Source organism: Trachypithecus francoisi, unplaced genomic scaffold (genome assembly GCF_009764315.1).
Source record: "Trachypithecus francoisi isolate TF-2019V2 unplaced genomic scaffold, Tfra_2.0 Lachesis_group5, whole genome shotgun sequence".
Classification (NCBI taxonomy): domain Eukaryota; kingdom Metazoa; phylum Chordata; class Mammalia; order Primates; family Cercopithecidae; genus Trachypithecus; species Trachypithecus francoisi.
The window spans coordinates 43,170,291-43,458,648 of record NW_022681470.1 but is presented as its reverse complement, the minus strand read 5'-3'; the positions used below and the strand labels follow the sequence as shown (position 1 = coordinate 43,458,648).

Here is a 288,358-nt window from a genome sequence, read left to right as displayed (position 1 = left end):
AAGTGCCAAGGTATGAAATTGAAATAAGCAGGTAAGTGTCATGGTATTAAAGTCTTTTGTATGCCAGACATTAGAAAAGCATTGAAGAGCTACTGAAAAATCTTGAGCAGGGACTGATATGAACAGCTTGCAGAGTAGAAAGGCAATCCTGGAAGCAGTGGATTGTGGGTGTTGGGCTAGGAGTAGTGAGGAGGAGTGGGTGAAGGTTGATGGTATCACTGCACTAGAAGAAGCTAATAAACAAGATATGTAATAAAGAGAGCCTGAATTAAGGCAATGATATCAGGAATAGAAAGTTGGAGCAGATTTGGTAAATAATTAGCTATATAAATATATAACTATATTTATAAGAGCCTATATATGGTTCCGTTTATTTAAAAAACAAAACAAAACCCTGTTAATTAGTCATATGACCTTTACCTTCTTTCCTTACTATACCCCCACGAACATCTCAATTTCTCTTTGTCACTCACCATGCTTTTTTTTTTTTTTTTTAATTCAGGGTCTCTCTCTCTGTCACCCAGGCTGGAATGCAGTGGTGCAACCACCGCTCACTGCAACCTCTGCCTCCTGGACTCAAGCGATCCTCCTACCTCAACTTCCCGGGTAGCTGGTAATAAAGGCCCATGCCACTATGCCCAGCTAAATTGTATTTTTAGTAGAGAAGGGGTTTCAGGCCAGATGCAGTGGCTCATGCCTATAATCCTAGCACTTTGGGAGGCCGAGGCAGTTAGATCATCTGAGGTCAGGAGTTTGAGACCAGCCTGGCCAAAATGGTGAAACCTGTCCCTATTAAAAATTAGCCAGGCATGCTGGTGCACACCTATAATCCCAGCTACTTGGGAGGCTGAGGCAGGAGAATCTCTTGAACCCAGGGGTGGAGTGAACTAAGATTGCGCCACTTCACTCCAACCTGGGCGAAAGAGCGAAACTCCGTCAAAAAAAAAAAAGAGAAAGGGTTTCACCAGCTTGCCCAGGTTGGTCTCAAACTCCTGATATGCATTCTTTTTCTGTGTTCTTGGCTTCAAATTCTTCCCAGGATGTTAACATACCACTTAGCCACCATGATGTCAGGAAGACTATAAGCTCTTTGAGAAATGAAGCCAAGATTTTCTTGTTCATCACCCAAATGTCTGGCAATAGTGTCCAGCATACAGTAAGTACTCCGTATATTTTTGCTGAATAAATAAATGGTTGGCTTCCCTTTAACTACATTTGGAAGGTCTACTATATCTGCTAGAGTTCTTTGTTGCTGGGTACAGAAACCATCTCTGAGGAGACAATGAGAAATGAAGACTTTGGGGTTGTAATAAGGAAAGAGGTAAAGGTTGTATGGCTAATCAGCAAGGTTTTTAACTAAGCAATAGGAATGTATTGGAAGTTCAATAGGAGATACAGAATCTATAGAAAGGCTGGCAAAAAACACAGGAAACAAATCTTTGAAGGCAAAAATATAAGAACTATAAAACATTCTGAGTTAGAGCATTAAGACATCACCAACGAAATAAATACATTCTCTTTGTCACTTTGTTCAAGATCAAATTACAAGGTAATAAAATCTAATTGGCACAATTTGTGTGAAATACCTAACTATAATTAAGGCTAAGACTCTATCACCAAGAACATAGCCCAGACAGTGAAGTCTCTATGAGTACTTGATCAGTTTTCAAAAGTTGCTGAACCTTTAGTTAGCACAGAACATGTGATTTCTGTCCAGCTGGATTATATCCAAGGGAGAGAAGGTTAATTCATTAAAAGTAAATCTCTTGTCAGAAGCAGAACAAGATATAGGGCAGCCAAGAAAACAATAAATATTTGCAACATCTAGAAAATGCTAAGAATACAGTAGATTTTACTGCATTCTGAATACTCAGGAAATCCTGTAATTAACGTTGTGTAATCCAACGGCATTTTAAAAAAGGAAGTGGCCAAGATAAAATTATATTTAACAATAAAATTGAGATGCTAAACCATGATTTCTTCCCTTTCTCCCTATCTCCTTATTTCCTACTTTTTGTAAAGTTCAAGTAATGTGGCTTCTGGGATACTATTTATGTGCCTTGCTTTTTTATTACTAGTTGCAGCTGTTTATAAATTCCTCTTTTTATTCCCCATTCTTTTCCTTCCTCCTCGGAAAGTAACAAAGATATTATTTTCTAATGTGATAATAATCTCTCTTATTTTATTATTTTTCTGCTTCCTTGCTTCATTCTGGAATTCATCTTCTTCCCTGGTTTAACCCAGCCCCAGATTCTTAACTTTCAGAGTATGGCATTATTAAACATTTCCTCAACTGAGTCATGTAAATAAGGATAGCATTTACTATTAAAGTTTAACAATTTTCTATTTTGAAACCCTTGGGCTGGGTGCAGTGGCTCATGCCTGTAATCCCAGCACTTTGGGAGGCTGAGGTGGGCAGATCACGAGGTCAAGGGTTCGAGACCAGCCTGACCAACATGGTGAAACCCCATCTCTACTAAAAATACAAAAATTAGCCAGGCGTGGTCGTGTACATCTCTAGTCCTAGCCACTTGGGAGGCTGAGGCAGGAGAATCGCTTGAACCTGGGAAGGGGAGGTTGCAGTGAGCCGGGATCCTGCCACTGCATTCCAACCTGGGCGACAGAGCAAGACTCCATCTAAAAACAAAACAAAACAAAAGCAAAAAAAAAAAAAAAAAAAAAAAAAAACTCTTACCTTTTGCTAGATCCACATAAAACGGGATATGATAGAATGCTGTGAAGAGTGAAACGCTTCATTTACAAAAATAAAAATACATTATATTATTTTAATGCATTTTTTTATATGGTATTGGCATGATAACCATGAGGTTTATCCAAAGCCTTGGAATTACTGATTATTATAATGCCACCTCTAACTTGTTGAAAGTAACATGAGAGGAAATGACAAAACTCCTAATGACATCCATATTCAGAGTTGTTTTTTTTTTTTTTTTCAGGAAAAGCTCTTGACGAATAATTATTAAAAGCAGGTGTGATTAGGTGAATTTCAGACTATGAAACACTGGACAGAGTGAAAGGGATGCAGTCACGGTTGAAGGGTGGAAGTGTTGCCCGTGTAGTTTCCTTGAATGATAAGGAGAATTTGGTGCTTCCACTAAATCAGAATGATAGAGAATCTTATCTCAGAACAGTAAAAAGAGTCAAATGTAGCAACGTTGAAATGTTTATGTACCTGAGAGGCTTTTAATGGCTTGCCTGACTGCAGTACAGCAAAGCAGTGAAGGGTTAGACAAACTTAGGTTAAATTCTTGCTCTACTATTAAGAGTGTGGCTTTAATTAAGGTTTCACATTTAATTATCCATCTTGACATGGAAATAATGCATTCTTTAAAGAGTTGCTGAAGGAATTAATCACACAGTATGTGTAAAGCTCATAAAACAGTTACTGACACGAAAGAAGTTATTATATGTCAGCTGAATATTTGTTTACAGAATACTATTCATAGAGACACTCAATGATGGTGCAACCTAACACCAAAGACCCAGAAGAACCTGCTAAACGCAAAGATAAAACTTCCTGTAGTGCAACACTGAAATAAAATACATACATTTAAAAAGCCATTTTTTAAAATCCAAGCTATAATTTCTGTAGAATTTCTAGGAAATACATTAGCTGTTTATTATGAGTCTCTCCTGATTTGGCTAAAGGGGAAGTGATATTATTCTCTTTTCTATTTAAGTCGAGTCTATGAAGATAATTATATATCCAGATTTTGTGTGTGTGTGTGTGTGAAACGGTCTCACTCCATCACCCAGGCTGGAGTGCAGTTGTGCACTCATAATTCACTGCATCCTCCAATTCCCAGGCTCAAACAATCCTCCCGCCTCAACCTCTTGAGTAGCTAGGCCTACAGGAACCCAGCACTATGCCAGTCTAATTTTTTATTTTAATTTTGGTAGAGACAGAGTCTCACTATGTTGCCCAGGGTGGCCTCAATCTCTTGACTTCAAGTCATCCTCCTGCCTCAGTCTCCCAATGCACTGGAATTACAGGTGTGAGCCACCACGCCTGGCCTGTATCTAAATTTTTAAAAATATAGCAATGGAGCATTTCTCCAGAAAAACATAGAGATAGAAAAAAGGCCATAAAAATAGTAATGAAATAGTATTTCTCTGTCTTTGGCCCTCAGCCATAAATGTTGGGATTCCAGATTCTCCCAACTTGTTCTTGCAGGCTTCTGAGTTTATCATATTTATGCTTCACAATCAGCTCTCTGGTACCGCAAGGCTTTCTCCTCTTTACCTCCTTGGTTACTGTTCTGTTATCCCTGAGTGCAACATTCTGTCCTGCCTCTTTTCCAGGTGTTGTGTCAGTTCCACAACTCAACCTGCTCCGAAAGCAACCATGGTGCAGAAATTTCCCTTAACCCACAGCACTGCCGTACTCTGTTGCATAGGATACAAGGGAGGGTTGCCTTGTCTCAAGTTCTTAAATCTCACTCTCTTCCCTCTCTCTCTTTCCTTTTTTTATTTTTTTACCATCCCCTCTTTTGGGGCTCCAACACAATTCTCTGGGGACAACGGTAAAATAAAGGGGCAAGCCTAGGAGCACATCCCCAACTTTCCTCAAAATTACCCTTCCATTATGACACTGACCCTTTTACTTGGGAGTGACTCACACTCTGCTCTCAGAATAAGTTCTGATCTGAATGGTTCCTCAGTCACTTATAGAAAATGACTCCTTTGAGGCTTCCTGTCCCAGTCTTACAGACGAACATAAACATATCTGAATGCAAGAGATAGGCTCCACAGTCTAAGAGTCCTACATCATATGAAAGAGGAAATGCTCCTCAAAATATAGCATAGGAGATCTAGTGTGTCCCCTCCACTCTGCCACTGAGTATACTCTTGGAAAACATACCAACAAGCCCTCATTGCCTGCTCCACTGGCCCTTCTTCATTTTCATTTGCTTGACCTTGGTGCTGTGTATCTGGCACACTCATTGAAACTTTGTTTTCCTTGCCTTTGCCAAAGCCAGTCTCTCCTGCTTTTCTTTCTAGTTTCACGGTTTCTCAAGACAGAGGTAATAATTTCTATGTCTCCCTTTCTAGCCATGATTATTACAGGGAAAATATTCATTATCATATTCCTAACTGCCTTTTACATATGTCAACCTGGGTGGTCTCAAAACATTTCAATCTGACATGCTCAAAACCAACTTCTTTTCCTTCCTGTCTTGTATCAATACTGTCATGCATCTACTCCCCTGTTTAAGGGCCTCACACTTCAACTTTACTTTCACTCCCAACATCAAACCTCTAACATCAGTTATTACATTATGCTGATTGTACCTCTAAAGTGCCTCTGAAATACAAGCCTTCTTGTTAATTCTATTGTTGTAGCCCTAGTTCGGCCATCATCGTTTATCAAATAATCAACAATGAATTTTGCCCAGTATATTCCCATTCAGGTATCCTTCACAGTAAACCCAACGTTACCTCTAAAACCCCATCAATTTGTGTCATTCTTCTGGTTCAAAACCTTTACTAGTTTCCATTGTGCATAGCCTTTTACAGTCTGTTTCCAACCAATCTTTCCACCATCTTATCACTCAAGATTTTTATATCTCATTTTAAAAGCCCATTCATCATCTCCTGAGCATACTATTCACCTTTATACTTCCCTGCTTTTCTTTATGCTGTTAAATCCCTTGGAATATCTCCTTCCCTTTCTCTGTTACACATCCTTCAGAAGTATATACTCAATTAATATTTGTGCTAGTTGATTTAAAAGATTAGTTTCCTTAAAACAATGGCTTACCGGCCGGGCGCGGTGGCTCACGCTTGTAATCCCAGCACTTTGGGAGGCCAAGGTGGGTGGATCACCTGCGATCAGGAGTTCGAAACCAGCCTCAACATGGAGAAACCCCATCTCTACTAAAAATACAAAATTAGCCGGGCATGGTGGTGCATGCCTGTAATCCCAGCTACTCAGGAGGCTGAGGCAGGAGAATTGCTTGAACCTGGGAGGCGGAGGTTGCGGTGAGCCGAGATTGCGCTATTGCACAACAAGAGCGAAACTCCGCCTCGGAAAAAAAAAAAAAGTGGCTTCCCTAGGATTTTCTGTAAACTGAATCTATTTAAAGGACTTGGACTTATATATTAAATGTCAGGTTAAAAAATAAATATGGGCCAGGAGCGGTGCCTCACGCCTGTAATCCCAGCACTTGGGGAGGCTGAGGCAGGTGGATCACTTGAGGTCAGGAGTTTGAGACCAGCCTGACCAACATGGTGAAACTCTATCACTACTAAAAATGTAAAAAAAAAAAAAAAAAAAAAAAATTAGCCAGGCGTGGTTGCAGGAGCCTGCAATCCCAGCTACTCAGGAGGATGAGGCAGGAGAATTGCTTGAACCATAGAGGCGGAGGCTGCAGTGAGCTGAGATTGCACCACTGTACTCCAGCCTAGGCAACAGAGTGAGATTCCATCTCAAAAATAAATAAATAAATAAATAAATAAATAAATGTGAATTTTCTATGGCTATCAAAACATCATAAATTAGATATACTGCCTATGATTTAACCCAACAATTAAATTATCTGTGTCTAGATGAAATAAGTATAATTCTTTTGGTTATGGTAACTGAAACTGAGTGACTAGTGAAGAAAAAAGGGGACTATAGCATAAGTAGTAAATTGTCTCACTGAACACAAGGACAGAATACAGCTTCCTCAAGAGATACTGAGATGGAAATTTAAGTCAGTCAAGAGTCTCTCCCCAAATTTAATCTTTGCTTATCCCTGTGAAACTGCTTCACTATTCCCTCTGCTCCTCCCCTCCCTTCTTCTCCCCTTTCCCCTTTTTCTCTGTCTCTTTTTCTGTGTCTCCCCCGCTATCCCTTACTTTTCTTGTTTTCAGGCCCATGTGACAGAAAACATGGCTTCCAATAGCACCCAAGGTTGAGGTTTAGTAATTCAGTAAGTAACTGTTCTCTCTTTTTTACAGTCTAGTAACATATTCTTTTTGAGCTAACTTGAGTCAGGTTGTCACCTATGGCCAGGAGGCAGGATCCTACTGTAGGAAAAGCATGACTCCCATGTTGCAGGAGATAGAGAAAGGCAATTCCCTGGGAAAAAAAGAGTGAAAAAAATTGCTAGGAAGGATGCAGGGAAGGGAGGCAGTTATTAGCCAATGAAATAAATGTACGATTCACCAAGTGAAAACAAAACAAAACCAAAGAAACCACAAGCTAAACCTACAAATAATTAGTGAAATAAACTGAAATACTTTCTATCATTTTATTTCCTTTCTCTAACTATAATTTAGTTGGAATGACTTCTTGGCATGATAAGAAGAATAGAATAAATGATGATCAAAGAAACATATTCATATTATAAGTTGACTAATTAGTAGCTGAATAAGCAAGAACTGACTGTACAGCAGAAGATATCAAAGGGTGTTCACTGAAGCACTAGAGCCATCAAATGTCCCAGGACAAAATTATTTGAAAAAATATCAGCATACTGTAGTCCTCTCCTGGAAAGTCATGATATGTATTTATGTTCTAAGAACTTTGGAGAAGTAATTATCTATAAACTCCAGGAAATTGTTCACATTCTAAACTTAATCCTTTTGAATGATTTTGAACTTATTGTTTTTCTAGCTACTGTTTTATGTTATCTTTATGATATTTCTATTGAGCCTCACATCTTTATGCTCTTAGTCACTGAATGTTGCCTAAACTTAGGATGGGCAAGAGTCTTGGGCTCATTAGACAATTTCAAAAGGGTTTAGACCAAGCCTAGAAACTTAAGAGAAGCTTATGTGTTCACTAAGGAACAGTCAGCGTCTTCACCTTTAATAAACCCTTTGTCTGACTCTTTGACAAATCCCACCTTATTTAAAGTTCTAGATGCTTTCTTACCCTCATTTTATTCCTGAGGCAACTTGGATTTTGGAGAAATTTGATGCAATTTAACAAACGAACGTTAAGCTAGTTTTCAGATTAAGGGCTAAACATGTATCTAGGTAGATTTGTTTGTAAGAATATTACATTTGCGTTTGTGGGTCCATAAATATTTTATTGTTGAAACTTTGGAACTTCGTTAAATCTTCATTAAATCAATTTACTCTAAGAAACAGAAAAAAAATTGGCATAAAATATTATTATAGGGCAAGTCAGGGCAATAGAATCATCTACTACATTCAGAATTTCTTGTTGAACTCCAAAATCAGATGGGAATTTCCAACTCTGTTATCTTCCCTGTAAAGCTTTCTTTATTTTTTGAAAACCCTTAAAAGAGTTAACATGGAAAGTGACATCTGTTTAAAAGTTAAGCATATATTGTATTTCAACAAATATTAAGTCATCATATTACAAGGCACGGTGACACAAAGCCTGTCAAGTCATAGGAAACTAATAAATATATTTTATATAAAAAGGAAGACAGAATTTTGCCATGAAACAGAGTTGCAAGAAATTTTATAGTTAGTTTTAAAATGATGTTAGGTTGAATCGTTTCTCCTTCACCGGTGTTTGGGTCTCAAATCTTACCTCTGAGTCATCAAGCACACAAAAGGAACTTAGTGACCCTGAGAATATTTCTTGCCAGGCGTTTTCTAATATGTAATTTATAAAAAAGGGGTCATAAGGCTATCCCACACCGCAATTACATGACTATAAGAAATTTAAAGGAAAATATTTGAACATTAAAGATTGGAAAATCCAGAATGCCTCCCTTGCGTTGGAAAAACCCCCATTAGTTGAACAAATAAATAAAGGATATATCCAAACAGAAGTCACAAATAAATGATCAGTATAGGTGTATATCATGCCCAGGTAGATACTGTAAGACAAACAAACTCATGAGGTGGGGACATGGAAGGATTTCTAAACATGAGTATGTTTGCAGTATGTAAAGAAAAAGATTTTTGCTATAATCTGTACATGTGACTATAGAATAAAAACATATAGAATTAATTGCAAAAAATGTTTCAGAACAAATATTAGGAGTCCTATTGAGTCCTGTGATTTCCTTCCTAATAAAAGTATTTGGAAATACGTTGTAATGATTAGATTTAATGTCTCCTGTATTTATCTTACAGGAACTTTAATCCACACTGTCTTCTTTTTGAAACTGAAAATACTTAGGCTAAATTTCATAAATTATTTGTATGTCACCTGCATTTATGCATAGTGACTTTTTATTCAAGTTCTTTATAATCTGGATGTCATGGGTGGAGGATGGATTGGAAAGCAATTTCCCTTTATTTATATATTCAAAACATATGTATTGAGTCTCTACCTTATTTTCTATGAGTCAGTATTCTTGGCATGCTGTAAATAAAGGTGAACAAGAAGGACAAGGTCCTTTTTCTCATGGAGCTCACTTTCTATTGGGGAGAAAAAGTAGTTAAGTAAACAAGCAACAAATTTAAGCAAGGTAACTAGATTGTGACAAGAACTAAAAAAAAAAAAAAAAAATAGGATAATACAAAAACGTTCAATCTATCTGAGGAGTGATGTTTGAATCAAGACATAGGTCCAGCCACATGAAAAAGCCTGGGTAAAGGGCTCTAGTTACACGGAGCAGCAAATGCTAAGACCTCAGGAAGCAAAAGAATTTCATTCTGCTCTAGAATTTCATTCTATCTTCTAACAGAAGATAGTCCAGGGTAACTGCAGCATTAGTAGGAAGAAGGAGAGAAGTGTGAAATCAGCTTGATGAGGAAACCAGAGCTCAGGGGTTATTGTAAGGAATTTCCATTTTATTGAAAATGCAATGGTAAACCATTGAACTTCCTGGTTGGACTCAGAGGCTAACAACATAAAATGAAGTCATAAATATTTTAAGATGTCAACTAATGCTTATAAAGCTTGTAGATTATTTTGTGGAAGTTTTTTTCACTATGAAATCTTAACATCTTTATTCCATGCTCTATCTCATTCTTGAAGATATGAGATCTTAGCTATAAAGTTAAATATAGCTATAATTTGAAAAAATATTATTTGGAAAGTTAAGAGTTTACATTTTGAAGTGATTAATGTGTATAGATCATGAGTAAGGAACAATTGATGCAAAGGAAGTTGTTTGGGGATAAGAAGTTTTCAGAAGTTGATTAATTTTTAATGCCTTCAGGTTAAGAAAGGCTTTCTGAAGCAGAAGTTAATAATATACATTATTTGGTTAAAATTCTTTAGATGCTAATTTTACTGAACTTGGCAACTACAGAAAGGTACAAAGTTAAAAACAAGAATCATCTATAATAACATTACTTTCAGTCTTTCTTAATCATTGTAATACATGTTTAGCAAAACTGAAATTTTACTCCCTCATCATTTTAATTTAATATTATATTTTAGTAAATTTTTATGCCAGTAAGTATCCTTTGACAACACTCTGTTAATAATTGCATAATAATTCTTGTGGCTATACTATAATTCATTTTATTCATTTATCTGATTTTAGTTTATTTTTCCCTTTTTAAACTTGAAGTGGTTTACTAGAAGCAATTGTTTTTCATAGCATTTTTTTTTTTAATTTTAAAACTTGTTCCATTAGAAGATAAGAGGCCAAACCTTGGCAAGCAGAAATATAGGAATTCTTGATAGTGGAACACATTTCTCTTAGTTATGTTAATAAGAATTATAGTGACTAATAACCCAACCTCAACAATGACAACAAAAAATACTAATTGTCTGAACATTGGTGTGAATTTTATATGTGCATATCAGAAAAATATTTTTCTGAGGCTAATGTCTCTCCTTACTCAAACTCCAGTGTAGCTTTAGAGGTTATATTTACTATGGAATGAGGTGGGTGTTGCACATTCATTGATTCTGAATTTAAAGTGTGACTCTCAACTACCAAGAGAATTCCTGTATTTCTGCTTGCCAAGGATTGGTCCTGTGTGTCCTAATGTAATGGAACACATTTTGAAATAAAAAACCTGCCATGAGTAAGGAGATCTTTTTTGAGGTAAAACATTAATGCTGAAATTTTTATTGGAGATATCTGATTTTAGTCTAAAGGTCAAATGTTATTTCCTTATTCAACAAATTTTACTTATCATCAACTATTTGCCAATGAACGTAATCTCTGCTTTCATGGAGTAAAGAGATAGATATCAACCAAGCTATATACAAATAAAGAAGTAGTTCCAAGTGTCATTAAAAAGACCGAGTACTGTGAGAAAGCCTAACAGAGGACCTGCATTAGCCTCAAGAAGGTCAGGAAAGTCTTCCCTAAGGAAATGACATCTGAGCTGAAATCTGAAAGAGAAATAGATGTTAACTAGGTAGAGATACAAGGAAAAATAAATTAAAGACTCATTGCTTAAATAATAACTATTATAAATACTGGGAAGAAAGTTTTTTTTTTTTAACTAGTTCAAACTCCTGCTTACGCTTTCACAGGAGTCTAGTCAGTTTATTAGTCATATTTCATGCCATTTACATTAAATGGTGATGTCACTTACTAGGCAACCATCACTGACTCCAAACAGTGACATATAAATATTAAAAGAGGAAAAGAAACAGCATTGTTTTCAGTATTCTCTTATTTGAAGCGTTTGAACCGGGGCTTCATTTTAAAGAATAAAGACTTATGTTTTATACTTATGTCATTAGGGTATAAAACAATAATTGTGGGGAGTGGGCAAGTACGAACACAATTCCCTACTGTTTTTAAGACAGTTTTTAACTACAAAGACAGGTTATCTTACCTCTTTGCTCACATCAATTTATTACATCAGTTGGAAAGAAGATATATTATAACAAGTCTTTGTCATGGAGAAGTGGCATCCAGAAATATGCTCATGGTCATCATCAACATCACAAGTTCTGTGGTATACATTTTAACTGAAGTATTCAAAACTGCCAATATTAAGTCTCTGCCAGAATCTTAAAAAAAACTGCCAATAAATAGTGGGAGTAGTAGGAATAACAGTAGTGGTTGTAGCAGTGGTAGTAGTAGTAGTAGCAGTAGTAGTAGTAGTAATTGCTGTTTATTCTGAGTTTAGCATGCACTTCCCAGGCTATTGCTTTATCTCTAATATTTACAATTTTTGTCCAAGTCAGATATTGTGGTCTTTGTTTTACAGATAATAATAGTGTAAAGTTCATAGAAGTAAATAGAGGTAAGCGGCACTGTGAGCAAGTAAGGACTCATCCCTGGTCTCTCTGCTCTCTTCTACAAACCAACATTGCTTGAACCCTGAGACCTTGTCTGGTTCTTCTTCTGACAATGAGAAATGCTATTATGTTTCTCTCTGAGTGATTGTTTTACTATTTCCATAGCAATAAAATAGTAAGCACAGTAATGCTTTTAATCATTATTCCCTTAATGTTTCCAATTTTACCTGGTCGCAATAATCCCCCCAATATGAGGAATATTTTTAAAATAGAAACAACAGTTAAAAGAAATATTGGGACCTACTTTCAATGGGATAAGTGTTTGAACAAGAAAGGAGAGAATTAGAAATGGAATGCAACATAAACATTATAACATACCATAAGGATTTATTGGCAGCAAGGGTCATATTCATTTCAAAATAGCAGCTAAGTTCCGTTGAAAAATATATACTTTCAGCTGGGAAGTAATAGGACCAACAAGTGTAATGTAAGTATGTTGTTCTTATCCATGCCTCTAGTAAACTTTTTAGATTAAATGTCACTAATTTTGGCATGAGGTCATCTCCCTCTAGATTATATTGGAAATGGATGAAACAAACCCCTCTCTCACACACCCAACCTTAACAATGTCTTATAATTTATTTGGGATATGAGAATAGATGAAAATACTACTACGTTTAAAGAAAAAAGAAAAAAACTAGCATTAACAAAATTGAGCTTTCTCCTACATAAAATGAAACATAGACAAAAAGGTTGTAAGAAGATACATATAATAATCATGTTAGGATGTTTTACCCTTATCTCTTGAAAAACATTAGTGAAGAAATTATCTCATTCTTTTCTATTTCTACCACAAATAGCACGAAATGAGACTGCTACTTATGCTAGCTTGAGTTGATAGTTCCCTCTCCCTCACAATACATAACAATATCTGCTGATTCTGACCACAATAATCGAGGGAGGTAGACAAACACACACAGAGAAAGAGAAAGAGAGAGAGAGAGAGGAGACCTCTCATGGATCAAAGGTCTGAAGAATTCCACTTAGATTCCTTGCTTTTTTATTTTTTGTGTATCCATTGTAAGTTTTTGTTCTGTGGTTACTATGAGGCTTGCAAATAGCATCATATTACCCATTATTTTAAACGGATGACAACTTAACTCTGATGATAAAACTCCACTTGGAAAAAATAGAAGCTGAATGATTGGCAGTCCTAGAAGTCTGACACCTAGTTTCATCGTGTTAGCTTGTGGGAAAGAGAAGGTTTAAAAATTTGAACGATTTATGAGGCAGTATGGGAAGAAGGAAAGACAGCTCCATAGACTTCATAGAAGAGGAGCTGGAAAAGGGCAGTTGACATAAGCAGGTCCTTTAAGTACTAAAGTTTGCTCTGTTGAAAGTACAGGTAGAACAAATGAAATAGAATAGAGGAGACATTTGCAATGAATTGGAGACATTTCCAATTCAGGGTAGAATCCATACAAATTGCAATAAGCAGCTTAAGCCTGAAGTACACACCTGCATACTCTTCTGAAGTGTTGTGTGTGTGTGTGTGTGTGTGTGTGTGTGTGTGTAACTAAGCAGGTCCTTGTAAGAATTTTTCAGAATTAGACTGTTTTGAGGAATTACAGGCCATAAAAAGAAATCTCTCTGTATATAGGACCTGTATACTTACCCACGGCCCTTATCATTGAAAACAGACTTTTTTGTTTAAACCATCCTGCACAATTGTAAAGGAAGCATCCCTGCCAACTACCTGCATTAATCAACATAGAGTTTTATTTATAAATTTAATTGGTCAGTGGTTAGGATCACCAGACATTTTAAGAAAGCAAAGAAAGTGAAAGAGAAGATCAAGATGAATAAACACAACAACTGACCCCAAAGGAAACAGATAATGTAAAGCATTTTTAAAAAATTAAGCCGGGTGCGGTGGCTCAGGCCTGTAATTCCAACACTTTGGGAGGCTGAGGCAGATGGATCACCTGAAGTCAGGAGCTTGAGACCAGGCTGGAACAACCTGGTGAGACCCTGTCTCTACTAAAAATACAAAAAATTAGCCAGGCGTGGTGGTGCATGCCTGTAATTTCAGCTACTCAGGAGGCTGCGACAGGAGAATCGCTTGAACCCAGAAGGCGGAGGTTGCAGTGAGCCGAGATCATGCCACTGCACTCCAGCCTGGGCAACAGAGTGAGACTCTGTTTCAAAAAAAAAAGTTTAATTATTATACACAGAGAAATTAGAGAGGATATACACAAAACAAGAAGAGTGTTATAGTAAAGGAGCAATCAGAGAAAAAGAAATAGATCTTAGATACTGAAATATTGTCCCAAAAAAATTAAACAGAAAGACAAATTAAGAGAATTAACATGCTTGGAAACTAAATTATCCATCTAGAAGACAAAGAAATACTCCAGAATGTAGACTAAAACAATAAAGAAACATGAGACACTTAAAAAATAGAAAGGAGAAACCTAAGGCATTTCATTCATCTCAGAGAGATGACTGTAGAAGAAAACAGAGAAAAATGAAGCAAAGAAATAAAAAGTAACTATAATTAAATATTTTTTCCTAACCTCCTACCCCCAACAAAACAACAAAAAATCAGATTTTCAGTTTGAAAGGGCCCCAAGTGCCAAGCAAGGTAAATGAAGACAGACCCACAGCCCGGCAATCAGACAAGAATTCCTTGATCTTCTCTTCTAAACCTGTAAGTCCTCCTGCCTCTGCACCATCTACTTCTCCTTCTCTCCTGTTACTAAGGAGGATGCATCCACCCATCTACCCCTCTCTCAAAAGCTAATCTTTCACTTGTACACTGGATATGAAAACTCACATATTTTCCAGGTGTTCTTTCAGTTAGCCCCTTTTCTTCCAGCTATATCATTTCTATCAACAGGCAAATATTTTTGAGAATCTTACCCAAAAGCAACAACAAAAATTCTCCTATTATATTCTATTTTAGATTCCAATTTCTTAGCTTTTCTTGAGCACTTTTCTTTGCTGTAGATGTTTGTTTAAACAACACGTAATCTCTTCCTTCACTAATACATATTGAGAAAAAAAAAAAAAAAAAAACAAGAATTGTCTGCTCCTATTGTCTCTAGTTCCTCACTTCCCAATCATATATCAGCCCACTTCCATCTGGATGCCACTCCCCAGAAGTGCACTGGCATTGTTTTTGTTAAAGACACCAGAGCCTAGATACTACTAAGCTCAATGGATTTTGTTTCCCCTTATTTAACTTCTCATCAGAGTTTGACACAGCTGGTCACACCTTCTTCCTTTCCAGAAACCTTTTTCCCTATTGCACTGGCTTCTCCTCCTCGTTCTCTTTTGCTGATTCCTGCATCTTAATAAGTTCCTAAATGGGAGGCCTCTTTAGATCTTGCACTCTCTCTAATGTCTTCTTTTCTCTTCTCTTTTTAGCTAATTTCATAGTTGCCTCGGTGTGACTACTACATAATGCTATCAACCCATGTCTATATTTCTGGTGCACACTTCTCTAAGCTCCAGACTTGCACATTCAACTTCTTTTCTGACATCTCGACGTATATGTTTTATCAACTTTTCAAACTTAAAATGTCCAAAAAAGGAAATAAAACCTGGTCTTCACCTGTACTCCAAATCTGTCTACCTCAGTAGATGAAATTACGATCTACCCAGTTGATCACACAAAAAAAATCTAGAAGTCATAACTTATTTCTCCTTTCCCCTTTAAATATATCACATTAAATATATCAGCAAACCTTGTTGACTCTTTCTCTAACATATATATTCAGCCTGCTTGCCTCTCTCCATCCCCTCTGTTACAAATAATCAATTAAGTGACTTGTAGCATTATAGTCTCTTTCAGTTATACTGTGATTTGTATAAGCATGATCTTATATAATCCTCACAAGAAGAATATGATGGGAACTAGAGAAGAAACATATTCTTACTCAAAGTAAGTAATCTGACCAAGTTCACACAATAAGTGGAGCAGATGAAATGCAAAACCAGAAATTAAACTATGCGAACAAGTGACAACTAGCATTTTGATTATGTGCTATGTGTTAAGCATTTTCCACCTTTTATCTCATTTAATTCTTGTAACCAGAAAGTATAATTGTTATTATCTTATAAATAAAGCTCATAGACACATTTTAGGCCAGTTGCCAAAAATTACAGATTTCCCATTGCTCATAGTCTTCCTTCTATGCTTCCATTAATATCACTATAGACATGTGTCAAAAATACAATTCTCATTATGTCATTCTGCTGCTTAAAATTCCTTAATGTTCATATTTGGTTAAGAAATAAATTTATTATCATGACATTTAATCTTTTTTTGTGAACTGGCCCTCACCTACCTTTCAAACTCCATTTGCCCCTGCTTTCCACCACACCAGCCATATCAATTGCATTAGAGCTAAATCTGAACAGGCTGTGCTCTTTCCTTCCTCCATGCCTTTATCCTTGCTCTTTCTTCTTACTTGAATGTTCTTCCCACATATAGTGGAGCTGGTCATCTTGCTAACATCTGTTTTTGTTTCTTTTAATAGTTACTCCCATTTTTGTTTAAATATCCACACTTCTCTGATTCTATGCTTTGAACTTGGCGCAGCTCTAGCTAATCAGTGTTATTTTACACTCTAGTTACAGTTCTTGGGTCAGATAACTCAATTATAGCCAGTGAGATTTAAGGTAAGGTTTACGTGAAAAAAATTTCCTGACTCCTCTGAGGTGGTTCTGGAATTGACACTCTCTCTTGCCGTTGATGTGTAGCTGGTAAACATCTTACAAACAAGAGGGAGAATGAGCCTTAAACTAAAGCTTTACACTCTGGAAGGCAGAGAAGATAAAGGGAGATGTCAGGTCCTCAATGACTTCATTGAGCTACTGAAACAAACCAACACTGAAGCTCACTTTACCTGGACCTTTCAATAATGTGCACCAATCAATAACCTTTATTGAGAAGTGTTTTTTTAAATGCTACTTGCAACTGAAAACAGCTAAATATGATATCACATTTTACATTTTATTTCTACTCATTAAGGTATTTCTACACCTTAAGAAGAGGAGCTCTGAGTTTAGTATAAGACTGAATGTGTACAGAAACAACCCCCTCTCTGTCTAAAAAAAATACTATTTTATTTGATTCAAGGTTCTTCAACTTCAGCACTACTGACATTTTGGGTCAGATAATTCTTTGTTGTAGAGTATCCTATGACATGTATGTTTAACACCATCCTTGGCCCTGCCCACTAGATACCCATAACACAACCACCACCAAATGGTGTTAATTAAAAAAAAAGTCTCCAGGAGTTAACAAACGCCTTCTGGGGGGTCAAATTATCATCGACTGAGTATGATTGACCTAAAATTATGCCCAAAAGTTTAGATTTTATTACAAACATTTTGGGCTTTTAAGCCAATGGAAGTTTACAGAGGTTAATTCTTACAGGATCATACTATATCCAACCCTGAAAGTTGACAAGAGGGGCTAAGGATCCCAAAAGGGCAGAGTGTATCAGTTTCATGTGAAACTATTGGTTTGGTATGTAATAAAGCAGTGCTAGGGTAAACTCCACCTTTACTGGGTACAGGACGTGATCTCACACATGAAACCTCCTTTTCTCATAAACCAATCCCTCTCCAGTAACTTCCCATTCCAAAGAGATGGGTCACTTTCATCACTGGAAAAGGAAAGACCAAAAAAACGATAACATGTCTTGTATAGTATGAATATTATACTGGGTGCCTGTGACAAAAGATCTTATCACCAAACTTGGAGATCACCTCGTTACTTACACATACCTGACCTAATCCTCAAATGGCTTCTCCCACCTTAGTGTGAGACCTTTCAAACTGTTACTAATTATAAACTTCTTCAGAGGCAAGATGTTTTCACTCAGAATGAACATGCAGGTATTTGAGCCCACGTAACCTCCTTGGCCTCAGGCAAGCACTTTGCCTAAAATGCCTCTCTCATAGACAGGATGATGAAAACGGAAGCTGTGGAACTGAGTGAACCAAGCCAAAAATCTTGTTTGGATGATTAAGTTTTCTCTAATACATAAAGAATTCAGAGAAATGGTGTAAAATGAATACACCTATGATCTGAAATAACGTAGTCCCTATCTTTATGTCCAGAAAGTATTTGTATTTGTACCAAATCACTACATGAATATGTGATTTTAGTAAACATAATCATATATTTTTAGAGGTGAAAAATACAAACTATAGGCATCCATTTTGGCTTTTCCCCTTTGTGAAGTTAACACAATATTTGTCCTTGAACCTATATATAGTTTTAAATATCAATTTTTATATATGTTGATTAAAACATTTATAAGACCTCAACTGAAATTCTTGATTCTGCACATAAGAAAATTAATGAAATCCATACCATTGTGTATAAAATGTCATCATTAAGGTCATTAATATGATCAAAAATGATAATGATGTATGGTATGGCTCATTTTCCCAGATACTCCACGAAACAGTATAACTTGGGGCTATTGATGTAGTCATGGATGGAGCGTCTACATTCCCTTTATTAAAAAGAGATTTTACATTTTAAAAATAAGTTGATACCATAAATGAATTTCCCTAGAACCTGGAATGGAAAATTATAATGGGCATTTCATGATATGCTTTATAGAAGGTAATATTCTTTAGAATTACCTTAGGGATTCGATTTAGCAGGAAAAAACAAACCATTTTCTGTTTATCCTATGCTACTCTCAGCATAACACAGAACACTTCTGTGGGTTTGTTTGCTTGTTTGTTTGCCAGACTGATCAATTCTCCATCACTTTGGATAACTTGGCCAAAGTCACATAGCTTGCAAGAAACAAACCACATTCTTCCTATGAAGTAAGGCAATCAGTATCTTGTCTATCAAATAGATTCATAACCTAGAAGGAATCATCTGGGTCCTCGCATTTCATTAAAGGAGGCACATCAAATGAGTAAGTAGCACCAAGCTGGAATGAAAGCTAATAAAGCTTCAAATGAACTTAGCAAGCTAGAACAAATCCAAAATCAGCAAGATTAAATCATTATAAGGATAGATGTAATGACATATTTATGTTTAAAAACCACAATTAAATGAATAATAAGTGATGGGTTAGGGGCAAAACCCTATTTGTCAAGAATAATTACGAGTAGTTTGCTGTTGTCACTTTACCAAATATCTTAGGTGTCCATAGCATTACCTTCATCTATCAACCTAGCAACCTTAGCAGAAATAAAACTGATTTGTTTATCATGACCTGTTCTCTTGGAACTCATACTGGATTCTAACTCAAAATAACATTACTTAAGTCTTCCTAAGCTATTCAGTTAGTAATATATTCTAGAAAATTTTCCCAAGGATTAGTGTGAATTTTACTCTTTAGAACTCTCCCAACTCTACCATATTTCCTTTTTAAAAAAAATCAGAACCACTCTTCTTCTCTAAACCTCTGCCATTCCTACACAATTTTCCAAAGACTACCAATAGAGAGCTTTATGGTCACATATGTACTTTCAGAAACCAGGGTGTCATTCCACTGGATGTATATAGTTTGAATACAGTGTGAAGATACTAGGTATTACTTACTAGTTGGAAAAAGAAGAAAACTTAAGCACTGTCCAATATGCTTCAAACATATTATTTCATTTGACCCAATTATATCAATAGTCCAGTAGGTATTATTATTCCATCTTAAAGACTAAGAAAATGAAACTTTCCATACACTCAGCTTGACTAAATCAAACATCTTCCCTAGTCACATATCCAGTAGGACATAAATCAAACCCTGGTTTAATGTCAGACCCTATAATTTTTCCATTTATACTGGCATTGCCTGTCTTAGTCCCCTTTCTCAAGTTCCAGTTTTCTCTTTATAGTCACCAATTAACACATATCAGCAGAATGTAAATGCCATTCTCTTAGAAGAAGATGAAAGATAGTTCTGTTTTCTTTTGTGATTGGTTAATTTTAGTTCTCCATCTCTAAATAGTAGACCTGTCTGTACCTAATTCTTCTTATTGTGAACATCACTAGCGAAAGAAAAGACAAAGAAAGAAAGAAAGAAAGAAAGAAGAGACAGAGGGTGGAGGGAAGGGGGGGAGGGAGAGGGAGGGAGGGAGGGAGGGAGGGAGGGAGGGAAGGAAGGAAGGAAGGAAGGAAGGAAGGAAGGAAGGAAGGAAGGAAGGAAGGGAAAAGGGAGGCAGGGAAGGAAGGAAGGAAGGAGGGAGGGAGGGAGGGAAGGGAGGAAGGGAGGGAGGAAGGAAGGAAGGAAGAAGGAAGGAAGGAAGGAAGGAAGGAAGGAAGGAAGGAAGGAAGGAGGAAGGAAGGAAGGAAGGGAAAAGGGAGGCAGGGAAGGAAGGAAGGAGGGAGGGAGGGAAGGAAGGAAGGAGGAAGGAAGGAAGGAAGGGGGAGGGAAGGAGGGAGGGAGGGAAGGAAGGAAGGGGGAGGGAAGGAGGGAGAGAGGGAAAGAGCTAATAAATAAAGAAAAATTTTTGTTGTTTATCATTTTGCAATTCTTCATTGATTATGAACTCCAAGTTGCCACAGACACATTTCTTAAGTTCTATGCTCTTCATACATTTCTCAACCACTTATTTTTGTCAAAATTAAACCTAGAGAAACAGTTTCTCTTATCACTTCCATTTAAAACATTAAATTTTCAGAATAAATTACACATTTTTATATATTGTACTTTTACTCTAATCATAATGACATATATCTGATTAGTGGAAATCACCCAAAAACACTATATCTTGTTTATATATAATAGTGTGTTCAAATACCTTAATACAGAACGTCTGTTTCAACACCATCTTGAAAAGAGTCAGCTCATTCAAAACATGTTTTTACTTCTAATAAACCAGGTAGAAGGCCAAGAAACCAAGAAGTGCTGGTGCTAATAGGAAATTTAGATAAGCTATTCACTGAGGAAAAAAAATATGTAATTTCTTAGTACAAACTTTCCCTTAAAATGTATTGATTTTTTTGTTTACACTTGCAAGGAAGGAATTTTCCATCTTTGTCACAAGATTACCTTAGAACATCTGTTATAGGGGCACTGTTGATTTCAACACATCTGAGAATGGTTAATATTTGGCCTATGAATAGCTGGTGATTTAAAAATACAGTCAACATTTAATACATTCTGACATTTAATTTGAAAAGAATGTTTAGAAAAATGTAGTGGTATTTCTTCTCTTCCTGTCTATCCACTCTAGTTTACTAAGTTCCTTCCTTCCCCATCCACATCTCACATTCCCAGTCATCACACTGTATCAACTGTCATTTTAATGACTGAATCTAAATTTCATTTCCAGTTGTATTTGCTCATCCAAGCTCTAGGCCTCTACCATTACCTCTTTGTAACCCCTTCCTTCCGACAAACAAGAAACAAGGAGGAAAATCTTGTTTCTATCTTGGGAGTATTTCCTCTGCCAGACCTTCTTCTTACCTACTGCCTTAATTTATACCACTTATAATCTCTCACCAAGATAATAAGAACAGCCTCTAGCTGATCTCCTGCTAAATAGTATTTTTACTTTCTTGTTCAACATCTACGTGTCATATCTGATTACTTTCTAATTTAAATTCTTCATTGGATCTCTCTTGCCTTTGAGACAAAACTGTCACTTATTGGCATTGAAATTCAGAGCTGGCCTCCACTGATGTATGATACTTTTATTTTTGTTTACCCTATATTCCTAACCCTGTATAAAAAGCAGACATCATTTCTAAGACCCTTGAATTTATCTTCCCCTGAATATGCCATGCTCTTTCATAACCAGCTACCTTTAATTATTTGCTTCATTTGGCCTAGAAATTTGTTCTCTGTCTTCTCTACATATATCTTCTGATTCTTCAAACTCACCATAAATATCACTTCCTATGTGATTTGATTTTTCTTCCTAAGTGAAAAGTAACCATACCCTCCCTTTGGTCCATAGACCTCATTCATAGTACTTACAAAATATTGACCTTAACAAATGGTAATTTAAACATGGTGAGTAAAGCAATATAGTAGTGGTAGATAAACTATATAGAGTGAAAAGGAGAATGAAAAATTAGCTCTTGATCTGAGTCCTGCCTTAAACTGTGAGTTCACAGAAGACAGCAACATCACTTAATTCACTGTCCATTCAATTGGATTCTTATCATTGATACACAGTGAGGATTCAATACGCTTTTCTTTAAAAGATGGTCTCTCTAAAAAAATTTAATTATTAACCTTTACAAATGCTTTTAACAATGGATTTCATGTTCTGTTTGTCTTCAATTGCTTAGTGTGTTCAAGCCTAGTCTGCCCAATAGGAAGACTATACATTTTTAGAGGTGAGGTGCTCAAAAGAGTCAGACTGAATTAAATAATAATCTTAAACTCAGTAAACCACTTTTACCTCAAAATTTGATTCCCAAATTGAATTTTTAAGTCACTTCTGTATAAACATACCAAAATTGGATACAATCTGTTGTGTGGTCATTCCACAGTTTAATGAAAATGCGATTTGAATATATTAACAATTTGAGGGGATTTTTCCCATAATGATGATGCAAGAAGTGGACAAATATCTCAGGGATGACACAACAAATTTGAAAAGTTCTCATTTTAAGTTATCACAGAAATCCTGTTAGTTACATGAATCTCATTAGTTATATAATAAAGAAAAAAATCAACCAATAAATTTTAATCATTTTAGAGTTTCCAATGTTACCATTGTTTATGCCAGTTCTAACAATCTGAATAAAATCTTAGCACCCTGTGTATGCTATTTGTTTACATAAAACAAATGCTGGGTTTTTTAAAAATAATATAAAACCAGATCGAGCCGGGCGCGGTGGCTCAAGCCTGTAATCCCAGCACTTTGGGAGGCCGAGACGGGCGGATCACCAGGTCAGGAGATCGAGACCATCCTGGCTAACACGGTGAAACCCCGTCTCTACTAAAAATACAAAAAACTAGCCGGGCGACGTGGCGGGCGCCTGTATCCCAGCTACTCGGGAGGCTGAGGCAGGAGAATGGCGTGAACCCGGGAGGCGGAGCTTGCAGTGAGCTGAGATCCGGCCACTGCACTCCAGCCTGGGCGGCAGAGCGAGACTCCGTCTCAAAAAAAAATAAAAAAATAAAAAAATAAAACCAGATCGATTCTGCTTATCTAAAAACTTTACCTAAAGTTGAAAGATTTTTATCTTTTTAAAAATCACTGGAAATACTTTAAAACCCAAGTGGGTTTGGGGGCTTTTCTGTTCCCTTTACATACATTTATGAGAAATGTTAGTTTCAATAATTTAGAATTTTTGATTATTTAACTTTGGCTGAAGATTAATTCTTAATAGTTTCTTTGTCAGCTAACATCTCTGATTAGAATCATTTGTAATTTGGAGTATCTGTGATCTATCTTAAGGAAACAATTCTATACTATAAAAAATATACATACAAAGCTATCATATTACTATGCATAATATAAAGTTGGATACAACTTCAGATTCTAAAAGTACAGTAAATATTAGAAATATTAGACTTGATGTAATATCACAGAGTTCAAAAGACTGCACCAATGTAAAAAATGCTTGTGGTAATTAATTTTCCCAAAGCAAGATATAAAATTGTATATGTATTTTGATTACAAATGTGAAAAAAAAGATTATCGAGAGGAAGGTGGTTGGGGAATCTTAAGGAAGAGACTTCAAAATGTTAGAAATGTTTGTGTTCAGTTTATGGATTGAGGGTGTGTGTGTGATTTTTCTCACTTTATTTCCCAAACTGTCAGATTGCTTTGTTATTTTTTTAATTTATAATTTAAAATATTATTCATAATAGTATGTATTTGGTAAACTACTCTAGGAATAAACTGACTTCACCAATCAGTTTATTACTTTTAAGTACTTAAATTAAAACTGTGTTATCTATGCAATATTTATAAATATACAGAAAATATCAGCTCAAAACATTGCTATATTTTTTGAAAAAATGATATGACTATTCTGCTTGTTCTAACACTTCCATTTTCTATCCATTCTTCAATTTCCATGTATTTTGTTAGGTCCATCTTCAGTTCAATAAAGATATGGATGGGTCAAAATCTGGCAAATGGAAACAATCTGACATAGCCCTAGATTTTTCTCTCCATGCATGGATATGATAGTTAAAAAAAAAATCTTTGGGATGCATTTACATGTGTTTCAGGCACAGCACCAAACATTTAAATTTATTCTTCTCCAAACAGACCTATGAGATGTTTTTTTTGCCCTTATCCATGAGAAAACTGAGACCAAAACAATGAAGAAATAACTATATTTTGACTTGAGTAACTAGGAAAGTACACTGGAGAGTATCAGACAAGTGGTAAAAATGCTGTGGAGCAAGAACACCAAGGATAGCACCATAGAGAGAAGAATGAGGCATCCTGCCTTTGTCACAGTCTCCCTTGCCATCAGTCAGGAGAGACTTCTTATAGGGAAAAGGTAAACTGGAGACCCCCAGTGATCCTCATTACCACCACAGATGCCAGAAGTCCTTGCTACAGAGAGTCCCCTAGTCCTCACAAACGACAAATCCAGTTTGCAGAGTTACCAAGAGTTTGCATGGCTAAATGGCATCAGAGCAGAAGCCCAAATTGAACACCCCTATACTCCTGACTTAAGCTGCTACAGCATAGTGCCATATTGAAACTGAACCCATTGTAAGAGTGTGTCCTGCACTGGAGGCCAGTAGCCACTGGCTGCATTCATTCCTGAATGTCTGCCATTATTTCATCACTTTCCCATGGGTACCTAAAGCACCAAGACCCCACCTGCCTGGAGCCTAGGTCCAAACGAATGACCAAGAGCCTGTCATGTGAAACCATGCAGCACCCAGCCCCCTTGGGAAAAGGTGGACCTGCACAGTGAGGAAGTCACTACACCTCTAGGCAGTCCACAATGTCAGCTCATGCCTGCATCTGTGCCTTTCTTGACATCCAGTTCAACAGGCCTACCACCCTGTAAAGATCACCATACAGTTGCTCATCTTGCCATGCATGGGCCTATATGTACCCAGCCTGAAAAACACCCCAGCAACCCCACCTTCAGCAAAATCACACCATCACTGTCACAAATTCTTGCAGTCTAGGCTACTGAGGCAATCACAGACATTGCTGGCAATTATTAATGCTGAAGAAACTGTACAAGGACCATGCTACTGAGTCCATCAAGTACCAGAGTCAATGAACCATACCCAACCAATACTCTACATCTACATAAAGAAGTCTGTACTTACATACAAAAGCTACTCCATTAAATTGGAAAAAGTGACAGTTTCACTAGATGTGCATATATCAATGTAGAGACATAAGAAATATGAAAAAGCAAGAAAATGACACCTCCAAAGGAACACAATAAGTCTCCAGGAACAGATCCCAAAGAAAAAGTTATTTACAAAGTGCCTAAAAAATTCAAATTAATGATCTTAAGGAAACTTAGAGAGACACAAGTATATATAGACAAACAATTCAATAAAAGGAGGAAAATTATCATGAGGCGAATGAGAAATGCAACAAAGAGATAGATATCATAGCAAGAATCTAACAGAAATCTTGGAGCTGAAAAATTCAATGAGAAAAATAAAATGATACAACTGAAATATTCAATAACAGACTAGATAAAAAAGAACAAAGAATTTTGAATGTGAATACAAGTCTTTTGAAATAACTCAGAGGTAATAAAAGAAAGAAGAATGAAGACAAATGAAGAAAGCCTACAGGGCTTATGGAATACCATTAAATGAAAACACATTGACATTAAAGGAGTGGCAAAAAGAGAAAATATGGAGAAATGCACAGAAGACCTATTTAACAAAATAACAACTGAAAACTTTGCAAGTCTGGAAAGATATAGGAACATTTAGATCCAGGAAACTCAAAAGTCCCCAGTTAGATTCAAACAAAAAAGATGATCTCCAAGGCACATTATAAGCAAACAGTAAAGAGTCAAAGACAGAGACAATTCAAAAACTACAAGATCAAAGCATCACATCATATATAATAAAACCTCATTAGACTATCAGAAATTTCTCAGCAGAAAATTTGCAGGCCAGAAAAGAATGGGTCGAACTATTCAGTGTGGACAGAATAAAAAAACTGTCAGCCAAGAACACTTTATCCAGCAAAGAAATATTTCAGAAATAATGCAGACATAATGACATTCCCAGACAAACAAAAGCAGAGGGAACTCATCATCACTACACCAGCCTTACAAGAAATGCTTAACACTATAATACAAATGTAATGAAAAGATGATAATTACTATCATGAAAACATATGAAAGTGTAAACTTACCAGTATAGGTAAATTCATAAAGAATCTCAGAATACCCCAGGGATGTAATGGTGATATGTAAGTGTTTCAATTATCTAGTATGAAGGTTTAAAGTCAAAATGGTTCAAAAAAAAAAAAAAAGAAGGAAGAAAGAAAAAAAGCATAGCACCACAGAAAACCACAAATGTAAAAAACAACAGAGGAAGAAAGGAACAAAGGATCTATCAAACAACAACAAAAAATTAACAAAATGGTAGAAATGAGTTCTTATCAGTAATACCTTAAAGGTAAATGGATTAAATTCTCTAATTAAAAGATAAATAAAGATGGCTGAATAAGAACAGCTGCAGTCTGCAGCTCCCAACATGATCAATGCAGAAGATGGGTGATTTCTGCATTTCCAATTGAGGCTGGTTCATTATTATGGGATTGGTGGGACACTGGGTGCAGCCCATGGAGGGTAAGCTGAAGCAGGGTGGGGCATCACTCATCCAGGAAGTATAAGGGGTCAGGGAATTTCCCTTTCCTAGCCAAGGGAAGCTGTGACACGCTGTACCTGGAAAAACGGGACACCTCTGCCCAAATACTGTGCTTTTCCCACAGTCTTAGCAACCAACAGACCAGAAGATTCTCTCCCGTGCCTGGTTGGCAGGTCTTCGCCCACAGAGCCTTGCTCACTGCTAGCACAGCAGTCTGAGATTGACCTGTGAGGCTGCAACCAGACTGGGGAGGGGCATTCAACATTGCTGAGACTTGAGTAGGTAAACAAAGTGGCTGGGAAGCTCAAACTGGGTGGAGCCCACTGCAGCTCAGCAAGGCCTACTTCCTCTATAGACTCCACCTCTGTGGGCCGGGTATAGCTCAACAAAAGGCAGCAGAAATTTCTGCAGACTTAAACGTCTCTGTCTGACAGCTCTGAAGAGAGCAGTGGTTCTCCCAGCATGGTGTTAGAGCTCTGAGAATGGACAAACTGCCTCCTCAATTGGGTCCCTGACCCCTGTGTAGCCTAACTAGAAGACACCTCCCAGCAGGGGCTAACAAACACCTTATACAGGCCAGTGTCCCCCTGGGATGAAGTTCCCAGAGGAAGGATCAGGCAGCAATATTTGCTGTTCTGCAATATTTGCTGTTCTGCAGCCTCCGCAGGTGATACCCAGGCAAACAGGGTCTGGAGTGGACCTCCAGCAAACTCCAACAGACGTGCAACTGAGGGACCCGACTGTTAGAAGGAAAACTAACAACAGAAAGGAATAGCGTCAACATCAACAAAAAGGACATCCACACCATAACCCTATCTGTAGGTCACCAATATCAAGACCAAAGGTAGATAAACCACAAAGATGGGGAGGAACCAGAGCAGAAAGGCTGTAAATTCTAAAAATCAGAGTGCCTCTTCTCCTCCAAAGGAACACAATTCCTTGCCAGCAAGAGAACAAAGCTGGACAGAGAATGAGTTTGACAAGTTGACAGAAGTAGGCTTCAGAAAGTCGGTAATAACAAACTTCTCTGAGCTAAAGGAGTGTGTTCTAACCCATCACAAGGAATCTAAAAACCTTGAAAAAAGGTTAGGCAAATGGCTAACTAGAATAAACAGTGTAGAGACGACCTTAAATGACCTGATGGAGCTGAAAACCATGGCATGAGAACTTCATGACACATGCACAAGCTTCAGTACCCAATTTGATCAAGTGGAAGAAAGGATATCAGTAATTGAAGATCAAATTCATGAAATAAAGCAAGAAGACAAGTTTAGAGAAAAAAGAGTAAAAAGAAAAAAACAAAGCCTTCAAGAAATATGGGATTATGTGAAAAGACCAGATCAGATCTATGTTTGATTGGTGTACCTGTAAGTGACAGGGAGAATGGAATCAAGTTGGAAAACACTCTTCAGGGTATTATCCAGGAGAACTTCCCCAACCTAGCAAGGCAGGCCAACATTCAAATTCAGGAAACATGGAGAACACCACAAAGATACTCCTCCCTCAAGAAGAGCAACGCTAAGACACATAATTGTCAGATTCACCAAGGTTGAAATGAAGAAAAAAATGTTAAGGGCAGCCAGAGAGAAAGGTCGGATTACCCACAAAGAAAAGCCCATCAGACTAACAGTGGATCTCTTGGCAGAAACTCTACAAGCCAGAAGAGGGTGGGGGCCAATATTCAGCATTCTTAAAGAAAATAATTTTCAACCCAGAATTTCATATCCAGCCAAACTAAGCTTCCTAAGTGAAGGAGAAATAAAATCCTTTACAGCCAAGCAAATGCTGAGAGATTTTGTCACCACCAGGCCTGCCCTACAAGAGATCCTGAAGGAAGCACTAAACATGGAAAGGAACAACCGCTACCAGCCATTGCAAAAACATGTCAAAATGTAAAGTCCACCAATGCTAGGAAGAAACTGCATCAACTAGAGAGCAAAATAACCAGCTAATATCATAATGACAGGATCAAGTTTACACATAACAATATTAACCTTAAATGTAAATGGACTAAATGCTCCAATTAAAAGACACAGACTGACAAACTGGATAAAGAGTCAAGACCCATCAGTTTGCTGTATTCAGGAGACCCATCTCACATGCAGAGACATGCATAAGCTCAAAATAAAGGGATGGAGGAATATTTACCAAGCAAATGGAAAACAAAAAGAAAGCAGGGGTTGCAATCCTAGTCTCTGATAAAACAGACTTTAAACCATCAAAGATCAAAAGAGACAAAGAAGGCCATTACATAATGGTAAAGGGATCAATTCAACAAGGAGAGCTAACTATCCTAGATATGTATTCACCCAATACAGGAGAACCCAGATTCATAAAGCAAGTTCCTAGAGACCTACAAAGAGACTTAGACTCCCGCACAATAATAATGGGAGACTTTAACACCCCACTGTCAATATTAGACAGATCAATGAGACAGAAGTTTCACAAGGATATCCAGGACTTGAACTCAGCTCTGCACCAAGCAGACCTAATAGACATCTACAGAACTCTTCACCCCAAATCAATAGAATATACACTCTTCTCAGCACCACATCTCGCTTATTCTAAAATTGACCATATAATTGGAAGTAAAGCACTCCTCAGCAAATGTAAAAGAACAGAAATCACAATAAACTGTCTCTCAGACCACAGCGCAATCAAATTAGAACTCAGGATTAAGAAACTCACTCAAAACCGCACAAATACATGGAAACTAAACAACCTGCACCTGAATGACTACTAGGTAAATAAGGAAATGAAGGCAGAAATAAAGATGTTCTTTGAAACCAATGAGAACAAAGACACAACATACCAGAATCTCTGAGACACATTTAAAGCAGTATGTAGAGGGAAATTTATAGCACTAAATGCCCACAAGAGAAAGCAGGTGAGATCTAAAATAGACACCCTAATATCACAATTAAGAGAACTAGAGAGGTAAGAGCAAACAAATTGAAAAGCTAGCAGAAGGCAAGAAATAACTAAGATCAGAGAGAACAGAAGGAGATAGAGATGCAAAAACCCTTCACAAAATCAATTAATCCAGGACCTGGTTTTCTGAAAATATTAACAAAATTGAGAGACCACTAGCAAGACTAATAAAGAAGAAAAGAGAGAAGAATCAAATAGCTACAATAAAAAATAATAAAGGGGATATCACCACCGATCTCACAGAAATACAAACTACCATCAGATAATAATATAAACACCTCTATGCAAATCAACTAGAAAACCTAGAAGCAATGGATACATTCTGGACACATACACCCTCCCAATATTAAACCAGGAAGACGTTGAATCTTTGAATAGAGCAACAACAAAGTCTGAAATTGAGGCAATAATTAATAGCTTACCAACCAAAAAAAGTCCAGGACCAGGCAGATTCACAGTTGAATTCTACCAGAGCTACAAAGAGGAGCTGGTACCATTCCTTCTGAAACTATTCCAATCAATAGAAAAAGAGGGAATCCTCCCTTACTCGTTTTATGAGGCCAGCATCATCCTGATACCAAAGCCCAGAAGAGACACAACAAAAAAAGAGAGTCTTAGACCAATATCCCTGATGAACATCAAGGCAAAAATCCTCAATAAAACACTGGCAAACCAAATCCAGCAGCATATCAAAAAACTTATCCATCACGATCAACTTAGCTTCATCCCTGGGATGCAAGGCTGGTTCAACATACACAAATCAATAAATATAATCCATCACATAAACAGAATCAGTGACAAAAACCACATGATTATCCCAATAGATGCAAAAAAGGCCTTCGAGAAAATTCAACAGTGCTTCATGCTAAAAACTATCAATAGACTAGGTATAGATGGAATGTATCTCAAAATAATAAGAGTATTTATGAGAAACCCACAGCCAATATCATACCGAATGGGCAAAAACTGGAAGCATTCCCTTTGGAAACCAGCACAAGACAAGGATGCCCTCTCTCACCACTCCTATTCAACATAGTATTGAAAGTTCTGGCCAGGGCAATCAGGCAAGAGAAAGAAATAAAGGTATTCAATTAGGAAAAGAGGAAGTCAAATTACCCGTGTTTGCAGATGACATGATTGTATATTTAGAGAACTCCATCGTCTCAGCCCCAAATCTCTTTAAGCTGATAAGCAACTTCAGCAAAGTCTCAGGATACAAAATCAATGTGCCAAAATCACAAGCATTCCTACACACCAATAACAGACAAACAGAGTCAAATCATGAGTGAACTCCCATTCACAATTGCTACAAAGAGAATAAAATACCCAGGAATCCAACTTCCAAGGGATGTGAAGCAACTCTTCAAGGACAACTACAAACCACTGCTCAATGAAATCAAAGATGATACAAACAAATTAAAGAACATTCCATGCTCATGATAGAAAGAATCAATATTGTGAAAATGGCCATACTGCCCAAAGTAATTTATAGATTCAAATGCCATCCCCATCAAGCTACCAATGACTTTCTTCATTGAATTGGAAAAAGAACTACTTTAAAGTTCATATGTAACCAAAAAGAGCCCTCATTTCCAAGACAATCCTAAGCAAAAAGAACAAAGCTATGGGCATCATGCTACCCGACTTCAAGCTATACTACAAGGCTACAGTAACCAAAACAGCATGATACTAGTACCAAAACAGAGATACAGACCAATGAAACAGAACAGAGACCTCAGAAATAAAACCACACATCTATAACCATCTGATCTTTGACAAACCTGATAAAAACAAGAAATGAGGAAAGGATTCCCTATTTAATAAATGGTGCTGGGAAAACTGTCTAGCCATATATAGAAAGCTGAAACTGGATCCCTTCCTTACACCTTATACAAAAATTAATTCAAGATGGATTAAAGACTTAAATGTTAGACCTAAAACCATAAAAACTCTAAAAGAAAACCTAGGCAATACCATTCAGGACACAGGCATGGGCAAGGACTTCATGACTAAAATACCAAAAGCAATGGCAACAAAAGTCAAAATAGACAAATGGGATCTAATTAAACTAAAGAGCTTCTGAACAGCAAAAGAAACTACCATCACAGTGAACAGGTAACCTATAGAATGGGAGAAAATTTTTGCAGTCTATACATCTGACAAAGGGCTAATATCCAGAATCTGCAAAGAACTTTAAAAAATATACAAGAAAAAACAAATAACCCCATCAAAAATTGGGCAAAGGATATGAACAGACACTTCTCAAAAGAAGAGATTAATGCAGCCAACAGACACACGAAATAATGCTCATCATCACTGGTCATCAGAGAAATGCAAATCAAAACCACAATGAGATACCATCTCATGCCAGTTAGAATGGCGATCATTAAAAAGTCAGGAAACAACAGATGCTGGAGAGGATGTGGAGAAATAGGAACACTTTTACACTGTTGGTGGGAGTGTAAATTAGTTCAACCATTGTGGAAGACAGTGTGTCAATTCCTCAAGGATCTAGAACTGGAAATACCATTTGACACAGCAATCCCATTACTGGGTATTTACCCAAAGGATTATAAATTATGCTACTATAAAGACACATGCACACCTAAGTTTATTGTGGCACTATTCACAATAGCAAAGACTTGGAACCAACCCAAATGTCCATCAATGATAGACTGGATTAAGAAAATGTGGCACATATATATCATGGAATACTATGCAGCCATAAAAAAGGATGAGTTCATGTCCTTTGCAGGGACATGTAAGAAGCTGGAAACCATCATTCTCAGCAAACTATCACAAGGGCTGAAAACCAAACACCACATGTTCTCACTTCATAGGTGGTAACTGAACAATGAGAACACTTGGACACATGACAGGGAACATCACACACTGGGGCCTGTCGGGGGGTGTGGGGCTGGGGGAGAGATAGCATTAGGAGAAATACCTAATGTAAATGACGAGTTGATAGGTGCAGCAAACCAACATGGCACATGTACACCTGTGTAGCAAACCTGCATGTTGTGCACATGTACCTTAGAACTTAAAGTATAATAATAAAAAAAAAGATAAAGGACGGCTAAATGGATTAAACACACACACACCCCTACACACAACCCAACTATATGTTCCCTATAACAGAGTTGCCTCACCATTAAAGACGAACATAGAGTGAAAGTGAAGGAATGGAAAAAGATATTTCATGCAAATGAAAGCCAAAAGTAAGCAGGCATAGCCATACTTACATAAGATAAAATAGACTTTAAGTCAAAAACTGTAAAAATGACAAAGAAGAATATTATATAATTTTAAAGGAATTAATTCAACAAGAGTATATTACAATTATAAATATATATGCAGCTTATGCCAGAACAGACAAATATATAAAGCAAATATTATTAAATCTAAAAGGAGAGATAGATTGCAATACAATAATTGCAATAATAGCAATGCCCCCACTTTCAACAATGGATAGGTTTACTGGCAGGAAATCAACAGAGAAATATTGAACTTAAACTTCACCAAAGATCAAATGCACCTAATAGACATTTAGAGAACATTCTATTCAATAGCCACAGAATGTACATTTTTCTCAAAAGCACATGGAACATTCTCCAGGATAGATCACATACTAGGCCATGAAATAACTCTTTAATAATATAGAAATCATATCCAGTATTTTTTTCTCACTACAATGATATAAAACTAGAAACCAAAAACAAGAAAAATCTTGAAACTTTTCTACATACATGGAAATTAACAATATACACTTAAATTAGCACTGGGTCAATAACAAAATTAAAAGAGACATTTTAAAACTTATTGAGACAAACAAGAAGAATGGAAACACATCATATGAAAGCCTATTACACATGGCAAAACTGGTTCTAAGAGGAAAGTGTAGTGCAATAGATGCTTATGTCACAATAGAATTAAAAAATTCTAATAAACCAAAACGTTAGTGCACCTCAAGGAATTAGAAAAACAAAAACTGTGTTTAATTCATTTAATTAAACACAAAAAAAGTTGGATAGCCTAGAAGAAATAGATAAATTCTATATCTTTGAAGTGGAGAACTTAAACCATTTGCATTCAAGGTTGTTAGTGATATCTGTGGTTTTGTTCCTGTCATATTAATTATTTTCTGGTTGTTATAGATATGTATATATAGATAGAGAGATATAGATATTGATATATAAAAGATATAGAAATATATCTTTTCTTTTTCTCTTATTGGTAGTTATTGTGGTTTGGTGGATTGCTGTAGTGGTACCACTTGAGTCTGTTCTTTTCCTCCTTTGTGTGATTGCTCCATCAGTGAGTTTTATAGTTTTGTATGTTTTCATGATGATAAATATTCTTTGTTTCCAGGTTTAGGACTCCCTGGAGCATTTCCTAAAGGGCCCATCTAGTGATAACAAATTTCCTTGGCATTTGCTTATCTGAGAAAGACTTTATTTCTCCTTCATGTATGTAGGATAATTTTGCTGAATGTAGTATCCTTGGCTGATAGTAGTTTTCTTTCAGCACTTTGACTGTATCACCCCATTCTCTTCTAGTCTGTAAGGCTTCTGCTGAGAAATCTGCTGCTGGTCTGATGAAATTTCCTTTATAGGTGTGACCAGATGCTTTTCTTTTGCCATTTTTAAGATTTTCTCTTTATCTTTGACTTTATACAGGTTGACTGTAATGTGCCATACAGAAGATCTTTTTGTACTGTATCTTCCTGGGAAATCACTGAGCCTTCTGTATCTGAGTGTCTAAATCTCTTTTTAGACTTGTGAATTTTTCATCTATTATTTCATTAAATGGATTGTCTAATCCTTTCTTTGTCTCTTTGCACTCAGGGATACCAATAATTTGAATATTTGACCACTTTATGTTGTTCCAAATGTGGCAATGGCTTTTTTTTCTTTATTTTTCTCTGAATGGATTATTTCAAAAGACTTGTCTTCAAGTTCTGAGATTCTTTCTTCTGCCTGATCTAGATTATTTTTGAAGATTTCAAATGTATTTTGTATTTCCTTCAATGAATTTTTTTTAGTTTCAGAATTTTCATTGGGTTATTTTAAAAAATATATGGCCAGGTGTGGTGGCTCATGCTTGTAATTCAGCACTTTGGGAAGCCAAGGTTGGCGGATCACTTGAGGTCAGGAGCTTGAGACCAGCCTGGCCAGCATGACAAAACCTCATCTCTACTAAAAATACTAATAAATTTGAATATATGACCACTTTCTGTTGTCCCAAATGTGGCAATGGCTTTGCTTGGTCTTTTTATTCTTTTTTCCTGTATTTTTCTCTGAATGGATTATTTCAAAAAACTTGTCTTCAAGTTCTGAGAGTCTTTCTTCTGCCTGATCTAGATTACTTTTGAAGATTTCACATGTATTTTATATTTTCTTCAATGAATTTTTTTAGTTCCAGAATTTTCATTGGGTTATTTTTTAAAATATATGACTGGGTGTGGTGGCTCATGCTTGTAATCCCAGCACTTTGGGAGGCCAAGGCAGGTGGATCACTTGAGGTCAGGAGTTTGAGACCAGCCTGGCCAGCATGACGAAACCCTATCTCTACTAAAAATATTAAAAAATTATCCAGGAGTGGTGGCACATGCCTATATTCCCAGCTACTTGGGAGGCCAAGGCAGGTGGATCACTTGAAGTCAGGAGTTTGAGACCAGCCTGGCCAGCATGACGAAACCCTATCTCTACTAAAAATATAAAAAATTATCCAGGAGTGGTGGCACATGCCTGTATTCCCAGCTACTTGGGAGGCTGAAACAGGAGAATCACTTGAACCCCAGAGGCAGAGGTTGCAGTAAGCCAAGACTGCACCACTGCACTCCAGCCTGGGCAACAGACACCAGAGTGATACTCTGTCTCTAGATAGATAGATAGATAGATAGATAGATAGATAATCTTTTATACATTTTTTATTCAGTTCCTGAAATATTTTTCTGATGTATTTGGATTGTTTTTCAGAATTCTCTTGTATCTCACTGAGTTTCTTTAAGATCAGTATTTTGAATTCTTTATCTAGGATTTCAAACATTTCTTTTTTATTAAGGTGTGTCTATTCCCTAAGGATTATTGTGTTTCTTTAGAGGTGTCATATTTCCTTGCTTTTAAAATTGCCTGTCATTATGCTGATGTCTGTGCATCTGGTGTAAGAGTCATTTCTTCCTGTTTTTGAATTAACACCTATAAAAGAGGACTTTTCCTGAAGATATATCTATGGTGTTGGTTGGGTAGGGTACTTTGCCTTTGATTCTGTGTGTCTGTGCAGTAGTGTAGTCTCGGTATGATTTCTTGGGCTGTAAACAGCATTAATGGCATCTGTGATTTCCTCAGTGTGCTAAAGTATAGTTATTAGAGGATGCTGTGGTGAAGTTGTGCTGGGGGTCGAGATGCCCAGTGGGCTAGTTTTCAGGTACCAGTGGTGGCATCAGTGGCTGAGCATGCCTATTTTTGTGCCCCAGGGTGGTGTACACTGGTATTTGTGTTGGCAGTTAGCAGTGGGCAAATTCTTGGGACTCCAGGTGGCTTGCTCTGATGCTGGTAGTGGCAGCAGTGGACCAGGTGAATGAATGAGTGGATTCTCAGGCCCCTGGGCAACTAGTGTGGTTTGGGCAATAACAATAACAGTGGGAGAATAATTCTCTGGTTCAAGCAGTGTGCCTTGATAGAGGTGGTGGCTGTGGTGGACTTGACAGGCCAGTATCCAAGCCTAAAGATGGCACTTGCAGGCAGGTGCCAGCTGAAGTGGTAGCAGCTGGGAGTTTAGGTCCAACCTCAGGCTCCACAAGGAGTGCTGAGATGCCCAAAGTGGTAGCTTGGATTGGGCAATCTCCAGGACCCCAAGCTGTGTTCTCTGTCCTGAAGGGAGGGCTGAAGGCAGGGTAGACAAGCTTGTGTTCAGGCCACCCAATGGTGACAGAAGGCACCAGCTGTGGTGGGCAAGGGCATAACAATCTTGAGGTCCCAGGTGGAGTGCTAGGATGAGAGGCAGTGACAGATATGCTGAGGAACACCACTAGAGAGAGTGTGACGATCATGGGTGGTCACAGCCTGAACCAGCATGTGGGGAACACGCATCACTCTTATACTTGGTGCTTTCCCCCAGCCCTGGTAGCAGTAGCCCATGCCTAGCTCACTCTTCCAACCCAGCTGCAGGAGCCCCCACCCAGCTCGTGACAATGTCCCAGCAGCACTTCATGCCCCACTTGTTTCCCAGTCTCGATCCTGGTAGTGCTTATTTCCTGGCATCAGCAGCTGCAGCCCACACTTTTCTTATTTCTTAGCTCTAGCCCCAGAAGCACACTCAGCTCATTCCCTAGTTTTAGCAGCAGTAGCCTGAATTTCCATAACATCTCGATTCTGGCACCACTGGGCCCCCACGCAGTATGCAGTCTGCCAAAGGCTAGGTTTGATAATAGCACCTTGCTATAACCATTTATGTCTCAGATAGGGTATGGAACCCAGTGCAAGCTCTCTCCCTACTACAGTTCCATCCCACCATCTCCTGGCAGCTACCTATGTTAATTTCAGGGGTTGGGAGGGTCAAAGGGTTCTCCTGTGACCAGGATTACATGATTCCACCCTGGGAATGTTAGCTGCCAGAAGTCTCTCACTCATCCTTTCCTCATGCTGGGAGATCACTCTTAGCACACAGGCAATCCCTGCGAAGCAGGCTGCCTCTCTATTTTTCCCTTTCTTGCCTTCAATGTGTCCTTGAATTCAAGTATTCTCTCTGGGATAACATATTCTCATATAGTTCAGATGCTTTTCCCCTCCAAATCTCATTGAAATGTGATCCTTTGTGTTGGAGGTGGGATGTGGTGGGAAGTGTTTGGGTCAGGGCAGCAGATCCCTCATGAATGGCTTAGTACCCTCCTGGTAATGAGTGAGTTCTTCCTCTGAGTTCACAAAAGATCTGGTTGTTTAAGAGTCTGAGAACTTCACCCTCTCTTTTTTGTGCCCTCTCTTGCCATGTGATATGCTGGCTCCCCTCTGCCTTCTGCCATGATTGTCAGCTTCCTGAGGCCTCACTAGAAGCAGATGCCAGCACCATGCTTCCTGTACAGCCTGCAGAACTGTAAGCCAAAATAAACCTCTTCTCTTTATAAATTATCCAACCTCAGATATTTCTTTATGGCATCACAAACAGACTAACACACTGTCCATGTACTATTTTGGTTCTTCTAAGTCGAGGAGGTGGCAGGAAATGCTGCTAGTCAGCCATCTTGAAGGCCCCTCTTTGAAATATTGATTTAAGTAATATAAATATTTCTCTTGGATCCTGAAGTGTAGCAATAACTAACCTCCTTGAAATAGTTGATGCCTTCCAGCTGTGATTTTAAAATAATCCTGGAAAATGACCAAAAATCCCCTATTAACTTTGTTACCAGGGAAGCCCTGATGAAATAACTGGGAAAGTTCTTTTCCTTACTGTTTTTCTTTAGTCTCTTATTTATAGGCACAGCTGCCTGAAGAAACCGTGTGGACTGGGATGGCACCAGAGCTTTATGACCTATGACCAGATACTAGAGGGAGATAAGACTCCCAAACTTGCACAAACTGAAACAGATTACCTTTAGCTGGCTTAACTCATTAATATATTATTATAATGTAACATTACCTCCCCCAAAAAGAAAGTCTCTGCTATTTTGTATTTTGTGTGTATGAGTTTTAGGAAGATGTATGTTTGTGAGTTGAGCCTGCAAATCTGGAGTCCCACTCTGCACATACTACCATTTCTCTCCCACCTCTCACACAGTCCTTAAAAACCCCATTTCATCATGGTTTGAGGAAAAGGGATCTTTAGAGTGAGAGTGCACTCCTCCATTTCTCTCCAGTGGCTTGCTGGTCTTTCCAACTGGGTGTTCTTTCTTTTCAACCAATATAAATTAGAGAAAGAACTCAGTTTATCAGTGACAGTTTCTGATAATCCAGTTATATTAGCAGCTCTACAACTTCTTTTATTTCTTCTACTTCCCATATAATTTTTCTTTTTTTCTTTTCTTCCTTTCATCCATCCAGCATATTGATGGATGCCAATAACATAACTAGTATGAGGGAAAAAAAAACAGGCTTTTTAGATGATCAAGACTTATTCTTAGCTAATGCAATGGAGAAAAAACTGTCAGATTATGTATGAATGGGCTGGACAATTGATGTTTACTTTAAGCTAATCAAATATTAATACTAGGTAAAAGCACTGAATCTAGAAAAAAACCATTTTCCCAAATTAAACAAATTCTTCATGTCTTTTAGCAATGCTATTTGTCTTTCCTTTCCAAAATTTCATTTTAACTTAATTTTATGACTATATAACAAATATTAAAACATATATTCAGAATTAGTTTTAAACAGTCTATAGTGTTCAAACTTTCAGACTTGCAATATTATGACAAACCTGAAGATGGCTAAGAAACATAGCAAGGCCTGGTGGCAAGAGCTATGATCTCTGAGTCAGAAGCTGAACTTACTACCAAAAGCTGAATGACCTCAAAAAGGTCTTTTAAGTCCACAGTATTACAGTTTTACAAACTATAAAATGGGCATAATATTTATCCTGTATATCTAACATTAATATAATGAATATGTTTCAATTAGATTCACAAATATTTGTTGTCCTCCCTCCTCCTCCTCCTCCTCCTCCTCCTCCTTCTTATTCTTCTTCTTCTTCGACAGGGTCTCACTCTGTTGTTCAGGCTGGAGTGCAGTAGTGTGATCTCAGCTCACTGCAACCTCTGCTTCCCAAGCTCAAGTGATCCTCCTACCTTAGCTTCCCGAGTAGCTAGGACTACAGGTACATGCCACCACACTTGGCTAATTTTTGTATTTTTTTAAAGACAGGGTTTCACCAAGTTGGTCAGGCTAGTCTCGAACTCCTGAGCTCAGATGATCCACATGTCTCAGCCTCCCAAAGTGCTGGGATTACAGGCATCAGCCACTGTGCCCAGCCTAATACCCTTTTATATCCCAAGCATTCTTCTAGATATAATTTTTTAAAAGATGTGTACAGTCTCTAGCTTCATGGAATTTATAAGAGATTAATAACAATGATGACTCACAAAAATATGACGAATGTTACAAAAGGAAATATAAAGGCAGCTGTGAGAGCTTAAGAGCAAGGGGATTTAAGTCTGTGGGGGAATCTCCTGAGAAGATGAAGGGCTAAGGCCTAGGAAGAGAGGTATAACGGAGAAGAGGAATATCTTTAAGAGTTTTCAACTTGGTTGCATATAGGAATAAAAATAGCAACAGGACATGCTTTACTGACTTTTAGTGTGCTTAAGAAATTAGTTGCCAGTATTTGAAAACTTTGAGATTACAGAAAAAAATCAAATTTCTAGTGTTCTTGAAAAATCAGAGGATCTAAGACATGGCAGCAATCAGTTGAACCAAGTAGCAGCTGCTTTTTGAGAGTATGCATTCTCCATTTTGCCACAGGTACCAGCAATCCTGACTATTATACCTGATCTGCTTCACTTTAATCTGCCTCAGCTACATTTGGATTTTTAATATCTGATCTAAAACAAAGGTTGTACTGTACACTAAAGAAGGGAAGTAAATCCTATGTGTCTTGAGCAAGAGACAAAGAAGAATCAGAGTGGGAGCTGAAGCTGAAGTGGTAAGTAGGTATCTGATAGAGACAGGAAAAAAAAAAGTGTTTTTCCTTCTCTAACACTCATTCGATACAGCACAGAATGCTTCTGTGACCAGATGTGACAGAGAGGCTCCCCACACACCAAGCAAATCTCCAGCAGACACTAGAGGGGTGTCCTGGAATTCGATTCAATTCTCACATATAATACCTGGAGAAAACTTAGGTTAAGGGCTCAGTCCCACAAGACTGCTGCTCACTTCAGATGCCAATCACAGGCCACAGGTTGTTACCTTTTCTTCCGACTGACTGGCTATAAAGCAGGGGTTCCCATGACCTCTTCTTTGAGTTTAATTTGCTAGAGGAGCTTACAGAACTCAGGAAAACACTTCACTTACATTTACCCATTTATTACTAAGAATACTTCAAAGGATACGGATGAACAGCCAGACGGAAAAGATGCATAGGGCAAGAGGTGTGAGAGCTTCCCTGCCCTGTTTCGGTGCCACTCTCCAGGAACCTCCACATGTTTAGCTCCTCAGAAGCTCTTCAAATGCAGTCCTTTCAGGTTTTTATGGAAGATTCATTGCATAGGCATGACTGACTAAATCATTAGCCACTTGCGATTGACCCAACCTTCACTCACTCTGGTTGGAGGGTGAAGCTAAAAGTTCCAAATCTTTAATTGCACGGTTGGTTCCCTTGGCAATAGTTCTCCATTCTGAGGCTATCTAGTAGTCCTCAATTTTTCAGGAGTCCCAGCCATCAGTCATCTGATTAGCTTACAAAGAGACATATCACTTTAGAGACTCCAAGAGTTTTAAGAGCTGTATGCCAGGAAAAGGGAAGGAAAACCAAATGTATCCAATATTTCACAATATCACAGTGCCAGATGTGTCAGGCCTAGTAAGCCTTAGGTCGATGGATGCCACTGAAAAGATTAAAACAGAGAAATTACATGCTCATATTTTAGTTTTAAAAATGCTTTTCTAGATGCAGTGTGGAAAGTGAATTTCAAAAAGCTGAAGATGAAAAAGTATTAATTTGCATTATATTGCAAAGCTTCAGATGAAAACCAAAGATACATTTTAAATTTTGTGTATAATACATTCTATTCTGATATAAGAAAGGTATTGTGACTCCTCGACTTTCTCTAAAGACAATAAAATAAAAATTAGTCATATCTTGAGAAAACATTGACCAAAATTATTCTAACATGAAGGGGAAAAAAAACTTGCATAAAAAGTGAAAAACCAGATGATAAAACCTGAGTGATAAAAGTTTCCCGTATGTTACAGAAGAGTCTTTCCCTTGCTCAATACATTACATCTTAGTATTATTCAAATAAACTTAAACTAAAACAGACTCACTAAAAAGGACATAACTCAGAATGACCCATGGGGCTTATTTCCTGTGAGATTCTATCCCTGGTTCTGCTCTATAATTCTATTTGAATACCTTTCAGCAATGATTCATCTTGTCAGTCTGCCAACAGTCTTTCCTACTGAGCAAGTGGCATGTACTTCACGTACTTTAGCAGAAACACAATTGGGGACTTTGCTCAGATTGCCCCCAATTATCTTATTTACTTCTCAAAAATAAGTCATACTATTTTTAATCAGTAATATGGCTCTCTAAGACTAAATATTATATGACAAACACTGAAAGTTCATTTAAAACCCCAAGGAAACACTATCAAGGGGTGGCTGACCTGCATTTTGGAGACCTAGCCTCCTTTAGTAAGTTTCACTGCCTGGGATCTGTGTGGACACTGCGTCTAATGTCCAGGTTAAGTCTCTGCCTTCCAGGTCCAGTCTGGAGCAGTGGGCACCATGGCACATCTGACAGCATTGAAAACTCCTTTTTTTTTTTTGGTGATTCTTCTGCCCTAATATATTAGCAAGATTTTAGTCAAGAATATTATTTCATTATCATAGTCTCACTTTATTCCCTACTATCCTCATCTCTACCTCAAGATTGAGACCTGGAGTTCATGAAGAGCTGAGCTAAAGTAATAATACTTTGTTATTTTAAATGGCTAATATTAAATAGTTAATATTTATTGAGTCATTATGTATCAGAGACTATTAAAAGTGCTTTGCATGTATTAGTTCCTTTTATCTTCACAATAACCCTACCAAATAATTCGGAAAGTTATCATTTTTACAAATAAGAATACCGAGCCATATAGTGATTAAGTTAATAGCCCATGGCCAAATACAGCAAGTGGTGAAGGTGGAATTTAAAACCTTGCTATTAACCATCACTCTATAGCGCCAGAGCCCACACTTTGAAGTTCTACATGATAAACATTCTGCTGTACTTGGAGTCACATTTTTTTCTGTAATATTTGACTTCATTAAATGTGCTGTTTTCTAGGTGACCTCTGGTCAGTCATGAAATTAGGCCCCTGGTGGATACATCCTCTCAGTCACGAGTACGAGCAGACATAACTGGAGATCAGTAACTGACCTAGTTCAAGCTGGGACCCCTATTTTTTCAACTCCTGGAAACAGTGACCTCACAGTCCTCTCTTGTTTTTTCCTTCACCTTCATCAAGTCAGACTGAAACCTTGACTTTTTCTTCTCCTACTTAATGCCTTTATTGTAGACAACACTCTTTCCTCAGCTGGGCATGAGTAACAGCAGAGAGCAAATAAGGAATCCTCTCTTTCTTTTTGGGTCAGAAACAAAAAAGGGGGAGGGAAGCCTACTTCACACAAATATGTTATGGAGGTTTTGCTGGCAGCAAGGATTTTCTGTGTTCCTAAGATCCAAATTTCCCAGCTGCAACTCAAGATCTAATTTCCCCCAATAGAGAAGTGATTAAGCCAAATCAGTCATAGAGTAACCTCTTGAACTGTTCTCCTGAACTCTCATTTCCTTACATGCAATAATACATCCTACCTTTAAATTGTTGAATCCATCAATTTCCCTCTGTTGTTATCCTCAATAACCTGGCAAAGATCACCATCATCACTTACCTAAATTACTGAAAACACATCCTACCTGGTTTCCCAGGCTCCTATCCACTCCCATTCTCATTTCATTTTTCACGCTGTAGACAAATAATCTTTGAAAAATGCGTATCTAGTCAAGTTACCTCTCTATATAAAATCCCTCAATGACTCTCCATTGTTCTTAGAGAAATCAAAATGTTTCAATATTGCTTTCAATGACCCCACTCTCATTTATATTTCCAGATTCATCATTCACCATCCTTCCCAAAAGTGGCTCTTCAGTCTTTTCCATTCTATCACCCATAACTCCTCTTTATTTCACTAAGGTAATATATATTTTGTCTTACCTATGGATATTTTCATGTCTTTTCTCCCAACCTCTCATTGTCCCTTCTCCTTTTCCAGGCCAAGCCTTCCACATTTTGTATGCATCCATATCACCCTATTTTCCCATTGTTTTCATGGAAGGTTGCATTTTAATTGTTATTATTTGTATACTTTGTACCTCAAGCTAAACTGTAAGCTACACAGGAACAGAAACTACTTTATTTTGATTACAATTGTATCTCCAGCACCTATTTCAGTGTCTGGCAAATAGCAGGTATTTGGTAATAATTTATTGAATGAATGAACACATGAGTAATCTGCTGCATTATGAGTTAAATAAGTTCCCATTGATATTGATAGCTTTCTATTTGAAAGCTAAGCTTTCATATGAAGTTCTGGAATAGTTTGTTAATAATTTGAGATTTTGCTCCATTTTGCCCATTTGTGTATTTAGAAATGGAATGTATTTTTACATAATCATCTGTTCCTTTCTTCCTTAAAGGCTGCTTCTAGATTTCTTGTTTGTTATTTAATCAAACAGGAATATAGAATAAAACCATGATCAGAGGTAGAGACGTTAGAAGTAACATCAGGAAAACTAGAAACAGTAGAAAATAGAAAAAATAAATGTTATAAAGTGTTGACATATTACCTGGTGTTTATTGAGTGTTTAACAACCAGAGTTCCTAGCACTTAGGAGGTACTCCCCAAAAATGTTAATTTTCTTTGTAAATGCAGCAATTTTTCCAAGTAGTCTTATTTTAATGTCCCTGATAGAGGAAGACGTTGATAACAGTACAGATGCCTCTCTGTCTATAGAATCAAGTTTAATCATTGACTTTAAAGTTTTAGTTTCTAGCACTATAGTATAATACTTTTTTTGTGAGATCTTCTCCCTATAGAATTACACATTGTGAATAGAATGGAGTCTTTGAGACACTGTAAGTCTTACAGAAGGGTTGGAAGTTATGTTAGTATCTTTCTGAGGAGAGGAGTGGTGGTGGGTAGAGTTAACTGTGGCCAGTGCTGACAGCTGGAAGCAGTAGGCTGCCCAGAGGAGTTGGATTGCCCTGAGGCAGATCCTGGTAGAATAACACTATTGGGATTCTGAGCCTTAGACTAGCACTGAGGTGTCAGCTTGAGCCTTCACTTTCAGCTGATTTAGGATACTTACAGAGAATTTAATAGGTCCTTGACAATTAGAACCCCTTGGATCTCAGCACAAGCAAAGCCCCTCTGTTGAAATTATTGCCTAATTTAGACCCACTTGAATGCCACATAGTAAAGTAAGATTAGCTCACAATTAAAGCTTATAAAGAAAAGGCAAAGTTAACATTAGCTAAAGCTAGCAAAACCAATAAACAACAGATCTAGACCCCCTAGACTTTATGTATGGAGTCACAAGAAAGAATGCTGGAAGATGGCTGATTAGAAGCAGATGCAGTCTGTGGCACTCATGGAGAGAAATGAAAGGGGCAAGTGAGTTCAACACCTTCAACTGAAATGTCTGAGTTCTCACATTGGTACTGACTAGGCAAACAACTCAACTCATGGAGAACAAAGACAATAAGGGTGGGGTGCTGGCCCATCCTGGAGTGGAATGGAGCCAAAGGAACCCCTACCCCCAGCCAAGGAAAGTGGTGAGTGATGTACGACCCTGCCAGGGAAACCATGCTTCTCCCACAGATCTTTGCAACCCGCAAATCAGGAGCTCCTCTTGTGAACCCATGCCACCAGGGCCTTGGGTCCAATACACAGAGTTCTGTGGGGTCTCAGCAGAGTAGCTGCTCAGGCATATACAGAGACCTGGGAGTTTTACATACTTCAGCCTCAAGATGCCTGGCAAGGTGGGAGATCCATCTGCACATATTCCTAGGAAGAGGGCTGAATCCAGGGAGCCAAGCAGCATCATTCTGTGGACCCCACTTCCATGGCACCTCACAACTTAAGACCCACTGGCTTGGAATTCCAGCCAGCCAATGACAACAGGCTGGAGTCTGTCTGAGATGGGACTAAGTTCCCAGGGGAAGAGGCAGCCATCACCTCTGTGGTTTGGTTGACTCAGCCATTCCAGCCTACCAGCTTTGGAGACTCCAAACAGTTTGAATGAGGAAGGAACCCCCACAACACAGCATAGCTGTTTTGCCAGATAGTGGCCAGAATGCTTCTCTAGGTGGAACCTCAATACATTCCTCCTCACTGGGCAGGACCTGCCTGCCAGGGCTTCAGCCACTCCAACCAGAGTTATGTGAACAGAGTTCCATCCCAGGGAGAGATCAGTTGACTCAGCTGTTCCAGCCTGCCTGCTTAGGAGAATCCAAATGGTCTGGATGAGGAAGTGCTTCCCCCTACAATTCAGCACACCTTCTTTACCGAAAAGCAGCCTGACTAATTCCTTAAGCAGTTCCCTGATCCCATTCCTCCTGAATGGGTTAGACCTTCCAACAGGGGTCTACAGCCACCTTCTACAGGTGCATCTGGGCTGGCAATAGGTCAGTGCCCCGCTGGGATGGAGCTCCCAGAGGAAGGAGCAGGCTGCCATCTTTCCTGTTTTGCTTCCTTCACTGGTGATATCTCCAGGTACAGGAAAAATTGAGGCAACTAGGGTCTGGAGCAGACCCTGAGCAAACTGCAGCAGCCCTACAGAAGAGTGGCCTGACTGTTAAAAAAAATAAAATAAAAAGCAAACAAATGGAAAACTACTACAACAACATCAACAAAAAGACCCCATAAAAACCCCATTCAAAGGTCAGCAACCTCAAAGATCAAAGGTAGATAAGCTCACAAAGATGAGAAAAAATCAATGTAAAAGCATTGAAAACTCAAAAAGCCAGAGTGTCTCTTTTCCTCCAAATAACTGCAACATCATTCCAGCAAGGACGCAGAACTGGGCTGAGGCTGAGATGGCCATATTGACAGAGGTAGGCTTCAGAAGGTGGGTAAAAATGAACTTCACTGAGCTAAAGGAGCATGTTGTAATCCAATGCATAGAAGCTAAAAATCATGATAAAATAATACAGGAACTGAGAGCCAGAATAGCCAGTTTAGAGAGAAACATAACTGATCTGATGGAATTGAAAAACACAGTATGAGAACTTTACAATGTAATCACATGTATCAGCAGCAGAATAGAACAAGCAGAAGAAAGAATCTCAGAGCTTGAAGACCATCTTTCTGAAATAAGACAGGTGGACAAGAATTGATTTAAAAAAAAAGGAAAGAAAAAACCTCCAGGAAATATGGGATTATGTAAAGAGACCAAACCTGTGACTGATTGGAGTACCTGAAAGAGACGGGGAGAAGGAAACCAAGCTAGAAAACATGTCAGAATATCATCCAGGAGAACTTCCCCAACATAGCAAAGCAGGTCAACATTCAAATTCAGAAAATGCAGAGAACCCCAGTAAGATACTCCACAAAAATACCAACCCAAAGACACATAATCCTTAGATTTTCCAAGGTTGAAATGAAAGAAAAAAATGTTAAGAGCAGCCAGAGAGAAAGGTCAGGTCACCTACAAAGGGAAGCCCATCAGACTAACAGCAGAACTCTCAGCAAACCCTATAAACCAGGAGAGACTGGGGGCTATTACTCAACATTTTTAAAGAAAAGAATTTCCAACCCCAAATTTCATATCCGGCCAAGCTAAGCTTTATGAGCACAGGAAAAACAAGATCCTTTTCACACAAGCAAATGCTTAGGGAATTCGTCACCACCAGGCCTGTCTTGCAAGAGCTCCTGAAGGAAACACTAAGTATGGAAAGGAAAATCCATTACTAGCTACTACAAAAACACACTGAAGTACACAGACCAGTGACACTATGAAACAATCACATAAATAAGTTTACAAAATAACCAGCTAGCATCATGAAAATGGATCAAATTCACACATAACAATACTAAACTTAAATGTAAATGGGGCTAAATGTCCCAATTAAAAGACACAGCATGGCAAACTGGATAAAGAATCAAGACCCATCAGTATGCTGTATTCAAGAGACCAATCTCACCTGCAAAGACACACATAGGCTCAAAATAAAGGGATGGAGGAAAATTGACCAAGCAAATGGAAAACTGAAAAAAGCAGGGCTGCAATCCTACTTTCTGACAAAACAGACTTTAAACCAATACAGATTTTTTAAAAAGACAAAGAAGGGCATTACATAATCGTAAAGAGTTCAATTCAACAAGAAGAGCTAACTAACGTAAATATATATGTACTCAATACAGGAGCATCCAGATTCATAAAGGAAGTCCTTAGAGACCTACAAAGAGACTTAGACTCCCACACAATAATCGTGGAACACTTTAACCCTCCACTGACAATATTAGACAGATTATTGAGACAGAAAATTAACAAAGATATTCAGGACCTGAACTCAGCTCTGGATCCAGTGGACCTGATAGATATCTATAGAACTCTCCATCAAAAAAACAAAAACAAAAACAAACAAACAAACAAAAAAAACAGAATATACATTCTTCTCATCACCACATGGCACTTACTCTAAAATGAATCACATAATCAGAAGTAAAACACTCCTTAGCAAATGCAAAGGAGCTGAAATCAGAATGAAAAGTCTGTTAGACCACAGTCAATCAAATGAGAACTCAAGATTAAGGGATTCACTCAGAACCATACAACTACATGGAAAAGAACAACCTGCTCCTGAATGACTCTTGGGTAAATAATGAAATTAAGGCAGAAATCAAGAAGTTCTTGGAAACTAATGAAAACAAAGAGGCCATATATCAGAATCTCTGGAACATAGCTAAAGCAGTGTTAAGAGGGAAATTTATAGCACTAAATGCCCACATCAAAAATCTAGAAAGATCTCAAGTTAACAACCTAATATCACAACTAAAATAATTACAATACCAAGAACAAACAAACCCCAAATCTAGCAGAAGACAAGAAATAACCAAGATCACAGCTGAACTGAAGGAGATAGAGGCATGAAAAACCCTTCAAGAAATCAACAAATCCAGAAGCTGTTTTTTTGAAAATTTTAATAAACTAGATAGACTGCTAGCTAGACTAATGAAGAATACAAGGGAGAAGAATCAAATAAATGCAATCAGAAATTATAAGGGGGATATCACCACTGATCCCACAGAAATACAAACAACCATCAGAGAATACTATAAACACCTATGTGCAAATAAACTGGAAAATCTAGAAGAAATAGATAAATTCCTGGAAACATACACCATCCCAAGATTGAACCAGGAAGAAATTGAATCCCTGAATAGACTGATAACCAGGTCTGAAATTGAGGCAGTGTAGCCTACCAACCAAAAAAGCTCAGGACCAGATGGATTCACAGCTGAATTCTACCAGAAGTACAAAGAAGATCTGGTACCATTTCTACTGAAACTATTCCAAACAACTGAAAATGAAGCACTCTTCATTCTATGACACCAGCAATATTCTGATACCAAAACCTGACAGAGACACAGCAAAAAAGGGGAACTTCAGGTCAATATCCTTGATTAACATTAATGCCAAAAATCCTCAATAAAATACTGACAACCCAAATCCAGCAGCACATCAAAAAGCTTATCCATCATGATCACGTTGGTTTCAGCCCCGGGATGCAAGGTTAGTTCAACATATACAAATCAATAAGTGTAATTCATCACATAAACAGAACTAAAGATAAAAATCACATGATTATCTCAATAGATGCACAAAAGGCCCTTGATAAAATTCAACATCGCTTTATGTTAAAAATTCTCAATAAGGTAGATATTGAAATAACAAACTTCAAAATAATAAGACCTATATTACAAACCCACAGCTAATATACTGAATGGGCAAAAGCTGGAAGCATTCCCCTTGAAAACTGGCACAAGAGAAGGATGCCCTCTCTCACCACTCCTATTCAACATAGTATTGGAAGTTCTAGCCAGGGCAATCAGGAAAGAGAAAGAAATAAAGTGTATTAAAATAAGAAGAGAGGAAGTCAAATTATTTTTTTTTGCAGATGACATGATCCTATATCTAGAAAACCCCATCATCGCAGCCCAAAAGATTCTTAAGCTAATTAAAAACTTCAGCAAACTCTTGAGATACCAAATCAATGTGAAAAATCACTAGCATTCCTATACAACATCAACAGGCAAGCAGAGAGCAAAATCATGAATGAACTCCCACTCAAATTGCTACAAAAAGAAATAACTGGGAATACAGCTGTATTAGTCCATTCCCACACTGCTAAAAAAGACATACTTGAGACTGGGTAATATACAGAAAAAGAGGTTTAATGAACTCACAGTTCCACCTGGCTGGGGAGGCCTCACAATAATGGCAGAAGGAACATATATAGCAGCAGGCAAGACAGCATGTGCAGGGTAACTTCCCTTTATAAAACCATCAGATCTCTTGAAACTTATTCACTATCTTGAGAACAGCGAGGGAAAGACCTGCACCCATGATTCAATTACCTTCCAACTGGTTCCTCCCACAATGCATGGGAATTATGGTAGCTAAAATTCAAAATAAGATTTGGGTGGGACACAACCAAACCATATCAACAGTTAACAAGTGAAGGACCTTTTCAAGAAAAACTACAAACCACTGCTCAAAGAAATCAGAGAGGACACAAATGGAAAAAACTTTTCATGATCATGGATAGGAAGAATCAATACTGTGAAAATGGCCATACTGCCCAAAGTAATTTATAGATGCAATGCTATTCCCATTAAACTACCACTGACAATTTTCACAGAATTAGAAAAAAGTTATTTTAAAATTCACATGGAACCAAAAAAGAGCCCAAATAACCAAGACAATCCTAAACAAAAGAACAAAGTTGGAGGCATCACATTACCTTACTACAAGGCTATAGTAACCAAAACAGCAGGGTACTGGTACAAGAACAGACATGTAGACCAATGGAACAGAATAGAGAACTCAGAAATAAGACTGCACACCAGCAACCATCTGATCTTCAACAAACCTGACAAAAACAAGCAGTGGGGAAATTATTTCCTATTTAATAAATGGTGCTGGGAGAACTGGCTAGCCATATACAGAAAATTGAAACTGGGCCCCTTCCTTACATAATATACAAAAATTAACTCAAGATGGATTAATGACTTAAATATAAAACCCCAAAACTATAAAAACTTTAGAAGAAAATCTAGGCAATACCATTCAGGACATAGGCACTGGTAAATATTTCATGACAAAAGTGCCAAAAGCAATGGCAAAAAAAGCAAAAATTGACACATGGGATCTAATTAAACTAAAGAGTTTCTGCACAGCAAAAGAAACTGTCATCAGAGTGAACAGACAACCTACAGAATTTTTGCAATCTATTCATCTGACCAAAGTCTAATATCCAGAGTCTACATGGAACTTAAACAAATTTACAAGGAAAAAACCAACAACCCCATTAAAAAGTGGGCAAAGGACATAAACAGACACTTCTCAAAAGAAGACATATATGCAGCCAACAAACATAGGAAAAAAAAGCTCAACATCACTGATCATCAGAGAAATGCAAATCAAAACCACAATGAGATACTATCTCACACCAGTCAGAATGGCTATTACTAAAAAGTCAAGAAACAACAGATGCTGGTGAGGTTGCAGAGAAAAGGGAATGCTTTTACACTATTAGTGGGGGTGTAAATTAGTTCAATCATTGTGAAAGACAGTGTGGTGATTTCTCACAAAGATATAGAAGCAGAAATACTATTTGACCCAGCCATCTCATTATGGAGTGTATACCCAAATGAATATAAATCATTCTTTAATAAAGATACATGCATGCCTATGCTCATTGCAGCACTATTCATAATAGTAAAGACATGGAATCAACCCAAATGCCCATCAATGATAGATTGGATAAAGAAAATGGAGTACATATACATCATGGAATACTATGCAGCCATGAAAAGGAATGAGATAAGTCAATTGCAGGGATATGGATGGAGCTGGAGGTCATTATCCTCAGCAAACTAACACAGGAACAGAAAACTAAACACTGCATATTCTCATGTGTAAGTGGGACCTGAACAATTAGAACACATGGACACATGTGGGAGAACAACACACACTGGGGCCTGTGGGAGGAGAGGGGAAGGAGGTGCATCAGGAAGAATAGCTAATGGATGCTGGACTTAATACCTAGGTGATGGGTTGATCATGACACTTATCTACCTACGTATCAAACCTATACATCCTGCACATGTACCCTGGAACTTACAATAGAAGTTGAAAAAAATAAAAAGATGCTGCTTTTTTATTAAAATAAAACTAGAATTTAAAATAGGTTTAAAAAGAAAAAATTCTGAGCAAATGTTTGAAGAAATAAAGGATTCTATTACAAAGACAGCAATTAAATCTATGAACCCATAGATCTGAGAAGGAAAATGAAACATCTAAAAATGAAAATATAAGAGTTGAAATTAAAAACTCAACCAATAGGCTAACTAGTAAACACATCAAAAGGAAGAATTAATAATGATAGGTCTTGAGGAATTACACAGAATGCATTACAAAGAGATAAGAAAATTGAAAACTTAAAAGAGGTATAGGGGACAGAAAGAGAAGGTTAACATAGACTTAGCCAGAGTTCTAGAATAGTAGAATGACAGAAAGGTGAAGAGGCGTAATTTAAAGATATGTCATAATTTTTTTTTTTTTTTTTTTTTTTGAGATGGAGTCTTGCTCTGTCGCCCAGGCTGGAGTGCAGTGGCCGGATCTCAGCTCACTGCAAGCTCCGCCTCCCGAGTTTATGCCATTCTCCTGCCTCAGCCTCCCAAGTAGCTGGGACTACAGGCACCCGCCACCTCGCCCGGCTAGTTTTTTGTATTTTTTAGTAGAGACAGGGTTTCACCATGTTAGCCAGGATGGTCTCGATCTCCTGACCTCGTGATCCGCCCGTCTCGGCCTCCCAAAGTGCTGGGATTACAGGCTTGAGCCACTGCGCCCGGCCGTTATGTCATAATTTTTGAGATCCAATAAAAGCAGGAATCTTCACAGATAGAGAAATCAATATATTCCAAATAAGTTCAATTGAAAAGAAAATCCAATCCTGGAAACATGAAGTTAAAAAAAAAAAAACAGTTGGAATGACAACAGTACAAATGAAAGTTATGAGATAGTGGGAAAAATCTCTTCAAATTGTTGAGAGAAAAAAATCTGTCCACCTAGAATAATGTATTCAGCCAACCTGCCTTTCAAGAGTGTACAAAATAAAGATGTTTAGACAAACCCAAACTGAGAAGCTGTATCAATAATATATATTCAGTATATTAATAGATAGGAAGAAGAGAAATTACCTCCAGAAGGATGATCTGAAATACAATAATAAAAGATGAGCTATGAGCAAATAAAGTGATAAATGTTTTGTGAATAGAAGCAAACATTGACTAAATAATAATTTTAAAATATGAATGCATTAGTCTGTTTGTACACTGCTATAAAGAACTGCCTGAGACTGGGTAATTTATAAAGGAAAGAGGTTTAATTTGACTCACAGTTCAGCATGGCTGTGGAGGCCTCAGGAAATTTACAATCTTGGCAGAAGGCAAAGTGGAAGTAAGGCACCTCCTTCACAAGGCATCGGGAAGGAGAATGCCAAACAAAGGGGAAGAGCCCCTTATAAAATCACCAGATCTAATGAGAACTCACTTAGTATCCTGAGAACAACATGAGGGAAACTACTTCCATAATCCAATTACCTCACCTGGTCTCTCCCTTGATACATGGGGATTATGGAAAGTGTAATTCAATATGAGATTTGGATGGGGACAGAAAGCCTAACCATATTACTCTACCCTTGGTCTCTGCAAAATCTCATGTCCCTGTCACATTTTAAACCAATCATGCCTTCCCAGCAGCTCCCAAAGTCTTCATTCATTCCAGCATTAACCCAAAGGTCCAAGTCCAAAGTCTCATCTGAGACAAGGAAAGTCCCTTCTGCCTATGAGCCTGTAAAATCAAAAGCAAGTTAGTTACTTCCTAGATACAATGGAGGTACAGGCATTGGGCAAATACAACCATTCCAAATGGGAGAAACTGGCCAAAACAAAGGGGCTACAGGCCCATGCAAGTCCAAAATCCAGCGGGGCAGTCAAATCTTAAAGCTCTGAAATGATCTCCTTTGACTCCATGTCTCACATACAGGTTACACTGATGCCAGAGGTGAGTTCCCACGGCCTTGAGCAGCTCTGCCCATACGGTTTTCCAGGGTACACCTCTCCTTCTGGCTGTTTTCAAAGGCTGACATTGAGTGTCTTTGGCTTTTCCAAGCACATAGTGCAAGCTATCGGTGGATCTACCATTCTGGGGTCTGGAAAATGGTGGCCCTCTTCTCACAGCTCCACTAGGCAGTGCCCCAGTGGGGACTCTGTGTGGGTGCTCTGACCCCACATTTCCCTTCCACACCACCCTAGCAGAGGTCCTCCATGAGGGTGTCACCCATGCAGCAAACTTCTACCTGGACATTTAGGTATTTTGATATATCCTCTGAAATCCAGGTAGAGGTTCCCAAACCTCAGTTCTTAACTTCTCTGCACCCATAGGCCCAACACCATGTGTAAGCTGCTAAGACTTGGGGCTTGCACCCTCTGAAGCAATGGCCTGAGCTGCATGTTGGCCTATTTTAGCTAAGGCTGGGACCCAGGGCACCAAGTCCCAAGACTGCAAAAAGCAGCAAGGCCCTGGGTCTGGCCCACGAAAACTTTTTTTTTTTTTTCCTAGGCCTCTGGGTCTGTAATGGGAAGAGCTGTTTAGAAGACCTCTGATATGTCCTGGAGACATTCTCCCTATTGTCTTGGCAATTAACATTTGGCTCCTCGTTAGCTTTGCAAATTTCTGCAACTAGCTTTAATTTCTCCCTGGAAAATGGGTCTTTCCTTTCTACTGCATTGTCAGGCTACAAATTTCCAAATTTTCCAAATTTTATGCTCTGCTTCCCTTTTAAACATAAGTTCCAATTTCAAACAATCTCTTTGTGCATGCATAAAACTGAATGATTTTAAGAGCACCCAAGTCACTTCTTGCATGCTTTGCTGTTTAGAAATTTCTTCCTCCAGATACCCTAAATCATCTCTCTCAAATTCAAAGTTCCACAGATCTCTAGGGCAGGGACAAAAAATGCTGTCAGTCTCTTTGCTAAGGCATAGCAAAAGTCACCTTTATTCCAGTTCCCAGCAAGTTTCGTATCTCCATCTGAGACCACCTCAGCCTGGACTTCATTGTCCATATCACTATTGGCATTTTGGTCAAAGCCAGTCAACAAGTCTCTAGGAAGTTCCAAACTTTCCCACATTTTCCTGTCTTCTGAGGTCTCTAAGTCTCTAGGAATTTCCAAACTTTTCCACATTTTCCTGTCTTTTTCTGAGCCCTCCAAATTTTTCCAACCTCTGCCTGTTACCCAGTTCCAAAGTCACTTCCACATTTTTGGGTATCTTTATAGCTGTACCCCACTCTCTGCAATACCAATTTACTGTATTAGTCCCTTTTCACACTGCAATAAAGAACTGCCAAGACTGGGTAATTTATAATGGAAGGAGAGGTTTAATTGACTCACAGTTCAGCGTTGCTGGGGAGGCCTCAGGAAATTTACAATCATGGAGGAAAGCGAAGGGGAAGCAAGGCACTTTTTCCACAAGGCAGCAGGAAGGAAAACGACAAAGTGAGAAGAGCTTCTTACAAGACCATCAGATCTCAAGAGAACTCACTCACTTATCCTGAGAAACCACCACCATGAGCCAATCACCTCCACCTGGTCTCTCCCTTGACATGTGGGGATTATGGGGATTATAATTCAAGATGAGATTTCGTTGGAGACACAAAGCCTAACTATATTAAGTAATGTCAAAATTATGGAGTTGAAAAAAAGGATATGATTAAAATTCTGGACAAAATTAGCACATATGTTTAGGAAGGATTAAAGTATCATAAAGTCTTTGTATTTTTTTAAGAGAGGGTTAAGATAATGATAATTCTTAGAGTTAAAGTATTGTAAAGTCTATATATTTTTTAGGAGAAGGCTAAAATAATAATAATTCTGACTCCTGGTAATAGTTTGCTAGGTAATGGTTTGCTAGGTTATTCCTAAAAAGGAAGAATGAACAGGTTAGAAGTGAATAAACATTTATTCAGAAACAGGGATTACAACCCAGTTAGCAGCCAGAGATACACCACTGGAAAGAGGAAAGAGGGCTTACACTGAGAAAAACTTATTTAGTTTAGATTTTTGTAAGATTATTTCATTAGTTGATTAAACATGAAGAAATTACATCAGTTAGCCAGAAAAGCTATATATATAAAGTTCTTAAAGACAGTGACGAGTTTCTTTGTGATGTGTACTGTTGAGAGTACAAACATTTGTGAAGGAAGTGTTACTTTGTAGATCTCAAAGTTCATCGGCAGTATTAATGTGAAGTCAGAAGACCAGGATGAAATTACTGATGTCAAACATGGAAAATTGATAAGCTTACATTTCCCTCATTTGATCAAGATATTTCTCCCAGGAGAGAATATCTATGATCACAAAAGGTCCCTAGACACTGACGAAAACAATGTGCATGAGTTCCACCTTGTCCTGCAAAAGCCAGGGTGAAGTAAGCCTATCCGTTCTGGGTCCCTGGCTCACAGGGAAGTGAATTTACAAGCTATTTCATAGACTCAGTCAAGCTTATTATTCTAGGTGCTGTAAGTTCCTTCTGGATGTTCAGAACAGGCTACAGGAATCTGGGCCAACATCAAATCAGTGGCAGCATTAGTGCTTGTTCTAAGCATTGAGACAAACACAGACCAACAAAAATATCAGAAACAATAATGTTTTCCAAGAACTTAGTGAAAAGTTTTAAAAAAGAAAAAATAATGTTATAATGATACCAAGTTGTAACAGGGATCTAGTCCAGGAACATATCCTTTCTGGTAACAACTAAATAAGTCAAAGGATGGCTTACCAATAGATGGCACTTGTCTTAGCCAACCTGCCTAAACTTTAATTTTATTGAGATCCAGTTCAACTACTTCAGAGGCATTTTCCCAAGTATAACATAAGTTGTGAACTATCCCACAAACATTTCCCTGTACTGCCAACAGATAATCTGAAGTAATTCTGTTATGTAATACAGTTGCTGCTAATGAATTTAAAGATTGTTGCTGAGTGGCAATAGCGTTGAAAGTTGAATTGGCTAATGTATTAGTACGTTTTCACACTGCTATAAAGAACTTCCCAAGACTCTGTAATTTATAAAGGAAGAAGGTTTAATCGATTCACAGTTCCACATGGCTGAAGAAGCCTCAGGAAACTTACAATCATAGTGGAAGGCAAAGGGGAAGGACCTTCTTCACATGGTGGAAGGAGAGAGAAGTGAGCACACAGGAAAAGCGACCATTTATAAAACCATCAGATCTTATGAGAATTCACTCACTATCACAGGAACAGCATGGGGGAAACAGCCCCCATAATCCAATCACTCCCCTCCCTCAACATGTGGGGATTACAATTCGAGATGAGATTTAGGTGGGGACACAGAGATAAACCGTATCAGCTAGGTTGCCTAGGATTTGAGAGAAATTAGTAATCATGATCATATTTCTCCATGTTCTACTCCAGGCAAAATAAAAACACTAATTGGACAGAAGATGACATATTTATGCCTCAGGTCCTCTAGGAGTGTCCCTTTTGAAATAGGGTAAATGTAATCCTTCTGGCCAGAAGAAGGTGTTATTGGAGGGAAAAATGAGATATTTTAGTGACATGAGCACCCAAAGTACACTGACTTGCTAATGACCAAGAGTCAAGGAATTTTCTTCCCCAGCATATAAAAGGATTTGGTCCTCATTCACAGACAAATACATAAACATAAGCACACATGCTTTTAGCACTTTTGAAGGGGTCATTTTGAGGTACAGTCTGATTTGCTGTTATCAGTCAGTTTTCAGAGTGGGAAAAATTGCATAAAGACCAACTTTGATTAGCATTTGCAAAACCAAAAATGATAAGCTGGTTTTCTTTTTGCATTTTCTCCTGAGAAACAAGAGTTTTAGTTGTTGAGTTATAGCAACAAGTATTCTTTTTCCATGCTTAAGAGAACAAGATCAAATTGAAACGGTAGGTTTTTGTCCTAGTTTCCCTTTATGTGCATCCTGATAATAAATTATGTTTGCATATTACTGGTTCTACTGTGGCATTGGGAATTCCCAAGCAGTTTGTTACTGAAGTTACTCATGAGTCATAATGGAAGGACAAAGTTTTATAGCAATCATGGCAGAGCCAATTAGAAAAAGTAACATGTGACATTATTGACTAATTTCCTTAAGGCATTTTCATTCCAAGCATTTATAACTGATATAACAGTTAAAGAAATTAATAACACAATCATTGTTTATTATAATTTTGTTGAGCCTTTTCTAACAAATATGCAGCAAAAATCTCACATAAATGTCAACAGTTAACACAACCTCCATAGCAAATTTTCTGCTTGTCATACTATACAACTAGTCACTTTGAAGATTTGGTAAGTTGAAAGGTCAGGTTTCCTGTTGAAGTTGATGTCCTTGAGGGTTGGAGTGCTTTCATAAGGTGTGAAATATGGATCCAGTTAGTCCAGTTAGAGACTAACTTCTAAGTTAGTCTCTGTAACTTAGAAGTACAAAGATTAGTTAACAACACTTGATAAACTTCATCTCATCAAGTTTCCAGAGAAGATTTGGATATAAAGTACTTCTTATAAACAAAGTCTCCTGATTGGATATGATGTAGTGTGTCATCATCTCCTAGAAGCTCTATCATAAAGCATTATTTACAAGTTGATAGTTACAATTCACTTGGGCGATTAGTCCTTTGCAGTAGTGAAGTATTGGTTCTTTAATAAGTATGGAGTCAGAACGAACTAAGGGTGATGGCATAGATATGCCTATAACTGTCTCACAAGAGGCTAGGTGATTTTTTTTTAAGGGGGTAGCTCTCAGATTCATCAATACTAATGGTAAACAGTTTGGCCAAGGCAATTTAATCATACACATATTTTCCCAATTGGGTTTTTACTATTCCATTAGTTCTTTAAATGAAGCCTGAAGATTATATGCACAATGAAAGTACTAAAATAGAGGTTATGCCTTGCCTATAGTTGGAATTGGAGACTGTCTCGTGAAATGTGTATGCTGGTTTCTGTGTAACTCTTTAGAAACACCTCAAAGAGGTGTTATTTTTTGTAGTAACACTTTCACTGCTGCCATGGCAGTTGCTTGATGACAAGAGAAGGCTTCTGTGCAATTTGAATACATGCAGACCATAACCAAAACATACTTGTAACTTCAAAAGGGAGGTAACTGGATAAAATACAATGGAAATACTTCAAAGAGGACTTCCAGTAGGTCAAATTTTCCCGTCAAAACTTTTATGGGTTTTCCCAGGTTAAACTTTGGACAGGTTGTACATGTGTTATATACCTGTTCTGCCTCAGAACAGAATTTTCCCCACCAATATTGTTTTGCTTATTCGAACATTTTATCATCTCTCTAGGGAGCTAAATCATGGAGTTTTTCTAACAAACACTTTGCTAACATTTTAGGTAGTAAAGGTTTTTTCACTGAGACCTTTCCAGAGATCTTTTTGTGTATTTAAATAGCAGTCTTATTATTTCATTTATTAATTTCATTGACAAATGTATGTTGTTGTGTATGTCTTGTTATAGTTTCCATGGATTCCTCAAGGGGCATAATGAGAGAGGATGCCAGTGAGGTCATGGGGCACATATTTACACTTAGTTTGTAACAAAACCAGGAGTCATAGCTACTCCTATGATCAGCTAATGCATTTCCTTTTGCCTCTTTAGTATCTTTAGTGCAGTGGGCTGGTACCTTATTAATAGCCATTTCCTTAGGTAATTGGTAATTGAATGGCACTTAGTAATTCATTAACTAGAGCACCATTTTTTATGTGATGTCTGGATGAAGTTAAAGACCTCTCTATTCAGACAAGACCATAAGAGAGAGACAGAGAGACAGAGAGAGAGAGAGAGAGAGACAGAGACAGAGAGAGACCTGTCTGTTTCCAAAGCATTCCAAAATTATGGTCAACACCAAAAGCCTGTCAACTATCTGTGTGTGTGTGTGTGTGTGTGTGTGTGTGTGTACATATATATATACACATATATATATATGGTGTGTTTTCTGGACACAGTGCAGGCCCAAATTATTGCATATAATTTAGCTTGCTAAACAATCATATATGAAGGAAGAGTCCCACCCTCAACTTCATGTTCTTTTGAGGCTATAGCATACCTGGTTTGTAAATCTCCATCCTTGTTTTTTAAGTCAGCAGTCATTTGTAAACCATCCAAAATCAGCATTTTTTAAACTGTAATTATTTTAAATCAGGTCTTGATATGGTTATGTGATGGTTAATCCTGAGTGTCAACTTGATTGGATTGAAGGATGCAAAGTATTGTTCCTGGCTGTGTCTGTGAGGGTGTTGCCAAAGGAGATTAACATTTGAGTCAGTGGACTGGGAAAGGCAGACCCACCTCAATCTGGGTGGGCACAATCTAATCAACTGCCAGCATAGTCAGAATAAAAGCAGGCAGAGTAATGTGAATAGACTAGGCTGGCTTAGTCTCCCAGCCTACATCTTTCTCCCATGCTGGATGCTTCCTGCTCTCCAACACAGGACTTCAGCTTTGGAATTCGGACTGGCTTCCTTTTCCTCAGCTTGCAGATAGCCTATTATGGGACCTCACCTTGTGATTATGTAAGTCAATACTCCTTAATAAACTTCCCATTATATATGAATCTATCCTATTAGTTCTGTCCCTCTAGAGAACCCTAATACAGGTTATGTGATTGGTATAGGCTGCACAATCACGTTCTAAGAGGTCTTGTAATCCCGATGGTTAAACATCAGCAGTATTAAGATTGGTGGTTTTAAAGAATGTTATATTCAGTGATGAGAGAAAAGTGAACTCATTGTGTGAGGGGGCTTTTAGGTAGATTATGAGTATGTTGGGAATTTAAGAGAGTCTCAACTGCATGTGGAACATAAAGGTTTAAGACTTATCCAAAATACTCTCTGATACTGCTTTGACCATAAGATAAGTGGCAGAGATAGTATGAGAGAGAGGATAGAGAGGACTGAGCAACTGGATCAAGTTTCTGATAGAAATAGTCAAGAGGTCTCTGGCTATTGCCATGTTTCTAGGTTAGAATACCCAAAGCACGCCCCTACTTTTTGTACACATATTAATTAAATTCTAAATCATAGTTAGGATATCCCAAAGTAGGGGGGAAAAGCAGAGTGATGTTTTTAATTTAAAAAAAAACTTCTTCTATCTCTATTATTCATTTTATTTTTCAGGACTTCCCTTTAATGAAGGGATTCAGCTAAAACAGAAAACTCGGGTATCCATTACCAGCAATATCCAACCAATCCCAAGAAATCTTGTAACAATTGGGAAGTTTTAGGTTTGGGGAATTGCTGGACTCCTTTTATTCCTTCTGGGTCTAATCACTTTCCTTTACCAGATATTAAATATCCTAGAAACTTAAATGATGGTTGTGTTATTTATAGTATTTTCTTACTCCCTTTATGTCCATGTTCAGCTAAAAAGATTAGTAACACACTAAAAGGGAGAACACACTAAAAGGTCATCTACATATTTTAGCAAAGAAAACCCATGTTTAAAAGATAGATCTCTATGATCTTTGCTAAGGGGGTCTGAGAAAAGTATATAGGACTGTTAGTATATCCCTGGGGCATTATAGTCCAGGTATATTGTTGATTTTTCTATGTAAAGACAAACAAAAATTCTGTCTTTATGTACCAGCATGCTAAACAAAGCACTACACAGATTCACAACACAAAAGAAAATACTATCCTGAGAAATGAAAGAGAAAAGGATATAGGGATTTGGCACAAGAGGGTGATGGGGAATTACTCTATTATTGATGGCTCTAAGATGTTGGACAGAATACTACCTTCTATTTCAGGCTTTTTTTTTTTTTTTTTTTTTTTTTGAGACGGAGTCTCACTCTGCTGCCCAGGCTGGAGTGCAGTGGCATGATCTTAGCTCACTGCAACATTTGCCTCCTAGGTTCAAGTGATTCTCCTGCCTCAGCCTCCCATGTAGCTGGGATTATAGGTGTGCATCACCACACCTGGCTAATTTTTGTATTTTTAATAGAGATGGAGCTTCACTATGTTGGTCAGGCTGGTCCCAAACTCCTGACCTCAAGTGATCTACCCACCTCAGCCTCCCAAAGTGCTGGGATTACAGGCATCAGCCACTATACCCAGTCTCCAGGCTTTCTGAGTAGAATAATTGGCGTATTACAGGGATTAGTACAGGGTCTAATCAATTCTCATTTTAAATGCCCTTTGATGATAAAGGCATGTTGTGGAACATGGCATGTTGTGGAAGAGGATATTGAGAAAGAGAGGGCAAAGGCTTTTTAAGCTCTAACTGGACATCTATGGGCTCATCTGATTTAGTCAATATAATGTCTGCATTATCTGTTGCCCAGGGGACATCTAGGACTGAAGATAAGTACAGGGTCCAGTAGCTAACTTAGAAAGTTATGTAGTAATCATTTTATAAAAAGCTTCTGGCTCTTCCGGTAAGATTGAGAATTCTGAGTAAGACAGACAAAGTTCCTCCTCTTGAGAAGAGGATAGCAGCTTTTATTTTAATAGAAGTTCCCGACTCATCAGGTATGCTGGTGCATGGGGTACTAGTAAAAATGAATAATCAAGACATAAATTGTGTAGTTTCATGGACAAAGGACTAGATAATGGTGTTTAACTGGTGGTATCTGCGACTTTTGCCATGGGAAGTTATTGCAGTCCAAGGCAACAGACAATTAATTGTGGTGGGCTTTAAGACTGATGCGGTTGCTCTAGTGTCAATAAGCATGAACACTTTTTTATTATTTGTTAGTGCTGATACTTAGCCTTCAGAGCTCAAAGGTATTACAGGGAAAGCCTTTTCTTTTTCTTTTTGAGCCCTGTCATTCCTAATCTTCTTGGGCTTTTAATGGGGAATCTAAGGGTTTGGAAGTAATTTTAGATGTCAGTGTGGCTTTTAATATTTTGCAATCTTTAACCTAATGTTCAGGCTTTTTGCAATAGTTTTAGACTCCTTTAGAAGAATTCTGAGAGTCTGTATTACTGGTTAATTATTGCAGCTACAAATTCATTATCCATCTAGCTTTTGATTGATGGGTCCTATTTAATTAAGGTTTGAGACAAGTGATTAGCCAAACTTACCAAGTACTTATGGTTTCTCAATTTAGCTATGCTCTCTTAGCCAATATGGCTAAGTCTTCATCAACACTACTGACAAACATAGAGTTTACTTTAGTGGCATCACTCTTTTTTGTGAGACAAGAATTTTCTTTGAATACACCTCTAGTCTATTATAATAATCATGAGCTCATTTGCCTTCTCTCTGAGTGCCACCCTGAATTATATTCTAAACCACTGGATTTAGTAAAGCTGTGGGAATAGCTTTAATTATTTTGTCAGCAAATGTTTAAGTTTTTTTCTGTATCTTGGGGAAGATTTAAATTTAAATCACCAGAAGGATTTTTTCATCTTGCCATTTTTGCCCAATAGCTTGCTCATTGTACCCTACGAGCAAAGCTATTAGCCAATATAAATCAGAAAATCCAGGGACATAAGTTGTGCATGCCATTGTGAATTCCTCAGCAAATCTTAGGGTGCCCTCAGTCACCCTGGGAAATTATTTGGCTATCACGCCCAACTCAAAATAAAACTAGAAGGTATAAGAAGCCACCAGTAAATTCCTTTTGTTGTTTGAGCAGTATTTAAAAAGATATGCGAGAATTAGAGCAGGAGTAGGAAAGGCCACTGTGGAGGACTGTCAATTTAGGGGTTTGTAGAACAAGTTTAGGTTCAGCTGTTTGGGTAGCTGTAGAGGAGAGAGGAGAGAAATTTTAGAGTCTACAAACAGGAGTCCTGCCAATGAGGGCCATAAGAAGGATATTGAAGGTGGACTTTCTTCTGAAGATTTTAATTTTAAATCTTTGTTTTCCTTTACCAATTTAAACAGTGTCTTGGAAAGAATGTGTTCATGATTTTTTCTGTGGTAGGTTCTGAATATCAATTAAAGTATATCTCACTTACTCTGGGAGGTGAGACCTTTTTTATTTTCAAGATGTTGTCTGTAAAAAAAAATGTTTGAATAGCAATCAGCCTGGCCAACATGGTGAAACTCCATTTCTACTAAAAATACAAAAATTAGCTGGACATGGTGGCTGGCACCTGTAATCCCAGCTACCCCAGAGGTTGAGGTAGGAGAATTTCTTGAACCTGGGAGGCAGAGGTTTCAGTGAGCCAAGATCACACCACTGAACTCTAACCTGGGTGACAGAGTGAGACGCTGTCTGGAAAAAAAAAAAGTTTGAATAGCTAGACAGCAAAATAGAAGGTAACCCATTTACATACCCCAACAACAATTCTGCACCTATCTATGGTCAAAAGTCTCTCCGCAGGAATCTTAGGCTTCAAGGAGGAGTTTGTGAAATCCCGGAGGAGCCCAAGACTTAGGAGGGTGGTTTAGAGAATGCACACCGACACCCAGGTAGATAATCTGGCAAGCTTGCTCCAAAGTTCAAGCCTGGAATTGGTCCAGTCCTTTAAGGAACTTAGTTACAGCCCCATTGGCATTAAGCCTGGAACCAAAACCAATCTGTTAAGGAGTCCAGAACGAATCTTGCACATTGGTGCCTTGACGTAAACGCTTGTCTGCCCTTTGACAGAGGTCTCAGCAGTGAACCTGAAAGTTAGCTCATGCCTCTGCTCTAGCCCCAGTAAGGTGAGTTCCCAGCTCAGAGCTGCTCACACAAGGACCCAGAGGTAGCCTGACAACGTCACCAACCTCCAGCCCACAGCTGATCCTAGAGTGGCCCATTCTCAGCTCCAGCCTGTCCTGCTGCAGTTGAGGAACTATCTGGCCTCTTCAGGGTCCTCCTGGGAGATGTGTGTGCCCCTGTGAGCCAAGGAGACTGAGCTCTCCAGCCTCCATCTCACAGCAAATCTTAAGAGGGCCCAGCCTCAGTTACAGCCCCTCTTATTGCAGTCTGGCAACTATCCTGTCTGTGCAGGGACCTGCTGAGAGGCACAGACTTGTCTAAGACAATGTGATAGAAAAGGCAGCCTCCATTCCACAATATATCCCAAAGGGCCCAGTCTCAGCTCCAGCTCTTCCTATTGCAGTCAAGAAACCACTCTGCATGTGCAAGTATCTGCTGGGTGATGCACATTCATCTAAGCCATAAGACAGGCCAACTAGGTTCCTCCCCACAGCAGATCCTGAAGGGGCCAGTCTCAACTTCAGCCCCTCTAGCTACAGCCTGAGACCCATACTGCCAGTGCAGAGACCTGCTGAGAGGCATGCCTGCTGGGCAACTGGTATAGTTTTTGGGACTCAGATCCCTGAACAGTATTCCCTTATAGTCCCGGTATGTTCCTTGAGTCTTTCCTGGTCCATCTGTGCTGGAAAGCCATATCAACCAGAGTCCTTGTGAGACTGTGGCAAGCTAAGAGTGCTTCCTTTTGCTGAGACAGCTGCATTGGCCACAAGCTCAGGGAACACAACCATCAGTCTGCTTAGAACCAAGGAAGGCCCTCTGAAAAGTAAACAGGCACAAAGCTGGATTGTGAAGACTAAAATAAATACCTAATCCCTCAATGTACAGACATTGTCACACATCCATAATCAATGTACAGATGTTGTCACACATCCATAAGCATCAAAAACATTGAGGGAAATCTGACTTCCCCAAACTGACAAAGGGTGTCAGAGACTGACCCTAAAATGATGTAGATGTGTGATCTCAAAAAGAATTCACACTAGTTATTTTAAGGAAGCTCAACAAACTTCAAAAATACACAGATAATTAATTCAGATATTTGTCAGAGAAATTTAACAGAAATTGAAATAATTAGAAATAATGAAAAATCCTGGAGGTGAAAAATAAAATGAATGAAATGAAAAATGCAATAGAGCATCAACAACTGAATGGATCAAAAAGAAAAAGAATCAGTGAGGTCAAAGGCAAACAATCTGAATATACAGTGAGAGGAGAAAAAATAATGAAAAGGAATGAACAAACTTATGTGATCTATGGATCTGAGAAGGACAAAGGGGTAGAAAGTTTATTCAAAAAAATAATTATTTTGGCTGGGCATCATGGCACATGCCTGTAGTCCAAGTTACTCAAAAGGTTGAGGTGAGCCAGGCATGGTGGCTCACATCTGTAATCCCAGCACTTTGAGAAGCTGAGGCAGGTGGATCACTTGAGACCAGGAGTTCGAGACCAGACTGACCAACATGGCAAAACCAATTTTTACTAAAAATACAAAAATTAGGAGAGACCTGGCAAAATGGCCAAATAGCTCTGTTCTGCAGCTCCCAGTGAGATCAACACAGAAGGCGAATGATTTCTGCATTTCCAACTGAGGTTCCTGGCTCATGTCATTGAGACTGGTTAGACAGTGGGTTCAGCCCAAGGAGGGAGAGCAGAAGTAGGGTGTGGTGTTGCCTCACCCAGAAAGTGCAAGGGGTCAGGGAACACCCTCCCCTAGTCAAGGGAAGCCGTGAGGTACTGTGCCATGAGGAACAGTGCACCGAGGCCCAAATACTATGCTTTTCCCATGGTCTTTGCAAACCACAGACCAGAAGATTTCCTCAGGTGCCTATGCCAACAGGGCCCTGGGTTTCAAGCACAAAACTGAGCAACCATTTGGGCAGACACAGAGCTAGTTTCAGGAGTTTTTTTCACACCCCAGTGGTGCCTGGAATGCCATTGAGACAGAAGTGACACTCCCCTGGAAAGGGGTCTGAACTCACGGAGTTGAGTGGTCTAGCTCAGCAGATCCCACCCCCATGGAGCCTAGCAAGATAAGATCTACTGACTTGAAATTCTCCCTGCCAGAACCTGAGTCTGAAGTTGACCTGGGATGCTCAAGCTTGGTGGGTGAAGCGTGTCCCCATTACTGAGGCTTGAGTAAGCAGTTTTCCCCTCACAGTGTAAACAAACCCATGGGGAAGTTAAAACTAGGTGGAGCCCTCTGCAGCTCAGCAAAGCGCTATAGCCAGAATGCCTCTCTAGATTCCTCCTCTCTAGACAGGGCATCTTTGAAAAAAAGGCAGCAGCCCCAGTCAGGGGCTTCCAGATAAAATTCCCATCTCCCTGGGACAGAGCACCCTGGGGGAAAGGGTGGCTGTGGGCAGAGCTTCAGCAGACTTAAGCATTCCTACCTGCTGGCTCTGTGCAGTGGATCTCCAGCACAGCGTTTGAGCTCTGGATCAGACTGCCTCCTCAAGTGGGTCCCTGACCACCTTGTCTCCTGACTGTGAGACACCTCCCAGCAAGGGTCAACAGACACCTTATATAGGAGAGCTCTGGCTGGCATCTGGTGGGTGCCCCTCTGGGATGAAGCTTCCAGAGGAAGAAACAGGCAGCAATCTTTGCTGTTCTGCAGCCTCCACTGATGATACCCAGGCAAACAAGGCCTGGAGTGGACCTTGAGGAAACTCCAGCAGACATGCAACAGAGGGGCCTGACTGATAGAAGGAAAACTAACAAACAGAAAGAAATACCATCAACATCAACATCAACAAAAAGGACCTCCAACTCAGAAACCACATCTGAAGGTCACCAATATCAAAGACCGAAGGTATATAAATCCATGATGATGGGGAGAAACCACTGCAAAAAGGCTGAAAATTCCAAAAACTAGAATGCCTCTTCTCCTCCAAAGAATCACAACTCCTCACCAGCAAAGGAACAAAACTAGATGGAGAATGAGTTTGATGAACTGACAGAAGTAGGCTTCAGAAGGTAAGTAAACACAAACTCCTCCAAGCTAAAGGTGCCTGTACTGAACCAATGTAAGGAAGCTAAAAGCCTTGATAAAAGGTTAGGCAAATTGCTAACTAGAATAACCAGTTTAGATAAGAATAAAAATGACAAGATAGGACTAAAAAACACAGCATGAGAACTTCATGAAGCATACAGAAGTAATAATAGCCAAATCGATCAAGTGGAAGAAAGGATATCAGAGATTGAAGATCAACTTAATGAAATAAAGTATGAAGAGAGATTGCAGAAAAATGAATGAAAAGGAACAAACAAAGCCTCCAAGAAGCATGGGACTATGTGAAAAGACCAAGCCTACATTTGATTGGTGCACCTGAAAGTGACGGGGAGAACGGAACCAAGTTGGAAAACACTCTTCAGGATATTTTCCAGGAGAACTTCTCTAACCTAGCAAGACAGGCCAATACTCAAATTCAGGAAATAGAGAACATCACAAAGATACTCCTCGAGAAGAGCAACCCCAAGACACATAATCATCAGATTCACCAAGGTTAAAATGAAGGAAAAAATGTTAAGGGCAGCCAGAGAGAAAGGTCGGGTTACACACAAAGGGAAACCCATCAGACTAACAGTGGATCTCACTGAAGAAACCCTGTAAGACTGAAGAGAGTGGGGCCAATATTCAACATTCTTAAAGAAAAGAATTTTCAACCCAGAATTTCATATCCAGCAAAACTAAGCTTCCTAAGTAAAGGAGATATAAAATCCTTACAGACAAGCAAATGCTGAGAGATTATGTCACCACCAAGCCTGTCTTATAAGAGCTCCTAAAGGAAGCACAAAACATCGAAAGGAACAACTGGTACCAGCCAGTGCAAAAACATACCAAACTGTAAAGACCATAGACACTATAGAGAAACTGCATCAACTAACAGACAAAATAACCAGCTAGCATCATAATGACAGGATCAAATTCACACATAACAATATTAACCTTAAATGTAAATGGGCTAAATGCCCCAATTAAAAGACACAGACTGGCAATTTGGATAAAGAGACAAGTCCCATCAATGTGCTGTATTCAGGAGACTCACCTCACGTGCAAAGACACACATAGGCTCAAAATAAAGGGATGGAGGAATATTTACCCAGCAAAAGGAAAGCAAAAAAAAAAAAAAAAAGCTGGGGTTGCAATCCTAGTCTATGATAAAAAAGACATTAAACCAACAAAGATCAAAAGAGACAAAGAAGGGCATGACATAATGGTAAAAGGCTCAATACAACAAGAAGAGTTAACTATCCTAATTACATATGCACCCAATTCAGGAGAACCCAGATTCATCAAGCAAGTTCTTAGAGACTTACAAAAACACTTAGACTCCCACACAATAATAGTGGGAGACATTAACACCCCACTGTCAATATTAGACAATCAACGAGACAGAATATAAACAAGGATATTTAGGGCTTGAACTCAGCTCTGGACCAAGCAGAACTAAGAGACATATACAGAACCCTCTGCCCCAAATCAACAGAATATACATTCTTCTCAGCACAACATGGCACTACTTCTAAAACTGACCACATAATTGGAAGTTAAAAAACTCCTCAGCAAATGCAAAAGAACAGAAATCATGACAAACAGTCTCTCAGACCACAGTGCAATCAAATTAGGACTCAGGATTAAGAAACTCTCTCAGAACTGCACAATTACATGGAAACTGAACAACCTGCTCCTGAATGACTACTGGGTAAACAACTAAATTAAAGCAGAAATAAATAAGTTCTTTGAAACCAATAAAAACAAAGACACAACATACCAGAATCTCTGGGACACAGCTAAAGCAGTGTTTAAAGGGAAATTTCTAGCACTAAATGCCCACAAGAGAAAGCAAAAAAGATCTAAAGTCAACACCCCAACATCACAATTAAAAGAACTAGAGAAGCAAGAGCACACAAATTCAAAGGTTAGCAAAAGACAAAAAAATAACTAAGATCACAGCAGAACTGAAGGAGATAAAGACATAAAGCCCTTCAAAAATCAATAAATCCAGGAGCTGGTTCTTTGAAAAGATCTACAAAATAGATAGACCTCTAGCCAGACTGAAAAAGAAGAAAGAGAGAAGAATCAAATAGATGCAATAAAAAATGATAAAGGGACATCACCACTGACCCCACAGAAATACAAACTACCATCAGAGAATAATATAAACACCTTTATGCAAATAAAACCTGAAAATGTAGAAGAAACAGATAAATTCCTGATGTATAGGATTCCTATACATCCTCTCAAGTCTAAACCAGGAAGAAGTCAAATCCCTCAATAGACTAATCACAACTTCTAAAATTGAGGCACTAACTAATAGCCTACCGACCAAAAAAAGTCCAGGACCAGACAGATTCGCAGTTGAATTCTACCAGGGGTACAAAGAGGAGCTGATACCATTCTTTCTGAAACTATTCCAAACAATAGAAAAAGAGAGAATTCCCTATAACTCGTTTTATGAGGCCAGCATCATCATGATATGAAAACCTAGCAGAAACACAACAAAAAAAGAAAATTCCAGGCCACTATCCCTGATGAACATCGATGCAAAAATCCTCAATAAAATACTGGCAAACCGCATCCAACAGCACATCAAAAAGCTTATCCACCATGATCAAGTCAGCTTCATCCATGGGATGCAAGATTGGTTCAACATATGCAAATCAATAAAGGTAATCCATCACATAAACAGAACCAATGACAAAAACCACATATTATCTCAATAGATGCAGAAAAGGCCTTTAATAAAATTCAACACCCCTTCATGCCAAAAACTCTCAATAAAAACCCTTCATGCTAAAAACTCTCAATAAACTGATGGGACGTATCTCAAAATAATAAAACTATGTATGAGAAACCCACAGCCAATATCATACTGAATGGGCAAAAACTGGAAGCATTCCCTTTGAAAACCAGCACAAGACAAGGATGCCCTCTCTTACCACTCCTATTCAACATAGTCTTGGAAGTTCTGGCCAGGGCAATAAGGCAAGAGAAAGAAATAAAGGATATTTAAATAAGAAGAAAGGAAGTCAAATTGTCTCTGCAGATGACAGGATGGTATATTTAGAAAACCCCATTGTCTCAGCCCAAAATCTCCTTAAGCTGATAAGCAACTTTAGCAGTCTCAGGATACAAAGTCAATGTGCAAAAATCACAAGCATTCCTATACACCAAAAATAGACAAACAGGGAGCCAAATCATGAGTGACCTCCCATTCACAATTGCTACAAAGAGAATTAAATAACTAGGAATACAACTTTCAAGGGATATGAAGGACCTCTTCAAGAAGAGCTACAAACCACTGTTCAAGGAAATAAGAGAGGACACAAACAAATGGAAGAATATTCCATGCTCATGGATAGGAAGAATCAATATAGTGAAATGGTCATGCTGCCCAAAGTAATTTATAGATTCAATGCTATCTCCATCATGCTACCATTAACTTTCTTCACAGAATTAGGAAAAACTACTTTAAATTTCATATGGAAAAAAAGAGCCTGCATAGCCAGAACAATCCTAAGCAAAAAGAAAACAGCTGGAGGCATCATGCTACCTGACTTCAAACTATACTACAAGCCTACAGTAACCAAAACAGCATGGTACTGGTACCAAAACAGATATACAGACCAATGGAACAGAACAGAGCCCTCAGAAATAACATCATACATCTACAACCATCAGATCTTTGACAAACCTGACAAAAATAAGCAATGAGGAAAGGATTCTCTATTTAATAAATGGTGTTGGGAAAAATGGCTAGCCATATGCAGAAAACTGAAACTGGACCCCTTCCTTACACCTTATACAAAACTAATTCAAGATGGATCAAAGACTTAAATTTAAGACCTAAAACCATAAAAACCCTAGAAGAAAACCTAGGCAACACCATTCAGGACATAGACATGGGCAAAGACTTCATGACTAAAACACCAAAAGCAATGGCAACAAAGGCCAAAATAGACAAATGGGATCTAACTAAACTAAAGAGCTTCTGCACAGCAAAAGAAACTATTATCAGAGTGGACAGGCAACCTACAGAATGGAAGAAGGTTTTTGCAATCTATCCATCTGACAAAGGGCTAATATCCAGAATCTACAAACAAATTAAACAAATTTACAAGAAAATAAAACAACCCCATCAAAAAGCAGGTGAAGGATGTGAATAGACACTTCTGAAGAGATTTATGTAGCCAACAAACATGTGAAAAAAAGCTCATCATCACTGGTTGTTATAGAAATGCAAATCAAAACCACAGTGAGATACCATCTCATGCCACTTAGAATGGTGATCATTAAAAAGTCAGGAAACAACAGATGCTGGAGAGGTTGTGGAGAAACAGGAACGTTTTTACACTGTTGGTGGGAGTGTAAATTAGTTCAACTATTATGGAAGATAGTGTGGCAATTTCTCAAGGATCTAGAACTAGAAATACCATTTGACCTAGCAATCCCATTACTGGGTATATAGCTAAAGGATTATAAATCACTCTACTATAAAGACACATACACATGTGTGTTTATTGTGGCACTGTTCACAATAGCAAAGACTTGAAACCAATCTAAATGCCCACCAATGATAGGCTGGATAAAGAAAATGTGGCACATATACACTATGGAATATTATGTAGCCATAAAAAAAGGATGAGTTCGGCCGGGCGCGGTGGCTCAAGCCTGTAATCCCAGCACTTTGGGAGGCCGAGACGGGCGGATCACGAGGTCAGGAGATCGCAGACCATCCTGGCTAACACGGTGAAACCCCGTCTCTACTAAAAAATACAAAAAAACTAGCCGGGTGAGGTGGCGGGCGCCTGTAGTCCCAGCTACTCGGGAGGCTGAGGCAGGAGAATGGCGTAAACCCGGGAGTCCGAGCTTGCAGTGAGCTGAGATCCAGCCACTGTACTCCAGCCTGGGCGACAGAGCGAGACTCCGTCTCAAAAAAAAAAAAAAAAAAAAAAAAAAGGATGAGTTCATGTCCTTTGCAGGGACATGGATGAAACTGGAAACCATCATTCTCAGCAAACTATCACAAGGACTGAAAACCAAACACTGCATGTTCTCACTCATAAGTGGGAGATGAAGAACGAGAACACATGGATACAGGGAGTGGAATGTCACACACCAGGGCATGTCGGGGGTTGGGGGGCTAGGGGAGGGATAGCATTAGAAGACATGCCTAATGTAGATGATGGATTGATGGGTGCAGCAAAAGACCATGGTATGTGTATACCTATGTATGAAACCTACACATTCTGCACATGTACCCCAGAACTTAAAGTATAATTATAATAAAAAATACAAAAAGTAGCCAGCAGTGGTGCCTAATACCTGTAATCTCAATTACTTTGGATGCTGAGGCATGGGAATCACTTAAACCCAGGAGGCAGAGGTTGCAGTGATCTGATATCTTGTCACTGCACTCCAGCCTGGGCAACAGAGTGAGACCCTGTCTCAAAAAAAAAAAAATTAAAAAATAAATAAATAAAAAGAAAAAGGGTAAGATGGAAGGATCACTTGAGCCCAGGAGTTCAAGGCTGCAGTAAGCTGTGATCACTCTGTTCAATTCTAGCCTGGAGGACACAGCACGCTCCTGTCTCTAAAAATAATAGTAATAATAATAGTAACTTTCCAAACCTAGAAAAATATGTAAATATTTAAGTACAGGAAGGTCAAAGGTCATCAATCAGAATACCCAATAAGAATACCCAAATAAGAATACCCATAGGTATATTGTAATCAAACTCACACATGTCAAAGACAAAGAGGATTCTGAAAGCAGCAAGAAAAAATAAACAAATTAACATATGGGGAGATCCAATACACCTGACAGCAGACTATGCAGCAAAACCTGACAAGCCAGGAGCAGGTGGGACAATATATTCAGAGTGCTGAAGGAAAAAAAAGAAAAACAACACTGCAAACCAAGAATACCGTAGCCAACAAAACTATCCATCAGGAATAAAAGTGAGATAAGGACTTTCCCAAAAAAAGCTAAGGGAATTTATTACTACCAGACTTGTCCTAAAATAAACAATAAAGGAATTTCTTCAAACCAGAAGAAAAGGATGCTACCATGATTGTTACACTGATATTGTAATCATGATGTGTAAACCACTAATATTTTTACTAAGAAGACTGAAAGATAACACTATTAAAAATACTAATGACTATAATGATTTGTTAAGAGATTGGCAATATAAAATGTAAATTATGACATCAAAAATTCAAAGTGTGAGGGGAAAAGGGAGTTATCGTGTAAAGGAATCTTTATTGTAGTTAGTTTGTAAAAGTAAACAAAGATGTACTAGGCAAATGCTAATCACAAGAAAACTGAGTCATATTGATAAAATATAAAACAGGCTTATAATATAAGAGATATTGGTAGGGTTAGACAATCAGAGTAGCAATGGAACTTAAACTTGAGCTAAATGGACTCTTTCTTCTGCAAGTCTGTGTAACAGTCCCAATATTTTCAGACTTTCTTCTCCTTTCTCAGTGCCCCAATGAAAAAGCCATTGAATTTCTACTTCCTTTCCTCTTGTTTTGCTTGTGTACTCTCTTCACTAGTCTCATGGTAGTTTTCAATCCTTCTTTCATTAGAATTTCATGAGTTTTTCATGATTATGATTCATCAGTCCAGAAATAAGGTACAGGAATCAATATTTTCATAAAGATTCTTAAGGAATTCTAATATGCATCCAAGATTGAGAACTGCTGCCCTAGAGTAACTGAGGGAGAAGCACTGAAGTCTTTTGCTCTTGTGGGTCTCACCAAATGTACTTCCTAAACTGAAAAATAATAGTAATAATAATAACAGAAAGATAAATATTTAAGCACAGGAAGATCAATCAATCAGAATCAACCCAAATAAGAACAACTAAAGGTGTATTATAATCAAACTCACAAAGGTCAAAGACAAAGGGAGGATCCTGAAAGCAGCAAGAGAAAATAAGCAAACAACATATAGGGAGATCCTATTTGAAGCATTGCATTTTACTGCCTCCCAGTTCCTCGTGACCCATCCTCACCCTCAATTCTGCCACTCTGAACTTGGAGAAATTTATAGGGCTCTGCAAGGGATTCCAACCTTTCCCAAATGAGCTTTGCCTTGGAATTAAGTGGATTTAAGTTTGGTCAGTCTAAATGTTCTCCAGGCCTGTTCTACATATTGTAGCCAGAGCCTTCTTTCTGACCTCAATCTAGTATCCTTCTGCCCCACTACCTAACGTGTACCCTTCAATGGTCTTTCACAGCCTTTAAATAAGGTGCAAATTCTTTGACTTGGCTTATAAATCCCTCCTTGATCTGGACCTTGCCTTCCTATCCAGACTGAGCTCCTACCACTAGTTCCCTCAAATGTGATGTGCCACTAAAATGGATCTTCATTCTTTCTTTACACTCATTGTGCTGTCTAGTCTTATGTCTTATATATGTTTCCTCTCCTTAAAACTCATTGGCCCTCCTCGCTCCACTGCCCTTGGCTAACTCTCCCCTTCTACTCTTTACCTGCCTAAGTCTAACTCCCCATTCAGCTCTTAATATACATTTTACTACTTGCAGATGACCCTGAATTTCTAGGATAGATTCCACTGTTTCCAAGCAACCCAACATCTGTATTTTTGAACATTAATCTGACTTATAATTAAATTATTGTAAAGTACTATTTTTCTGTCTTCTCTCCCAGACTCTAAGTTCCAGGAAGGCAGAGATGAATGTGGCTTGTTCACTTCTCGCTGTCCAGCAATGAGCACAACACTGGAAATGAGGGGGAATGCTCAATAAATATTGAATGAATGAATGAATGAATGGTTACCTGATGGGTAAAGTTTCTAGCTTTGCCTACCTAGTTCCCTTTCCCCATTCTCAGACCCTGCAAATACTGAAGCTTAGGTGAGTTAAAAGGCAGAGAATTTATGATGTGAGTCAAATTTGAGTAGACAAACTTTTCTGAATAAAATGGCATGAGAAATGCTAACAAGAGGTTAATCTTCACAGTGAGAAACTGTTGATTGTCTTAGATGCTCTGATGTGAAGCCAGTTCATACTGAAGTCTTCTGTTCCTCCTCCTTTCACCCTGAGGATTCAAAGCCCTGTGCTTTGCTTATAGTCATTGTTTACATAGTCCATCTAGACATATTTTTACTTTTTAAATTATATAAATCCTTCTCTCTTGTGCCTTCCATAGCATCTCATGTATTGCAAATAAACCTTTGCTAATGACAGTATACTATCTGCTGGCCATTTCATATGGTAAACCTGGTCATTTGTCTGGAATGAAAGTTTTGTCTCTGCAAACTTACATGCCAAGCATGTCAATTACCCTTGATTCATTCCACACTCATTCATTGCCCTTCTCAAAATAGCTCTTAGAAACTCATTCTTCTCATAAGTAAATAGAAGAATTCCAAGAAGTGGAATGAAACAGGGAAGAGAATTCAAGTGAAGCATGATCATAAAACACCCACACATCAACAACATACTATTACTCCCTCAGATATACATGATCATTGTCTCTTAAAAGCAAAACAAACAAAAACAAAAAGTCCAGATTAACTGTCCTTAAAATAATGTCTCAGAAATCCTACCATTTTTCCCCAGAAATATATCTGTCATAGAGTCTGATAAATTCCACATTACTTTTCATTGTAAATATGAATAAAATATCACTGCTATACATTGAGACAAAAAAATCTGTTACTTCTATTTTAATTAAAATATCATGAATGTTTAATAAGAAAAATTATATGTGCTACTTATATATCCTATATACCCTAAATAACAGGATAACCCATATAACTTTTTTAAATGTTAAAGGGATTAATTCAATGCAAAAAAAAATTGTGACCAAAAAAGAGAATGGACATGAATGCCTAATGAGCCAAAAGTATATCCTGTGACTCAAAAAGTAACTAAAAAACTCCTAAATTGACGATGATACATCAGGAAAATACAAATAAGCTCAGTAAAATCTAAAATATAGCTAAAACAATAACTAAACTGAACAGTTAAGAATTCTGAAACATTAGGCTAAAGGCATTTCTGTGTGCACCACACTAGTGATCTATATTGAGACTGTAACATCCCAAGATAAAGGAATTTTTGTACCTGAAAATTCACACTTAGTAACAGAATTTACTGGCTGGAAACTAGATGATGACTAGATGATGACCTAAAACTAGCATGAAAGTTCTATGGAATTGTGGGGCTATCGAAAAGTTTAAACCACTATATTCAGCCTCTCCTTTTAATGGACATTTCTATTTCAGAGTAGACAAATGGCTCTAATTCTCCATTCATCAGAAAGGTCATTATTCTTAGGAACTCCCAATTTAGAGAACATGTGCTTCCAATCTTGCAATATAGGGAGACTTCTGCCAGTGTTTCCAGAAAAAAAAATTATTTGCACATGCAATTGCTTATACTGTCTTACACTGTTTATAACCCACTCATTTCCTGCTTTCACTCTTAGCTCTGCTCTAGCCATGGGCATATGTTACTAATAGCTCAGTACCATGTTATGCTTTTATTTGCCTAGGGCATCTTCTCCTGCCATGGGCCTCAATCAAAACCGGAAGGCTTTCCAGTTACCTGGCAAATGGCAAAAGCAGGACACACAAGTGGGTATATGCTCCTTCCAAGGCATATCAAGTGTTGGGATTCTTTCTCAGTGGTACAAGGCCCAAAGTACTGTAAATTGTTTTTCCCTTTGGTAGGGATACCTTGACATCTTCCAGATGTTCTTTTAATGTTACAGAAGGATCTAGTATCAAGGTTGTCTGGCCTTCCTTTCATTCAAGGGAATCTGATCCTGTAAACAAGTAATTTTAGAAATTGGCTAAGGGATCTGATCATGACTTTTCTTTTCATGGCTTAAGGCTTGTTTGTTAGACCTAGAGTTTTTGTTTCTTTTTTATGTTATGTGGTTGCTCTACTCCCAATTTTTTCCTAGGGAACTCATCCACAATCAATTAGAAGGAGCCAGATAGTTTTTCCAGGCAGGCCAGTCTGATGACCATGCCAAACCACTGCCTGTGAAGGTCTTGCCTGCTCTGTCCCACTCCCATGGTGCTTCTCACTGTAAATTAAGTATTTCATAACAGAATTTCTGTACTAGAGAGAACAGTATTTTAAACAGATGTCTTAAAACATTTGTTTTAAAGATACTTCTGTTTTCTTCAATATGTATTTGAGGTGTTTGTTGAATAGGCTATCCTCTAGACCCTTTAGATTTGACTATGTCTATAATTTCTAAAGTTAAGCATTTCTATGATTCTAATATCTCAATTTTCTTTGACACCTGAATGCATTTTCATGTTTCAGTTTGTGTGTATGTGTGTTAACTAGGACAAAAATAACTGTTACAATCAACTTAGCTAGTCTATTTTATATAGAATCTCTGGTACACTAACCACATTGACAAATTCAGTAAAACTAAAATCATGCTGCACTCTCGTTGGCCAAGCATCCATAAAATCCATTCCCACATATATTTTCCACTTTAGGTTTAACATACATTGACATTTTCCTGCTTGCTATTCTTTTTTGTGCAAAATTTCATTTTCCAAGATTGATTTTGGACTCTGGGGCATGTCAGGGTATAATTCTAATTAATGATTTATGGATGAAAATATGTGAGGCGTGAGCAAGACTGTTGACTTTTTTCTCAATGTGAACTCCCTCAGATGAAGCTACATGGGCATGTACCAGCATGAAAACAAAGTAGCTTTCTGAATAACAAAAAAGTGTCACTTTTCTGTCAAGAAAGGCTCAGTGGCGACGTAGAGGGGTTTGGGGGTTTGAATTACTCTGATGCCTCGGGTTTACTTTTTCCTAATTGATGCACTAACTTTCATCTAAGAAATATAGCAGATTCTGATAGTAGTCATTTTTGCTGTGCACCAAAAATTTTCAGTTCTTATACTGGATGGAATTGTACATTTTTGCCCCCTTGAAATTACTAACATACATATGACTTGCTTTAGCCAAAGATATATGAGCAAATGTGATCTCTCTCACTTCCTTTAGATGCCCTAAGAGCCAGTGCACAATTCCTCACACTTCCTTTCTTTCCCTTTGCCACAATGACCATCAATGCCCCAGATAGTAACTGCTGCATCAGGCTGGGTCCTGCAGGAAGGATGATGTAGAGCAGAACTGCCAACCAACCTGCAATGGATACGCAGTACAAATGAGAAATAAATTCTTAATGTTTTAAGCCACTGACATTGTGGAGTTATTTTGTTATCACACTGTAGCCCAGCTCATCCTGACTGATATGACTGTGAATTCAACTGGTGATTAAACACTGAGTTTAAATCTTGGCTCTCTCAGTTCAATATGTACAAGATATAGGAGATATTTTCAACACCTTTACTTAAAGTCCCTAGGTTTACATCCATTTTTAAAAATGATATTTTAATATCCTGAGCTTATCATTTTTTTTTTGCTTTGATTCATCCAATGCCATCAGAAGGAGCCTCCTTACACTGCTGTTTTGGAATTCCTCACAATCTTTATGTTATTTCATGGTAGAAGTAGTCTAAGTCTTCAAACTTTATCTTTTAGATATTTTTTCCCAAGTGACTGTAGGTGATAATTCACCTAGCCTCATTATCACATGGCATCATACTTGATATCTCACCCTTCCCTCAGGATCTTTGTCCTAAGATTCCTCATCACGATGTCCCTTGCTTAAAAGCAGCAGAAACTGACTTTACCATAAATAAAAGGGAATCTGTTAGAAGGATATGGGCCTCTCAGAGAAGACAGGAAGGTAGGGGACCAGAATTGATATGGGAAAGAAACCAAGGGAACTCTGGAAGACAAAGGATAAACAAGCAGGAGATAATAACTACCTTAGAACTGCAATGGCAGTTGCTTCCATGAAAGACTTTTGGCTGTTCTCTCTGTCCCTGTATCACTTGCTCAGACCTCAAAGCCTTGGGAAAAACTTTCCAATTAGTGGAGCTTAAATCACAAGCTTTCCCACTAGCATTTCATAGAAGTGGGAAAGAATTGTTCTGACCTATTAAAGTTACAGGCAGAGGTGGGGCTGAAATTCCCTTCTAACACAATTATACACAATGGGAAAAAGGTTAATCCTCAACTAAATCAGGGTTCTACTAGAAAGAAGAATAGATGCTAATCGACACCACCATCAAAAAAAGATAGTTGTTTGCTAGAAAGTGAGAAAAGGAGAGAGTAATATGGTCCTTAATAAAAGAGAGTTTTATAGCTTCATTATGTTATTAGTTTATTGTAAGAACTCAGGAACTATTCCCTTATCAAATGCATTTCTTTCATGCAGGGTCATGTAGTTGAAGGCACTTTAGAATAATACAAACCTTAATTCAAACCAGGGTCTGTCATTAAGTGGATGCTTTGGGGCAAGTTCCTTAACCTCTTTGCATCTCTGTTACCCCTGAGAGTTGTCTGGGGATTCTGAGTTAATATGTATAGAATGCTTGACACATATCCTGCACTAAATAAACATTAGTTTTCATCCCCTGTGTATTAGTCACGGTTTGTCAGAAGAACAGAACCAATAGTGTGTGTGTGTGTGGTGTGTGTGTGTGTGTGTGTACCATAGATAGATAGATAGACAGATAGATTTATTTTATATATAAAGAGATTTATTCTTAAGGAATTGACTCACATGAGAATAGAGGCTAAAAAGCCCAAAATCTACAGGGCGGGCCAGTAGGCTGGAGACCCAGAGAAGAGCCAATGCTACAATTCAAGTCCAAAGGCCATCAGGCTAAAGACTCAGGAGGGAGCCAGTATTGTAGTTCAAACATAAAAGTAGCCACCTGCAGAATTCCATCTTGCTCAGGGGAGGTGAGTCATTGGTTCTATTCAGTCCAACAACTGATTGGATATAGGCCACCTTTATCATGGAGGGCAATCTGCTTTACCCAAAGTTCACCAATTTAAACATTAATCTCATCCCAAAACAACCTTATAGAAATATCCAGAATAATTTGTGACTACATATCTCAGCACTGTGGCCCAGCAAGTTGACATATAAAATAAGCCATCTCACCCTAAGAGATGTTATTATTCCACAAAATAGTCTATCTTTTTCTGGATTCAGCAAAGCACTTTACATTCAGTTAAAACCAGTTGGGAAAAAGGTGCCTGAGACTGGACCTATGGTAGTGATAGGGGTGCCAGGTGTAAGATATGAAATAGCAGGTCCCAGAGGTCAAGTACTCAAGTTTTAGAAAAGGCTCACTCTCAGGGAGTCCTTTGCTATAGCAAGAAAAAGGTATGGCTAGACTCCAAAGAAAATGGTAATATCACCAACACCAACTTCTATCAGCAAATCTTTAACCTGATTTAAAAAACTGAGCTCATTATCTGCAAGCTTGTGACTGTCCACTCCTAGAACGATGTCAGAATAGCACGTTAGCCAACTGCAGGTCAGGCCTGCAAACACAGATAAGCAAAATATTTACTACTGAGAATTCAAATGCATGAGGATGACACAGATGAGAAAGATAACTCTGCAAGTACTTCTCAGAAGAAACACTGTTTGAAGAAGACGAATGGCTTTAGGTAACATGGCACATACCTAAAGATGAACAAATATTCACAAGCAAGATTCTCATAAAACATATTCCCCAGGCTGAAAGCAGGTAGGGTTCACAAGAGGCTCCTGGATGACCACTGTAGTTGGACTGTGTCTCCCAAATTTCATGTGTTGGAAACCTAATCCCCAATATGACAGTACAGAAAGGTAGGACCTGTAAGAGGTTATTGGATCATGAGGGCTCTTTCCTCATGAATAGATTAATCCATTCATGGATTAATGAATTAGTGAATTATCATGGGGGAGGAACTGGAGGCTTTCAAAGAAAAGGAAGAGCTATCACAGCAAGCGCATTAGCACATGCCTCCCAATTGCCATGTGATGCTCGGGATTCCTTACAGTCCCCATCAGAAAGAAGGCCCTCAACAGATGCATCCTGTCAACCTTAGACTTCCCAGGTTTCATAACTGTCAGAAATACATTTCTTTTCTTTATAAATTACCCAGTTTCAGATCTGTTATAAATAACAGAAAATGGTGTCATAAAATGACTATGCTAAGGCCACTAGTGCTTGGAGAAGCAGCTACAGGCCAAGAAGGAAAAGATTATCCAGACTTTGTCCAAAAAGATAGAGACTAAGAAATAAACCTCCTCCTCTTTTATCTGTACCTAGTGGCTTCATCAACAATAGATGATTTAAAAAAAAAAAAAAAAAAAAAACCCAAGCCTTTATTGGGGTTACATGGTTACAGCAAAGAAACAAAATACCTAAGAAATTTAATAATATAAGTGATGAAAATAATATCAGTAAATGAAAATTAATGTAATATTTGAATTTAATCACATGAAATTGCTATTTTTTGACCATTTTTAACCTATGAAAATGGCAATTTCTTATGCTTCTGTTTAATATAAGAATAAGAGGTCAGGTGCCATGGCTCATGCCTGTAATTCCAGCACTTTGGGAGGCCTAGGCAAGCGGACCACCTGAGGTCAGAAGTTCGAGACCAGCCCAGCCAACATGGCAAAACCCTGTCTCTACTAAAAATACAAAAATTAGCCGGGTATAGTGGCAGGCGCCTGTAATCCCAGCTACTCGGGCGCCTGAAGCATGAGAATCACTTGAACCCGGGAGGCGGAGGTTGCAGTGAGCTAAGATCCTACCACTGCATTTCAGCCTAGAGCATAGAGTTAGACTCTGTCTAAAAAAAAAAAAAAAAAAAAAAAAAAAAAAAAAAAAAAAATACTTTAGGAGGCCAAAGTGGGCAGATCACTTGAGCCCAGGAGTTAGAGAACAGCCTGGCCAACACAGCCAACATGGCAAAAGCCTGTCTCTACTGAAAATACAAAAATTAGCTGGGCATAATCTCAGCTACTTGGGAGGCTGAAGCACAAAAATCACTTGAACTTCAGAGGCGCAGGTTGCAGTGAGCCGAGATTGCACCACTGCACTCTAACCTGCGTGACAGAGTGAGATCCTGTCTCAAAAAAAAAAAAAAAAAAAAGGAGGCAAATCCTGTCCTGTATGTTATATCATCATTCCAAGTCCAAGGGAATATAGTCGATAATTGTGAAAGGGAAGCAGAATTAAATATTTTAAATGCTGACAATTCAATAATATAAAATCTGGGTATTCAAATTTACTAGAGCTAGCAGAACAACTAAATATGATGCTGATGCAGAACGTAATGTGTATCAGACACATTTCTACAATAGAAAGAACCGCTCTCCTTTCTCTTATAAGCAGGGAAAGTGGTTTGGCATGGCAAGAACAAGATTCTTTGTGGGCTTGGGGTTTGGAGATTGGGGGAGAATAACATATGTTAGTGTATGTATATGTAAGTGTAAATGTGTGTGCTTTTGTACATATAGATATAGGAGTATGTATATTTATGTGCATAGATGTGTATGTGTGTAGCTGTGTGTGAAGTAAAATTTTCCAGTCATAATGTGAACAAGATTCTAAAGAAGAGAAAGCTTATGTCTCATTACCTCATTCCTGGAGGTCTACGTGATGTCCTAAGGTCTCCTAAGGACATAAAAGGCAGTTGCAGAACTTAGTTTCTTTCTTATGAATAGGAAATAGCATGAAGTCTGAACCAAGTCCATTTTCCTCCTTTCACCTTCTCCTTGTCAGTTCTTCACTCCTTCTTTTTCTATCTCCCTTTCAAGAAATATGGGAGCAGGTAAAACCTCACATAAGGGAGATGCTATCTGCCCTGTTGCTCCTGATCCAGTCAATTAATGATTTTTGCATGTTCTCCACTGGCTTATGACTTCTTCTAAAAAGTGATGCACTGGCTTCCCATAGTTCATGGAACAATTTAACTGTTTTGCTTGTCTAGCTTTACTTTTAGTTTTTCTCAGTTAAATAAGGAGGCTTACCATTTAAATTGTTATATTAATCAAGTGGATAAAATAATAGTTAATTTACACAGCCTAAAAGCTTGAATCTAAGGAATTATTAAATGCCACATCTGTTTTATGATAGCAGAAGATAAAAAAAATTTAAAGAAAAAAAACACATCATGTTTCCCCAAAGCACGCATTATCTGGGCTTATACTTCATAAAGATCTTTTAAGTTTTGCAGGTATCATTCACAGACCTAAAGACTAGATTTGGGAAACTAAAGGATGACCAAAGTTCAAGAAAAAAAATCCTTAATCTGGATAATTCTACAATGTTTTGGAAGTAGTACAAAGAAAAACGCATAATCCTGCTATTGGACTACAAAGCCCAGGAAATGAGTCTGATGACAGCCTTCATCACCTCATTTTCAATACATGTTATTGGAGAGTATTTTACAAAAATAATTTTGAATTAATTCAAGGTATAATAATTTCAAAAGAGGCAAATTTATATTTATTTCAACAAGCCAGCATCTACTAAATGTCAATTACTATCAGAGAAAGAAAATTAGTATAAGAGAGTAAAGCTTTAAGGAGTTAAAATGTTTTCTGGGAAGTAGAAATTCCAATTTTGGTAGCAGCCCTATAAAACCTTGGTTCACAAAGTTCCACCAAAGCTAGACATTCCAACATACTTAACTCATGGCTTTTGAGACTGCTTTAAAAATACCTATGCTAGAAACATGAACACACCTACAAAAGTAAGGAGGAAGTACCCATCAAAGAAACCTTGTGGACCTTTACTTAGGTTTCACAAATATTGGAAAAACAACAACCTTAAGTTCAGGGAGGACAGAAATAAGTGTTCTCTGAACCAGTTTGTCTCAACAAGCATGTATTTCAACCCCCAACTTGTGGGGGTCCCTGTGGTCATCATGACCCTGGATCCTAGATCAGGATCCCGAGAACACTCAGCCAACACTGCCTCCCCAGAAATCAGTCCCCTTTGGCATAACTACACTAGCAATACTTGATTCCACTACTATTACTACCGGTTTCAGAACATGATGAGTTGTCCAGTAGATTCTTTTCCCCTCTCATTTCACAGATTGCTAACACAGCACACCATTCTATTCTAATGGGCATGCATTGTTGGAAATTTGACACTGGAGGCTAGGTGCTCCAGTTCATGCCTGTAATCCCAGCACTTTGGGAGGCCAAGGTGGGTGGATCAGCTGAGCTCAGGAGTTTGAGACCAGTCTGGGCAACATGTCGTGACCCCATCTCTACAAAAAATACAAAAAATTAGCTGGGGGTGGCAGCGTGTACCTGTGGTGCCAGCTACTTGGGAGACTGAGGTGGGAGGATTGCTTGAGCCAGGGAGATGGAGGCTGCAGTGAGCTGAGATCACACCACTGCAGTCCAGCCTGGGTGAAAGAGTCAGACCCTGTCTCATAAAAAAGAAAAAAAAGAAAATTTGACACTGGATGTAAAGAAATAGAGATGGCTTGCTTCTCTATTAGCAAAACCATGTTTTATTCCCTGAATAAATAGAACAAATGAAACTAAAGATTTGGCTTTTATCCTTGGCAGTACCACATATAAAGGAGAATATATGCGTGTGTGTATTTATATACATTTATATGCATATTTATATACATATAAATACAGATATATATTTCATAGATATTTGTTTCATACACACACAGATAAATAACAACTCAAGGAAAATTAGCGGACCAAAAAATAACATCGTGTTGAATGAGATTCCTATGAATGGCCAAAATTGTATGAAATGAATATAAGAAGGCTTCCTGAAGGAAGGAAAGTACATTCAGGATAGAGAACATGGAATGTGCAAGAAGGCATGGAAATAGCATTTATTAAGTTTTAGGTCAACTTAATTTTCACATTCTTAACAATATAGCAGTTCCATAATATAATAAATTCCGGGAAAGGGTATTTATTTACCTACATTTTATTATGATTTGATAGAGAAGGAAAATAGGTATCATACAGATACAGAAAAAAATTCTGTAGTAGTTTGGGTTATGAAATCTAGATTTTAAATAAAATCAATATTGGCAACATGTAAGTCTAAACTCGCGTAAATGTCACTTAAACTTATAGCATTGGCACAACCTTAATTTAAGAAAAATGTTTGGAGTTTCCCTTTTGATTTAAAACTAATATTTCACTCCTCTTCCTTCTTTCTTAATACTTAAAAAATCTAGAAAGGTATGATTTATGCTTTAGGAAAAAATAGATGATTGTGAGATATAAATTCTATCTTACTATATGGATGAACATTGTAATGGTTAGAACAGTCCAAAGTGAGATCGGACAGCCATAGGATAGACTAAACCTCCATTACTAGAAATGTTCAGAAATAAACTAGCCAACAATTTAGAAGGGTCAGGTGGATTTTTAAGAACCATTCTAACTTCGATCCTATGGGTCAATGACTTTCGGGGAAAGCTTTCCATATTTATACAGCATCTTCAGTAGAGGTAAAATTTTCACTTTCTTCCAGCAATGAACTTTATCCTTCCCAAGACCACACCCAGGGCTTCATTCACTTGCTTGGCATTTTGCAAAGTTTGGCTCTGGAGGCATCCACATCACAAGCTCTAAAATGTTTACTAAACTTTCAGATTCCTGGGCCACACCTCAGAACTACAAAAACAAACAACCAACCAACCAAAAAAAAAAGAATCTTTATGGGTGAGCCCAGAAATCTGTATATTTAACAAGCTTTCCAAGTGACTGACATACTCACTGCAATTTGTGAGCCATTGCTCTAATCCTTGACATTCCTACTGAAAAGACAGACCAGTAAGGATTACTCGGAGTTATGATTGCTGTTATATAGTTACTTGTTCCTTAAGGAGTGAGTTAAGCTCACAAGTGTTTTGAACACTATTTAAGCATCCGACTACTTTTGGAGAATAAACTTGCAGCATGTAAAATCTTCTTTCACCTTTTCCTTGCAACAGACAATTTTCTGTTTTCATGAGCATTCCAATTACTAAAAATAATCTTTCCCAAATCCTTTGTCTCACCAAAGAACATCAAGTGAACAAAGCCTCACTTATCAGCAATGTTTGCTTAAGATATGAATCTATGAGTACTTTAGCTGCTTTAGTTTCCATTTGACATTTAAAAAGAACACAGTATTCAGATCACATTGGCAACCTAAACCACAGAATGCAAGTTAAGAAATCCAAGGGAATCATCTCAATTTTACTGTAAAAATAATAACTATTTGGTTGTATACCAACCCATAACTACTCTACCATTTGTCCTATGGTATAAAATTGCATAAGCAAATTTGAAGATTTAAAAATCTCACCTTCCATTTCTTCCATTACAATGTTCTTTAAAAGATCATGAAAATGATTCAATTGTAGCATATTAAAAATACATAATTAATTAATAGTAAAACTCTGGCCAAATTGTGCTAATTGAGGGAAAGGTAGTTCAAATGTTATAAAAAGAATGGATGGTTAATAAGGCTTTTAAAAATATTATTTTCTGTGAGACATCTGCACTCCCACATTTATTGCGGCACTATTCACAAGAGCCAAGATTTTGGAATAACTCATTCAATAAATAACATTAATGAATGAATGGATAAAGAAAATGTGGTGCATATACACAACAGAATATTATTCAGCCATAAAAAAGAATAAAATCCTGTCATTTGCAACAACATGGATGGAAGTGGAGGACACTATGTTAAGTAAAATAAGCCAGGCACACACACAAAAAACAAATTTTGCATGTTCTCACTCATATGTGAGAACTAAAAATTAAAACAATTGAACTCATTGAGATAGAGAGAAGAATGATGGTTACCAAAGACTGGGAAGGGTAGCAGGAATGGTGGCATAAAGTGCAATGGTTAGTGGTATTAACCATTAGTTAGAATGAATAAGATGTAGTATTTGGTAGCATTTGGTAGCACAACAGGGTGACTGTAGTCAACAATAATTTATTTTATATTTTAAAATAACTATAAAAGTGGAATCAAAATGTTTCAATTTTTTTGTTTTTTTTTTTGTTTTTTGTTTGGGATGGAGTCTCACTCTTGCCCAGGCTGGAGTGCAGTGGCGCAGTGGCGCAATCTTGGCTCACTGCAACCTCCATCTCCTGGGTTCAAGCGATTCTCCTGCCTCAGCCTCCCAAGTAGGTGGGATTCCACGCCCAGCTAATTTTTTTGTATTTTTAGTAGAGACTGGGTTTCACCATGTTGCCCAGGCTGGTCTGGAACTCCTGACCTCAAATGATCTCCCTGCCTTGGACTCCCAAAGTGCTAGGATTACAGGCATGAGGAATTGAAATGGAATTCCACTGTCCCTGGCCCTGGAATTGGAATGTTTCTAACCCCAAAAATGATAAATATTTGAAATGATAGATATATCACTTACTCCAATGTAATCATGATACACTGTATGCCTGCATTAAAACATCACATGTACTCCATAAATATATATACATCTATTATCTACCCATAACAATTACAATAACAATTAAACATTTAAAAATCTTAAATATTTTCAATAATATATAGGCTACCAAATTTCAAATGTGAAATGATGGTAATAAGCATATATAACCTTTTCAAGAGCAAAAAAGCAAAGAAAAATAATTAATATTACTCAATTAAGTTTTTGCAATTTATTCTATAAACAGACCAGGTCCAAATCCTGCCTGAATTATCAAAAATTCCCAATCAAGGGATTTTGAATTTTACTATTAATCTGTCTTTTGGATTTGAATAGTCAAATTATCACGCAGATTAGTTATCTTTCATGCCTGCCTTAGTTTATATTCTAAGGGCATTGTTTAATTGGGATAAGAGTAACAAAATATTCTCAGCCAGGTGGTGGCTCAGGCCTGTAATCTCAGCACTTTGGGAGGCCAAGGCAGGATTGTTTGAGCCCAGGAGTTCGAGACCAGCCTAAGCAGCATAGTGAGACCCCTCACTTTATTTATTTTTTTAAAAAAGTTAAAAAAAAAAAAAACTAGGAAGAAAATGTAATTTCATTTTTATAATTCCCCTTAGGCACCAATGAAACAAAGAAAATGTTAACATTAGAAGGTTATAAAAACTTCTATCAGGAATATTTGAAAAGGTTACTTCAATTCACCAGAACACGTTTTGTCTTAAGTTACGAACCTCTTAAAATTTATAGATTTTATATTTTACTTGGCTTGGTGAGTTTTGCTTATTCTAGAAAAGAAGTTTTGCTTTGTGGCCCTAAACAAGTTCAGAAGAGAAAATAATTATTCCTAGAATATACCCTATTAGAACCCCATTTTAGAGAGAACAGAGAAGTAAAACATTCTGCAAAGAGTGTATGTTTTAGGAATAATGTGTTACAATATGTCGTAAGTAAACAAGTAGTGTTTCTTTAGTTATAAACCTTGATTTAACTCTTCAGATAACCACAGAACTGATACTGGGACAGAGTTAGGTGGTGGAGTAGAGCATGGCAGACAACGTGCAAACCCTAGAGGCAGAAAGTTTTTGTTTGTAACACCACTCTGAATCATCCTGAATAATTTACATAATCTTTCTAAGCCTCAGTTTCTTCCTTTGTACATGGGAATGGATGATACCTACTTTTTAGGGTTTTATGGAGACTAAAGGAAATAATAACTGCAATGCATTTAGCATCATATCTACTGTATATAAAGCCTCCAAAACATTAACCATTATATACATACCTATAGATATATGTACATGTACATATATAGACACAGACATGTTTATATCTATCTACCTATATACATATATAGGTACATATATGTGTATATGCCTATATAATACATACACATGTGTATATATGTATATGTGTGTAAATATACACATATACATATATTACACAATATACATATATGTATATAAATATATTTTAATATTTATATTCAAAAATATTCAATGTTTTCAATATTTATGTATATGTATATGTACATAAATTTTAAATTTACAGAATGTACAGAAAATTTCAAAACCACACACAATAAATTGTTAGTAAGTTCTAAGAAATAAAAAGTGGATCCTAAATAATCCATGTAATAGAACATGTCACTAAAAATCATATTTTCAGAGAATAAACAGTGAAATAGTAACGATATAATGTCAAGTAAAAATAAGGACATAAAACCATAGTTTCTATGAAAAAAAACTATGCACAGAAAAGAAACTGGAAGTACTGGAAGAAAATTCCTCAAAATGTATGCAGTGGTGCTTTCTGTTTGGGGGCATTATAGATGGTATCGCACGTGGTCTGATATCTACCATCATGGCCCCTCTCCTATACTCCTGTTCATTAATGTCCTTTTAAATGTACATATATTAGAACTGCTAACTAAACACACTATTCCACATGTGTTCTAATACAATAGGATGATCACTGTCATTTGAATGCTTTTTATACAACCAAGGATGCACATATTTATTGAACATTTACTCTATGCCAAGCACTGAGTACACAAAGACATTGATTCTGCCTTAAGAATCATACAGTCAGGTAAAGAAAATAGAAAACGTAAATAAGAGAAAAAGTATGCTGAATAGTCTGAGAGTATACAAGGTACTAAAGAGACACAAATGAGGGCAGTCCATTTTCTTCTTAGGTTTGGGGTACGTCAGGTGACTCTTAAAATATCAGTAAAAATTGCTTTGATTTCACACCTAAGTGTCATGCATGTGAGATATTCTTGTGAAATTGTTCAGTAATCAGTGGAACACATGAGTGTAGAAATCAAGAAAGAGTTCCAAGATGAAATGACGATTCGAGAGCCTCCAACAGATAGGTGGACAGTTTAAGCCAGAATGGATCAAGTTGGTAAAATTAACCATGAAAAAGGAAACAGGAATATGATCTAGAATCAGAAAAAGGACAAGGCCCTCAAAAACACCTCAAAATATTAGTTAAGGGATATACGTAGCAAGAGAACCCACATATGAAGGCCGAGAAGAAATGGTCAGAGACATAAAATAACAATCAAAACAGAGCTGGTGAGGAAGCACTGGATTGAGAATTTTTAAAGAAGGGAGCAGACTGATAGTACTAGAAGATGCCTAGTTAAGTGAGACATGAAAATAAAATGACAAGTTGATGGGTGCTGACGAGTTGATGGGTGCAGCACACCAACATGGCACAGGTATACATATGTAACAAACCTGCATGTTGTGCACATGTACCCTAGAACTTAAAGTATAATAATAATAAAAAAAAGAAAATAGTTCATTAAATTTAGCAGTCAGGTTCTTTTGGATACATTTGCCCGAGCAAACATGCGTGTCTATGTGAGTGTGCACATGGATGTATGTACACATTCATACGTGGGATGGGAAGATAGGGGCTGAAGGCATTAAATGGGATGAGAAGGTAGGAGGCAAGGGCGCACACTCATACGGGGATGGCAAGGTAGGGGGTGAGGGCATTAAATATTAAAATGGTGAGGCTAAACAGACAATTCACAAAGAAGGAAACACAAATGGAAAATAAATACATATTTTAAAATTGACATCTCTAGCTCACAAATGCAAACTAAAACTAGATACTAATTTTATTTTAAATGATAATGCTTCATGCTGGCCAGGGTACAGTGAGACAGCACACACTGCTGAGAGAAATATGACATAATTCCACATTCTTCCTAGTATCTACCTGGTGTAACTAATCCCCTCTTTCTCTGTGGCCCCACTGTATACTATTTGCAACATTTAACTGTACTTATATTCGTTGTATATAGCTCTTCTTCTATTTGGCTTATAAGGTTTGACGACTCTCTATTCTCATTAGTTTCTAGCATCTATCACAGTGTCTGACTCACAGTAATTACTTAAGTAAGTACTTAAGAGGTGTTTGTTAAATGAATTTGTAAAGTCCAGAGTTCCTATTTCGATATATGTTATTCTAGCTAAAATACAAAATTCATCCTGAGTTTATGTTATAATTTAAAGAAATTAAGCCACAAAAAAATAATTTCCTGTATTAAATTCTGACTGTGAAATCGGTGACAAAGGTAGGGACATATCTTATATCATGCATATCCACATGTATTTATGCTGTCCTGATCCACCTTCCATTTTGTTATTTTATTTCTCCCAAGGTTGAAGTCTCCATTTATCACCTCATCATTCTTTGAATATAAACTTTAAAAGCTATGCAAAGCTGCCTAGTCAATCAAGACAGTCATACCCCCTGCTGTTCAGCTGGGCATATGACTAAACCTATGCCTAACAAGTTTACTGAAATCAATGAAAATGGAAAATGTATAAATTCACTTGGTATTTGAGGTGGGAAAGTAAAACATGAGTAGGCTTTAAAATATATTTTATGTGCTTCATATTTCCTATGCTGTAATTTTAATGAATCATCAGAAATTATTGCATCTGTATATATCATTCAGGGAATCTCAGGAAAAGTAGTCATCACTGAGCCCTCAGGAATATGGATGCAACATTTTGATATCTCTTCTATGAGAGCCAAAGTCCCCCACCACTGGCATTACCTAGTGTTATTCTTCTAGGATTTATCAACACCACCTGGAGTGTGAGTCAAGTCAGCTCCTTCAGAGAACTTGGCAATTTTCTTTAACCATGCCAAAACTGAACTACTATTCCTTTGCTTGCTTGTGAAGATATTGAAATAATGACAGTTTCTCTAACTATACATTACTATCCCTTTGTGCTAAATCAGTGTTACTCAACTAGGGACAATTTCGCCCCCAGGGGACATAGACAATGTCTAGAGATAATTTTGGTTGTCACGACTGGGGGTGGGGAGGGGGTTTGCTACTGACATCTAGTTGATAAAAGCCAGGGATGCTGCTAAACATCCCACAATGCACAGGAAGGAACCCACAACAAACATTATCCTATCCAAAATGTCATTAATGCCAAGGTTGAAAACTCTGTGCTCAATCATAGACTAAATGCAGTTTTCAGGGAATCATATCTATCTTTTGAGGCCCAACTAAGGCTATGATCTTTTTCATGAAGTTTTCTTGGATCAACCAATGATGGCATCTTCACAAGTTGGACTTTTTATGTATAATTTAGATTTGATAGTAACTTATCTCAAAAATGTGTTGAAGAATCAAATGTTCATATTTGTATTCACTGCTGACACTTCTGTCTTCCATTTTGGAATTTGTGTTCCATGATAAAACTATTAGATAACTTTATATTCGGAAACTAACTATATATATTACTTTCTCTTTCTAATTTTTTTAACTTCTCCAGAATCTTATCTACTATAACACTGGTTTCATAGAAAATAAGTTTTGAAGTGGGAAAGGATAACAAACTATTCTATTATTTTTCCAGCTAAAATGTTTGGGCAATATTTCTAGTAATTCACATTGCCAATCTCCATTGTTTGGCCATTCTACTAAGAATAAAAATAAACAAAAAGGCTATGATTTTTGGCCTCTGATCAATTATGTAATTCTCCTTTTATTTAAAGTTTAAAGATTCAGCCTGTTATTTTTAATGCCAGTAATTCACATGCCATTAAGCCAGTACTGGTGGGAATGAGAGGCATGAAAAAAAAACTTTAAGCTCCAAATTAAACTCAATACTTGAATAGAGTTCATTAGCAACACTCTTATGAAACAACTGGTTTTCCTGAATAAGAAAAGTCTTTTAATAAGTCACTGCCAAATTGGTTGATTGTGTTTCAGGTCCTTGAGAGTCCTTCAATATATTGGTTATACACAAACATAGAGTCTATAAGTACATATGGAAGTTTGTCAAGAAATGAATTGTTATACAAAACGATATGAAGGCTTATGATAGCTATTTCCATACGACTTACCCAGTTAAAAAAAAAAAGTCCAGCTAGGCAGTTTTACTTGGTTGTACATTTCCAAAAAAGAAAGGGCCATTATGGAAAATTCTGAATTCTGCCTAAGACAGAAGGGCGTGATGAAGTGGTGGAAAAGTCACTGGCAGAGGTCAACTAGAAGATGTTAGTTTTCATGCCAAACTGAAACCTGCCTTCCTGTAACTTCCACACTGCTCTCATCTGAAGCAACACAAACCAAGTCCATCTTCCACAAAAAAACCCTTCACATACTGAAGACAGCTGCCCTATTCTCCCTCAGTCTTCCCTTTGAAATCATTTTAAGATACATGAAATATCTAGCCTAACCAAAGATGAGAAAACAATGTAATCCTGACACTTGAGTATAACTGAAGAGTGAGCAGTTTATCTTTGGAGATTTAAATACAATTTGACTTAAACTCCAATTCCCAAAAGTTGGAGTATACCCCCAGTTGTCTGCAGGGATTCTTGGATGAGAGGAGTTGAGACCTCATTTTTCTCCTGGTTTCCCCAAGCTCAGAGCCTGTGTTTTCAGTGAATATTTCATCTTATTTGATTCACACTTTCTGTGGATGTTCTCTTTTTTCTTCTGTCTTTAGTACTAACTCAAATATTAAACACAATCCCTGTCCTAGATTTTCCCAAAACCAATCACACAAGGCATTTGTGTTTGTATCAAATTTATTGTAGTTTTGGTGCAACAGAGGAAACTTACATTGTAGGAATGAAAATGACTTAAAATTATATAGTAGGTATCATTGTAAAATTATATAGTAGGCAACCCTGTTCTTAGAAGTCCTTTAGCAATCCTGTTTGATCTTCTGCACTTTTTCAAACTCTCCCATAGATTCCACTCATTCTCTTAGCTCCAGCATCAACATGGAATTCTTAGTCACGAACTCCAGCCTGTCTCACCTAAGTATTCTTCTTCCTCCAACTTCTCTCCAAATCCCAATCAATATTAAAGGGCACATTTAAATCCTACTTTGAATTATACCTCCTAATCATTCTACCTTGCCTTTCCTTCTTCCTTCTCTAAACTATATCCCATTCACTTTGGCACTTGTAACAGTTTCACCTTCCTGGGTGCAGGTCTTCTGTCTCCAGAAAGTTTAAGCTCTTTTAAGCACTCTAGGTTCTTGCTAACTGCTTACTGAATATGAATTAAAAGCTGAACAAGACCGAGTCCAACTTCCAGTTTCAGGTCTGGCATGTGAAAAACCTGAAGTCACCACTCTGTCCTAACAAGCAAAAACCTGAACAAACTGAAAACACTGATTTTCCTAAACCTGAATTTTCTCCTTTTAAAAATATCTATTCAGGGTCTTATTTACTATGATATTGCTTTCCTGAGTAACAATTAAATTTATAAGTAGGAAAGAATCATTACCCCATTACCAACTAAAAAGTAAAGGTTCAAGTCTTTAAGAAGAAAAAATTCTTTCACGGCACATGTGAGACCGGGCGCAGTGGCTCACACCAGTCATCCCAGCACTTTGGGAGGCCAAGGTGGGTGGATCACTTGAGGTCAGGAGTTTGAGACCAGCCTGGCCAACCTGGTGAAACACCATCTCTACTAAAAATGTAAAAACTAGCTGGGCATGGTGGTGGACGCCTATAATCCCAGCTACTTGGGAGGTTGAGGCAGGAGAATTGCTTGAACCCAGGAGACAGGAGTTGCAGTGAGCCGACACGGTGCCGCTGCACTCTAGCCTCGGCAACAGAGTGAGACTCCATCTCAAACAAAAAAACAAACAAAAACAGAAACAAACAAACAAACAAAAAAAGCACATGTGAAATCTCTACTCTAATTTGTACTAAATCTTAAGCTTTCTATCTTTACTTCCCCGTCCTTATCTCCTCAGTAGCTCCTTCAAACATATTTTTTTTTCCAGAATATTTGTGACAAAATACCAGAAAATATAGTCTAAGAATCTTACTCAATTCTTTCTTGTGCATTGGTCTCTGATGGTTTCCTAGTTCCAAATGGAAGAAGGTGTTTTTCAAAATCCATACTTTAAAAATTCAGCATTTGAGGCCGGGCGCGGTGGCTCAAGCCTGTAATCCCAGCACTTTGGGAGGCCGAGACGGGCGGATCACGAGGTCAGGAGATCGAGACCATCCTGGCTAATACGGTGAAACCCCGTCTCTACTAAAATAAATACAAAAAATTAGCCGGGCGAGGTGGCGGGCGCCTATAGTCCCAGCTACTCGGGAGGCTGAGGCAGGAGAATGGCGTGAACCCGGGAGGCGGAGCTTGCAGTGAGCTGAGATCCAGCCACAGCACTCCAGCCTGGGTGGCAGAGCAAGACTCCATCTCAAAAAAAAAAAAAAAAATTCAGCATTTGAATATTCATGTGTCCCTTAACAATGAAGATGTGTTCTGAGAAATGTGTCATTAGGCAATTTTGTCACTGTGCCAACACAAAAGGGTAGATTTACCACAAACCTAGATGTACATACTGTGCAGATACTAGCCTACTACACACCTATGCTATATGGTATAGCCTACTGCCCCTAGGCAACAAACCTGTACAGCATATTGCCCTACTGAATACTGTAGGCAACTGTAACACAATAGAAAGTATGTGTGTATCTAAACATATCTAAATATAGAAAAGGTTATGTGTTGCACTAAGATGTTATAGTGGCTACAATGCAACTGTGTGATAGGATTTTTCACCTCCATTATAGTCTTAGGGGACTATTGTTATATTTGCAGTCTGTTGTTGCCTGAACCATCATTATGCAGTGTATAACAATATAATACAAACTATTTATACTGCACTTATGCATAGAGTATATTTAAATTGGTCTACCTGCATTATCTCATTTAATCCTTAACAATCCTATGAATGCATCCTATGATTACTCCCATGTAGTTGAGGAAACTAAGGCATAGAAATGTTAACTTGCCAAAATACCATGGTGAGTGAAGCATAAATAGTCTAACAACAGTGCTCAAATGCTATGTATTGTTTCATCCACAAAAAAAAAAAGGAAAGAGAGTCTCTCACTCTCTGGGTGTGTTTGTGTGTGTGTTCCTTTTAAAACACAATTTTTAAAAGTCATAATTGCAAATTATTTTTCTAATGCAAATCACACATATCCTTTTGATAAGGATATTCAATCATAGAAAATATTTATAAGTATTTTTCTTTCTAATATTTCATATTGTATTTTAATCGGTTGAGCAATGTGTATAAAAGGAAAAAATGACTGCATTTACATGTTATTATGTGGTTTCCTTTGGAATCAGTTCTTTGACTTAAGGTCAAACCAGACAGCCGGCCTGTATGTGATTATGCTGCCCTCACGTGACAGATATTGTGAACTGCAAGTAGAGTGGGATTCTAGCAAAGACCACCGAGCCCGAAAACTCAGAGGAGCCGAGAGTAGCTACTCCCCCAACTGTTCGCTAACCATTTTCAAAGCCACTTTTACCTGTGACCTCAAAACATCAATGTGATTTTCACATGTCCTTAGCTTACTTCTAAGTAAGGTGTACAGGTGTTTACAATACTGTGTATTTATAGGTCTCACATGGATTTACAATTTAGTAGTAGGCAGTATCTGAAATCTTTATTTCCTCTGGACTTATTATGCTAATAGAGAAAGGTGGCACATAATAATATTTTTAAATAACCAAAAAAGCCTTGAAATTTCTCCAGGGGCATATATAATTTACATATTTGGTCATACAACCTGACAAGTGCTACCATTTTTAAATCCTTCTAGAAACACGGCATGTAAGACTAAATTTAAAGACCTCTATTAATAATTATGAATGTGGCCCGACGCGGTGACTCACACCTGTAATCCAGAATTTTGGGAGGCCGAGGCAGGCGGATCACCTGAGGTCGGAAGTTCGAGACCAGCCTGACCAACATGGAGAAACCCCGTCTCTACTAAAAATACAAAATTAGCCGGGCATGGTGGCGCAAGCCTGTAATCCCATCTACTTGGGAGGCTGAGGCAGGAGAATCGCTTGAACCCAGGAGGTGAAGGTTGAGTTGAGCCCAGAATGCGTGGTTCATTGCACTCTGGCCTGGGCAACAAGAGTGAAACTCCATATCAAAAATAAATAAATAAAATAAAAATAAAAATAATTATGAATGTGAACAAAGACTGTTTTGGTAAGATAAAATGTGCCATACAACAAAAATCAAGGCAAATCTCTAGTATGGTCCTCCTCTCCTTGATAAACAGTTCATTGACTTGCAAAAGAAATGGGAATGGCTAAAATTCTCCTTTGACCATAAATTTTTATGATAGTTTCATTGACTATGGAGTTAAAAACTAAAAACAGAGCATCAAAATTCCACGCTAGATGATGTAGGAAGTTGCCTAGAATATGTGATCTGAAGCCACCAAAAGACCTCTCAGTGGCTCTAAATGATCTTTCAAACTGGCTTGCCCTAGAGCCTAGGATTCCTGCCATTAATACATTTTTTCCTACTTACAATATGATGTCTCTGGTAGTTTGGTTTTGAAATATCAGAATACAGCATTATCTGGAGAGATAAGACACTATAAATCACAAATTCCTTAGCACAGATTAATTAATCAGAATACTTAATGTCAAAAGGAAAGCAGTAAATAAGACCTTGAGGTCAAGCTACAGGTAGTAATTTATGTACAGGAGGATAGAGGTGTGATCCAAAGGATACAGCACTGCTGAGAAGAGTGCCCAGCCTGGGCAAGAAAAGATCGTTTAGCAAGAGAAGCCAAACATGGACAGGGAAAGTGGGAAGAAGCTGAAGATAAACTTAGGCTGCTGGAGAATTGCATGTACGACAAGCTCTTTAACTGAAACTAAAATGTAAAAATTATCCAATAAAGAGGAAAAAAAAATATCAGACTTTATAGATTAAATAAAGGCAGTATCAGAATGACCAAGTTTGTTTTCAAAGGACTTTAAAATTTACTACTTTACCACAAAAACTCTCACTTTTTTAAACAAAAAATTCTGCACATGGAAATATCAAATAGTATTACAATACTAATGCGTCTGTTAAATATTAAATAGAGTACTCTATCTCTTTGTGGCTAGGATGAGGAAAGGGCCATATTCTGTTTCTAATGATCTTACTGACTGTTTATCTTGAAATGTTTAGAATACACTAAATAAATGTAAAAACAAGAAATATCACCAAAATAATGTGCTCCCAGATAAGGAAGAGATTTTTACAACTCTCAAAAATCTAAGTCCAGCCTTCCCAAACTGTAAAAACGAATATTAGAAAGTTAACCAAGTAAGTGAGTTAACCAAGTAAGTGATCATATAAATGTTTTTTCCTTATCTCTGAGAAAGCAGTTGTTAGTTGGTTCTTTTCTGGTGATCTCTTTTTCAGGTTCATGCTTATTTGCAATGTAATAGCTCTTCTTTCCATAGGAGAAGCTCTTCTTTCCACAGGAGATATCATTCAGTATCTACACTCAATCTCCTGTGGAACCACTTGCTTCTGAGAGTGATTACGAACATATAAAACAAACATTCTGAGATCCCTTTGGATACCTCCTAAGTAGGTAGAATTTAAAAATTTAAGCAATTTTTCCTCTTTTTGTATTCCTACTGTAGGAATACAAATTTAGACATGGAGGGAGATGGTATTCAATTCCTTGAAGGGGTCTAGCATCTGAACCAGGGTAAAGAAAGCAGCCACAGCTGGTGGAGCTGCTCCTTCCAGTAAAGGCCAGTGCAGAATCCTAAACTGGGTTCTCTTCTAGTCTTTGGCCTTTTTTCCACTCAGAAGACAACATAATTTAGGTGAAGGATCAATTTTCAGTTTTCAATCCCTAAGGATGATATTCAAAATATTTTCTTGAAAAAAAAAAAGGCAAGATGGTGCTCTGTCTAATCAGAACAGATTCAGGATGTAAACAAAAATATTTACGTACCATATTGTTTCCTCTACCTCTTGTTCCATTTCAGGGTCATTTTTCATTCTTCTTAGTTTTCTATTTTAGTAAAATTTAAATACCATAACTTAAAATAATACCAATATTTTTAAAATAAAGCCAAAATATGTGTTGTTTATGATTACGGCAAAGAACAAAACTTAGTTTAAGCTTCACTTAGTCATGTAGTTACACAAAATATTTTTAAAAAGAAAATCAAACAAGAATCTTACAAGCTTGACACCATCAACATGGTGAGTTAACATACAAATTTCTTCCTGAGGTGCTGATCACATTTGAATAGCACATTTAACATATTGAAAGATATTAAGAATTTTTAAGGCGGAAAACAAGAAAATATATAGTCCATATATTTGATACTATGTAAGGAGGAATATTATATCCCAGATGTAGCAGTATTACTAGAGAAATCGCTATATATAAGTAATAGGAATAAAAACTCATCTGGAATCAAATTAATGTCCACATCTTGGTCCCAACTTTCATTGGCTCTGGGATCTTGAGCAAGTTACTCAACCTCTCTTAATCTGTTTCTGCATCAATTAAATGATAATAATACTACTCCCTCCAATCAGTTTATTGTGACAATCACAATGAAATCATGCCAGTGAAAGTATTTTGTAAATTATTAAAAGTAATCCAAATATTACCTAATTTAAGCATTAAAATGACAATAATATTATTAAGCTAAATTCTAAGGCAGTTTCAGATTCCCTCTAAGAAAAGTTTTCTTCATGAACTATTATTCCTTAAGGTACTAGATATGTGATAAGAATGGGAAAGCTTGACAAATGGTTTAGGGACAAACACTGGATTAAAAAGGCAGGTAGGCCTCAACAATCTCTCATCACCATGACTGCAGCTTTGCACCTCACCCTTGAAAATGAATGTTATTTATAGACAAAGCTGCCCGGTTAAATCTCACAAGTGGATTACAAGACTGCCAATCAAGAAAAAGCCCCAGCAGGTGGGGTTTATGTGAGCTGATAAAACAGGTTCTGGCAAAGCACTTGTAAAAGTGAATTCCAGAATCACTGACCCTCCCATACTGTATCCTTTATTAAAAAAAAAAAAAAGGAACAAAAAGTAAGGGCTTATATTAAATAGATGGATTTAGGTTACAACAAAAAATAAAGAGTCTGCTATTAAAAGACAGATTCCACCTAAAATGCTTTGTAGGTTATACAGAGAATATATGTGTTCTATATACCTAGATTTTGAAAATTGCATTAATACTAAGAGTTCAAAAGGCAACCTGAGGTTTTCAAAGGTATCTCAATGTACATTATATTTGTCAATTATAATAATATTCTTTTACATACAATATTTGATTCTTCATTTACGCTTCAGGGCCAAATTTCCATTTGTATTTAGGGCATCTCTCCCTGGGCTACCCAAATGTACTTCATATCATTATGTTCAGAATCATCTTTGTTCTCAAACCTTCCTCATGAGGGTTTGATCTCAGTGAATAGTATCACTCAGTGATGCTGAGTGACGAATATCACCATCTTTGACTCCTTCCTTATCCCCCCCTCCCACCACTGTCACTAATTAATTAATCCCTTTGGCTTCTATCTCTGAAATGTCTTTTGTATTCATTCATTCCTCTGTTCTGTTGGTTTTGCCACTATCCTCGTCCAGAGATTCATCATATTTCAACTAAACTATCTGTACAATGTCTTAACTGTTTTCACTGACTCTATCACCTTTCCAAATGTACTTTCCACATTCCTGATAGAGAAATCTTCTAAACAATAAGGCAGTAAGATTAAAACTCTTTAGCAAGGTAGTTAACAAACTAGGGTATATCTTTTAGTCTTATTTCTAAATTGATGTCTCCACAAATTCTATTCCCTAGTTCCACTATACACCATAATAGTCACCCTTCCCTGAATACTGTACTTCATAGTTCTGGGCTTTAAGTTATATCATTCCGTGCATCTAGAAAATCTTCACTCCCTTCTCTAAATACTAGCATGCATTTATTTTTAAAAATCCAGTTCAGGTACTATTTTCTCCATCTCCTTTCATTCAAGCTGCCCCCCAAAGTAAGAATTTGTCAGTGCTGCCTATACCCTTACAAAGCCCTATTTATATCCCTAAAAGAGGACTCTTTTCACACATGCATATTGTTTTCTTACTAAATTGTAAGTCCAAACACTGTAAGCATGTCATTTTTAGTTTGGTATCCCCTATGATCTTTGCTTTGTGTGTGTGTGTGTGTGTGTGTGTGTGTGTGTGTGTTTTATTCATAAGTAGCTCATTGCATGTTCACTAAAAATAACGACTACCCTTAAATGAGTGCTTATTAAATATCAGACTCTATTTCCAATCTTTTATACTATGTTAATTGAGTCATTTAATCCCCAAAATAAATATATGAAGTAGCTAAATTTTACAAGTAAAGTAGCAAATGCTCTACAAAGTTAAGCAACTTACCCAATGTCAACACTATCTGGTGTCAGGACAGGAATCAAGGTCTTTCCTCAACCAATTCATTAGGTAGCCTTAAATGTCTATCTCTGGGTAGTCAAATACAAAAAAAATATAGTAGATTAAAAGGCTATATATGAACACTGACTAAAAACATAGAGAAGCTTTACTCTAGAGCATTGGTGTCTAAAAGGTATTATGGCTAGAATTCATAAATTTAAACTCTGTTTAAAGAATACTATTTCCTACCTCATAAGACTATTTTGGAGAACAAGTGAAATGCAGTATGTAAAATGTCTAGCACAGTACCTGGAACACAGTAGGAGCTGAAATATTAGGTTGGTGCAAAAGTAATTACAGTTTTGCCATTAAAAGTAAAATGTTTATATTATTTTCTCAGTTGTGAATTGTACAGAAATTATACCCAGACTTATTTCCTACATCACAAAATCCTGAGGCAAGGAGATGTGCTTTCAATGCCTAGTGGCCTAAATGTCAGACAAAAGGAAGTGTTGTTTTAAATTTACACATAAATTTAATAAATTTATAAAACATTTCTCAGCATATCTGATATAGATAGAAAATATGACTGGATTAATAACTGTTTGGACAAAGTTATGAATGATGGCCTTTTAGATCAAGAGATCTTAGCTTTTAAGGCCAATGGCAGGAAATAACATCATATCCCACAAAACATTCCTCTCCTTCTCTGCTGGAAATACAGCACTGGACTATGTGAGACCTGGACCATGAAATTGATCCAACAGCAATAATCATTCCTTGAGCAATGTGCTAGACACTGGCCAATGCAGTTCATATGTTTCAACACATTTACTTCTCACAAATCACCTATTAGGTTGGTGCTGTTATTGTTGTTATTATTATTATTTCTCAAATGAGGAAACCAGGGTGTGGAGGTTAGGTAATTCGCTCCAAATTGTACTGCTGTGAGTAGCCTAGCCAGGATTTAAGTACACATCTGTCTGACTCTGGAGTCTGACCTCTTTACCACTCAGGCTGTTTTTGCTCAGTCTATAATCTACTGTTGTTTTGGAATTTTCTTTTACAAAGGGACATTTTTTTGTGTGATTCATTACCTTATAAATACTGGCTTCTTTTTAAAAATTTCATTCAAGCAAAACACTCATTGTCTAGGCAATCCAACTTCTTTTAATTTAACTGAAACAGCAGACATAAACAAATTACAATTTATGTAGTCTGAATTTCACTACCATAAAACCAGAAAGCACAGTGTACACTTCCCAATCCACAGTCTTTTCCTAGAATGGTCTGAAAACCAACAATGACATCACTGGGGGGTAGACTAACTTCATAGCATATGACTGTATGGTGATGTGTTCTGCGTATGTTATTATCTTATTTTTTAATAAAGGTCATACGGGTAACACATCAAATAAGATATTTTAAAACTTCAGCTCTTCCCAAGTCAGCCACATCATCCAGTCTTTACATCTACATATTTGCACTGTCATTTCCTGGGTAATTCTCTTTGTCTAATTTGACACCACTGTCTCGTATATAGTCTGGGTCCTTACTTTAAAAAAAATTTCCCCTATAAATAATTGTTCAGTTGATAATTTCATCCTCTATAGGCTAATTTAAGTTTTAAATATTTATGTTGGATCTGTGCAATGAAATAAAAATGTGTACAATGAAAGGAAGTACTTAGGCCTTATCATAACTAGCTGTGACATCCCTTTCCTCCACCACATAAAGAAGCAGAAATATGAATACAGAATTCAGAGGTTTAATTTAACATGATGGTGGTTTGGGGGCCCCAGCATCAGATGATAGTAATTATAGGCTTCTCTTGCCAAATTTAGTATTTTTGAAGTTGAGTCAAAGTTTTTATTTAAACCTAAATTTCAACTATTCATAAGTTATTTTTATTAGTCAGACATCTCAAATGCTGTTTCTCAGTGATTATCTTGAAACTCCAGAGACAACCATTAAAAAACGCTTTTCTCCTTACATGCTTTGAACTGTTAGGTTTTTGTACCACTACTCTTTCATCTTTTTTAGCTTTGTATTTCTGATTTTTTGGCCAGTCCTAACATAATTAAAATCTAAAGTTATTCTAAAAGAGAGTTAAGATCCTCAGCAAATCACTCTACAAGGTATTTTTACATATTCTGTCCTAAAATATTTTATTTGGATGAAATATTTAACATTTAAACCGAAAAGCTGCAAAATGTAAAACCTGTTCCAAAGAGTGTATGTGGAAGAGAAAAAAATAGGATATGTTGAATTCTAAGTGCATAAATAGGAGTTCCCCACTAATTTTTTTTAACCAGCTGAAGAAATACAAACTTAACCAACCATCAAAATATGTGTGTGTCAATTTACACTAAGTCCTCACTTAACATCATTGATAGGTTTTTGGAAACTGGGACTTAAAGCAAAACAATGTATAACAAAACCGATTGTACCATAGGCTAATTGATATAAACAGAAGCTATATGGCATATTTCTTGTCACAAAAACATCACCAACCTCTAAACAAAGACCAAAATACTTCCCATATTAAACATTTAAAGAAGTGTGAGGTATACATGCATTTTAAAAATATTAATAAAAACAAGATAATTATTTCCCTAATTATTCCAGTTCAGGGTGGTTGCTGGCTGGAGCCTCTTCCAGCAGTTCAGAGCATAAGGCGGGAACCATCCCTGCACGGGATAGTGATCTCGTGGCAGGGCACAATTACACACACACACACACACTCAGATTGAGACCTTGTAGACATGTCAATTCACTTAACTTGCACATCTTTGTGATGTGGGAGGAAACAGGAGTAACTGGAGAAAACTCATGCAGATGGAGAACCTGCAAGCTCCACACAGACAGTGGCCCTGACTGGGAATTATTTTTTTTTTATCTCATCAATATTGTTATGAAATGACATTGAATGGAATGAAGTTATTAGAGGTCCTGCTATACTTTCTTGTTGTTAGAATCAAGCCTTTATTTTAATTTAAACCATCATTTTTGTCAGTCAAGAAGGTATAGCAGTGTACTTCCTCCCACCAACTATGTGGCCCTTGTAAAGGTATTCTTGCACAATTCTCCAATGTGCAATTATTGTACATTTCAAAACAGACTTACTCTGTCTTGAAACGAAATCCAGCACCATCAATTCATAAAAACTGCTCAAACTACATTTAATAATAGAAACAGGAGATAACACCTTTCCAAAACACATTTGTGGTAGGCTGAAAAATGGCCGTGAGAGATATTCAGATCCTAATCCCGGTAGCCTCTGAATGTTGCTTTATTTGGCAAAAAGAGACTTTGCTGATTTAATTAAATTAAGGATTTTGAGATGGAGAGATCCTCGTGGATAATCTTGGTGGCCCTAAATGCAATTTTAAGTGTGAAGAAAGAGTGCCCTAACTAGAGAAAGGATGAAGGCCATCTTATCACTGACGCAGAGACTGGAGTGGTGTGACCAAGAGATGAGGAATGCCAGCAGCCTCTAGAAACTGGAAGAGGCCGGGAACGCACTTTCCCCTGGAGACTACAGAAGGAACTAGCCCTCTGACTACCCTGACTTTTGTCCGGTAAGATTCATTTTGGAATTTGTGCCCCCAGGTGTATTAGAGAATAAATTTCTATTTTTAAGACAACAGAAATTAAAAGCCAGTACATTTGGGGTAATTTATTACAGTACCAATAGAAAACTAAGACAACATTTTACATATATGGCTGCATTTTATAAATAGGAGAATTGTTGCCAAATATGTTAAAGTCAATTTACTAATCTTTCAAAACCAGCATTCTCAAAGTTAAGTAATGAAGTGAGAGAACTTCTGGTTTCCAGTCTAGTATGTAAGGAGCTTAAAAGTTGCTCCTGTGTCCTAAAGTTTTAAAAAACTCAACAAACTGAAAAAAATCAATTCTTCTTTAATCTGCCATAGAAATGAGGTTATAGGCACTTACCATTTGTAAATTTGCTTACATGGATTAACTCATTTACATGGATTAATACAACTGTTAATTGTGAGACACAGGATTTAGGGACATTTTACAGACACAGAAATGTTAAGCAATTTGCCTAAGCCCTGTCCTCCAGTGCACTCTGAGAAGGCACCACAGTGCTTTTCTCCCGTGAATAGGTAAACCCTTTCCATGTAAGTTGGCTATTTTTTGAGGTACCAGTCTGAAGAATCATTTCAAATAATTATCAATATTTAGACTTACAAAAGATATAATACCTAATCATCAATTCCAAGTTCCCCATTGTAGTGAGATATAATTGATATTACGTTCTTTAAAATGTATTTATTTATCAAATACAAATAAAGAGCCTTCTACGTACAAGACACCACTGCAGCAGAGTTGGCCATTTAGGAGCTAACAATCTACAAAAGAAATGCCATGAGTAAGTATAACAAAGAGATGGTCAGATAAATCATTTCCAAGCAAATGCTTTCTTAATTTGCTGAGTTTAGATATTTTTAAACATCAAATGTATTTGTTTTCCTAAGTTTTGTCATTCTTGGCTGGAGTCAAAAATAAACGTCTATTTCCTTATTTAACGTTTTCTTTACCAACTGCTCACCACCAAGTGGTTGTTTCAATTAACCAACTGTTATATAATCTAGCTTAAAAGAAGGGCCAGGCCTGGTGGCTCAGGCCTGCAATCCAAGCACTTTAGGAGGCAGAGGCAGGAGGATCGCTTAAGCTCAGTGGTTTGAGAGCAACCTGGGCAACGTGGCGAAAGCTCACCTCTACAAAAAATACAAAAATTAACCAGGCATGGGGGCATGCAGCACCTGTAGTCCAGCCTACTTGGGAGGCTGAGATGGGAAGATCACCTGAATTCTGGGAGGTCGAGGCTACAGTCAGCTGAGATCGTGGCACTGCACTCCAGCCTGGGCGACAGGGATTGTAAAGGAAAAAAACCACGAACAATTTAATCCAAGGATTATCAATGGTTTTACTATTATAAGTTGAATGAATGAGTAACTATGGTAAAACTAACTGAATTACAGACTCAGTATCTGCTCAGTTCCAGAGAGCTGAACCACAAAATACTTTCAACTTCATAAGTAATATTTTTACTAATACATAGAATTCACTTTTTCTGGGTGAAGCACTTCATGTAATACAATGTCTGTAATAGCACTGACTAGCCCTTTTCTGACAAGTTTTCTCAGCAGCAATTTGATATTTAAAAAACTGTAAACCCTGGTAAGCCAACAATGTATTGCAATGCTAGTAAGAAATAAATACTCACTTAATTCAATAAAGCAACTCTTCAATGTTATTTTTATATTAGCCAAAGATTTAAGCCAGAATAAGAACAAACAAATAACTAAAAGAAATATAATGCAACTTAATAAAATAAATAGCATACTTTCTAGCAGAAGGCAAGAAATAACTAAGATCAGAGCAGAACTGAAGGAGATAGAGACACAAAAAACCCTCCAAAAAAAATCCATGAATCCAGGAGCTAGTTTTTTGAAAAGATCAACAAAATTGATAGACCACTAGCAAGACTAATAAAGAAGAAAAGAGAGAAGAATCAAATAGATGCAATAAAAAATGATAAAGGGGATATCACCACCGACCCCACAGAAATACAAACTACCATCAGAGAATACTATAAACACCTCTACGCAAATAAACTAGAAAACCTAGAAGAAATGGATAATTTCCTGGACAGTTACACTCTCCCAAGACAAAACCAGGAAGAAGTTGAATCCCTGAATAGACCAATAGCAAGCTCTGAAATTGAGGCAATAATTAATAGCCTACCAACCAAAGAAAGTCCAGGACCAGACAGATTCACAGGGGAATTCTACCAGAGATACAAGGAGGAGCTAGTACCATTCCTTCTGAAACTATTCCAATCAATGGAAAAAGAGAGAATCCTCCCTAACTCATTCTATGAGGCCACGATCATCCTGATACCAAAGCCTGGCAGAGACACAACAAAAAAAAAGAGAATTTTAAACCAAAATCCCTGATGAACATCGATGCAAAACTCCTCAAGAAAATACTGGCAAACCAAATCCAGCAGCATATCAAAAAGCTTATCCACCATGATCAAGTGGGCTTCATCCCTGGGATGCAAGGCTGGTTCAACATAATGCAAATCAATAAACGTAATCCAGTATATAAACAGAACCAAAGACAAAAACCTCATGATTATCTCAATAGATGCAGAAAAGGCCTTTGAGAAAATTCAACAGCCCTTCATGCTAAAAACTCTCAATAAATTCCGTATTGATGGAACGTATCTCAAAATAATAAGAGCTATTGATGACAAACCCACAGCCAATATCATACTGAATGGGCAAAAACTGGAAGCAGTCCCTTTGAAAACCAGCACAAGACAGGGATGCCCTCTCTCACCACTCCTATTCAACATAGTGTTGGAAGTTCTGGCCAGGGCAATCAGGCAAGAGAAAGAAATAAAGGGTATTCAGTTAGGAAAAGAATAAGTTAAATTGTCCCTGTTTGCAGATGACATGATTATATATTTAGAAAACCCCATCGTCTCAACCCAAAATCTCCTTTAACTGATAAGCAACTTCAGCAAAGTCTCAGGATACAAAATCAATGCGCAAAAATCACAAGCATTCTTATACACCAGTAACAGACAAATAGAGAGCCAAATCAGGAATGAACTTCCATTCACAATTGCTTCAAAGAGAATAAAATACCTAGGAATCCAACTTACAAGGGATGTAAAGGACCTCTTCAAGGAGAACTACAAACCATTGCTCAATGAAATAAAAGAGGACACAAACAAATGGAAGAACATACCATGCTCATGGATAGGAAGAATCAATATTGTGAAAATGGCCATACTGCCCAAAGTAATGTATAGATTCAATGCCATCCCCATCAAGCTACCAATGACTTTCTTCACAGAATTGGAAAAAACTGCTTTAAAGTTCATATGGAACCAAAAAAGACCCTGCGTTGCCAAGAAAATCCTAAGCCAAAAGAATAAAGATGAAGGCATCACGCTACCTGACTTCAAACTATGCTACAAGGCTACAATAACCAAAACAGCATGGTACTAGTACCAAAACAGAGATATAGACCAATGGAACAGAACAGAGTCCTCAGAAATAATATCACACATCTACAGACATCTGATCTTTGACAAACCTGACAAATACAAGAAATGGGGAAAGGATTCCCTATTTAATAAATGGTGCTGGGAAAATTGGCTAGCCATAAGCAGAAAGCTGAAACTGGATCCTTTCCTGACTCCTTATACAAAATTAATTCAAGATGGATTAGAGACTTAAATGTTAGACCTAAAACCATAAAAACCCTAGAAGAAAACCTAGGTAATATGAGGACATAGGCATTGGCAAGGACTTCATGTCTAAAACACCTAAAGCAACGACAACAAAAGTCTAAATTGACAAATGGGATCTAATTAAACCAAAGAGATTCTGCACAGCAAAAGAAACTACCATCACAGTGAACAGGCAACCTACAGAATGGGAGAAAATTTTTGCAATCTACTCATCTGACAAAGGGCTAACATACAGAACCTACAAAGAACTCAAACAAATTTACAAAAAAAAAAAAAAAACATCAAAAAGTGGGCAAAGGATATGAACAGACACTTCTCAAAAGAAGACATTCATATAGCCAACAGACACATGAAAAAATGCTCATCATCACCCGCCATCAGAGAAATGCAAATCAAAATCACAATGAGATACCATCTCCCACCAGTTAGAATTGCGATCACTAAAAAGTCAGGAAACAACAGGTACTGGAGAGGATGTGGAGAAATAGGAAAACTTTTACACTGTTGGTGGGACTGTAAACTAGTTCAACCATTGTGGAAAACAGTGTGGCGATTCCTCAAGGATCTAGAACTAGAAATACCATTTGACCCAGCCATCTCATTACTGGGTATATACCCAAAGGATTATAAATCATGCTGCTATAAAGACGCGTGCACATGTATGTTTATTGCAGCACTATTCACAATAGCAAAGACTTGGAATCAACCCAAAGGTCCATCAGTGACAGACTGGATTAAGAAAATGTGGCACATATATACCATGGAATACTATGCAGCCATAAAAAAGGATGAGTTCGTGTCCTTTGTAGGGACATGGATGCAGCTGGAAACCATCATTCTCAGCAAACTATCACAAGAACAGAAAACCAAACACTGCATGTTCTCACCTATAGGTGGGAATTGAACAATGAGATCACTTGGACATAGGAAGGGGAACATCACACACCGGGGCCTATTGTGGGGAGTTGGAAGGGGGGAGGGATAGCATTAGGAGACACACCTAATGTAAATGACGAGTTCATGGGTATAGCACACCAACATGGCACATGTATACATATGTAACAAAACTGCACGTTGTGCACATGTACCCTAGAATTTAAAGTATAATAAAATAATAATAACAATAACAATAAAAAAAGAAGATACACAACTAAGAGGTAGACTTATGACCTGAACCTCAGTTCGTATGACTCCATAGTCTGTGAGTTTAACTACATCTCTATCTTGCATTCTCTTCTGCATATCAAATTAAATTTTCAGATTCTAAAAACAAAAAAAAATAGCATACTTTCTACTTATTTTTCAATGCTTATCAAGTTTTATAAATGTGCAGGTCCTATACAAATAAAAAACTTTAATAATAGGTTCCAAACTATAGACTCAAAATGCAAAGCAAAAAAAATCAGATGAATAACCCCAAAGAGAAATAATACAAAAACGTTCATTATAAAGGTATGTATTTCTAATATTCAAAGGCAAGATATATAGATGTCTGAGCATGCTAAACTGTAGTCTCCCATAAAAGAAATAAGTCTTGAACATCCCAGAGGTAAAGAAAACGATGAGGTTTTAAAAGTAAGCACTAAAATTATTTGAATTAAGACACAAGAAAAGATACATAGAAATGAGGGAAGCAGAGGAAGCAAAAATAAAAATACTGATAATAAAATTATTAGCTGCTCATTATATGCTAGTTATTATGTTAAGTAATTTATATTTATTAGATTCTCACATCCATGATATAAAGTTAATATTCTTATCCTTTTATAAATTAGAAATCAGAGGCTCAGAGAAGGATATCACTACAACAATGAGCAAAAGAACTAGGGCTTGAGCATGGGCATTTCTTACTCTAAAAATAATGTTCTTAACTGCTGCCATGTGCTAACCTACTTAGCAAGCAAAAAGAAATAGGAAAAAATGAGTCTCTTAATTTTGTGTGGTTTTCTACTTTGAAATAATTTCAAGCACACCTAGAGGGAAGAATACTACAAAAGAGAGAATTATTAAACAAATGTGATAAAATGTTAACAATTGAAGGATCTGGGAGAAGAATATTATGGAGTTACATGTATTATCCTTGTAACTTTTAGGTATGTTTAAAATTATTTCAAATTTAAAAGTCACAAAAAAAATTTAACTGTGTATTTTTACACATTTTTTTCCTTAATCAGAATCATTAGAGAGTAAATTTGTAGATGTAGTGTCCCATTATCTCTAAATACTTCAGTGTGTATTTCCTAAGAGTAAGAACATTCACTAATCATCTTAATAATGTCCTTAAAACCCAAGAACTATTGTAATCCAGAATCCTGTAATCCAGGATCATATATTGCATTTAGCTGCCATGTCTCTTTAATCTCCTTAATGGGAAATAGTTCTTTTTCTCTTTCACAACCTTCCCCATGGAAGGCCAGTTACTTTGTAGAATGCCCCTCAGTTTTGTTTTTGTCTGATATTTCCTCATGATTAAATTCAGACTACATATTTTTGGTAAGAATATCACAGAAGCTGTGCTGTGTCTTTTTCAGAATCAGAATGTGCATGATGTCAGTTTGTCTCATTGTTGGTGATTTTTAACTGATCAAGTCATTAAATGGTTTCTATCAGGTTTTGCCACTGTAAATTTGATTTTTTTTCTCTTTGTAATTTATACATAATTTGTGGGGAAATAACTTGAGGCTATATAAATATCCTGCTCCTCATCAAACTGCCACACAATAGGTTTAGCATCCATTAATAATTCTTACCTGAATGAAATATTACCATGATGGTTACCTAATAGCTCATTTTTTAACTCTTTATTCCTTCTACATCTTGGTTGGCTTTTCACTATAAAGAAGGGATTTTCCTTTTCCCCCATTTATTTATATCAGTATATAACCATAAGTCCTTACTTTATTCTATAGATTAAATCCATTATTATTGTCATTTTGATGCTCAAACTTTTCCAAATTTGACCAGTAGAGCCCTTTCAAGCTGATTCCTGTATCCTTCTGATACATCGCCCTGATTTTTTTTAGCATGCTTTAATTTTCAGCATAAGATTGTACCTTAGGCCTATTTTGTACTTTTCTGTTCCAGCCCTAGCTAATTTATTTCCCAACATGCCTTGATTTATTTTAGTGAAGACATTGTTTCTCAAGATGTGAGTACTAAATATACTCACTACTACTAGGGTATCATTGTTTTGGGCCCTCTTAGTGCACAGAGCTGGGAAATGCATACACATACATAGGTAGATGATAGGGATAGATAGATGGGTGGATAGATAAGTTTGATAGATGATAAATAGATAGATAGATGATAGATAAACAGAGAGATAATCAGATAGCTGATAGACAGGTAGATAGAACAAGCTGTGAATTCATACTGATATCTTCAATCCCAATCACAGGATTCACTCTACTCTTTTCCCAATCCATGGCTGTCTTTCTTTCAACAATGAGGAATCAGACTTCTTTTACACTCAATTTATTTGTTTGCCCAATCCTTAAAAACACATAAAGCATAACATGTTACTAACTTACAACATCAAAAACAACAGTGCTACTTATTAAAGTTCAGTACTTATATATAGTTCTTTTGGTCTTTATTCCTAGGTTAAGTTTCCAAAACACTATATCAAAAAATAACTTGGGTCCATTGCCCCCATCTTCAATGTGGTTGTATTTTTATTTGAAATACTTTCACTTGTTTCTGTTTGAATTCCATTTTAGATTCCTCTGATTTTTACTAGATTTATTTTGTGAGTTTAGTTTGAGCATGTAAAATATTAGCAAGATTACAAAAGTTAAAACTGTATGAAAAATTATACTTGGGGAGGCATCACTCCCTCATTCTCAACTCTTGATTCTCACTCACTCCTAGTAGGTAACCAATCTTATTGGTTTCTGGGTTTTTCATTCCTGCGTTTCTTTTTGCAAAAATAAACAGATATATGTACATTTTCTTGTATCTCCTTCTCTCTCTTACCCAAAAGATAGCATACTATATATACTTCATACAAGTTTAACTTTGCTTTTCCAACTTGACAATATATTCTGCAAATCACTTCATATCAGTCTTAGAGATCTTTTCCTTTTAAATGTCCATAGTATTTCATTCTATGAATGTGCCACAGTTAATTTAGCCAACCTCCTATGGATGGACATTTAGATTGTTCCTAATATTGTAAAATTATAAACAATGCTTCAATAAATAAATGTGTGCATATAAATTCTCATATAGTTAGAGATATATTTTCAGAGTAAATACTCATAAGTGGAATTGCTAGGTCAAAAGGTAATAACATGTAATTTTGTTAGATAATGTCAAATTTTCCTTTATAAGTTTCGTACCAATTTTTATTCCTACCAGGAACGTATGAAAGTGCTATCCCACATCTTGCCAGCAGAATATGTCGCCAAGATTTTTGAGTTTTTGCGTATCTGATAAGTCAGGAAGGGTATCAGTATAATTTTACTTTCTCATATTCTCACTTCTCATATTATGAGTAAAACTGAACATATTTCCTTACGTTTAAGAGCCATCTATGTATGTAGACATGTTTTATATATAACATACATATTATAGACTATATGGTGTTAGAAGTTAGAATAATGATTACTCTCAGAGAAAGACAAATGGTGACTGGCAGTAAAATGTGAAAATTCAATGAGTTCATGATATATGCCCTTTTTGAATATATTTCATTGAAAGATATTTTTTAAATAATGAATGTCTTCCAAATAGAAGAAGGAACTTATAGGGATTAAGGAAAATATAATCAATCAAAAGGAAATTTGGTAATAAGAGACGAAGGCAAAAATTAAAAAGATGTAGTATCATTTGTCTACTTTCGCTTTTGTTGCCTGTGCTTTTGGTGACATATCCAAGAAATCATTGCCAAGACTAATGTCACAAAATTTTCCCTGTTTTCTTCTAGGAGTTTTACAGTTTCAGGTTTTATATTTAAGTCTAATCCATTTCGAGTTGATTTTGTATATAGCGTAAGATAAAGGTCTCACTTCATTCTTTTACATGTGGAATCCACTCTCCTGACACCATTTTGTTGAAAAAACTGTTCTTTCCCCATCATGTATTCTTGGCACCCTTGTTATAAATCAGTTGACCATATATGTGTGGGATTTTTTCTGGACCCTTTATTCTGTTGCATTGCTATATGTGTCTGTCTTTATGTGAGTACCCTACTATGTTAATTACTGTAGCTTTGTAATCAACTTTGAAACCAGGAAGTGTTATGCCTACAGTTTTGTTCTTTCTAAGGATAGTTTAGGGTATTTAGGGTCCTTTGTGAATTTTAGGATTTTCTGTTTACATAAAAAATTGGATTATTGATAAGGATTAAATACAACCTGTAAATTGGTTTAGGTGGTATTAAAATTTTAACATTATTAAATCTTCCACTCTAGGAAAATGGGATGTCTTTACATTTTATTTTCAGCAATGTCTTGTAGTTTTCAGGATCTAAGTCTTTTATCTATTTAGTTGTGAAGTATTTTATTCTTTTCGATGCAATTGTAAATGAGATTGTTTTCTCTAATTCCCTTTCACATAGTTCGTTGTTAGTGTATAGAGACACAACATATTTTTGTATGTTGATTTTTTATCCTGCAATATCATTAAATATATTTGTTAGCTCTAACAGTTGGGTTTATTTTTTATTGATACAGAATAATTGTACATATTTATGAGGTACGTGTGATATTTTAATACATGCATACAATGTTTAATGATCAAATCATGGTATTTAGGATATGCATCTACTTGAATATTTATCATTTCTTTCTGCTGTGAACATTTCACATCTCTTCTAGACAATCTATCTTTATTAACAGTAGTCACCCTACGGTGCTATCAAAACGTATTCCTCCTGTCTAACTCTAGTTTTGAACTCATTAACCAACTTCTCTTCATCTCCTATCCCTTCCCAGCCTCTGTGAACTAGCATTCCATTCTCTACCTACATGAGATAAACTTTTTAGTTCCCATTTATGGGTAAGAACATGCGATATTTATCTTTCTGTACTCGGCTTGTTTCACTTAAGATCATGTCCTGTCTCTATCTCTTTATCTCTTAAAAAAACAGTAGAAAATGTAAACTAAGTGAAACAAATTAAGCAATAGTTAAGCAATGGAGCATCGATTATTTCCTTAGACAATTTTATGACCATGTGATGTGCTGCATACCAGTCAAAATAATAGTTATGAGATTTTAAATATCTGGTGCCATACATGTCATAGAAAATTTTGCTAAGTTGTCTATACCTCAAATTCGATATTTGAACTCATACAAATTAAAAGGTACATTTGGCAAAATCAACCCCCCCACCCTTTTTTTTTTCTGAGATGGAGTCTCACTCTGTCCCCCAGGCTGGAGGAGTGAGGAGCGTGATCTCAACTCACTGCAACCTCCACCTCCCGAGTTCAAGCGATTCTCCTGCCTCAGCTTCCCAAGTAGCTGGGACTACAGGCACCCGCCACCACGCCCGGCTAATTTTTTTGTATTTTTTAGTAGAAACGGGTTTTCACCATGTTAGCCAGGATGGTCTCGATCTCCTGACCTCGTGATCCGCCCCCCTCAGCCTCCCAAAGTGCTGGGATTACAGGCATGAGCCACCACGCCCGGCCTGTTTTCTTCTTTTATTATCATTTTTCCCTGAGCTTTGAATCATACCAAATGTTTGTGGAAAATGCCAAGATGCATTTACTTGTTTTTGTTGACATTTTAGGTTTAATTTATTGTCTATGATCCATACAGTGATGTATAGAAATAGATTGTGTGTAATCTAGTGGAGGAACAGTGGATTTGCAACCTGGGTTAGAATGCTGATTGTCATTTCCTAGAGGTGTGACTATTAACTAGCTACTAGACCTCTCTAAAACAGCTTTCACAGTAAAATAGAGGCAATAGTACCCTTCATATCTTGTTATGAGGATTAAATGATATAATAATATAGCACCACAATTTTTAAGGTCCTATGTAAAACAGTTCATATCATTATTTAAAACCACTTCCTAATTATTTCAAAATTTCTTCCTAATTCCTGTGAATCTTTACCACTGCTCTTGTTCTGGCTTGATTTCTGATGTCTTTCAAGGAATCATCTTTTTGTACCTTACTGTATTTTTTTCCATTTACCTTTTATTTGACTTTAAATCTTCATTGCTTTGATTGGAAAGTCTCCAGAAAACCACCTTTTTTGATATTGTTTCCATGTCCTGAGAGCCCATAAAAGATGTGATTTTAAAAAATCAAATCTTATTACTGAACATCTTCAGTGGAGCCAGCCTTTCACTTCTGGTATTTTGTTTTCTCATGTTACATCATGGTCTTTAAAAAAAGAAAATGAAAATACCACTTGCATTTGTAAATGTCTTGTTTTTCTGCCAGAGACTTCATAGAAATCCTTTTTGAGTTCTCTTCTGAGAATAACATTCATTTTCTGCAAAAATATGCATAATGGAATGTGAAAAGCATATTATTTGTTGCATTCGGGATGCATTCCCTGTAAAGATAGCAAAATATGTGGAGTAAAATTGAAATATGCTCAGATTTTTTAAAAGAATATGGGGACTGGGCACGGTGGCTCATGCCTGTAATCCCAGCACTTTGGGAGGCCAAGGTGGGAATATTACTTGAGGTCAGGAGTTCGAGAACAGCCTGGTCAACATGGTGAAATGTTGTCTCTACTAAAAATGCAAAAATTAGCCGGGCATGGTGGTGCAGGCCTGTAATTCCAGCTACTCGGGAGGCTTAGACAGGAGAATTGCTTGAATCTGGGAGGCAGAGTTTGCAGTGAGCTGGAATTGCACCACTGCACCCCACCCTGGAAGACACAGCAAGATTCTGTCGAGAGAGAGAGAGAGAGAGAGAGAGAAAATGTGATCCCCAAAGTTGGAGGTGGGGCCCTCTTGGGAGGTGTTTAGGTCATGGGAACAGAGCCCTCCTGAATGGCTTGGGGCCCTCCCAGCAGTAAGGAGTTCACATGAGATCTGGTTGTTAAAAAGTCAGGGACCTCCCTCCTATCTCTGTTGCCCCACTTTCACCATGTGACACACTAGCTCCCCTTTGCCTTCTGCCATTAATAAAAGCTTCCTGAGGCCTCACCAGAATCAGTTACTGATGCCATGCTTCTTGTACAGTTTGTAGAACCATGAGGAATATAAAGGAATATCTAGTGATACCAAATGGACTATCATGGAAACTTCCTTCAGTACAAATAAAAATTTCTTGAAGATGGAGGATAATGTTTTATCCTCCATCTTTTGACAATATTTTTCAAAAGATGGAGGATAAAACGTTAAATTGCTACTCCAGAGTTAATTCTGTCCAGCAAAAAAATAACCAACCAGTAACAAGGATGTGTTGTAAACCTTCAAAAGGAAACAACTAAGGGACTTAAGCTACAAAAAGAAAAGAAAAGGAAGGCTGACTATAGAAGAATAAGTGCTACAGATACATAGAAGGCAATAAGCATTACGGAATAAAGATGCCTGTAATCCCAGCTACTTGGGAGGCTGAGGCTGAAGACTTACTTGACCTCAGGACTTGAAGGCCTTCTAGGTAACATAATGAGACCCCTTCTCTTAAAAAAAAAAAAAAAAAGTTATATATTCTTTTGCCAAAGACTCTCTAAAAGAAAAAACATCAAGAGATAATAAAATTCTGATAATAACTATCTCCACATATTTTTAGGAAAGGAGAAAGATAAAATGGCTGATGTTGTAACATCTCAGTGAATGCCCAGATGATTTGTTAAAGGATACTATAAAAAGGTGGAAAAAACGGTATGCAATCAAATATGATAAAATAATACAAAGAATACTATAATCCAAAGTAAACTCGGTTTCAAAAATATGTTAAGAATAAAAAGATTTTAAATTATGCATATAGTGAGAAGACAATGAAGGAAGATATGTCTCCTCTTTATATGAATAATAAATTGCAAAGAGAAAGAGAAACTGGAATTCTTACCTTGCTTTCCTCTTCTCAATCAAGAAGAATAAAATTCAGACACGAAAGAGTAGAACACATATCGGAAAAGGGAGATAAAATCCTAAACAGAATAAATTACAGCACTATCTCATTCTGGTAAGTCTTTTCAGCAGTATGGTCTTGTTTCCAATATGCCCTTCCAGCTCTACATTTAATTCTGCTATTTGAAGATTGAGGGACATGTTTTCAAGGTCAAAGTAAGATAAGGCTTATTTTTAGTAAAAACCATGTCTGCCACAGCGTCTGCTTCACTTACACCCTTTATTACAAAAAATGCCCCAGCCCCTACTGAAAGGGTAGCCCTATGTAGGTCACATAACCTTGCCATCTGGCTAAAGCTGATAAGACCAAGGGTGTGACCTTGGCCAAATTATGCCAATGGCATAATGAAGCAAAATGGTTTGGGCTAAACAAATCAGATTCTCCCAGAATACTCATTTGGAAACATGGAAATAGCCAAGCTGTTATCAACAGATGGGAGGCTTAAAAAATTTCTATAGATAGGTGTCTTGAGTAGAGTCAAGGCCATGAGGGGGGTTATGGAAAACAGAAGAAATAAGAAAATAAATATTGAGGAAGCACAGGCTGTAAAGTAAAGGTGATATGGCCTTAGGAAGAGTATTAACTAGTAACAGAAGATCAGTCATGGCAGGAGGAGCAGGGTTGGGGGCAGGCAGTGCATGCTGTTAGTGGGATGGAAAGCCACAGTCTTGGTGTTTGAGTCCTTCTGGGAAGATCAACAGACCCCTCCCAGCTGCTAAGGTGTTTACGCAGCATTGTATCCTCCAAGATTTTGAGCTGACATTCCATTCTTCTAGGACTAGAGTGTATAGCTGTCCTTGAACTCCTAAGGAATTCACGCTTTTCTGTCAATTCTGTTCTTACAATTAACTTTCTCACACTCAAAAAAAAAAAAAAAAAAAGGAAGTAGATATGTATGACAGCCCTGGAACCAGAAAAATCTCCATTGAAGGCTGTTTAGAATTTAAAGAAAATTCTATAATTTCATCTTTTTAGAGCAGGTAATTTAATCTGCCCTAAACAGGAGACTTTACTGGTTAATAGTGTGGAACATGGAATTAAGTCATACCTGAATTCGAACGCTGGGGTCTGCATGGACATAATGTCAACATTTGAAACATAAAACTGTTTTCTTGCTGCTGTATATAGAAATTCCTTGTCCACAGAAGAGTGCTTTCACACAGTAGGCATTCCACAAATATTGGGGAATAAATGCATCAATTAGATAAGTTACAAAACTTATTCAAGCCTGTCTCCTCATCTACAAAATTATACTTGACCTACCTCCGAGCCGAGGATTGTTGTAAAGATTATGCAAAGTAAACAATTAGTACCTCACCTGGCATGATGAGCACTCAGGAAGTGTCCTAATTATTAATATTTTTATTCCTGTTTTCTAAGATATTTTCAGCTGGTTTATAATGTTTGTGCTTTGTAAAGTATTTAGTATTCTTAAAATTGGATGTAAAATCATATACAAAAATCTAAACAGTACATCAACATATAATTCTGATACTTTTAAATGTTTTTACATCAATCAAGAATCATATGTGTGAAATAATGACCTTTTGGGCTTTGACTCTTTTCTTGACAAGTTTTCATGATCTACAAAGATTACTCAATTCATAATTGAAGCAATTAGATCAAGTATGCTTGTCCAAAATGGAAGCAAGTGTGTGATGTCCATAATGACCCCAAATCCTTCCAGTAAACAAGTGCCAGAGATAGCACAAAATAAAAAGCAAATTATGGAAATATCTGTGTTGGGAAGGTGGGGGTAGCATAGGAATTGCTATAGTAATTTTTTTTTTACCGTAAGTCTCTATACTTGTGCCTATATTACATATTTGAACATATGAGTACCACGCTATATTTGACAGTAACTTAAAATACATTTTTTGAATGTTAAAACCACTATGACATTTTTTATCATCAAATTGAAATATTAAATTTCTTCACATTTGCCATCAGAAGGCATCTTTTAAGTTACATTTGTATTGCACCTGACTACATTCTAGATTCTTTAGCTAGAGAAAAAACACTCAGTTCATAAAAACTGAAAGTGAATTGCCCTGAGAAACTTTGTTGAAAAGCACATGTATAGCACACAAACTGGAAACCTGCTAAATGGAAGGTAAACATGAAACCTGCTAAATGGGAGGTAAAAATCTGACTTAAGGATGAAAATGAAAGTTAATTTAGAAAATACTTTGATTTCTGGAAGAATCTCTATGAAAATATTTATGGTTGTGACTCCCTTAAATATTGTAAATTTTATGTACTCTTCTCTATTCTTCAAATCAAATTCTACAATAAAAAAGTATAAGCCAACAAAGTTCTGAAATGTGACAGATTTCCCTCCTACTAACAAGAATAAATAAATAACAAATTAATTTAGTATAATAAAACATAACTATTAAAATTTATTTAGACATTATCACTGTTTAAATTGCATTAAGATCTACTTAAAGTTTCTGGGTGAAGCTACATATGACTAAACCTTATAATTTAAAAATCTAAATGTATTCATTTTAATTGCCATTAATATTAAAATTTTGTCCTCTTGCTAATTAAAAATTTCCAGTTTTAAGCTTAGAGTAAATTAAATCTCCTACTTTGGCAAAGTTAGATGAGAATTTGGTTGTAAGAATTAAAGATGTTAGGAAAAGACGGAAGATGAAACACATGCATCTACTTCCCCTACATCTCAAAACTCCATTAAAAAAACAGCAGGAAAGGAATTTTTAATGGCAAAAACCAGAAACAATAAGGAGAAGTGAAAAGGAGAAAATGCCAATAAAACTAGAATCCAGAAAGCAAGTAGATCTGTAAAAAAAAAAAAAAAAAAAAAAAAAAAGCCCATCTGAAAAAAATTGTATTAAAAGCCTGTAGTAAGAGAAGATGAAAATCATAGTATCTCTCTTATTCCTCCCAATGTTGTAGTAAACATAGCACTTCATTGTGATTACCTTTTTACTTACCTATCTCCCCCACTAGACTGCAAGCCCCACGATATAGGAAATGGGGTTTGTCTTTGTACCCTAGTGCCTAGGTACTGCTTGTTTCACACAGAGTAAGTGCTCAATAGATGATTATGGGACTAATGAATACAACTCTTGTTACTGTGATAAATAAGTACTCATAATGATCTCTGTCTCTCATCCATTCAATGTGTTCTGTAAAATATAAACTGACTACTCTTTGTTTGGTTTTGCCTTATTATAAATGAACAGCTCTTGCTAATTCTGCCAATCCTATTACTTGTTCAGAGCTATTTCTGCAAGGGTCATCAATATCTGGGGATTTTAAATCTGAGCTTAAACCTACTGAAGTTCAAGAGGAGTTCAGTAGACAGGGATTCTCACCCACTGAACAAGGACACCAGGCACAGAGATCCAAACTGTGAGTCCACAAGTAGTCCTTTTGATAATATAATTTTTAAAATTTTATCTTAGGGGAAAGAATAGTGATTCACTGTTTATATATTATTGTGTTAATTTAAAATAGTTCAAAGTACATAAAGTTTTGAATTCTCTACTACAAAGACAATTAGATACAGTGTATCCTTCTCTCTTTCAGTGATTTCCACCAGTCATCTTCACTAATACAGATTTAGAGTAAACATGCAATGTTTAGCCTGATATTCTAGACTGTTAAAATAAGACCATGATTGGAGAACTCATTTTGCAATTTTAAATTTCCTTTGAGTGAAGGGAAAACTGAAGGGAATAAATGATGAACTTTATGTTGGAAGATCTGGCTCCCAAGTTGGAAACGGAGTGCAGTAGTTCCCCCTTTTCCAAGAGGGATATGTTCCAGGACACCCACTGGATGCCTAAAACCACAGATAGAACTGAACCCTGTGTATACTATGTTTTTTTCCTAAACATTCATACCTATGATAAAGTTTAATTTATAAATTAGACACAGTCAAAGGTTAACAATAATCACTAATAATAAAATAGAAGCTTTATAACAATATGCTAGCATCACAACACTTGTGCTTTGGGACCTTATTAAGTAAATAAGGGTTACTTGAACACAAGCACTGCAAGTCAATCTGATAACCAAGAGAGTAATGCGTACGGTGTGGATATGGTAGACAAAGAGATGATTCATGTCCCGGGCCAGACAGAGCAGGATAGTGTAAGATTTCATCAAGCTACTCAGTACACTGCACAATCTAAAACTTTTGAATTGTTTATTTCTGGAATTTTTCATTTAATATTTTTGGATCAAGGTTGACCAAGGGTAACTGAAATCACAGAAAGCAAAACCTCAGGTAAGTGAGGACTACTATATTCATCCAGCGCTAAGGCATGTTTTGAGGCTTTTCCTTAGTAGTATGTTATTGTGGCGGTGGTTTGTTGGTGGTTTTTAATTTTTAAAGTAGAAACAATGTTTGTTTTGAAAGGTTACTTTAGAAATTTAATGAAACAGAAATAATGTTTTTAAAAGAAAAGAACACTGAGAGTTTGTTGATATTTGTTAAATTCAGTGAAAATTTTCTTTCAGTTGTTTTTTTTTTTTTCTATTTTGTTCCCATGGAGGTTATTATTATTACCAATAAACCTTACAGTTTTGCATTATGAAAATGAGTGCAGTAATTGATTTTCAATGGAGTATTTTTATTAACTGCAAAAATGACTTCTCACTATAGAATCCATTTTAAATATATATAATATACATATTGTCCATTGTACGTGCTACTTAGAATCACCTAATATTAAAGCTAGAAAAAACTTTAGAGATCATCTAATTCATCAAGATGATTTCTGCCTAAATATTATGTTTATAAGTGGATTTGATATTATATGTCATTATCAAAATATATATGAACCATTCATAATAATGTCTGCAATGGAATTCAAACAATATGTATAGGAATATGTATATTTACAAGATAAAGAGATACTTTTAAAAAGATGGCTGTTATAAATTCTAAAATTCTATTTTCTCCAGAACAAGTAAAAGAATATCTGTATGTTGTAATAGCAAAATTGGATCGGTGGATGTCTTTTCACTAGGAACAAGAATTCAGTTATGACTTTTAAAGCTCATATTTCCAGAGTAAATTTTTTTTATTGATGATACAGGATAACAGACAGGAAATTGATATTTGCTATGCATTCCTGACACAAATTGTTTAAAAGGCTCCCTACAACTGCCCTGCCCAGTCCCATTTGTTGAAAAAGCAAAATTAATTGAGTAGGGGAGAAACAGAAAATATTACATCTGTTCTATAGTGTCTTACATCAAAATCTCTATCATAGTTTTTCTATCAAAGTTCTTATGAACTGTATCTACATACTGGGGGTAGGGGGAAGTCAGGCATAAAGTAAGGAAATTTTTCAACAGCATCAAGATGAGTGTTTTGTATTTAAAAGAAAGAAAACTAACATTTGCTGACTGCCAACAATTTTCTAATTTGTTATAGGCATTTTGAGGACCACGTGTCCTGTATTCCACTCATCCATCTCAAAATTTAATTTTAAAGAAAACTCTTATTATGATACCACAAAATGTAAAAGTTGATCTATCCCAAAATTAACAACTAACATAATTGAAGGTAGTAACAAAAATCCTAAGTTTTGTCTTACTCCATTAGAGAACTGAAATTCAGAAAAGATATATAAAGCATTACAACATAAATGCAAAAAGGAAAATCAAACAGAAAATCACTTACGATCTGCAAAATCATGGGTAAGGAAGACAATTCGTTAGAAAACAAGTATGCTACATTCAAATTAAATAATCATTCCCATTTTTCACTTCCAATTAATTCAAGAAATTAATTGTTATGAGGTATAAAATCCCCTTTGTGTCTCTTGTGGAAACACTGAAAGTCTCCACAAGCCCTGTAATACTTTCGTGATCTGACATGGTGTTGTCAAAGCTATCTGATATGAAATTCTCACCACTGATAATTTATTTTAATAAGAAAGGAAAGGCAGAACTACTTTCTATAGAGTCCAATATGGCATTGGGGAAGATATTCATGGAAGGGGTTAAAACACTTCATATTAATGTATCTGTATTGGCGAGCACGTTAGCTTGGCTTAGTTGATCAGATTAGCTCACAGTCACCTTAGAAAACAGGAAAGCAGAGACCTAAGGAGATATACGGTTAGAGGTAGAGAAAAATAGGACATAAAGCCCTGCAAGGGTGACTAGAACACAGTGTGACACTCTGTGGGACACAGATCAAGATGCCAAATGTAGATTTCTAGCAATAAAATGAAGCAGAATTTCTGTCAGTTTTGCCCACATAGCAATTTTTCTTAGTTTTAGCCATCTCAAAACATAGTATGTGCCAGATAGTGCCTTCAAGCTACATAACTTACTAAATTTCACTTCAGTTGAGTTAAACAGGCATTTCACTTCCGTACTGGATTTCCAGTCTGTTATTTCTATCCCATGTTTAATCATGTTCAGTCATAATAATGCCTTTTTAGTGCAGCACCTTCTCTGAAACAGTTTCTTACTCTATGTGTTTCCAAAAGGGAATATGAATATATGCTTTCACGTAAACGAAAGAAAAAAGATTGTTTATTTTAAATTTGACAAAACAAAAAACAATCTTACTCTGAAAATGTTACATTGGAGCTACTTCAATGCTCTATGTTTTCTGCATTTTGTACATCCATGGAAAGATGTCAGGTATGCTATAAGTAAACAGATAATTTAATGTTTGGCTGTTTAATTTCTTTACTTTGTACTTGAGGAAACCAGTATCAGAACAAGACTGTGAAAACCTTTCATCATAATTTGAGAAAGAAAAAAGGAATGCGGATACATTTACCTGAACCTCAGTCCTTCTAAATAAAATCTATTATTTCTACTGAGCATCAACCTTTTAGTTTGCTAGGGATAATAACAGTTATTGAAATGTTAAAAATATTTTTCTCTGTGTGGAAAATATTGCATATGACATATATTTTAGATGTTCTACTAGTTACTTGATCTTACCTGGACTAAAGTGAGTATATATGCTCTATACTAAGTCTGTACACCACTTTTCTGATTTACTTTTTTAGAGCAATATCCTTAATTTTACTGCAGTTAGTATAGAATACTAATATTTTCCTTAACTTCAAAACAAGCCAGAAACTGGCCAAATAAATAACTAGCATTTGTATTACCTAACATTCAGGGGAATACTGGCGCGCATATATATATATATATATATAATTTTTTTTTTTTTTAATTGGAGTCTCGCTCTGCCGCCCAGGCTGGAGTGCAGGGGCGCGATCTCGGCTCACTGCAAGCTCCGCCTCCCGGGTTCCCGCCACAGGCGCCCACCACCACGCCCAGCTAATTTTTTGTATTTTTAGTAGAGACGGGGTTTCACCGTGTTAGCCAGGATGGTCTCGATCTCCCGACCCCGTGATCCGCCCGCCTCTGCCTCCCAAAGTGCTGGGATTACAGGCATGAGTCACTGCACCCGGCCACTGGCCTATATTTTTGTGGGCTCTTCTATGGCATCCCAGGATTGAGGGTCCACAGGCATGGAAAGAACTAGTGAATAGTCAAAAAAAAAAAAAAAAAAATGAAAGAGTTAATTTTAGGTATGTCTCATTTCCCTAACTACAATTATAAAGGATAGGTGGGGAACCCTGAAAAATCCAGAGGCTCAAAGCTTTAGAAATTAAAGAAAAGGCAGGCTATGGAGATAAAGAAATAGTGGAGGGCATCTGTGTAAAGTCATTCTTTGCAAAAGTCAGATCCAGGCGCTATGAACTGAATTATATTCCCTTAAAATTCATACATTGAGCCCCTAACCCCCAATATGACAGTGTTTGGAAACAGGGGCTTTATAGAAGAAATTAAAGTTACATAAGGTCAACGGGTATGGCTCTGATCCCATAGGATTACAAGAAAAGACACCGGGGAGCTAACCCACTCTCGGTCATATGAGGACACAGTGAGAAGGCAGACATCTGCATGCCAAGAGGAAGGCCTGCACCAGAAGCCAGCTTTACTAGATCTTTATCTGAGACGTTTAGCCTCTGGAACTATGAGAAAATTAACTTCTGTTTTTCAAGCCACACAGTCTATATTTCGTTATAGCAGCTCAAGCAGACAAAGGTACCAAGGAACTGTGTTTATTTATGACTTCTGATGAATAGACGAGTGGCAGGAAGTTTGAGAGACTGAAGTGTTAGTTTACAAACATAAGCCACACACTGAGATTTTATACAAAACTTGGGCTAGATCATAAGAAGCTTAAGAAACAAATAGACTTATTTTAGAAATTGATCTTAAAGATCTCTGAATCTGTGGAATTGTAACTTCAAATACATTTTAAAAATCAAATACTATTCTTTGGAATATAGGACTAATTTTTTTGATCGATTGATATGAATCCATGAGTGAAATATCTCACTTTACAATATAAATCTCCACAAAAAGCTCACAGTGTAAAGTTTCCATAACTTGGCCACATGTAAGAGTAGTTCTAGAAAGAACATTTCCTAGCTTTATTTTTATGTATAATTGATGCATACTGCATATTACACTTGCTTTTACAAATGACCTAGAGATGCAAGACTGATGATAAGTTCTCAATCAATTCATATGATTGTCAAAAACCAACAGCAGGTCTTTCATACTGACGTTCCAGAGTCATTATTAGTCAGTTAAAATTAATTCCATTAACATGAAATAGGCCAGGTGCGGTGGCTCACGCCTGTAATCCCAACCACTTTGGGAGGCTGAGGCGGGTGGATCACAAGGTCAGGAGTTCAAGACCAGCCTGGTCAACATGGTGAAACCCCGTCTCTACTAAAAATACAAAAATTAGCTGGGCATAGTGGCGTGTGCCTGTAATCCCAGTTACTCAGGAGGCTGAGGCAGGAGAATTGCTTGAACAGGGACCCGGGAGGCAGAGGCAGCAGTGAGTGAGATCGCGCCACTGCACTCCAGCCTGGGCTACAGAGCGAGACTCTGTCTCAAAAAACAATAAAAAAGGAAGAAGAAAAGAAAGAAACAAACAAACGATCCTACTACATTCAGTATAAACTAATGAGGTTTAATCCAAAGCAAAAATATATCATTCAAATAAGTACTGTCTCAAGGAATTCAGAGACATAGTGACTTATTGATTTATTGCTTTCCATTTCCTCATCTTGGTTTTAATGCATATACAAAAAAAATAGGTCGGCTTCTGTGGTTAACACATTCATTCATTAAGCATTTTATTGAAGTGGAATGGCATAATGGAAAAAATAGAAATTTTGGAGATTTGAGAGTCAGAGATTTGAAACCTGGCTCTATACCACCTCTGGTAAGTCACTGAATCTCTCAGAGTCTACAATTCACCTCTGAAAAACAAGGATAATAGTTTTGTGTGGATTAAAAATAGTGTCTAGAGTTTCCCGCACATAGTAGGTTCTTTAAAATTTGCCACTGTCATTTATGAAGTATTTACAATATATGAAATGATTATAAGAGGTACAACAACAAGTAAAAAATTGCCTCCGTCCTCAAAGAATTTACAATAGTGGAGAAAAACATGTAAAAGTAAATGCTATAAGTTGTTGTGGATGCTAGGAGAGAAGACTATATCACACAGTGATTAGATAATTCCAACTATTTGAAAATCTACCAATAAACTACAATAGCTAGTCTTGAAAGCTAAGCTCTTCTTAAGCAATCCTGAGAATACACAAGTTAATTTAAAACTAGATAGTCTGATTAGATTAAACAGGTTTGAAGTGACTGACAATTGTCATGTGACCAAGGATAATGATGATAATGAAATGTTTAGGAGATTTTTTTTAACAAAGTCTTTTAAAACTAATGTTTAAAAATTTTACTCACTTCCTTTGTATTCTAGATCCTCGCTATCATATATGAAACAGGAACAACATGCAGGACCATTTATATTTGTCTCATTTTATTTCTTGGTAATTACTAAGCCATAGTTGGGAAGGGTTAGAATTTTGAGGACAAGGTTTGAGAAGTGTTATCCTCTATAAACTACTATTTAAAATTATTAAAATCCTAAATTAAAAGGAAAATAAAACCCTAACTTGGTAAAATTCTATTTTAAGCTGTGTTTCTCCCCAATATTAGATTTTACTATTACTTTTGAAGAGGGTGATAATATTCTTTTAAATGCACATTATTCTGTCAAAGGATCCATATACAATTTTTACTTATTACAGGTTTTAATTGAAACAGTAATATAACTATTTAAAATTTAAAAAAATACAAAATCAGTTTTTCATAATTATGTGATGTGGAAAATACAATAATTCTTTTGAACCAAAGGAAATCTTGGTGAAGGCAAGATTTTTACCTTCTGTCTTCTTGCCTTACTTTATTACCAATTTCCAATCACACAAAGATGTGCTTACCCAAAGCCCTGTAATAATCCTATTGTCATTTTAAATGTTTTAGCCTAAAGTATACATTAAATCTTTTAACCATGAAATAATAGCATTGTAAATGAAATGTTTATATTTTTAAATGACTGATACATTGCATACACATATGTAAAAGATGTATTTTTATTTTATCTAACAGACTCCTAGAGCAGTTAGCATGTGCCGAGACCTAAGCACCTTGCAAATATTCCAATTAAATTGCTTATAGCAACCGGGCACAGTGGCTCATGCCTGTAATCCCAGCACTTTGGGAGGCCAAGACAGTGGTTCACTTGTGGTCAGGTGATTGACACCAACCTGGACAACATGGTAAAACCCCATCTCTACTAAAAATACAAAACTTAGCCAGGTTTGGTGGCCCATGCCTGTAATTCCAGCTAGTTGGAAGGCTGAGGCACAAGAATTCTTAAACCTGGGAGGCAGAGGTTGCAGTGAGGGGAGATTATGCCACTGCACTCCAGCCTGGGCAATAGAGTGAGAGTCTGTCTAAAAAAGATTTAAAAAAATTACTTGTATGATGCTAATGTAAATTTTGTAAAAGATAAGATTTTGGGATAATCAGAAAACCCCATAGTGAGTTGGTGACAGGATAAATTAATAGGAAAGTAGATGAAATCTATTAAAAGCTAATAATATTCTACTTGTGTCTTCCTCTAGGTGCTTCAAGCAGTGCAAACAAACACACTCATGTCTTAATATTTTTCTTTCAATCTGTTCACTGCTTCCCTGGCAGTAAACAGTAGCAATGTTTGCCAATCCTTGTACTCTAACTCAAATGGAGGTATTAGATAAGGATGGACTCTGTCCTTTACTTAAACAGGCAACCCAGCTGATTTAAGTCTTAGTATTAGTGAGCGTCATACTGGAAGAGTTTTGTTCTTCATGTAATTCAGAGCCCAGGAAAATGTCTAGCATATAGTCTATTCTCAACATATATTAATCTAATCAACAAATAAGTTTTGTCCTAAGTAACTGCATTATCTTTTCATAAAGGGATTCCTTGAAATTGGTGAAAGCCTTTTCTGAAAAAGAAATTTACTTTTCCCAGTAGATTGTCAACTAGGTAAACAGCAAGCAATTCAAGAAGGAAGCTGTGCCCTGTGTCTTCAGCATTTGAAGTAAAATTATTTTTAGATTTTCTTAAACTTACGTATATTTACTGAGAATAATAGCTACCCCAAATTAACAATTCAGTCTTAAAAAGTAAAGAGACTGGATTGAGTCTCTATTTTTCTGAGAACTGAAAAGCTACTGAAATTATCAAATAAATTTCCATTTCTTTGTTTTGTAGTTTTCTTTTGAAGCAAAAATTTTTATGTCTTTTCAGATCAAAATTTATTTGTAAATAACTGCAGTAAGAAATAAAATGGCTTTTCTGTCCAGCAGCTTTTACTTTCCATTTTCCATTATACTTTTTAATTACTAAATCCATTCAAATGTAATATTCTTTATTACATTTATACTTACCTAAACATTGTGAAATTGATTGGCTTTCCCTTGACAGTCTTCTCTTGTTCAAGTGGAAAAAATCAAATTGGCAAAGACATTTGACCTCCAGTGATTCTGGATAGGGATTGCAAAAAGAGAAACAAAATTACAGGACCAGTCCAAGTGTGGAAACCAAAGGTAAAGGCAGAAGAGAAATTAAGAGAGTTCTGTCTTACCACCCTGCGCCTTGGGAAAGCACCACACAAACCAAATGCAAGATTGAAGTGTAAATCAACAGAAAACTAAGATGAGTTTCAAAGTATAAGCTGTGTGATATTAGTGCCTAAAACTGGCTTCGAAAGAAGGAGGCAAAGCAAAAAAAAGTGAAAGAATGAAGTGTAAAAATAAGATAGTTTATCTACTATTAGTATATCCTCCCTGACTTGAAAACTTCAGGAAAATCACAACTATATGAACACTTGAGGGAATATGTTTGTATAATAATTGAGTTTTCCAGATAGTCCAAAGCTAAAATAGGAAATATATTTGATTTGAGTGTGAACCAGATAGAATGAAAGAATAAATAGATTCTACATGAGGGCACCAAGTTTCATATGAATAAAAATCCAAGTGCTTTTAGTGATTTTCTATTTTAGCCTGTCAAAAATACTATAAACTGGCAGAGTGTGGTGGCTCACTCCTATAATCCCAGCACTTTAAGAGGCCAAGGTGGGAGGATCACTTGAGCCCACAAGTTTGACACTAGCCTGGGCAACATACCGAAAAATAAAAATAATAATTAGCAGGGCGTGGTGGCACACACTCAGGAGACTGACGTGGACTCACTTGAGTCCAGGAGTTTGAGGCTGCAGTGAGCTAAGATAGCACCATTGTACTGAATGAACCCTGGAAAACAGAGTTAGACCCTCTCTCAAAAAACTTAAAAAAAAAAAAAATACTATAGGCTTAGCTACTGGCTGTTTTCATTTGCTTGGTGGATACTGATGTCATGAACACTTGCCCCATGGTATGGAGAGATGCTATAGAATAGTGTTCCTTAGACCATCATTCTTTAAAGCCAGTTCAAAGATTCAATTTGCCAAATCATACTGAGAAAAATGACTCTATTATAGTATGTTAATTTCCATAATAGTATAATGATTAAGAGTTGGCTCCAAAGTCAGACAATGTAGGTTCAAATCTTTGCTCCACCACCTACTGTGTGATCTTGGGCAAGCAACTTAAACTCCCTGCCCTTCAGCTTCCTCGGTTATAACATGTCATTAACATTTGTCCCTACCACATATGGCTATGTGAGAATTAAATGAGTTTTGACACATAAAATAATTTAAACAATGCCTGACACATAGTGTTCATAGCAAGTATATAATTATTAATTTAATTTTTATTATATGAAATAAATAACATATATTACTTCTTATATATTCAAATTCACATAATATTATGAAATTAGGAAAATCAGTAATAAATAATGTTCACTAACCACATAGACTTAACTGGAACACTTGAGTTAAGAAAAGACAAATGATGAATTATATAAAATCCTTAAGTCCAGACATCTTTAATAATACATGTTAAATTAATGTCCTTTTACATTGTGGACAGAAACATTCTAAATACTTTATCACTGAGTGATTATCCTTAGCCTACTTATGGAATCTGGCAGCAGGAGACTATAAACATGCATATACCTATATATTTATCTATCTATATATATATGTATGTACATCCTGGAATTCTTGTGTCATTATTATTTCTTTGTTCCTCCTATAGATTATATCAAATCGAATCCCTAAAATGGAAGAAGCCAAAAGTCAAAGTTTGGAGGAAGACTTTGAAGGACAGGCCACACATACAGGCAAGCAAAGCGAGAAGAAAAAATAATTATTAACTTAAAATTAAATATGGCAATATCTAATACTCTTATTGACATTATTCAGTATGTACTTTAAGTAGTATCTTTATATAAATTGTTAGACTAATCTAAAAAATATTTGAGTGGGCAAATTGGTTTTTGAAATCAAATAATTCCTAACAGTTTTATTCAGATGTCAAAGAGTAAAAAAAAAACACTAATTATTGGTAATTTCTTGTTGACCAACTATCACAAGACCTCTTATCTACATTATAATTAAGTCACTTTCCTCTCTCTTGATTGTACCTCACCCTCACTACAAACTTTCACTGTAAACAAGGATAGACCAAAAGGTAACTAAATGGCCTTTAATTTCAGTTTTCTAATCTCAAAAAAAAAAAGGGAATAATAAGATATTCCCATTTTTTTTTGAATAAATAAATTCAGTATTCCTCTAGAAAACCTAACACTTCATTTCATCCAGAGTCTGTTTTCTTAATCTGTTAAATTATGTTTGGCTATCTATATACCACTCCTAAGAGCTTAAAAAACTTAAATATCATGACTTAAATTTAAAAATTCCCATTTAACTCTATTGAATCTTATTTGAATGGTAATTTCCTCTCTCTTTTAATTTGGATTGAGCCATTAAATTTAGCCAGAAGCTTGAAAGAATTCATAAGACTACCAGCCAAAATGTGTGGATATTTATTTTATAATAGCAATGTGAGGAATACCTTCCTAAGTATGACAAAAACAAAAACAACAACAAAAAGACCACTGAAGAAAAGGCTGGTAAATTCATTTATAAAAAGGAAGGATAGATGGATGAAGGGATGGAGGGAAAGTGGGAGACAGGGAAAAAAAGGAAGAAATAGTTGCTGTCTGGTAAAAGTCACCACGAACAAAAGTCAAAAAACATTTAACAAATAGGGGAAAAACATTTGCAACTCAATCGACAGTGTCAGTTTCCTAATATATATGAAGAGCTCCTACAAATCGGTAAGAAAAGGAACCAATTACCAAATAGAACAATGAGCAAAAGATAGGACAGACTATTCACGGGGGAAAAAAGAAAAAGAAAATAGTAACACAAAAAACTATAGTGAAAGTAATTAAGTTTAATAACACATTTCTGGCACCCTCATACATTGCTGATAGCAGTGTAAATCGGTACAATCTCTGTAGGGGCAACCTAGCAATATCAAAATTAGTAATGTATATGCCCTTTGACCAGGGAATTTTACTTATATAACCATAACTATACCTGCACAGAGTTTTAAAAATGTATGCACAAGATTCTTCACTCAGCGTCATATGTCATAGAAAAAACTGGAAACAACAATGTAGATCACTACGAAACTGTTTAAGTCAATTATGTATATCTACACAATGGAACACCATGCCTCCATTTTCTAATTAAGGAAGAACCTCTTCATGTGTGTATACCAAAAAACTCTCCAAGATACAGTATGAAACAGAAAAAACAAGGTAAGGAAAAATGCATATAATACACCACCATTTGTAGAAAACAGGAACAAAATGGATTCTCTTTTTTAAACAAATATGCACACGTGTATATTTTGAATATGCATAAAACATCTAAAAATATTGATATGAACACTATATGGGAAAACAAAAAGCTTTGATTGCCTGCATATAATATAAATACATTCATAACAAATTTATATTAAATATATACCATATATAACAAATAAAAATTATTAGGCAATATGGAGGAGAAAGAAGGAATACATCCACATAGAGAATATGATATAGAATACGGACATTAAAGGTGTGGATATAGCTAAGCTTTAGTGAAGAACGGTCAGTTTAATATTCCTTGTTTTAAAGAATTTAAGACTTTCTTAAGTGAATAATGTTGTTAGTCATCAAGTCAACTGAATATCAGAATTCCAGTTGAATCATTCTTCATTTAATTAGTTTTACTTAAATCTGCCAATCTGGCAGGGCATGGTGGCTCACACTTGTAATCCCAGCACTTTGGGAGACTGAGGTGGGTAGATTACTTGAGGTCAGGAGTTCAAGACCAGCCTGGCCAACATAGTGAAATCCCATATCTACTAAAAATACGAAAATCAGCCAGGCGTGGTGGCATGCACCTGTAGTCCCAACTACTCGGGAGACTGAGGCAGGAAAATCACCTGAACCCAGGAGGTGGAGGTTGCACTGAGCCAAAATCATGCCCCTACACTCCAGCCTGGGCAACAGAGCAAGACTCCATCTTAAAAAAAAAAAAAAAAAAAATCTGCCAATCTTATTCTTTCTATGTTTGTAAAATATTCCTAGAATCTTAGAAGAATGGGATGGTCTCATAATAATTTTCCTAAAGCCATTTTAGTTGTATTGAGGTCAGGCCCCCTGCTCACCAGTTGTTCTTTACATACTATTGTTATTTTGTTTCCCCAACATTCCCGGTTTCCTTTATTAATACTGTAATGCCAATTTTAGTTTGTTGCTGAAGTTTTTTTCTTAGGTAATAAAAGTGCTATTTTTTCCAAAATTCTAGTATCCTACCTGGACTCTAGTTTTTAAACATATTAACCCCAACCTTTTGCCAGTAGTTCAAAGCACATAATTTATATTTTTATTAGTGCAAATGTTTCCAAAAGATTCTTTACCAAAACCCATTTAACAAGATTAATGTGGGAGCATATTTTTATGAGCAGGGCAGTCAGAAATTTCTAGTCCAAACAAGATGTTTGTTTCTGATGCAGGAGATAATAAGTTTATTCCATGACAATACTTATACAAATTTCAGTTATGCCAATAGTCCTTTTGAAAATAAAAAGGAAAACAATTTATTTTTAATTTCATTCCAGGACCTAAAGGAGTAATAAACGATTGGAGAAAGTTTAAATTAGAGAGTCAAGACAGTGATTCAATTCCACCTAGCAAGAAGGAGATTCTCAGGCAAATGTCTTCTCCTCAGAGTAGGAATGGCAAAGATTCAAAGGAACGAGTCAGCAGAAAGGTAAGATAACACAAAAATGAGTAATAAATAATTTACAAAGTGTTTTCTAATCTAAATCAATCTAGAGAATCATTTTAGACTATTACAAAATATACTGATTACAATATTGCTTATGCTGGCAAAAAAAAAATGGAAATGAAGTGAATGCCTATTGTGGCCTTCCATACCAAGAATACCTACAGTTATGGAAAGAATTAGTTACAAATACATGAGTTGATCTAGAGGTAGTTTCATAATATGAGAAAGCAAAATGCAGAAAATTCCATCTGGGGAATCATAACAAACCTGCTCCACTTGTTTTGAAAACATATAAAGAAAAAATAAATGTAAAACTATGTTGAAACATGTAAAATACTACACTAATGTGACACATAATCATTATTAAAAATGTTATGCCAAGGTTAAACTTTGGAAATGTGTCTGAATGCCTACATATCCATTTGCCTGAATATGTGAATGAAACAAGTTTTCATATAAATATTCAAATACATCTTCAAGGCAAATTTGTGTGGTTTGGTCTGTTAAATTAACAGAACTATAGTAGCAACATAAAAATTATATAAAACATTGGAAATTTTTAGGGTTAAAACTAAATTGGGACAATATTATTATTATTATTATTATTATTATTACTACTACTACTATTATCATTATTTTGAGACAGAGTCTCGTTCTGTCACCCCGGCTGGAGTGCAGTGGCACAATCTTGGCTCACTGCAACCTCCACCTCCTGGATTCAAGCGATTCTCCTGCCACAGCCTCCCAAGTAGCTGGGACTACAGGCATGCGCCACCATTTTTTGTAGAGATGGAGTTTTACCATATTGCCCAGTCTGTTCTCCTGGACTCAAACAATCCATCTTCCTCGGCCTGCCAAAGTGCTGGGATTACAGGCATGATCTCCCATACCCATCCTGGGACAGTAATCTTAAAACAGAAAAAAATATGATAAGGAAAAAAATGAGGACATTAGGAAAACAAATATAAGAAATGGAAGCAAAAGAAAGAAGTAATGAAAGCATCATAAACTTAATACTTAACTTAAATCTCAGTGTCTTCTGTAAAATGACACTAATGATACCTATCTCAGAGGTTATTTGTAAGGATTAGATAACATAATGTATGCGAAGTGCCCAACACTTATGAATGTTTTTCATAAACGTTAGTTTCACGTGTTCTCAATTCTCCTCTACTTTAAAAATTGATAGCATTTGCTGTTTGAAAGGTTACATAAATAAGAGGCAGCAGATGATCCCACATGGGAACCATCTAACTTGCATGGTTCTGAGCTGCTCCACATCTATTAATCACACTATGTCCCATTGTTCCTTTTTATCTTTTTTTCTTTTTTGGCTGGGGGAATGGGTACTTAATATTCTGTTAAATACATTAATAATGGAGTAGCTATTATGAAAGGCCTTGCAAGTAACTTTATATTCCAACTGTAAGGAAAAATAGCTATCTTAGAAAATGGAATTTGGGCCTTTTCTTACTTCAGCCCAAACTAGTGAATAATAATAACCTGGAGGGTTTGTTAAAATACGGATTACTTAGCCTTGGTCTTATAGGTTCTAATTCAGTAAACCTAGGATGGTGCCCAAATATTTGCATTTCCAATAAGTTCCCAAGTGATGCTGATGCTCCTGGTCCAAAAATTAACCTCTTGGATGATCTGATGAACTCCAAATAGTAGGAAAAGCTGTCTTATTTGAATTCCATCCCCCATATTCCAAAAAATCAGTAAGTTATAAGATATAATAGTGTTTGTTGCTATAAAGAAAATAAACCAGCATAGAGTGGAGAGCGTGAGATGGGGACTTTTTTAGGTAAAGTAATCAAGGAAGGTGACATTTAAACAAAAGCTTGAATGAGGTGAAAGAGAAAGGCACATCAGGAGGGAAAGGTAGGTGGTCCAGGCAGAGAAAAGAGCAAAAGTAAACTCCTTCGGTTGAGAATGGGCTTGGTATATCTAAGGAATAAAACTTCTGACTTAATAATTTCTATCATTTCTTTATTCTCAGATGAGCATTCAAGAATATGAACTAATCCATAAAGAGAAAGAGGATGAAAACTGCCTTCGTAAATACCGTAGACAGTGTATGCAGGATATGCACCAGAAGCTGAGCTTTGGGCCTAGATATGGGTTTGTGTATGAGCTGGAAACTGGAGAGCAATTCCTAGAAACAATTGAAAAGGAACAGAAGATCACCACAATAGTTGTTCACATTTATGAAGATGGTATTAAGGGCTGTGATGCTCTAAACAGTAGTTTAACATGTCTTGCAGCAGAATACCCTATAGTTAAGTTTTGTAAAATAAAAGCTTCCAATACAGGTGCTGGGGACCGCTTTTCCTTAGATGTACTTCCTACACTGCTCATCTATAAAGGTGGGGAACTCATAAGCAATTTTATTAGTGTTGCTGATCAGTTTGCTGAAGAATTTTTTGCTGGGGATGTGGAGTCTTTCCTAAATGAATATGGGTTACTACCTGAAAGAGAGGTACATGCCCTAGAGCATACCAAAATAGAAGAAGAAGATATTGAATGAAGATTCACTATGTCAATATCTCATGTTTATCCTTTAGGCACTGGATGATGGTTTTGGTAGTATCTATATTGCTTTAGTGAACACAGAGTATGGGCATGGCTATGCTAATTTGACAAAAATGATTGATGCAACAATCAAGTTATTAGCATTTCTTAGTATTAGTTACTCAAATTGATACAATGCTTGATTACAAAACAGCTGTCTTCAGCAACATTATTAATAAACAAAGAGGATGTGGATAATATTACGACACTTTTCAAAAATTCCTTTCAAGTTACGTTTTGTCTTTTTTACTCCATTTTCCCTCCTCACTGTTATTATTGTTTGGGCTTTTCAAATTACATTATTCATTATAATTTTCTTTGTGTAATAAAAATAAAATCTCATGAGGATATAAATTTTCTGTTTGAAGTCTATTCTTTCTCAAGTATTACATTACCAAGGCCCTAAAAACATTATAAAGTCCAAAATACAAAATATCATTCAGTAAAATATTTTATATTCCAACCAAATTAATGCATAAGAAACTTAGAAACACTGTGTCAAGTTAAAGTTGTATTTTAAAAAGGAAGCAAGATCTTTTTATTCTCTGGGTGGAAGAATAATATTTAGTAGTAATAAAATTACAATATTCATTTGTTGATTGCCTATTATGGGTCAGTATTTTATACATATCATCTCTAATTCTTAACCACAAATCTGTACATAGATAGTATTATTCCCATTTTATAAATAGTAAAACAGAGAATCAGAGAAGTGAAGTGTAAGTTCTACCTTTATTTCCCTTGAAAACATTTGGAAGTCTCTCCTCCAACACAGAAACATGGAAGTGAAAAATAAAATACGTTCAAAATGTCTAAATGAACAATGAGATGAAGAGCAAGATAAAAGAAATTCCTAGGTTTCTGAATCACAGTAGAGAAATAATGGTGCTGACATAATATGGCCTACAATTAAAGATGTGGTACTTGATAAGTACCCAGAAAAGGGTACTTTACTTGTTTAAAGCAGATTTGCATGTTTTCCTGTGGCAGCTCAATGTTGAAATCAGACATTTGCCACAAAGTCTACTTTTCACTCTCCTAAATGACTATTGCTACAGCTTGTCTCCTTTTCATAAGCCTTTTATATCACTTTCCTCCACTTCAAACATTTCATCTTACTCATACTTCACTGAGAAAATACAAGATATCAGATGAGACCTACTTCATCTTTCCATCACCAGATCTGAAGTGCACAGCTGAAGGAAACACTGTTTCTGCTGACGTCATGATGGAAGAAGTGTCCATTCCATCTAATGCCAACTGATCAAACTGTACTGTGAATCCTACTCTTTTCATCCATGTAGTAATTACTCTCCTGTAATTATTACACCCCTCTCTGCATCATCTCATTCTTCCTTGTCTATGTTGTATTATTTATATTGGCTTGCATGTGAATTTTTAAATTGCCCACTGTTTAAAATACGCCCACCTATAACTTAAATTTTCCAGCTATCACTCACTTCTCTGTTTTCCTTTACAATCATGTCTCTCAAAAGAGGTATCTAAAGTCACCATCTTTATTCCTCACTTCCAATTTTTTTTTTTCATCTCACTCCAATCAGGCCTTTGTTCCAAGTACTTAGAGTCAAATTTAATAGCCAATTCTTATTCCTTATTTTTTTGTCTCCCTCTTAAAAGCATGTGTCATAGTTGACTATTTTCCACACCACCCCCCACCCTGTTTTTTGTTTGTTTGTTTTGTTTTGTTTTGTTTTGAGATGGAGTCTCATTCTGTAGCCCACGCTGGAGTGCAGTGGTGTGATCTTGGCTCACTGCAACCTCCGCCTCATGAGTTTGAGTGATTTGCCTGTCTCAGCCACTCGAGTAGCTGGGACTACTGGCATGCGCTACCACCCCTGGCTAATTTTTGCATTTTTCGTAGAGACAAGGTTTCACCATGTTGGCCAGGGTGGTTTCGAACTCCTGACCTCAAGTGATCCGCCTGCCTCATCCTCCCAAAGTGCTGGGATTACAGGTATGAGCCACCGCGTCTGGCCTCTTCCCCTTTTCAAGTCACTTCTTTGGCTGATTTGAAAACTCACTGCTTGTTTGCCTTCTATTCCACTGACTATTCCTTCCAAGTTTCCTTTGCTGATTTATCCTCTAAACACCCCAGGTAATGTCCTCCAGTTCATAATCTTAACTACCATTCATATTAAGGCCACTCTCAAATTCACATCTCCAGTTTTATCTCTGTCCTAGACTCTAAAATCCTATGTCTCAATTGCAGGAAGGGAAGAAAGGAGGAAACAAATGGGATGGTGGTGGAGGGGAAGAAGGTCTGCGATTGTACTCGATTTTGGTGAAACAAAAGTGGGTGAGATAGAATTCCTGACTCTGACTACTTCCTAACATATGGTCACTTCAATAGGTACTGAGTGTTTTTGCTCATAAATCTAAAATTCCATCCTCTATTCTTCTTTATCAATTGGGAAAGTAATTTTAATTGCCCCATGGACTATTTCTAACTTGATGAACAACAGGCATATCACATGGAGAAACAGTGCTAGAAAGGAGACATTCAGGGTAATTATATATAAAATAAGTAGCTTTAAAGTAATAGTTCAACATGTTTTCTCCTATCAAGTAATTGCTAACAAATGTATTAATCCCATACAGAATTCTTTGCTAAGGAATTACTGGACTTAAAAAACTGTAGCAAAAAATGGGATCCTTGCATAATATATTTATAATTCAAAAATTCCTCAGTGGAACAGCTCTTTATAAATTGACATTAATTCCATGGACTGAAAGTAAATACTTAAAAGAATGGTAGCAAGGCAGTAAGGAAGAATAGTCAAATAAGCATCTTAAAAGACAGCAATATTTTAAGAATAAAATATAAGCCCCCCCCTTTTTTTTTTTTTTGAGGCGGAGTCTCGCTCTGTCGCCCAGGCTGGAGAGCAGTGGCCCGATCTCGGCTCACTGCAAACTCCGCCTCCCGGGTTCACGCCATTCTCCTGCCTCAGCCTCCCGAGTAGCTGGGACTACAGATGCCTGCCACTTCGTCCGGCTAGTTTTTTGTATTTTTTAGTAGAAACGGGGTTTCACTGTGTTAACCAGGATGGTTTCGATCTCCTGACCTCGTGATCCGCCCGTCTCGGCCTCCCAAAGTGCTGGGATTACAGGCTGGCGCCACCGCGCCCGGCCTATAAGCCCTTTTTAATCATTGGCCATTGTTAACTGCAATGTAATGCAGGTTTGTCAGCCAGGCGCAGTAAAGCAAGGCTGAACAGTGAAAGACTCATCTACAGAAAACAAGAAAAAAATGAGTAATTTGAAAGATTCCTTCTTAAAGAAATCTTTACTTTTGAAAGAAATAACCTACCATGCCTTAATTTAAAATAGAGAACTAGCAAGCTTAAGCAGGACTAGGCTCAGGAATGTATTTAACCCATAATTGCCAAAACAAAAGTAACTAGGTGGCACCTGTTTAGAGAGTAAATGATGATAGCAACCATTCTCAAAGTAAGCACTCGATGACTAATAGATGCCAAGGTGAAGCTTTTATCACAACACTCATCAGGAAGAGTTGAACAAAAAGCAGGATTTGCCTAGAATATTTGAAGCCCGCTGCTGCAGAAATCCTGGATTACAAACTTCCCTCATGTAAACACTTAATCTGCAATTCTTTTGGCAGGAGGAGGAGGAGAAGAGATCATTTTTGTCTCAGCAAAAGAATGACGTTTTAAATGTAAAGGCTTAAAATGTAATAACATGTCTCATAACAAATCACCCAAATAATAACTGGAATGGACTTGAAGGAAAAGCCAAGAGTGTTAGTTGTAAACTAATAGGAAACTTTGGAGGAAATAGTAAAATTATCTTGTAAAGTCAGAAGCTCAGTCATTTATTTGTTCATAAAATACTTATTGATAAGATGCCATTTACCAGCCAGTGTCCTTGATCTCAGGAATCTTAAGGTAAAGAAAACAAACATTCAAACAAGCAACAGAAGATAAACATGTCAGCATTTGTATCCATATGTCTATACTGTAGTGGTGGTTAGTATCTTGAACACTAGATCTCCTAGGTTTGAATTCATTCACTGATTTTGTGACTTTGGGCAAATTAGTTAACCTCTCTACTGTTTCCTCATCTGTAAAATAAGAAAAATAATAGCACGTGTTCATTGGGTTGTTGTGAGAGGAAAAATGAGTAAATTATGTAAACTAGAGCAGTACCTGACACTGACATTACTCAAATGTTAGTTTTCATTATAATTAATAGATATACATGAAGTAAAATGGTGCATACAGTACATAGACATATGATTTTAAGGATCAGCTTATGTAAATAAAAGTTAATTTATTATGAAGCTGGGATTCAATTAATCTATGCGAAACACACCACTCACATTTCTCTATATTAGAAACTTATTCAAACTTTTATGTATATGAATTGAAAGAGAGAAGTCCGAAAAAAACTGCCATTTCAGAATGACTGTAGATACCACAATAAGCAAATTAAATTAAGTTTGAAAACAAAATAAAGATTAGCACATAAATAAGAAATTCATTTGAAGTTTTATACTGAATGTATTATAGAATAAAATTTAATCATATACTTATCTATTCAAATATATCTAATATATTATCTCATGACACAAATTTTATATATTTTTGTTCCCTTTCAAATATTCTACAATTATCTGAGTGTCTAATACATACAAGGAATTATGTTAAATAATAGAAAAGATTATGCAAATGTGTAAGATATAATCGTTCTTTCTTTTCAACGGATTTAGTCTAGGAGGGGAGCATACAGTTCTTAAATTAAAAGATATAGTGACATTTTAATTTTACTTATCTTTTAATGTTGAAATCTTATATTCTGGAACCCGGCTTATATTGGATTTCAGTGAAGAAACTGTCATCCACTCATGCCCCTCTGATTAGCTGACATATTCTGGCATGCAGTTTTTCCTCTTACTTTTACTGCCAACTTCCCTTCAATTTCAATATACCATTCTCTGATTATAGTTATCTACCCTTCCACTTCTCTCAATTCTTTTTTTTTGAGGTGGAGTCTCGCATTGTCACCTGGACTGGAGTGCAATGGTGCTATCTCGGCTCACTGCAACCTCTGCCTCCCAGGTTCAAGCGATTCTCCTGCCTCAGCCTCCCGAGTAGCTGGGGTACAGGCGACCGCCACCAAGCCTGGCTAATTTTTTGTATTTTAGTAGAGACGGGATTTCACCATGTTAGCCAGGCTGGTCTCGAACTCCTGACCTCAAGTGATCAGCCCGCCTTGGCTTCCCAATGTGCTGGGATTACAAGCTTGAGCCACTGCACCCAGCCCTCTCAATTCTTTTCTACCAAACCACATGTTGTTTAAGATCTGCAATTTCTCAGTCTTGCCTGTTCGACACTGCCTTTCTCCATTGTCACCTTCCCGTGCAGCCTAAACACTTGACAGATGTCATCAATCACCTTGCTACTGGCGCTTCCTGCATTTCTATCCCCTTATTCTTCCAAAGCACTTATCATTTAAATCCCCAAACTTCCAATCACTTCAACCATCTGATCTCTCTTTTCCTAACTACTAGCTGGTAAGTCCTACTCAACAAAATTGTATCTTTCTCAATATTTCATACATGTATCAACCAGTCAGTGCTCTTCAACTAAGGCCTATAGCTTGTTCTACAAACAGATCCCTCTTCATTTCCCACAGCAGCTATTCCAAACCTTCATTATTCTCCTCAGTCTGCCTCTCTTAAATCCTTAAACGACCTTCTTTCAACATCCAGTAGAAACCAAGCCTACCAGGTATGAACTTCCCTCATTTTTTACCCCACATCTATTAGCTCATCTATTTTCCATTTTATTGTTCTCAAAGATGTATTTCTATGTGAGACTAATATTGTCATCTGTGCTTTTAATCGGATTATAACACATTCAAATTTCTTTTTTACTCATATTACAATTCTGTCCCCTCCATGTTTTTTATTCACAACCTAAAAACAATTTTCCATCTATTATTTAAAAACTTGTCCTGGTTCTTCCAAATTATTACTACCTATTATTGTCTCTAGTATTCTCCTTCTCTTCATTCCCAAAACTCCGTGCAAAAAAAAAAAAAAAAAAATTCCATGTATTTAATCTTGCTTTCTTTCCATTTATTTTTCCACCTATCTGCCTCAACTATTCCACTGAAAGTGGTTCTGACAGATCAACAATGACCTCTGTGCCAGGCAGGTCCCTGGCAGGAAACAGCACAAACAGAAAAGGTATGATTGAAGGGAGTTTAAAGAAAAGTCGATTTACAAGGGTGTAGGCAGGAAACTAACAAGAGATACTGAAGCACCACCTATTAACAGGTGAAAGTGACCACTACCCACAGGCCTGGAGGGGTCAAGAAACCAGTGAGACCTGCAGTTATAGGAAAGAGCTGCCCAATGGGAGCTTTAGCTTTTGGAAGAGAAATACTGCCCCTGTAGCTCTGAGGCCCAGCAGGGACGGAGCTTCAGGCACAAACAACTTGCACTCTCTCCTTGTACTCTTCTATTTTCAGGACCTCTCATTGTCAGAATCCAGCTGAAAGCCAGAGGACAAGAGAACCCTTGATGAAGTCTGTTATGTCAACCTTCTCTAGGAATAAAACAGGATGGAGAAAGATAGAACGTGAATTTTAAGAGGTAAATGAAGAATATCCAATACACCACCTAACCCCGTTAGACTCAACAGTCCTCATTTTACTTAAATTTTGGCTCCATTGAATGTTGATTACTACTCCCAAATTGAAATTCTTTCCTCACTTTGGTTTTCATAATACCACGGGCATGCTCCTTGTCTATTGGTGTTTTTTGGATTAGACTCCTCCCTCACACTTCAGATGCTGTTATTCCCTCTGAGGACTTCAGGTACTATCTACACTGAGGCTTCTGAAAGTCACCACTATCTACATTTTGGGCTGGATAATTCTTTGCTGTAGGGAGTTGTACATTATAGTATGTTTAGCAGCATTCCAGACCTCTAACCACTAGGTACTATTAGCCTCCCTCCCTCAGTTGCAACAACTAAAACTATCTTCAGACATTGCGGAGTGTCCTCTGGAAGGTAAAAATCATCCCCAGGGAAGAAGTGCTTACCTCTACATACAGAATATCTATCTTCTGTCCCCTGAGTCCCAGGCTGATGGAAACTTAATTACTATCCTCTGTCTCCTGGACAATTGCAATCATTGGCTAACTGGGCTCCACAACTCCCAGTCTTCATGCTCACACCAGACTGATCCAAAAAAGACTGAACGTGTGAGGGAATCCCAAGGCTGTCAAGCCATGCAGCTGAAAATATTCTTAAAATATCTACAAGACACATGAAAAGAAGTGAAACTGTAAGAGTTTTTGACTTACACTCTGAAACATTTGGGGATGTAGATGCTCTTCTTGATGACCTATGACTGTGGGAGTGAAGTAGCTCTGTACAGAAATATTGTACCTCCCATTACAGGAAAAGATATTCTTTCAGAAGAAAGTAAACTCAACAGCAGCATTTCTCTAGTCAATTTTCAAAAGTTTTGTCTCTAACTGGAAGTTTAAAACGTGAAAAGAGTATAATGACTAAAATGGCACTAACATATATCTAGATAAAAATATGCAGGTTCTGGCCGGGCGCGGTGGCTCAAGCCTGTAATCCCAGCACTTTGGGAGGCCAAGACGGGCGGATCACGAGGTCAGGAGATCGAGACCATCCCGGCTAACACGGTGAAACCCCGTCTCTACTAAAAATACAAAAACTAGCCGGGCGAGGTGGCCGGCGCCTGTAGTCCCAGCTACTCGGGAGGCTGAGGCAGGAGAATGGCGTAAACCCGGGAGGCGGAGCTTGCAGTGAGCTGAGATCTGGCCACTGCACTCCAGTCCGGGCGACAGAGCAAGACTCTGCCTCAAAAAAAAAAAAAAAAAAAAAAAAAAAAATGCAGGTTCTATGACAAAACAGTTATCATTTATACCAATTGGATATGAAAAAATTACACACACACATTTACACACACACGTACACACACACATTTATATATATACACAAGCAATCATTTTAACTTGACTTTTCAAGATAGGTGCTACTTCAGTAACTCCTGTGCTTTTACTAAGAAAATTTTGAAAAATCATTTAAGAACAAATACGTTTGTCATGGGTAGTTGTTTATATGCTTTGCTATGAAAATAAAGCACCTCATGAACAAGTTAGATATTGCATTCCTGAAACATATAAAAGTCAAATACTATGTAAGTTCATAATTACTAAAGAATTGATGTAAAGACAGTAGAATCCATGCTGTGGAATAGTAGCTTTGTTGCACCAAATATAGCCAACATTTTTATGGTGTGTTATGTTACATAACTATTTCACATACATTGTCTCATTTGAAGAACTACAAGACACAATTGCTCTATGAGGTAGGTAGAACAATGTTTTCAATATGTCCTCTTCAAGGACGACAAAATTGAAGTGTTTGTGGTTAGCTGACTTGTTCAGGTTATGCAGCTAGGAAGATACAGAGTTTAAATTTAACCTTGGACCTCTCATCCCTGGTTCCTATGCTTTTCACATCACAGCATACTTCTTACTGGCAATCATCAATGCAAAGAATGCATTAACAACAAAACTCAGGATTATCTAAGATTAGAAGATCTACCTTAATATATTTCAGGCCCATATATCAATTCTGCAGGAAAAAAACAAAAACAAAAACAAAAGAACAAAGTTACCTGGAATCCAGAGAAAGCTTCAGTTAAGTTCCACAACTCTAACAACTAATACAGTGTGTAGGACTCTGGCAGAGAGAACAAAGTAAAGGATACAGTAATCTCAGTTTTCAATTATGGATATTCATTATTTGGGCAATAGCATTTAAGGAAAACATTTAATTTTATCTTTACTTGAGGCTCTCACCTATAACAGCTGTCAAAGTCTGTTCAACTTTCAGGAATTTTTTTCCACAGTATAAAAGAAAATGCTCCTAAAAATGAGTTTTTCATAAAATAAGGTGTTTCACCCTAGGCTATTTTATTTCTTAGAGTGTTCACTCCCTGCTTCCAATAACTGAACACAGACTACCTTGATTTAAACATGTTCTATCAAAAACAGTAATTCATTTTTAAAGGTTTACATATATTCATTGCTAACAACATACAATTATCTCTACAGGGTTCCTGTTATAACAAATTAGATGCACTTTCAATAGGCAATGATAATCACACATGAAATTGAACTTTCTGGGTAACTTGAATTACAGAGACTTACATAATAAACTGTGTAAAGTCCCACAGAAGTTTAGAAGAATAAGGCCATGGCTCTACATTACATTTATTTTTTATTAAAAATAAATACAGATGTCATTTTTGCCAATCATTGTCTCTCCAACTTATTTTTTCCCTTCTTCAAGCATTTCCGGAGAATGAGGATTTTTAATTTTCTTTTTTGTTGCTTTTGTTTTGGTAGGGAAAAGGAGACGACTTTTAAACCTCCATTTGGCTTTCCTTGAAGGAGCAGCAAGGAGTTTCTATTTGAAAACAGTTATTTTACCATTCTTTCCAGTTCCAGAGTAAGAATTTAAAGAGGCAATAATTCCAAACATAATAATAGTGACAAAAACCATAAACGATTTCAATTTAACAGTTATGAGGCATATATTGTTTAATTAGACTTTTTTTAAACCCAGGTATTGGCTATTCAAAAGAGATACATTCAAAACATAAGGATACAGAAAAGCAAAGTGTAAAATGATGGCAAACCAGTATCTAGCAAATACAATTCTTTAAGCAAGTATCAATTAATATCAGACAAATACATTTAAAGAGAAAAAGCATTATTAGATATAGAAATATATCTGACATACATAATGTAATATTACTTATATTATTACATAAGTATAAAATGGTACAGTACCACTAGGATGATCTAAAAATTTTAAACATATATATGGCTAATAAAAAGTCATAGAATATACATGGTAAAAATTGATAGGCTACAAGAAAATAGTGGCAATCCACCATCAGAAATTTCAGTGCAGTTCTTTCAACCTTTGCTAGATCGCATAACAAAAAAATTAATATCTATGTAGATATTAACCACAGAATTAACAAGCTTGATCTAAAGGACATATTTAAAACACTGCAACTGACCAGGTGCAGTGGCTCATGCCTATAATCCCAGCACTTTGGGAGGCCGAGGTGGGTGGATCATCTAAGGTCAGGAGTTCAAGACCAGCCCAGCAACATGGTGAAACCCATCTCTACTGAAAATACAAAAATTCGCTGGGCGTGGTGGCGGGCACCTGTAATCCCAGCTACTCGGAAGGCTGAGGCAGGAGAATTGCTTGAACCTGGGCTGCAGAGGTTGCAGTGAGCCAAAATCGCACCAGTGCACTCCAACCTGGACCACAGAGCGAGACTCCGTCTCAAAATAATAATAATAAAATAATAAAAATAAAGCACTGCAACTAATAATTAGTAAAGTAGCCACTTTTTCCCCTCCAACACACAAGGAACATTTTCAAAAGTTAATAATGAACTAGGACACCATAAGACAAATTACTCTCTAGGACCACAATGCAATTAAGTAGAAATTAATACCAAATATGTATTTGCTATTAATCACAAATACACATACATCTAAATAACTTCTGTGTCAAGGAATAAATTATACTGGAAATCTAAAATTCTTAAAACTTAAAAATAATAACAGTATTTTATATCAAAACTTTGGAATATCAAGAAAATATTACTATTAAAAACATAAATTACAAAAGAAGAAAGACTTAAAACAAATGGCCTGAGTTTCCAACTAAGAAAATAAAGCAAGCCCACAAAGTAGAAAAATAAGGAAATAAGTATATGCAGAAATTAATATAATATAATATAATACAAATTTTATAGATAGAATTCACATGCCAAAAATTGGTTCTTTAATAAGATTTGAAAAAAATCTGGCCAGGTGCGATAGTTCACACCTGTCATCCCAGCACTTTGGGAGGCCGAGGTGGACGGATCATGAGGTCAAGAGTTCGAGACCAGCCTGACCAACATGGTAAAACTCCATCTCTGCTAAAAATACAAAAGTTAGCCTGGTGTGTTGCCATGCTACTGGTATGTTGCCAGTAGTCTCAGCTACTCGGGAGGCTGAGGCAGGAGAATTGCTTGAACTCGAGAAGTGGAGGTTGCAGTGAGCCAAGACCAGGCCATTGCACTCTAGCCTGGGTGACAGTGAGACTCCGTCTCAAAAAAAATTTAAAAAATAATAATAATAATAAAAATCTTCCAGATTCACTGCAGGGGGTGTGGTGGCTATGAGAAAAGCATAAATAAACAACATTAAAAAATTTTTTTAAACTCATGCTTAGATAGAGCTGAGATAAAAATGATATAAAATATTATGAGCAACTTAATGCCAACAAATTTGGAAACAAAAAAATCAATAGATTTCTAGAAAAATATAATTTACCAGAATTGAGTTAAGACAAATAGAAAGTCTGAATAGCCCTGTAACCAGCAAAGAAACCAGAACAGTAGTTAACAAAATATTACTCCCCCCCTCAAAAAAACCACAGGGCCTAGATGTATTTATAAGTTAATTCTATCAATATGAAAAGAAGCATTATTTTACACAGGCTTTTTCAGAGAACAGAGGAGAATAATTATCAACTCATTTTATTAAACTTGTATAATCTTTGTACCAAAACTGGACAAGGGCAGTATGAGAAGGGAAAATTACAGGCTAATATTGCTATAAGTATGGAAACAAAAAAATTAAATAAAATATTAGCAAGTCAAATCCAACAGTGTATGTAAAAGATAAAACATGATCAAGCTGGATTTCTCCCTGGAATATAAGGTTGGATATATAAAGCTCATAGCTCGTAGCTGTAGGTTATGTTCCTACTGTAGCCTTAATGTCTTTAGTTGCTGGCATCAATACCTAGGTCCCTTCCCACCTCCAAGCCATTTAGGAGAAGCTCCCAAAACTTGTTCCAACTGCAATAATTACTCACTTAGGCTAAATGGGCCAAATCCTTTATTAGAACCAGAATCCAGCCTCCTCAAAACCTCTGAAACTGAACCCACCATGACTCTTAATCTTGCATTAATCACAGTCAATATCTAAAATATAAGCCCCCTACCAACTTTTCCCACTCCCTACTTTCTGCCCACTCCCAGCTTGCCCTTCGCTTTAATAATCTACTACACCATCCCCATGAAAGTCTGTGCTTCCTTGCTCTCTCAGAATTTCCCTCTATTTTCAACCTTTTTTCCAAGAATTCCTTCCACATCTTTGCCATTACTGAAACCTGCCTCTTCAAAGAGGGCACACTTTCTCTTTATAGCTTGCAAGTGGTGATTGTGTACTATTTCAGAATTCAAATATCATTAGTGACACTCTCCCTTACCCCAGATTATTATTCTCATTGGCTTCCATAAAAATACTACATATCTTTTAGGCTCATGCTATTTGTATGTATCACTTTTTTCCATCCTTGCAACTGACAAATATTGACCTTCTAATTACTCTACTTTTCTGCTTACGTTTTGTGGTCATCATTAGCCTAAATTTCCAAGACCTTCTTTAATTTCAACTCATCTGTCTATTAGACCAGCCTCCCAAATATTGCTCTTCATTTTTTCTATTCTTGAATCTGAGAAGACAAAGATTGCTGGGGGAAAAATGCACAACTTATTCATTAGTGATTACTAACCTCAAAAGGAGTTTTACCACTCTCTGGCAATTCCACGATATTTCTGTGGTCAACTTGATATACCATTCTTTGCAATACTTCTTACAAATCTTTATTTTCATCATCCTTCACTCTAGGAAGATGACTTTGACAATTTTATAGAAATCTAAGGCATCAGATGAGATTTTCTTCAACTTTTCACCAGCACACCTACAAGTTCGTATATATTTACACCTATTTTCTTCCCCCTCTGAGCTATTATGCTAGAAGGGGTGTTCCTTCTCTAAAGGCCAAGAGCCACCTGTACCTTAGAGTCTATCCTCTCCCACATTCCAGAAATCTTACATTTATGTTTTCTTAGTTGTATACAGTCATCTATCTTGTTTCTACACACTTAACTGTTCCCTTTCATCAGTATGTTTCCCCTTAATCTGTATATGTACAGTAATCCTTAGGCTTAGAAAATGACTTTCCTGAACTTTTTCTGAATGGTGAAAAAAAAAAAAAAAAAAGGAGAGAGGGCATGATAGAAATGAAAGTACTTTGCAAACAGTAAAGCACTATTTATTGAGAGTTAGTGTAACATTAGAATTTGTTCCCACTTAAAGATCAAAGGAATTAACTGACTTCGCAAGGTTTTATTATTTTTCTTTTGGCAGATCAAGGAATATAACTCAATTCTCCATAATTATTAACTATTTATAATTAAAAACTAGAAAATATTTTTAATAGTGCTAACTTGAAAGCACGGAAAAAATCTATTAAAATTATGTTATTTTTGTTTAGACATAGAAATTGCAGTCTAACAGCTTATTGACATTCAGAATTTTAATCATGGGGTTAGGCGTCTGGTGTTTCTACAACTAAATTGGATTTGCCTAAAATAGAATCTAAGACCTGATTAAACTACCTTCATCCTTATCATTAAGTTCCTCTTCACCATTCTGTAAACAAAAAATCTCCTCAACAAAGTGAACAAGTTGAATAAAGGATAGTTTTCTAAAATATCAAGCCTTTTTAATTAAGGATTTTTTTACAGTGCTCTTTTGGGATCAGAAGTTCCATAGTACAGTACAAAATCTAGCTTCATTTAATGGTGTTAAGTAAATAAAATACCTATAAAATATTTTTACAAAGATGAAAAAAGAAGGAATAATCTGTTTCTGATTATTAAGATAAAGATAATAGCTATTTACCCAAATATCTACTCTACGCATCCTTGTGAATAATAATCAAAATTTCTATTATATTAATAAAATTTGAATCTATTTAACAAATCTTTGCCCTTACAATACAAACTGTTATAAAAATCCAATGAAGTAATGAATCTGAAACACTTTCAAAATGGCAAAAACAAACAACTGTAACTTCTAACTCTACTTTCATCCTTTGTTCTTAATAATAAATCAATACCTATTAACATATTAATGTACGTTTTAATATGTTATAAATTTTTTATAATTTTTTTTAATATGTTATAAAATGAGACCTCATTGACCACCTTTGATTAATATTCATTAATAGACTTGATATTTCCAACATAATTATTTATTAGGTTAAAGTCAGAAATCAAGAACAATTTACCAGATATTTATTGTGCATTGGCTAATTTATATTTAGACAAATCTTTCAGGTAAGAGTCAGCAAACATAACGACATTATATTATAATAGGGCTTGATTATTCCTAACTATGTTGGTGATGTAGTCATGAACCTATTGACTATTGAGGATTGTAGGGGTAGGTAAAAGACATTTTATTTGTCCCCAGAATTGTCACAGTGAAAAAGAGGAAGACAGAGGCACTATAAAAGACAGACTGTGATAAGAGTCATATGTGGATTATTTTTTGTGTAATAACTATTTCCTTAGGGAACTCTTTTGTCTCTTCTTTCTCCTAAACAGGCATATCTTATTTTATTGTAGTTGGCTTTATTGCACTTCACATATACTGCAATTTTTAGGAATAGAAAGTTTTTGACAACCCTGCCTCAAGCAAGTCTATCGTAATTTTTCCAACAGCATATGCTCATTTTCTGTCTATGTATCACAAATTGGTAACTCTTGTAATATTTCAAACTTCTTCATTTACATGATATCTTTTTTTTTTCTTGAGACAGAGTCTCAGCGTGTCACCCAGGCTGGAATGCAGTGGCACAATCATGGCTTACTGCAGTCTCAGCCTCTCAGGCTTAGGTGGTCCTCCCACCTCAGCCTCCCAAATAGCTGGAACTACAGGCATATGTCAACCACACCCAGTTAACTTTTGTTTGTTTGGTGGTGGTGTTTTTGTAGAGACGAGGTTTCATCATGTTGCCTAGACTGGTCTTGAACTCCCAGGCTCAAGTGATTTACTCACCAAAGTGCTCGGATTATAGGAATGAGCCAACATGCCCAGCCTCATTATAACTGTTACAGTGATCTGTGATCAGTGACTTTGATGTTACTATTATAATTGTTTTGGGGCTCCACGAACCATGCCCATATAAGAGGGCAAACTTAATTGATAAAATTGTGTGTGTTCTGATTACTCAACCACTCAGTCGTTTCCCTGTCTTTCTCCCTATCCCTATTCTCTGAAATACAGTATTATTATTACTAGGCCGGTTGATAACTCTACAATGGTCTCTAAGTGTCCAAGTGAAAGAAAGAGTTACATGTCTCTCACTTTAAACCAAAAGCTAGAAATGATTAAGCTAAATGAGGAAGGCATGTCGAAAGACAAGACAGGCTGAAAGCTAAGCCTCTTGCAACAAAGAGCCAAGTTGTGAGTGCAAAGGAAAAGTTCTTGAAAGAAAGTAAAAGTGCTACTCTGGTGAACATATGAATAAGTTAAATAGCCTTATTGCTTATATGGAGAAGGTTTGAGTGGTTTAGATAGATTAAACCAGTCACAACCTTCCCTTAAGACAAAGCCTAGTCCAGAGCAAGGCCCTAACTCTCTTCGATTCCATGAAGACTAAGAGACATGAGGACGCAGAAGAAGTTTGAAGCTAGCAGAAGTTGGTTCATGGGGTTTAAGGAGAGAAGCTATCTCAATAACATAAAAGTGCAAGGTGAAACAGCAAGTACCGATGTAGAAGCTGCAGCAAGTTATCCAGAAGATCTAAATAAGATAACCAATGAAGGGGGCTAAACAATAGATTTTCGACACAGATGAAAGTCTTCTATTGGAAGAAGACCCCATCTACTTTCATAGCTAGAGAGGAGAAGTAAATGTCTGACTTCAAAGCTTCAATGGATAGATGGACTCTTGTTTTAGGGGCCAATGCACCTGGTGACTTTAAGTTGAAGCCAAAGCTCCTTTGCCATTCCGAAAATCCTAGGGCCCTTAAGAATTATGCAAAATCAACTCTGTCCATGCTCTATCAATGAAAAGTAAAGCTTGGATGACAGCATGTCTGCTTTCCTCATGTTTTACTGAATATTTTAAGCCCACTGTTGAGACTTAATGCTCAGAAAACGATTCCTTTCAAAATATTATTGCAAGAACTCTTATGGAGATATGCAAAGAGATTAATGTTTGTTTCATATCTATGAATATAACATCCATTCTTCAGCCCATGGTTCAAGAAGTAATTCTGACTTTCAAGTTTTATTATTTAAGAAATACATTTTGTAAGGTGATAGCTGCCAATGATAATGATTCCTCTGATGGATCTGGACAAACTAAATTGAAAATACTTTGGAAAAACTTAATCATTCTACATGTCATTAAGAACATTTGTGACTCATGGAAGCAGGTCAAAATATCAACATTAACAGGAGTTTGGAACAATTTTATTCCAATCCTCATGAATGACTGAGGGGCTCAAGACTTCAGTGGAAGAAGTAATTACAGATGTGGTAGAATTAGCAAAAGAACTAGAATTAGAAGTGGAAGCTAAAGATGTGACTGAATTGGTGCAATATCATGATAAAACTTGAGTGAATGAGGAGTTGTTTCTTAATGATGAGCAAAGAAAGTGGCTTCTGGAGATAGAATCTACTCTCGGCAAAGATGCTATGAACACTGTTGAAACGACAACAAAGGATTCAGAATAACACACAAACTTAGTTGATAAAGAAGCCATAGGGTTTGAGGGGACTGACTCCAATTCTGAAAGTTTTACTGTGGGTAAAATGCCATCAAACAGCATCACCTGCTACAGAAAAATCTTTAATGAAAAGAAGAGTCAATTGATGTGGCAAATGTCATTGTCTTTTTTAAGAAATTGCCATGGCCACCCCAACCTTGAGCAACCACCACCCTAATTAGTCAACAGCCATCAATATCAAGGCAAAACCTTCCACCATCAAAAAGATTATGACTTGCTGAAAGGTCAGAGGATTGCCACTTTTTTTTAGCAGCAAAGTATTTTTAAATTAAGGTATATACATTGTTATTTAGACATAATGCTATTGTGCACTTACTAGACTACAGTATAAAAGTAATTTTATATGCACTGAGAAAACAAAACAAATTGAGACTTGGATATTAGCTTAGTATTGGTGGTCTGGGACCCTGCCCACAATATCTCTGAGGTATGATTGTATTTTCAATCTTCTTTTTTGACATATACTAAAAATGTGTAGTTACAAATCTCCAGTAATGACTGCCATCAATTCTTTCTCCTCTACAAGCATGTGCCACTTCCCCAATGAGATAAGGGCTACTTTTTCCCCTTCTGTGGAAACTGGGCTGGACCTGTGTTTGCTTTGACCAGTAGAACGCAAAGAGTGACATTCTGGGACTTCTGAGATGACCAGGCCTTAAGAGGACTAATGGTTTCCACTTCTTTCATCTCTGAACACTGAATCTTGGAACACTCCCTTTTGGAATCTAATCACCATGCTGTGAGAAGCCAAGCTCTTTGGAAAAGTCACATGAAGGAAAATCAGATAAACTGTCAACCATGTGGATGAACTGTCTTGGATATCATGGCCTTTAGATAATTGAATACCCCACCCAGCATCATGTGGAGCAGGGCCACTCAACTGGGTCAGTTAAACTCCATCTATACAAAGAGTCATGAGTTAACAAAATGATTGGTTTAAGCCACTAAGTTTTGAGCTTGTTTGTTGTGGAGCAAAAGATAACTGAAACAGAAACTGGTAGCTAGAAATAGGGTGCCACTGGGTCAAACCCAAAACTTACATAGCCTCAACTTTGGAATTGAACAGGAAACGCAGACAGTGGTGGCTAGAAGATCAAAGAGAAAACAGGAGGGCAACACTTTCATTTGCAGTAATGTGAAAGGTAGAACTAATAAGCTCATGGCAATTGCTAAAGGGAAAGCATAACCTAATAAATTTGTGAATCTATCCAAGGAGACTTCCAGGCAAACACTGAAAATGCCACCTGACTACTTCTAGCTGCCTATCATCAAATAGAAGAGAAAAATAAACTAAATAAGAAACTGTTCAGTTTTGGAGCAAAATTTATAGAATATATAAAACGTGTAGAACATCTTTTCCAGCCAGCAAGATGTTCTCAAGGAAGAAATCACCTTATGGCAAAGATCAAATCAAGAATTGTTAGTAAACCATAGAATTAGGATAATTTAGGATCAATGGTGCATCTGTAATATCCTTTAAGGTTTCAGAAATATTTAAGCCAGTGCTTCATAGACCTCTTAGCTAGACAAAAACACTTCTAAGAATCTTATGTGCACATTTTGTAGATCACTCTGCTCAATAATGAGTATCTAAGACTGTTAAAGGTGCTGTTCCTCAACATCTCTCGGTTCAAATTAGAGAGAGGCCTGTCTTGAAGAGACGAGTATGGATTTTGTCTAATGGAGCAGATTATAATTCAATTCAAAGGGAACACAAGATGTTTTAAAATGAATTACATCAGCTTATACTAAAAGACAGAGACAGTTCAAATTGAAGAGTCTTCTGGGCCTTCAGCCTCCCCAAATCAGGAAGTGGTTTGAGAAGGCTACTCAGCTTCAAACACAAAGCCATTTCTCATGGAAAAGAATGACTCAGAGCAAAGTTGAGATCTTACAGGGAAGAACCAAGAGCTGAGAACCACTCTCAGGTAGAATTAGGCCCTAACTGACATGCATTCTCTGCTCCCAGAATTATAAGGAATTAGACGTGCCCAACTGGAGTTCAGAATTGCTATGAACCATTCACTGCTATGTACCTCTCATTTTTCCTGTTTTTTAAACAAGAGTGTATATTCCCTGACTCACCATTGTAGGCTGGGTGAATATGAGAAAGAAAACTTGTCTGGGTGAATATGGGAAAGAAAACACATCTTCAGATTGGGGGAAACTGTAGTAAAGGCACCTCATATGTAACTGAAACTGATTTAGATGATGAGATTCTGGGTCTTGAGCTTGAACCTGATGTCATACTGAGATGAGACTTTAAGGTTTCCTGGGAGGTGGTGAAATAATTTTCCATCAGGAACATAAATTACTAAGACCAGGGGGTACATTATAACTACCAAATATTTCTGCCGTTTCTTTCTTGCTCGTGTATGCATGTTCCTTTCCCATCAAAAAAGGATTTGTTTGCTTTTGTTTTTCCTTCCTTAATCTAGGCTGGCCCTGTGGGTTACTTTGACCAATACAATGTGGTGAAAATAATGTTCTGGGACTTCCAAGCTAAGGCCCCAAGAGGACTTAGCTTCTACTTTCCTCTTATTGAAATGCTTATACTTGGGGTGATGCTTTTTGTATCCCAGACATAAATGATAGCAAGCCCAGCCATCACGACTGGAAGAACTCCAAGTCCCATGGAGAAGCCACATAAACTGAGGTGTGGCAGCTGAATTCCCAGCTGATAGCCACCATTAACTGCCAATCATGTGCATGAGTATCTCGGATGTTTCAAGCCCAGTCCAGCCCCTAGATAACTGCAGCTAAAGTCACCATGATGTGGAGCAAAACCACCCAGCTGATTCCTATGAACTCACAGAATTATGAGGCAAGTGAAATGGTTATTTTAAGCTAATTAAGTTTGAGGGTAGTTTGTTAGTAACAGACAACCCCCCAAAATTCATGTTAGTGCCATTAAGTAAATGAAATGAAGATCAAGAAACCCATTACTCAAGAACCAAAGTATCACTAATATTGTTTTATGTATTCATGTGTTACACCTTGCCACTATCCTGAATTTTATGACTCTTGTCAAAGTTTATCACAGATATATATATTCCTACATAATACAGTTTAGGTTTCTTTTACAGCTTTATAAAAACTGTAGCATACTGTATGTAGACTTCCGAGACTTGCTTTATCATTTTTATGATTATTCTAGGTTGTTGCATGTCGGTCATTCTCCCTGCTAAACAAAATTACAAAACCCCTAATTTATTTTTTGTTGTCAGTGGTCATTTGAGTGGTTAAAAACAGAGCTGCCACGAGCATTCTTACACGTGTACTCTTGAGGTACACAGGTCCAGGAACTTCTCTAAGGCATTTATGTAGACGTAGACTGGTTAGGGTATATGAATGCCTAACGCTAAGAGAGAGTGCCAAATTGCTTTCTGAGGAGTTTATCAGTTCAAAATCCTACCTGCAGCATGAAAAACTAAGGCCCATCATCTTTATTGGTATTGTCATATTCTTTAATTTTTCAATCTATTGAATGCAAAATATTACTCATTATGGTTTTAAATTAGCCAATCACTTAAGAGGTAAAACATCTTTTCATGTGTTCGGCCACATCCTCTGAAAATACCTGGTTTGTCTTTTGCTTATTTTTCTATAGGACAATGATAAATAGAAGTGGTGGTCGGGTGCAGTGGCTCACGTCTATAATCCCAGCACTTTAGGGGGCCGAGGCAGGCAGATTACCTCAGGTCAAGAGTTCAAGACCAGCCTGGACAACTTGGTGAAACCCTGTCTCTACTAAAAATATAAAAATTAGCCGGGTGTGGGAGCGGACACCTGTAATCCCAGCTACTCAGGAGGCTGAGGCAAGAGAATCGCTTGAACCCGGGAGGTGGAGATTGCAGTGAGCCAAGATCACGCAACTGCACTCCAGCCTGGGCAACAGAGCGAGACTCCATCTAAAAAAAAGCACAAGAAGTGGTGATAATAGCCACCCTGATGTTCCTGATTTTCAAAGTATACAACTTGGTCATGATACAGTTTTAGTATGTCAACGTTTATTAATAGTGCTTTTGACTTTACAAGTATAAGTGCTATTAGCCTGTAATTTTTTCTCCTACTGAATGTCTCTGATTTTAGTATCAGTAAGTTGTATCAACCTCACACAATATGCTGGCAAGTATTCCCTCATTAGCTATTTTTGTCTGAAAGAGCTTGTATAAAATGTTGGAATTTTACTCCCCTTGAAAGAGGGGTAAAACTTACCTGTAAACCTGTGCCAGGTCTTGTCAAAAAGTTAATTATTGTTTACTATTCAACCTACGAATAAGTATATTCAGCTTTTCTATTTCTTCTTGAGCCAATTTAAGTAAATTGCAATTTTCTGGAGTTTGGTCTATTTTGTCTAAGTTTTCAAATACATTAGCATTAAGATGTTCCTGGTAGTCACTTTCTCATCCCTGCTTTATCAATGGATTCAGACCGCTTTTTCAATCTTTATGTTGTTTGTATCCCATTTCATCTTGTTCAATTATGCCAGTTTTACTGTTTTGTCATGAAAACAACTTTGACATGTAATTCTTTATTATTTTCTAATTCATTGATTTATTCCCTTGTCTGTATCTTCTTGCTTCTACATTGCTTTTGCTATTTTCTAAGTTACACATCTAGTCTTTTCCCTTAAGCATTTAAAGCCACTTCCCTCAAAGTGCTGTTTTAGCTGTAATACCCAATTTAAAAAAATATATATATATATTACTTGTAACTAGGTTTCAAGTGTTTCCTTTTTTCCTTTGTGATGATTTAAACATGTAAATGTAAGACTTAAAAAAATTTAACCTTTATTACTAACCTCCACTTGCTTCTGATTATCCATTTAATACCAATTATTTGATGTTTTGTAACTTGCTTATGCCTAAAATACATGGTCAATTTTTGCTAATATACAATGCTTAAGAAAAATATTCTTTAATAGATTATTCTAAATGTTTATTGACTCAATATTAAGAATGCTTTCACTAATTCTTTATCATTAATTAGTTGTTGAAATCTCCCATTGTTGTTCAATTTGTTGCTTCAGCCCTATTGTTGCTTCAGTTCATACATTTTGAGGCCATTTCATATGGTAAAGGCACACTGAAAATTGTTATATATACCTAGTAAACTGATCCTTTAACTACTTTTAATAGACTTCTCAATCTTTAATATCATAAATCTAATTATTTCGATTTAATATCACTAAAGCTACACGAGTTTTTAGTATTTACCTACTTCATTTTTTAAAAATACTACTTTCAATCTCTTCACGTCTAATATTTTAGGTGTTTTAAAAAGCCTAGTTGGGTTTTTAAAAATATCTGACCAATGCTATCATTTAATCGGGTAATTGTCTATTCATATTTAATTAATATTAGACTTGTTATTATTATCTTACTTTGTAACTTCACTCCCCCACCTCCATAATTTCTTCCTTTATTTGTACTACGTTATTGCATACCTATTCTGTATTTTAAAGTTCTTTTCCTTTGGAATGATTCATCCCTTATCTTTCTTTTTTTCTTTGAGATGGGGTCTCACTCTGTCACCCAGGCTGGAGTGCAGTGGCACGATCTCGGCTCACTGCAACTGTCACCTCCCTGGTTCAAGTGATTCTCGCACCTCACCCTCCAGAGTAGCTGGGGTTACAGGCACTTGCCATCAAGCCCGGCTAATTTTTGTGTATTTTGGTAGAACGGGGTTTCACCACGTTGGCCAGGCTGGTCTCAAACTCCTGACCCCAAGTGATCTGCCCGCCTCAGTCTCCCAAAATGCTGATTATAGGTGTGAGCCACAGTGCCTGGCCAATCCCCTATCTATTCTTGTGGCAGTTACCCCTGAACTCTGATTACACATATTTATTATAACATAGTCAATTTTAAGGTTAAACAGTATCTTAACCAGTTTTCTGAATAAAAGAACCTCAGAACACTCTAATTCCAATCACCCTTCTGCCAGCCAACCGCTATTATCCAGTTTTTCAATTATATCCTTATTTAAAAATTTCACATTATTAATGTTGCATAACGTTTATTTAGTTTTACATTTGTTTACAATTTCTTATAAACACTTTTCATTATAATTGTTTTATCCAAACAGTTTAAATTTACTTATGCTAGTTTTTCAATTTCAGATCATCCTTTTAGAATCATTTTCCTTCTTGAAGATCATCCTTTTGTAGTCTCTTTACTGAAGTTCTGCTGAGGATAACATCTGTTTTTCATCTCAGCCTGTGTTTGTTTCAGTTTCACTTGTTGCAAATTCTAAACTAACAGTTTTTCTCAGAATTCTACCCTCTTTTGGGTACATCGTTGCTGTTAGGAAGCCTACTATTTGACTGTTTTGCCTTCACTGATGATGATCTTTTTCTCCCCATGGTTGCTTTTAAAATTTTCTATTTGGTATCTTATCATTTACAATACTTTGAGTCTAGGCCTGGATTTTATTTAAATACATGTTTGGTATATATTGTGCTTTCTGAAGCTATGAATTCATGTTTTTCCAACAAATTCGGAAAATTGTGTTATCTTTTCAAGTACGCCTCTCCATCATTCTCTAAATTCTCTTCTAGTACTCCTAGTCTTTATAATTCTTCCCTCCAACTCTCTTAACTTTCTAATGTTTTCTAGCTCCTTCTTTCTCCTCGCTGCTCACTGAGTAATTTTAGATCCAGCTAATAGTTCACTTCTCTCTTCAGCTGAGTCTAATAAAATATTCACCATGTCTGAGGGCTTTTTTATTTCAATAAATATTTCTTATTTCTAGGAATTCTATTTGTTTCTTTTTCAGATCTGCCTGTGGTTCCAACTTCATTTCTTATGTTGGTGATGAAACCTTGAAGAACTGAGTTCAGTGTTTATTTTTTCTACAGCTTCCTTGTCATGTTAGTTTGTTTCAACTAGTGCCTGTGATCTCTAGTCATAAAATACTACTACTTGATAATAATCTATAGGAATCTTGTAACTAAATTAGGAATGTTTCCCTCTTGCTTCTGCCCAGAGCTACAGCACTACAAACTGAGGGCCACTGAAACTTCTTTAACTGTCCTCTCTAGGGCAGCATCTCAGATTCAGATGTCTTCTTGTTTCTGATTTGAGGCAAACTGAATATGGCAGTGTTGCTATTGGTATCTGCCATCCAGACAAGCATAGTCCACTTGTATGGTCAATACAGTATTCATGACTCCTAACTTAAAATGCATCCATTTCTTGTAGCAGAGGAAAGGTAGAAGTATGGTTCTTGAAAGTTCTCCTACTTCCTGTGAACCCATTCAAAAGCAGATTTTATTCAGGATCTAGTTGTTTTATAATATCTAGCCTAACATACTTGCTGGAAGCAAAAGTCTTATTTTGTATATTAAGTATACTAAAACAGTTATATAGTAACCTGAGAAAGCACATATTTTATGTCATTTCTTACTAATGGGACCTCTCTGGAAAGGTTCCCTACCCCTTGATCAGAATAAAACACACAGTATATAGGAAATGAGTGCATGTTAGAAAACTCCTAGAAGATGAGCTGATCGTAAGGTTGTTGTTTCACTTGGTAGAAACTTCTCCTGGTGCTCTATTATTAAGACGTTGCATCAACATTGACTGGTCAAATTACTATTTTTTTTTTACTTTTTAAATTTACTTATTTATTTTAGAGACAAGGTCTCATTTTGTCACTCAGGCTGGAGTATAGTAGTGCGATCATAGCTCGCTGCGGCCTCAAACTCCTGGGCTCAAGTGATCTTCCCGCTTCAGCCTCCAAGTAGTTGCAAGTAGTTGGGACTAGAGCTGCATGTCACCATGTCCAGCTAATTTTTTTTTTTTTTTTTTTCCAGTAGAGACAGAATCTCATTATGTCATCCGGGCTGGTCTCCAACTCCCTCCTAGCCCCAGGTGATCCTCCTGCCTCAGCCTCCCAAAGCGTTGAGATTATAGGTGTGAGCCACCATGCCTCTGTTCAATTTTTTAATGTCCTGATTAATATGTGATTCAGATTAGTAAGACTAAAATCTATGATCATATCCCATCATTTTGAACCTTTTAAAAAATAGATAGTAATGATTTGTTACATGCAGCGTCCATCTAGATGCATAACTTTATTTCTGGAAATGTGGGCCACCTACAATGTAAAGCAGGCTAAACAAGGCAGCTTGTGATTTCATTTTAATCAGAAACACACCAAATAGGCATCATGGCAGCAGATCTGGCTGCTACTGTTTTAAATACAGATGGATTAACATCTTTATTATTCATAATTATCTGTCAATGTTCTCTGGATGATCAAGAAACTCTTTGTGCCTCACCCTAATCACTGAAGTAATGAAAGGAGATACCAGCAGCAAGGACTGCAACTGTAAATGCTGCAATCACACCTAAAAGTAAAACAAACACAGAACAAATGAAAATGGAATGAGCAAAAGAAAGGCCAAACTAATCCTAGGCTCTGAAATGTGGGTAACTGATGGGCCTAAAAAACGACAATACACAAACACAGAAACAAACAATCTTACATACACATACATATGTATATACTAAAAGGCAGTAACATCTTAGAGAAAAATATAGTCATAAGTTGAAAAACTAGACTTCGAATGTTGGATAAAGTATCTTTCTTGCACAAATGTGCACTGAGACGTATCTAAGAGAAAAAATAACAAACACTTTAAAGGGCTTATATAAATATTTTTATTGGCATACCAACTATCTTATGCTACTTAGGTTAAAAAAAAAAGGCAGTTCCAGTAGGCAGCAGTTCTCAACCATTATAATGTAAAGCCACTTGTGTAACTTGTGTAGCTACTGAAAACTGCAGTTCATGTTCAACCATTATAAAATCTAAGAATTAGTATATCTAAGTTGTAACTTTTATTTTTTCCTGATTATAGTAAGCTAAAGAAAGAAACTGGCCATAGTAGTCCAGACAGACAGACACACACACGTACAAAAAAAATTAATTAAATTTATCTAATGAATGACAAGAACTACAATTAAATCTTCTGGCTCCTAACTCTCAGTCAGAAGTCTTAATACTTAGTATTTCTCAAATTGTTACCCCATTAAACAATAGTCTGCATGTTCCTTGTTCAAAAAGTCTGAAAATGTTAAAATAATTCTGCATTTCTTAGAGCCTTTAAAATATAAAAATACATTATAAAATTCCTGACTTGAATTTGACATTTTTTGTCATAGAACACACATCAAAACCTCCTGTGATAGTAATTCTAGGAATACCAGTTTGTAAAACATTAGCCCTACTATACTAACTGATTCCCAAAACTCTGCATTTTTTCTTTTAAGAATGTTTTAAAAATTAATAGGATGCGTCATCTTTGAGGGCACCCATGACAATGTATGAATTATAAGTCTTTCTATCTCTAGGGCCTGGCACTTTCCATAATACTCAATAAATACTGCTAAGTCTAGCAATCTTAAGAAAGCGAAATGAAATACAAAAATTTTAAAGTAACAAGAAAACTCAAATCTAAATATGTTTTCAGTGCTATCAAAGAAGTAAAATTAAATACCTATGTTCTGCTGAATTTTCAATAACATTGTAGTTTTAATTGGCTGTTTTGGTTGTTCATCATCTGTGTTGTCCAATGAAGCGTGACTACTCATAGAGGAACTCATACAAGCTGAAAGAGTATAATAATAATAAATTTCACATAAAATAAGGATTAACAAATGAAACTGAGTTTTAAAGAACATTATAAAAACTATACAATCAACACCATTTTCATTCTACTTGTTTTTTATATAACATAATGAATTTGCTCATTATCAATTGTAGGTGAATTAAATTTAATAGAATATATGTCAAATTGACAGTTTTCAAAACAATGTAGCTTTATCATTGAACTAAATCAGAGGGCCACACAGCCAGTTCTGAATGACTTTCAAAAATTGTAATTTGTTGGTCAGGTGTGGTGGCTGATGCGTGTAATCCCAGCACTTTGGGAGGCTGAGGCAGGCAGAGTGCCTGAGCTCAGCAGTTCAAGACCAGCCTGGGCAACATGGTGAAACCCTGTCTCTACTAAAATACAAAACATTAGCCGGGCGTGGCGGCATGCATCTGCAGTCCCAGCTACTTGGGAGGCTGAGGCAGGAGAACTGCTTGAACCTGGGAGATGGAGGTTGCAGTGAGCCGAGGTCACGCCACTGCACTCCAGCCTGGGTGAAAGAGTGAGACTCTGTCTCAAAAAAAATAATAATAATAATAATAATAATAATTTGGTTACTATATAGTAGTAGAGATACATTTATACCAAAATTCATAGCAGAGTAAACTTCACTCCTGAGACTACTTTTTTTTTTTTTTTTCAGCCATGAGCCACCACGCCCGGCCTAGTTTTTGTATTTTTAGTAGAGACGGGATTTCGCCATGTTGGCCAGGCTGGTCTCCAACTCCTGACCACAAGGGATCTGCCGCCTTGGCCTCCCAAAGTGCTGGGATCACACGGTGGGTGGGAGCCACCGTGCCCAGCCTAATTTATATCATTATTGGTGGTTTTAGCAATTAATAATTTCAAATAATTAGATATTAGTAATAAAACCAGTGACTAGCACATTGCAGTACATGGGCCTCTGGCTCATGACCTATTTTTGTAAAAGCTCTTAAACTAAAAATCTATTTTTTATATTTTTAAAACACTGTTAAAAAAAAGAATATGTGAAAAAGACCCTATGTGGCTCACAAAGCCTAAAATATTTATTTGCACAAAAAAAATCTGCTAACTCTTAATCCAACTTGAAATTTAAACTATGATAAAAATTTTGACCTTAAAACAACTCTGAATGGTAAGCAAGGCAAGGACATTATCACATTTTACAAATGGAAAACATAACCTGCGTATTTGACCATCACGGGCATTTGACTGATGACTTGGACACAAGTTCTCTTTCTACTTCATTATGCTGACAGCAATTTATGTAGGTTGGCCTATCTGAATTTATTTAATGCTCAATGAAAGTGTGTGAACTGATAACATCCTCAGAGACCACACAGGCTAACAGTTTTCAATTTTTTTCCCCTAGGACTGAAGAATCCTATGAAAACAAAGAAAATCTGACAGAAATTCTCAGTGTGTAAAAAAGATGAAAGTATGCTAGCCAGGCTGAAGCTGGGAGGGAGGACTCCTGGAGTCAGACCAGCTCCTTACTTCTATCCTAGAGGTGACAGAAGAATGCTACTCTATAGAACTCTAGGGAACTAGGTTATGAAAGCAACTACTTTAGATTGATCTGTTTATTTACCCTCACCACTCCCCAAAAAAGAGAGAGAGAACTCAAGAGAGATAGCAAATCTTATTGTTTAAAGTAAAATAGCTTATTGTTGAATTTACAATGTTCTTACAGACATCTTTGCACCCTAATATACTAGCACAAGTTCAAAAGAATGACATATAAACTTACTGAAATAGGTATCTATGATACCAAAATGGATGAAAAAGAAAAAAAAAATTACCTACTTGTCATTAATTTCTCATAAAGTTTGATTTTCATAAATAATTCCTAGTAACTATCTTATTAGAATCAAGGATGCCACCATTCTTTTTTTTCTTCTTCAAGCATACAACTAAATTACTTTAAAAACAAACAACAACCCCCCCCCCGCTTTTTTTTCTATTCTCACATGAAACCAGTCACAAAGAACAACAAATTCTTATGAACTGTCTCTAGGAATATCTAGTTTTCTATATTTCCAGTTTCTAGGTTTCTCAAGGGCTATAATACCTCGGTTCCAGACTATATTAGCCTAGTAATTTAAAATTTCTTCCAACTTCAGTCCATAGGTCTAAAAGTTGAATGGCTAATACAGTTTTACGTTAAATAAAAACAAAAACAACATTTGGCTCTATGAACAAATATCTCTGTTAAAAAGGTATTTTTTGGCTGGGCACGGTGGCTCACGCTTGTAATCCCAGCACTTCAGGAGGCCAAGGTGGGCAGGTCACGAGGTCAGGAGATTGAGACCATCCTGGCTAACATGGTGAAACCCCGTCTCTTACTAAAAATACAAAAAAAAATTAGCCGGGCGTGATGGCGGGCACCTGTAGTCCCAGCTACTCAGGAGGCTGATGCAGAATGGCGTGAACCCAGGAGGCGGAGCTTGCAGTGAGCCAAGATAGTGCCAGTGCACTCCAGCCTGGGCTCCGTCTCAAAAAAAAAAAAGGTTTATTTTTTTTTCCCCCATATTTGGGCCAATAAAATCCTTATTATCAGATAATAAACAAAAATAATGGATGGTGTGAATTATACCTATTTGCTATAGGAACTTTATTACTTGAATACTTGCATACAAAAAAAAAACAAAATTGTTTTAGTTGTCATATTACTTATATATTTAACATTGAATATTACATATGAAGATCATGCTCTAGAAGATTGTACTCTGCACAAATAATTTACTTTTATAAAAGGCATTCCATTGCCCTGCTATTTCCATTTTTAAATCTGTCATATAAAATCATGTGGTTTGATACAAATTTGAGATGATTTTACTGAAGCAGAATGTTTTTCAATAACGAAAATAGCAATTTACTTGTTTATTTTTGGTGGGGGCTTGTAGGATTTTTAAATCTAATCTCAGGCACTGTGTTATTTCACCAATATTTTAATATATTACATGAAATTTAAATACAAATAACACAGTGATTCAATACAACATTAGATCTCGACCACTCCTTAAAACCAAGTAATTTTAAATTCAGACAAATCGAAAATTGATCATTATTGTTAAGAAAGTACTCTTCTTGAGCAGCTGTCAAAAAGATAGAGAAAACAAGGGCTGTGAATGCATGCAAAAGTTGCAGACGTGTTCAGATTTCATTCCAAGTTGCTGATAGGTAGGCAGGACTATTTAAAAGCTTAAAATAAAATGTTAAGACTTGAACTCCGTTGGCTGTGTTCTTCCTATCCCTAAATCCTAAATTACTGATGTATAATTATAGTCAGCGATGTAGCCATAAAATTGTATCTTCAGTATTACTCATTTTTCCTTTATAATTGTCAATGTTTAACCAAATGACAAAAATTAATTTCAGCTCTGATACTGGCAAAGATGAGGTTCACCAGATTTTAAAGGTGTGACTTCAAAATTTTTTAGATGGTACTGTTGATAAAAGTACATTGAAATTATTAAGTTAATGTCAACTAGGAGATGACTAACACAGCTAAGAAATTTTAAAGCCAGTTATCCGTCACCTCAAGTGAGTCAGTTTGACAAACAAATTGTTCCTTATCTCTTAAGTCATTTAAAAGTATGTTATTTTAAGATACTTACTTGGCAAATATGTATTTTAAACATAGCAACTACTTGGCAACTATACTATAGAACAGAAACAAGTAATAATCAGGTAAATAATATAAGTTGAGCATCCCTTACCTGAAATGATTTTTTTTTTCCAAATTTTGGATTATTTGCATTGTACTTACTGGTTGAGCATCCCTAATCTGAAATCCAAAACCCATAATGTTCTAATGAGCATATTTCCTTTGAGTATCATGTTGGTGCTCAAAGAGTTTCTAATTTTGGAGCATTTCGTGTTTCAGACTTTCAGATTAGGGATACTCAACCTGTAATGTTAAATACTTAGAAGATAAAGCAAAATATTTATAGCAAATTTAACGTTCCTAAATATGTAGTAATTGATTCCAATTTCTGAATTTGAACATTTGAGCTCCACTTTTTTGTGGTTTATTTTATATGGAAACTCTAATTTCAAATATTTAGGAAAACTTACACATATTATAAAACATTTTCATACTTTAACATTAATATTTTTCATTACAAGTCAGAGGTTCAGTATTTAAAAGCCTAATAATGTGTTAACATCATCCTCCATTTATATATCTCTGTTTAGAAAGTATTTTCCCTAACAGTTTTACCAAATTCTCACAGCAACCCCAAGAGAATCTAGGACTCAGAGGGGACTTCTTTAAGGTTAGTTTTAAGTGGCAGGCCTGGACTCCTGGACATTATCTTTGTAAAATTGTGGCATTTAATATCTTTGAGTAAATGATTAAATGAGTAAATGAGTGAATAAGTGCATATAATTCTTAAAAAACATAGGATGTTTATGTAAACGCACTTAATTTTTCTATTAAAATGTATGTTTTTATTCTATTATTTGAGAATGTGTTCTTTATAATAAATATGCATAATTACTAAATCATTCCTTCCAATTTAACAAATGCTTGATGAAGCAAAACTAATATACTTCTAGGTAAGTCATATTCTTGGTTGTAATACATCTCATACCAGTGTTCAATTCCTAAAAAGCTACTTTTACTTGTATTCATCCTTCAAAATGAACTCAAATGCCCCCTGCTCTAAGAAGCTTTCCCTGAGTCCCTTACAGAGATAGTGCCTCTGCTAAGAGTTCTGACGCTTCTCTGTTCATTCTTGTTATAGAGTTATTAGTGGTTTTAGCAATTAATAATTTTAAATAATTAGATATTAATAATAAAGCCACAGGTCAGCACATTATAGCACATGGGCCACTTTGTTTTGGAGTAACTCATTTCTTTGTATTTCCCATTGCACTGTGGGCTTCTTGAGAGTCAGGACTATATATTTTATCTGTAGAATCCTAATACATAATAGGCAACCAAGAATAGACATCACTCACTCACTCACTCACTCACTCACTCGAGATTCACGTAAGTTTCAAAAACAGGGCAGAGTCCTGAAAGGATCATACCTACCATACTGAAATATCTTCAATACATTATACAATATTAGAAAAATGTGTAATATCATCTAGAAACCATGAGTTTAATATGGCATACATGTAAGTATACACACCTAAACTTTCCAAATTGCTGTTTTGCTTCCTTTGTTCTTGTAATATTAAACTCTTGCTACTGTTAATCCATCTCTATACTAGACTGTCAGCATAAAAAAGAGAAATATAGACAGTAAATAATTTTTAAATACAGTGTGAAACATATAACTAAGTTTTAATATTAAAGGTTTATGAAAATGAAAATCCATAAATCAGACATATGTATTAATATTTATATATTATCTAAGATTTTAAAGTTATTTTAAGGTATTTCATATTTACTGGTTCATGCTAATATTTAACAAGGTACAAATAATGCTAATGATAAAGTTTACTGAGGGAACTCAAGAAAGAGGATTAAAATATATTTAGTATATAAATAAACAGTTCATTAGAGACTAGCATTTATATCTGACAATAATGGAAAAAAAGTATATTGTTTTGAGGCTAAAATTAAAACTTTTATTTATTTGCAAAAGTAAATATCATTCAAAACTATGAAACTTTCAACACAAGTAGGATTATACACTGTATAGAGCATCAATTTATAAAACTGGTATGTGCTTTCAGTGACCTTTCAGTTGAAGTGAAACATAAAAGTAGTACAGGTTGAGTATTCCTTGTCCAAAATGCTTGGGATCGTAAGTGTTTCAGATTTCAGATTTTTTTGAATTCTGAAATATTTGCAGTACACCAGCTTAGCATTCCTAATCCAAAAATCCAAAATCTGAAATGCTCTACTATTTCCTTTGAGCATATCAGTGCTCAAAAAGGTTCAAATTTTGGAGCATTTCAGATTTTAGATTTTCAGATTAGGGATACTCAACTGTAATAAAGAATACAAAAAGGGAAATAATTTACTAAATTTTTTTTTTTTTTTTTTTTTTGAGACAGAGTTTCACTCTTGTTGCCCAGGCTGGAGCGCAATGGCATGATTTTGGCTCACTGCAACCATCGCCTTCCGGATTAAAGTGATTCTCCTGCCTCAGCCTCCCGAGTAGCTGGGTTTACAGGCATGCACCACCATGCCCGGCTAACTTTGTATTTTTAGTAGAGACGGGGTTTCTCCATGTTGGTCAGGCTGGTCTTGAACTCCTGACCTCAGGTGATCCACCTGCCTCAGCCTCCCAAAGTGCTGGGACTACAGGCATGAGCCATCGTGCCTGGTCCACTAAAATTTTAATATAGGAATGCCAAAACTTTGTTACTGTATATTATAGATTACTGGTAATGTCTATAATAGACTTTTTTCTGATTAAATTATTAACCAAATCACTGGAGACCCTAAAATTCTGATCACTAATTTTGATGGAGTACTTAGGTACTCTTAGGACCTTACTACATTCTCTGCATAACTAATCACGCATATACATTCTATCTTTCCTCTAGGCTTCTAAAGGAAAGGAATCAAGTTACTGATTCATATCTATTATACTGTCTTGAACAGAGCATAAGCTGATAATAGACATACTAAATGCTGTAAACTAGATTAAAATTTCTTTAATAGACATACTGATCTGATAAATAGACATACTAAATGCTGTAAACTAGATTAAAATTTCTGGGACAACAACTAGTGCTACATATTTTCCTATAAAAGACATAATTTCATGTCTTAAACGTTCAATACTCCTGAAAATGTTCTGAACTATACATTTTCAGCCATACATCTATGAATATTATGGCCTTTTTAAACCTTCAACATGTTCAGTATACTATACTACACAAACCTTAAAAACCTTGTCTGTCCAGGCATAAGCTTATAATTTGTCAAGTATAAAATAAATGTGAAAACAAGATATGCTGTAGTTTCCTAACAATCATTTATTCAGTATTTATGAATCACTAACAAATACTTAGGAACATCTACCATGTTTTAGGCACAGATAAATAAATACTCTACTTACTTTCAAAAATCTTACAGTCTAATGTGAAAGATCAACATTAAATACGCAATTGATGATTTAAATAATTACAAGTATGTAAAGTATTATAGCAGAACAGCATAGAAGAGCGAACTACAAGAAAGTTTAGTGAAGGAGTTTACCTAGTTTGAACTAGCCTGAAGTTAGTAAAAACATAGTATCTACACAGACATTTTTTTAAAAACTCTATTGGCTGGGCATGGTGACTAACACCTGTAATCCCAGCACTTTGGGAGGCCGTGGCGGGTGGATCACGAGGTCCGGAGTTCGAGACCAGCCTGACCAACATGGTGAAACCCTATCTCTACTAACAATGCAAAAATTAGCCAGGCTTGGTGGCACACGCCTGTAATCCCAGATACTCAGGAGGCTGAGGCAAGAGAATCGCTTGAGCCTGGGAGGCAGAGGTTTCAGTGAGCTGAGAATGCACCTGGGCACTCCAGCCTAGGAGACAGAGCAAGACTCTGACTGAAAAAACAAACAAACAAACAAAAATCTACTTAGCTCCTTGAAGACAGGATCAGCATTTTGTTGTTCTTTGGATCCCAATCCATAGGACTGACAAAATAAATAATTTATTCAGTCAACAAATATCTACTGACAACCTATGACGTGCTAAGGCTAAGCTCTTAGTAAAGTGCTAGAAATACAACAGTTAAGCCAGAGAGGCAAAGGCCCTTTTTGCTCTCTCAACAGATGTTTGCTGAAATGCAATGGTTAAATATAATGGTTTCATGAGAATTCAAATTTATTGGGTTTTAGTTTTGGTTTTGGGAGGCTGTCATGCCAGGTTACCATAGTTACCTCTTAGGAATACATTACAGTGGTCAAAGCTACTTAATTTTTTTTTTTTGAGACAGGGTCTTACTCTGTCATCCAGGCTCGACTGCAGTGGTGTAAACATGGCCCACTGAAACCTCTACAGCTAATTCTTGTGTTTTTATTGTAGAGACAGGGTTTCACCATGTTGCCCAAGTTAAATTTTTTTTAATGTCTTAGCAATGTAAAGGAAGAACATTAACCTCTGTTATTAACTGTTTGTTAAAATATAACTTAAGGCCGTGCGCGGTGGCTCAAGCCTGTAATCCCAGCACCTTGGGAGGCTGAGACGGGCGGATCACGAGGTCGGGAGACCGAGACCATCCTGGCTAACATGGTGAAACCCTGTGTCTACTAAAAAATACAAAAAACTAGCCGGGCGAGGTGGCGGGCGCCTGTAGTCCCAGCTACTCGGGAGGCTGAGGCAGGAGAATGGCGTAAATCCGGGAGGCGGAGCTTGCAGTGAACTGAGATCCGGCCACTGCACTCCAGCCCCGGCGACAGAGCGAGACTCCGTCTCAAAAAAATAAAATAAAATAAAATAAAATATAACTTAAAAAGAACTGAATAAAATAGTGTTAGTCTATATACTTGTGTTTAACATACAACATGAAATTAAATGAGTTAAAAATACTTAAGACAGAAATATTTTTAAGATTTTAAAAACCTCGATGAAATGACTCCCTATTCTTTTATATCTGACTTTTAAAGTAACTTGTGAATGGGGCAAGTTTTGCATACAGTGCTACCCTTAGTCATTCTTAGTTTAAGAATGTGATATGCACTAAGAATGTGACAAATAATTCGAAAAATTATAAACATGATATATATTTATATTTCATATTTTTATAAGAAAACATTTTTTATATTGTTTATATTGTATTTTATAAACATATTCACATACATAAACATATAAACATGTTTATAAATATAATTTCTATTTATATATAAACAAAAATGTTTGTATTACATGTTTATATACATGTATATGTTTATATTATATATAAACATAACATATATTTACATTACGTTTATATAAACATGAGATCCAAGATTCCAGCCAACAAATGAGAAATTATATTGACATAATCTAGATGAAATTAAACCAAGATAATGTAACATCATCCATTTACACTTGAAAATGTTTAAAGGGATGGAATGAAGAACGCCAGGCTAAAATATGTATCTAGATCATGGAAAGTAATAGTACTATACTTCATTATTTAGCTCCCACAGAAAGGCAGTAAAACAAAATTTTTAGAAAAGAGGCACAGACTCTAAAACTAGACTGCGACTGCCTAAGTATAAATTCTAGCTCCACCATTATGAGCGATGTAACTTTGAAAAGTTACCTGGCCTTTCTGAGCCTTAATTCTCTCATCTGGAAAACAGGATTAATAATATTATTTACATCAGAGGGTTGTTATAAGGAATGATAATTTGGTATTTGTAAGACTCTTAAAACTGTGCCTGGCAGATATATAAATAATGGCTGATACTAGTTTTAGAGCATTAACTTCATCAGGGTAACATATTTCAAGAAAGACAAACCAGAGTATATTTAAGAAGTAATTTTTAATTTTTCTTAGTTACCAACTCTTTGAAAGCGATAGACCTTTTCTTCAGAAAAAAATCATACAATTACTTTCAAGTGGTTTGTCAACCTTCTAAAAGTTCAGCTCTGACACCAAAGGTTTTGGAGCTCACAGGTTAAAAATTCCTAATCTACCGGAAGGCAAACAAGGTGGTAAGAAAAAAATGTGGTCTGGAAACTGTAATAAAAAGAACAGCTTAAGGTAGATGAGAATATACGGCTTTGAAATATTTAGAACATTTTTGTTGCTCTCAAATTTAAAGCATGGTCTCAACGAGGAAGTGGTACTCATGTTTTATTCCTGCATATTACTGAAAGAATAGGTTACAGGGAGGCAGATTGGTATGTAAAATAAAGAAGAATAGAAAGTGAATCCCCATCTGCTAGGGATATAGTTTTCAGTATTAACAGGTTAAATTAGGTCAATTCGAATAATCCTACCAACATTATAAGATCTATTCAACAACAGAATGGCTCAAGAACTATTGCTAGGCATTAACGATAGACAAGTGAACAAAACAAACAAAAATCCCTGTCCTCGTGATTCTAAGTTTGGTTGGCAGAGATAATGCAGTCACTAACCAGGGAAAATAAACTTTGGAAAGCAGTAAACATTTTTACCAGTCTACTTTCAAAAAGCAGATTCTTTCCGTCTGCTACAGTTATATCTTTAAAATTATTAGTTTTCACGGGATTAGAAAGTAGTTGCTTCTTTATTTTAACACCACGCACTGGGCAATTTAGTATATTTTATTTTCCCCACTGAAACAAGCTTATTGCTCTACATCACGATCTGGCATTGCTGAAAAACTAAAGGGTAGTTTGCAACTAACTTGAGGCAGTTTACTATAGATTTGAAGTTCCCCAATCAAATACTAACTTGACTCACTATAATCTCAAGCGCACTCTGAATCAAACACCCTATTCCTGAAGGGAGAATTAACTATGCCAAGAGGAATAACTAAGAAATCAGAAAAGGAATTTACATATTTATTTATAGACATGTTTTCATACCCTGAACTCACTAGAAACAAAAATAAAGCAAAACAAAACAAAACAGTCTTCCAAAGTGTAAATTCAAATGTGAAAGTGATGGCCAGGGGAAAAAAATGTGTTATCAAACCCAGATAGTGCAGCAAATCTACGCTCTAGGAAAGTAATCTAATTTCTGGAACTGTCTGTTTTGGCGTAGTATCCCAATTACATGAAAGGGATATTTAAAAAAAGGCAAATAATATGGAGAAAATGTTTAGTAAATTAGTGTTTTAAAACTTACTGTTCTGACATGATGCTTACTTACCAAGTCTGACATGTAATTTTACCTACTTAATGCTGAACTTGTTTTATTAAGATCTACTTGCTAAGCTTGAAAAATACCTTAGTATCTTAAATTTTGGTACAATTTCCCGGGAAATACTCACTGTATGTCTAGACATGTAGAAAATTAAACATATATTTTAAAATGTCTCAGTTAATATTTTGAAGTGTCAAACAGAATTAGCTTTAAAAAATCTAAAGACATGCCATTTAAACGAGACATCTCATAGGTAAAATCTTAGCTGTAATCTAATCAGATTATTAAATAGCATCATATAATGACCTGTGTTTATTTCCTCTGCAATTTTCAAATCTTCTATTTGAATTGCATGATCCAACATCTCCATAAAATGGTCCCTGATTTCTTCAGCTGGCTCATCATCAAATTTGTAATCACACAACATTACAGTGGATCCAGGAAGGGGAATAAAGACTCGATGAGGGAGGATGTGGAACTCTTTTTCAGAATCTAAAAGGAGAAAAAATATTATGAATATTTAGATACGTTTGTCACTGGTATCAGTGATACATATTTTAGAAGTACATAAAAAAAACCTAATAGAAATAAAGCTTAAAAAGGTCAATATTTTTTCATTTTCTAGTTGATCTGGCACAAAACTCCTCTTACCAAATTCTGCTTTACCTCAAAACCTCTGGTCTTTGCAAGAAACCTAAATGATACTCCCATGAAAAATAAATTTATCTCCAGGTGCAGTGGCTCATGCCTGTAATCCCAACACTTTGAGAGGCTGAGGTGGGCAGATCACTTGAGGTCAAGAGTTGGAGACCAATGAGGCCAGCATGGTGAAATCCCATTTCTACTAAAAATACAAAAACTAATCAGGCATGGTAGCGGGTGCCTGTAATCCCAGCTACTCGTGAGGCTGAGGCAGAATTTCTTGAATCAGGAGGTGGAGGCTGTGGTGAGCCGTGATCGCACCACTGCACTCCAGCCTAGGCAACAGAGCGAGACTGCATCTCAAAATAAAAATAAAAATAAAATAAACTTATCATTGCCTTCAATGTAAAGATGTTGATTACACATTCTTATATGACCCACTGTTCTATGAAGAACACTCAAGAGACAATTTTGTCCCTAATGTCAGAAACATTGTCCCTCTTGTTTGTTTTACCCTCATAGGCGCTGTACATTTTATAGTTGGTTTTTCTCTTCTTCATCCAAGTTTGGAGCCAAATTACCAGCCACCTTACACCAAGTGCACAGGATGTGATAGAATACATTTTTGTACTAATCTCACCATGAATTTCATCTTACTAGATGTAGCCCCCTTCCTATATCAAGGATGTTTAGGACATCTAGTCATACATACATTTTTTGTGTACCAATCTCACCACCAACTCCATTTTGCTTTCTTTGTTTTAACTTCCCTTTGACTCTTTATTACTAACACTTATTTTCACTCGTTTACTTATGCTTCTTTGTAAAAAGCCTTAAATCATTTTTAGAAAAAATAAATAGAAGTAAATAATAAATATCTCATTCTTCTTTGAATACTTACAAACTGGAATGTATTATTTTCTCTAATTTCTAACATAGTCACTGTTGCATGTAAATGATTACTTTTTAGTTCAACACTACGATTCTTATGAACTATCAGAAAGATAGAAATTTTGTGAAAAGAATGACCTCTTTCAGCCACGGATATGATTAAAAAGTTACTAAAGATCAAGTGGAAAACTAGGGCTTACTTTAATAGTAACCTAGACTTCGTTGTCAAGAAACTAGCGGTAACTTTACATAATTACAAACAGAAGATGAGGAACAATGCCTTAAGTGCCACGGAAAATGCAATGGCTTAAACTATGTGTTCATTCCAGATTCGGTGTATCATCTTGTTTGCACATGAGAACTGGGAGAGAAATTTTACTCTTTGACCAGACTGCCTCCTAGCTGTGGAAGAATAGTACTGCAATTTGTACTGTAGCACAAAAATTATCCACACATTGAAATTAGGACTATATTATTTTATTTTGGGCCACAGTTACTTGAAACAGATTAAATAAAAACTCAGAAATGACTATAATGTGCATGTGCAATTGGCATGCAAAATTTTAAAACCATTTCAAACTACATCAATTCTTGGTCTATCTGAAAAATAAGCTAAAAAAAATTAAACATTAAATAACTGGTTCCAATAAATTTAAATTACTAATTTAAAAAAGCACTTATAACTTTCAAATTAAGACGCTAAATTAGTAATTGAGTATCTAAATAAGACTCGTTTTCTGTTGGTCTGAGGTTTAAATGGGAGGAGAAATCTTTTTGAAAAGACACATCTCAAAAACGATTCAAAAGCAGAATCCTTTAGGAATATCTTCATGTCACAGTATTTAGTTCAAAATTATCTGAATAAATTCAAAACAAATAAAAAACTAAATTTAAGCCAATATAGTAAGAATTGGGTTTCTATTGGTCAAATGTCCTAGCTGGTATCACAGTAGTATAGAAACCTCTAATTTATTTATGTACTTATTTTTTATAGAAATATTTTAGAATAGGTGATAGCAGAGCTGAAGATTAAAGGGCAGGAGGACATCTGCATACAGGGATAGGAAAAGTGCTATTCAGAAAGTGGAATCATGGGCACAGGCAAAGAGGATTACAAATGTTCTGGGAAGACAGTGGAGTGGTACAGAGGATACTGATGTAGGATGGGCAAAAGTAAGAGGTTTCATAACTGATGACCTCCATTTTCACAATGAGTAGGTCATGTATGAGAGTAAGTTGAGCAGGATCAAATGAAGACTTATAACAGTGAAGAAGGTTTAGGCTATATCTTAAGAGGAATCAAAGAGGAAGATCACAACAAGTGTAAGGATTAATTGGAGGTGTTTTTTGTTTTTTGTTTTAAACTGACATTGACATACTAAGTTCTTTTATCTGGATAGCCAAAATTAAAAGCCTAGGTTTACTTCAGAGATCAGAAATAGAAAGTTATTATGTCCTTTACGGACTTCCACATGCATGCAAAAATACTCTAATTCAGGTTAATTTTGTGGCATACGTTCTACATTTTACTGTATTACAGCATCTATAAGATCTTACCAGTATATAAGAAAAATAAGCTAAGTAAAATGAGGACAAAATCTAAAATTTAACAATTTGGTGTATAAATTCAACATCAAAATTTACATTTATTTATGCTTGAGGGGATGAATAACTCATTCTCCATGATGATTATTTTATATCACATGCTTGTATCAAAACATCTTATATACCTCATATATATATACATATATCTACTATGTATCCACAAAAGTTAAAAATTAAAAAAATTTAAAAAAAATTAAAAAATTAAATCTTGATACTTAAGATCAACTAATATATTGTTGGAATAATTATCCTGCTACTAAAGTGTTGAATATATATTTACATCTTATTTCTGTTTGAGATATGCTAAATTTCCCAAAAATTGAAGTTAAGACATTATAAAGACAATTAACGTAAGTAGTTCTTCTCCATCATCTCCAACATGGTATCAAAACCACTTGCTGAGGGCTTGGCTTAAATCAATTTTATTAGGGGCCTTACAAACATCATCTTATTTAATCTTGCAGCCTTGAAAAGTAGCTACCATAATTCCTGTTTTATATATAAGAAAATGGGGCCATTCATAGTGGCTCATGCCTATAATTCCCAGTGCTTTGAGAATTACAGGTTTAATTTATAAATTAAAGATTTATATGCTTAAATCATTTTTAGAAAAAAATAAATCTAAATAAATTAAATAAATATCTCATTCTTATTTGAATACTTACAAACTGGAATATATTATTTCCCCTAATTTCTAATATAGTCACTGTTGCATGTAAATAAATAATTACTTTTAAGTTCAACACTGTGATTCTTACAAACTATCAGAAAGATAGAAATTTTGTGAAAAGAATGGCCTCTTTCAGCAACAGATATGATTAAAAAGTTACTCGGGGCCAGGAGTCTGAGACCACCTGGACAACATAACAAGGCCCCATCTCTACAAAAAAAAGTGAAAATTAAAAGATTACCCAGACATACTGCCGTGCACCTGTAGTCCCAGCTACCTGGGAGGCTGAGGGAGGAGGATCCCTCACAGCCAGGAGTTCAAAGCTATATTTAGCTATGATCATACCTGTGCACAGCCATGGGACTACAGCATGGCCAACACAGCAAAGACTCTGTCTCTACAGAAAAGTTAAAAAAAAAAAAAAAATCAGCCAGGTGTGGTGGCCCTTGCCTGTAGTCCCAGCTACTCAGGAGGCTGAGGCAGGAGGACTGCTTAGGACCAAGAGTTCAAGGCTGCAGTGAGCTATAACTGCATTATTGCGTTCCAGGCTGGGTGACAGAGAGAGACCCTGTCTGTCATTAAAAAGAAAAAAAAAAAAAAAAAAGAGGAAGGAAGGAAGAAGAGGAGAGAGGAGAGGAGAAAGGAGAGGAGAGGGACAGGTGAGGAAGAGGAGAAGAGAGGAGGAGGAGGAGAGGAGACAGGAGAGAGGAGAGGACAGGAGAGGAGGAGAAGGGAGAAGAGGGGATGGGAGGGGAAGGGATGGGAGGGGAGGGAAGGGGAGAGGAGGGACTGGGAGGGGAGGGAAGCAAAGGGAAGGAAGGAAGGAAGGAAGGAAGGAAGGAAGGAAGGAAGGAAGGAAGGAAAGAAGGCAGGCAGGGAGTGAGGGTCGATCCCTATAAAGTCATTTGTCTGAGGTTACTCTGCTAGCAGCAGAATAGACACAGAACCCAAGAACCTCAAAGTCTTTGCAGAAAGAAAGGAAAAAGAAAGAGAGAGAGCAAAAAAGACAGAAAGAAAACAAGAAGAAATAGAAAACCTGAACAGAACAATAAAAAAATCACATGATTGAATCAGTAATGAAAAATCTCCAAAGAAAACTCCAAGACTGGATGGTTTTACCAATGATTTATACCGAACCTTTAAAAAAGAAGTAATACCAATTATTCTCAAACTATTACAAAAAAAGGAAGCACAGAGAACTCTTAATTCATTCTATGACATCAGCATAACCTTAATAACAAAACCAAAGACACAAAAAAGAAAACTACACAATATTCCCGATGAACACAGACACAAAAATCCTCAACAAAATACTAGCAAACCAAATGCAACAGTACATCAAAAAGATAATATATGATAATCACGTTGGATTTACTCCAGAGACTCAAGGATGATCCAACATATAAAAGCGAATAATGTGATACATCACATCAAAAGAATGTCAAAACCTATGTGATCATAGAAAGAGAGGGAGAGAGAGGAGAGAGGAGAGGAACAAAGAAGGAAGGAGAAAGAGAGAAAGAGAAAGAGAGGAGGGAGGGAGGGAAGGAGGGAAGGAGGGAAGGAAGGAAGGAAGGAAGGAAGGGAGGAAGGGAGGGAGGGAGGGAGGGAGGGAGGGAGGGAGGGAGGGAGGGAGGGAGACAAAATTCAATGCCTATAAAGTCGTTTGCCTAAGGTCACTCTGCTAGGAGCAGAATAAACACAGAACCTGAGAACTTCAAAGTCTTTATTCTTTCCACCAAACTACAGTCTATGTTCTTCACACAGGTCCCAAGGCCACCCAATTACCAGTAAAAACTTTTTCACTTTTTAAAAATTTAGGATTAGGCTATAACATTAACTGCTAAATGTATCAAGTTTAACATAAGAACAGTACAACTGCTGTTAGGGGCCATTAATTTTATTAATTGAACATCAGCAAAAATTTCAAAATACTAACTGAATATGAAAGAATACCATGATGGCCATATAATACCACTTTTATAAAGGATTTTTAAATAGAAAAGAGTATCCTAATGTGTCTGATAAGGTAGATCTTTAACATTAATGGTGGATACATCCTCATACCCTGAAAATCCTGAAACTCACAATGCAGCTATAACATACACTGTTGCTCAGAAAGTGAAGCAATGATTTACACCACAGGAGTTAACACAAACTCAAAGTCAAACTGCAAAAACCAAGCCACACTGACATGGGGCTGCTAGACTGACGGACCACGTGAACAGGTCCCACATACTGCCCTTCCAAAACTCTCTATCCACAATTGTTTCATGTAAGAGTCAAATAAAATTATAAATTATTAGTAAATGGAACTTCAGAATTGTGAATTAAGGGAAGGATACATGTTAAATCTGGCATCCATAGAATCTAGCATACTAGGAAAAAAAAAAAGATTATAATTAGTCCATGAAACTTAATATACTAGCTATCAGTAGTACTAAAAGTAGTTGGTTAAATAGAGGAGCTGTGTTTTCCTACGAACATAAAAATATCCCCTTCAAAAGCTAATGTGGGCCAGGTGCGGCGGTTCATGCCTATAATTGCAGCATTTTGGGAGGCGGAGGTGGGTGGATCACCTGAGGTCAGGAGTTCAAGACCAGCATGGCCAACATGCTGAAACCCTGTCTCTACTAAAAATACAAAAATTAGCCAGCTGTGGTGGCGGGCGCCTGTAATCTCAGCTACTCGGGAGGCTGAGGCAGGAGAATTGCTGGACCCAAAGCTAATTAATACGAATGTTTCAATTATGTACATATCTAAATGTGAATCTCAAATCCAGTGACATTGGAATAATAAGAATGGGGAGATGATGATGTAGCTTTAAAAAGTGTACTCAATATTTTAATTTGCTTTTGATTAAAAAAATTTTTAATACCAATTACTGCAATGGTATAAATTGTTATATTTCCCAAAAGTTGCAATCATTATTAAAGGGTAAGATACTGTAACTTAGCCTTTTTTAAACCTAATGAAGTCTGTTAGAGTAATAGCTGAAAAGCATATAAACTAATGTAGTTTATATAAATAGTACCTATTAAAGGACCCATTATATAGTATTTAACACTAATAAATAATATTTTGATTATGGCTAAATTATTTAAAATACTCATGATATTAACAAAAAATATTAACTTTAAAATGTCAACAAGGTTTACTCATTCTGGCAGGAGAAGTTCACCTGGAATTAATTTTTTAAAAAATCCTCCCTGAAATTGTTAAGTGTCGACAAATTTGCTAAATTTGATAAAGTGTTCAAAAACATTTTTCTAGAGTCAAGCACGGTGGCTCACACCTACAATGCCAGCACTTTAGGAAGCCAAGGACAGTGGATCACTTTAGTGCAGGAGTTTGAGACCAACCTGGGCAACATGGCGAAACCCTGTCTCTAAAAAAGAAATACTAAAAATGAGCCAGGCATCATGGCATGTGCTTGCAGGCCCACCTACTAGGGAGGCTGAGGTAGCAGGATTGCTTGAGCTCAAGAGGCTGAGGCTTCAGATGAGCCCTGACTGCACCACTGCACTCCAGCCTGGGCAACACAGTGAGACTCTGTCTCAAAAAAAAATTTTCTGAGCAGCAACTGAAAAATGTTCATCCAATGATAAAAGATGATACACTGTTTGAAAATATAGATACGTAGCTATAAAAGATGATGTATTTGCTATATCTTGATATCTTATTACTATATCAGTCAAAGTTAGGCAAAAAAGTACTTATTTTATACTCATAACTTTTTTTTCTGGAATTTCATTCAAAAGCAGATCCTCAAATAGTATTTCACAACGATCAGCAACTGTGTTCAATATATCCCTCTTTACTGCCTACAGGGAAAAACACATAAAAACACAGTAAGAAATAAAATACTTTGGATTTACATTATTAACTAACAAAAAAACATAATTTGCTTTCCAGTACAATCATGCCCACTAAATAACTGATACATCATTCAATGTTTTATTTCCACTTATTTAGCATACTTATTAACAAGTGTATAGTTTAATGACAAATTTGCCTAGACCATATCTAAATAATTAAAACCAAATAAATGAATAAAGTTTCATATCTAAAAAAATAATTGCAGTGTTCCAAATTAGATACTAATATGTACAACTGTGGAACACTTACTAAACTTGTATAGTCATCATTTTTAAAAAGGCACAAAATAGATCCTCTACATATGAAAATCTTGACACCAGTTATATGGTACATTTGGACTGCACAACAGGCCGTTATCAGTTAAAATCAAATGAATAATTATAAAATATAAGATAAAAAAAGGTAAAATTTTAGGTTTTTGTTAATAGTCAACATGTTTTCATTCGCTAGTTATTCCTTTTTGTACCTGCACAGCATCTTTAACTTTGGGTTTACTGCTGTGGATATAAGCTCTGCATTTCACAGCACCCTTAAGGTTTACAGAACCGCTACATATCTGGACTGTGGCTGTGGATCTGTGGTCTGAATTCAGGAGCTGAAAGACAAAATCTCTTTAAGTTCTAATAGCCAACAATGATTAACTACAGGAAATATTTAAACATCATATTAGCAATTTTATGAAGACAGAAGAAAGTTTTGACTGAGCCAAGCATTTGAAATTATTTGCCGCAAATTATTTAAAGGCCTTCATATTTGTTTTTGTAAGTTATATATTATTTTTCAGGCATTTTGAAAGTATACTGAAATTAAACACAACTACATCTAAATTTTTCTAACATAACCATCTAAAATGGTTCAATATTCACTCAATATGTTCCTAAAAATATATTATTTGCAAATTACTCACATCAGTACTGTGATGATTAAAAGATGTACAAAGACATGATGTAGTAGATGTAAGTTGTGCAATGCAAAATAAGTTCAACAATAACAAAGTGGGATGTGAGAACTATGGTAAAACTATAAGCAATGCTCAGACACATATATTTACACACTTTCAACCAAAAGCTTTCATAGACTAAAAGTAATGCTATGCTCCACAGCAAAACTGAAACAAGTCAACTATGCCTGCTATCAGAAAATGGTATCAGTGGTTGTAAGCAGTCACTTTCATCTCACAGTCCCATCCTCTTCAGTCTAAGGAATGCCAGTGCTCTTGTTTGGTTTTCAGATATTTCACATATATTTTCAACCTCATCATCTTAATAAGTGCCAAAAACAAGGATAGCATCAAAATAGTTAAAGTACTACAGGTTAAGTATCCCTAATCTGAAAATCCTGAATGCTCCAAGATCCAAAACTTATTGAGCACCAATGTGATGCTCAAAGGAAATGCTAATTACAGCATATAAGATTTTAGATTTTTGGATTAGAGATGCTCAACTGGTATGTATTCTGCAAATATGACAAAATCTAAAACAATCCCAAACCCAAAACACTTCTGGTCCCAAGAAATGTTTCAAACAAGGCACACTCAACCTGTAATAGAGGCCCATAATAATGGAAACAAAAAATCATGATTTAAAAAGATAACCAAAAAATAGAAATGGTAAAGAAGTAATTTATGTTCTAAGAACACTTGGAGTATAAGTCATTCAACAACAAAATCAATTCTGAAGAACGAGTCAAATCATACAACTTGTGAAAAGTGCTTTGTGCCTATGTGCTTATGCAATCAGGAAAATAAATGCGGAAAAATAATGAAGAGTAGAATATTTAAATGCATAGCTATCGAAAGAGCATTATTTGATGTCCAGTGTAATTCAGGCAATATCTAAGGTAATGTAAACCTTCTAGGTGTTGTTAAACAATTTAAACTCTAACATGGTCAAGGACTTGTTGATAAAAAATTAGCCACAGACCACACAGCTCCAAAGGTCCGGGGTCCATTCAAAAATGGCTATCATCAAACCAAGCAGCAGTGTGACCATGCTGATAAGATATCTGGAATAAGCTTCCATATGACACATGTAGAGTTCACTGATACATCAATAAGGTGGGGTAACAGGCTTCCTCTATCTACTCCATAAATTTTTACTGTAGACAAAACTACTCTAAAAAGAATGCTCTATTTTACATATTTAACATATAACGTATATCTTTTTAACATATAACACATTTATATATTAGTATATGTAAATATTTGTATGTGTGTGTATATACATCTATCTAGCTAGCTAGCTATTTATCTATCTATATTTAATTAAGGCACTGTTTTCCAAAATAGATTAGACTATTAAAGAAGATACACACACATATTAAAGAAAAGAGGTATTTTTTGGTTGGTTGGTCGGTTTTGTTTTGTTTGAGGCAGGGTCTCATTCTGTCGTCCAGCCTAGAGTGCAGTGGTGCTATCACAGCTCACTGCAGCCTCAAGATCCTAGGCTCAATCGATCCTCCCACCTTCGCCTCCCGAGTAGCTGGGACTACAGGCGCACACCATCACCCCCAGTTAATTTTTGTATTTTTTGTAGAGACAGGGTTTCACTTGTTGCTCAGACTCATCTTGAACTCCTAGGATCAAGCAATCACCCTGCCTAGGCCTCCCAAAGTGCTGGGATTACAGGCATGAGCTACCATGCTCAGCCAGGAAAAGTTTTAAAGAATATAAGGTCTGACTCATTCCTTTTAGGTGGAAATGTAAACCAGTTGGGGTCTACATATGTAAACTCCTCTTGATTACCTGGACTTAGGAATAACCTGGCTGGCAAACAGCCTTTAGGTAAAGGAACTTCTGTGATGCTAACATGATATTTGAAAAAGAGAAGATCCCCATTTTTATGGGAACCAAATGAAATCTTACACAAGTAATGGCATTTGGGCTAGATCTTAATGTACTGATAGGATTTTGACAGTTTGGGTGACAGAGAAAAGAGCAAAGACATAACACATAGTTCAGGAAATACAAAGTTTTAAAGGTACAGCAAGCATACATCTAGAAAAAAAGAGGTAGAAAGAAAGAACAAAAAGGTATGTTGAGGCTATGAAGAACCCTGAGTTGGACTTCTCTAACTAGTCAGTACAGAACACTTAAGAAATTTTGAGCAAGGAGAATAACATAATCAGTGTCTGGCCATTGTACAACCTCCATAAATACTTCTTGAAAAAAATTAATAACTGAACACAAACTATGATTCAGAAATGATCATCTGAGTGTATAAACAGGATACAGTAGATAAATGGAAAGTATTTCAAGAGATATACTAACAAAGGTAGAAGAGTTTTTAGAGAAACAATCAGTTTGGACAAGAATGTATAGATGAAGAGAGACCAGTTAAGGGTTATTTGTGCTAATTTAGGTAAAACAATACTGTTATAAGGCTAATAACAGCAGGACTGTATGAAAAATAAAAGAAAAGCTTAATACTACAAATAAGGAATCGATGAGACTTAACTGGGAGAAAAGTGGCAATAAGTACTAACTACTTATTGTATATTAATCACTTCAAAATTTCCAGTTAAGTGATCGGTGGAGTGACTGCCAAAAATATACTATATAATATTACTATAATAAATTATCTCATGAGATTATCTTCCACTCATCTCTCTATATTCCCACACTCTATACATCTCCCAACTACAATTTTACACTATTAATAAAATAGTCTTAACCAAATTGTTTAATAAATCATGTAGTAAGCCTAACTAGTGAAGAGCACATAAGTAGAGGAATAGCCAGCCTCAAAACAAAGGACACTTCTAAAATCAAGACAAAGTAGAAAATCAAGACTAAAATACTTCTAAGGTATTGAAAAATGAAATTGAGAACTCACACTGAGTGGCATAAGTCCAAAGACAATTTACTAATGCTTTATTGCTACACACAGAAAAAGAAGAAACTAAAATATCCTCAAATGCCAAACTGCTTTTAATTCTATTCTAGTCAGTTCAAAAAAAGACAAGTCCTGAGAGTATTTCCGTTTCAAAATTCAGTATAATATTGAAATAAAGTTTCCTACAAACACACGTGTGCTATTTTATACCCTGGTCTGTTCTTTAGGATAATTCCAAGTAGGATTAAAATCAAAGGCACGTATATTTTTAGGAGTAATTAGTGGCTTTAACTTTTTATTCTTCAAGATATCCAACTTTTAAATTTTCGAAAACATGTGTAAATTAATGCAACCATACAGAAATATAAAACTTGCTAATTAATACTTTGTGATTTTTATCAAATAAAGGGGTATAAATCTAATAAATCTACTTCAAATTAAGCATATGACAACTCTTTGCACCTCTGTGTACACATCTTTTACTTTTAAGTTGTTAAAATTGCAACTTTAACTATAAAAGCTACAACCCAAAATATTTACACACATGCATACATATCATGTATGTATGTATATGTACATATTTTTTTCAACTGCTATTGATGTTGAAATTTTAATATCCTTGAGCCAAAAAACCCAAACAAACAGGTTTTATTAAAATGACGTTTCTTGGGAATAACCTTCCTATAACCAGCCATTTCATACAGTCTCTTACAGGTCTAAAATCCTTTTATTCTCTAATGAGAAACATAAAAACAGAAAGTTTCATTATGGTTATTCTAATAAATATTTTAAATAAGCGGTATTTTAAAATATTTACCAATTGCGTTAGCACTCTGACATCAAAAGAATGACTAGTTGCTTGAGTATTTCCTCTAGAAGATTTTTTCTGAAAAAACACAAAAGTTAAAAAGCCAAATTGTTAAGACTGTAGCATATAAAAGACAACTTAGAAACTATTGTAGATGTACTAAGTAACTTAGAAAAAACAAGTCTTTTAATTATTTTAATTTAGTTTTTTATATAGATATTACTTTATGTATTCTGGATCAATGTGCACTCTTTAAAACAATTAATTCCATACTTTCATTCCTCTAAAGCAACAACTGGCAAACCACTGCCTGTGGGCAAATACCCACATTGCTACCTGTCTTTGTAAATAAAGTTTTACTGGTATGCAACCAGGATCACTCACTTATGTATATCTCCTGTAGCTGCTTTCAGGCTACACAGTCGAGATAAAAATACAGGCTGTGAAATCTAAATACGTAGTATTTTTCTCTTCACATAAAGTTTGCTGATCCCTGCTTTAAAAAGGGAGGGATCACAGAAGTTCTGCTTCCTTCAGGTCAAAGCTATTTTAGAAGCCAATATAGACCTCTCTTATAAAATGGCCATAGCTTTTGAACTGCCATGAGGGCAGAACAACATGTGGCCTTTGGTTGCAATTTGGAAATTAGATGAAATTCAGATGACACTCCCATAAGTTTCGGGATTCCAATTACATCATCTTCTCTTTTTTTCTTGGACTTACTTATTTTTTAACTTTTAAGTTCATGAGTACAAGTGCAGGTTTGTTACATAGGTAAATTTGTGTCATAGGGGTTTGATATACAGATTATTTCATCACCCAGGTATTAAACCTAGTACCCATTAGTTATTTTTCCTGATTCTCTCCTTCTCCCTCCTCCCACCCTCTACCTTCCAATAGGCTCCACTGTGTGTTTTTCCCCTCTATGTGTTCATGTGTTTTCATCGTTTCGCTCCCACTTATAAGTCAGAACACATGGTATTTGGTTTTCTGTTCCTCTGCTAGTTTTCTTTTCTTCCTTTTCTTTTATTTTGAAATGGAGTCTCACTCTGTAACCCAAGGCTGGAGTGCAGTGGCACGATCTCGGCTCAATGCAACCTCCACCTCCCAGGTGCAAGCGATTCTTCTGTTTCAGCCTTTCGAGTAGCTGCGATTACAGGCAGCTGCCACCACACCCGGCTAACTTTTGTACTTTTAGTAGAGAAAGGGTTTCACCATGCTGACCAGGCTGGTCTTGAACTCCTGACCTCAAGTAATCCACTCACCTCAGCCCCCCAAAGTGCTGGGATGACAGGTGTGAGCCACCACGCCTCGCCCCTGCCTCCCAAGTAGCTGCGATTACAGGCAACTGTCACCAATGCCCAGCTAACTTTTGTATTTTTAATAGAGACAGAGCTTTACTATGTTGACCAGGCTAGTCTCAAACTCCTGACCTCAAGTGATCCACTCACCTCAGCCCCCCAAAGTGCTGGGATTACAGACGTGAGCCACCACGCCTGGCCCCTGCATTAGTTTTCTAAGGATAATGGCCTCCATCTCCACTCATGTTCCTGCAAAGGACACGATCTCGTTCTTTTTTTACAGTTGCATAGTATTCCATGGTGTATACGTCCCACATTTCCATTATCCAGTCTATCACTGATGGGCATTTAGGTTGATTCCATGTCTTTGCTATTGTGAATAGTGCTGCAATGAACGTAATGCATTTTATATCCCTTTGGGTGTACAGCCAGTAATAAGATTGCTGGATCAAATGGTATCCTTGTTTTTAGGTCTCTGAGGAATCACCACACTGCATTCCACAATGGTTGAACTTATTTATATTCCCACCAACAGTGTGTAAGCATTCCTTTTTCTCTGCAGCCTCACCAGCATCTGTTATTTTCTGATTTTTTAATAACAGCCATTCTGACTGGTGTGAGATGGTATCTCACTGTGGTTTTCATTTGCATTTCTCTAATGATCAGTAATGCTGAGCTCTTTTTCATACGATTCTTGGCTGCATGTATGTCTTCTTTTGAAAAGTGTCTGTTCATGTCCTCTGCCTACTTTTTAATGGGGTTGTTGTTCTAAGAAAAACATTTGCCCTTTATTTTAAAAGAAATTATAAATGAGAGGTAGATGAAATCAGTTTTCTTGTAGGCAAGGACTAAAAATAAGTCATCTTTTATTTTTCCTTAAGCATTAACAATTTAATAAGATGATTTTCCTCTTAACTCACCTGTCCTTCTAATAGGTCACAATCTTCATCTTTAACTTGTCCATTAATCAAATAAACACCATTTTCTATTTCCTTGGCCCAGCGTGTAAGTCCATTCTTAAGAGAAACACAACATGGAAATCTTTCAGATATAATGTTATCTCAATTAAACTTCCTATAATCTACTTTTTTCACCTAATAAACTGAAATATTAAAATCCCTAAGTCTCATTAATGCAGCATTTAAATCTAGTTTCACAAATTAAAAAAAAATTATACTCCCCAATTCTTGGTATCTTATCATATTTAATAATATAGTTTTTTTCTTATCTTTATCCCAGAATAACATTTATGTCACAGACTCGGGAGGTTATTAAGTACATGACCAGTTAAATAAAATTTAACGCCCATTACCTTAAAAAAAAAAAAGCCAGAAAAAAACCTCAAATAATAGGTCTAAATAATTTTTTTTAAAAAAAGCTCCATTTGACATCTTCAATGAGAAAAATGAAGAAAAATAAGATAAAAATAAAAGAATGGTATAGAAATACAAAAAAGAACTGGAAAAAGACAAAAAATCTAAGTACCAAGAGAAAGCTGAAAGTCCAAACACTATAACTTCGTACATTAATTACATTTTACATATGTTAATTAATGAATACTGGTGTATTTAATGACAAAGCACATAATAATACTTAACTGGCACATAATAAATACTAGTGTATTTAGTTCAATAACTAAATTATTAGTTATTATTAAACTGAATACACTAGTATTATGACATTGTTCCACTTCCAAAAATTTGTAAAAATTTCTAATTTGGCTGCGGGTATAGTTACTCACTCATATAACATTATTATAAACAGAATGTAATTTTTGAGGATTGTAAAATGAATGACACATGCAAGCAAAATAAAAGCAGATTGTTCACTTAGCAATCACTAAAGAAAATTCATTTTACCCTGATACCTTTGTATTTTTCTCCAGAGTATAGCTGACAGAAGTAGCAGAAAGTGGGATATGAATATTAACGTGAACTGTACACTCTAAAGAAAGCCATGAGGATGATAATCCACTTTGATACTTCCAATCTGCTGGTCTTGCTGAACTCTAGCAGTGGAAAAGGGAGAAAAATAACTATGATGTGGTCTAGATAAAATACATGGATCAACAAAACATCATTAAGTATACAACCTAAATAACGCATACAAGCTGATATCTAACATATATGGCTAAACCCTCGATCAAAAGACTACAGGTTGAACTAAATACAAAATAAAGCATGTGTTAAGTTTAGTACTCTTCAAACTTGGCATCCTTGGCATCACTTCTCCTCCCAATGGTAGGCAGAAAAAGAATCAGAAATTTCCATGTTTAGAATTCTGAAAGGTCCTTTGATCCTCTAGCTTCAACAGTATCCATATTGAAGATTCTGATGTGAAGCAAATAATCACTGAGCAACTTCTAGGTGTCAGGCATTCTCCTTCTGTCCCATCCTTGCTAATGACACTGCAAAGTTACTTTTTCACAACACTTTTAGATGCATTAGCAAAGTGCTAGTCTGGGTTTTGCTGAATACACATAGCTTGTTTAGTAGGCATTGCAGCTACCAAAGTCGTCAGTCACTTTTATTACCAGCCTCTCAAATATAAAACTAAATACACAAACAAGGTAGGAGAAGATTAACAAAGAAAGATATTTTAACAATTTTTTTAAAAGTTGGCTGGGCGTGGTAGCTCAAGCCTGTAATCCCAGCACTTTGGGAGGCCAAGGCAGGCAGATCACTTGAGCCCAGAAGTTCAAGACAAGCATGAGTAACATGGCAAAACCCTATCTCTATCAAAAACAAAAAAACAAAACAAAAATAATTAGCCAGGTGCAGTGGTGCACATTTGTAGTCTCAGCTACTCAGAAGGCTGAGGTGGGAGTATCCCTCGAGCCCAAGAGGTGGAGGATGCAGTGAGCCATGACTGCACCACTGCACTCTAGCCTGGGCAACAGAGTGAGACCCTGTCACACACAAAAATGTTTTCCTTACCTGTAATAAAATTAATCATAGTTCCAAGTAAAAACTACAGTTAGCTGTAGACATCAGTAGGAAGTGATGGCAATGGAAATTATTAAAACTAAATATAAAGCTGAATTTTGATTGAAAATACTTTGTGACACAGAACAATCTTTAAATAGTAAATTTCTTACCTTTGGATCATGGATATCATAAGTTCGACAAAATATTCTTTACTAATTAAGGAAAGAAATAATCAAAAAAGGCATTATTGATAACTAAAAGAACATAAACCATAAAAAAAAAACTAAAAAATGCACATCCAAAAGTTCTTACAAAATCATAACTTTAAAGATATGCATACATATATGTATATATGTGTGCATGTGTATACATATATGTGTATATATAGTCATACATGTAAACTGCTGTCACTATAATACTTGAGATACTTGAAAAATAATTTCCTACCTTTTATGAATCCTGCTAATTGCAATAAATAGAATCAAAGCACTTGTGAAATTCTGCTCAAATACACATTCTCCATAAAAAAAAAGTAGCACTGTTTTATATGAGGTCAAACCTGAGACTACTTATTGGATTAAAGGGCTTGTACATGAAACTTTGTAGTTAAATACTAAAGATTTAAAAAGAAAAAAAAAAAAAAAAAAAAGCCCTGCTTCTGCAAGAATGGTCACTTTTAAAATTCTGTCTTTGGAAGTCCATCAATAGTGTCAACTCCTTCGGTGAGGCTGACCCTTGCTTGGGAGGTACCCTTGCCCTGGCAAGGTGTAGACAAGAGAAGGTAAGGAGGCCCTGTAACTGGCTTTTAGTGTCATTTCATCTTAGCCAAAGATATAAGAATTTCTCGGATATCCTATACTATCCAGCTCTGTGCACCTGTGCTTTGAATTGTACATTATTATCCATCGAAACTGGAGGTGAAACTTTAACATAATAAAAACATTACTTTGCCTAAGCCATGAGTTAGGCATTTATCTCTGTAGAGAACCTACTGCGCTTGGATGTACAGGGGCAGATAGGTAAAAAATTCAAAATCCTGAGTCTTTCATATTTCAGATCTCAAGCTTTTTATGACCTTGGGACATGATTAACAACCATTATTGCTATTATTATTATTGGCAGCTCTAATTCCATGTTATTTACAGAAAAATCTTACAAAACTATGCCTACTTTTTAAATGATTATTTAAATAGCAAAAAAACCTTGCAAGAATATTATTTTGGTACTTTGTACTTTTAAACCATAAACTGAACAAAAGATACTTTTTTGTAGAAGCACAAATGTGAAGTGTCACTCGTTCTGAGACCTCCTCCTCTGTGAAATTCCACAATCTCTTTCTATTTATAGACTTTTCCACAGCAAACATTAGCTGAAAGAGAAAAATACACATCAATTGAATGCAAAATGAAAAAAAAAGAGTGTTGAAATAGCCAATTATAATGTCCCCAACTCTCATCTAGCTTTAAAATTTCATGATTCTTTATTTACTGGAGAAGGGGTCTCATCATGTTGCTTAAGTTGGCCTTCAACAGCTGGGCTCAAGCGATTCTCTCACCTCAGCTTCCCACGTAGCTGAGACTACAGGTGTGTGCCACCATTAATGTTTCTTTTCTTCAAATTAAAGACTGGAGCTAATTACTAAACTTTTTGAGTTCCTTTTAGGAAATTAAATTAAAAAATGTAATTCACTGTCATTAGTGATTAACTGGACACGAACAATTAATTTGGGGCAACCAGAATTTACAGAAACTATAGAACAGAGACTTTATTTTCATTAGAATGAGAAATGACAAGTGATTTTAACTAAAGAAATCAAGCATGTCATTAACATTTCTTGTTTAAATGTCACACAAGACTTAAGGCAATATATAACAACATATAAAATATAGTAATAATATAAATTAAAAGTTAAAGTAGAATAGTGAGATAAATTTGTGTCAGAAATAAGAATTATAAAAATGCATACTTGATATAAGGGGTGGTAACACATTTCGCTCTAAGCTTTCTAACAATAATACGCAGAGAGAAATCTAATCTGTAACCTAATTCACATGGTCTGTAAGCTGAAGACAAACAATAATCAGAGGAGGCACAACTTTCTTCATAACGTAAAAAGAAATTTCTTCCGGAAACCCAATATTAATGTAACATGATGAATAAAGTTCTTAACAACAACGGGTGACACTGACAAGTTTTATAAGGCTGTTTCTTACAGTGTTGGTCAATGTAAGCCAATGGAAACAGTTAGATAATTGAAACTCAGTAATTTTAGAGATAAGCATTTCCAAAATTTTATATACTTTTTAGGAACAAAAGATACAAAAGCAAGGCAAGTGGGCCTGGCTATATCTCTCTAGCATTGGGCCCACATTCAACTCACTCAATTCAGCACCAGCCACAAAAAGGTGCACAATAAATGCTATTAATATTAAATACACATAGATTTAGGTTAAATTTCAAAATGCCAAAGGGAATGAACAATTGTGAACAAGGTAAATTTATTTAAGATGGAAAAATTGGCAGAGGGTCAAACAATTTAGCAGGGAGGAGAATATCTCCATTTTCTTCCCTTACTCCCTTAGGTGCAAATATCAGAGGCTTGAGGCTGGGACATCTGACAGGACAGGTTACAAGACTGAAAAACTCTGTAACATCTGAAGTTCTCAGCTGCACACTTTTTGTGGGATACTGGTGGGGTTGGGTTTTATATGTCTCAAGATTAAAAGGTCCCCCCTCTTTTGGGGTATGAAATACGCTTCAAAAAGTTCATGTGGATCCTGAATGCTAAAAGGGCTGGCTACACGGAGTTTACCTTAGGTTTGGGTTTAAGGGAAAACAGCTTGTGCACCTTCATTACTTTTACACTACATTACCATATTCTCTGGTGCAGTAATTAAGCAAAAAACATAGGAGATTCCCGATAGATACTGTGTCCAGGAATAATCTGATTCTTTATGTTTTACTCTTGGGATCCAGGGAGAATTGAAAAGAAGGTAAAGAATTTCAGCACCTATTAATTTCATGTTACAATAATCACTAGGTACTAAATGGAAGGTGTGACAGAATACTGTTATTGTACAAGAAAAACTGGTAAAGCATTATAACTTGTTTCCTAATAGCCAGAATTCTCTCTAAAATAAAGACTATTTTAAAATATGTAGTTTTTAAAAATATAAACAGTTTTTACACTCAAGATATCCAAGCAATTGAGTGAAAAAAGCTTTTTCAATGTAACCCCAGCAAAAAGAATTATGGAAAACAAATTTAAATATGCCTAGAATCATTATATATACTCATAATCAATAAAAATAACATATAACTGATTTCATTAAGAATTTTCAATATATCAAACTTACTCTACGCAGGGCATTCTGAAAATCATTTGCCAGTTCTAAAGTAGTAATAATAAATACTCCAAGAACTAAAAGTCCCCCTGGTAGCATTCTGGATACCTAAAAATAGAAATATAGTATTAGCTAACAAAAGCATTTGGCATTATACGCAATCCTTTCCGTTTGAGAAACTGTCTTCTTAGAGTGTCCTTAGCTTTTCACCTTAAAACTACTTTATAAATAAAACTATCAGATAACAACATCCTTTAGCTACATCAATAAATAAACCCCTTTCTCAGGAGATCAAAGACTGAAATATTTTTTCAATGGTGTCCCACAATCAGCTAAATAAAATTAAGTTTTATTTTAGATTGATATTTCAGACTTTCTAGAATTTGGTCAATCTGATGTTTATACCCTCATTTGACACTACTTTTCCCCAAGTAATTCAAATATTTGTCAAAAACTACTTGAAAAGCAGTGTCAAATGAGCTATAAACTGTTTCCCATATACATCCTAGGCTTTCTAACTCTATGTCTTTACTCACAGTGCTCCCTAGGCCAAAAATGACTTTCTCTTATATTTCTACGTGTCTCAACTCTACTGGATACTTCAAAGGCAGCTTGAGGAAGCTGCCTTCTCTGATCCTTTGATATCTGAACTCCCATAGGGCTTCGGTGTAGTTTTCCCAAGGATGTTATCACATAGCCTTATATTATAGTTATCTGTGAACCCTACTAGTTGGTCAGGGAGCTCCTTAAGGGAATAAGTAATTCTACCTTTGTATCCCTATTTTTAGCAGCATACTAGATCTGGAATTTGAACAGAGGGAGTCTGACTTGAAAATCCATTATTTTCTATTGCATAGATTAACCTCAAATTTTTAAGCCCATTTACTGATATTGGGCATTTATGTTATATCTAATTTTACCTTAAAATAATATAGATTAAAAATCCTAGTACGTCTTTCTGCACTCATAGAATTATTTGTTTAGGACAAATCTCTTGAGATGGACAACTGGTTTAAGAAGTTATACATATTTTCAAGGTTTTTGATACATACTACCATGATGTCTCCATATTTGTATTTCCCTTCACATGACTGTGGCTAGTTCTTAATACCACATGGATTTTTTTCTATCATCTACACTCAGAGATTAGAGTGCTTTGGTTAGCTTTTCATTAGTTAATGTATAAGCAATTGATCAGAGTAGAGTCTTAGAAAATCAGACACCATGCTCTAATCCTTAATCTACTTGCATTATGTCTGCTGGTGGTTTCCTCTAATTTAATAAATTCCATTTACTATAGTAGCACAATCTGACAAAGTTTTCATATTTAGCATAGGGAGCCTGCTATCTTTTCAAGCTCACCAATACAAAAAATTAACCATTTTTTAGGAGATGGAGGTGACAGCAAGAAAGGGGAAAAAATAAAATCAACTTTTTCTTTCTAGAGGTAAAAGGTTAAGCTAATTTACTATATAAATTCATTAATACTCTGTGTGTGTGTGTGTGTGTGTGTGTCATATACAATTTTATGAGAGACCAAAAGCAAAATTAGAGTAGAAAGTTATTTATAAACCATTGGGAATTTAACTTTACAATACTCAGTATTTTTTTTACAAGACAGTTGCCATGTTTGTCCCCTTGAAACATTATGTTGAAATGTGAACCCAAGTGGGGTCTAATGGAAGCTGTTTGGGTCATGGGGCAGATTCCTCATTAATGGCTTTGTTACATCCTCACACCAACGAACAAGTTCTCGCTATATTTGTTCCTAGGAGAGCTGGTTGTTTAAAAAAAAAAAAAAAAAAAAAAAAGCCTGGCACCTCCCAACCCCTTGCTTCCTCTCTGGCCATGTGATCTTTACACACCAGCTCCAATTTGCCTCCTGACATGAACAGAAGCAGCCTGAGGCTTTCACCAGATGCTCAATCTTGCAGCCAGCAGAATCATGAGCCAAAAAGGCCTTTTTTCTTTATAAATTACTCAGTCTTAGGTATTCCTTAATAGCAACACAAACGGACTAAAACAATAATAATTAAAATATTGAATTTCTTTGTTTTTTGTTTTGTTTTTTGAGACAGACTCTTGCTTTGTCGCTCTGGCTGGAGTACACTGGCGCGATCTTGACTCACTGCAACCTCTGCCTCCAGGGTTCAAGCAATTCTCCTGCCCGAGCCTCCCAAGTAGCTGGGATTATAGGCACCTGCCCCCACACCTGGCTAATTTTTCGTATTTTTAATAGAGACGGGGTTTCGCCATGTTGGCCAGGCCGGTCTCGAACTCCTGACCTCAGGTGATCCACCCGCCTTGGCCTCCCAAAGTGCTGGGATTACAGGCAGAATTTTTTTTGTATATAACTACACACTGCCCCGTAATCACAAACACATACACAGATACAGATATATGTCCATGTATATATTTATATACACATACACAGAAACACACGTTTGAGTTTAAAAGATTTAAAGTTGATTGGAAAAGGAAATAATTCTTTTATTTCTTAAAGAAAATTCTTTTTCTTCAAAAAAACAAAAACCCAAAAACGTAGAATGGGCAGGTTTGTCACATAGGTATACGTGTGCTATGGTGGCTTGCTGTACCTATTGACTTGTCCTCTAAGTTCCCTCCCGTCACCCCCAACCCCAGAAAAGGAAATAATTCTATTTTTAGCTTATTCCAACATTATGTATTTGATGATACATAATTCATTCAATAAATACTTGTAAGTGAATTTAGTCATTATTCCCACTCACTCACCCCAAATCTGTTTCTTCCTTGTGTAATGCCAACACCATCCTCCTAGACACCCCAGCTAACAATCTCAGTCATGTTTAGCTACTTTCTCCCTATGTCTCTTCTCTCTACTCAGTCACTAAATCTTCTTGGTTCTAGCTCTTTTTTGAAATAAAACTAAAACATATAAACAGAAAAATAAGATAACCTGGTAGGCATGTTCTGTGGCCCATTCTTCATCCAAGTTATCCAACTTAGCTTTGGGATGTTTGAGGTTCTCACTTTGTTCCTTTTTGGGGGGCGTTCTAGTGGCAAGAATCACATAATCCTTTTGTGAAGAACACTTCAAAAACAAATTAAAAACTTGTTAGAGTGGTATCTGATTCCTCAATCTAATTAGAGTGATACCTGAATTCCTTAGCTTTTATGACATGCAAAAACTGAGTAATATTTGTTAACAGGTTAAACCATTAACATCAATATTATAGTGGAAGCTAAAGGGAAGCTAATTTTCAAGAATGGCCTTACAGCCTTTCCCTCACATGTAGTTTATCTTTTAACATATTTAATATCAGCTTCTTATTTATCTGGACAACTCAAATATAAATCACAGAGTGGTCCCTAAAAATGGTTTATGGGATGAGTGAATGAATTACATTAACTAAAAAGTAATATGCTTATTCAGTTTTCTAGTTATATTTGTTATATTTTCTAGATATATTTGTTTTATAAATAGTAAGTGAGCAGATTGGAAAATATCAGTGAAATTAAACAACAAGTGACCTTTTGTATCTTATTTCAACTGAAATGATAACAGTGGGGAACTTCCACATACATTTCCACAGAATAACAAAGGGGATTTGGGACACAATTCAAAGTGACACCAGATTCTATGTTCTTCAAGGGTTTTTTCTGTTTTGTTTTTTGTTCTTTGTGTGTGCACGTGTGTGTGTTTATTTATTTATTTAGAGACAGGGTCTTGCTCTAATGCCCAGGCTGGAGTGCAGTGGCATGATCACAGCTCACTGCAACCTTGAACTCGTGGGCTCAAGCAATCCTCCTGAGTAGTCTCCCAAGTAGCTAGGACTACAAGGCTTGAACAGCCAGGCACAATTGCCCAGCTAATTTTTCTTTCTTTTTTTTACTTTTTTGTAGAGACAGAGTCCTGCTATGTTGCCCAGGCTAGGTCAAACTTCGAGCTTCAAGCAATCCTCCCACCTTGGCCTCACAAAGCATTGGAATTACAGGCATGAACCACCACACCCCATCTGTTCTTCAGTTGTAAGATCAGTTAAGTAGTGACCAAAGGTGGGAGATCTAAAAATAAATGTAGGAACATTTAATAGCTCAGTTTCACTACAGTGAAAGTTTCCTACAAAAAAGAGTGAAAATAACACTGCTAATGCAAGTTAGCATTGTATCATCCCCACACATGACCTGAAACTCTGATCATTAGTATCACCTTGGGATAGAAAATAAGATTAATTATTCCTACAAGTTATTTTCAGGAAGTTACATTCAAATAAACAGAGGAAAGAAGGTAGGTCTCAGTTAAGAAGCCTTCTCTTTTCTTCATAAAATGTATAACTTTGAAAAGAAAAAGTGACAGAGACCAGGAAACAGGCAAGCTTAGGGGGAAGGAGAGGAAAAAGCAATAAACTCTGGAAGAAAAGCGAAGAAAACGCACGTAGAATACTGAAAGGAATGAATTCCTCTGTCCTTGAGCAATACATACTACAGCATAAAGACAGATGGAAGGAAGTCCTTAAATTATGAGACACTCATTTGTAAGATGGCAGTTTGCCTGAGCTTTAGAAACAACCTTTATCCAGTTAAGACAAATTTAGAAGAGGGTCTTTCTCCCTGACTTTTTATCTCTACTGATCACATCTTTCTCTAAGACGTCTTCTCTTTAATATTTTAAACAAAGAGAAACAAAAAAACTTAAACAGAAAACTCCTAACAAAAAGAGCCCCGAATTACATGCTAAGTAACTGAATTAAAAAGAAATTCACACTGTTCTCAAGAGAGGCGGTCTGGTTGTCTAATGAGAGGCCTCACAGGGTGGTGCTACCTGGTTGATCCATGTAGATCTGCCCTCTGTTTTGCAAATTAAGAAATGAGATTTGTAAAAATTCTGAAAATGAGCCTGTCTTTCATGGCTAGACTGACATTAACTGAGTTTATTCAGAATGATGTAGACAGCTAAAATGTCATGAAGGCATGTGAACACATGAGTCCTCTGGACAGTGTATTCTTTATAAATAGATAACATGGGGCATCAAATTATAAAAGAAAGTAGCTTGGGAATATGGATAGAATCAGAATAAGGAAAGTTAATTATGTAATTTGAAGATTCTAAGGCATCGGGCTAAGGTATCTGGAAAGAAAATTGTCCCAATAAGAGCTTTATTGGCTAGCAGGCCTCAAAATCAAGTCCTTGGGCCAAAGTGCACTCTCCCCCAGTGTTTTTGGATAGACATAGTCAGCTTGCCTGTGTGATTCTTTTATTTATTTATTTATTTATTTTGCTTTGTACTGCTGACCAGTCCCTCCAGCTGATTAACAGGTTCTTCTTTCACCTATAACAAAACATTGGCATAGGTTTTAAAATAAGTATCTGAATCTCTGCTCGATTTTGTGTTGATTTTTAAGACACAGCTCTAAGAGGAAATTAGAATTTGTCTAATTTCCAAATTTTTCCCAATCCCTCTCCCTCCCTATTGATCCAATATAAAAAAAAAAATGCAGTAAGATGGGTACTATAGCATATAAAAATATGACCGCTGTTGCTATAATGTCTGATATAAGACAACACAAATTAGAATAGGAATAAAATTTTCAAAAGCTTCTTTTGTAAAGAATTGGATAACCAGATATTAGAAAGATTAGAAGGGAGTACAAAACACTCTGGAAAGACAACAAAATGTGAATAATCTGGTCAATAAACATTCTAACTCTGAAGTTTCCATATAATAAATTACTTTTACATGGTGAAAGGGGAAGGTGTCCTGACTTGAGCAAAACTGGGCTAGGTTTGTCATTTTTCCATGTTTCCCCAAAGATCTACTTTAAAGTTACTTCTTCTACATTCCTTCTTCCATCCCCCAACCTTGAGTTTATTATTAAATAGCATCTTTTAACTTTAAATAAACAAGTAATTTGTTTTAATAAATTACAGAGTAATTATTTAGTAATAAATACAGAGTAAAAGATACATACCTGTCCTATTAAAAGGCCAGAGACAAAAGCCTTTCCTTGGAGATTTATGTTTGAAAGATACTGGCCAACAGTCTCTTCTACAATGTAGGTTCTTCCCATTTTTAGGAACTAAAATCTCCTATATTACAAGAAAAAAAGATACAGTATTTTTAGGTAAAATATCATTTGCAATGTCTTTATCATGGGAGCAGTATAGCAAAAGAAGTGGTACTATCCTGAGGCCACCCCAGGCCTTGCAGCAAATGCTTATTACACAGTGTATTCCTTCTTGCAAAGTTCAGATGTAGTTCCAGAGTTCTCAATACAGTGCAGCAGGAAACAACCACAAATCAACCAGAGTTGACATGAGAGATCAAACCTTTTTCTCAAAGCTGGGATAAGGGAGAGGATACTAAACTAGTAGGCAATACATCAGATTTCTTTCTTCCTTTCCTTCCTTCCTTCCTTCCTTTCCCTCCCTCCCTCCGTCCCTCCCTCCCTGCTTGCTTGCTTGCTTGCCTGCCTGCCTGCCTTCCTTCCTTCCTTCCTTCCTTCCTTCCTTCCTTCCTTCCTTCTTTCTTTCTTTCTAATTTATTTTTTCTTGAGATGGAGTTTTGCCCTTGTCACCCAGGCTGGAGTGCAATGGCACAAACTTGGCACACTGTAACCTGCGCCTCCCGGGTTCAAGCGATTCTCCTGTCTCAGTCTCCTGAGTAGGAGGGATTACAGTCACCCACCACCATGCCCGGCTAATTTTTGTATTTTTAATACAGATGGGGTTTCACCATGTTGGCCAGGTTGGTCTCCAACACCTGACCTCAGGTGATCCACCCGCCTCGGCTTCCCAAAGTGCTGGGATTACAGGCGTGAGCCACCGTGCCCGGCCAACACACCAGATTTCTTATTTTAAATCTACTTCCTAGTTGTATTGTCTTCGATAATATACTGCTAAGTCTCAGTGTTCTCACTGCTAAAATAGTAAACATGAATTTCTGAATAGTTAATTAGGAGGCAGAATCAAATTCATTTACTTGATAAGCATATATGAAAGAACTATACTTTTGCTTAGAAACTATGCTAAGTGGGATAACACAAAGATGAGCAACACAGTCTCTGTCCTTGAGCAATACATACTACAGTAAGAGTTATTTAAGTAGATAAATAGCAATACAACAACAACATTTATATAGCTTCTATTTTGAACAAGGCATTATTGTAAGTACTTTCCATGTAACAATAATTCATGAAACCCCAGGAAGTAGGTACCATTATAATCCTCATTTTATATATGAAAAAACTGAAATGAGAAAAGTTGATTAAATAACTCGCCAAAGTGACAAAGTTGGTTAAGTGGCAAAGGAGACACTCCAGCTCTAGAATCCCTGATTTTCAACACCATTCTCATAATGAGGAATCGTAACCAGTCCTTCAATTAAATCATTACTAAGCGTAGCTCTTGTTCTGCTTTCTCTCTGGTTTGTGGAAGGAAATCAGTATATTCATTCCCTCTACTGGCTTATGTTCCTTTGATTTGCATTTCTATAGCTTAAAACCAAAGATACTGAATAAAAGAGCTAGGCAATACAATGAATGATTAAATCAAGGAGCTCATAATCGGTGAGAATGAAACGTAAAAGAGATGATATCCAAAAGAGCTATAAAACAAACAAAGACTGCAGGAACACAGTTACAGTATTTTGAACACTGCAATCTAGGAATAATCATCATTTGGGTTCTGTAAAAAATGTGAATCTTATTCAGTACCACAAAGTTAAGGCTACCAGAGATATGCTGGGATGGTATATCTGATACCAGTAAACTGTCAGTCACAAGATGGTTTTGCATTTTAAAATTAAAGCCCAGAGAATGGATTCAAGTTTGAACTGTCCTACTAGAGGCTGTTGCATTATTGTTTCAATGAGCTTGCTCAGTTTTGTCTCAAAACACGTTAATTTCTTCCTAGCTCTTTTTTGACAACATAGACGTGAATCAGATTTGCATATCATTTTTTAGAGACTAAGTCTGGGAATGCTTGTCTAAATATCACGATGCCTCTGTGAAGTTAAGGGCTTTTACCTTTTAGTAATGCCTTAAGGTATGAAATTCTATGTATTAACTTTCCTCTACTTCATCATATTATACTCCTTTTCCTTCTGCTCTAATAATTCTTAATTCTTGCAACAAATACAAATAATTCCAAAGTTATATTTACCCTTTTAACCTTAGTTCTTCTAGGGTGTCACCTAATAGCCATATTAATGTGTTAGAAACTGAATGCAATAGAGATGAAAATCTGTTCAATTATGAAATCGGATTGAATGTCAGATAAATTTTTCTTTAGTGCTCTTTCAAAATTTTTAAATGTAGTCAATCATACTTTATAAAAGGCAGTACTAAAAATGTATATAGTCAGCTTTCCATATCTGTGGTTTCCACTTCCATGTATCCAACCAACCACAGATTGAAAAAAATTCTATTTTAAAAAAGCATGACTACATCTGTACCGTTAGTGCAAAGATGTTTTTTCTTGTCACTATTCCCTAAACAATACAACAACTATAGCATTTACATTGTATTAGGCATTATAAGTAATTTAGAGATGATTTAAAGTATGCAAATGCTACACCATTTAATATAAAGAACTGAAGCATCCATGGATTTCGGTATCCATGGGGTGGGCAGGTGAGAGGGTCCTGGAACCAATGCTCCACGGATACTATGGGACCACTGTATTTTGCCTTGTAGGGTCATAATTTTCCAGAAATGTTGTATATCAGCCAAAGCCTTTGTGATCCAAGCACTGTGACTGACACAACTCAATCTTCCTGGGCTCCGGTTTCCTAATCTATAAAATAAAGCATTTGAATCCTAGCAGATCTGAAAACCTATCTAATGTTAGGATTCTGTGAATCTAAATACAGAAAATCTACATTTCCCAAATGACAGATCAACAGTATGATAATACTGTGCGCTTAGGACATAGCATAATACTTCATATACCAGCAACTTTAATTACAGCGCTTATCTAAAAAGTATTTTTGGGGAAAAATCAACCTTAAGCTCCGCTGCCGATTTATTTTTCCTTAGTTATTACAAAATATCACAAAATGCTTCCATTTATATTTCTTAGATGGCTTCACAACATGATTCAAAAGTAGGAACTAGAGAAAAAGAATAAATTTCATATAAGAAATAAATCTCCAATTCACAGAAGGCCCACAACTGTGGGAACTACAGAGAGACGACATTGGGAATGCATTATTTACAATGAATAATTTAATAAATTCTTTCAGAAGATTAATTAAACACGAAACAATCTACAGATTGAGCTTTAAAATTGCAGAATTATGATCTGGAAACATGCAAGTTCTGTTACTGTAGCAATTAACAATGTGTTTAAAAACTTCAGTTTTAACAGTTTTCAATTTTAAAAACAATATAATGTTAGGTAACAGTTTCTGCAACGAAAAATTTAAAACATAGGCTACACTCAAAGTGCTAACGGTTTCTTTAATTCTCCTCCTGAAGAATTAACCCGGGTCCTTAAATTCCCGGTACTGAATCCCTCAGTACCACCTCCCTACCGCCAAAAACCATTTAGGTACGCCGTTTCACACAAGGTAAGTTCGTCAGAAGTGTGTGCCGGAGTGACAGTCCCTATGTTTCCAACACTCTGTCCCTTCCTTTTTCTCTTGAAAAGGGAGCTGTGTGCTCTAGTGCACAAGCGCGCCTCGCGCGCGCGCGCACCCACACACACACACACACACACACACACACACTACACTTAGGCTGACTTACCTGTTTTCAGAATGTGCACTCGTGGCCGACAATTACCTCGGACAGTCTGTCTGCCGGAGATGGGGTTTGGGGGCGCAAGTACCAGCCTCTAGTGGCCAGATTCCCTCCGGTCTCAATTCACTGACACTTAATTCATCAGAAAGCGACCTACTTCCTACACCTCACTTCCCACTCCAAAGCTAGGGTCTTGGGAGTCAGGTGGCGCAGATTGATGACGTAAAACGCCCCCCTCCCTTCACCGCAGAGCCTCAGCCAAAGCGACTGCGGTCGCCACCCCGCCCCCTTCTGGGCGCCATAGAGAGCGTGGCGGTAGCCTGGAGCTTGCCGTCCGCCCCTACCGGGACCGATGCCCTCTAGTGGCTCAGTGTCCAGAAGCCGCCAAAGAGGACGATCCATGGCATCCCGGGGCTTTGATGGTAAGGTCACCAGCTCTTCAGGGAGGGCCATGGGGTGACGAGTACGTATGTGGCGCCACCGTGCGGACAGCGGTTACGGAGCCGAGATAGGAGAGCCAGGGGGGCGGGGAGAAAAACGGAAACTGAAAGGACGGTGCGGGATTGGGCTCGCAGAAGAGAATGAGACAAACACTACATTTCCCAGAGGCCTACAAGGCCTGAAGTGGGTGGAGCTGGAAGCCGGAAAATTGAGTGCGCAATAGGATCGGGGTAGCAGCTGAGCTCGGGTTCCCAGGGTGCGTAGCTTCCAACGGCTGCGCGCGCACTTCGGTCGCGGGCGGTGAGGTGCTGTTGCTGAAGCGCCGCGGCTTAGGCTGGACTCGATTTCCCAGGGTCCCGCCGCGGGAGTCTCCGGCGGGCGGGCGCGCGCGAGCCCCCGAGCGAGGTGGTAGAGGCGGCGGCCCAGGCGTCTGGGTCCTCCTGGTCTTCGCCTTTCTTCTCCGCTTCTACCCCGTCACCCGCCGCCACTGGGGCCCCTGGCCCCACCGACATGGCGGCTGTGTTGCAGCAAGTCCTGGAGCGCACGGAGCTGAACAAGCTGCCCAAGTCTGTCCAGAACAAACTTGAAAAGTTCCTTGCTGATCAGCAATCCGAGATCGATGGCCTGAAGGGGCGGCACGAGAAATTTAAGGTGGAGAGCGGTAAGTGAGATGCTCTTTCTGCCCTTGGTTATGAGCTTGACTCTCGCCCTTTGGATCTGGTCTTCCCCCTATCAAGTTGGCACTGGGTACCACGCTGTTAACCTCACTTCCTGGGCTCTTTGGATATCCTGAGCCTTCCCCTTCCTGCTCCTTACAGTTTGATAAGAAGCCTTTGAAAAAAAAATCTGAATCTAAGTTTAGTACCATTTTCTTTGTAATTAGGGTAGGCTCATATAGGGACTCTTATTTCCCTTCGTCCGACAAACGGGAAACAGACTTGCTGGAGTCTGCTAACCCATCTCTCTGAGCCTGGAGTACCTGATATGTTTTGTTGCACTTCAACTGATAGTGGCTCCGCCCTATTTTCTAGTCACCTGAATTCTAGGCCTTTGCCAAATTGACCACTCTGTGCACTTGTTCATAGTGTGTGCGTCGTCCCGTGGCCCCCAGAATGAATTAGATGTTTACGAAAATGAATATTAGGTGCATAAGAGCGCTGGAAACGAAGTGAACGTGCAGTACATAAATTTAATGTATCTGATTTCTCTCAAAAAGTTGGAGTTTGATAGAAAGCATTAAAATTTTGTTGTAATTACCTAAAGTAGGCCTTTAAGAAAGTTACTGACAATAATGGCTTGAACATCCTTGAAAAAATATGAAAAATATAGTAATTACCATTAGTAAAATACAAACTTACTGATAATGTGTTTTGGTTTACCATTTGTTTGGGGAGGTTAATGCTGTTCTTGCTAAGTTGACTGGAAATTCTGAACAAGTTTTTACTTCAAAAAAAGTAACTGCTGGGCGCATTGGCTCACGCCTGTAATCCCAGCACTTTGGGAAGCCGAGGTGGGCGGATCACGAGGTCAGGAGATAGAGACCATCCTGGCTAACACGGTGGAACCCTGTCTCTACTAAAAATACAAAAAAAAAAAAAAAATTAGCTGTAGGTGGTGGCGGGCGCCTGTTGTCGCTGCTATTCGGGAGGCTGAGGCAGGAGAATGGCTTGAACCCGGGAGGCGGAGCTTGCAGTGAGCCGAGATTGCACCACTGCACTCCAGTCTGGAGGACAGAGCGAGACTCCATCTCAAAAAAAAAAAAGTAAAAATAAGTGTAACTGTCAAGCAGAATTGACTTTGAAAATTAGTTCTCTGATCTCAGAGCTGAGTAGTACATTGCATTCTATGTATTAATTTGCACCGTAAATATTGAGTGTCTTACATGTTCCTGATACTATGCTGAGCACGGTATTCAATCCCTTCCCTTGGGAAGTTTACACATTTATGTAAATTTAGTAGTTTTATGCTTTCAGGTAATATCTTGACTACTATAAAAGAAGCCTTTTAAAACAAAGCAGTTTTTTTTTTTTAATCTAAACAGTTTTTTCCCGTTTAATAAATACTGCATGGTAAGCAGTTTACTGATGTCTGGAGAAAATACTAAGATAAATGAGACATGTTACCTGCCTTGGAGACATTCATTTGTAAAGCCCCTTTTAGGCCTTATTTTTATTTTTATTTTTATTTTTTGTCATGTAAGTCATTTGGAAATGCTCAAAGTCCTTTTCAGTGCTCAGTCTATTTATCTTTACTCAGATTCTGTTACGTGAAGCCCAGTTCTAGTACTATATCTTAAATTTTAAATTCAAGGTTATTAGAAATAAATAACAGTATTGACAATGTATGTACGTGTGTTTGATTTTGTTGTTTTTTGCTTATCTGCTGTAGAACAACAGTACTTTGAAATAGAAAAGAGGTTGTCTCACAGTCAGGAGAGACTTGTGAATGAAACCCGGGAGTGTCAAAGCTTGCGGCTTGAGCTAGAGAAACTCAGTAAGTATTTAATTCATCTTTGTAAGTATTCTTGGAGTATTGAAATCTTCAGAGACTCCTTTATATACTTGGGAAACACTTACTAAATATGATGATATTGATTAAGCATCATTGGTTTTTATTATGGTGATATTTTGATTTTTCACTTAGTAGTAAAGATTTTGTAAGAACACAGAACTTAATTGTCAGGAGGCCTGGATTCTTATTCTGATTTTGCTATTAAAAATGCTTTTGCCACATGTAAATCTTAACAGTATCTGATTATTGTTTATAAAATGGCTAGACCCACATATCTGTCTACTTAGCTTTGTAAATCAAATGAGATGAGTTCTTGAAAAATTTTTAAAAAGTGAAAGCGTTATGCAACTAAAGAAGTAGAGAGTGGCTTGTTTTTATGTTGAAGAATCGAAGCCTATTGATTTCATTATATTTATGTTTTAACTTTTTAAATAATTTTTATAAATATCTGTGATTCTCAGGATATTTCCCTTTAAGGCCTAGTTCCTATAAAAGATTGATAGCTAATCTCTTTCTTAGTTTTCTTACATCATTAAGTTTTAGAAACCTCACAAGATGTTTGAAGGGGTGGCCTGCCCCTCCATATCTGTGGGCGTTTCTCCTTAGGTGGAACGAGAGACTTAAGAAATGAGACACAGAGACAAAGTATAGAGAGAGAAAAAGTGGGCCCAGGGGACCCTGCTCACCATACAGAGGACCCACGCCAGCAGTAAGACATATGAATAAAGATCTCTGACATGAATAAGTTTAAGGAAAAGTGCTGTGCCTTGATATGCACATGCAAACATCTCCATAAACCTTTTTAGTGCATAAAGAGCAGCATTGCCACCAGCACGTCCCACCTTCAGCCCTAAGGCAGTTGTCTGCTTTCTCAGTAAACAGAACATACAATAGGGTTTTACACTGAGATGTTCCATTGCCCCTGAGATGTTCCATTGACCAGGGACGGGCAGGAGACAGATGCTTTTGTCTATCTTAACTGCCAAGAGGCCTTCTTTCCTCTTATACTAGTCCTCCTTAGCACAGACCCTTCATGGGTGACAGACTGGGGGACAATTAGGTCTTTCCCTTCCCACGAGGCCATATTTCAGACCATCACATGGGTGATTTGTTTTATGCGACCACCAGAGAAAAGGCAAGTAGGCAAGATAAAAAGAAAACTTTATTATGTAGCCAATGTATAGAAAAGAGGAAGCGAGGTTCACCGGTCTCCGGTGGTGGAGGCCGAGGAAGTCGCTCTGGCGTTCTCGGGCGAGGTTCCTGGGTCCGTGTATGAGGAGGGGCCGAGGAAGTTCACGCCGCGCCCCACAGCTTTTGTGTCTTGGGCTTCGGAGTGGGAGGGCGGGAGGCGGGCGGGTCGAGGGCCATGCGGTGGGCGCGGCCAGGTAGGTTTCGATTTTCCTCGGTGGGACGTCATGCTACGCCTGCGCAGTTGACCTGTGCCTTTCCCAGGTGCGGGAAAGTTGGTGATGAAGAACCCAGAAGTGTGCCATCTTAGTCACCTTTGTTCTTTGTTTCCCTCTCCCTCCGTCCAGACAATGGGGAGAAACCTTGGACAATACCTAGCTTTCCTAGGCAGAGGTCCCAGCGACCTGCAGTGTATGTGTCCCTGGGTACTTGACATTAAGAGAATGGTGATGACTTTTCACAAGCATACTGCCTTCAGGCACTTGTTTAACAAAGCACACCCTGCACAGCCCCAAATCCTTTAAACCTTGAGTCCCTACAGCACATGTCCCTTGCAAGGACAAGGTTGCGGGTAGGGTCACAGATTAACAGCATCTCAAAATAGAACGAAATGGAGTCTCTTATATCTACTTCCTTCTGTCTCTCTTTCTTTTCCCCACAAGATGTTAAAGATCCTGACATTTCTTAGGAGGATGATATGTCCTGTGCTTTGCTTCTCCCATCCAAGTTCTAACCAGGCCTGACCCTGTTTAGCTTCCAAGATCGGACAAGATGGGGTGCCTTCAGGGTGGTCTGGCTATAGACTACTTCTGATTTAGAAAGCAAACATCAGAACATTAGGAAAAATCTCTATAGAGGCATAATCAATTTTTTTTTATTTTTATTTTTGGAGACAGAGTCTCACTCTGTTGCCCAGGCCAGAGTGCAGTGGTGCGATCTTGGCTCTCTGCAACCTCTGCCTTATGGGTTCAAGAGATTCTTGTGCCTCAGCCTCCTGAGTAGCTGGGATTACAGGCATGTACCACCAGGTCCAGCTAATTTTTGCATTGTTAGTAGACAGAGTGATTCACCATGTTGGCCAGGCTGGTCTTGAACTCCTGGTGTTGAGTGATTCTCCGGCCTCAGCCTCCCAAAGTGCTGGGATTGCCACCGTCCCTGGCTGGCATAATTAAATGATATTTAATATAATTCAGTTTTAATATGATTGATGGAGAAGGAACACAGGAAGTTCATAATCAAAGGAATGATTAAAATTGCAACTTTCCTTCTTAATGGGTCCATGACCATCAACTATTTAGGTTATAACTTTTTTCAGCAACTTTTGGTACACCTCATTTTAAAAACATAATGTATATGCATACATGTGTGATGGAGCATATATAGCTAGATCTGGTACATTATCTATGTAGTTTTGCCTAGGCGTAATAGAAAGATCTGTTTGGTAGTAGTGCCGAGGAATTTGAGAAAAATGACTGTGAAGACAGCTTTTATGAGATCTGGGAGAAGAGAAAAAGGGAGGAACCTACAGATATATCAGATACCTTCCTGTGGTATACAGTTAATGTGTGTGTGTGTTTTTATATACTGTGGATCAGTAAGTCTGGAAAGCAGTAAATAATGTTAAAACAAAATAGAAAATTTAGACACATTTAATGGGGTCCTCTTTAAATAGTAGTTAAGATTATAATTAATTATAATGTATTTGCTTATTAAATTACCAACATATGTATTTTAGTGAAATACAGTTTCACAATGTATATTTTTGGAAAAATTTCAAAAATTATATTTTTTCTAGTTAGCCTATGTTTAGAAGAGAAACTGTGTGTAAGGGAAAAGAGCCCATTTTGAGTGGCAACTGAGAAATTGCTAAGTGTGTTTTCAAGCATAATGTTTTTTTCTTTAAAGGCTCTATTTAGAGTGATAAACATGATAGGAATTGCAAATATTCATTATTGTGATTTGCTGTATATACATGTTGAATAGTTTAAATGGTATTTTCTCTCTTGATCCTGCCTTTTTAACTCCATTTTCTTATTGCTAAATACAGTTCACTGTTTCTTATGATATATGTTGACTTAGAAGATGGCATTGAAAAATAAAGGAATTACTAATTGCATATGACTTTCCTCATAAATGTTGGCTAGGATTATTATACATTTGATTTGGAGACAGGATAGCATATTTAAAATTTTGGTCTAGAACACAGTAAATTTTGAATGTATTCATGAATTTGAAATGTGATGTGCATGCAGTCTTTCTGGGCTTCTGTTTTTCCATTTTTAAAATGTGTAAGGTTGGCAGTTGCATAAAAATACTCATTGCAAGTTTTAAGCAAATGTGTATGTATTCTTAAAATTCCTTTTATCCAGGCAATCAGCTGAAGGCACTAACTGAGAAAAACAAAGAACTTGAAATTGCTCAGGATCGCAATATCGCCATTCAGGTAAGAGATATTTCTTTGAATAAGCTCATTGCAGACATGTTACTTGAAGAGACATTCTATTCTGATTGTTTATCAGTTATTAGTCCATGGGAAGATGTAACTGATGTCCTCTTAGGAGAAGCTACCGACAAAAGTAAGTGTATATAAATTCCTTAATTGGATCTGTTTTATTGATAGATTGGACATTTCTTTTACTCAACAGAAATTGTCTGTTGAATGCTTACTGTAGTCCAGGTATTATACCAAATGTGATACAGTTGGGGATTTGGGTGAATCCACATTGGTAATCATTTCTTTAGGGTAGTTTTATAAGAATAACAGTTTGAATATGATCACAGGGATTGCTGACAAATTTGTTAATTACAGTGGTCACATGCAGTTATTTTTTAATCAGATACAACTTTATACTTTTGCCGTTGCTTTTTTAAAATTTGCATTTTATTTGCTGTTAAAAGATAATTTCTTCAAATTTCTGAAGGGAAAAAAAAATTTACTTCCAAAATCTGAATAGGAGCAAAAAAGCCTCGTAATATACCTAGAAAGGCTTTGTAAGAAATGTATTTATATGAAGAAAAACTCAATACTCAGTAAAACTCAAATACTTTTCTGAAAACTGTGAGAATATACTTTTATAAATGAAGATATTGCAAATTTCTGGATGGAAATGGTTTCCAAATTAATGTGTTGGTAATACATTTTAACTCTTAAGTCCAAGTCAGATAGCCAGAAACTTGTTAATGTAGTTCTAAAGATGATTGGGGGAAAAAAAGCATAGTGTAGCTAGGATGCTTCTAAAAAAGGAAGTATCAGTTTAAAAGTACTTGCATAGCCACATATGCAAATGTTTTATAAAGTTATGGTTATTAAAACATTACAATGCTGATATAAGAATCAATACAGAGAATAAAAGGCAGTCCAGAAATAAAACCCAATACGGAGGTTCTTAATCTTTTGGAAAGAAAGCAGAGCTGTCACAAAACCTTTATAAATCTTATAAAAACTATGGATCTGTAGCCCAAGAAAATAGTGTGCACACAGTCACATAAAATTTTGCAGGAAAAAAATCCGTGAAGCAACTTAAAAAGTAATAGAAATTATTTAACTGCTTGATGGCTGAAAAAAAGAAACAAAACTTTTTCACTAAGATCCAATGGAAGGCCGGGATGCACTCGCCACTTGTATTCAGTATAGTACTGGAAGTACCAGCGAGAGCAATCAGACGAGGAAATAAAATGCACTCAAATTGGAAAGGAAGAAATAAAATTATCTCTACTTATAGATTATATGATCCTATATGTAGAAAACCTCAAAAGATTCCACAAAAACCTGTCGGAGCTAATAAGTAAATTTATACAGTTGCAGGATACAAAATCAATATTAAAAAATCTTGTAGCATTTCTATACACAAATAATGACCTAGCTGAAAAAGAAATCGAGAAAACAATTTCATTAGGGTACCATCAAAAAACCAAAAAACAACCTAGAAATAAATTTAACCTGGGAGGTGAAAGATTCGTATACTAAAAATGATATAACATTGATGAAAGAAATTGAAGATGCAAATAATTGGAAAGATATCCCATACTCATAGGTAAGAAGAATTCATATTGCCATAATGTCCACACTATATAAAGTGGTATAAAGATTCAGCCCAATCCTGTCAGAATTCCAGTGGCACTCTTCACAGAAGTAGAAAAAAAAAAAATCTAAAGTTCTGATGGAATCAGTTTAAAAATCCTGAATAACCAAAGCAATACTGAGCAAGAAAAACAAAGTTGGAGGCATCATACTTCATGATTTAGAAAATTGTTATAAAACTATAATAATCCAAATAGTACAGTACTGACATAAAAGCAGAAACATGACCAATGGAATAGAGAGCCCAGAAATCAATCCAAACATATGGTCAACTAATTTCAACAAGGGTGCCAAGAAGATACAAAGGAGACAAGATTGTCTCCTCATTAATGGTGTTGGGAAAACTGGATTTCCACATTTGAAGAAATGAGTGTTGTATGTTTGTACATCATATACGAAAATCAAGCCAAGATGGATGAACAATCTAAATGTGAGATCTGAAGCCATAAAACTCAGATAAGTGAACATAGGGGAAAAGTTCTTGACATTGGCCTTGGTAATGATTGTTTGGATATCACATCAGTAGTTCAAGCTGCAAAAAGAAATAAATGAAGCTATATCAAATTAAAAAGTTCCTACACAGGAAGCAAGAATATTAAAAGGCAACCTACAGTTCTGGCATCGGTAGCTTGAGAGTGATATTTCTCAAAAGAATATAAATTGCCATTGTCTTGCTGGGAAGCAGTTTGACAAGTTTTTTGGTTTTTTTGTTTTTGAGACAGGGTCTTGCTCTGTCACTCAGGCTAGAGTGCAGTGATGCAGTCTCAGCTCACTGCAACCTCCACCTCCCGGGCTCAAATGATCATCCCACCTCAGCTTCCTGAGTAGGTGGGACCGCAGGCACATGCCACCATGCCTGGCTGTTTTTTTCTACTTGTAGAGGTGGGGTTTTGCCATGTTGCCCAAGCTGGTCTCGAACTCCTAGATTCAAATGATCCGCCCAGCTTGATTTCCCGAAGTGCTGTCATTACAGGCATGAGCTACTGCACCCGGCTGACAAAATGTATTAAAAGTTTTAAGTAATTCAATTTTTAGAAATCTTTCTTGAAAAATAGTTTGAACTAAGGTGTAAATACAGTGATATTCTAAGTTATTAGGACATTTCCATGTGATTAAAAGAGATATGAGAAAAATTTTCATAAGCCTCTTAAAAATGTTTTAAAAATCCAAAACTTAAATAGAAACATTGGAATTATGGATATTTTTAATTTTTTGATGTGTAAGTTTTAAGAGAAAGCCAATCATTTAAACTGCAGCTGATGTTAACTAAAGTGACAATTCTGTGTTCACTTTCCTGTATTGCTCTACTTGATTTTCTTATTTATTACTCCTTTATATGACAGAGCCAGTTTACAAGAACAAAGGAAGAATTAGAAGCTGAGAAAAGAGACTTAATTAGAACCAATGAGAGACTATCTCAAGAACTTGAATACTCAACAGGTATGAAGAAGTGCTTTTAGCTTTTAGTTCCATTACTTTATTTTTCTTCTGATAGTGCTAGGAGTTAATGCTCAGCCCATTTCTGTTGCTGATATTTTTTGTTATGGTTGAGGATAGAGTTGTAATATCCTATTATTTCTCATACTCATTTATCTTTAAATCATTATCAGGTGTTTAAAGAAGTGTCTAGAAAGTGCAACAAATGAAGAACTACTTCTCAAAGAAGTAGTAATTTGGACCAAATTTTTCATGCAAAGATTTTTACTACAATGCTATATACATAATATCAGATTGGAAGCACTTTAAATGTTCATTTGCAAAGGCTGAACTACTGTTCTTCATTTCATATGGACATCCTTACTATATAATAAGCATGCAATATAAGAACCTATACTCAGCTCATATTTATAAACAAATTAAAGGAGGCAGGGACATAAAATACATGAACATAGACTATAGTATAGTATATAATACAACTGATGTAGTCAGGTGAACTTGACTCTGAAGCAGTTAATGGTAAGAAGTTTCCTTTGGTGGCCGGGCATGATGGCTGATGCCTGTAATCCCAGCACTTTGGGAGGCCAAGGCGGGTGGATCATGAGGTCAGAAGTCCAAGAGCAGCCTGGCCAAGATGGTAAAACCCCGTCTCTACTAAAAATAACAAAAATTAGCTGGTCATGGTGGCACGCATCTATAATCCCAGCTACTTGGGAGGCTGAGGCAGAGAATTGCTGAAACCCAGGAGGTGGAGGTTGCAGTGAGCCAAGATTGTGTCACTGCACTCCAGCCTGGGCAACAGAGCGAGACTCTGTGTTAAAAAAAAAAAAAAAGTTTTTGGGTCCTTTTTTGTGTGGTTTTTGAAACCTTTTTATTTCTATAAAAGAAAGAATTTTCAGATATTTATATCATTATACAATAATATTCCATTAGTTAAGTATACTTTCCCAGTCTCACAAGAGTTCCTTCAAAATACTTGCTGAGTGTGTTGATCAACAAGTGGTAGTTACAATTAAAAGAATTCGTAAAATCTAGATATTTAATAGGTAGTTTTAAAAAAATGTAGGCCGGGCGCGGTGGCTCAAGCCTGTAATCCCAGCACTTTGGGAGGCCGAGACGGGCGGATCACGAGGTCAGGAGATCGAGACCATCCTGGCTAACACGGTGAAACCCCGTCTCTATTAATAATACAAAAAACTAGCCGGGCGAGGTGGCGGGCGCCTGTAGTCCCAGCTACTCCGGAGGCTGAGGCAGGAGAATGGCGTAAAACCCGGGAGGCGGAGCTTGCAGTGAGCTGAGATCCGGCCACTGCACTCCAGCCCGGACGAAAGAGCAAGACTCCGTCTCAAAAAAAAAAAAAAATGTGTATTCTATAATGAGTAGAAGGTTTTTATATTTATCATTGCCTTTTAGCTTAATGGTTATTTATAAAATTTTAATGGATCTTTGGATATATGTCAGGAAAATTAAGGTTAATGTTGAATATTTAACTTAAGATACTATATTTAAAATAAAGAAACTTGGATAATTCACAGGTTTGGATACACAAATTTCAATTTTTTGTCATCTATTTGTAGAAATTGAATTTGTAATTAACTGTGGCAGAAACAAGTTAAAATAAGGGAGTGGAGAACTACAGTTGACCCTTAAACAACAGAGTGGTTAGGGCTGTTGATCCCCCCGGTTGAAAATTTATGTGTAACTTTTGACTCCCCAAAAACTACTGCTGTTAACTAGAAATAACTTACCAATAACATACACAACAGATTGTCATACATTTTGTTTGTGATCTGTATTTACTGTGCTGCTTTAATAAAGTAAGCTAGAGAAAAAAAAATGTTAAGAAAATCATAAGGAAGAGAAAATACATTTACTGTTCATTAATGAAGTTTTTGGGTCCTTTTTTGTGTGGTTTTTGAAACCTTTTTAATTGTATAAAAGAAAGAATTTTCAGATATTTATATCATTATACAATAATATTCTATTAGTTAAGTATACTTTCCCAGTCTCACAAGAGTTCCTTCAAAATACTTGCTGAGTGTGTTGATCATCACAACCATCTTCATCCTCCTTGTCGTTAACATTACCTAGACTGAAGAATAGGGGTTGGTCTTGCTGGCTCAGGTGCCAAAGGTGGAAGTGGGAGACAGGAGAGGGAGGCACACTCAATGTAACTTTCCTTCCACCATTTGCTACAGTTTCAGTGCCCATATAAGAAAACGGTCTATGTCATAAAAGAAATCAAAAGCAGTCTTGGGTAATCAGAACCCTTCCACCAGATAGTCTGTTATCAATTTGTTTTCTGACACTGCTAGTTCTACATTATTTTTCCTCATTGTCTCGCACTGGTTTTGAAGCACTCATCTCCATCCAGTCATCTTCTGTTAATTTCTCTGACATGGTATCTGTTAGCTCTTGGATTTCTCCAAGGTCCCTATCTTGAAACCCTTCATCCCACCTTTTTTGCCATATCTACAATCTCTTTCATGATTTCCTTGATTGGCTCTGTTATAAATTTTGTGACATCATGCACAACATCTGGACGGTTTCCTCCAACAGGAATTTATTATTTTAGTCTTGGTGGCTTTCATAACTTTTTCTGTAATAGCGATGGCCTCTTCAATTGTGTTATCCTTTAAAACGTTCATGGTATTTTCTCTGTCGGGGTACTCTTCCACAGTGTTAACATTTTTTTTCACAAGGTATCGTCTCTATTGAGTCGTAAAGGTCCTTATGACCCCTGATCTAAAGGCTGAATTAGAAACATGTTTGGGAGCAAGTAGACTGCTTTGACACCTTCCATGTTGAACTCCTGGGTTCTGGGGCCAGGGACAGTATCTAAAATCAAAAGAACTTCAAAGGTAGCCCCTTGCCCTGGCACGGTGGCACATGCCTGTAATCCCAGCACTTTGGGAGGCCGAGGCAGGTGGCTCACCTGAGGTCAGGAGTTTGAGACCAGCCTGGCCAACATGGCAAAACCCCGTCTCTACTAAAAATACAAAAATTAGCTGGGCGTGGTGGTATTCGCCTGTAGTCCCAGCTGCTCGGGAGGCTCATGTGAGAATCGTGTGAACCAGGGAGGCGGAGGTTGCAGTGAGCCGAGATTGCACCACTGCACTCCAGCCTGGGGGATAGAGCAAGACTGTCTCCAAAAAAAAAAAAAGGCAAGGTACTTTCTGACTTCAGGGACAAAGCATGAGTGGAACCAGTTCAGAGAAAGGGGTCTCTCATTGTCCAGGTCTTCTTCTTGTGTAACCAAAAGACAGGCAGCTGGTGTTTATCTTTTTCCTTTGGGCCCTGGGGTTAACAGCTTTATAAATAAGGGCAGTCCTTATCATAAACCTGACTGCATTTGTGCAATATGGTAGAGTTAGCCTATCCCTTCCTGCCCTAATCCTGGTGCTCTCTTCTCTTTCTTACTAATATCTTTCGTGGCATTTTTTTTTTCCAGAATGGGACACTTCCATCTGCATTGAAAACCTGGTGCAGGCATATAACCTTTCTCATGGTTTTCTTAAGAGCATCTGCTGTTTCTTGGTTGACAGAACGTGCTTCTTCTGTTTTCTTGACTTTTCTTTAAGTCAAACCTCTTTCTAAAATTATCAAACCATCCTTTGCCGGCATTAAAATCTCCAGCTTTAGATCCGTCACCTTCCTTTTGCTTTAAATTGTCATATTATAATTGCTTTACCTCGAATCATATTAGAGTCTATAGGTATGTGATAGCAATCCTGCACCCCATAAAAGCTGCATTTTCAATACGAGATAGGAAGGTACTTTGCAGAAATGCACTATTTGTGCTTGCTGGAGTAGCTGCAGTGATGGCTTTACGAGTTTTCTCCCCTTTTTTTTTTTTTTTTTTCAAAAAAACAACGGTCCTTATACTGGATTCATTCGTCTTGAAATGGTGGGTAACCATAGCTGCAGTCCTCAGTCTATGGTACATATCAAGCAATTCAACTCTTTAAAATATTGTCATGACATTTCTCTGCTTCTTAGAAGCACTTCCAGCATCACTTGTGGCACTTCTTATGGATCCCATGTTGTTATTCAAGGTTTATGGTATTGCACTAAACACGATGACAAATATGCAAAAACTTCAGAAGATTTCAAGGTTTATGGTATTGCACTAAACACAATGACAAATATGCAAAAACTTCAAAAGATTACTATTTTATGCATTATGCAATTTACTAGAGAGAAACTGCTCACGTTAGAGTCACACAGCATTCTATACAGATACTCAAAACACTTGAGCTTACTGCAGTAGTATCAGGTGGCTATGAAAGTATTACAGTAATACAGTATGTATTACAGTTTATGCAGTTATGGTTTAATAAAGCATCTTTACATTTGTTTATATTTCTGTTGATTACAGATGAGGTTGTGTACTGTTTGTATAACTTCTGATAAAATTTTTAAGTTTGTTTTGTAGATTTGTGCATATCTTAATGGTAGTAAATGATAAAATACACTAATATCTACATATATTTTATGCACTTAAGTAGGCTTTTTCTTAGTTTGTTTCCATTTCTGGGCTGCCTGGATTGGTCTGTGGTCTCTGAGGTTTTCAAATTGTTGTAAGTTTTTGGGAAAAAGGTCCAATATATTTATTGAAGAAAATATGAATGGAAGTGAATCTGCACAGTTCCAAACTCTGTTATTCAAGGGCTAGCTGTGCATACTTTGTATTAAAGGTTTATATTCCTAGAAATATATTTTTGATATTTGGTTCCCCTGAGTGTTAATTAGTCATTATTTTTTAATTCTCTTTTCACCATTCTAGAGGATGTTAAACGTCTAAATGAAAAACTAAAAGAAAGCAATACAACAAAGGGTGAACTTCAGTTAAAATTGGATGAACTTCAAGCATCTGATGTTTCTGTTAAGGCAAGTAACAGATGATTCCTAATGCATAAACTGTAGCTTTTGATTAAAACTCACCTAAATTAGATTTCAAATACAGGCAATAAAGTAATTAAAAGCTGCGTTTTGTTTTGTTTTTAATGTCAGAAAATTAAGCATTAGGACAATTCTATTTCAACTGTTTTACTTGTTTGAAATTTGAGTTTGTTGCAGTTCTTAATGTTTTCTAGTTAAGAATCTATGCAAATACTTAATTTCTGTTTTGAAATAAAATTCTGCTTGTGTCCCTTAGCTACAGACAAAATCTTTTGAATAATCGTATATCTTCTTTAACTGTAGATGTTATTTTCTTGGATTTCTTTAGTATCGAGAAAAACGCTTGGAGCAAGAAAAGGAATTGCTGCATAGTCAGAATACATGGCTGAATACAGAGTTGAAAACCAAAACTGATGAACTTCTGGCCCTTGGAAGAGAAAAAGGGAATGAGATTCTAGAGCTTAAATGTAATCTTGAAAATAAAAAAGAGGAGGTAAGTTAGTAAAATTGTTTTTCTTCATGTTGAGTATAACTTACATTTGTGTGTTAGTTTATTAAATATGTATTCAATATTGTGTACCTGATTAGTTGTAAGATTAGTGGTTAAATATGAATAATGCATTAACATTTGGCATAGGAAATCAACCAATTGCATTTGCATAAAAAATTTAAGATTCTTTGCTGAATCTGGATAGTATCTACTGTCTTATGATGTATCTTTCCTAAAATATGTGTTTGTTTAAGAAGTGGTGATAAGTTTTTGTGAGCTAAATCTAAACATTGTTCTGTGAGCAGTTATTCTTAGTTTTCTTAAATATGCATATTTTAATTGCTTTTTCAGGTGGGGAGGGGGAGTTACTCAGCTTTTCCTTAGCAGCATAAACCTCATGTCAGAGTAATTTCAGTTAATATGACATCCTTTCCCCCTGCTCTATGTTTTGTTTTTAGGTTTCTAGACTGGAAGAACAAATGAATGGCTTAAAAACATCGAATGAACATCTTCAAAAGCATGTGGAGGATCTGTTGACCAAATTAAAAGAGGTATATATGACCATTAGAAAGTCTTTTTTACAAAATATTAAAGAACTTATGAATCTGTTATTTCACAAAATGATGTCATGTTTTAATCTCTCCTTGACTCCATAAAACAGTGAGAGTACCACTACTTCCATATGCTGTAGCTAGGCTAAATTAGAGTGAGAAATAGCAATTATATGTTATATCGAAAATACTATCAAAAAAATGAGTATGGGTTAATTTTTTTGTTTAATTATTTTACTTTGAATTTAAAATATCAGTAATATTTATTTACTTATCTTTGTCATGAAGACCGATTTGAATTTGAGTGTTTTAGATTTAGCTCTTACTTTACAAAAATGGAATTTTTCGTCTTGTCATTTGATAAGCATTCTAAATTTAGTTCAAAGTAGACTGCTATAATTGGGCTGTATTTTTTCAGGCCAAGGAACAACAGGCCAGTATGGAAGAGAAATTCCACAATGAATTAAATGCACACATAAAACTTTCTAACTTGTACAAGGTAAATATCCCACCACACATGTTAGTATCTAAATGTTGCATGGTTGACTGTTAGGTAACTTTTTAAGATTAACTTTTAGAGTGCCGCTGATGACTCAGAAGCAAAGAGCAATGAACTAACCCGGGCAGTAGATGAACTACACAAACTTTTGAAAGAAGCTGGTGAAGGTAAGTGTTTTAGATTATGGGAACATTATTTTTGTTATTATACTCTTTTTTCTTTTTACCCTTGTTTTGTATAGATTATTGGATTTAGGTGTTAGACTTTATTTGGGATGAAATTAGGTACAGAAGAAAGAACTTTGGATTATGAAATTCAGAATTATATCTTAAGCAAAAGTAAGTTTTTGTATTTTTGAAAATACAGACAGCAGGGGGTTTTGTTTTTCATCTAATGATCTTGTATAATTTCCTGATTTCTAATCAGAAAGTTTTCTTTTTTGAAACATTTACTCTGATTAAGTATGTTTGAGTACTCTAGTTTATAAATAAGACATCCTCTTTAAGTTACCATTTGCATTTTGTAAAGTCTTTTATTTCCTCAAATTTTTGCTTTTTTCAGTGTACGATATGTATGGTCTTTTCCAATAATTTCCTTTGCTTAGGATTAAAGATCAAAATCGAAATCAAAGATATGCCTAGAACTACTTTTTACCCTTTGGGTTTCCTTATTTTCATTGTGGGTAAGAGACATCAAAAGGAGAAACACCAGGCCAAGACAATTGCAAAATTATAAGTAGAGCAAGAACTTTCGATAGATACTGTCAGCTGAAGCCTCTCTAGAAATTTAATATTATCTGCTCAGGGGCGAAGTGACTGATCTGTTGCATTTTGTAAACTAAAATTTTAACTGTATGTTTGAATATTTGGTCTTTAAAATTGTTTTTTAGCCAACAAAGCAATACAAGATCATCTTCTAGAGGTGGAGCAATCCAAAGATCAAATGGAAAAAGAAATGCTCGAGAAAATAGGGAAACTGGAGAAGGAATTAGAGAATGTAAATGACCTTCTTTCTGCCACAAAACGTAAAGGTATGCCTAATAGATGCTTGTTAGTGACTTGAAATACTACAGCTTTCCTACATAAAAGTCATTTAATTTCACTAATAGTATTTCTCTGTCATGCTGTGATGTAGGAAACTCCATCAAGTTATATTAATAGAATTTGTTTTAAAATTAATACTCTATATCTTTACAGAATCAGGTATATAAATACCATTTGATCACACACAGTCTTGTAAATTCCTAGGTTATTGCGTGATTTTTAGAATTAGATGTGTTACATGACTTTTTGATGTCATATATTTAAAATTTTTATAGGAATTACTATATAATGTACAGTACATGTCACTTATCTTGAAATAATTATTAATAACTTTTAGTTTGGAATTTTACAAAATTATACCAGATGTATATTTGTTGGCACAGGAGCCATATTGTCTGAAGAAGAGCTTGCAGCCATGTCTCCTACTGCAGCAGCTGTAGCTAAGATAGTGAAACCTGGGATGAAACTAACTGAGGTAAGAATGGTATTAAATGTTGTTAAATTATTTTTCTTCAGCAAAGGTATACAAATCTCTTTGAAATTTAATTCTCCCAAAACTTATTTTTAAAATCATCTTAAAATTAATGGATCATTCTAGGAAAGACTTTCTTTAGTTCCTAGTTCTGTGTAACTAACATATAGTAAACATTGCCGTTTTGTGTTAGTGTTAAATAATGTTTATTATGAGACTAGATAGACTAAATATTTGTGTTGTTGTGGTTAGATTTGAAACAACTCTTCATCTACTTTCAGCTCTATAATGCTTATGTGGAAACTCAGGATCAGTTGCTTTTGGAGAAACTAGAGAACAAAAGAATTAATAAGTACCTAGATGAAATAGTGAAAGAAGTGGAAGCCAAAGCGCCAATTTTGAAACGCCAGCGTGAGGAATATGAACGTGCCCAGAAAGCTGTAGCAAGTTTATCTGTTAAGCTTGAACAAGCTATGAAGGTTGGTTCCATTCCTAAAATTTAGCTGTGGTAACAATACAAATGAGAAATGATTTGCTAGGTATTTTTTTCTTAAGGTAATTGAGTCAGAAAAATCTAAATATTATTTTCAGTAAATACATTTTGAAACTTCTCATTACATTATTAAACACTACTAATCACAAAACATCCTACCTTTAGCAATTTTTATTTCACAATTTTTATATAAAATTATGAAAGCATTTTAACATTTTTTAATGCATTTGGTTTTTCCTTAGGATTCTCAACTAGAGAATAATAGCCAAATCTCCTAAGACTGCTCTTCAAATTCAGATAATATCTGTGTAATAAAACTCTCCTATTATGCCTAATCATTCTTTATCAGACAGTTGTAATAGCCTGCCTAGAAATAATAATATTGTTTGACCATAAACTCCCTTTTTTATACCATTTCACAATTTGGCATGTCTCTGTATACATTATTTTGTTATAGCTCCTTTGCTTATTGAAAGTGTTAATGAAATTCATAAAGATTTTTTCCTCTTTTTAAGAGGTACTGATTGAAAAAGAGGTTATACTCTGAATGTTTTGCTTTACGGTACAACTATTAACTACTGAGGGAAATTGTAAAGATTTCTTTAAGAAGTTTTATGGAGGAAATTCAATTAAATGAATTTATATCTACTCTTCTAAACTGATAAATTGTTTTCCTTTTGTTGGAAAAGAATATAAATAAATTATATCCCTATTTCAAAATTAAATCTCTGTTGCTGTTATAATTTAGAAGTCAGCTTAAATCCAAGTACTTTGTTGTATCAACTGGTTTTTTTCTTCTTCATCAAATGAAATCTAGCAGTCCTGCCTGACTGGGAATAATTGACTTTTTTTTTTTTTTTACCAGCAGTGTAGTTTGCAAGAGAGCCCTTGGGTCCAATTAGATCTTCCTTGAATTTTTCTCTCTGTTGAAAGTGAGGGTTTTATCTGAAGCTTGTTATTGTCTGAATAAAAAATAATGTGTTCAAATTTATATAGAACTTCTTTTTTAGTGGCTACAATATGGTATAGAATTTTATTTAGTGTATAAGTTGATTACTGGTGGTATTTGAGTATTGCATGTCTTGATTATTTGTATGAATCCTAGAAGGAAGTACAAAATTTTAACTTGAATTTACATTTTAAAGGAGATTCAGCGATTGCAAGAGGATACTGATAAAGCCAACAAGCAGGCATCTGTACTAGAGAGAGATAATCAAAGAATGGAAATACAAATAAAAGATCTTTCACAACAGGTTAGAATTTGTTTTGTTTGTTTTCTTACTTTTAAAATCCTGACTGCCCAGTAATCTTTGAATCTGTTTGAAGGTATCTAAGATAGAACTACCACATATGAAAGTCTAATTAGAAATAGTACTCAAGCAGAATTGTAGCATTATTGTTTCTTTTCATAGCCCCTCCCTTTTTTCAAATGTTTGATAAATTTTTAAATTATATGTGTTGGTTGTAATAAATGAATAAATAATTCAAAGATAAATAAAAGCTTTCTCCAATTTCTACCCCTCTACCCTCTGAAGTCCCAAAGTGTAGCTAACAGACTGTTGTGTATTTTCTTCACATCCTTCTCTGTATATGTATATACATGAGCATATATAAACATGTAAGAATTATTTGACTTTACTGAAATAAAATTGGACTGTATGCATTACTCTGACACTTTTTTAACAAACAAATCGATAAATTTAATGTCTCATTCATATATTTTACCCTAATTTTTATGTGTGTGTGTGCATCCACACAACGCACAAATGTAAAAATTTCACATGAATGGCATTGTATATATGCTTTTTGTTTAAATGTCCATTTTTCATGCTCTTCCCTATTATATATACAAAAGCACACACACAAAAAATAGATGTTTATATCTCTGTGGGTTTTATTTGATCATTGTTTTACAAAAATGGAGCCATGTTTTGGGAATTGTAATTTGGCTACTTTTTAATAAATATCGTTCAATACATACTTAAAAGTAACTTTATTAAAATTTGTTTAGATTTTAATATCTAAGGATACTTTGTTTTTAAAGATAATTTGAGGCAGTACAAGTTGAAGGTTTTATAAGTAATGTTTTAATTTGAAAACTTTCATTCTAAACTTTTCCAGAATTGAAACTAATACTATTCTATAACATATTAAAACTTTGTTTTTAGATTAGAGTGCTTTTGATGGAACTTGAAGAAGCAAGGGGTAACCACGTGATTCGTGATGAGGAAGTAAGCTCTGCTGATATAAGTAGTTCATCTGAAGTAATATCACAGCATCTAGTATCTTACAGAAATATTGAAGAGCTTCAACAACAAAATCAACGTCTGTTAGTGGCCCTTAGAGAGCTTGGGGAAACCAGAGAAAGAGAAGAACAAGAAACAACTTCATCCAAGTAAGCAGTCGAATACTTCAGCTTGTTGAGCAAACATTTATGAAAACTTCAGCTAGGCTCAGTGTCTCATGCCTGTAATCCCAACGTTTTGGGAGGCCTGAATGGGGTATCATTTGAGCCCAGGAGGTCGAGACATAGTGAGACCCTGTCTCTCCAAAAAAAGTTAAAAATTAGCTGGGTGTGGTGGCACATGTCTATAGTCTCAGCTATTCAGGTGGCAGGCTGAGGTGGGAGGATCACTTGAGCCCAGGAGGTTTAGGCTGCAGTGAAGCACTGCAGTCATGCACTGCACTCTAAGTGGGTCGACAGAGTAAGACCCTGTTGCCAGCAAAAAAATCTCCTATGTGTCCCTAACAGTGCTAGATACTTGGGATATTGTGATATAGAGAGGAAAGAATTGAGCAACAATACCAAACAAAAAATTTCTACTCCAGGACCTCAGGTTATGGGTGAGACAGATGTAATAAATAGATAATATGATAGGCAAGTAGACAATTTCCATTCAATGTGGTTAGTGCCTATCTGTGGGAGCATAGAGATGAAGGACCTGTCCTAGATTTCAGGGAGCAGACCAGCTTCATGGAGAACCTATATAAGAATTAATCAGAGATTTTTTCAAAACACATGTATAATGCTAGAAGAGGAAGAATGGCTAAGAAAGCAAGAAGACTAGAGTTTGGAGTGAGTGGAACTGATTTAATTTTTACAAACAAATTTTTCAGATTGCATTGGTAAGTGTAAGTACCTGAGTCCTGTGTGGTAGGGATTTAAAAAGTGGTTTATAAAATAGTCAGCATCAAAAAAAGGATGAGAGAGACGAAAATGGTATGCTTAATGGTAGGCAAAGATGCTTGGTTAGTTACAGTAGAAATTACAATCAGCTAACTCTCAGTTCAGTCCTGTGAAATAGGCTGACTTTTTCTACAGAATCACTGAGCTTCAGCTCAAACTTGAGAGTGCCCTCACTGAACTCGAACAACTCCGCAAATCACGACAGCATCAAATGCAGCTTGTTGATTCCATAGTTCGTCAGCGTGATATGTACCGTATTTTGTTGTCCCAAACAACAGGAGTTGCCATTCCATTACATGGTAGGTTTTCATAAATTCATTTAAAGGAATAATTTAGAAATGTACATTCAGGGATTAATTTTGCAACATAAGCAATAGCTACTCTAATGATGGTAGCTTCACATTTGACTACCATATATGATTGCTTATAACATTCCATCAACTGTAAAACATACCATTATTTTATGTATTACTAAGAAGAAATGCTTTCTGTTATTGAAAAAGGTGCATCTCGGAATCAATGAATTACAGTGTTTATTTTGATTATGTTTTGATGACCAAAACAGATAATATGTTTTAATAAAACATAAACATGGATTATGTTTTAACCCATAAATACTGAGTTATTTCTAATAATCAAAAAAATCTTAATAAATTGTTTAGTGGATTCCTTATTGAAAAACTCTTACAAATTTATTATTTCAATAAGTGTAGCTTGTTTATTTGGTAATAGTGTATTTGCAAAGAACTGTTAGATTAAAACTAATTCATGAACGCCAACAAAGCATTTTATTAGTCTTTTTACTTTCCTGAAGCTTCAAGCTTAGATGATATTTCTCTTGCATCAACTCCAAAACGTCCAAGTACATCACAGACTGTTGCCACTCCTGCTCCAGTACCTGTTATTGAATCAACAGAGGCTATAGAGGCTAAGGCTGCCCTTAAACAGGTAAAGATCACACCTTTGCCCTGGGTTAGGTTTTTAGAGAACACAGTGTTACCTTCTCATAATCTCTAATATTTAGTTGCAGGAAATTTTTGAGAACTACAAAAAAGAAAAAGCAGAAAATGAAAAAATACAAAATGAGCAGCTTGAGAAACTTCAAGAACAAGTTACAGATTTGCGATCACAAAATACCAAAATTTCTACCCAGCTAGATTTTGCTTCTAAACGGTAAGTTTTCTTTTGTTTCAAATTAATTAAGTCTAAATTGTATACTTTACAATTCAAATCATTTAAATTCAAGAGCTAATTTGCAATAGTGTTGCTTTTTTTGTGAACCGTCTTCTAGAATGAGAACCTCTGGTAGTTCATTTTTTTCATATTAATTGATTCTCTGGGCAGTGCTAAGGGTTTAACTTGTTTAATAAGTTGAGACCTGGTGTGACGGCTCATGCCTGTAATCCCAGCACTTTGGGAGGCCGAAGAAGGGGGTTCATTTGTCTCAGGAATTCAAGACCAGCCTGGCCAATATGGTGAAACCCCGTCTCTACTAAAAATATAAAAATTAGCTGAGTGGCAGTGGTGCATGCTTGTAATCTCAGCTACTCGGGAGGCTGAGGCAGGAGAATCACTTGAGCCCAGGAGGCAGAGGTTGCGGTGAGCTGAGATCGGGCCACTGCACTACAGTCTGGGCGAGAGAGTGAGAATCTGTCTCAAAAAAATAAAATAAAATAGAAATGGAAAATAAAATAAAATAAAATAGAAAGTTGAAGTTCATGTGAGGAATGTTGGTAGTTTCCCTTCCTAAGACTGAAGGACCTGTTTCAGTAGGACTTAATTCTTTTATAAATGCACCAGACAATGAGAGAAATGGGAGCAAATTTTATTCCACCTTTTCTGTTCTAGGTAGAAGAGAAGCGAGTGCTATGTCGTTTTAGGAGAATTAATTTTCTTGGTCACATCCAAAGAAATAATACTAAATATTTCATGGTTATTTGTGGTTAGAGTCATTGAATACTTGTTAGTTTAGTTTGTTAGGACAGCATTTTTTTTTTTAGTACATGATAAAACCATTTCTGTTTTATAGCAGACAGGATATATATATCTAATGGTTCAGCAACCCCAATTAAAGCCCTTCTTTTTTCTGTGTTGTTACCTCTGGCCAGCCATTATCTAAGCTGTCAAGCACATAAGAAAATAAAACTGAGGATTATAGAAGAAAAAGGGATTAGCAAAAATCCATCACTAACCCTGTATAATATCTTAATTTGCATACTGCATTGTAGTGCATGTCTGGTGTTATCAATGTTGTATTGGCATTATTTTAAATATAATTGATGTTTTTTAAATAAAATTAGAAAGTTATTTAGCATGAAATACTTTGTTTATTTAGAACTTGGACTACTACATTTGGAATTGGGAAAAAAGAATGAAGGTTTTACCTTATTACACAAGCCACTTTTTCATGAATCATAAAATTAACCCCTTTCCCATTTAGAAAAAAAAAGTGCAACTTGTTGCCAGTGCTCATTTAATTTTACGTAAGCATGTTGTTTGAGGTTAAGACAAATCTGACAGATTTTCAGTGTGAAAATAAAATATACAAACTGTTCCTGGAGTTATTTCTAAAGAGAACTCAATGTAACAGAAGTATATATGATGTTACATTAGGATTAGAGACAATATTCTCAGGGCAATTGGGGACATAGGTTAAGCTATTGTGAAATTTCTTCAAGGAATTAAGCTAGGATATCATTTCAGTTACTTATAGAATTACTTTTTTCATACCAGTTATGAAATGCTGCAAGATAACGTTGAAGGATATCGTCGAGAAATAACATCACTTCATGAGAGAAATCAGAAACTCACTGCCACGACTCAAAAGCAAGAACAGATTATCAATACAATGACTCAAGATTTGAGAGGAGCAAATGAGAAGCTAGCTGTCGCAGAAGTAAGTCCAATATCCCTTATCCGACTTGCATTATAAGTTGCATTTGACATTTGTTTAGTTTTTACTTTGAATTTTACTCACTGATAGGACTTAGGTATTTAAGAAGTTTATAGATTACATCCAAATAATTAATACATTGTCTGCAAATAGCCAATGTGCGTTAGTGGGTGATTGTTTCTATTTAGATAGAAAAGGGAAAGGAATTTGTTTTTCTCCTGGACTAAGATTTACTCAAGTCTTGTATTTCAAATTAAATTTGTAGGTCAGTGTTTGGTTCTAACAATGACAATTTTTTTTTTTTTTTTTTTGAGACAATCTCCCTCTGTCACCCAGGCTGGAGTGCAGTGGTGCTATCTCGGCTCATTGCAAGCTCCATCTCCCAGGTTCACGCAATTCTCCTGCCTCAGCCTTCCAAGTAGCTGGGACTACAGGCACCCGCTACCACACCCGGCTAATTTTTTGTATTTTTAGTAGACATGGGGTTTCACTGTGTTAGTCAGGATGGTCTCGATCTCCTGACCTCGTGATCCTCCCGCCTCGGCCTCCCGAAGTGCTGGGATTACAGGTGTGAGCCCCTGCGCCCGGCCAGACGAATATGTTTTATTCATTCTTTCTCATCTGAAATAAAAGGCAATATAATAATTACATTGTGTTGAATTTATATTTCTGAATTTTAACTTGACTATAAATGTCCATCTGAAATTAACAATATTTTTAACTACTTAGTTCAGTGATGATAAATTTTTTATATAGTCTTCTTTATTACTTAGTTATCTCTTCTGTCTTTGATCATTACTGTAAGCAAGGTATGGTTGTCTCCCATTTTACCTGTGTGAAACACTCAAGAGCTAATATATAATTTGCCTATTTTGGGACAGTCATGAGAGATGGGTTGGTTAGGACTCGAACCCATGTCTTATAATGCTCTTTTTTTTTTTTTTTTTGAGACGGAGTCTCGCTCTGTCGCCCGGGCTGAGAGTGCAGTGGCCGGATCACTGCTCACCGCAAGCTTCGCCCTCCGGGTTTACGCCATTCTCCTGCCTCAGCCTCCCGAGTAGCTGGGACTACAGGCGTCCGCCACCTCGCCCGGCTAGTTTTTTTTTTTTTGTATTTTTTAGTAGAGATGGGGTTTCACCGTGTTAGCCAGGATGGTCTCGATCTCCTGACCTCGTGATCCGCCCGTCTCGGCCTCCCAAAGTGCTGGGATTACAGGCTTGAGCCGCCGCGCCCGGTCTATAATGCTCTTATAAGGCTGTATTCTTTGTTTTTATCTTGCTCCAACTCCGTTGTGAGGAGTGGGCAGCAGCACTTTTTCAAACTGGTAGAGTGAATTTTATGGTTGATTATTTTTATGAATCATTGTGTGTAAATATGGGTACTTTCAGATTATTGGTTTTCAAAACACTCTCCCTGGTCCCCTTGAGACTCAGAGTGTACTCTGAGTTGAGGGGAGGGAGATGATTTAAATAGATGAATCATCACTTTTAAACAGGTACTTAGAAACCAGCTTGGATTCTAAAACTTCCGTAATTTAATAGTAGTCAGGTATGATTATAGCAGTCATGCAATTCTGCTTTCTTATTCTTGCATATCAAATTTTTCTTGCTGTTATTTTTTGAAGTCTGGATTGTTAGAACAAGGAACCATAAGTATTTGTAGTAGTCAAAAGATTTTTTCATTGATCATCCCCAAAAATTTTTGCTTCATATTTTAGCACATGAAAGTAAGTTTTGTATTTCCTTGTACAATGAGGAGGTATAGTCTCTAAGAGCATTAAAAAAAATGTAGTGATGTATGAATCATTTTATAATCAATACATTTTACACCATGTTTTTCAGCATTTTTTTATTTCATTTCTACTTAAGGTAAGAGCAGAAAATTTGAAGAAGGAAAAGGAAATGCTTAAATTGTCTGAAGTTCGTCTTTCTCAGCAAAGGGAGTCTTTGTTAGCTGAACAAAGGGGGCAAAACTTATTGCTAACTAATCTGCAAACAATTCAGGTAACCAATAAAAAGACTGTGTAGAAAAAATTTATAAAAATTAAATTTAGATTATGTTTGTATCCTCTCAATTTCCTTAATTAGAAAATTTATCCATCACTTTTGTCATCCATTATAATCATTGAATTTTGGAGTTTATTAAGACATTTCAGTATTTTATATAACATATTGAAAGAAAATTGATTGAAACCATACATTGGTAAGTCCTGAGTTGTATTTACAGTGTACTGTGCAGTTTTACTATTTATAAGATTTAATTCTTAGGTTTTTATTTTCTTTAAAACTTTGGGAAATCTGAATGATGATTGTAATGTGTTCCATCTCTTTCGTGTATAGTAGATGTTTTAATATTGAAAAATACCAGAATACTTTCTTGATAAATATTCTGGATTTTAGCTTCTTCATGTAGAAATGGGTTTTAATACTGTATTTCTTTCTTGCCTTTAATTTTTATTTTTTGTATTGCCTTTCTCTTTTTTTTTTTTTTTTTTTTTTTTTTTGAGGCAGTGTCTCGCTCTGTCGCCCGGACTGGAGTGCAGTGGCCGGATCTCAGCTCACTGCAAGCTCCGCCTCCCGGGTTCACGCCATTCTCCTGCCTCAGCCTCCCGAGCAGCTGGGACTACAGGCGCCCGCCACCTCGCCCAGCTAGTTTTTTGTATTTTTAGTAGAGACGGGGTTTCACCGTGTTAGCCAGGATGGTCTCGATCTCCTGACCTCGTGATCCGCCCGTCTCGGCCTCCCAAAGTGCTGGGATTACAGGCTTGAGCCACCGCGCCCGGCCTGTATTGCCTTTCTCTTAAGCATTTAAGCATAACCAAAAATCTTTTCTTTACTTTAGGGAATACTGGAGCGATCTGAAACAGAAACCAAACAAAGACTTAGTAGCCAAATAGAAAAACTGGAACATGAGATCTCTCATCTAAAGAAGAAGTTGGAAAATGAGGTGGAACAAAGGCATACACTTACTAGAAATCTAGATGTGAGTCCATCAGAGTTCTGAATTTCTGTAGTGTGTTTATGTTCAGTAATTAATCTGGTGTGTGGACAGTCTGCCATCCAAGATGAAGCATGATTTTGAAAAACATTTTTACTAAGTTTCTGGCCTCACTCTATACCCAGTAATTTTTAACTGGGTGCCATATATTGTGAGTTTTATTGTGTTGGGTGCTGACTGTTTTTGTATTCCTTTAAATCTTCTTGAGCTTTATTCTGAGATGCAGTAAAGTTAATTTAAAATGGTTTGATTCTTTAAACTTTGCCTTTTATGATGTATTAGGTGGGCCCAGAACAGTGTGCATTCTGGAATTACTATTCCCCACTACTGAGGCAAGACTTTCATGAGTGCTAGTGCCAGTGTCCAGTGTAATTGTGGGGATTTTTTTTTAGTATGGCTGCTGGGAAGAGGCATTATTCTTGACTTTCTTTGAATGACAGATATTCTTCACTCTTAATTCCTTTGGACAATTCTTCCCGTGTCTGGGGTAGGCGCCTTATATATATGCAGCGATCACTACTCTGGTGAATATTTAAGGAGGACCCTCTGTAGAGCTCCAGGGTACTCTGTGTGTGCACCCCTCCTGTCTTACATTCTGTCTTACAAATTTGAGCTGCTTTGGTCTCCCTGGACTCTCAGATCTGTGTTCTCAATTCAGAGAGTCTCCTGGCCTCTGCCTCATTTCCTCTTCCCTGTGTCATAGCCTGGAAACTTTTAAATCAGTAAACCGAGGCAATATAAGGTTCACCTCTTTTGTTTTCCATCTCAGGGATTTCAGTTGTTTCATGTGTTTTCTCTGGTTTTTTTGGCTGTTTCAGGTGTGACAGTAAATCTATTTTCTGTTACTCTCTCTTGGCTGAGCTCCAAAGGTCTATAAAAAGATAGTTTGAACCTTTAGTTGCTTAGGAACCTAAAGAGAGTGTTATAAGGTTGATGTATTTTATAGGTTCAACTTTTAGATACAAAGAGACAACTGGATACAGAGACAAATCTTCATCTTAACACAAAAGAACTATTTAAAAATGCTCAAAAAGAAATTGCTACATTGAAACAGCACCTCAGTAATATGGAAGTCCAACTTGCTTCTCAGTCTTCACAGAGAACTGGTAAAGGTAAATAAAATAAGTAGACCAATATAATTGTAAATAAATAAGTATTTCTTAGTATTATAATATATCCTGTCAGTAATGAATGCTAGTAAAATGAAACAAGAGAAAACCAAAAAAAGCCCAACTTTTTCTTTATATCGTGGTACTCAGTTTTTAATGAATGCTAGTAAAATGAAACAAAAAAACAAACAAAAAAAACCCAACTTTTTCTTTATATAGTGGTACTCAGTTTTGGGCCTACAATAGTAAATTCGCTGTTTTAAAAGATTCAGAATAGTTTGGCTTGGCCTTTGATCAAGGTATGTTCCCAGTTTTCTAATCCTTGAAACTATTTATTGATACTTTAAAAATTATTCTTTCTGAAGAGAGTTATTTGATTTTTAACCCGGGCCCCTTGGAAATGAGGTTACATACCAAATCTACAATGATAAGTTTCTCTTAAAGAAAGCGTTGATTTGTGATCTCCTTTAAAGTAGTATTCCCAATTTTTGCTTATTGGTAGCCTCAGGTAAAACATTTGTTTCATTAGATTTTGCTTCCCTTTTTAAATATGTCATTTCAAGTTCAAAGCCTTTGTGTTTCAACAATCTTTCTATATGGTTTTATTTCTTAATACAAGGGAAATAAATAACTAATAAGTGTATGCAGACTTTCTGATTTACACAGTTTTTCAACCTATGGTGCAAATGCAGTACATATTCAGTAGAAAATACTTCAGTACAGTATTTGTTCAGTAAATTACATGAGATACTCAACACCTCATTATAAAATAGGCTTTGTGTTAGAAGATTTTGACCAACTATAGGCTAATGTAAGTGTTCTGAGCACCTTTAAGGTAGTCTAGGCAAAGCTATAAGCTATAAGCTAAGCTATGGTGTTCAGTGAGTTAGGTATATTAAATGTGTTTTCAACTCAAGATAGTTTCAAATTATGATGAGTTTAAGGATGTGCCCCCACTGGGAGTACAGAAGCATCTCTCTGTATATGTCCATATATACAGACTCATAAATATCTGATCCATATAAATAATGGGTATATAATTATCTAGGAGATAAGTATATACTTTCTTGTTGATATCATGTGATAAAACATTCTTTCCAACTTACAGTTTTCTGCCTATTTTATGTACTTCTGATAAAAATTGGGCTAAATTTTAGATTTAAGATTTAGTGTTTTAGAGTAAATAATGTTTAATTATTGGGAGAATCCACCCCCAATATTTCAACATAGGTTCTATTTTCCATAAGTGTTGGCTGACTGAGAAATAAAGAGAGACAGTACAAAGAGAGGAATTTTACAGCTGGGCCGCCAGGGGTGACATCACATGTTGGTAGGACCATGATGCCCACCTGAGTCTCAGACCAGCAAGTTTTTATCAAGGGTATCAAAAGGGGAGGGGGTGTAAGAACAGAGAGTGGGTACAAAGATCACATGCTTCAAAAAGCAGAACCACTGATAAGGGTCTAATAAAGATCACATGCTTCTGAAGGAATAAGGCAAAGAGCAAAAGCAGAACCACTGATAAGGGTCTGTGTTCAGCGGTGCACATATTGTCTTGATAAACATCTTAAACCAGAAAACGGGTCGAGAGCAGAGAACCGGTGTGACCACAAATTTACCAGGGCTGAGTTTTCCAAACCCTAGTAAACCTGAGGGTTCTGCAGGAGACTAGGGCTTATCTCAGTCCCTATCTCAACTGCACAAGACAGACATTCTCAGAGTGGCCATTCGTAGACCCCCCCGAGGGATGCATTCTTTTCCCAGGGTATTAATATTAATATTCCTTGCTAGGAAAAGAATTTAGCGATATATTTCCTACTTGCATGTCAGTTTATAGGCCCTCTGCAGGAAGAAAAATATGGCTCTTTTTGCCCAACCCCGCAGGCAATCAGACCTTATGGTTGTCTTCCCTTGTACGATAAAGATCGCTATTATTCTGTTCTTTTTCAAGGTGCACTGATTTCATATTGTTCAAACACACGTTTTACAGTCAATTTGTCAGTTAACACAATTATCACAGTGGTCCTGAGGTGACATGCATCCTCAGCTTACGAAGATAACAGGATTAAGAGATTAAAGACAGACATAAGAAATCATAAAAGTATTATTTAAGAACTGGTAAATGTCCATGTTAAGATGAAATCTTCACGATTTATGTTCCTCTACCACAGCTCTAGCCGGTCCCTCCATTCAGGGTCCCTGACTTCCTGTAATATTTAATAAATTAAGAGTTCTGTCATGTCTTTGTATAGCTACCTCAGTTTAGTGGAAATATTTGATTGTTCTCTTTTGAATATTCTTTTCTTAATTTTTGTAACGGATTTCAAATATTAATATTTGAATTTTTTGTTTTTGAGGAAGTAACATAACAAAGTACCTGCTTTTATTTTGATATTTGGCATAGATTGAAACATACTTTCTAAATATATCTATATTTGAACCTTAATGCTAATTTCATAAGCTCGTTATAACAGTCATCTCAAATACTATTGGAAATACTAATTTTAACAGAGCTGTTGTATCTTTTAGGTCAGCCTAGCAACAAAGAAGATGTAGATGATCTTGTGAGTCAGCTAAGACAGACAGAAGAGCAGGTGAATGACTTAAAGGAGAGACTCAAAACAAGTACTAGCAATGTAGAACAATATCGAGCAATGGTTACTAGTTTAGAAGAATCCCTGAACAAGGAAAAACAGGTATGTATAATTCTGAACTCAGAATTCAATCTGAACACATTTGTTAACTTTGTTTTTATTAATTAGAGGATTGCTTTGTAAGGCACTGGTATGAATTAGACCAGCGTCATTGCCTTTAACCTTATGAAAGTACTTGAGTCTCATAAGACAGATAAAACAAAAACACAAAATTCATGAAGCAAGGAGGTTATCCTTGCTGTTGGAATGGTCCAGATCAAATGTTGAGAATGAGAGGTCGGGAATGTTATTTGTTTTCTGGGTATGCATGCCTTCACGAGAGATGGCATTTGTGCAGATAAAGCCTTGAATGAAGGTATCTGTGTAGGCAAATAGAGCAGAAAGGTATTTTACATAATGGGAACCCTCATGGTAGAAAGCCTTCAGAAGACAGTTTGTAAAATGAGTAGTGAAGGGATACAGTTATAAATGTAATTGATAACCAAATGTGAAAGGTTTTAAATATGTTAAATTATATTCTGTAGGTTTATTAAGAGCCATTGATTTTTTTTAACATGTCATAATCAGATTTTTTTTTTTTTTTTGGTTAGAAAATTCATGTGGTAGATTGGAAGATACAGTGTTCATTTTGAAGGCTGTAGCAGTAGTCTAGGGCTGCAATTTTAAAAGATCCTTTTGTAGTTGACATCACTGTAAAGACATCACAATGTGTGAGGAAAATACCTTTCGATTGTAGAATAGATGGATTTGGCAAGTGGATGTGAGGATTGAGGGAGAAATGAGAGATTGGAAATTTCATTTCAAAAGAGAAAAATGGCCAGTAGCCAAGTTGAAAGGTAAATGCTTGTAGATTTATATGGTGTTTTTGCTTGTTGTTGCATCTTCTAATCACCTTTAATGGATGCTTTTTCTAATATAAAGCAAACATTAATTTTCTTATCAAATTAGTTTTGATTTGGAGAAAGTAATTATATGATTTTAAATGTATGTAATTTTTATATCCTACTGTTTGTAATGTGGTAAAGGTGACAGAAGAAGTGCGTAAGAATATTGAAGTTCGTTTAAAAGAGTCAGCTGAGTTTCAGACACAGTTGGAAAAGAAGTTGATGGAAGTAGAGAAGGAAAAACAAGAACTTCAGGATGATAAGAGAAGAGCCATAGAGAGCATGGAACAACAGGTAAATAGGTTAATGATATTAATGTTGTTTTTTTTTTTTTTTTTTTTTTTTACTTGTAAGGATTTGAATTCTTTTAACTAGGTCATTAGTTGCCATTTAGTTCATCTCAACAGAAATTTATTAAAAACGTAGGCAAAATTATGTTTTACTCTTTTCTGTACCTCTATATACATTTCCCATTGAAATGTTTAGACTACTTTACAGAAATAGGTATCAGTGGTTCTTTTTAAAAGCCCCTACCTGAGACGACTTTTGCAAATGTTAGGGAATGGATAGAGTTGCAAAACTGATTATATCAGGGTTTGAGCATTTTAAATTTAGCAGCAGTTTTTTGGTCTAATTGGATCTTGAAAAATGAGCCTTCAATATAGTAACACTACGATACAGTATTTTCCAAGTAAGTTTGCAATTAATTTTGGTTTTAATCTTGTTCTTTCTACTTAGTTATCTGAATTGAAAAAAACACTTTCTAGTGTTCAGAATGAAGTACAAGAAGCTCTTCAGAGAGCAAGCACAGCTTTAAGTAATGAGCAGCAAGCCAGACGTGACTGTCAGGAACAAGTAAGTGGTGCTCTTACAGCCAGTTAATTGAGAAATGAGCTTTGATCCTAGAGAATGATTCTTAAAGTATATTTATGCATTATGAGAACTGGTGGACCTTGCAAAAATTCAAGATTATTTCCACTTTTATGGAACTTAGGACAAATTGAAAAGTATAGATAAAGGCTAAAAATAAATACATAGTGCAATATTCGTTAACAAAGCAATCTTGACAATGGGAAAACAAAAACAGGAGTAGAAGACTAAAATTTGTACTTGGCTCTCATTTGCAAAAATTATTTTACTATTGTCCTTCACTAGATCCGGTTATAAAATTATAGATACAATTGATTAGAGACAACATTTCCTTAACAAAACAAGAACCTCTTCATAACATTGTTAATACATTACTAAGTTTGCACATCTATCTATATACTGCTTTTTATAAAATGTTAAAAAAAGTCTCATTAGTTTGAGTGTATGTATGTATGTGCACACGTGTTGAAGCTTTTTATAATTTTTTTATAAACGGGAAATGATAAAACAATTCAGGAGTTGGAGTTACTAAAATGGTAGGATGGGATAGGAATACATTTGAAGATATTGGTAATGTTCTTATTTTAAGTTGGGTGTCATGTTAATAGCTATTCGTTTGGTTACTATTCTTTATTGCCTATATATATGTAACATGTATATCACTATTTTAAAATGTAATACAGGGAAATGCTTCAAAGTAAATTTCATTAAAATCAGTGGATCTATAATTTAGTATTTATATAGCTGAGTTATGTTTAGTTTCTTATATCAGAAAGTTTGTCCAAATTGCTACCATCTTCTAAGTGTCATTTCTGACAGTTTTATTATATTTCATTAAGTAGCTAAAGCATTAACTTTTAATTTCTTACTTTGCTACATTAGATTGTCTTTACTTTTATTATTTAAAAAGTTCAATGTGTATCTTTTCCAAAAGTGCTAGCTAGCTTTATGGATTTTTAATCTTTGGTATCAATTGGGGAATAATTTCTTATAGGCTAAAATAGCTGTGGAAGCTCAGAATAAGTATGAGAGAGAATTGATGCTGCATGCTGCTGATGTTGAAGCTCTACAAGCTGCGAAGGAGCAGGTTTCAAAAATGGCATCAGTCCGTCAGCATTTGGAAGAAACAACACAGAAAGCAGAATCACAGTTGTTGGAGTGTAAAGCATCTTGGGAAGAAAGAGAGAGAATGTTAAAGGTATAATTGTAAATCTGAATAGAATGTTCAGTTGAATTCAAAGAATTTTTATTTATTTTTTCTTTTTTTTTTTTTGAGATGGAGTCTCGCTCTGTCACCCATGCTGGAGTGCGATGGCGTGATATTGGCTCACTGCAATCTCTGCCTCCCGGGTCAAGCAATTCTCCTGCCTCAGCCTCCCAAGTAGCTGGGATTACAGGCGTTAGCCACCGTGCCTGGCCAAGTTGTTTTTTAAAATGTGTATTGGAAAATCTGCTATTCTGATAGACTCTTGGCTTGCAGGATGAAGTTTCCAAATGTGTATGTCGCTGTGAAGATCTGGAGAAACAAAACAGATTACTTCATGATCAGATCGAAAAATTAAGTGACAAGGTCGTTGCCTCTGTGAAGGAAGGTGTACAAGGACCACTGAATGTATCTCTCAGTGAAGAAGGGAAATCTCAAGAACAAATTTTGGAAATTCTCAGGTAAATCATGTTCTTAACTGCCTCATTTCTGTGGTATAACAACTGTGAAATAAAACTACAAATGCATAAATTAAAGAGATTATACATAATTTTGATATGAAGTTCATTCTTCTATTTGTCAAAAAACTCATAACTTTTAACATTTACACATACTAGTAAGTGACTAATAATGATAGTAGGATCTTGAATCTGATAGTAGGAACTAGAGCAGATTTCTCTTGAAAAAATAAATGCCTTTCAGATCATTTTAGAGATGAACATTCTAAAGCCAGTGTCTATAAAAGAAAATAGGAATGCATTTCCCATTATTGTTTATTATTAATAAAAACATGAAATAGTTATTAAAGTCAACGATTTTTGTCATCTTACCAAATTACCCAAGTTTTGAAATGTTGGCTTTTTAAAATTCACGTAAAATTTTAATATCTCTATTTTTGTAGATTTATACGACGAGAAAAAGAAATTGCTGAAACTAGGTTTGAGGTGGCTCAGGTTGAGAGTCTGCGTTATCGACAAAGGGTTGAACTTTTAGAAAGAGAGCTGCAGGAACTGCAAGATAGTCTAAATGCTGAAAGGGAGAAAGTCCAGGTAGGTATAGTAAGCTTTAAGAAAGCACTTGTTAAATCAAAAGAGAAGCGCACTCATTTGTATCTCTACTATTTAGCATAACGTAAAATTTAACTTGAAGTAAGCATTCTTCTAAACTTAAAAATTCATTAAGCTTTTGTTAAACACTAATACAGTATAGTGCTTAAAAATAAAGGCTCTGTAACCACACTGCCTGGTTTCAGATTCTAGCTTCATACTGTTAGCTGTGGCATTGAGTAAATTGTTGAACTTCCCTGCCCTTAGTTTCTTCATCTGTAATATTTGGATAATGAGGATTAATTGAGTTTGTGCACATGAAGCATTTAAAAGCATGTCTGGTATGTAGTGAGTGCTTAATAAATTCCAGCTGTCTTAATTTATTATAGTTATGGTTTATACATGTGGATAGTCATTCTAGGATAAAGTGATTTAAACTGCTACAGAATATCTTTCTCACCCAAGGAGCAAAAAGTAGTAAAAACTAACAACCAAAGGAAAAGAAGCTGTGGTAGTGAAATGGGTGGTAATAACACAAGCTTGACTCCTTATGCCACACTACCACCCAAAGCTTATTGTTGAGTTACTTCATTCTTAGGAGCTACAGTAGTATACCCCCACATCTAGAAGGAAGGAAATTAAGATCTTAAAACATTCACCTCTTTTAACTGATAAGTAGTCAAAATGACTATTAAGAAACCGGCCGGGTGCAGTGGCTCAAGCCTGTAATCCCAGCACTTTGGGAGGCTGAGACGGGCGGATCACGAGGTCAGGAGATCGAGACCATCCTGGCTAACATGGTGAAACCCCGTCTCTACTAAAAACACAAAAACTAGCCGGGCGAGGTGGCGGGCGCCTGTAGTCCCAGCTACTCGGGAGGCTGAGGCAGGAGAATGGCGTAAACCCGGGAGGCGGAGCTTGTAGTGAGCTGAGATCTGGCCACTGCACTCCAGTCCGGGCGACAGAGCGAGACTCCGCCTCAAAAAAAAAAAAAAAAAAAGAAACCATTGAACAGGGAAAAGTAAATAATGAAGTTTATGGGATTTATGTGTTCAGCAGAAGCTAAAGTTTCCAGAATTATATCCTGTTTAATTCAAATGTATCTCACCATGGAAATAATAGAGCCTCCAGTTCAATGGAGTTAATACTTGGAGGAAAAAGGACAGAATCAGAGTCTGTAATAAAGATTGCATATTGTTTCAGTCTTTTCTGCTTTCTTTTTTTTTCCTTTGGGCTATAGAAAGTAAATACTAGAAAATGCCTGCCCACGAACAAGTTCACAGGAGGAAACCAACTCTTAAATACAGGAAGAAGAGAGTCAATAAGTAACATGGATTATATAAAAAGTAATATAATGGGCCGGGCGCGGTGGCTCACGCCTGTAACCCTGCACTTTGGGAGGCCAAGGCAGGTGGATCATGAGGTCAGGAGATCGAGACCATCCTGGCTAACATGGTGAAACCCCATCTCTACTAAAATATAAAAAAAATTAGCCGGGCGTGGTGGCAGGCTCCTGTAGTCTCAGCTACTCGGGAGGCTGAGGCAGGAGAATGGTGTGAACCTGGGAGGTGGAGCTTGCAGTGAGCCAAGATCATGCCACTGGACTCCAGCCTGGGCGAGAGAACGAGACTCCATCTCAAAAACTAATAAAACAATAATAATAATAATAATATAATGTCTGTCTAAGCTTGAACAGTGTAGCATGGCAACCATGAAATATGCTATAGCTTTAAAAATAGTGGAGGAAGAAAGTAATATGCCAAATGCAAAAGATGGATAATTATACCCTATGAGAAGGAAAACTTCTTCACAGATAATTCAGTAAAATTTCTCATAACCAAAATGATGGAACAAAGGATCAAAATAAAGAGATTTCTGAACAAGAGGGAATAAACTGAGATTAAAATAACATTTTAGAACTAATAACTGAATTTAGTGCAGCAAGGAAAAAAAAGATATAGAAAGAAAAAAAATAGAGATTTGGATTGATATTTTTACCTAATGTTAATACTTTGTTGGTGGGATTTGTAGCATCTTTTCACTTTTATCTTTGTAATTCTTGTATTTGTTTAAACTGTGCAGTTAGCATGCCTCACAGAAAAGTAAACATGAACTTTCAAAACTTTTAGTTCTAAAAGTTGAAACTTAAATCCTCTTTACTTTGTTGTAGGGAGGATTTGAGCTCATAGGAAAGTAGACTTTCAACTATTGTTAGATGTTGGTATGTATATTTATTTGAAATGTTTAGGTAACTGCAAAAACAATGGCTCAGCATGAAGAACTGATGAAGAAAACTGAAACAATGAATGTAGTTATGGAGACCAATAAAATGCTAAGAGAAGAAAAGGAGAGACTAGAACAGGATCTACAGCAAATGCAAGCAAAGGTTTGTTGCTTGGTTATCAAGAGTGGAAGCATGTTATTTTTAATAATAAATGAATTTTTACATTTGTTGTTAAATATTGGCATGACTTTCAGGTAAGGAAACTGGAGTTAGATATTTTACCCTTACAAGAAGCAAATGCTGAGCTGAGTGAGAAAAGCGGTATGTTGCAGGCAGAGAAGAAGCTGTTAGAAGAGGATGTCAAACGTTGGAAAGCACGTAACCAGGTAAATGCAGTTAAAACTCTTCCAAAACATGGAAACGTGTTTTTAATAATAGGGGAAACTTAGGGGGATAAAAATATTTGAAGAACTAGTGAAAATTGTATTTATTAGTGAAAGTCTATTATGTTATTAATACATGTAAATATTTGACATGTTAAACAGAACCCAATTTATTAAAAATTTTTGTTACATTATATACATTTCTAAAAAGCAGTTACTTTATTTTCCATAATTTAAAAGTTTTAGGCTTTCATTTTATCTCTAAAATATTTTTATACATGAAAATAGAAATCTGAGGCCAGACATGGTGGCTCATGCCTGTAATCCCGGCACTTTGGGAGGCCAAGATGGGAGGATTGCTTGAGCCCAGAAGTTTGAGACCAGCCTGGGCAATGTAGTGAGACTCCATCTCTACAAAAAATTAAAAATTAGCTGAGCATGGTGGTGCATGCCTGTAGTCCCATCTACTTGGGAGGCTGAGGCCAGAGGATTACTTGAGCCTAGGAGGTCGAAGCTACAGTGAGTTGTGATCATGCTACTGCATGCTAGCCTGGGTGAGAGAGGGAGACGCTGTCTCAAAAAAAAAGCAAACTAGGAATCTGTATACTTCATTGAATTTATTGAAGCACTTTAAAAAGACTTGTTCACTGGAACGTTTTTAGGGAGATGAAACCATGTAACATACTGTGGTTAGAAACTCAGCTCTTTACTCAAACAAAAGGTTAGAAATCTGCCTTGCATGTATTAGGTATATGACTTGGGAGAGTTTCTTAACCTCTTGGAGCTTTAGTTTTCCTCACTTGTAAAATGAGGGACACTCTTATCACCTTTCATGTGATAAAAAATGTAATACACATAAAGCATGTTACCTGGCATCTACAGAAGGTTTGTATGTTTAACTTGTAATGCATTATCTATATTTCTTTTTCTTTTAAATGTCACTTCAATGAAATTAGGTACTTAATATTGAAAGTTTTGATTCTTTGGATCCCTTTATTTGGCTTCTAACTAATCTGAAATGTTTATTCACAAATATGAAAATATAATGAGCAGTTAATGACATTTGATTTTTTTTCCTCTTCCATTTTGGCTAGACTTCTTAGCCAAACCAAAGCTAAGTTTGATCTTAGTATCTTGTAGTTCCATGCTTGATTACTTTACATGCAAGACACCTAATGTAAACATAATCAGATATTCTTCCATTTTATTATAGCACATTTGTTTCATAAAACCTAAAAAAATCAAGTAAGCATTTTTGTTATTCTAGCATCTAGTAAGTCAACAGAAAGATCCAGATACAGAAGAATATCGGAAGCTCCTTTCTGAAAAGGAAGTTCATACTAAGCGTATTCAACAGTTGACAGAAGAAATTGGTAGACTTAAAGCTGAAATTGCAAGGTATATTGAAAGAAGCCTTAAATCGTATATAATATATAAAATCTTAAAGAAGTTTATTTTACTTATTTACATGACTCCCCAAGTGCCTGCCTCGTGGTTTTAGAAAGAATGGAAAGTGCTAGAGCACCCACATCTGACTTGCGTCTACTTTGTAGAGTCAAGCAGTGATTTAATATTATGCCCTCATATATAAAGTATATATGAGAATATCCTCATTATAGATAATTATTTCTCTATATTTTATTTTTTAAAGAGCTACTCAGTAGAAGTCTAAAGCTAAATTTATAGCTATCAAAGACTTTTACAAGTAGTTTTTGTTGTTGTTGCTGTTGTTTTGGTTAGCTTATATTTGTGACTCTGTAAGGAAAGTGGGTTTTATCGTTTTGGCTTTTTTGTTCCTTTTTGTGGAGAACAGTGTTTCCCTCTGTTGCCCAGGCAGGTCTCAAACTCCTGGGCTCAAGCTGTCCTCCCACTTCTGCCTCCCTAAGAGCTGGGATTACAGGCATGAGCCATCATGCCTGGCCAAGGAAAGTTTTTAAGTCTTAATTTTTTCTTAATGAACTAATAGCAAAGTGTTGCCCCTTTAAAATTAAGAGATTAAATATTAATGTTTCCGGTTTACCTTTTTTTAAACTTTAGTGTAATTTGCCCATATCATGGCCGTATTTATATATTGCTTTACAACTTACAAGTTTTTGTGTTTTTTATACATACTTATGTATATATATTTTCTTTATAGCAAGTCTAGCATATTAAGTAGAAGAGTTATATTTTAATCTTAAAAATGAAGAACCTAAGATTCAAAAAGATTGACTACCTAATTCAGACCATCTGATTTCAAGTTCAGTTCAAAATTAACCCGTACTCTTAATTCAGACCATCTGATTTCAAGTTCAGTCCAGGATATAGTACAGGCGTTGGCAAACTATACCCCACAGACCAAATGTGACCCATGATTTGGTTTTGCACAGCCTATAAGCTAAGACTGATTTTTATATTTTTAAAGCATTATTGAAGAAAAATGCAGCAAAGACTTTGTGGCTTGCAAAGTATAGCATATTCTAATATCCAGCCCTTTACAGAAAAAATTTGACAATACTCAATGCAGTAGAAGAGGGTGGGTTTTGCTCTCAAGCAAGTCTGAATTAAAATCTGGGTACCATCACTTGATTTTAGTTTGTGAAATTGCGCATGTTACTTGACCACTGATAACTCCGTTTTTCTCATCTCTAAAATGCACATGTAAACCTATGTAATAAGATCTTGCCGAAGGGCTGTGAATTTGTAAGGTCTTACCTTTGAAGTATGCAGGTATTTTTTAGGATCTTCAAAAAAAAAAAATTATTAAAGCAGTATAACGTAAAGTTACATTGAACTTCAAAATTTGAAAAACATCTCATATATTTAATGTTTATTTTTTCCTCCATTTTTTAAAGATCAAATGCATCTTTGACTAACAACCAGAACTTAATTCAGAGTCTGAAGGAAGATCTAAATAAAGTAAGAACTGAAAAGGAAACCATCCAGAAGGACTTAGATGCCAAAATAATTGATATCCAAGAAAAAGTCAAAACTATTACTCAAGTAAAGAAAATTGGACGTAGGTACAAGACTCAATATGAAGAACTTAAAGCACAACAAGATAAGGTATTTTGAAGAAGCTTTTCTTACAAAACAAAATTAGGATGAATGTTACAAAATCTTATTTCTTTGTAATTTTAAATATTACTAGCTTTTAGATACTGAACTCGTGTAACCATATATGATATCTTTATTTAAGATTAGTTATTTAATATGCTGAAAATGCATTATAAACTCACAAATTTTGGTAAATACTAGATATTTTGGTTCAGTTTTCACCTTTCAAGTACTCTCCATTTTCAAAGCTATGTTCTTATAACTCATTGGTAATTACCATTGGATATTAAAAAATGATGACTAATCAGGTTTTGTATAGTTTTAAATAAATTATTTATGTTAACCACCTATCAAAAAAGTTGAGAAATCTTTATTATATTTATGTTTTGAATCTAAATGTTGTTTTTAATTCCTGAAGGTAAGGAATTTGTATATTGAGAATTACGTATTTATTACATGTTGGATTAGAAAATAAAGAAAAAAATTCGCAATTACTACCCCTTTGTTTTAGCCACTATTAGTACATTAGTATCCCTTTTCATACATGTAAGCAATGTGTTTTCAAAGAAATAATATTATATGCTTATATTCTTTTGTAGTCTGCTTTTTTCACTTGATTCATTGTTATGAAAATGCAGTTCAGTGTTGAAAATTCAACTATAATGCATCATTTTGATTAGCTGTTTAGTATTCAGTTGTGTGGAAAACCACAACTAGTTGCCCGTTTTTGGAGATTACAGTTGTTTCATAGAAAATTCTGTTTTGAATACCTTCAAGGATAAAGTTTCTTTGCAAAGCTGTGATTATTTTCTTAGACAAACTTGCAGAAATGGAATTACTAAACATAAATATGTAAGTGTATTATTACTGTTTGTTGTCTTAGGTTATGGAGACATCGGCTCAGTCCTCTGGAGACCATCAGGAACAGCATGTTTTAGTCCAGGAAATGCAGGAACTCAAAGAAACACTCAACCAAGCTGAAACAAAATCAAAATCACTCGAGAGTCAAGTAGAGAATCTGCAGAAGGTATGAGTGTGAGAACAGTCTGTTCCTAATTCTTTCCTGTTATACACCTAAAGAAATACGCGCTAACTACTGACACTTTCTCTTGACACTTTCTCTTACCCTGTGGGAATGGATACATTTTATTCTTTTTACTTGGAGTGGCTCATGTATGTAAGTAGTACCCAGTCATCTTCAGGTGTGCATTTAGTTGGTCTGACCACCATTTTTATACTTCTATTTAATCTTTTAAAGAGCAAATTAATAAGTTATACTTTAAGTTGGCACCACATACCGTTTGTATTGAAATGATTGAATTCCATGGTGAATACTTTGTTTTCCTTTAAAGACATTATCTGAAAAAGAGACAGAAGCAAGAAATCTCCAGGAACAGACTGTGCAACTTCAGTCTGAACTTTCACGACTTCGTCAGGATCTTCAAGATAGAACCACACAGGAGGAGCAGCTCCGACAACAGATAACTGAAAAGGAAGAAAAAACCAGAAAGGCTATTGTAGCAGCAAAATCAAAAATTGCACACTTAGCTGGTAAATACCTGTTTAAAGTTTGAACTTGGTAGTGAAAGTTGGTTGTGTGTTGCAGGCTTAAAATTAAATGGAATAGAAATAAAAGGTATCTACTATGAAGGGTGTGTTTGTGTCTGTGTGTGTGTGTGCGTGCCTTAAATATTAGGAATAATTAGTTGGACACAAAGAGCAACCCTAATTTTCAAGTGATGAGGATGTTCTTGATATGATGAAATTTTTCTCAATTGTTGGCTGGCCGTAGATAATGGAGTACTGCTATCCTTCTGCTTTCATGAATAACAATTTTATCTTGTGACAGAGATCCTTTGAGCCCAGACTATGCTGCCTACACACCTTATGTAGACTGCATAAAGATCTTTACCAGTCCAGGGATTTTTTTGTGCCTCATTTGGTAGAGGGCCCCTCTAGCTCTTCGGGGAGAGTATCATGTCAAATTTATGAAGAACCTAGTTCTTCAAGGCTCAGGGGTGAATTTATTCAGCCTTGCCTGTCAGTCTGCTGAGTAGTTAAATAAAATGTCAAACCAGTTGGGTTTTGTTACAGGCATTTTTTTTTTAAATGATCTCTAAGACAATGTCCTTAAAAACTTACTTGATTTTAAAAGTTCTTGAATTATTTTTAGACAGTGCTGTAGATTATATGAAATAAAAATTTTGCAATTCATAATAATGAATTGAATGATACATTGAAATATAAAAGGGCTTCTGCTAACCCAGATCTTTAGTTTGTTGAGATTTTAGTTAGGAAAAAGTAAATTTTTATGTTGGAGTGAGTATATTTTATATTCTAGTAATAAATTAAAACATGAATGTACTTAGAACTTTGCTCATTGAGATATATAGTATATCATAACTAATGTAGATGTTACAGTAGTGGAATCTGATGTGACCATGTGTCAATTAAGTGCATAAATGTTGTTTTAAATGTTTGATTATAATATTAATATAATCACCTGGTTACTTCTTTAGGTGTAAAAGATCAGCTAACTAAAGAAAATGAGGAGCTTAAACAAAGGAATGGAGCCTTAGATCAGCAGAAAGACGAATTGGATGTTCGTATTACTGCTCTAAAGTCCCAATATGAAGGTCGAATTAGTCGCTTGGAAAGAGAACTCAGGGAGCATCAAGAGAGACACCTTGAGCAGAGAGATGAGCCTCAAGAACCTTCTAATAAGGTGATTAGCTAATTCTGCTTAAGTAACAAATTGTTCTTCTTTGTACACTTTTCTTGAAAGTGCCTGGTGACATAGGAGCCTTTGTCAGAGTGAATTTTGGCTAAAATTCAACGTGTGCAGAGAGAATTAACAATAGTGAAATATTTTTTGTAGCATTTTTAGTGGACTCTTGTGGGCTAGGAACAACAATCAAGAGCTTTCTCTTTATAGGTCCCTGAACAGCAGAGACAGATCACGTTGAAAACAACTCCAGCTTCTGGTGAAAGAGGAATGTGAGTTTTAGTTGTTTCATAGTCTGCTATTTTTCTTTTAAAGCTCGGGGAATATCTAGTGATCTTTCTGTTTAGGAAACAGAAATCTGTGTATTCTGTTGTAAAAACATACACTAAAGAGTTATTTTCTCTGCAAAACTGTATCATATGTTTGCCAACTTGTTTTCAGCATACTTTCAGTCCTATCAGATGAAGCTTTGTGACAGAGAAAACATCTCTCATCTTTTAGTTTACAGTTGGTTTCTAAGGCTGCTACTGATTTTCCCCGTGATATTACATGATGACAGATATAAAATGCTGGGCTGAGACTTGGGTTCACCAGTTCAACAGCTGGATACATTCTGCATTGTCAGGATGCACCACGCTGGAGCATTCTCTGTATAGTTTTTAATGCTTAAATTCAAAACAGCTTTAATAAGGCTCTGAAATATTTAGTGAACAAAAAAATAGAGACCTGTACTCACTGTGTTTTTAAAAGTATTTGTGTAATAATTTGTTATTAATTATTCTTGCATTTTCTCCTCTATTAGTGCCAGCACATCAGACCCACCAACAGCCAATATCAAGCCAACTCCTGTTGTGTCTACTCCAAGTAAAGTGACAGCTGCAGCTTTGCCTGGAAATAAGTCAACACCCAGGGCTAGTATCCGCCCAATGGTTACACCTGCAACTGTTACAAATCCCACTACTACCCCAACAGCTACAGTGATGCCCACTACACAAGTGGAATCACAGGAAGGTTAGTGAAATAATACAGATCTGATTAGACTGATTGCTTATTTAGATTTATTATGAGAAGATGACAGTAATTTCAAAGATAAATGAAGCATCCAGTACAGCTGAAGTCAGCATCATTATAAAAATGGGTGTTTAATATTTGAAGTACATACTTCTAGGACCAAAATTTTCACTTGTAATGACAAAGAATATATGAAATCCACTTTGGAAAATCATACTGAATTACTGGCTCAACCCAACATTGCTTTCTCACTGAACCTGACCATTTCATTGCTTTCTTCAGTTTTTTCCCATGACACTCTGTTACTCATTACAGCAATTACAACTTTGTATTTTATTCTGTGGTATACATGCTTTTTTACTCCACTACCTTGAGCTCCTCAAGGGCAAAAATCTTGGCTTCTTATTGTTTAATCCCTTTACCTAACTCCACAGTAGGTGTTTAGTAAAACTTTGCTACCTGCATATTTCCTTATATTCTTATCTTGATAAATGTTAGAATTCAGTAAGTTATTCAAGTGTATCTGTGCTATGAAAATACAGAATGTTTTATTTCAACTACATCCAATAAACTAAATATATTACTAATTATATTTACTATCTGTTATATCAATTAAAAACAAAATGATGCTTAATGAAAAATTCTAATTTTACTTCGAGCTTAATTTCATTAATTTTATTCAACAGTAATTTAAATGAATAGATGCAAAATCAGTTTCGGATACTTATTTATTTAATTCAGCCAACATTTTATTACATGCTACCATATCAATTACATAGGGAATTTAAAAATCCATAATACATTACCTTTACCCACAGTGTGTTTGTCTACTAAGCACCAAGGGAATCCTTGTGAAAGGTGACATTTACCGCAGAATAGGGAAAGATAATTTCAGCTTTGATGAAAGTAGAAGGTTTATATTCAGCATTATAATTATTTTTTCAGCTATGCAGTCAGAAGGGCCTGTGGAACATGTTCCAGTTTTTGGAAGCACAAGTGGATCCGTTCGTTCTACTAGTCCTAATGTCCAGCCTTCTATATCTCAACCTATTTTAACTGTTCAGCAACAAACACAGGCTACAGCTTTTGTGCAACCCACTCAACAGAGTCATCCTCAGATTGAGCCTGTCAGTCAGGAGTTATCTTCAAACATAGTAGAGGTTGTTCAGAGTTCACCAGTTGAGCGGCCTTCTACTTCCACAGCAGTATTTGGCACAGGTAAGATTAATTTTAAAATGAAATCAGAGTAGACCTATGCATTTATAAGATCTCGAGTATATCTTGAGTTATATATCTTGAGTATATCTTGAGTGTTCTTTGTACAAATGAAGTTAGAGTAAACCTATACAATTATGATATCTTGGATATAATACATATCACAAGTATTCTTTGTGCATACTTGCTTTCTACCAGATATTAGAATGAATGAATGTATTACTAACATTTTATTTCATGTTTACTGCTGAATATGACTTTTAGATCAGTTGTTTGTCATTAAGATGATTCTCCCCCTCCAGTTACTTTTTTTACTGGTTTTACCTACTAACACAAAACATATTGTATATAATTTAACGGAGGTCCTGAGGGCTAAAAGACACCTAAGATAAGACTATATACTGATTTACATACAGTGTACATGTTTTCTTATTCAAGGAGTCCTGAGTTTTGTAGAAGGTCCCATGTAAACTTTGTAAATAACAACATATTAGTACAATCTCAGTGAATCAGATATATTGTAAAAATTGGTTGGCTTTATTAAGCAAAGCATGGGTTGGTATAAAAACATTGACTCAGAGCGTAAGTTGCTCTTTGTTTACCCATAGCTTAGCAGAAACAAATTATGTTGATGCATTGATCTAGGAGTTGGTTGAGTGTATTTTAATAATCTGTACAATTAAATGTTTACTGTGTTCTCCTTTAGTTAAGTGACCATATTGGGTAAATTATCTAAATTGAGTTATGATCATGCTCTAATTCAAGATTTATGTAATTTCAAAGTTTCGGCTACCCCCAGTTCTTCTTTGCCAAAGCGTACACGTGAAGAGGAAGAGGATAGCACCATAGAAGCATCAGACCAAGTCTCTGATGATACAGTGGAAATGCCTCTTCCAAAGAAGTTGAAAAGCGTTACACCCGTAGGAACTGAGGTGCATAAAGTTCTTTTTGTCGATTTTAACCTTTACCAGTAGAGTTAAGGTACTCTTTTCAGTTATAGCCTAGAGAAAATTAACCTTTCGGGACCAAAATGTATTATCTGGAAAACACTTTTATTGAACTTCCTACAAAGATTCCACTGACAACCCAGGTATTGTTGCCAACAGTGTTTTATGTTCTTGCATATCTTTAATTTGTTTCTATTTCAATAAAAAAACACAGTTATAAAAACATAAATTGAATTTCATCTCAAAGCTTTTAAATATCATGGACATAAACTGTTACCTGCTGTCTTTTTCTAAGATTAACCGAAATTATATTCCTTTTTGTTGTTAAGATTAAATTGTAATGAAGCAGGTTTCAAATCAAACATTAAGGCTACTAAATTAATTGTATTAGCATGTATTAATGTTCATAAACCTTGCTTTGTGTATACTGAGGAGGAATGTGATTATAATTTTTAAATAAAAATTTTTTTATTTTTCTATAGTTTCATAAAATTAAAGATTCGAAGGGTTTTTTCAAATGAGAGAACTAACAAAAACAGGTAACCCTTCATCTTCATCTACTACACTGATGTGGTTAATATATTAGTGTATTATGATACAGGAAGAAGTTATGGCAGAAGAAAGTACTGATGGAGAGGTGGAGACTCAGGTATACAACCAGGATTCTCAAGATTCTATTGGAGAAGTAAGTAAAAACATACCTAAAGTAGCAAACTGTTGTTTTTCATGAATGAAATTAGCTTTGACAGATTGAAACATTATTTGGTCTTTTTTTTTTTACTTGTTCTTATTATGTTTAATGAAATTAAATTAATCATTGCAGAGTCTGCTTTCTTTTACTCCTATGAGTATAGTGTACTGCCTTCTAAACTTATATTAAAGAAATGTTTTTGTTCATATATAGCACAGTTTTCCAGATTTTTTAAGAGTTGTGAGCCAATATTTTTCACTATTTTAATTACATGGAATACAAGAGTGCTGGTTGTGTCTCGAGTTAATTCATAGTGCCCCATTTGCTGCTTCTCTCTTACTCCCCTGTATTATGTGCCTTACAGAATTAAAGTAATCCGTAAGAGGAAATGCATTTATGCACCTCTTCATTTTTTGATCTCTCATTGAGTTTCCTCTAGAGCAGTTTTACTAGTGGAGAGAATATAGACCCTGAAGTTACAAAGCATGAGGTGAGCTTTGTGACTGTAAAGCATGTCCTTAATTCCCTGCATTGTCTCATTTGTCAAAAAATACAATTTTTAGTACTGTGAAATACCTAAAGTAGTACCTGCCACATATTAGGCACTCAGGGTATTATTACTTTCCTTTCTTCCCTCTGTCCCACAAAATGAGAATTCATACTGTCATCCAGAAGACCCCCAGGGTGGCTAAATAGTGTTTAATAGAAAGGAGAGCTTTATTAGTGATATCATTTTACTAATGAGGAAGAGATAGTCTCCAGCATGGACCAGAGGTGTTTTGTCTTCACACAGGACAGGGACAGGTGTGGTTATATGCCTCACAGGGTCCTTTATTACACAATAGAGTCATACATATTCAGCAGATTCGGGGAAAAAGCTATACATATTTATGAGGGGAACTGAGCATATGCACAATAGGTAAACCTATATAATATACATTGTGTGTTCACTTTGGGGCAGGGTTTTAGCACTAAAATGAGCTGGAATCTGGCTCTTTATGTGAAGAGTGAACAAAAGGTGAATTACAGGACACAAAGACAGTTTGTGCACAGCCTCTTTAAGCAGGCTGAAACTAGCTTAAGGTGTCTGCTGCAGTTGTTTGCCACTGCTGTCTACAGTCAGAGTTGTAGTGGTCTGGATTGTAAATCAGAGATAGGAGTCTGATAACTTGCCTGATAGCTCCAGTTAGAGGAGTTTAGCAAAGGCATATTTTTTTTAATTGTACATATGAATTTAGAAATTTGCCATTCCAGCCAGGCCCTGAACCCCTGACCTACGGGTAACTTTTGTTTCCTTTACCTTAGGGTTTGTCTTAGTTGACAAAATGGCATCTATTTTGGTCTCTCAGATCACAATATATGATAGTAATTAAATATCAATGTTTAACACCGAACTCATTACTATATGCCAAATGTTGATCTAAGAAATTTTTATTTATTGACTAATTTAATCTTCATTATACCTCATAGTTACAGAAACTGATACCCAGATAAAGTAGTGTACCGAAGTTCACATAGCATTGGAACTCAGATTCAAACCCAGGCTGCGTAGTTTTCAACTGTCCTAAGCTTGAAACAGTACTTTTCTCTGGATAAACTTTCTGAATCATCTTATGCTATAATTATTTTATCCATGTAAAATTAAGGAATTATCTCAAGCTAACCATAAATAGCCATATCGCAAGTAAATTTTAGTTTCTTAGCTGCATTAATTTTGTAAGCTAATTTTACCAGCTTTCTTTGACTGAAAACACTAAACTAAATCTTCAGATGAATATGTAGTACAGGTCGAACATCCCTAATTTGAAAATTCAAAACTTTTTAGGTGCCAGTGTGCAAGCCACATGTGTAATGTTCCACAGCTGACCTAATGTGATGGGCCACAGTCAAAACAGTCAGAACCTCATTTTACACACAAACTATTAAAATTACTGTGTCATATTAACTTCAGGCTATGTGTATAAGGTATATATGAAACATAAATGAATTTTGCATTTATGCTTGGATCTTATAGATATCTCTATGGATATGCAAATATTCCAAAATCCTAAAAAATCCAAAATCTGAAACACTTCTGGACCCAGGCATTTTAGATACGTTATTCAGAGCGTACTATAATTGATATCTTTTTCATCTGTCCTCAGAGAGCATTGTTTCTGAAGAACATAATAATTTGAAAATAATAAGATGTAAATTTCTGCTTTATTGTCAGACTTCGTTAAATTATACCGAAATCTTCTGCGAAAGCTTTTTCTCAAAATTGGCAAAATTGTCTGTGACTCCAGAATACCATTTGGATTTTTATTCCACCCTTCTAGCATTGTCTACTGAATGTGTAACAGTTTATTTTTCTGATTTTCTGACAGTGAAGCAGATGTTCTTTACAAGTGATGCTTTTTCTGAAATAAGCATGTCACTTTGAGGCACTTTTTAAATTAAATCATGACTTACTCATTTTTTCCATTATGGCACATGTAATTTTTTATGAATGTCTTAGTTTAAAAGATATTGTTGCTGGCTTATATGAAAAAATGATTTTAGTGAGTGCTTAAGCCAAAACGACATTTAACTTTTGATAGTAAATGTTATAAATGAAGTTAAAATAATAGTTTATTTCAGTAGTTAACAAAATAGAATTGTGGAAATAGATTGAGCAAGGAATTATCTAGTTTCTGATAAATTTATTTTGGTGTGAAGGCTTGGAATAATTGGAGTTTTGGGGAGGGAAGAAGTTCTTTGTAAAAAGACAATGATAATAACTTATGTATTCAGTGCTTTTCTTTGTGAAAAGACAATGGTAATAGCTTATTTATTCAGTGCATTTCCAAATTAGTTCTAGTTTGGGGAAACCTTCTCTTAAAACACTGCAGACCCATGAGTATGTTTTTTTTTTTTTCTGACTTTGGTCTGTAGCTGTATTGTACACTCTCCACACTGGCCATTGAGCAACTGAAAAATGGCTGTCCAGATTGGTATAAATATAAAATATACATCAGATTTTTGAAGACTTAGTAGAAATTTTAAAATGTGAAATATCTGGTTAATAATTTTTACATTGGTTACATGTTGAAATAATATTTTGGATATATTGGTTAAGTATATTATTAAAATTGATTTCACCTTTTTTTTAAAGCGGCTACTAAAAAATTTAAAATTACATAACATATTTCTGTCTCACAGCACTGATATATGATATCACACTAAAGTTTTGAATACATAAATATTTGTTTATATTTTTTTCTCTTTTTCTTGGAGTATTAACCAATAAGATTTATGATAATTCTTCTATAGGAAGACATTAAGGAAACTCAAAGGTTCAGCTTCTTTCTTCAAAAATACTTGAAGTACCATTTTTAAAATTAAATGCAGCTGGCTGAGGTAGCTCACACCTGTAATCCGAGCACTTTGGGAGGCCAAGGTGGGCAGATCACTTGAAGTCAGGAGTTCGAGACCAGCTTGGCCAACATGGTGAAAACCCGTCTCTACTAAAAATACAAAAAATTAGCCAGACGTGGTGGGGGGTGCCCATAGTCCCAGCTACTCAAGATGCTGAGGCAGGAGAATTGCTTGAACCCAGCGGGGCGGGGGTTTCGGTGAGCTGAGGTTGCGCCATTGCACTCCAGCCAGGTGATAAGACCAAGACTCTGTCTCAAAAAAATAAATTAAATTAAATTAAATGCTGCTAGTCCATAAGTACTCATTATTCTTTACTTTGACCTATAATAATACCTCACATATAGTTTTAGATACGTTTATAGGGCTCTTAATTTTTTTCTTGCTTTTTTATTTTCAAAGGGAGTTACCCAGGGAGATTATACACCTATGGAAGACAGTGAAGAAACCTCTCAGTCTCTACAAATAGATCTTGGACCACTTCAATCAGATCAGCAAACAACAACTTCATCCCAGGATGGTCAAGGCAAAGGAGATGATGTCATTGTAATTGACAGTGATGATGAAGAAGAGGATGATGATGAAAATGATGGAGAACATGAGGTAAATTTGTTTTGAAATCATCTAGTGTTTTTAAACTATTGGATGAAAGTGCTCAAATCCTTGGGATACTAATGCATTGGCTGTAAATTCTGGTTCCCAGTCAGCTTAAGTAGATTATATTGTTTTTTTCTTCTATCTTAATTAGTTCAGAAATCAACATTTTATAATGAAAAGTAGTGTAGAGCCAGTGATGGAAAGCCCGTTTTTAAAATTTTGTTTCATTTTGGTTTTTTGATGATTCGTGAGTCTTTTAGGATTTGTTCTCAATTAGACCTAATTTTAAGTCTTATTGGTAAGTGACTGTATGGCTTTAATTGTAAGTGCTATGGTTTCTGGAGATAAAAAGAAGAAACAAGAATTATTTTTGTTTCCTCTTGGAGCCCCATAATTCATTTTTGTCATTTTATTATATATAAAGTGTATTTTATGTATATAAGGTCAAATTGTGTATTTTATTTTGGGGTTTAAATCCTATATTGACAGCTTCTCATTTTAGATTAATAAAACAACATTTTTTAAAAAGCTCCTGATATAGTGTAATTTTATCATTTTCTTCAGCTCCACCTGTTTAAATTTAGAATAAAGTGGACCACTTGACATTTTACTGACACCTAAGGTCTATATTATCTTTGAACAATCTCATGCAAACAGTTAGAATTCAGAATTGATCATTATTGTACTAATTCCAGCAAGTATCACAGTTGTGATATCTGGTGCTGCTGTACTAATCCCATTACAACTCTCAGGACAATTCCTATCTTCTGACTAATGCGTCACTTAAATTTCTAAATGTGGTATCTAGATGTGCAGAGCATGTGGGCCATATTCTAAACTTTTTTTTATACCTGGGGAACTTTCTACTAGGATTATGAAGAGGATGAGGAAGATGATGATGATGATGAAGATGACACAGGGATGGGAGACGAGGGTGAAGATAGTAATGAAGGAACTGGTAGTGCCGATGGCAATGATGGTTATGAAGCTGATGATGCTGAGGTAACTGGCTAGAATTTTGACCATTCATAGTTCTTTCTGAGAGCTTTCTTGAACTTGATGTTTTCCAAGGATATAGAAAGGTTTATGAAATTCACTAAAACCTTTGGAGGTTTTGTTCATTTGTTTTTTTTTTTTGTTTTTGTTATTATTAGTTATTTGTTTTTGTTGTGGTTTGGTTTGGTTAATTATTCTGTCCGGTTTTTTTAGCGTACCTATTTTATTTGCGCATTATGTTATCATGTTTTGTTTTTAGGGTGGCGATGGGACTGATCCAGGTACAGAAACAGAAGAAAGTATGGGTGGAGGTGAAGGTAATCAGAGAGCTGCTGATTCTCAAAACATTGGTGAGATTTTTATTAGTCTTTTTTGAATTGAGTATCTCTGGTATTTCCTAAACTAGAATTGCACTTAATTATAATATATAAATTTATTTAGTGAATTGGTAAGAAAGAGATTGGCCCCTGCTCTAGCTTTGTGACTGTTACGCTGTCATAAAAAGTCTACTATATTTATGATTGTTAGGTGCTGTCATTATACTCTTTCTCTGCCTCATTGGACTGCTGTAAGATGCAAACATTTTGTAACCCTTACGGTATTGTAGATGCTGTATGCTGCCATTAAGAGGAAAAATTTAATTAGGGACTACTTGTAACAGCAATTCATAACCAGAGGAGGTCAGTCTAATCAAGCTGCATGCTTCAACATTTGGGACTATTGGAGCGTTGCAGTATGTTCTGGTTTTCCAATGAATAAAAGATTTTTGAATCAATGTAGCATATATTTTGTTAAATCTTGGAAAGGATAAGTCCTAGAGGTCCACTGAAAAGTTGTGGGCATTAAAAGAGTATGGAAGTTGTAGAAAATAATTTTATTTTGGAATGTGTATTAAAGGATTAGTGATTATCTGGATAATAGATAACTAACAACTGATATGAAGCCAAAATCATTAGTGTTGACATAGTAAATAAAACCTTAGCTGTTTAGACTAATGGGAAAATATTGTATCTGGGTTTCTGTAGAGGCCTGGGTATTTAAAAGGGCAAGGTGTATTCTCATTTTAATAAAGCAAGAACAGACAAAAATTTAAACTTTTAAATTTTTTAAGAGAAAAATACATTAATGAATATTAAGCCATATAATAAGTAATACTATTCTTACTTTTAAAGGGAGATGAGAAATTGATATACTTTGAACAACAATTTACATTTTATAAACAATTCGTAGATTAAGAAACACTTTTTGTGTATCACATAGTTGAAATATAGAGGGAACAATTTTTGCTGCTCTAGGCCAGCCTGCCTGCCTTCCCTCCCTTCCTCCCTCCTTCCTTCCTTGCTTCCTTCTTTTCTTCTCTCCTTCCTTCCTTCCCTCCTTCCTTCCCTCCCTCCTTTCTTCCCTCCTTCCTTCCTTCCTTTTCCTATTTTTTTTATTTTTATTTTTGCAACCAAGCAAAAATAGGTCTAGTGGCCCAAATAAAATTAATGGATGGATTTGAGTACATTTCAAGTAACTATACTTGAATTGTTTAATTCTTATAGTAAACTTAATAAGGTTTAGGTACCAATGAAAAATCTGAATCACAGAAGTAAAGTCACTTGAGGTGTCACATAGCTTACTTACGTAGCTAAGTAGCTTAAGTGTTAGAGCAAAGATGTGAATCTAGACCTCAGACTTTTAAACTACGAAATTCTGTGGCATCCTGTTCAACTTTTCATAGTAGAAGATGACTTCTTTTGTTGCTACAGTGTATGTAGAAGAATACTCAGACATTTGAGAGACATTTGTGAAAATTCAAAATTCGGGGAAACCAAAAGATTAAAATGTAGTTGTAAGGCTTTTCCTCTGTCTTTATCCTGTTTGATTGTTATACTGATTCTCTAGTAGTCTAACCTTTAGGCAACTTGCCTACTTTATTAAAAATTATATAACCCAAACTTATTAAATGTTAATTTTAGTTTTATTTTATTAAATGTTTACTTTAATTTTGTTAGATGTTTACCATGTGTTGAGCTAAGGGCTTTATGTTCATTATCTGAACTCTTTAGAAAAGCCATTTTAGAAAGACCATACTTGGAGGTTACATTTGCTCTATTAACCAACCAAAAAATAGACTCAAAGAGGTTAAGGGACATGCCCAAAGCCACACAGCTAATAAGTACAGATCCCATTATCTCTGGGTATAAAGCCCACATTTGTTTCCATCACATCTCACTACCTTACTTCTGAAAATATTAGTGCGGTGAACATTCCTGTTGGCAAGATTTATACTTCTAGGGATTGTCCAAGTTTTTTTGTCGTAAATTTAGCAGTTCAAAAGTAAATTTCTCTTTTCCTATAGGTGAAGGAAATACAGGTGCTGCAGAATCTTCCTTTTCTCAGGAGGTTTCTAGAGAACAACAGCCATCATCAGCATCTGAAAGACAGGCCCCTCGAGCACCTCAGTCACCTAGACGCCCACCACATCCACTTCCCCCAAGACTGACCATTCATGCTCCACCTCAGGAGTTGGGACCACCAGTTCAGGTATTAAAAGTACTGGTCATTATGAAAAATGAACTTGAAAAAATCTTGGCTTTTCTCCTTTTCCATTATGTGTTTCTCTCTCTCTCTCTCTCTCTCTCAGTTTTTTAAATTAGCAATCCTATGAACTTTTTGGTATTTTGGCACATTTTTAAAAAATTCTTTGAACTGAAACTAATCTCTGAGGGATGTTTAGAAAGGCAAGCGTTACTAAAAGTTGTGCATACATTGAAATGGTTATAGTCATAGCAAATAAAATTCTGTTTGTTATTTCTCAAGTGAGAAAAGAAAGATTTTCTTGAGTTTTAATTAAAGTACATTTTAGCAGCTCACCGTTGTCTGATTTGAAGGTTTCTTTCTGTACAGTGCACATATTTATAAAAGAGAAAGGAATTTCTGTCGTACTTAAGAATATTTTTTCTCATTTGTTGATAGTCACATATTTTAACTTTTAAATTTAATGAAGGTATGTATGACCCCTTATATTTAGCATGTAGTAGGGTCGGTCATCTCTTAATCAAAAGCACTTGCAAAAAGAGTAGGAAAAACACAAAGGTTCTGTTAATTTAGCCTAAGTTTTACCCTATAAAATAGTATGTGTAAACACTGTCAAATATAGATTCTACTAAAATATCACTAGTGAAAATAACTTCATGATGGGAAAATATCAAGTCTTAAAGGATCATGTATGGAGGCTGCAAAAATATATACAATCTATCCATTTAGAATTGTCTTAACTGGAAAACAGTTTAAAAGGCAATACTGCTGTTTGAACTGCAAAAGAATACTTGCTAACACTTCCAGCTAAGGAAATAGGAATTAAAGTTGTTTACATGCAAGATGGTATTAGATCTGTTTTAATTTAAGTATTGGTTAATAATTGATCTGTTGGTTAATAGAATGATTTGTATTGGTTCATATTATAGACTGTAGTTAAAAATTTGTCATTGACTAAAAGTGATTTCTTGGCAGGTTTTCCTGGGAAAATGTCCTAATTACCTATCTGCTAACTATTTTGTTGGCAGCATAATAAGCTGTATCTGTTGATATTTGGTGTTTGTTTCATTGCCTCCTTTCTTAAAGCAAATGTAATTCCTTTTTCTTGACATGCAGAGAATTCAGATGACCCGAAGGCAGTCTGTAGGACGTGGGCTTCAGTTGACTCCAGGAATAGGTGGCATGGTAAGTACTTACCTATTATGTAAAAGTAATTCATTTCTTCAGCAGATATTTATATAGTCCATATGTGTGGTGTTTTGCCTGTTAACTCTGTGTTCTATCTTTGTTGTAGCAACAGCATTTTTTTGATGATGAAGACAGAACAGTTCCAAGTACTCCAACTCTTGTGGTGCCACATCGTACTGATGGATTTGCTGAAGCAATTCAGTAAGTTAATGAAAGGGAAACATTTTGTAACTAATCAAACTTTTAGTCTTTCTCTGTTAGTTTGTTTATCGTTTGGTTAACTCATTATTTGTTGAGTCCCTCTCTATTGTATACTAAGAAGTACTTGTGGTAGGTCAGTTGAGGATGTATTGTTGGGGAAAATACAGAGGTCAATGACATACAGTTACTTCTACCAAGAATTTAAAGTAAAAGACAATAGAAGAATCTTTAAGAACATGGCCTCTAGAGTCAGAATGCCTGTGTTTGAAACCTAACTCTACTGTTAACTAGTAGTAGCAAGTTCCTTAGGTTCTCTGTTCGTGAGCACCTTCATTTTAAAAATGGGAATAACAGCCCGTGACGCGAGGCCCCGCCCCCGCAGCGCCCGCTTCCAAGATGGCGACAGCGATTCCTGCCCGGCTGTTGGGGTGGCGGTGACGACAGGCAGCAAAAGACCAGCTGGTCCCAGATTCGCTGCTGGAGTGCTGGATGGAGCCTTTCTCTGCCCTCTGTGACATTTCCAATTTTAGATAATGCCTCACATCTCTGTCCCCCCGGGACCCCCTGGAGCCCCCATGATCCCTAAGAAGACAGCTTGAACCTACATCTCACCCCCAGGATGTTGCGGAGGCTGCTGGAGCGGCCTTGCACACTGGCCCTGCTTGTGGGCTCCCAGCTGGCTGTCATGATGTACCTGTCACTGGGGGGCTTCCGAAGTCTCAGTGCCCTATTTGGCCGAGATCAGGGGCCGACATTTGACTATTCTCACCCTCGTGATGTCTACAGTAACCTCAGTCACCTGCCTGGGGCCCCAGGGGGTCCTCCAGCTCCTCAAGGTCTGCCCTACTGTCCAGAACGATCTCCTCTCTTAGTGGGTCCTGTGTCGGTGTCCTTTAGCCCGGTGCCATCACTGGCAGAGATTGTGGAGCGGAATCCCCGGGTAGAACCAGGGGGCCGGTACCGCCCTGCAGGTTGTGAGCCCCGCTCCCGAACAGCCATCATTGTGCCTCATCGTGCCCGGGAGCACCACCTGCGCCTGTTGCTCTACCACCTGCACCCCTTCTTGCAGCGCCAGCAGCTTGCTTATGGCATCTATGTCATCCACCAGGCTGGAAATGGAACATTTAACAGGGCAAAACTGCTCAATGTTGGGGTGCGAGAGGCCCTGCGTGATGAAGAATGGGACTGCCTGTTCTTGCATGATGTGGACCTCTTGCCAGAAAATGACCACAATCTGTATGTGTGTGACCCCCGGGGACCCCGCCATGTTGCTGTTGCTATGAACAAGTTTGGATACAGCCTCCCATACCCCCAGTACTTCGGAGGAGTCTCGGCGCTTACTCCTGACCAGTACCTGAAGATGAATGGCTCCCCCAATGAATACTGGGGCTGGGGTGGCGAGGATGATGACATTGCTACCAGGGTGCGCCTGGCTGGGATGAAGATCTCTCGGCCCCCCACATCTGTGGGACACTATAAGATGGTGAAGCACCGAGGAGATAAGGGCAACGAGGAAAATCCCCACAGATTTGACCTCCTGGTCCGTACCCAGAATTCCTGGACGCAAGATGGGATGAACTCACTGACATACCAATTGCTGGCTCGAGAGCTGGGGCCTCTTTATACCAACATCACAGCAGACATTGGGACTGACCCTCGGGGTCCTCGGGCTCCTTCTGGGCCCCGTTACCCACCTGGTTCCTCCCAGCCTTCCGTCAAGAGATGCTGCAACGCCGGCCCCCATCCAGGCCCGGGCCTCCACCTACTGCCAACCACACAGCCCTCCGAGGTTCACACTGACTCCTTCCTGCCTACTTTAATCATGAAACCGAATTCATGGGGTTGTATTCTCCCCACCCTTAGCTCCTCACTGTTCTCAGAGGGATGCGGGGGATCTGAACTCTGGTGCCGTGCTAGGGGGTAGGGGCCTCTCCTCACTGCTGGACTGGAGCTGGGCTCCCGTAGACCTGAGGGGTCCCTCTCTCTAGGGTCTCCTGTAGGGCTTATGACTGTGAATCCTTGATGTCATGATTTTATGTGACGATTCCTGGGAGTCCCTGCCGCTAGGGTAGGAGCAGGGCTGGACCCAAGCCCCTTCCTCTTCCATAGAGAGAAGAGTGATCTGGCTTCTCCTGGGACCTCTGTGAATATTTATTCTATTTATGGTTCCTGGGAAGTTGTTTGGTGAAGGAAGCCCCTCCCTAGGCATTTTCTGCCCATGCTGGAATAGCTCCCCCTTCTGGTCCTGGCTCAGGGGGCTGGGATTTTGATATATTTTCTAATAAAGGACTTTGTCTTGCAAAAAAAAAAAAGGGAATAACAATAGAATAATTTCTATTGCATAAGTTAAAAGAATTAAGTGAATCAGTTAATTTGTGTTAACATGTTTAGGATATTACCTGACTCATGATAAATTGCTTTATAGTTGTTAAGTGTTGGTAATTACAATGATCATAATTTATAGTATTCTTGTGAAAGCTAAGCAAATGAGCAACTAACTAATGTAAACAATGTAGAAGGATAATAGAGAAATAAGCAGTAGGCTTTGTTAATACAAATGAAGAAGTAATTTATTTCAGCAACTAAGGAGAAAGAATATGAGATGATTTAATGGGGATGATATTGAATTCAGTCTTGGGAAAGAATACTTAGCATTTATTGAGCATTTGCATGCATTAGTTTATTTAATCCTCATACCTTATGAGGGTAGACATTATTCATGTTGTCATCTTATAGTATACTGAAACACAGACATGTTAACAAATTTGCCAGAGGTCAGACAGCAACGAAGTAGCAGTTTTTAGTTTCAAACCAGTTAGTCTGGCTATAAGACCTGTGTTAAGTGTTATGCTATACCACTCCTCTTAAAGGGTTGAAAGGCTCTCCATGTGAAAGTATACACATCTATTTGTGGCTGAGGTATTAGTTGCATAATAGGATATATTCGAAGATCAGAACTTACAAATTTCTACAAACTTGGGGAAAGGTTGATTGTTCTGTAGATGTGGTAACATGTGGCAGTTAGAACCAGTTTTAAACTTGCTCAGTTAGCCACAATTTACCTTGGCTAACACGTTTTTACAAGCCAACCAATCAATTTCAGCTCCCTCCTTCTGAAAGTCAGCACTCAGGAAGAGACTCACTCCAATAAGCACGAAGAATTCTGAGTACCAGCAATCAACAGCATCTTCACTCAAATAAATGTCACTACTCCTGTGCCTCTAGAAGTCATCACTTCCTGAACTCCATGTTTCCTAAAGACGTTAATAGCTCACTAGCTAAGGAAAGATAGGCAGAGTTAAATAACGCTAAGTTTTATGTCCTGAATTATAGGCAGAAAAATAAATGATAGTGGTATTAGGATAAGGAAAAAAGCAAGTTTTTAGCTATCTAATATTAGAATTTTCCTAAACCTTGAGAGCTAGCTAGTGAACTCTTAATAAGCTAGACAGGTGACTTGATTTTTCTATGACTAAATGAAAACTAAGATAAAACTTTGTCTCATGACTTCATTCTAACTGTTGTGTTTCATGTTGAGTTTGTGTTGCTTTCAATATATCTATGTGAGGATATCTGAGACATTCAAGAAATGTGAGGCATAGTTCAGGAGAGCTGAAAATTATTTACATATAAGTCACAGGTTATTCATATTATTGCTAAATTCATTGACACCTGATAGTATAAAAGGATTTTTATAAGTAAGAAACCCTTTAAAATAAATAGACTTTATTTTCAATCTATTTCCTTCCCAGTTTGTTGGTGTTCATTCTTCCTTCTTCCTATATTCTTTTCACCATTGTGCTTTAAATAGGTTAACTTTAAATTTCATCTTAAATTAGTTTTTGTCCATTTAGTTCACCACAGGTTGCTGGTGTCCCTAGATTCCGGTTTGGGCCACCTGAAGATATGCCACAAACAAGTTCTAGTCACTCTGATCTTGGCCAGCTTGCTTCTCAAGGAGGTAAATAGTTAAACCTTTAGATCTCCTGGATTTGTATGTATTTGGTAATAAACTATTGTGATGTGATTTAAGGGGGATAAAAGAGCAAATATAAATATTTTTTAAATTGATATTGTTTGCTAATTTACTTTTTTAAATGCTGTAATATACTTATTAAGCACTGCCTTTAATAATAAACTTGTCTTACCTTTCCGACAAAGTTCTAATTTCTTTTCACATAAGGATTAGCTTTTACATTAGTATTTCTTCTGGCTCCTGGTGTAATGTCATACATGTAGTTTAAGTATTCAGGAATATGTGTTGAACCAGTAAATATGGGTACTACTAGCCGTTTTAAAGTTGTTAGAAGGAATGCAGCATGTTTTCTGTTTACAGTTTGACGCTTGTAACATTCCTAATTAAATGTCTGAGGCTAGTTATATTTTTTGTATTAACATTCCTTGAAAAAACAAAAAATAAAAGATCAAAATATGTGGAATAAAATGGCCACTACATTAAGTAGTAGAATTAGCTAGTTTTCCACATGTGAATTATGCAATTTGTAGAATTGATTACCTTTTAATCCTCAGTTGGAATCCATATTACCCTCTTTATTTCTGGGAAGCTGTCTGGCACTTGGTAAATGAATAGAGAATGCATACTACTATTATAATAAGCTCAATCTTTAGCCCTCATAAAAGTCATTTAACATAACATCTGCTTGTTTAGCATATTAGTTCTAACACTGAAGGCCTCTTATATGAAATTGTAAGTTGACTTTATAAATTTAAAATGTTATGTGATTTTGTGACTTTGTATGTTAATACAATTTCCTAGACTTGGGCATCAGATCTAGGCTTAAATTGGAATGCCAACACTTACTAAACTTTGTAACCTTGGTAATTACTTTTGTTAATCACAAAGTAATTAACATCCGTAGTTGTATACTCAATAAAATTAGCTTGTATGAAACTCTTAACAGCATTTTAGCTAATGTTTTAAGGGCACTTTAGTGTTAGAAAGTTTAAAGGATGTCTTTAAATTGTACTTAAAATTTTGAGGCCAGGTACAGTGGCTCACACTTGTAATCCCAGAACTTTGGGAGGCCAAGGCAGAAGGATCACTTGAGGTCAAGAGTTCAGGTGCAGCCTTGACAACATAACGAGACTGACCCCTGTCTCTACAAAAATGAAAAATAATTAGCTGGGCCTATGTTGGTAGCCCTAGCTCCTTGGGAGGCTGAGGTGAGAGGATCTCTTGAGCCCAGGAGTTTCAGGCTACAGTGAGCTATGGTGGTGTCACTGCACTCTAACTTGAGTGACAGAACGAGACCCTGTCTCTAAAATAAAATTAAATAAATAAAAGTTTGAGAGATGGATTTTTGCTTGATGGAATAATTAAATTGTGGTCTTTAGTAAAGTTGTGTATCTCCAATAATTAATATTTTTCTTTCAGATCCCTGGCTTGTTGACAATTTTATGTTTTTTTCAGTCATTAATATTCAGAATTGTCTTTAGGTTTAGGAATGTACGAAACACCCCTGTTCCTAGCTCATGAAGAAGAGTCAGGTGGCCGAAGTGTTCCCACTACTCCACTACAAGTAGCAGCCCCAGGTAGGGATCAAAGGCAGATAATAGGTTCTGTTTTATTGGTAAAATGAAAACCTGTGAAATATATTCTGGCTAAAAATTGGATAAACCACAAAGTTTAAAAGTTCTTTTTCTTGTCTTTTCTTTTTAAAGTGACTGTATTTACTGAGAGCACCACCTCTGATGCTTCGGAACATGCCTCTCAATCTGTTCCAATGGTGACTACATCCACTGGCACTTTATCTACAACAAATGAAACAGCAACAGGTGATGATGGAGATGAAGTATTTGTGGAGGCAGAATCTGAAGGGTAAAAGTTTATTTTGTTGTTTTTGCTTGCTTTAGTCTCAGCAGACTTTTACTTTTGTTTTCCTTTAGGCAAGAAACAATTGGCTAAGCCGTTTTCGTTTTCTTTTTTTTTTTTTTTTTTGAGACGGAGTCTCGCTCTGTCACCCAGGCTGGAGTGCAGTGGCGCAATCTCGGCTCACTGCAGCCTCCACCTCCCAGGTTCAAGCAGTTCTCTGCCTCAGCCTCCCAAGTAGCTGGGATTACAGGCGCCAGCACCACACCTGGCTAATTTTTGTAGTCATTTTATACTGAAGTTTTCAAATGACTTAAACTGGAGCAGATTCATGTTATTCTTGTACTGTCTCCCTCATTTGTGTCTTGAACGGAAGAGAGAAAGATGGATGTAGCCACTGAGCCAGGAATTTTACATACCCATAGCCTATCGCATCTGGGCTAGAGCCCATGGTTTAGCTACTGGCATACTAATTAATAGTATGACTATTGTGAACTTTTTAAGTACTGTGCTTTCCTAAAATGTTGTTTTGAAATTTATCAAAATCTGGACCATATATTTCTTATGAGTGTCAAGAATGTGAACATCCTTGTCAAAAGGAAACATAAGAAGAGGAAAATCATAAAGTAAAATTGAAACATGTCATAGTGAGAAAAGGAATGAGGAAAAACCAACTTGAGCTCTCTTCCCCCCGCTCCTTTGAAAAATATGTGTGGTTACAAGTCAGTCTGTAATTTTTTTGTTTAAGGGAGCTCGGATTACTTACGTGATACAATTGATTTAAAAGAGTGGATATAATTTAGGATAGACTGTAGGATCAGTTTCGTATTTTCTAATTAATTTTTCTTTTTCTTAGTATTAGTTCAGAAGCAGGCCTAGAAATTGATAGCCAGCAGGAGGAAGAGCCAGTTCAAGCATCTGATGAGTCAGATCTCCCCTCCACCAGCCAGGATCCTCCTTCTAGCTCATCTGTAGGTGAGTCCCTGCCCTGGACTGCAATACAGCTTTTATACATCAAACTTGTTTGTGAAAACACTGCTTTATTAGTAACAAATTAATAATCCTTTTTTCCTTTATTTTAAAATGCTTTATTTAAAAGAGAAATTTTATTCTTAAAGGGAACTTGATTTATATTGAAATCATTATTCTAAGAATATTCTGGCATCGATAATAAGAAATATGGACATGGTGGATCCATCCCAAAAGAATAGCTCACTCATGTTTCATCTAGACTAATGATTGTCAACATGTTTTGTAGAGCTCTTGGGTCTTTTAGAGGTGCTTCAGGGGTTGTAGTGGATGGGTATACTGGGAGGGAGGCTAAGGAGTGCTAGGGCACTCCGGGCCTCTTGACTCTGAACCACAACAGCTCCGTTTTTATTTGTTCTACATATTGGGGTTCTACATGAGATTTGATGTGGAGAGTTAAGGGGTAAGAGCTCTGTTGCTTAAAAAAATTGTTTGAAATTTACTGATGTAAATAGTTTCAGAGTTTGGCTTTTCAAATTTTTGAAGTTAATTTTGAAAAAAAGATATGTATTCCTGTAATAGAAGTTATTTTTTAGAATAACAGTTAGCATTTACTGAACACTTAACTGTGTATCATGCAGTATTCTGAGCCCTTTACTTATATTTATTTATTTGATTCTCACAACTCAATGTGGTGATATTCATCCACATTTTATAGATGTGGAAGCTGAGGCACAGAAAGGGTGAATAACCTCTTCAAAGTCAAATAGCTAGTAAGTAATGGACAAGCAACAATTACACTGAAGAAGTCTGGCTCCAGGGACTCCACTCTTAAACAATACAGTGTACTAGCTCATCTATCTCAAATTTTTAGACAGAGAATTACCTTTATTATTAAGGAAATACAGTACTTGGTCATTCAGTCTGATTATTTTAATTTTTAATTGTTTACAGTGGTAATTCTTAAACTCTGCCATGGAACCTTCAGATTTTAGGGCAGACCTGCTTAGTTATTTATTACTTTTTTAAATCACAGAACTTTGCTATCCCAGGATCTCTTCCCCTGCTTCTCAGCTGCTTTGATGTGACACATCAACCTATTGGCTAACATCCCTAATATCTACCGTTTCATATCTGGTAACTTTACATTTCTATATGTTATGCAGTATGGATACTCATAACTAACCTTGCAATCAGGATTTAAAATAATGTATGTAAATTACAGAACCATTTCATACACAGTAAAGCTCAAAAAATTTGTAACTATCATATTCATGATTACTGAGGTTTTGTGCCCCCAGTTATATTTTGATGTCCATAAAAATTGGCTTTCCTCAACACAATTGGCACTTGTTATATCTTATCAGAGCTTGTATGAGAAAATATGGTAGTTGTTCCCTTTAAAGTATAATATGAAATTACGATGTCTTTAAATTTATTTGATAATGTAAAACTGGACTTCCCCCATCTGAGTATTCATTTGGTCAACAAATATTTGACAGTGTAACAGGCAGTTTCATAGGAAGCATCACTAAAAGAAGGTGACATTTAAGTGAAGATCTGAAAGAAGAAAGGGATCAAAGCTGTGCAGTTACTAAATGAAGAGCATACTAGAACAAAGAAAATATTAATAGATGCCAAGTCCATAAGGCAGCAGTGTGTCTGCTTGTGTTCAGGGTCAACAAGGAGGCCACTGTGGCTGAAGCACAGTGAGTGAGAACAGAGACTAGCAGGAGATATGTTAGAGACGGGAGAAGATAGATGGATTAGATCATTGTAATTGCCTTGGCTGTCATGGATACTGGAAGCTACTGGAGGGCTTCACACAGAATAATGACACGACATGATCTCATCAGTTTGGCTGCTGTGTACTGAAGAGATTGAAAATGAATAATGGACAGAAACAAGGAGAAACTTTGGAGGCTACTGCAGTAATTCAGGAAAAGATAGTAATGGCTTAGGTGAGATGGTAGAGTTAGGGTTGTGAGAAGTTGTCAGATTGGGGATATATATTTAAATTTGACCATTCAGGATTTGCTAATGATTGCATTTGGGGTGTCTGAAAAAGAAGAATCAGATATAATTTGTGTTCTATTGTAGGCGGTTTGCTGAGGGACTTGATATTTTGTTTTCTGTTGTATTTATTAGCACCTGGTACTATGTTTGATACATGGGTAGTCAACAAGTAAATATTTATTAATATAAGTGAATAAATGAAAAAAGTCAAGCACTTCTGGGTTTTGTTGTTGTTGTTGTTGTTTTTGAGACAGGGCCTCGGTCTGCCTGGTTTTTTGGGGTTTTTTTTGAGGCAGGATCTCACCTGTCTCCCAGGCTGGAGTACAGTTAGCTTGATCATGGCTCACTGCAGCCTCAACCTCACCCGAGCTCAAGTGATCCTCTAGCCTCAGCCTCCCGAGTAACTGGGACTGTAGGCATGTTCCACCATGCCCAGCTAATTGTTTTATAATTTTGTAGAAACAGGTTCTCGCTGTGTTGCCCAGGCTGGTCTCGAACTCCTGAGCTCGTGATCCTCCCACCTTAGCCTCCCAAAGTGCTGCTTTTTTTGTTGTTTAACCACTTACCCTTTTTTGGTTTGTTAAATTTTCCTCATTGTTTGAAAAAAAGAATTGAAAACAAATGGACAAGTCTGCATCTTATTCATTCATTCTTTTAGTAATTAGTTTGTATCATTATAAATGCTTTCTCATTTTTTCACTTGCTTTTGTTTTATCTTAATGTTTTTTGTAGATACAAGTAGTAGTCAACCAAAGCCTTTCAGACGAGTAAGACTTCAGACAACATTGAGACAAGGTGTCCGTGGTCGTCAGTTTAACAGACAGAGAGGTGAATTTCTGACATAACTGGATTACATGATAGAACGTGGAATAGTAATAAATGGAACAACTTTTCTAATCCTTAAGCCTCCAATTTATTTTTTTTAATGTTCCAAAGTTTTGTTAAATAATTACATGTTGAACAGGTGATATTTACCAATCTGTAAACTTCATGTAGACAGATTTGTATACCTTAGGTATACAATAAATATAATGCTTATATTTTATATTTATTGATTTCTTCCTTAAATCCAAATTAAGATTTGGAAAATATGAAGTGTTATAGTGTTATATTCATTTGTTGTATCTCTACATCTCTACCTATTGCCATTATCTTGTTTTTTTTATACAACGGATAAAGCTTTGTGATTATGTTTTAGCTAGTAAAAGTGTAAAATTTTAATATTTCCATGTTTTCCAATATAACTTTTAGATTGTACTTATGTCACAAAAATATTAATATGCTTGTAATAATTTCCATTGAAGTTGTAGAATACCCAACAGTTTTATATCCATAATGCCTAGATATTTTTTATAATGAAGTGGAGTAAGTGATACACTAGTTTTGAATTCTTAAAAGATATATTCAATTTGATTCTTTTTTTTTTTTTTACAGGTGTGAGCCATGCAATGGGAGGGAGAGGAGGAATAAATAGAGGAAATATTAATTAATTGGTCTGTAAACAATAACAACTGTGAATAAGATTTTCAAATCTGTTTTAGTGTAATGATTGTCAAGTTTAAAAACATTTTTATATATAAACTGGTATACTATGTCAATATTCTTTATTAATAAAATGTTTTTCAGTGTCAAAATGTATTATTCTTTTCTTCATTAGTTGACTCCTCCTTTGCTCATCAGTCTAAGGACAGTTGTACCAGACTTTGGATAAGGTCTGCCCAGAACGAGTAGTAATTGCTCTTGCTGTTCTATTAGGCACATCAATGTTGTAGTATTGATCTAAATGGAAGAGAAAACATTTTTTTAGTTAAAAGAAAACAATGCCCAAACTAAAAAATAACTTATATTGACTATTATGCTCAAAGACAATGTTTATCATTTTAATAGAGATGTTTTTACTAATTAATTTGAACTTTATAACAGAAAGAAAAACAATTGCCTAGACTTTTCAACCTTTCAGCTTTTTTGATGTTTCAGAAGATTGACATTTCTCCATCTTTTTGTAAAATCAAGTTCAACTCTCGTTTATGAAATAAGCATTAAAGAGTAACCAAGTTTGAAAAATAATTTACTTGGGTTTATTCTTTTTAAAAAAATACATGCCAGTGTCATTCATATTATGGAATTACAAGCAAAATAACTTAGATTTCTGGGCATTTCAAAGAAAAGCATCCTGAGTAACACAATTTAATTGATAAAGTTAGTTTCTCGGGCACTTCTTTCTGATCTTATAGACTCTGCAATGATGCAAATCAGTATAACCTTGTGCCAAGTTATCTGTTAAATGCCACAAATGATAGAAGTAAAATAGTATCATCAGTAGCAATTTTACTCTAGTAATTGGATGTTTTATCGTAATCTCATGAAGGTTAGAGCAGAATTGAATTGCAGTGCCATTCATTTTAATTGAAATTAAAGCAAAAGTCTTAACTTTTCCACAGCAATGAGAATAAGTATCGTAGTGTAACTTCACATTCAGTCATCGCAGCCAGCATTTTTACTTTATCTTCATTATTTTCACAAATGATATCACCTCCTTGGGAAACTATTAGTTAATAACTTACCTTTAGAAAAGGCATAGTAATCATAGCCGTCAGGTTTTCTGATGTTGGGCAGTGATATAGCTGAGGTAACCACATTTGGAAGTCCTCTCCACAGTGTACTCACTTTAACTTCATTATGAAGGAAACCTGTAGATGATATGTTTAATAAAAGATACCAGATTAAAAGGCAATGTACTATCTTTTGAAGAGCCAGACAGATCTGAGTTTTAATCTCAGTTTTTGCCCTCTGATGTAGAACTATTGAAGGTTATAGATTGGTATATAAAAATAGTTCTTGGTAAGAAGTACTTGATAAATAGTATTGGTTATAACTGACAAACCTGAACAAACTGCTTTCCTTACCCACAAGGAAAAAGAAAGTATTGGTCTTTGGTTATTCACTAAAGCAAGTGGATGAGTTTTTCATCAGTAAGCTTAAATTATTAGGGCTGTTTGATCAGTATGTATATTTCATAAGCCTTACTGTATAAGAAACTGTATCACATCTACTTATGTTTAAGGATTTTTTTAACAGAATAAAAATGTTACCTTTGTCTTGATAAGCCAGTCTGACGGGTGAATAGTGAATTCTTATGGTGTGTGTTAGAGAAGGTCCTATAGCACGTTCAAAGCGACGTCTCCTAACTTGTGTCGTTTCTCCATACACTGGATAATTTAGAGCAGGCCTTCTTCCAGGGCACTTCTGTACAGGTTCCTGTTTATAAATATACTGCTGAATACTGCCACCTGTTATGTGTTAGAATATCACATGGAAAATGAAAATTTTAATACCCTCAGAAAAGATGGAAAACAACTTTTACAATGTATAGAAAAAAATTTTGTTTCATTTTTCATATAATATGTCGATATTAATGGCTATTAGTCAAGGGTATTGTAAAAATAATTATTAAACCCTGAAATACTTGTTGATTGAATAGATGCAGCCAATTACATGGTTATGTATTTAATTTCAATTGAAAGTGACAAGTGCTCACGTTGGCAGCACATATACTAAAATTGGAATGATACAGAGATTAGCATGGCCCCTGTGCAAGGATGACATGCACATTTGTGAAGCGAAAGTAAATGACATTCTGTCAGTGACCTGAAAACTCAAATGAATTGTGATTTGCCTGTGAAGAAATCTAAATAAAAATTGAGGGCAATAAGAATACTACCCTCCATTTTTATTTTTGTCACTGAAAATATTTGATTCCAGCCATTAAAGATATCTTTTGACAGTAAACTCAATAATAAAATGCTGAGTGTAATTCTTTAAAAGTTTTGTAATCTTGTCAATTATGTAGCACATACCTCTCTTGAAAAAATACACAGATTCAGGCCGGTTCTTGTATTTAGCTATTGAAAGCGCTGCCACTATTTGTCCAGTTAGTCCTCCAAATCCTTTGAAAATTGGTTTGGGATACCCTGCATCTTTTATATCATTGGTAAAACGCCAGTACTGAGAATCCTGATAATTTAAAAGAAAATTATGTTATCAGCTTTGGGGAAAAAAGATTAGGAACTCATTTCTAGATTTAAGTATAGAGAGAACATGTTAACTTAGTTGAATGGTTGAATTTTGACCATTAATGTTATCAAACTGTTGCTTATGATTAAATTTTGATGATAGTTTAAAGTGCTGACACTTATATTGGAGGTTAAGGCGATATACATTGTAATAAACAATGCATTTACAAATTATAATTAAATTTCTCTCACAAAGATAATTGTGTTACCTTAAAGAAGAAAGTTTTTCCTTCACAGTTGCACCTAGTAAAAACAGTATCAATGGGGGAAGGAATACCCCAGACTTCAGTAATTCTGCGAGCTGGAGATGGTGGACTGAATGGACTTAGCATCCAGAAATAATGACCTAAAATTTAAGGAAAGACATCAGCCTACAAGCTGAATACTAAACCTATCACAAAAGAAACCAAAATGGAAAAATATATATATATATATATATAGTTTTCTTATGCATTGTATGACTGGAAGTTTAGTCAGATCCAAAAGGTAGTGTTTGAACATTTCTGAGAGCAGGTATTTCCCAAGTCCAAAATTTAGCATAAACTTTGAGATATTTTAGTTTTCTAGTTTCTCTAGAAAGAACTATTGGTTAGGCCAGGTGCAGTGGCTCACACCTGTAATCCAGCACTTTGGGAGGTCAAGGTGGGTAGATGGCTGGGCCCAGGAGTTTGAGACCAGTGTGGGCACCATGACAAAACCCTGTCTTCACAAAAAAAAAATACAAGAATTAGCCAGGTATGGTGGTGCACACCTGTAGTCCCAGCTACTCAGGTGGCTGAGACGGGAGGATCGCTTGGGCCCAGGAGATTGAGCCTGCATTGAGCCATGATTGTGCTACTCTACTCCAGCCTGGGTGACAGAGGGAGACCCTGTCTCAAAAAAGCCTTTTGGCTTTGTGACTTACAGTTACTCTTTAGTTCTCAATTTCTTTATCTCTTAGAACTAAGGAATTATAATTTAATGACTAACATCTCTTTAGCCTCTACTATACAAAAAGGAATTATTTTCAGATTTAATCTAAATATGTGTTAAGACTGACTAGCAGAGAGTACAGCAGAGAATTAACATGAAATAACTTTTCTTCTGTTACCCTCCGACAGAGAGTGTAACACTTGAACACATCACAATTGAGATGTTATTTTCAAATAAAGCAGCGAATATGCATGCTGGTGTCATTTCATTTGGTATGAAATTAAAATTTTAACAACCGCCCAAAAAAAAAAAATTTGAACTACCTTTTTAATCTTAACAATAGGAAAAAAAAACCTCAGTAATATCAGTTCAGGGTCTTGGTTTTGTTTTGTTACTTTGTCTAGTTTTCTTAATCCAATATTTCCATTATTACTCTCAGATTCTCCTGTGAGGTATGTTTATCAATCAGATTCCCCTCCAGAAAACAACCCAAACTAACACTCTTCCATGGCTTTGGTTCTCATAAATGCCAAAACAGAATGATGAGAAGAAAAATAAATGTGTACATAGCTCACCTCGGAATGCAACTAATGTCCCATTGCGCAAAGTAGTCAGTCCATCTACTGGCCTACCATTGCATATATCGGTCTCATCTAAACAAATTAGCAAAAACAAAACAAATATAGAACAGAATGAGAAAAGTGTGTGTGTTTTTTCAAGTCTTTCCACAGGGTTCTATTTCCTGTTTACCTTTTCTAAGATCTTGAAGAACAGAGTCTGACGTGTTTGCATAGTTATATACTTGATAATTCCATTTTACTTAAAGATGATACTCTTCAAAAGTATTACATGAAATAAATTATTATGAATTGGAATGGGCCAGGTTACCTAGATTTTCATGTAAACTAGACATTTATTGGATGTATGAGCTCAATGTGAAATTTCATCTTTCAGTTCTGATTGCCCTCCCTTTGGGTTGGTTTGGAAAATGATACTACAGATTTTTGCTTTGCATTGTACTTTTAAGAATAGACTCCCAACTAAATTTTTTTGACATTCAATGTACCATCACTGCTGCTCACAGACACACACATGCTAAATTCCAAACCCTAAATTATTACTTTTCTAGAGAATGAATAAGCTTACTATAACGCCTCTGCTTACCTACAGGGAGGCTGTAAAACTTCACAAGTTAATCAGGTCAGGTAATACATCTCACTCAAGTGATACTAAACTAAGGCATTCTGGTTCATATAGATGTAAACTAACATTACCAGCTTTAAAAATGAAAATAACTGATTCTTAATACCGGAAAGCATGGGATTGATGACAATGCCTTGATTGGGTACTCTTAGTGAGTAATCCATGCCGGGAATAACTATAGGTGTGAACACATGGGGCCTGGGAAGCATGTGAGGTGTTTCTCCTTCAGCACCACCTGCATCTTCATTCTTTGGATTTACTTCAACTAGTTTGGAGTTTGGAGTTTGGTTAGGTCTGGTGGTGGTTTGGAGCATGGCTTCTGCTACTCTTGAGGTAGGATTCAATTCTGGCATTGTTGATGTCATCTTTGGGGGAGTTGGTGTCGTCTTTGGTTTTCTCCCTCTAGGTGTTGTTTTTGGCTTTTTGGTAGAAGTGGGCTTTTTGGGTGCTTTGGTTGGCTTTTGAGGTTTAGCAGTTGTCGCTTTAGAATTAGTAGCTCTATCTTTTGGTTTAGCTGTTTCTTCAGGTTTGTTCATGATCTCAGTTGTAGTAATTGTCTTTTTTGTTGTAGTAGTTACTTTGGGTGCAAGAATAGTTGTTTTAAGAGTAGTAATTTTGAATGGTGTGGTATCTTGAGTTGTGGTCGATGTTACTTGTGTGGTTGTAGTTGTTATTTTGGATTCGGTAGTTTTTTCTGTTGTAGTTGCTGTCTCTTTTGTCATCTTAGGTGCAACAGTTGTAGTTTCAGTTGTAGTACGTATGTCTCTTTCTGTTGTCTTGTCTTTCGCTCTTGTAGTCATTTCAGGTTTAGTCACTGCAGGAGTCTTAGTTGTAGGTACAGCAGGTTTCTTGGGACTATTTTCAAGAACCTTTGGTGTGGGTTCTGCAGAAAGCTCAGGAGTTGATTCATCAGGGCTTTTGTGGCTAGTGGGAGGCTCCATGGTGGTAGTTGGAGTAGAGGCCTCTGAAGTGGTTGCAGGAGGTGTCTCAGGAGTAGTTGGAGCAGGCTTCTTGGGGGTAGTGGGTACAGGCTCCTTAGGGGTAGTTGGAGCAGGCTTGTCAGAGGTGGTGGGTGTGGGCTCCTTGGTGGTGGTGGGTGCAAGCTCCTTGAGGGCAGGCCTCTTGGGAGTAGTGGGTGCAGGTTCCTTGAGGGTAGTTGGAGCAGTCCCCTTAGGGGTAGTTGGAGCAGTCTCCTTAGGGGTAGTTGGAGCAGTCCCCTTAGGGGTAGTTGGAGCAGTCCCCTTAGGGGTAGTTGGAGCAGTTTTTGGAGCAGGCTCCTTAGGGGTGGTGGGAGCCGGTGCCTTGGGAGTGGTGGGAGAGGGTTCCTCAGGGGTGGTGGGAGCGGGTTCCACAGGGGTGGTGGGTGCGGGCTCCTCAGGGGTGGTGGGTGCGAGCTCCTCAGGGGTGGTGGGTGTGAGCTCCTCAGGGGTGGTGGGTGTGAGCTCCTTGGGAGTAGTAGGTGCAGGCTTCTTGGTAGTGGTGGGTGTGAGCTCCTTGGGGGTGGTTAGTGCAGGCTCCTTGGGAGTGGTGGGTGCAGGCTTCTTGGTGGTGGTGGGTGCAGGCTCCTTGGGGGTGGTGGGTGCAGGCTCCTTGGGGGTGGTGGGTGCAGGCTCCTTGGGGGTGGTGGGTGAAGGCTCCTTGGGGGTAGTAGGTGCAGGCTTCTTAGTGGTGGTGGGTGCAGGCTCCTTGGGAGTGGTGGGTGCTGGCTCCTTGGGGGTGGTTGGGCCAGGCTCCTTGGGAGTAGTGGGTGCAGGCTTCTTGGTGGTGGTGGGTGCAGGCTCCTTGGGAGTGGTGGGTGCTGGCTCCTTGGGGGTGGTTGGGCCAGGCTCCTTGGGAGTAGTGGGTGCAGGCTTCTTGGTGGTGGTGGGTGCAGGCTCCTTGGGAGTGGTGGGTGCTGGCTCCTTGGGGGTGGTGGGCCAGGCTCCTTGGGAGTAGTGGGTGCAGGCTTCTGGTGGTGGTGGGTGCAGGCTCCTTGGGAGTGGTGGGTGCTGGCTCCTGGGGGTGGTTGGGCCAGGCTCCTTGGGAGTGGTGGGTGCTGGCTCCTTAGTGGTGGTGGGTGAAGGCTCCTTGGGAGTAGTGGATGCAGACTTGGTGGTGGTGGGTGCAGGCTCTTTGGGAGTGGTAGATGCAGGCTCCTTGGGAGTGGTGGGTGTAGGCTCCTTGGGGGTGGTAAGAGCAGGGCCTTTGGTTGTAGTTTCAGCTTTGGGTGTAGGTTTAGATGTAGGTGCTAAATCTTTAGCTGATGTTTTATCTACACTTTGTGTTTCTTTAGCTGAAGTAGTCTCTTTTCCATCAGTTGAGGTCTGTTTATTTGTTGTAGTAGTTTCTTTAGTTTCAACTGTTGTCTTTTTATTTGCTGTCAAAGATGTCTGTTTAGATGTATCAGAATTAGATGGAAGACTGGGTCTGGGATTTATTGGTTTTGTTGTTGTGATCTTGGGAGATGTGGTGACTTTATTGTGTTGGGTGGTAGACGTGGCAGGAGTTGTGGTGACCTTGAAGTCACCATTGTCCAATCCACTTCCAGCTTCATCTACAACTGGTGCTTTGGGAGTAGATTTCTTTTTAGTTCTGTTCTTCTTGTTATCTTTTCCTGGAGAAAAAAATATATACATCTTGTTATTTTAGAATTTTTTTTCTTTAATAGTGACATAAATATCCCATTTTTATCATTGACTAGTTGTGTGTTTCTAAGCAAATTGCTAACCTCTACTATGTCCTTTAATTTGTTGTAAAATGGTAAATACTCAACCTAGCTTATTGGGCTGTTTTAGGGAATGAATAAGATGAGGGATGAGAAAGCACAAATTCAACTCTATACAATTAATACATGGAAGTCAGTGGCAACTTTGAAATTACCAACATGAAAAATAACACTAATTCATCTGTTTATATTAATGGTCTTTACTCCCCACTTTTCTAGTCTTATTCTTCAGTGCCCAGTGTCCCTTCCTTCCTCCTGGAAACCTAGTACTACCATCTTGCTGCACCAATTATCTCAGAGGCCTCTACAGCTACCTCTGAGCAATCGGCCCCAGTCACCCCCACAGTCCTTGCTTGAGGCTTGTTCCCACATATAGGGCTATTAGCCACTCCTTTTCTTCTGTGCAGCTAACCTTGCAAGTCCCAGGGGACATAAGTAGGCAATTAGGGTGCCATGGCAGCAAAAAGACAGTATTTATCAAGGCTTTCCCATAGCAGCTACCCCACAGGTGAACTACAAAGCCCAAGGGTGGCTTTGTGCATGATTTTCTGGGTGACTAAAAGATTAAATATCTGGCTATTTATCTAGAGAGAATGCTTCAGAGGGAATCACAGCCACTTAGAGTTCTTTAAAACTCCCTTATCCAAAAATTCAGTATTTCCTGGAGAAAGAGAATATATTTTAGAACCGGAACTTCAGGAAATAATAAACAGCAAAGGAAATCTCTTTTCAGGCAATAATAGCCTTCTCTGTAGCACAGTCTCTACTAGAGAAAAATCATCCAGATATATAAGTTACTAGGAAAATAAAGAGGATTTGTAAAATATGGATAACATTTTTTCCATAGAGATTTGTAAGAATTTAATGAATTAATACTTGTAAAACACTTAGAACGATAGTATATAAATGTTTGTTAAAATAAAGCTGGGGAAGGGAAAATGAAAATGCAAGGAAGATGAAGGGGAAGAAGCAAAATGATATCAAGTAAATAAGAGTGACAATAGAACGCCATAAATAATCATCTCTGGTGCCATCCTGTGGTTCCACAGTCACTGCTACAGCATCTTCTTATCTTTTGCTTTTAGAGTGGCTTCTGAGCTGCTTGGCACTAATTTCCTGTAGGAAGTATTCATTTGGTACTTTCTAAGATAATAGTTTTAAAGTTATATTCCCCCACCCCATATTGAGATGTCTTCATTCTACCAACACGCACTACTTTTAAATATAATCATTGTTAATATGGCATTGATATAGTCTTTGATCTTTATCAATGCTCAAACCTTTGAGTTTCTTCTGTAATTCTCTATTAGCAGCTGAATTTTTGGAAGACTTGATTTTCCGAATTGTTGAAGAAGAAGAGGAAGAGGAGGAGGAGGAGGAGGACTCTTGATTTTCAGAAACAGAATGTTCTATAAATCAAATAGAAAGTTTGATCACACCAACTGTGATTTAAAACAAAAAAGAACTGCCAGTCTAAATACAGCAAGAAGTGCTATTTACTAATCTACAAGTATCTGGATTTTGCTTTTATTAGTAATATGACCAACTGCCTTTCAACTGTCAGTTAAAAGCAAGGCACCTGGGCTTATCACAGATACTAGCAGTATTACTAGTATCTCTCAACTTTCCCATATCCTCCAAAACACAGAATCAAATTATTCTGCAAAGAAAATCATGGGATGGTTTTTGTTTTTTACAGTAAGATTTGTCCCTTCTGATTTGTTTTAACCCAGGCTCATGCTGGGTTTGGTAAATACAGAAAGACCTGAGAGTTTATACTTTGTCTTAAACTTTACTTAAAAGCAAAGTCTAAAACCTTCTAGTGTAATGAGCCTCATGATTCCTAAGATTACCCTGTTCTCAGAGAATGGGCTTAGATAAGCAGTCACCTACAAGTTATTTCATCTAAAAAAGCTCCTTTGATTATATCTGTCATCTTCCTACCTTCTGTTATTTCCTCTGATTCTACAACTTTCTTAGTCTTCTTCTTGTTTGGTGGTTTGGGTGAACGTTTGGTTGTTGATTTGATGGTTTGAGATGCTCCTGAAGGTGGAAGTGCTTTCTTTGAAGATGGTGGTGATGTGGGATTATGCACTGAGGCCAAGCAAGACAAGTCAGTTAACATTTTGTTTATGTTCATCAGCAGCTCTAACTGTGAAAAGCACGGATGCATCTAGCTTCAAGAGTAGATGCTGGTGACAGTCAGTGCAGGCAGGCTCCAGCCTAACACGAATGACTCCATTTAATTCTAAGGATGCATTGCTATAAAATATTGGTTCTCAGATTGTTGTAAGTTATGACAGGGAGCAAAGTCTCAGGAATCAGAAGACCTGAATTCCAGTCCTAGACCTACGAGCCTCTACCATTGTGACCTTAGGCAAATAATTCTCTTGAACTTCATCTTCTTGTCTGCAAACTAAGATGTTTATTCAAGATGATTTCTAAAAGTCTTTGCCTTCAGAATTTCTTTTCTGTTTTAGTATTCATTTTTTGTTTTAATATTCATTTAAATTAAATGATGCCAATGTGCCTTTTGTTCTTTTTTTAATTACAAAAGTTCCACATGAATATTCTTGTGAAAAGTTCACACCTTCACATTATGCTTTTCCTCAAATGTGCTGCCCTTCCCAAAGGTACAACTGTTAATGGTTTGGAGTGTATCTTTTTAACCTTTTAGTCCCCTTCCCTCTTTTGCTTCTCAGTCTAGAAGAGAAAACACAGAACTTTTTACTTTTTTTTTTAATCATTAGGAACAAGAGGGACTAATGAAGGATATGAAAACAGAAAGCACTGGGGACTCTCTGGGTACAGAAGAGTTGTGATAAATCGTGCTGCTCCCAGCAACATCGCCCCAAAACCCTATTGCTATAGTCTCCATGAACTGGCCACTGCCCCTCTCATTTCTCCTGCCACCCAACAAAAATGTCAAGTATCTCAATTTGAGAAACAGATCTGCCATGTACTAGCTCATGCTCTTGGCCAGAACGGTTAACCTCTTGAACTCTGTTTTCTCTCTCCCATTCAGAGGCACTTGGATGGCTGGGATTCCTTCAATTCTTGAAATGTTATGATTTTTAGATATATAGACACCTGTAAGTGGTATCTATACTGAAACAACTAGGTGGTGAATCTCAAGATAGTTTGGTTATTATACTTAAAAAATAAAGTATTGAGATTCTGAGTGGTTTTATTATTTTAAGTTGGGACCCTGACTATCTTATGAATTCTGTAAAGAAAGTTGGCCAGCATTGCCTTCATCTTTTTTCCACTGAGTTCTACCTAAACTTTAGGTAAGCTGACCAAACATTTCTTAGCATAAAGTATTATCTTTATCAAAATGTTCTCTCAATGTCTCATCACTTTCCAACCATCTTCCCTCCCTACACATCCTCTGCCCAAAGCAAATTCTTAGCTTTCTTGTCTCACAGCCAAAACAATTAGGGTAATAAGTAAATATGTGTCACTCATCATGGGACCTGCTAAAAGCTGCAGGAAGGGTGAGCTCTGAGTTTTTTATTACAAGGGTGTTGTCTTCATTATTTTTGGAATGTTTTCCCATGAAAACATTGAACAGCTAAGAAACATCTCTCAACTCTGCTGATTAACGGTTTTCCACTCCGTTTCTTCACTGTTCTAAAGAAGCAGGAGGTGCAGGCTTGTTTAAATAAAATGATAAGATTGATTATGCAAGCAAAGCTTGTCTTCACCTCCACAAATATTCTTGTTTTAACAAAGTAGAATTTAAGAACAACCATTTGGTAAAGGAAAGTAATCCAGTATTTAAGTATGTTTTTAAAATCTTTTTCTATAAAATCTGGAGCCTTTTGTTGTATTCTAGAGTAGTCCTTCAAGACCTATAAATAGAGAAGATGATTTTAAGATGGGAATATCGCTTGTTATTGACTTTACCATGCACATGTATTGGAACAGAGACTGCTGAGGAGACTGCAGAAATGGGAAGGAACATGACAGTTAACAACGTGTTAGGTAGATTTGTCTGTAAATTTAATGGCTTAAACTAATTCATAAATTTACTTGTTTAGGGAAGCTGAAAGTGTTGCTTGTGTCCTTAAATATATACTCAAACACTGAGGCCAAAAGCACAGATAGCTCAAAGGATAGTTGACTATGTGAAGTCAGCAAGGGTGAGACAAGAAATCATCAAATGAGTTGATTACTGTTGATTTAACCTGAAATTGAACCACATCCGAAGAAAAAAAAGACATGTGCATTCAGCCTCATCCTCTGTTTTTCCCCTCTAGCAACATCTTGTGCTCCTGAAGCCTGGCTGAGCCTGCGGGTGCTGCTGTTGCAAGGCGCTTTTCTTCTTTAATTCATCTCCACAACACAAAATTGTTATGAAATAGCTTATATGTTAGTAGAATCAAGGCATGAGATAGACTGCGCGTTAGACATTAGCAGTGATGCTAAGATTGGTGCACAGATCTGCCTGTACTGAGAAGCATTGGTTGGTACTGTAATGCTTACCTTCTGCACAGAAACTCTCATAATCAGGACAGCACTTGTCATACTTCTTACATTGGGCGTCGCAGTCACACTCCCTCCCTCTCTCGAAGGACTCAAAGCAGCGGCCTTTACAGGAAAGCTCTACCCAGAGCAAAACAAGAAGTTACAGATTATTAATTGCGAAGCCAGGCCCGTGTATTTGACAGCCATTTCCCACCTTAGACTCGACTAGGTCTCCAAAAGTTCATTTCTAAGTCTTTTATTTAAAATTTGAAGTACATCATCCAGGAAAAATTAGATGGTATCCCAGATGGAGACAGCCCAAGCCAAAAAAGAAATATGGTGACTGAGGGCAACTCTTCTTGCCCTTCAAGACTCCAAGAGACGTCGTGATGCTGCCCAAGTTATTTACATGTATGAACAATGAAAAATCGGGAAATGTCTAAATAGTGAGGTACACTTAATATGAAATCTCTTCATCCTTCTCCTCTTCACACACTGCTCTGTAATAGATTCACAGTAATTGAATGTACAGATCTCAGCAATATATTCCATATAAATATATATGTATATATATATTCCTATAAATGGGCCACTTTTGAGGCTTAAAAATCATTTGTAATGCAGAGAGACCCTTATTATGACAAACTGGGAAATGTGTATAGTTGAAAGCTTTCAGCCTAATCTTATAGTGTGGACTATGTTAGGGAGGACTACTCATTTAAAACATGAAAATTTAAAAAGCCTTGGTTAGCGGTACCAGGACTTACCAAGGCCTATTTAAAATAATTACCTATCCAATACATAAATTGTACAATGTATCCCTCACCTTCACATTCAAATTCTAAAGCAAATATACCTTTCAAATAATTTTAATTATAATTTTCTTAAATTGAATAGGAACTGTTTCTGTGTTAATAACAAAATGGTCCAAAATATATTCAAGTGAAACACTACTCACAATTTAAAATTCAGACCTTCAAGTTTAACTGAAATTCATCATTAAACACTAGCACTTTATCTTTAAAGTGCCTTTTCCAGGTAATTTAGAAATGTATTAACATCAAAAAGTCAAATAGTAGACAAGATTATTCCATGCTCATGTATTCTTTTGATGAAACTATTGAAAGACCTCATCACTAGTCGAGGACATCTCTGATTGTAAATAATTACTCCTTACTATATACTTAATGACTACTGACTCACTGTATCTTCTCTATTTAAAATAAGACATTTTACTTGGAACTAGTCAATAACCTTGTGCAAGTGACAGATTTCCAGGCTCCCCTTACCTTCCCCAGTAATCACAAGCTTTGACACCATCCTTAGGTACAATGCGCTGCAACATTTATGCAAGTGAAGGAAAAGGAAGTGATAAGCAAAGGAAGTGATACAGTGGGAAAACAGCACTGCAAGCGGGTGCAAGGGGAGGCTCAGTCTCACGGACAGCACTGCACGAGGGTGCAAGGGGGGACTCACAGACTCACAGAGCTGCTTGACAGAGGAGACACTCGCTCTCAGGACTTACCCACAGTGCAGACTCTCTTGAAATCAGGGCAGCACTCCATGTAGTGTTGACAGTTATAATCACAGTTGCAGGTGGCATCTCTAGAATACCCTTCCCCACATCTCCCTGCACAGCTTGATAAATCTAAAATTATACAATACTGGCGTAAATATGGCCAAACCACTTTATAGAAAGGGAGCGATCTAATGAGGGGGACGAAGCCGCTTGGTGAGAGAGAATTTTATTGACCGAGAAGGTGTTGGAATGATGTTAGCAATAGGCCCAGCTGATATTTGGCTGATGTCTTAGGTGATCTCAGTTATGTCACTTTATTCTTCACTAGATTGAGATAAAAAATACACTTTTGAAAAGCAGGCAAAGTAATGGCTTTGCCTAAAGAGGGTGATATTTCTAAGGAAGAGGTGGCAGCTACAGCTACTACCGATGCTGTGGCTATGATGATTAGCAGTTGACATTTATTGAGCTTCTCTATGCCAGGTACTGAGTCATACATTATCTCTAATGCTTATGAAAATATTTCCAGGATTTAATAGCCCTTTTTTAGAGATAAGAAAGCTGAAACACAGAAATTTTGACAAGTTGTTCATTATCACACGGCTAGTTAATAGTTCCAGTATATCTGCATCATAGGTTAATTAATACCTTCCAATTATTTGTAGTGAACTCTTTTACTCTTATAATTGTCCTAATTTAGATAATACATTTTATGGTCACCTTAAGTAAACAATCCATCCAGAATTTGAACTCTGATATATCTTATTTTAAGCCTGAGATTTTTCCACCCATCGCATCGCCTCCCATTCCTGAGGATAAGCTTAAAGCAAGCTGGTTGCACCAGCACAAACTTTACTGAGCTTTTTCTTTCTTAATTGGTGGGGATAACTGGATTTTTTAAATGTCAGGGAAGCCAGATGCTTACAACCACTGCTAAAGTGAGAACCCTTAAAATAACTGGGCATAACTATAAAGGTCATGAACAGAGATTCTCCAGGCAACAAATAAGCAAACAATAACAAAAGCATACTCATTCTCAAATATTTTTAAAAAGTCATTTGGAAAACACCACCTTAAAACCCTCCCTGAGAAATGACTGCAGGAATGTGACAATGGAATCCATCTCTGGAACAGAAATTGGCAGGTGCAATGTCCTAAATCCACAGAGGAATGTTGAAACACACTGAAAACAAATCTTAATAGAGTCCAGGAATGTCAAGGTCTGAATATGCAAATAAAACAGTAAATTATAGGACAACTTTCAGAACATTTTGCATACATGAATGCATAACACATACAAAAATGTATATATAGTGTATGTATATAAATACATATATTATATATAAAGAAAAAAGAGAATGAGATGAGGTTGAGAAAGCAAGAGAAGCAGACAAGACAGTATCAAGAGATTTTTTTTATGGTTGGCAGATTTCTGAAATAAGAAATCATCTATAATCCCAGCACTTTGGGAGGCAGAGGCAGGCGGATCACCTGAGGTCAAGTGAGATCAGCCTGGCCAACATGGTGAAAACCCATCTTTACTAAAAATACAAAAATTAGCCAGGCATGGTGGCAGGGGCCTGTAATCCCAGCTACTCAGGAGATTGAGATAGGAGAATCGCTTGAACCTGGTAGGTGGAGGTTGCAGTCAGCCAAGATCATGCCACTGCACTCTAGCCTGGGAGACAAAGCAAGACCCTGTTTCAAAAAAAAAAAAAAAAAATTGGAAATCATCCTTACAGGAAAAGCTTGTTTTCATAGACTACGTGTCTGTCCTACTTTTATTGCTATTAATTGTAACCACTGATTTTATTTATTTATTTATTTATTTATTTATTTTTGAGACAGAGTCTCACTCTGTTGCCCAGGCTGGAGTGCAGTGGAGCAAGCTCGGCTCACTGCAATCTGCACCTCCTGAACTCAAGAGATCCTCCTGCCTCAGCTTCCGAGTAGCTGGGATTACAGGCACACGCTACCACACCTGGCTAATTTTTTGTATTTTGTATAGAGACAAGATTTTGTCATGTTGCCCAGGCTGCTTTTGAGCTCCTGACCTCAGGTGATCTGTCTGCCTAGGCCTCCCAAGGTGCTGGGATTACAGGTGTAAGCCACCGCACCCAGCCCCGTTAATTTTAATTTCATTTATTTAATGAAAATTAAAATTAAAGTAGCACTGTTTTAGTGAACAACCAATTGTATTACAGAGGAAAAGGCAGTTTAGAAAGTGCCCCCAGTGTTGTGAACCTTGTCCTATTGTTATGAGAAAGCCGAAGGGTCTGGAGATACTGGAGTAGTCATCATTCTCATTGAATATGCACATTTGCTTTCATGTGTTTTCCCATCTTTTCGTATCTGAACAATTCTGCAACTTATGCCTACACAGACAGTTAACACTCTTGTTCAGGATTCATAAGAATCTTCGTATTTTACTGGAAACGTTTACTTTAGAAATGTAATTTCATCATAACTGTCATGAATCTTGATTTTTATTCTCTCAGCTTTTGCTTATCAAAGGGGAACAGAAGGAAAAGAAAAGGAAAATCCAAAGCTAGGCGTTGTTACTATTAATCCACCTAGATGGCATGATAGCATCTTCTACTAATGTGATTACACTGAGTGTACTTTAACATTCTCTAAAAATGAGTAACAAGAACTGTTCATCCAGGACCTACTTTGGGAGGACTGTGAAAAGTTTAATATTATAATACAAAATGACAGTCACATCTGTATTTGTCCATACCTGGATGAATAGTTCTTATAAGAAAAAGAGAACAGTTTCAGGACTAATAAAATGCCATTTGAAACACTGCAGTTTATTATAACGTGGTATCTATGCCTAAATGATGCCAAAATAAGTTATCAATAATTTATTTGATTTGAAAGACCAAATTGTTCAACATACAGGCAAAAGTTATGTTATCTAAATTTTGTTCTTTTTAGTTATTTTTATGATACTATATAGCTCCAGCATAAATTTATGATGAACTGTCTGCACTTTTTAAACTTTTGGGAGAACCATAGAAATAACAAGTACCAAAATTATTATTTACACAAGCTCAAAACTCTTGAAAGGAGAAAAAGATGAGAATTCCAAAGCACTTATAAACAGGCTACATGTTGTATATTATTTTAAGGTTGTACGATATATTAAACTCAAGTAAATATAAATTTTTAGAAATACATTTCTGTTGTTATAAAAATCAAGACTGAATGATTAGCAATAGTTGTTAAATAAAAGTATGTTCAATGGTTAAGCTACCTTGAGATGAAACTTGCTGAATCACGAAAACAGACAGCAGCAACAACAGGTAAATGGGAAGTGTTTTCCACGCCATGGTTGTTTTCAGGTACCGTAGGTACCCTTGCTGAAAATAAAATAAAAGTATCAGAAAACTGCTCTTTCATCTCACCACTAACTTAGGCTTGCATTATACACGTTTCAGTAATTTTAAAAATGTAACTTAATAATAAAACCATCCTATTCTTGAAACAAGACTTTAAATCGGCTTTAATTCTATAGAAAATATTTGACCATTAGACTTAATTTTATGCAGAACAAATCAAGTCACCCTCAGCCATGTTATTGACAGTTTTAATACTTAAGAAATCTCTAACATAGAATAGACTTATCTTAAAACTCTAGTCAAAGTATAGCATGTACTTAGCAGTGCCAGGTTAAAATTTTATCTTAAGGAAAATAATAACCTGTGTCATTGAAATGTAATTTAATAAGCATCATGGACTTACTGTTCCAACTTTTCCTTAACTCTCAATATAAATTCAGAGACTTCCAACAGGTGTATTGCATAAATATAATCCTTTTCAAAAATTTCCAACTACTATCCTTATACATTTTTTTCAAACACCTCTAATGAAAACACATTTAATTCCATGAAGCAAGTTAACTTTGACACTTACCCGTAAAGGATAGATGAGTTTATCCCATGTCCTGGAAGTCTTATATATCAGTGCAAATATAGTGGGATGAACCAATTAGTCCAAAGGTTAGACAAAATCAACAGTGACAACCTATGAAATCAAACTTTCCTCATTTATTGGAAGAGGGCCCAGACGACTAGACTTAGGCAACATCTGGAAAACACTTCCATTAAGCAAAATGACTACTACAAAATAAATTTAGATTTATTGGCCAGAGCACATTTCTAATTTATAAGTGAAGTGAACAAATTGTCCTGAGATGGTAAATAGCTCTGGCAGGCTTTGACTAGTATACTGAAGCAACAACTTTAAAATATTCACATACTGGTATCATTTCTTTCTTTCTTCCGTTTTCCAGTTAAATCTAGCAAAGGTGCCTTGAAATTTACCTAATGTTAGCTTGTGGCATACATTTTATATACTTATACCATTATATCAAATGTACATTTCTTGAGTAGTTTCATTTTCTCTGAGCACAGAAAACATGCTCTCAGTTACCTACAGGTGGATTATTGACACTGGATTTTCTAGCTTCCTTTATCATCTTAAAAACCTGCTTAAAAACTGTATTGATATTTTCCTTAGATCCTTCCATTAAGATAAGCATG

At 36.4% G+C, this 288,358-nt stretch overlaps 5 protein-coding genes and 1 non-coding gene across 9 annotated transcripts; 4 read left to right on the top strand and 2 right to left on the bottom strand.

The window, feature by feature from the left end:
* Positions 1-131,603: 131,603 nt before the first annotated feature.
* Positions 131,604-137,618, top strand: PDC (phosducin). Of its 2 annotated transcripts, none has more exons than XM_033198161.1 (3): positions 131,604-131,664; positions 134,505-134,656; positions 136,677-137,618. In XM_033198161.1, the coding sequence occupies exons 1-3, from the start codon at positions 131,604-131,606 to the stop codon at positions 137,202-137,204; spliced, it is 741 nt and encodes a 246-aa protein (XP_033054052.1). In that variant the 3' UTR covers positions 137,205-137,618. The 2 variants fall into 2 exon arrangements, with proteins under 2 accessions (XP_033054052.1, XP_033054051.1); XM_033198160.1 differs by lacking the exon at positions 131,604-131,664 and adding an exon at positions 132,291-132,452.
* Positions 137,619-162,069: 24,451 nt separating this feature from the next.
* On the bottom strand, positions 162,070-204,183 carry ODR4 (odr-4 GPCR localization factor homolog). 3 transcript variants are annotated; one of them, XR_004434158.1, is made up of 15 exons: positions 204,040-204,183; positions 200,263-200,380; positions 197,249-197,383; positions 194,323-194,418; positions 192,229-192,335; positions 191,137-191,173; positions 189,907-190,047; positions 188,960-189,055; positions 186,748-186,816; positions 182,564-182,692; positions 181,952-182,042; positions 174,717-174,902; positions 168,799-168,881; positions 163,517-163,627; positions 162,070-162,364 (listed from the first exon to the last, which is right to left on the bottom strand). XR_004434158.1 is itself a non-coding variant. In XM_033198597.1 (14 exons), the coding sequence occupies exons 2-14, from the start codon at positions 200,359-200,361 to the stop codon at positions 162,297-162,299; spliced, it is 1,365 nt and encodes a 454-aa protein (XP_033054488.1). In that variant the 5' UTR covers positions 200,362-200,380; positions 204,040-204,183; the 3' UTR covers positions 162,070-162,296. The 3 variants fall into 3 exon arrangements, 2 of the variants coding, with proteins under 2 accessions (XP_033054488.1, XP_033054489.1); XM_033198597.1 differs by lacking the exon at positions 168,799-168,881; XM_033198598.1 differs by lacking the exons at positions 168,799-168,881; positions 194,323-194,418 and having other exon boundaries at positions 204,040-204,178.
* Positions 204,184-204,750: 567 nt separating this feature from the next.
* TPR (translocated promoter region, nuclear basket protein) lies at positions 204,751-272,032 on the top strand. The gene is made up of 51 exons (XM_033198594.1): positions 204,751-205,135; positions 206,863-206,967; positions 210,543-210,616; positions 213,598-213,694; positions 218,478-218,581; positions 218,922-219,086; positions 219,542-219,634; positions 220,053-220,133; positions 220,213-220,300; positions 221,023-221,163; positions 221,560-221,651; positions 221,930-222,127; positions 223,287-223,394; positions 224,310-224,536; positions 225,464-225,627; positions 226,143-226,276; positions 226,353-226,501; positions 228,062-228,224; positions 230,090-230,224; positions 231,063-231,203; positions 232,165-232,330; positions 234,857-235,023; positions 236,007-236,159; positions 236,604-236,720; positions 237,730-237,933; positions 238,216-238,400; positions 238,841-238,988; positions 241,234-241,371; positions 241,464-241,595; positions 242,860-242,990; positions 244,427-244,637; positions 245,512-245,655; positions 245,981-246,179; positions 247,148-247,353; positions 247,564-247,625; positions 248,156-248,364; positions 249,310-249,582; positions 250,363-250,511; positions 251,128-251,211; positions 255,013-255,213; positions 256,078-256,209; positions 256,463-256,553; positions 258,548-258,732; positions 259,843-259,911; positions 260,021-260,115; positions 263,970-264,076; positions 265,573-265,668; positions 265,798-265,954; positions 266,802-266,920; positions 269,663-269,758; positions 270,365-272,032. Exons 1-51 carry the CDS (start codon positions 204,985-204,987, stop codon positions 270,418-270,420), a joined length of 7,092 nt encoding a protein of 2,363 aa, XP_033054485.1. The 5' UTR covers positions 204,751-204,984; the 3' UTR covers positions 270,421-272,032.
* On the top strand, positions 260,731-262,427 carry LOC117075850 (beta-1,4-galactosyltransferase 3-like). Its single transcript, XM_033198599.1, is given in 2 exon segments — positions 260,731-261,821; positions 261,824-262,427. Coding segments are annotated over 2 exon segments (1,179 nt in total). The 5' UTR covers positions 260,731-260,734; the 3' UTR covers positions 261,916-262,427.
* On the bottom strand, positions 270,123-287,749 carry PRG4 (proteoglycan 4). The gene is given in 16 exon segments (XM_033198595.1): positions 270,123-270,709; positions 271,495-271,620; positions 272,023-272,220; positions 272,788-272,944; positions 273,213-273,349; positions 274,491-274,568; positions 275,225-277,036; positions 277,039-277,071; positions 277,074-277,118; positions 277,121-277,711; positions 279,103-279,231; positions 279,767-279,916; positions 282,311-282,430; positions 283,818-283,940; positions 287,071-287,176; positions 287,730-287,749. Coding segments are annotated over 15 exon segments (3,873 nt in total). The 5' UTR covers positions 287,147-287,176; positions 287,730-287,749; the 3' UTR covers positions 270,123-270,611.
* On the top strand, positions 272,461-272,564 carry LOC117076968. The gene has a single exon (XR_004434577.1). It is a non-coding gene; the product is annotated as a U6 spliceosomal RNA (small nuclear RNA).
* Positions 287,750-288,358: the final 609 nt, after the last annotated feature.

Excerpts from the sequence above, each read along its gene's own strand:
- PDC (XM_033198161.1), top strand. The coding sequence starts at position 131,604 with ATGGAAGAAGCCAAAAGTCAAAGTTTGGAGGAAGACTTTGAAGGACAG. Across the intron at positions 131,665-134,504 it reads AGGACAGGCCACACATACAG|GACCTAAAGGAGTAATAAAC; the intron begins GCAAGCAAAGCG and ends ATTTCATTCCAG. Across the intron at positions 134,657-136,676 it reads AGGAACGAGTCAGCAGAAAG|ATGAGCATTCAAGAATATGA; the intron begins GTAAGATAACAC and ends CTTTATTCTCAG.
- ODR4 (XM_033198597.1), bottom strand. The coding sequence starts at position 200,361 with ATGGGAAGAACCTACATTGTAGAAGAGACTGTTGGCCAGTATCTTTCA. Across the intron at positions 182,043-182,563 it reads AAGTTAAAGATGCTGTGCAG|GCAGTAAAGAGGGATATATT; the intron begins GTACAAAAAGGA and ends TTTTCCCTGTAG. Across the intron at positions 174,903-181,951 it reads TGAAATTCCAGAAAAAAAAG|ATTCTGAAAAAGAGTTCCAC; the intron begins TTATGAGTATAA and ends TTCTCCTTTTAG.
- TPR (XM_033198594.1), top strand. The coding sequence starts at position 204,985 with ATGGCGGCTGTGTTGCAGCAAGTCCTGGAGCGCACGGAGCTGAACAAG. Across the intron at positions 244,638-245,511 it reads TTAAAGCACAACAAGATAAG|GTTATGGAGACATCGGCTCA; the intron begins GTATTTTGAAGA and ends TTGTTGTCTTAG. Across the intron at positions 246,180-247,147 it reads AAAAATTGCACACTTAGCTG|GTGTAAAAGATCAGCTAACT; the intron begins GTAAATACCTGT and ends TTACTTCTTTAG.